Source organism: Eubalaena glacialis, chromosome 13 (assembly GCF_028564815.1).
Source record: "Eubalaena glacialis isolate mEubGla1 chromosome 13, mEubGla1.1.hap2.+ XY, whole genome shotgun sequence".
Lineage (NCBI taxonomy): Eukaryota > Metazoa > Chordata > Mammalia > Artiodactyla > Balaenidae > Eubalaena > Eubalaena glacialis.
The window spans coordinates 89092221-89331399 of NC_083728.1; the positions used below are offsets into that span (position 1 = coordinate 89092221).

The 239179-nt window shown below is 48.2% G+C and overlaps 2 protein-coding genes and 1 non-coding gene across 9 annotated transcripts; 1 reads left to right on the plus strand and 2 right to left on the minus strand.

Annotated features, from left to right (window-relative positions):
- Window positions 1–4505: 4505 nt before the first annotated feature.
- On the minus strand, window positions 4506–122592 carry TRRAP (transformation/transcription domain associated protein). 6 transcript variants are annotated; one of them, XM_061209670.1, is made up of 72 exons: window positions 122506–122590; window positions 121205–121491; window positions 120189–120349; window positions 119723–119772; window positions 115462–115572; window positions 114316–114420; window positions 113251–113334; window positions 111852–111908; window positions 110356–110481; window positions 108995–109072; window positions 108705–108793; window positions 107783–107879; window positions 105438–105576; window positions 103160–103238; window positions 101386–101620; window positions 100389–100755; window positions 100201–100298; window positions 99515–99709; window positions 98502–98693; window positions 96016–96181; window positions 94149–94405; window positions 91900–92100; window positions 89139–89290; window positions 85336–85535; window positions 83797–84014; window positions 83482–83679; window positions 82650–82910; window positions 81974–82135; window positions 79712–79808; window positions 78261–78382; window positions 77772–77942; window positions 74384–74452; window positions 69995–70114; window positions 69636–69755; window positions 69083–69247; window positions 68805–68986; window positions 68395–68593; window positions 67833–67961; window positions 65805–66071; window positions 64414–64620; window positions 63208–63366; window positions 62978–63112; window positions 62518–62628; window positions 61476–61622; window positions 59817–60030; window positions 59122–59247; window positions 58539–58685; window positions 57633–57832; window positions 56961–57082; window positions 56425–56638; window positions 54383–54562; window positions 52067–52213; window positions 50739–50858; window positions 50256–50543; window positions 49952–50089; window positions 49145–49257; window positions 48575–48710; window positions 45380–45571; window positions 40191–40386; window positions 39283–39548; window positions 38610–38710; window positions 37172–37373; window positions 35776–35940; window positions 34276–34366; window positions 32242–32387; window positions 23084–23345; window positions 20303–20528; window positions 19203–19420; window positions 17731–17915; window positions 7478–7681; window positions 7199–7393; window positions 4506–5477 (listed from the first exon to the last, which is right to left on the minus strand). In XM_061209670.1, the coding sequence occupies exons 3-72, from the start codon at window positions 120286–120288 to the stop codon at window positions 5193–5195; spliced, it is 11496 nt and encodes a 3831-aa protein (XP_061065653.1). In that variant the 5' UTR covers window positions 120289–120349; window positions 121205–121491; window positions 122506–122590; the 3' UTR covers window positions 4506–5192. The 6 variants fall into 6 exon arrangements, with proteins under 6 accessions (XP_061065653.1, XP_061065651.1, XP_061065652.1 ...); XM_061209668.1 differs by having other exon boundaries at window positions 32242–32441; XM_061209669.1 differs by having other exon boundaries at window positions 40158–40386.
- LOC133104575 (small nucleolar RNA ZL1) lies at window positions 119855–120060 on the minus strand. Its single transcript, XR_009703636.1, has one exon. It is a non-coding gene; the product is annotated as a small nucleolar RNA ZL1 (small nucleolar RNA).
- A 4898-nt stretch (window positions 122593–127490) lies between the features above and the next one.
- TMEM130 (transmembrane protein 130) lies at window positions 127491–144048 on the plus strand. 2 transcript variants are annotated; one of them, XM_061208451.1, is made up of 8 exons: window positions 127491–127736; window positions 133124–133429; window positions 134749–134908; window positions 137700–137866; window positions 138617–138701; window positions 139927–140129; window positions 142078–142190; window positions 142660–144048. In XM_061208451.1, the coding sequence occupies exons 1-8, from the start codon at window positions 127652–127654 to the stop codon at window positions 142846–142848; spliced, it is 1308 nt and encodes a 435-aa protein (XP_061064434.1). In that variant the 5' UTR covers window positions 127491–127651; the 3' UTR covers window positions 142849–144048. The 2 variants fall into 2 exon arrangements, with proteins under 2 accessions (XP_061064434.1, XP_061064435.1); XM_061208452.1 differs by having other exon boundaries at window positions 142696–144048.
- Window positions 144049–239179: the final 95131 nt, after the last annotated feature.

Here is a 239179-nt window from a genome sequence, read left to right on the forward strand (position 1 = left end):
TTAGCTGGTTCATTAGCCAGAGGTGGCCCAGGTGCCCATCGAAATACTCCTTGGTCCCTCCTGAAGTATCCACCACCTGTGCAGACTGTCTCCTGGTTCGCTCCTGTCTTTTTCCATGTTTCTCAAGTCCCACCTTTTCCTCAAGACCCAACTTACATCTTTTATTCTATCCCCCCATGATCCTCTTTTTAAGTGAAGCATTTCAGAGAGCTCTTACTTGGTTCTTATCATTCCTTCAAGAAACTAGACCGAAGCCTATCTTTTCATACTTTTTACCACGTTTGTCCAACAACTAAAATGGTTTTCTTCCAAAGAAAATTTTTGCCAACACTATTTTAAAATAAATGGTTTTCTTCCTGATAAAAACAAACCAAAAAACTGCTAACACTAAAAAATGAATTTAGCAAAGTTGCAAGATAGAAAATCAACAAACAAAAACCAACTGTGTTCCTATAATGCTAACAATGAACAATCTGAAAAAGAAATTAAGAAAACAATTCCATTTATAGTAGCATCAAAAAGAATAAAATAGGAATAAACTTAACCAAGGAAATAAAAGACTTGTACACTGAAACTATAAAACTGTAAAGTGAAAGAAAGGAGGCACAAATAAATGGAAAGACACTCTGGGATCATGAGTAAGAAGACTTACTAATGTTAAGACATCATTACTACCCAAAATGATCTACAGATTCAAACACAAACCTATATAAAAATCCCAACAACGCTTTTGCAGAAATAGAAAAATCCACCCTAAAACTCATATGGAATCACAGCGGTCCCCAACTGGCCAAGACAATCTTAAAAAGAACAATTTGGTGGGTGGTCTCACACTTCCTGATTTCAAAATTTACTGCAAAGCTACAGTAATAAACATGGTATGCTGCTGCCAAAAAGGCAGACATACAGATCAATGGAATAGAATAGAGTACCCAGAAATAAACCCTTGTATGTGGCCAAATGACTTTTGACAAGGGTGCCAAGATTACTCAATGGGAAAGGACAGTCTTTCAACAAATGTTGCTTGGAAAACCAGATATCCACATGTGAAAGAATGAAGCTGAACCCTTACCTCACACCATGTATAAAAATTAACTCAAAATGGATCAAAGACATAAATGTAAGAACTAAAACTATAAAACTCTGAGAAGAAACACTGTTGGAAAAGCTTCATGACATTGGATTTGGCAATGATTCCTTGGATATGAAATGAAAAAGCACAGGCAACAAAAGAAAAACTAGATAAATTGAACTTAATAAACATTTAAAACTTGGGCAAGAAAGGACACTACCAACAGAATGAAAGGACAACCCAAACAGTGGGAGAAAATATTTGTTAAGTCATGTATCTGATAAGAGCTTAATATCCAGAATAGATAAAGAACTCCTACAACTCAAGAAAAAACAATGAACAATGGATTTGAATTTGTATTTCTCCAAATAAGATACAAATGGTCAACAAGCTCATGAAAATATGCTCAACACCACTAATAATGAGGGAAATGCAAACCAGTCCCACAATGAGACAGATACTGCTTTACACCCATTAGGATGGTTCTCATAAAAAAAAAAGTTGTTTTTTTTTTGTTTTTTTTTTTTAATCAGAAAACAAGTGTTGGCAAGGATGTGGAGAAATTGGAATGCTTGCGCACTGCTGGTGGGGATGTAAAATGGTGCAGTCACTCTGGAAATCTATATGGAGGTTCTTCAAAAAATTAAAAATAGAACTACCTTATGTAATCCAGAAATTCCACTTCTGTATATAGTCCCCAAAGAATTGAAAGTTGGGAGCTGAACAGGTATTTCGACTCCCCCCAAAACAGCCACATTCATTCCAGCATTATTCACAATAGCCGAACGATGAAAGCAATCCAAGTGCCCATCAATGGATGAATGGGTAAAGAAAATGTGATATATATACACAATGCAACATTATTCAGCCTTAAAAAGGAAGGAAATTCTGTCACATGCTACAACATTATGCCAAGTGAAATAAGCCAGTCACCAAAGAACAAATATCCTGTGATTCTTATGTAAGATTACCAGAGTAGTCAAATTCATAGAGACAGAAAGTAGAGGGGTGTTTGCCTGCGGCGGGGGGGGGAGGAGGATGGGGAGACAGTGTTTAATGGGAACAGAGTTTTTGTTTGCGATGGTAAAAAAAAGTTCTGGAGATGGAAGGTGGTGATGGTTGCACAACGATGTGAATGTACTCAATGCCACTGCACTGTACACATAAAAATGGTTAAAATGGTAAATTCTGTTGTATATATTTTACAGTTAAAAAGAAGTCTAATAATCGTACTAACTTTGAAACAGTGATTGGAGAATCAGGGGCATATACTATGTGTGGTTCCCCACACGACCTCTTTCTCTGACCTTCCTTGGTTCCTGAGGACCCAGGTCCCAGCAGTGCCACATTTGGGGGAGAATGCAGAGGCTCCTGGTCACTGAAGCACTGGCTCAGGACTCCCAACTCCGACTTACAGGCAGCACTCGGGAGATGCTGGTTCTCCGGCGGGGAACTCTCTCCTGCCCTGGCTCTTCAGAGGTTGGTTTTCCTAGGAACCAGGGTCAGTGCCTGGGACACAGTGTGGGCGAGCCTGGCATGGAACCCGGGCCCTTCTCACCAGGATACCGACTCCAGACTCCCGACTATCGAGGCTAAGAAACAAATGTTCCCTTCACCCAACCGCCATCCACACGTCTACACGACCACCAGGCTCCACGCCAACTCTCCAAGCGCACAAGGACAACTCAGTGGCTTGTTTCAAATGAGTCCTGACCCCGGCTCGCGAGACCCTGTTGCACAGTGAGAACTGTCAGACAAATGGGCGTCTTCCCCGTCCAGCCTGACGGCATGATGACACCTGTCACTTTAGATACGGGCTCCTGTCATTCTGCAATCCAAGATGCTTTCTCACAAAAGCAGCCAAGTATTTGTAAAATAACTCATAATTAGCTCCAAAGAAAGAACGGGAGAGGGACTTCCGTGGTGGCGCAGTGGTTAAGAATCCGCCTGCCAATGCAGGGGACACGGGTTCAAGCCCTGGTCCGGGAAGATCCCATATGCCGCGTAGCAATTAAGCCCGTGCGCCACAACTACTGAGCCTGCGCTCTAGAGCTCGCGAGCCACAACTACTGAGCCCACGTGCCACAACTACTGAGCCTGCGCTCTAGAGCCCGCGAGCCACAACTACTGAGCCTGCGTGCCGCAACTACCGAAGCCCGTGCACCTAGAGCCCATGCTCCGCAACAAGAGAAGCCACTGCAGTGAGAAGCCCGCGCACCGCAACAAAGAGTAGCCCCTGCTCGCTGCAACTAGAGAAAGCCCACGCGCGGCAACGAAGACCCAACACAGCCAAAAAATAAATAAATAAATTTATGAAGAAAAAAGAAAAAATGGGAGAGTCCAGTCAATTGGGCAAAACCCGGCCCCTCGGCCTCCATCCGTGCTCCAGGGTGCAGCCTCGGGGGCCAGAGTCAAGCTGGATGAGGTTTAGGCTGTTCCTCCACGATTGGCTCTGGGACTCTGGACCGTGGAGGCGCTGCTCACCCTGAGCGGCACCTCTCTGTGCAGTGGAGGGGCTGTGGGCCCACCTGTTTCCCAGGACTGGAGACCAGCACGGTGACCTCAAGTTGTAGCCATTGGTCCCACCCACCCCAAATGCGCTGGCACCCCAGTCCTAACCCAGCACCACCACAGTCTCAAGCTTTCGCTGCTTCTAGCACATTTGTTTACGCCCCCTGGACTGGACTTGCGGTGAGGTTTGGGTGAACTCAGCTGCAGGCTTCACCCTGTGCTAGCCTGGGACACTGGGGTACAGGGCAGGCCTGGGGGTCGAGGGCCCCGGCCCCGAGGGGGCCTTGCTGTCTGGGCCCTGAGCTGTTCAGAGGCTGTCCTCCTCACAGCACATGTGGTACACTTCCCAAAGGGGCGAGTCCTTTTAAATTCAGAATCGTAATTTTAAAGTCACAACCCCTTCCTCCGTCCTGCCTCAGTTTCTCGTCCTGCTGACAGTACGGCCTGTGCTGGGGAACCGTCCCTCCAATGTTTTCCAGGGCAGGGCTCTGCTGCTTGGTTCACTCCGTACCTGAGGTGCCGATGGAGGGGCTGAAGGACGACAAGCGGGGCTCCAGGCACCGGGAACAGCCCTGCCGGGGACGCAGGTCCGGGATGAGGCCTCTGGGCGTCTCCCCTTCGCATACAGGTTACACAGCAGCAGCCCTGAAACACGTGAACACAGCTGGAAGGGACCAGATCCCTGGGCATCTCTGACGCCATCAGTCAGGACCAGCACTTCTGGTCAGCATCACAGAACACGCCGAGTGGTTCAGACCCAAGTCCCAGCCGAGACCCTCCCTGGACGCACGTGACCGTCACCGTGGAGCCACACTGGGGCACAGGCCGCACTGGCCCGGGGCCCTGAGGGGCAGAGGGAACACCTCACAGAAACAACGCATCCTTTTATAAAATATTTATTCTAAAAAAATCACACTGTACAAATTCAGATAGAACATTCTCAAGGCTCATATTTATAAAAATGTGAACATAACAGACTGGAGTTAACGAACAAACCTTCGTTGCTTCTTTCTAAATTAAGAAGGAAAAAGTGTTCCTTTTTTCCAAGTACAGTGACAGCAAATGTCTAGAAGACATCCAAAGAGCCAGCCTGTAAAGTAAGGCTCACCGCCAGCTCTCCAGTTCTGTTTCCCCAGAGGCGTCCGACGCCGAACGCCGGGGGAGCGGGCGGCCCTTGGGGGCCGGGCCTCATCCATCCAGTCGGCTGCTCAGTGAGGCTCCGAGGCTGGTTACGTACAGCGTAAAAGTTTGTGCTCAGAGAAAATCCAACACAGTTTGTTCATAATTTCCTGTTCTCTAACGAAGTGGGTTTTCTGTACACTTGTTACAAAGTTCTGTACAAAAGCACAAAGCTCCTGGGAGGTGTAACTTCTGAAAGTTAAAAATGACGACACAGAAGCGTTTTCAATCTGTACATTCACACGGAGGGAGGGACTCAATAAAAAAGAATTCACAAATTCCACACCAGGGAATCCTGGCTTCTTTAAAGGTTACTTTAAAAGCTGTGGGTAAGTCTCCGCTCCCACCTCGAATGGCCTCACCTTCCTGATGCTCACGCCCCTCCACCTAGCAGGGGAACCACCGCCCTCCCGGCCAACCGCGGCCGAGCTCACAGCCAGGGGTGCCAGGCGGGGTCCATGCGGCACAGGTTGTCCAGGCTGTTGGCGGCGGCCACCAGGGTGTTCACTTTGCTCTCCCCGCCCTCGAACTGGGCAAGGTTGTGCAGGCGGGTCATGATGGCCGTGACAGCCTTCTGGACAAGGGAGACCAGCTGCTGGCTGTCCATGTTCTCGGGCTGCCCGGCGGCTGACAGAGGAGATGACGTGTCCTCCTGCGTCTTTTTGTGCCAAGCGATGATCTCGTCCCGAAGCACGGTTTTCAGGATGCCGTCCACCTGGGTGGGGAGGGAACAGAACGGTCCGCGCTTAACCAACAACAGCCCCGAGGGCGGCTCCCCAGTGAGGGGCTCAGCCATGGCGGCCGACGGGCCATCAGCCTCAGCACCGGGGCCAGGCACCACAGGCATGCTGGGGGGGCCACCGCAGCCAGACATGCGTGATGACACCCCGTGGATTCTAAGCTGAAGAAAGAGGGAGGGGGAGGGAGGGAGGGGCCAGTGGCTGCCGCTCCCCCTGGGGTCAGGGAACTGTGGGAACCGGGTCCACAGGGAGGGAGGTGGTGGCCGCAGCAGGAAGGTGAGGAGCACCCAGGGGAGGGGACTGGAGAAGGGCCGGGGACCCAGAGGCCAGCGGTGGCACTGACATCACCGACAAGATGGCGTGCCCACGACGGACACACCGTGCACGGGTCTTCCTGAACCACGACATGGGACCTCAGCCCATCGTCACCATCAAAGGACGCGGGAGCTTCGTGAGGCACCAGGGCTGCTTAAAAGTAACTTCGACTGACATGCTGAGGGTTTTATTCTGTGTTACTTGGCCCCAACAGAATGTGTTTTTAAAGGAGAGTCCCACACAGCATGGTCTCTGTATTAGCCTAACGTGAAGGCAGTCACTACACTTGGGCCCAGAGTTTGGAGGAGGCCCAGTTCCCGCCCGTCTACAGCAGCTCAGACTGTGCACAGTAACTCCCGGGGTTTTCCCAAGTCGCAACAGGTCTTTAACATACGGAGGGCCTTCTTCACTCTTTCTAAAGTTTTCAATTAAATGCCACTCTAAGGATTACCCTGACTGTTTCCAGAACAATTGCTTCTATGCAAACGAGAACTTCATATTTCAAGCCTGAAGCCAGAGTGGATAAAAGTGCGCTGCTGTTCCCTGCATTAGAGCAGGCTCCCTTCTCGAGGAGGAACCGCAGGGCTCATCACTGCACCCCACAGCAGCGCCCCACACTGATGGGCATGTGCAGCCGAAGATTAAAAAGAGCACAAAGTTCTGGTTCACAGCTAAGAGATTATTCCGTAATGTAAAACCTGTTCTATGTAGTGTTTTGCGAAAGCAACTGGTGTCTGAAGCCTTCTCTAGACACAAACTGCTTATCTGGGAAAACAACAAAACAAACGAATAGTAGTACAGCTGGTCTCAGAAATTAAAAGAAAAAATAAAGTAAATTGTGTTCCGTCCCCAACTGTGGAGAGACAGGATCAGGGTGAGAATGAACTGGATTTGAATCCCTGTCTGTCCTCCCCGAGCACAGTGTCGGGCGCAGAGTGTCACAGCCCTGGCGTGGTCAAGGGCATCTGCCACGTGGCCTCTCACGGGGGTTCACTATTTGCCTCACGTGTCATGTCTGTTTAGGGCCCGTCACCGTAGCCCCAGTAAGACAGGCGCCATCCAACACGGACACACCTGCCCTCTTAAGCAGAAAGGTTTGCAAAATGAGAAACTGAAGGTAGCTATAAAATGGAGTAAACAAAACCAACACACAGAGGTAGCAGCTGGGGAAATTATCCAATAGAGGCTTCTAGATTGCTCTTTGTAAACCGGGTTCAGCATCCTAAACACTCCTGGACCGAGAACATTTTAAACCCCCTTTCCCCAGCGAATGCACTGCGAGTCCCTCCTCCTGCCTTGTCCGCAGATCAGGGGCTCCTGCGAGCCCACCACGTGCAGAGTTACCCAGTCTGTGCTCCTCACAAGACGACCCCTTACCTACCTTGAAGTTGGGCTGGGCGAAGCACCGGGCGACGGCGATCATGGACGCGGTCAGCGGGCCAGAGACACCGATGGTGGTCAGAAACTCAGAAATGTTGGGTGTGAGGCGAAAAGGAACAGGACGGTTGGCATCTAAGTCCCCGGTTGCATCGTTTATATCAAATCGGAAGTAGGCCACGTTCAGTTTGCCGGTGTCCTAAAGTTCAGAAGGAGACGCTTTAGAAACTGAAACAGTAGGAGGCGGATTCTACAGGAGGGCTGGCTGCTCACATCAGGTTACCTGAGCGATCTGCAGCATCTCGGGGTTGAGTCTATTGAGATGCAAGACGAACTCCGCAAAGCCGATGAGCGCAAGCTGGATGGTGAACATCTTCCGGAAGGTCCAGTAGTCGGTGGCGTTGGGGAAGGTGTGCAGAGCCCACTCCTTAAGCATGCTGCGCGGCACCATGTTGCTCTGAACTTCCTTGAGGATGTCTCGAAGGACCTGAAATGACACATCACTCCATGACTCTTCCAACCAATTCACTTATTTTTCTCCTTCAAAAAGAAAACTCTCATATTGTAATTTCTCTCTTGCTTAGCACCACTTGAGTGAACTTTGCTGACAAATACATATGCAGTGTCATGTGACTAATCACCAGGATGCACAAAATTGGTCAATTTCCCTCCAAGGTTCCGCGTCCTATGCCTGAAGCAACAATGGAGCTCTGTGAATACAAGCCTCAGCTGCATGATGTGTAATGATCTGTTTCACCATGAATTTAGGTAATTAGTTGAATACTATAACTCACCAACTACAGAACATACCAGGTCGATGAACAGAAGATCAAAAGAATAGTTGGATACTTCGTAACCAAGACTATTAAAGACTAAAGTTTTATAAACTGAAGGAGCTAGTCTTTTTTTTTGTTTGTTTAAAGGAATTCCTTTATTTTTATTTTGTTTTATATTTATTTTTGGCTGTGTTGGGTCTTCGTTTCTGTGCAAGGGCTTTCTCTAGTTGCGGCAAGCGGGGGCCACTCTTCATTGCGGTGTGCGGGCCTCTCACTATCACGGCCTCTTGTTGCGGAGCACAGGCTCCAGACGCGCAGGCTCAGTAATTGTGGCTCACGGGCCCAGTTGCTCCGCGGCATGTGGGATCTTCCCAGGCCCGGGCTAGAACCCGTGTCCCCTGCATTGGCAGGCAGACTCTCAACCACTGCGCCACCAGGGAAGCCCTGAAGGAGCTAGTCTTAAAATGAGATTAGATGTTACACAACACTTTAAACTGAATTCTGCACTGGAAGACTCACAATACTGTTTCAAACATCACATATTTAGAGATGGTCTCAAAAAAGAGTTCGTTGAGTTAATTTGGCTCCCGTTAGACCGACTGGTAAAGGTATACAGTCTCTTCTGGGCTAAGGCACACCCATGTGCTCTGAATAACCACTAGTATGCAGGCCGTGAGCAACCAAGAACCATGCAGACTTCCGTCACGCACTGTTTCTGTCCATTTCGTCAGCAGAATGGAGAGAAGCCCTTCTGAGAGGGCAGAGTGAGGACCTCCACAATCTACTGCTCCGTAAACGCAGTGAGAACACTGGCAAAGACCATCAAAACAAACTTCTCCAGAACTCTGGAAATTAAAGGCTGGCCACAATCTGAGCAACTTTTATTCAAGAAAAAGAAGGCTGAATCTTGGTGAGAACAGTGAGCTTCGTGGCAGTTTGATTGTCCTATTCCCATCCCTTCCTCCCCAGCTCCACAGTGGCCCTGAAAACCAACAGCCTTGCATCCTCAGCAGCTGTAAAAACAAGCAGGCTAACAGCCACTGGAGGGGGCAGAATCGGTGTGGTGACCCCAGAAAGGCCTGATCCCCAGAGGACGGTCACTGGTGACCTGTCAGCAGCTTCTGGAAAAAAACCCCATTTACTGGGCTTGTCTGTTTGAACTCAGAGCACACAAGAGGGCGGCCAGACCAGGGACAAGCTGGGGAGTGAGACAACGTGGGGGCTTTGAAAAGCTCCACCACATTCCTGGGAACCCTGAAGGCCAGCCCCATGCTCGTGAGAAACCTCAGAAGGCCCACGCTCTCGCTTCTGGTTGATGGCGAGATTCTGCACAAGCAGGAGGTGAAGGCTACGGCAGAGCTGTGAGCTACCCCACACACACACACACAGACACACACACACAGGGGCCCTCAAAAAAGGCCAAAAACGTATTGATTCAACGCATTTAAGAAAATCTCTGTATGTGATTGGTTCAAGATGGCGGAGTAGAAGGACGTGCTCTCACTCCCTCTTGCGAGAGCACCGGAATCACAACTAACTGCCGAACAATCATCAATAGGAAGAGACTGGACTCACCAGAAAAGATACCCCACAACCAAAGAAAAAGGAGAAGCCACACTGAGACGGTAGGAGGGGCGCAATCACAATAAAATCAAATCCCATAACTGCTGGGTGGGTGACTCACAGACTGGAGAACACTTATACCACAGAAGTCCACCCACTGGAGTGAAGGTTCTGAGCCCCACGTCAGGCTTCCCAACCCGGGGTTCCGGCAACGGGAGGAGGAATTCCTAGAGAATCAGACTTTGAAGGCTAGCAGGATTTGACTGCAGGACTTCAACAGGACTGGGGGAAAGAAGAGACTCCACACTTGGAGGGCACACACAAAGTAGTGTGCACATAAGGACCCAGGGGAAGGAGCAGTGACCCCAGGGGAGACTGAACCAGACCTCCCTGCTTGTGTTGGAGGGTCTCCTGCAGAGGCGGGGGGTGACTGTGTCTCACCGTGAGGACAAGGACACTGGCAGCAGAAGTTCTGGGAAGTACTCCTTGGCGTGAGCCCTCCTGGAGTCCGCCATTAGCCACACCAAAGAGCCAGGTAGGCTCCAGTGTTGGGTTGCCTCAGGCCAAACAACCAACAGGAGGGAACACAGCCCCACCCATCAGCAAACAAGCAGATTAAAGTTTTACTGAGCTCAGTCCACCAGAGCAACAGCCAGCTCTACCCACCACCAGTCCCTCCCATCAGGAAACCTGCACAAGCCTCTTAGATAGCCTCATCCACCAGAGGTCAAACAGCAGAAGCAAGAAGAACTACAATCCTGCAGCCTGTGGAACAAAAACCACATTCACAGAAAGACAGACAAGATGAAAAGGCAGAGGGCTATGTACCAGATGAAGGAACAAGATAAAACACCAGAAAAACAACTAAATGAAGTGGAGACAGGCAACCTTCCAGAGAAAGAATTCAGAATAATGATAGTGAAGATGATCCAGGACCTCGGAAAAAGAATGGAGGCAAAGATCGAGAAGATGCAAGAAACGTTTAACAAAGACCTAGAAGAATTAAAGAACAAACAAACAGAGATAAACAATACAGTAACTGAAATGAAAACTACACTAGAAGGAATCAACAGCAGAATAATTGAGGCAGAAGAACGGATAAGTGACCTGGAAGACAGAATGGTGGAATACACTGCTGTGGAACAGAATAAAGAAAAAAGAATGAAAAGAAATGAAGACAGTCTAAGAGACCTCTGGGACAACATTAAACGCAACAATATTCGCATTACAGGGGTCCCAGAAGGAGAAGAGAGAGAAAAAAGGACCCGAGAAAATATTTGAAGAGATTATAGTCGAAAACATCCCTAACATGGGAAAGGAAATAGCCGCCCAAGTCCAGGAAGCGCAGAGAGTCCCATACAGGATAAGCTCAAGGAGAAACACACCAAGACACATAGTAAGCAAATTGGCAAAAATTAAAGACAATGAAAAATTATTGAAAGCAGCAAGGGAAAAACGACAAATAACATACAAGGGAACTCCCATAAGGTTAACAGCTGATTTCTCAGCAGAAACTCTACAAGCCAGAAGGGAGTGGCATGACATATTTAAAGTGATGAAAGGGAAGAACCTACAACCAAGATTACTCTACCCAGCAAGGATCTCATTCAGATTCGATGGAGACATCAAAAGCTTTACAGACAAGCAAAAGCTAAGAGAATTCAGCACCACCAAACCAGCTCTACAACAAATGCTAAAGGAACTTCTCTAAGTGGGAAACACAAGAGAAGAAAAGGACCTACAAAAACAAACCCAAAACAATTAAGAAAATGGTAATAGGAACATACATATCGATCATTACCTTAAACGTGAATGGATTAAATGCTCCAACCAAAAGACACAGGCTTGCTGAAAGGATACAAAAACAAGACCCATATATATGCTGTCTACAAGAGACCCACTTCAGACCTAGGGACACATTCAGACTGAAAGTGAGGGGATGGAAAAAGATATTCCATGCAAATGGAAATCAAAAGAAAGCTGGAGTAGCAATACTCATATCAGATAAAATAGACTTTAAAATAAAGAATGTTACAAGAGACAAGGAAGGACACTACATAATGATCAAGGGATCAATCCAAGAAGATATAACAATTATAAATATATATGCACCCAACATAGGAGCACCTCAATACATAAGGCAACTGCTAACAGCTACAAAAAAGGAAATCGACAGTAACACAATAATAGTGGGGGACTTTAACACCTCACTTACACCAATGGACAGATCATCCAGACAGAAAATTAATAAGGAAACACAAGCTTTAAATGACACAATAGACCAGATTGATTTAATTGATTATTTATAGGACATTCCCTCCAAAAACAGATTACACTTTCTTCTCAAGTGCACATGGAACATTCTCCAGGATAGATCACACCTTGGGTCACAAATCAAGCCTCAGTAAATTTAAGAAAACTGAAATCATATCAAGCATCTTTTCTGACCACAACGCTGTGAGATTAGAAATGAATTACAGGGAAAAAAACGTAAAAAACACAAACACATGGAGGCTAAACAATATGTTAGTAAATAACCAAGAGATCACTGAAGAAATCAAAGAGGAAATCAAAAAATACCTAGAGGCAAATGACAATGAAAACACGACGATCCAAAACCTATGGGATGCAGCAAAAGCAGTTCTAAGAGGCAAGTTTATAGCTATACAAGCCTACCTCAAGAAACAAGAAAAATCTCAAATAAACAATCTAACCTTACACCTGAAGGAACTAGAGAAAGAAGAACAAACAAAACCCAAAGTTAGCAGAAGGAAAGAAATCATAAAGATCAGAGCAGAAGTAAATGAAATAGAAACAAAGAAAACAATAGCAAAGATCAATGAAACTAAAAGCTGGTTCTTTGAGAAGATAAACAAAATTGATAAACCATTAGCCAGACTCATCAAGAAAAAGAGGGAGAGGACTCAAATCAATAAAGTTAGAAATGAAAAAGGAGAAGTTACAACAGACACCGCAGAAATACAAAGCATCCTAAGAGACTACTACAAGCAACTCTATGCCAATAAAATGGACAACCTGGAAGAAATGGACAACTTCTTAGAAAGGTGTAACCTTCCAAGACTGAACCAGGAAGAAACAGAAAATAGGAACAGACCAATCACAAGTAGTGAAATTGAAACTGTGATTAAAAATCTTCCAACAAACAAAAGTCCAGGACCAGATGGCTTCACAGGTGAATTCTATCAAACATTTAGAGAAGAGCTAACACCCATCCTTCTCAAACTCTTCCAAAAAATTGCAGAGGAAGGAACACTCCCAAACTCATTCTATGAGGCTACCATCACCCTGATACCAAAACCAGACAAAGATACTACAAAAAAAGAAAATTGCAGACCGATATCACTGATGAATATAGATGCAAAAATCCTCAACAGAATATTAGCAAACAGAATACAACAACACATTAAAAGGAAAACACACCATGATCAAGTGGGATTTATCCCAGGGATGCAAGGATTCTTCAATATACGCAAATCAATCAAGGTGATACACCATATTAACAAATTGAAGAAGAAAAAGATGCAGAAAAAGCTTTTGACAAAATTCAACACCCATTTATGATAAAAACTCTCTAGAAAGTGGGCATAGAGGGAAGCTACCTCAACATAATAAAGGCCATATACGACAAACCCAGAGCAAACATCATTCTCAATGGTGAAAAACTGAAAGCATTTCCTCTAAGATCAGGAACAAGACAAGGATGTCCACTCTCACCGCTATTATTCAACATAGTTTTGGAAGTCCTAGCCATGGCAACCAGAGAAGAAAAAGAAATAAAAGGAATACAAATTGGAAAAGAAGAAGTAAAACTGTCACCGTTTGCAGATGACACGATACTATACATAGAGAATCCTAAAGATGCCACCAGAAAACTACTAGAGCTAATCAATGAATTTGGTAAAGTTGCAGGATACAAAATTAATGCACAGAAATCTCTTGCATTCCTATACACTAATGATGAAAAATCTGAAAGAGAAATTAAGGAAACACTCCCACTTACCATTGCAACAAAAAGAATAAAATACCCAGGAATAAACCTACCTAGGGAGACAAAAGACCTGTATGCAGAAAACTATAAGACACTGATGAAAGAAATTAAAGATGATACCAACAGATGGAGAGATATACCATGTTCTTGGATTGGAAGAATCAATATTGTGAAAATGACTATACTACCCAAAGCAATCTACAGATTCAATGCAATCCCTATCAAATTACCAATGGCATTTTCTACAGAACTAGGACGAAAAATCTTAAAATTTGTATGGAGACACAAAAGACCCTGAATAGCCAAAGCAGTCTTGAGGGAAAAAAGCGGAGATGGAGGAATCAAGACTCCCTGACTTCAGACTATACTACAAAGCTACAGTAATCAAGACAATATGGAACTGGCACAAAAACAGAAATATAGATCAATGGAACAAGATAGAAAGCCCAGAGATAAACCCACGCACCTATGGTCAACTAATCTATGACAAAGGAGGCAACGATATACAATGGAGAAAAGACAACCTCTTCAATAAGTGGTGCTGGGAAAATTGGACAGCTACATGTAAAAGAATGAAATTAGAACACTCCCTAACACCATACACAAAAATAAACTCAGAATGGATTACAGACCTAAATGTAAGGCCAGACACTGTAAAACTCTTAGAGGAAAACATAGGAAGAACACTCTTTGACATAAATCACAGCAAGATCTTTTTTGATACACCTCCTAGAGTAAAGGAAATAAAAACAAAAATAAACAAATGGGACCTAATGAAACTTAAAATCTTTTGCACAGCAAAGGAAACCAGAAACAAGACGAAAAGACAACCCTTAGAATGGGAGAAAATATTTGCAAACGAATCAACGGACAAAGGATTAATCTCCAAAATATATAAACAGCTCATGCAGCTCAATATTAAAAAAAAACAAACAACCCAATCCAAAAATGGGCAGAAGACCTAAAGAGACATTTCTCCAAAGAAGACATACAGATGGCCAAGAAGCACATGAAAAGCTGCTCAACATCACTAATTATTAGAGAAATGCAAATCAAAACTACAATAAGTTATCACCTCACACCAGTTAGAATGGGCATCATCAGAAAATCTACAAACAACAAATGCTGGAGCGGGTGTGGAGAAAAGGGAACCCTCTTGCACTGTTGGTGGGAACATAAATTGATATAGCCACTATGGAGAACAGTATGGAGGTTCCTTAAAAAACTAAAAATAGAATTACCATATGACCCAGCAATCCCACTACTGGGCATATACCCAGAGAAAACCATAATTCAAAAAGACACATGCTTCAATAAAGATGTTTAAAAAAAAAAAAAAAAAAAGACACATGCACCCCAATGTTCATTGCAGCACTATTTACAATAGCCAGGTCATGGAAGCAACCTAAATGCCCATCGACAGACGAATGGATAAAGAAGATGTGGTACATATACACAATGGAATATTGCTCAGCCATAAAAAGGAACGAAATTGGGTCATTTGTAGAGACGTGGATGAATCTAGAGACTGTCATACAGAGTGAAGTAAGTCAGAAAGAGAAAAACAAATATCGTATATTAACGCGTATATGTGGAACCTAGAAAAATGGTACAGATGAACCGGTTTGCAGGGCAGAAATTGAGACACAGATGTAGAGAACAAACGTATGGACACCAAGGGCGGAAAATGGCGGGGGTGGGGGTGGTGGTGTGATGAATTGGGAGATTAGGATTGACATATATACACTAATATGTATAAAATGGATAACTAATAAGAACCTGCTGTATAAATAAATAAATAAAATTCAAAAATTCAAAAAAAAAAAGAAAAAAGAAAATCTCTGTAAATCACTGGCTGGCTGCTGGGCTAACTGAGGAGACACCTCAGTGGCTGCACTTGTGTGAGGAGTGGTCAGGTCCTCTAGGGAGAGTTGATGAGTTTGGTTTTGGATATTCCTCAATGGCATCCTGGAGAGAATTAGCCCAGGAAAGTCACTAAAACAAACAAACAGCAACAACAACGAACCTTGGGGGGAAGGATGTGATTTCTAGAGTTGCCACATTATATTATCCAAAACATCCAGTTTTCAACAGAAAATTATGAGGCATGAAAAGAAGCAGGACAACATGGCCAATACACAGCCAAGAAGGTGAAGTCACCTGTATCAAGTCACTTACACCCAGAACATATGAAGAATTCTTAGAAATAATAAAAAGACAAATCACCCAATTTAAAAACAAGCAAAGGACCTGAACAGACTTTTCTCCAAAGAAAATATGCAAACAGCCAATTAGCAAATGAAAAAATACTCAGCATCACTGGTTATCAACCAAAATGAGCCAGCACTTCACACCCACTAGGATGGCTATAATCAAAAAGACAGACAATACTAAGCACTGGCAAGAATGTGGAGAAATTAGAATCCTCATATATTGAGGTCACTTTGGAAAACAGTTTGGCAGTTCATCAGAATGTTAAACTTAAGAGTTACCATATAACCCAGCAATTCTACTCCTAGGTATATATCCAAGAGAAATGAAAACACAGGCCCACACACAAACATGTACACAAATGTTCACAGCAGCATTAATAATAACAGTATAAACAAGCTAAAGTCTATCAACTCATGAACAGATAAATTAAATGTGTTATATTTATACAAGGGAATAATCAGCAATAAAAAGAAACAAACTACTGACACATGCTACAAAACAGATAACCTTGAGAACATGCTCAATGAAAGAAGCCAGACATTGAAGACCACATGTTGTATGATTCCAATCACATGATGCATCCAGAATAAGCAAATTCACAGAGACAGAAAGATCTGTGGTCACCAGGGGTGGGGACAGAGAAGAATAGGGAATGACTAGTAACAGGTATGAAGTTTTTTTCGGGTGATGAAATGTTTTAAAGATAGATAGTGGTGATGACTAACTCTGTGAATACTGAAAACATTAAATCGTACATCTTAAAGGGGAAATTTTATGGCATGTGAATAATACCCCAATTATAATACCCAAAGGTGTTATTGAAAAACTGCAAAGGATGAAACAGCAGAGTTAATAACAAAACAAACTAGGGGACAAAGACTAAGAAGAGGGAACCAAGCTGGGATTATTTGTATTGTCAGCATCTCCAGCTGGCCCAGCAGGACCCTAGCACTGTTTCTACGCTGGACCAGTCATCAGCTCCATCTTTACAAAGCGATAGGGCATTCTGAGGTAGCCATGTATTTGCAGATAGGAGTTGCTGGCTTCCACACTGTCAAAGGTACATGCAGCCTGAAGAATCCAATCCATTCATCTCCCACAAACACCCCAAAACTGCCCACGCTCCACAGAGGCCAACCAGAACAGAGGAATCCCACCTGCTTTACCGGCAAGAAGGTGGAGGCTTACACCAGACCCTGCGCCCTGAGCACTGCCGCGGTGGGTGAAACGAGCACCTGTGGGCTCCATCCTCCTAAACCAAGTCCTCCGGGACCCAGATTAATGTAGACCAGTCCCCGGGAGAACAGAGGCAAGTCACAGCTTCCAGCTCTGGGGTGTCTCTCCTAGAAACTGTGAGGCCCTCTCGGGAAACACAGGAAAGACGCCAGAGGCATCCGGAGAACGGCCCAAAGTGCTGCCTTTTGGTGACGCAGACAATTCTGAATAAAACCTTCTCATCCAGGGGCCATCCCTGCCCTGCTATCCATCAAGACCAGGAACCTGCAGGTGGAGAGGGACCTTCGTCCACCTGACGGGTGCAGCTGAGAGCTGTCCAGGACTCGGCGGGGGACACTGTGCTGCCACCCTAGGCAACAAAAACAGCCGGCCCGACGTGTTTCAGGATTCCCCACTTTCTGTATTTTAGAATGTACACATGGTACAGAGACTGTGTGGTACCTTAAGGCCCTGCAGCAAACCAGACAAACATGAACACTACGTGGGGAGACAGCCTCCCATCACCTAGACCTGGTTTGCTGGCCAAATGAACCTGCCATGAAGTTACTTTTAAATTCTGCTCTCTGGGCCTCCCTGCAAGTGCAGGTGAAGGACCACGAGGCTCTGCAAGGCTGAGACGTACCTCTCTGCCCTGTTACAACACATGGTCTGCAGCAAATGCCCCTTCACCAAGGCCCACGGCCACCTCACCCATCCAACCGGACCCCCTGCCCGGCCCCGGCCCCGGTGCCCCCGCACCTGGTGGCTGGCCTGCGTCCCGCGCGCCTGCACGGTGGCCAGGCGGTCATAGTAGCGGGAGATGGGGTTGTCGTGCTCGATGCCCTTCTTGGCACAGCGCTGCTTGTAGATCTCCACCAGGGAGAGTGAGGACGGGTTGTCCTCCACCAGGCGCATCTGCGGGGACACGGCCACCACGCGCGGGACTGAGGAGAGAGGGGAGAGACGGGCAGATGAGAGCGGGGCCCACAGGCCAGCGCTGGGGCAGAGGTGCGGGCGAAGCCAGGAGAGCCCGGTCACACGGCGCGGTGGCCTCAGTCCACGGCCTCAGGCTCCGTCTAGCGGGGCCAGAGCCCGAGCCGCCCATGACCTGCGTTTAAGGCACAGGTGACCAGGAAGGCCTCACTAGGCAACCTCACGAGAAGAACAAGGAGGCTGTGCCGTCAAGTGCTCTGGAGCCGAGCGGCGCAGCTCTGAGCCAAGTCTGCCGGCCTGCGGGGGGGCGGCGGGCACACGACGCCTCTGACTTCTAATCGAGAGTTGATTCGGTCTAACGCCAGTTAAAGCATGGCTACTGGCCCGTTGCCATGGCTTCAACCCATGAAGAAATTCCTACAGGACTCCAGGGGACGTACATGGACCACCACCTGGAGCTAACCAGGAGCTTGTTTCTTTGGAAGCAGCAAAGAACAACCAATTAGCACAGCTGGGACCAACACGGTAGATCACGTTACATACATGTGAAAATGCATACAGCTTTCTATAGACCTGTTTTTTTAAAAAATATACTTCTTATTTTGGGGATGTTGAACTTAAGGGCAAGAGATCTTAGGTCAGAATAGGCTGGATCACAACTTGGCTAGCAGAAGAACGTTCCATACAGGACCAGATAATATGCGTTGCAATGGGCTCCTAAACTGGGGGTTAATGCTGAAGTGTAACAATAGTTCCCTCCTCTGGGTGGAATTACAGGCAGCTCCTCTACACCCCTTACTACAGGCTCACGATTCACCCACGGCAACTCGGTTCTGGGAAGACCTCACTCGAGGTTGCTGGCTGCTGCCTGCCTGAGATTTCTGTGGCCGGCCCGGGGCTCCTTGACTCCCAGGCAGCACCTCAGGCGGTGCCCACACACTGCAGGCTGCGTCCCGGAGCAGATCCGAGACTGCACTTAAAAACTGCCGCGTGCCGTGAGCACACGCCCAACAAGCCCTGTGCTCAGCCAGGCGTCGCCAGAGCCTGGGAAGGTTCCCGGGGAAGTGAGGAGGGCCGTGTGCACGGGCCCGGGGCCTCCTTCTCCAGACGAGTCCTCGTCAGGGCGCCCGTCCTGCGGGGAGGAGCCTCCGGCCCCGGGGTGGAGGTGTCCCCTCCCTCCAGGAGCCGGGCCGTGTGGGCGCCAGCCCTCAGCCTACGGCCCGCCCCCGCCTGGCGGGGCCCAGAGACGCGCAGCTGCGGACACAGAGGGCGCAGGCGGCCCCGGGCGGCGCCGGTACCTGTGAAGAACAAGTGCCTCTTGGTGGTCTCCTTCCTCTTCTCCAGGCAGGGGTTGAGCAGGCGCAGCAGCTGCAGCACGCGCTCCTCCCGCCGCGACTCGGTCAGGCAGGCGTCGTTCATCACCAGGTACGGGTAGATCTTGCCGTTGTGCCCGCGGATGTGCAGCCTCCTGGCCGCCGTGTTGTGCTTCTGCACGATCTCCACCCGGGGCATAAACCTGCCGGGAGGAGCGGACAGTCAGACGCCAACGCCCCGAGCCCCAGCTTCCAACCCTCTCCTTTGAGAAGAAGGTGAGCTCCACAGAAGCGGCTGTCAGAACCGTCCTGCAAAACAGACCGCACGACAGCGGTGGTTTGTCATTTACACCCCACCTCACTGCGACAAGTGGTTTGTCATTTACACCCCACCTCACTGCGACAAGGCACGGGTCGTGCCACAGTATCGGAGGGAAAACGAGAGGAGGAAGAGAAGGCGGAGCTGGAAGTTGCAAACAGGCACGCCGAGGGTCCAGCCTCAGCAGCCAGAGACGGGCGCTAACCGGCCCAGAGGGGTCCAGCAGCCACGAGGGCGCGGGCCCCACTGGCTGGCGCTGGGGCGGAGGAACAGGTGCCCGAGGAGCGAGCGTGGGCCGTGGGCCCGAGCACGCTGACGGCAGGAGGGGGAGGGGGCGGCCAGGACGGGTCAGGTTTGGAGCAAACACCTGACCATTAAGGGTCGCCCCTCCACAGCTCACTTTACATTTTAAATGAGATGCAACTTGCTTCGCTCTGGTAAATTTGACCATTGTCTGATTCTTTTGAATCCTGTGCTTTAAGAGTTTACAGAAGACTGCGAAACTATACTATGTCAAGTTCCATGGGGATTCAGAAAGGGTTCTTTTGAGAGCAAACACAAGCTTGACTCAAACAAGACACTGAAGCCAGTGGTTAGACCAGACCCTTTAAAGGTACTCATATCCTAGAGCAACACTGTGTCCTCTCCCGTTTCGGGGGAAGGAGTGCAGAGGGGAGGGAATTACAGTGTGACCCACTGGCCAGGTCTGCCTGGGGGTCTGCTGGGGAAGGTTTTGGTGATCCCGCGCCAGGTCAGGCTCACTCACCGAGCGATCTTGATGTAGTAATGTGTCGGCTTTGGCATCAGAAATTCCCCAGGAATTTCTACCTCAGCTGTCTGCGCTGAGAAATTGCTCAAAAACCGGCACTTTTCTTCTATGAGGAAGAATTTTGGAAGTTGCTTGGTTTTAGCCTCCAGAATTTTGATCCACTTTTTCAGTTTAGAAATAAGATTATGAAGCTTCATGGAACCTGGAACACTGAAGTCAAAATCTGCAAAATAAAATATGATTAGAAACATTTTTAGTCTCTGGGCTATTTCTAATTCACTACAAAAACCGCAGCTCAAGCACCTCCCAGGTAGGAAACAGACACCCCTCGCATCTAGCCTGCAGCAAAGCACTGCGAGTCACAGGACGGATATGAACAGCGCGGACCCTCAAGGATTAAGTTAAACAAGGCAGCACGCGTTAAGGCCCTCAGCACAGCACGCGGCTGCTCCAGCAGTTCTAATCAGCATGCCCACGCGTGACCTCAACTGTGTACAGGGTCATCAGTTTTATGAAAGTCAATGTACTTTTAAAAAAAAAATTACATTTATTTATTTATTTTTGGCTGCGTTGGGTCTTCGTTGCTGCACACAGGCTTTCTCTAGTTGCGGCGAGCGGGGGCCACTCTTCGTCGCGGTGCGCGGGTTTCTCATTGCGGTGGTTTCTCTTGTTGTGGAGCATGGGCTCCAGACGCGCGGGCTTCAGTAGTTGTGGCACACAGGCTCAGTACTTGTGGCGCACGGGCTTAGCTGCTCTGCGGCATGTGGCATCTTCCCGGACCAGGGCTCGAACCCGTGTCCCCTGCATTGGCAGGCGGATTCTTAACCACTGTGCCACCAGGGAAGCCCCTGAAAGTCAATGTACTTTTACTGTGTGCGGTTTTTTTCACAGCATTTCTCTGGTTTCCCTTTAACTCTAGCATGACTTCACACGAGCAGGTGGCTGGAGAGGTCCCCATGCACCAACACGAGGAGGCAGGTTTCCACCCAGGCTCCCCCGCAGAGCTACAGCAGAGGCCACCCAGCCAGGACGCAGGCAGCTGCACACAGGGGCTGCTCCTTCTCAGCTCTGGATCAGGACGGTGTTACCAAGCTCAGGCCTGACATTCATGTAATGGATTTTTGTTTGTTACTTTTCGTTAACTTTTATTTTGAAATGAATATAGATTCACAGGAGTACAAAGAAATGTACAGGGAGGGCCACACACCCCTTTCCGAAACCAAGGCATTGGCATAACCCCCAGGGCTGATTCAGATACGTGTCCTGTGTGTGTGCGCGCGTGCACGTGTGTCTCCGTGAGATGCCACGTAGGGAGCACCAAACCAGCACCGTGGCCAAGATACTCGCCGTCCATCACCACAGACGCCCCGATGCCTCTCAGAGCCACAGCCACCTCCTCCCCACATCCCTGACGCCTGGCTACCACTACTCTGGTCTCCAGCTTGATTATTATGGTATTTCACAAGTGTTTCATAATTAAGCAGCATGCAGCAGGAATCCTTTTGAGATTGGCTTTTTGCAGTCAGCGTAATTTCTTTGAGGTTCATCTAAGTTGCTGTTAACTCCTCTTTATTTGCTTTATATGAGTATGGAAATACCACACGCTGTGTATCCATTCTCCTTAGAGGGGCATTTGGGTGGACTTCAGTTTGGAGCTATTACAAATAAAGTGGCTATCAACACTCGGGTATAAGTTTTTGCTTGTAAATAAGTCTTCTCCGGGGTAAATTTAATGTACTGTTTTGAACTTCCTTCTACCTCCTTACAGACTCGGAGCTAGCAGCCAATGCATGCAATGGTGCTGGAGATGGCGGGACGACTCTCCTCCACTCTCTAGACCAGAACACAGCGCTAAACCCAGAGACGGTCCTCCCTGGGGGCACGTGACGAGAGGCACTGGACAGCTCTTGATTTAAGTATCTGAACCTCGCTACACTTTGTGGTGGGTCAGAGCCTCATAGCTGTCCTTCTTTCACATTTCAGTGTCTGTCACTTTTTTCACATCAGAATCCGGATGATTTGTTCCACTTCTAATTCTCTATTTCAGACCACATTTGATTTAATGATCTGGACATTTTAAGATAAAGATACACCAAATATCACTTCTTTTAAGTAATATATGATGGCTTCCATGAAACTTTCATCTCAGACTCTTCCTTTTTCAGAGGATGACAGACCACACAAGCATGAGCTCCAGGGGACGCAGCCGTGCCTGTGTGTACACTGGGGGGACGAGGGTCCCTACGACAGATGAGGATTTGGGCTGAGGGAGACTGGACCATTCACCTCAGATCATGCAGAAAGAGGTGGGGCTCCTGTGGGTCTAGGGAAACGTGTGAACCTGAACTGGGGACAGGATTACAAACACAACCTCCTTATCATCTTGCCACCAGAATCCACTACAGGTCTGAACCTTACCTGTCACCTCGGGCCCTGCACCGTTGGGTCTTACTGCCTCACCTTACCCTGTTGCGTTTTCCCATGAAAACCAAGCAGAAGGAGGGACTGGGGAGCAGAAGCAGGCCTGTCCTAAAACCCTGTGTCTAACCTCACGGGGAGCCCGGTGCTCTGGCCCTGAAACCTTGATCTCTCACCGGAGGGAAGGACGTGCAGCCCCAGGCGGGGAATGTCAGTTTCCTTGTGATCCAGTCTGTATTTTAAACACAGTCTAACCAGCTCGCCCGGTACTGTGCTCATGAAAACGAACGGATGTGGTTAACTTAGATGTTAAGACCGAGGAAAAACGCTGAGTGGGAGCTCCCTTGGATCAGGACTCACCGGTTGTGAACTGGCCCTTCAGCTTCTGGAAGACAGGGTCCTGCGCGGTGGCCTGTGCGCGCCGGGCCAGGGACTCGGAGGCCGCGCTGGAGAACATGGTCGAGACGTTGGACACGTTCTCCAGGCCCACCCCGAACGTGCTCACCAGCTTCTTGACGAAGTTGAGAGTATGGGGCGTAATCTTGGCATCCGACACTGCTCCGCTTTTCTCAAATGCGACAGAGTAGCACTTCGCCAGGCCCTGCTGGAGCTGCCTGAGAACCTGGGGGCAAGAGACCCGAGGCAGCTCGCACAACAGAGCTCTCCATTCAAGCAACCCACCCACCAACCAAAAAGCACCTGCCCCGCCCACCAGGCCCCACCACCGACACCTGGCGCACAGCAGGCGTCAGCACCAGACTGTGCGGAACCGGGGGGCCGGCCCGGACACTCATGCCATGAGCTGTGTTCTTAACAATGAGAAGCAACTGTCCTGAACATTGAAAAAAAAGACCCAAGACCCCACTTTTTGCATCATACACATACCTTTCTGTTGAGCAACCAAGGAAAAAAACCTATTTTCAGATCAGTGTGTCCTCTGCACACACACACAACAACACAACACAACACGCTTTCAGATCACTTCAGTGTCCTCTGCACACACACACAACAACACAACACAACACGCTTTCAGATCACTTCAGTGTCCTCTGCACACACACACAACAACACAACACGCTTTCAGATCACTTCAGTGTACTCTGCACACACACACAACAACACAACACAACACGCTTTCAGATCACTTCAGTGTCCTCTGCACACACACACAACAACACAACACAACACGCTTTCAGATCACTTCAGTGTCCTCTGCACACACACACAACAACACAACACGCTTTCAGATCACTTCAGTGTACTCTGCACACACACACAACAACACAACACAACACGCTTTCAGATCACTTCAGTGTCCTCTGCACACACACACAACAACACAACACAACACGCTTTCAGATCACTTCAGTGTCCTCTGCACACACACACAACAACACAACACGCTTTCAGATCACTTCAGTGTCCTCTGCACACACACACAACAACACAACACAACACGCTTTCAGATCACTTCAGTGTCCTCTGCACACACACACAACAACACAACACAACACGCTTTCAGATCACTTCAGTGTCCTCTGCACACACACAACAACACAACACAACACGCTTTCAGATCACTTCAGTGTCCTCTGCACACACACACAACAACACAACACGCTTTCAGATCACTTCAGTGTACTCTGCACACACACAACAACACAACACGCTTTCAGATCACTTCAGTGTCCTCTGCACACACACACAACAACACAACACGCTTTCAGATCACTTCAGTGTCCTCTGCACACACACACAACAACACAACACGCTTTCAGATCACTTCAGTGTCCTCTGCACACACACACAACAACACAACACAACACGCTTTCAGATCACTTCAGTGTCCTCTGCACACACACACAACAACACAACACGCTTTCAGATCACTTCAGTGTACTCTGCACACACACACAACAACACAACACAACACGCTTTCAGATCACTTCAGTGTCCTCTGCACACACACACAACAACACAACACGCTTTCAGATCACTTCAGTGTCCTCTGCACACACACACAACAACACAACACAACACGCTTTCAGATCACTTCAGTGTCCTCTGCACACACACACAACAACACAACACGCTTTCAGATCACTTCAGTGTACTCTGCACACACACACAAGAACACAACACAACACGCTTTCAGATCACTTCAGTGTCCTCTGCACACACACACAACAACACAACACAACACGCTTTCAGATCACTTCAGTGTCCTCTGCACACACACACAACAACACAACACAACACGCTTTCAGATCACTTCAGTGTCCTCTGCACACACACACAACAACACAACACAACACGCTTTCAGATCACTTCAGTGTCCTCTGCACACACACACAACAACACAACACAACACGCTTTCAGATCACTTCAGTGTCCTCTGCACACACACAACAACACAACACAACACGCTTTCAGATCACTTCAGTGTCCTCTGCACACACACACAACAACACAACACGCTTTCAGATCACTTCAGTGTCCTCTGCACACACACACAACAACACAACACGCTTTCAGATCACTTCAGTGTACTCTGCACACACACAACAACACAACACGCTTTCAGATCACTTCAGTGTCCTCTGCACACACACACAACAACACAACACGCTTTCAGATCACTTCAGTGTCCTCTGCACACACACACAACAACACAACACGCTTTCAGATCACTTCAGTGTCCTCTGCACACACACACAACAACACAACACGCTTTCAGATCACTTCAGTGTACTCTGCACACACACACAACAACACAACACAACACGCTTTCAGATCACTTCAGTGTCCTCTGCACACACACACAACAACACAACACGCTTTCAGATCACTTCAGTGTACTCTGCACACACACAACAACACAACACGCTTTCAGATCACTTCAGTGTCCTCTGCACACACACACAACAACACAACACGCTTTCAGATCACTTCAGTGTCCTCTGCACACACACACAACAACACAACACGCTTTCAGATCACTTCAGTGTCCTCTGCACACACACACAACAACACAACACGCTTTCAGATCACTTCAGTGTCCTCTGCACACACACACAACAACACAACACAACACGCTTTCAGATCACTTCAGTGTCCTCTGCACACACACACAACAACACAACACGCTTTCAGATCACTTCAGTGTCCTCTGCACACACACACAACAACACAACACGCTTTCAGATCACTTCAGTGTCCTCTGCACACACACACAACAACACAACACGCTTTCAGATCACTTCAGTGTCCTCTGCACACACACACAACAACACAACACAACACGCTTTCAGATCACTTCAGTGTCCTCTGCACACACACACAACAACACAACACGCTTTCAGATCACTTCAATGTCCTCTGCACACACACACAACAACACAACACGCTTTCAGATCACTTCAGTGTCCTCTGCACACACACACAACAACACAACACAACACGCTTTCAGATCACTTCAGTGTCCTCTGCACACACACACAACAACACAACACGCTTTCAGATCACTTCAGTGTCCTCTGCACACACACACAACAACACAACACAACACGCTTTCAGATCACTTCAGTGTCCTCTGCACACACACACAACAACACAACACGCTTTCAGATCACTTCAGTGTCCTCTGCACACACACACAACAACACAACACAACACGCTTTCAGATCACTTCAGTGTCCTCTGCACACACACACAACAACACAACACGCTTTCAGATCACTTCAGTGTACTCTGCACACACACAAAACAACACGCTTTCAGATCACTTCAGTGTACTCTGCACACACACAACAACACAACACGCTTTCAGATCACTTCAGTGTCCTCTGCACACACACACAACAGCACAACACGCTTTCAGATCACTTCAGTGTCCTCTGCACACACACACAACAACACAACACGCTTTCAGATCACTTCAGTGTCCTCTGCACACACACACAACAACACAACACAACACGCTTTCAGATCACTTCAGTGTCCTCTGCACACACACACAACAACACAACACGCTTTCAGATCACTTCAGTGTCCTCTGCACACACACACAACAACACAACACGCTTTCAGATCACTTCAGTGTCCTCTGCACACACACACAACAACACAACACAACACGCTTTCAGATCACTTCAGTGTCCTCTGCACACACACACAACAACACAACACGCTTTCAGATCACTTCAGTGTCCTCTGCACACACACACAACAACACAACACAACACGCTTTCAGATCACTTCAGTGTCCTCTGCACACACACACAACACAACACGCTTTCAGATCACTTCAGTGTACTCTGCACACACACAAAACAACACGCTTTCAGATCACTTCAGTGTACTCTGCACACACACACAACAACACAACACGCTTTCAGATCACTTCAGTGTCCTCTGCACACACACACAACAACACAACACGCTTTCAGATCACTTCAGTGTCCTCTGCACACACACACAACAACACAACACGCTTTCAGATCACTTCAGTGTACTCTGCACACACACAACAACACAACACGCTTTCAGATCACTTCAGTGTCCTCTGCACACACACACAACAGCACAACACGCTTTCAGATCACTTCAGTGTCCTCTGCACACACACACAACAACACAACACGCTTTCAGATCACTTCAGTGTCCTCTGCACACACACACAACAACACAACACAACACGCTTTCAGATCACTTCAGTGTCCTCTGCACACACACACAACAACACAACACGCTTTCAGATCACTTCAGTGTCCTCTGCACACACACAAAACAACACGCTTTCAGATCACTTCAGTGTACTCTGCACACACACAACAACACAACACGCTTTCAGATCACTTCAGTGTCCTCTGCACACACACACAACAACACAACACAACACGCTTTCAGATCACTTCAGTGTCCTCTGCACACACACACAACAACACAACACGCTTTCAGATCACTTCAGTGTCCTCTGCACACACACACAACAACACAACACGCTTTCAGATCACTTCAGTGTCCTCTGCACACACACACAACAACACAACACAACACGCTTTCAGATCACTTCAGTGTCCTCTGCACACACACACAACAACACAACACGCTTTCAGATCACTTCAGTGTCCTCTGCACACACACACAACAACACAACACGCTTTCAGATCACTTCAGTGTCCTCTGCACACACACACAACAACACAACACAACACGCTTTCAGATCACTTCAGTGTCCTCTGCACACACACACAACAACACAACACGCTTTCAGATCACTTCAGTGTCCTCTGCACACACACACAACAACACAACACAACACGCTTTCAGATCACTTCAGTGTCCTCTGCACACACACACAACACAACACGCTTTCAGATCACTTCAGTGTACTCTGCACACACACAAAACAACACGCTTTCAGATCACTTCAGTGTACTCTGCACACACACACAACAACACAACACGCTTTCAGATCACTTCAGTGTCCTCTGCACACACACACAACAACACAACACGCTTTCAGATCACTTCAGTGTCCTCTGCACACACACACAACAACACAACACGCTTTCAGATCACTTCAGTGTACTCTGCACACACACAACAACACAACACGCTTTCAGATCACTTCAGTGTCCTCTGCACACACACACAACAGCACAACACGCTTTCAGATCACTTCAGTGTCCTCTGCACACACACACAACAACACAACACGCTTTCAGATCACTTCAGTGTCCTCTGCACACACACACAACAACACAACACAACACGCTTTCAGATCACTTCAGTGTCCTCTGCACACACACACAACAACACAACACGCTTTCAGATCACTTCAGTGTCCTCTGCACACACACAAAACAACACGCTTTCAGATCACTTCAGTGTACTCTGCACACACACAACAACACAACACGCTTTCAGATCACTTCAGTGTCCTCTGCACACACACACAACAACACAACACAACACGCTTTCAGATCACTTCAGTGTCCTCTGCACACACACACAACAACACAACACGCTTTCAGATCACTTCAGTGTCCTCTGCACACACACACAACAACACAACACGCTTTCAGATCACTTCAGTGTCCTCTGCACACACACACAACAACACAACACGCTTTCAGATCACTTCAGTGTCCTCTGCACACACACACAACAACACAACACGCTTTCAGATCACTTCAGTGTCCTCTGCACACACACACAACAACACAACACGCTTTCAGATCACTTCAGTGTCCTCTGCACACACACACAACAACACAACACGCTTTCAGATCACTTCAGTGTCCTCTGCACACACACACAACAACACAACACGCTTTCAGATCACTTCAGTGTCCTCTGCACACACACACAACAACACAACACGCTTTCAGATCACTTCAGTGTCCTCTGCACACACACACAACAACACAACACGCTTTCAGATCACTTCAGTGTCCTCTGCACACACACACAACAACACAACACGCTTTCAGATCACTTCAGTGTCCTCTGCACACACACACAACAACACAACACGCTTTCAGATCACTTCAGTGTCCTCTGCACACACACAACAACACAACACGCTTTCAGATCACTTCAGTGTACTCTGCACACACACAACACAACACGCTTTCAGATCACTTCAGTGTCCTCTGCACACACACACAACAACACAACACGCTTTCAGATCACTTCAGTGTACTCTGCACACACACACAACAACACAACACGCTTTCAGATCACTTCAGTGTCCTCTGCACACACACACAACAACACAACACGCTTTCAGATCACTTCAGTGTCCTCTGCACACACACACAACAACACAACACGCTTTCAGATCACTTCAGTGTCCTCTGCACACACACACAACAGCACAACACGCTTTCAGATCACTTCAGTGTCCTCTGCACACACACACAACAGCACAACACGCTTTCAGATCACTTCAGTGTCCTCTGCACACACACACAACAGCACAACACGCTTTCAGATCACTTCAGTGTCCTCTGCACACACACACAACAGCACAACACGCTTTCAGATCACTTCAGTGTCCTCTGCACACACACACAACAGCACAACACGCTTTCAGATCACTTCAGTGTCCTCTGCACACACACACAACAACACAACACGCTTTCAGATCACTTCAGTGTACTCTGCACACACACACAACAACACAACACGCTTTCAGATCACTTCAGTGTCCTCTGCACACACACACAACAACACAACACGCTTTCAGATCACTTCAGTGTCCTCTGCACACACACACAACAACACAACACGCTTTCAGATCACTTCAGTGTCCTCTGCACACACACACAACAACACAACACGCTTTCAGATCACTTCAGTGTCCTCTGCACACACACACAACAACACAACACGCTTTCAGATCACTTCAGTGTCCTCTGCACACACACACAACAACACAACACGCTTTCAGATCACTTCAGTGTACTCTGCACACACACACAACAACACAACACGCTTTCAGATCACTTCAGTGTCCTCTGCACACACACACAACAACACAACACGCTTTCAGATCACTTCAGTGTCCTCTGCACACACACACAACAACACAACACGCTTTCAGATCACTTCAGTGTCCTCTGCACACACACACAACAACACAACACGCTTTCAGATCACTTCAGTGTACTCTGCACACACACACAACAGCACGCTTTCAGATCACTTCAGTGTACTCTGCACACACACACAACAACACAACACGCTTTCAGATCACTTCAGTGTACTCTGCACACACACACAACAACACAACATGCTTTCAGATCACTTCAGTGTACTCTGCACACACACACAACAGCACGCTTTCAGATCACTTCAGTGTCCTCTGCACACACACACAACAACACGCTTTCAGATCACTTCAGTGTACTCTGCACACACACACAACAACACAACACGCTTTCAGATCACTTCAGTGTACTCTGCACACACACACAACAACACAACACGCTTTCAGATCACTTCAGTGTACTCTGCACACACACACAACAGCACGCTTTCAGATCACTTCAGTGTACTCTGCACACACACACAACAACACAACACGCTTTCAGATCACTTCAGTGTACTCTGCACACACACACAACAACACAACACGCTTTCAGATCACTTCAGTGTACTCTGCACACACACACAACAACACAACACGCTTTCAGATCACTTCAGTGTACTCTGCACACACACACAACAGCACGCTTTCAGATCACTTCAGTGTACTCTGCACACACACACAACAGCACGCTTTCAGATCACTTCAGTGTACTCTGCACACACACACAACAACACAACACGCTTTCAGATCACTTCAGTGTACTCTGCACACACACACAACAACACGTTTTCAGATCACTTCAGTGTACTCTGCACACACACACAACAACACGTTTTCAGATCAATTCAGTGTACTCTGCACACACACACAACAACACGCTTTCAGATCACTTCAGTGTACTCTGCACACACACACAACAACACGTTTTCAGATCACTTCAGTGTACTCTGCACACACACACAACAACACGCTTTCAGATCACTTCAGTGTACTCTGCACACACACACAACAACACGCTTTCAGATCACTTCAGTGTACTCTGCACACACACACAACAACACGTTTTCAGATCACTTCAGTGTACTCTGCACACACACACAACAACACGCTTTCAGATCACTTCAGTGTACTCTGCACACACACACAACACGTTTTCAGATCACTTCAGTGTACTCTGCACACACACACAACAACACGTTTTCAGATCACTTCAGTGTACTCTGCACACACACACAACAGCACGTTTTCAGATCACTTCAGTGTACTCTGCACACACACAAAACAGCATGCTTTCAGATCACTTCAGTGTACTCTGCACACACACAAAACAGCACGTTTTCAGATCACTTCTGTGTACTCTGCACACACACAAAACAGCACGTTTTCAGATCACTTCAGTGTACTCTGCACACACACAAAACAGCACGTTTTCAGATCACTTCAGTGTACTCTGCACACACACAAAACAGCACGGCACTAACGAGAGGCCTCGTGGCCAACCAGACAAATATCTGGTCAACAAAGGCTGATTATTCTGTCACCGCCACTAAGGTTGTGGCCTGAGAACCAGCTCCCAGCTCCTGGAGACGAGTGGCCGGTGAGTCACCCCTGCCCACACCACCGCGGCTCCCTGGTCAGTGGTGGCATTTCAGTGATTAAGCTCATACACGTGAACAAAATAAGCATTTTAAGGCCAGAAGTGGCTTTCTCAATCTCATCTTCTTTTGAAGTCTTCTACTTCCAATATTAAGGCAGCACTAGCGTGCAGACATTAAGTATCTGCTGTTCCACCGTTCAATCCAACAACAAACATACACACAACCAGGCAGGGAGTCTCAAGAGAATACGGCCATGAAAGCATTCCAAACGATCCATCCCCGCCGCAGGATGCCAGCACCCCCGAGACCACATCACATACCTCCTCGTGCCAGTTCTCCCGGAACCAGACCATCTGATCGACGATGCCTTCCAGGGAGGACAGCAGGGTCGGGTGCAGCTCCCGCTGCATGTGCATGATTCGGCTGCAGCGCCACATGGGGGCCGTGGCTCTTATGGGCCCTGGATCTGATGCAGAATGGGACTGGTTACCCACTGAACTTGGCTGCTGCTGTCCAGAATCTGAGAGCAACACACACAACGCCAATGTCAGCGCCAAACTGACCGGTGGGAGAGTCGGTGCTCTAAGGACCCACCGGCCAAAGGAACGCTGGTTCCTGCCGGCGTGGGACACATCCCGGGGCGCTTCCCAGGGGCTGTGTGGGAGGCGCCCTGGCTCTAAGGAGAGGGCGCTGCGGAGAGCGCGGCCCCTACAACTGGGCTTCCAGTGGTTCCAGAAGGCGTATGTGTTGAGAGAGAAAGCAGGTATGGCAGCACGTAACTAGTGGGTCTGGGTGAGGGTGTGCAGGCTTCACTGGACTCTCTAACTTCAGTGGAAGTTTGAACATTTTTTTAAATGTCTGGCAGAACATTTCAAAATTCATTCCTTGTATTACAGCTCAGAGAATCTAGAAGTAGTTAACAAGTCAGCCTACACGTTTTCATCTAGGTAAGCCAAACCACATGTATAAAATGACATCTTTGAAAAATACAGTCACTTGCTATATAAGAAATATGTCGTAGGGACTTCCCTGGTGGCGCAGTGGTTAACAATCCACCTGCCAATGCAGAGGACACGCGTTTGAGCCCTGGTCCGGGAAGATCCCACATGCCGCGGGAAGATCCCACATGCCGCGGGAAGATCCCACATGCCGCAGAGCCCGTGCGCCACAGCTACTGAGCCTGTGCTCTAGAGACCGCGAGCCACAACTACTGAGCCTGTGTGCCACAACTACTGAAGCCTGCATGCCTAGAGCCCGTGCTCCGCAACAAGAGAAGCACCGCAATGAGAAGACTGCACACTGCAAAGAAGAGTAGCCCCCGCTCGCCGCAACTAGAGAAGGCCCGCGCGTAGCAATGAAGACCCAATGCAGCCAAAAATAAATAAATAAATATATTAAAAAAAGAAGAAATACGTTGTAGAACCCCCTTTGCTCATTTTTTTAGCTTCATCTCTCTTAGAATAAAAAAATCTTAACTTTCAAATGACCAAAACACTAATCTACCCAGGCACCCAGGAGGTTGGAGCTAACACGCTGTGCAGTCCTCACCCACCCCGCGCAGGACCAGGAGATGCTGCCACCGTCCAGTGGATGGAGTCACCTTCCTAGAAAGACTCTGGCCCCGCAGCATAAATGTCTACATATTAAAAATGTGGTGAACCTGCGCGTCTGGAGCCTGTGCCCTGCAACGGGAGGGGCCGCGATAGTGAAAGGCCCGCACACCGTGATGAAGAGTGGCCCCCGCCTGCCACAACTAGAGGGAGCCCTCGCACAGAAACGAAGACCCAACACAGCCATAAATAAATAAATAAAATAAAGTAGCTATTAATTAAAAAAAAAAAAAAAAGTGGTGAAGCAAGTAAACGTGGTGTTTACAAAGCACCATGCTTAGTGGGTAACTGAAACCATTAAATTATTTCTTTACACACCAGAGCTATTCAATATAGATTAAAAACCTCTATTTTGAGTACGTTTTTACATTTGGTGAGATTGATTTCTATGCTGATTCCCCTGACAGCTGAAGATATTCCTTATAACACCGTAACTGATGTTTACACTGTTTACCAGGATGCATTTATAACTAATGAGGCAAGTTCAACTTTATAATTATCTATACCTAAAAATTTCATATATTTTTTTCTACTTAGGGATCGAATCACTCAGGTAGATGAATACCCTATTACACTGCGGCGAAGGAAAACCAGAAACTTCACTGGGAGATCAGGTTTTCTCTTCCAGACCCAGTGTCCTCTCAGGGACTAAACACAAGACCGGCCCACGTGCTGGCAAGGAGCTGCGCGCGAGCACGTGTCCGCGGCCGTGGGGGCCTGGCCGCCGCACCCCCGGAGACGTACCGCTCTTGTAGCGCTCCCGCTGCTCTATCTTCAGGGTCAGGTACAGGGTCCGGATGGGGAAGTAGACGGCCTGGGGATACACTCGTCCAACCTGCTCCGAGACAGTTAATCGTGAGTGGGATGCTGGCCTGCACTTGGCCACACCACCGACCTAATACACATGAGGCCGGATTAAACAGCAAGTCAAACATCTAGTTTAGCTTTAAAAGATCCAAGAAAGAGCAACATGGTGTATTTCATCAGTTCTGCCCCAGGACTACTGATGACAGCGGGAAACCACACTTTCATTTGATTCAGTTAACATGAGGATGACAAACACTCAAGTCCCTGGATCTCATCGGGCAAATGACAGGAAAACACAAAATGACACCAGTCTTTATTCAGCGGGAACTGTGAGCTGATTCTAACTAACTGACAACAAGGCTCACTAGCGAGTAACCTCACTCTGCATAACTGCAGGAAGGAGGAGACTGAACTTCTCCTCTTTAAGGTAAGACATGCCGGTTTTACCAAATTGGGGTTATATGGCTCCTTCAAAAGGGCTGAGCAGACATTACCCAGCTCTGCCACAGGGTGGCTGGCTAACGTACATTAAGAGATATCCGATGAATGACAATACCAAATAAAGGGAATCTACACCTTGACAGATCAACTCCAAGCAAAATACCACTCAGTACCCAGGAACATAGCTGCAAGCTCTCAAGGGAAAAATAAAACCACTTCTGGGTACCGTGTAGATGATGCACCACATGTGAAGAACAGACAGAACGATGAACAAGTAGCATGTCCCCAAATGCTTGGTTATGACGCTGTTCACATGTGAAAAATTATATATATGACTCTGTAATTTTATAAGCAGCAGCACAGTCAAAGGCACTCGATCCCAGACCGACTGTATCCAAATCTCTCTTGTTCAGGCCCTTCCCCTGTCGGTCTTTTTGCAGGAGAGGGACAATCTGGAGCCACTCTCAAGTAAGGGTCATGAAAGCCCTTCTACAGGACCCCGGGCCCCAGTCTGTCCGACTCCCCAAGCCCACCCAGTGCACACAACTTGCAGCCCCGGCAGCTGCGGCTGAACAACTAGCCGTACAAAGGGCAACAGACACCACAACTGGGCTGGGCTTTCTTCCGAAGGGAAGCTCTGAAGAGCAACTAGCACACGATGGGATTTCAGCCATGAAGTATCAACCAGATACACACTCACTGTGAGTACTCACTAGTGACCTTATATTTTAAGAGAATGTTTATTTTACGTGTATCTTATGTGGCAACACGTTCAAGGAGAGAAATGACCATTTTAATACTGTAACTCTAGCAGATTATTCCACGCCAACCCTGATATACTCTTGAATCACTTTCAATTGCGCTTTATATCAAGTGATATCTAATTGTGTACATCTTCCCATCTCTCTTTGAGCAGGTGCATTTCCTTCCTGGAAAAAAAAAGGCTGTGAAATGAAGACAATTTTTTTGTGATCAAAGATGCCTTGCTATTCTCACCTGGCTAATCAGGTTCAAAAGCAGCTTTCCCTCGGAGCCAACCAGACAGGTGAGCAGCTGTGGGATCCAGGCCAGCCACTGGATGGGTGGCACACCGATGCAGTACTTGTCGACGGCATCTGCCAAAGTATTTTTGTCATCATCAAAACTCAAGAGCCACAGCACCTAAGACAGAAGGGAAAATTCTAGAGTTGAATGAAAATTCTAAGGCTCTGATCAAGTGACCTTTCCCCCCACATTAAAATACCATATAGAGTAACTTCACTGGCATTGTGGGAAAATATCTATAAAAGGCCCAACAATATTGCTAAACCTAAACGTAAATCTTATAAATAAAACTGAAAATTTACATACAGCTTTCATCCAGATTTAGCTTTAATGCCCACTAGTAACTGACCCAATCGGCTGGCTAGTGGCCAGTGTGACCCCAAGGGGTTTCAGCCTGCTACTCCACACTTGCAATCTCCCCAGGACAAAATGGGCTTCTGCTAAAGATCTCAGCTGACAACCACCCTAGTATCAGGTAGGCCCCGTGTTGGCAGCCTGCTGTCCAGGGATGTCTGAAACAATTACATCTAAAAATAAGCAAACCTGGAGTCAAGACAGTGAGGTGGTTTCCTGGTGTGACTACAGTCAGTTTGTTTCTATAGTCGGCTTTAACTACTAGGTGCTGATGTTCAATCCAAATTTTGATGTTAAATCAAGGAATTCTAAAAACTCCTAACCTTTAATGGACAAAACAGAAAAGCAGAACTTATTCTTAAGTTTCTGCAAGAATGGAGTCTGGGTTGTATTGATGTGTTTCCCGGGAGGGCTGAGAAGGCTCAATACTGGGGAGGACGCTTGGGCTCAAGCGGCCCCCCATTGGGCCCAGGTCAATACCGGCCTTGTGCCCGGCACTGTACTGGGGGCCCCGCGGATGACAATGCAGGTGACTGCGACCTCACCCTGCAGTGTGTGCAGAAACCAGGGGATTCAACGTCACCTGTGACTAGAGCTGACCGGCTCCGTGACTGTGTGCACGGTCCCTGCAGGTGAGAGATCAGAATCTAACAGGTGTCTAGCAGCTAAGCTCTCTGGGCAGACCCCCTCAGCAGTCTGCAGGAATCGCTGTCGAATGTGAGGTCTCACAGCAAACACTGGACTTGAGTCCTAAGACCCAGACTCTAGGCTCAGTTTTGCTGCTTAGAAGTCCTTTGACTCCAAGTATGTCCAGGCCTCCATTTTTCAGCTTGAAGTAGAACTGTGGACTATACTTCAAAAGGTGAAGGGAAATGAGAGGTAAGGCATGAAGAAATGCCTCATGCCCAGCACAGATCAGTAAGCTGCTGAATTTTCATCTAAACTTAAAGGCTACTGGGTGGTCTTTGGTCAAAGCTATTTCTTTCAGTCTCACCTTGGCTAAGTATTTTCTTGATTTGCTCTCATTCTGATGCCGGCACGCATGCAGGTAACAGGTAATGGCAGACACTCCAAGATGCAGCTGCCGCTCCTTCACGAAGATGTTTTCCAGGTAATCGCCCCACATGGCCCAGGCTTTCACCAGCACATCGTGCATCTGCACAGCTGCAGAAAAGGCTTTGTTTGCTTCCTCAGACCTGTGAAGACACAAAATCAAAACAAATTTTTTTAGGTGAACATCATTTACTATAAAATCAACCATTTTAAAGTGAATAGTTCCATGGCATTTGGTACCTTTAAAATGTGCAACTGCCACCTCTATGTAGGCCACAAACATTTTCATCACCCCAGAAAACTCCGACCCATGAAGCAGTCACTCTCCATTCCCCCAACCTCCAGCCCTGGTGACCATTGACCTGCTTTCTGTCTCTATGGATTTATCTACTCTGCACATTTCTTATTAATGGAATCATACATTGTGATTTTTTGGTCTGGATTCTTTCAATCAGCATTGTGTTTCTGAGGTTCATCCATGCTACAGCACATGTTAACACTTCACTCCTCTTTATGCTGAATAATATTCCAATGTTTGTATACACCACATCTTGTTTATCCATTCACTTGAGTTGTTTCGATATTCTGACTATAGTAAACAGTGCTGCTGTGAACCTTCACGAACAACCCGCTTGAGTTCCCGTTTTCAACACTTTTGGGTAAATACCTAGGAGTGGAATTGCTGGGCCATATGATAATTTTTTGTTTAGTTTTTTGAGGACCTGCCATACTGTTTTCCAGTTGACTGACCCCTGCTCTAAAGCAAGAATCATCTCCATAAAAGCAATCAACTCTGGGGGCTTCCCTGGTGGCGCAGTGGTTAGGAATCTGCCTGCCAATGCAGGGGACACGGGTTTGAGCCCTGGTCCGGGAGGATCCCACATGTCTGTGCACCTAGAGCCTGTGCTGCGCAACAAGAGAGGCCACCACAATGAGAAGCCCATGCACCACAATGAAAAGTAGCCCCTGCTTGCCGCAAATAGAGAAAAACCCGCACACAGCAACAAAGACCCAACGCAGCCCAAAATAAATGAAATAAAATAAATTTATTAAAAAAAAAAAAAAAAAAAAAAGGAATCAACTCTGTTCCAAAATGGCATGCTGAGAAACTGGGGCAATGAATCCATGTTATCAGCAGTTCTCTGTTCAAGCGATTCATGTTTAAAAAGTTTTTTAAGTACTACACTCGAGCTGGCCCGTCAATTTGCTGCAAGTTATTACCTTCCTAGAGGTGCAATATTTGAAATATCATCCCTGACAACTGTCACTAAGTCATATCAATTTCTAGCTTGATCTTCACATTGGCTTCAAGTTATAAATAACTATTTAAATAATCTGATGAGTCTTTCTCTTATCCTCCACCTATATAACATACATACTTGTTGATCTGAGCCAAGAACATTCCCTTCAGTGCATAAAATTCAGCCGTCATCTCTTTTGTGAAGTATTTTAAGTTTGTAGATTCAATAACTTCAAGGCCCTGTTTATTAAAAACAAAAAAAAAGTTCTTGAATTTTCTAGACAATAATATAAAAACCTCATTAAAATATTGATCTATGCAGCAAGTCCGAAAGGTCATTGACAAATATACTTTAAATTGACAACAGGCTTGCCCACCACGAATATTTGTTGACTAACAAGTAGTATTTAAGCTCAATCACTAAATGCAGATTCAGTTCTAGACACCTTAATGGTATTATTTTCTCCAAAGCTTCACCGTATCTAGTCAGTTTCATTGTTTTTATTAATATTCCACTGAACGCAGCCCAGACCTACCATATACCCTCATAGTTCTGCAGCTTTTAATGTTCTTTCCTTAACTACGTTAACCAAACAGAAGAGAGACCATCACATGTAATTCACTCAAATGCTCAAGCGGCCTCCTGTCCCTTTCTTTTTGGGCAGGACTGTTCCCCGAGACCAGAGCTGTGTTTGTAAAGTTCTAGCCTCTTTCCCTGTTGTCTGAACCAGGCGTTTCCACATGGACCCTTCATTCCTCCCCAGACCTCCTGGGCGCGGGCGGGCGGGCATGGGGTCCGGCTGGCACTCTACCTGCATACACTCGTTCTTCCCCATGACGCCCGCCAGTTGCAGGTAGCATTTGACTTGCTGCCGAATCTTCTGGAAGCAATCCACGATAGGGACGGTTGGAATAGTATGAATACGACTTAATATATCCAGAGCTACATTGACCAGTCCCTGTTTTCGGGCAATTTTTCCATACTGGATGATTGCTGAAGCCGATGCGTGAACGCCAAGCATAGCATTGTTTGAACTTGGGTCATGCTGAGAACTATTCTCATAGGCAGTTACAATAGCTAGAGAGCAAAGAAATGAGTTTTCAGTCCATGTCAAACATTTTTCAAAGTGTTCCACAATAAGGCTTAAATAAAAAATGAAAAACAAACACACATGGCTTATGCAATGGGAAGCTCTGTGATAAACCCTCATTACTTTTCCTTGTATTCTGTATCAAAAGGAAGATCTAAGAAGCACTAACTCTTGAGCTGGGTGTTACCGTCTTGGCTAACTAAACCATGAAGATTGCTCTGAACAAATAGATGCCTGGCAGGTTGAGGGGAAGAGCAGAGGGGACCAGGGAAGGTGAAAAAGGCTACACGCTGCCACCTGAGCGCAGCTCTTCCTCAGGGGGCTTCAAAACAAAGAGGGCCACAACCCAGGCTGTGATCCCACTGGCCTGTGCCCCTGGTGCAACAGTGTCCAGCAGCACGTCTGTTCTAGCTTGGAAAAAGGGAACAGGTAGGGGGAAATTTTTCCCATCTTTCACCACCTTCATCTTTACCCTGTCATAACAACCACCATCTACCATGCCAAAAAAAGAGAAAATCCAGTAAAAGAAAAAAAAAACAAAAAACAAAACACAACCAAGACATGAAACCAGAACAGTGGGGTGTCTGGAAAATTACATGATGAATGCATGCCGGACCAGGTAGGTTTACCCTGGTAATGATGCTGCCGCCACATGAAGACGCTGCTCCAGTGGGACAAATCGTCAGACACGATGGGCAGCCGGTTCCTCCAGGTCTTCACCACTGTCTTCATGTCATGCAGGCTGTTGTTCCTTCCCAGGTTGGTGGGCTGTAAGCCTGCGTTAATTTGAGCGGCTTCCTGAAGTTCAATGATTTGCTGGGCTGCCTAAAAGGGACCAGCATAAGAGATTCCACAGTGAGCATTAAGAGTGAAAGAGGATAACAAACCAGAGTCAACCAGGAATCCTTACTGTGAAGAGCTCACGATTCAATTACCAAAGGAAGCACTGTGCCTCAGGTGCCACGTTTAACTTACTCCATACCTCAAACGCTACTCTCGTGGTCCCTGTCCCCACCCCGCATTTTAACACCTCTGCTCTGTGGCTGCTGTGACACTGGGGCCTGGAGAACACCGACTCCCCCCGCCCCCCATAACTATCCTTTTTCTGCTCCCTTTGCCACCAGCTAAGTGTGGCTCTTTGTCTACCGACACCTAAGACCAGAACAGTCTGGTCCCCCTGCCCTCAAGCTTTACTTCCATGAACATTTGAACCCCGGAGCCATGTCAAGCATCTCAGAACACGGTTCTAATGATCTCTTTGGGCTGACACATGCATTTGCATCACATCCCTATAAATCTGTCCAGGTCACTACCCTTTAAACCCCAGATGTGTTGCTGGCTCCAAATTTATGGTGCCCTCTCCTTACGGGGAGGCCTCGGCCACAATTCTGAGCCTATTCAAACTCTACCTGTCAAACTTCACCTTCTGCTCTCCCACAGGGATTTTTCCCGTCTCTAAATCCTTGTGTTTATTTTCTGTCCTACCACATGGCACTGAATCATAGACTCCCTCTTAAAATTTTGCTTCTTATGGATATGTCACCTCCCTCCAGCCTAATTCTCTTTTGAGGCAGAAAGTTTTAAATTGTTTGAATCCCCAAACACAGCACCAAGTTCAGTACTCAGTATCCTTCTCTTTCATCTTAATTTTAAAAATTTAAGAATTTATGCTTTCCATCTATACTTCATTACATTTAAGTTTAATTCATTACATTCGGGTTTCTGAAACTTTTATCTCATCCTTCCTCCCACCAAAAGCTTACTGATAATAGAACAATGGGATATTTGTTTTATAACAGCTTTACTGAGGTATAATTGAAACATCGTCGAAATCACCTTTTAAAGTGTACAATTCAGTAGTTTTTAGCACAGATCTTCCTCAACTTACGATGGGGTTATGTTCCAATAAACTCATCCTAAGTGGAAAACACCTGAAGTTGAGAATGCATTTAACACACCCAACCTACCAGACATCCTAGCTTAGCCCAGCCAACCTGAATGTGCTTTAAAACACTCACACTATCTAACCCAAAGCCTATTTAATAATAAAGTGTTGATTTTCTCTTATAATTTACTAACAACTGTACTGAACGTGAAAAATGGAATGGTTGCACGGGTTCAGAATAGCTGTAAGCAGGCGCTTGTTCACGCTCGTGATCGCATGGCTGACCAGGAGCTGAAGCTTGGTGCCAGTCACTACCCAGCACCGCGTGAGCATCATACCACATACGCTGGGCTGGTCAAAATTCAGTGTTCAAAGTATGGTTTCTACTGAATACAGATTGTATATATATTTTTTCACACCATCATAAAGTAAAAAAATTGTAAGTCGGCAACCATGTATATTTTTCCTAGAGCTATACGACCATCAACCCTACCTAGTTATAGAAAGAAGCCCACAGGTAGCCTCTCTCCACTCTTCCTCCCCTAGAAGGTGACAACCACTAATCTACTGTTTATCTCCATGGATCTGTCTATTCTAGACATTTCATACAAATGGAATCATACAACACGTGGCCTTCTGTGTCTTGCTTCTTCACTCAGCGTACTTTCAAGATGTACCCACGCGGTCACACACACTGGTACTTCACTCCTTTTTACTGCTGAGTAATACTCCATTGCATGAATATACCATTTTAATTTATTCATTCATCAGCTGATGGTCATTTGGAGTATTTCCACATTTTGACTATTATGACTATTAACACTATAGACATTTGTGTGCAGGTTTTTGTGGACATAAGTTTTAATTTCTCTTAGATTTACACCTAGGAGTGAAATTGTTGAGCCTATGGTAATTCCATGTTTAATATTTTGAGAAACTGTCAGACTGTTTCCAAAGAGCAAGCACTATTTTACAATCCTACAAGCAATATATGAGGATTCCATTTTTCTCCACATCCTCACCAATACTTGCTATTGCCTTTTTCATTCTAGCCATGCTAATGCGTATAAAGTGGTATCTCATTGCGGTTATGATTTGCATTTCCCTAATGACTAATGATGTTGAGCAGTTTTTTCATGTGCTTATAGGTTAGATAAAACTTTTTCAAATATTCCTGAACTACTTCTACAAAGTCTGTAGTCTTTGCAGAATGTAACCACTAGAGTCTCTGCTCAGTTAGCTTACTGGCCAGCAAATAATTAGACAGAGATTTCCTTAAAGGCCTGAAATGATAAGGCTCTGTGTGCCTTTTGCAGCATGCCCTCATCCCTCAGCCAGGCAATTTTCAATTCTGCCTCAGCCTTTACTTCCCACTTATACAGAGCCCCAAGGTCAGCCAGAGGTGAAAGCTTAGGATCTTCTCAAGTCTCTCCTGAGCATGTGTGCACAGGATGTATGTGTATGTGGTCTTCTAGATTCCCAGGAATATGCTAAAGTTTTTCACAATACATATAGACATCTCATTCTCTAATCTTCCCTTTATTGGGACTGGTGTTGTTACATCAGGCAGCTGTGATATTAAACAACGGCCAGTGACTATTTTTGACAAATGCTGTCACATATGACTTTCTCTGCTGAGCGAGCTCTGAGTCAGGTCAAATAGAGACAAACCCTGTGAATAGGGTTCTTCTAGGAGCTGTAGTGCTGGTTAAATAGTGCCAGCATTCTGGGGCTGGGTTTTTTTAGGGGGTCTCTACATCTGTACTGTCTTCCACTGGTGGCTGCTAGGCTGGTTTTCACAGCTACTATGGTTGGAAGCTGTTGGTTTTCAAGGCAGAGCTGGGGAGAGGGATAATGGGAATAGGACAATTAAATGCCACAAAGCTTGCTATTCTTACTGAAATACAGCTGTTTTCCTTAAATGCTCCCTGGATTACTGCAAATCTTTAAATTTCAGAGTTGTGAAAGGTTGGTTTTAACAATTTCCCCTGTTGTGCCCATTGCTGCTATGAAGAAGTAAAACTTCAGAGGCCCTTACGCTGCTCTTCTGGACAACGTGACAGCAAAGTCACTCCCTCCGCAACAGCGCTCAGACTCTGTGTTTCTTCCTGACTCGTGGCTGATCCAGGAGCCCAGTACTGATGTTTTCAGTAGGCCAAAGGGGTAGACGCGCCATCTAAAATCCCTATCACAACTCTTGGGCCCTAGAGTCAGTACGACGGGACTGCTGCTGTGCAAAAGCACCAAAACTTCTCCCCTCAGTGATTTTTTTGAGGGGTGGTAGTTGAGGAGGAGCGGGGAGAGACACAAGCTGTAGTTCGAAATACATTATTTTATAACTTATTAAAACATGATAAATATTTCTAAAAATCAGGCATTGTTTTAACATTTATAGGTTTTGAAAAAAGGTACTTATAGTTAATTTTTAAAAATAAACACTTCTCTAGCTCATCCTTTCCACCTCCTCAAACTCTGACCCTAAAATTAATAGTTACCGAATGATCAAACTGAAACATTGTTGAATCGTTTCCATAAAATCATTCTTATGTCTTTGTTTTCTATAAGATTTCTCAGCTATGCTGGTTGATAGTGCTACTTGGGGGAGGAAATCATCTCTCTAAATGCAGTCAGCTTTGTAACCAAACTAATCAACAAATTACTGAGTATCAACCGTGACCACAGCAGTGGAAGAGAAACTGCCTTTAATTTCACTTCCAAAATTCCTGAATCAGGATTGTCTGAAATACTGCCTTTTATACTCTGTACTTTGAATATACAACCACACAATAATTTCTATTTATTCACAACTGTGTTATTCATAGCAATACTTAGTCATTCATTCATAATAATACTCAGTCATTCACAATATTTCTTGCATTGACACCTTTTTCCTATGTTCATGCGATAACTTTTTTCCTAACAGCTACGACATGCAACCCATCTTTGCACTTTTAGAGGATGTGGAAGAAAAAGTCCACTTTAAATAAAAGGCTTTAGAATATTTTAATAACCTAGATTAGAGATGTTATATACCTGCAAAATAACACTACCTTAGTGCACGCCTTGAGAAAAAGCCAAAAATAACAGGTACAAAAAGGAAAAATATCAAAACAAAGCGATTAATTGCTTCAATGAACTTCTGGTTCACTATGGCAATGACAAAATAATCTAAGTATATTAATAAATAACTAGATCATTTGAAAAATCTATAAAAAACTACACTATAAAAATCAATATAGCAGTTTAAGTCTCAAAACTACTCTTTCAAGAGGAAAAAAGTATGACCATTCTGCCTATAGTTTTACTCATTCAATAACACTGGGAGCTGCTCCATGCCAGGCGCCAGATGAAAGAGGACAAGAGCTGACAACAGCCCTTCGTGTGTGTGTGTGTGTGCGTGTGTGTGTGCGCGCACGCACATGCATAGGGCCTGGGAGGATGGGGAAGCACGTTCCATGGAGAGGGGCGGCGTGCACAAGGGGCTGTGGGGAGAGACCCTTTAGATCTGAGCCACTGAATGGTGGCTGGTGTGGCTGAACAAATTGTCAGAAATAGTGAAGACGATACACAAAGGAAGAAGCCAAGGCACAGCCTATTTAACTGCAGTCTTAGAGTCTCAGAGGAGGAGAGACCTTTTCAGACTGAACAGTGGCATCACACTGATGGTGGTACAGTGGGCATTAAAGAATATTCCTAAAGCAAAAATGAAAATCATCAAGATCGCTCCCGTGGGACGGCTTCTGTCACTTAAATCCCTTGGAAGCACCAAAAATGAGACGCAACGTTTCAGTCCTCTCCGTTTTGACTCTGGCCTTCCTTTCACCGAGGATGAGTTTAAATGGGAAAGGACAAGTGGAAGGAGTTTCCTCTCCCGTCCAGCTCAGCTTATGGACCTAAGCCTGGACGGGAGGAGCTCTGCCGGGAGGGACCCACCTGGAGAAGAGGCGTGTGCACGTGCGACACCACGTGGGGCAGCCGCCGCCACTCGCGGATGGCCAGGCTGCTGGCCATTTCCACCAGGCGCTCGATGAAGCTGAGCTGCTGCTCCTCAGGGTGGCAGATAGCCAGGTATCCACGGTACATGTTGACCTTCCACGCCATCTCCTTTGGACAACTTACTTCTACCTGGTTATGGAAGAACATCACATAGGAAACAATGGGTATATTTCCTCTCAGTGGAAAGAGTCAAAAAGTCAAGTCAAGTTTTTGGTAGCCAGTTTGCAAAGCAACAAACAGAAATTCAGCTATAAATAGACACTCATTTTCTTTAGAGACGTCATCATGCTTTAGATTTTTTCTGGACACTCTCCTTTGCTGAATACCAATGAGTGGCCGATCTCTCTATCTATGGAGGTGCCACAGGCTCCTTGCTTTAAGGTCACTAGTAGTTCCAGAAAGGGGAAACTGATCAACACCATTATGACAGACCAGATGAACAACCTACAAAGTCAGCCAGTGAATTTTCAAAGGATTAAATATGTGCTCATCTCCTCTCTGATCAATATCAGTATAATTTTGAATTGTTTCCAATTCACACTGTTATCCTGGGAAATTAATCTAACTTGTTCCACATTATATAAGGAAGCTGAAGGCAGCAGTTCAGGTTTATAAGAATATCAGTGAACATTCATAAATTTTACTATCATTTAAAAGCCGCACTTTATTATCTACTATAAAGTTTCCCCCAGATTTCTCGTATCTTGGTTATCAGTTCTGACGAAGTGGACAGAGCCCAGAGCCATCACGTTTCCTCCCATTGGCCCTAAGCCCAGGTAGAGGCTCCAGGTGTGCCCGGGGAAAGCCCCTGTGTTTGCCCACCCCCTTCTAAAGAAGGCATTAGAACTCATTGCATTTTATCAGCCTCTTACAGAGCATTTTAAAAAATGTAAATTAAAAAATTAAACTCTTTCCAAAAATAATCTCTTTGTGTATAAAACAATGAAAGAATATAGAGATATTCTTAAAAGAATTCTATAGGACTTGCTGTAACAAGGTCAATAAGACATTCATTGTGAAGCACGTCTGGGAAGCAACAATAGAAATTACACACATCTTAGTGCCATTCCGCTCTCTGCACAAATGACGTAAGAGCAGTGATGGTAATAATAACGCGCTGACGTTAACACCTGGCCTTGTTTTCTGACATCTGACTTTTTCACAGCAGAGTCACATCCACGGCCCCTCTTAGTTCTCAATAATCCAGTGATGAAGAAATTCAGGGAGGCAACCTTGTAAACACATCTGCTTCCTACATGATCCTCTAAAATTACACCTAAAATCTTACATTTTCTGGACTTAAACACTATTTAAGATAGGCTTTTGTCAATCACACCTGCCCTCTGTAACAGTAAAAACAAAGGCCTCTCTTCCTAATTTCTCCTCCACTGAAAAAAATTACCCCATTTATTAAATCAAACCAAGAAATGAACTGCTACAAGCAGCCCCATAATCGCAAGACACAGGAGGAAAAAGAAAGGCAATTTTATTTTTTTTCTTTTAAATACTGGTAAATGAGTAAATAACTTAGTACTATCAAGACCATTTGAAATTAATTTACTGCAGATTACCCAGAGTGCTTATTAATATACTTTGAGCTTTTTCTAACCAGTAAGTGCCTTAAAATTTTGGGAAAATAATCAAGAATTTGTGAAAGAAGATGATCATTTGTCAGACCTATGGACAGTATGATACTGCACATATCCTGCTAAGTGAAACCTTGGAAAGGAGAAAAAGAAACCGTTAGAGTGAGCTATAAATACTTATTTATAATATAAATATTTTTACATTGAGATAAAATAAAGGAGAATGGTTATCAGAATAAAGAACAATCAACTGTAAATGCAACCTGTCAGCAAAATATTTATTTCTGTTTACCTACATAAGTGATTGGTTATTTCTCAGAGTAACACCAACTCCCTGCATCAGGTGAGCCATTTCCCAGGTCCCACCCTGAAAGTCCAGACCCTGGGCTCTGTAACCACTCTGTAGTTAACAGCTTGTGACTATTTCAGTTCTTTGATCTTTTACATTTTGTTTAAAAGCAGCAGAAGTAACAAAATAAGCATGGTATCCACAATACAAGTTAAAATTTTAGGTTAATCCTGTCAAACAAAGTGGCCTATAATCTCAATGTGCTTTTGAGTCTCCACATTAAGGAAGGAGAATCATTGGTGTGACTGTAAATAAACCCTTACTAGGTAAAGGGGGAAGGTGAGACAGGACAACAGTGTAAACCCCTAAACCCCATTAACACTGACACCACATAAAAAAGGTCAAAAACTGAGGAGCAGCAGCAAAGGGGCCAAGGGAGAAAATCACAGAAGGGTACAGATGCAGGAAAATATAAAGAGCAACAAGAATAGCTGCTTTCACAGACCACCCAAGGCTTTGATGATGATGATGATGGTGGTGACGGTGACGGTGATGGTGATGGTGATGATGACGTGGGGTTCAGACAACACAGCTGCGCTGTCTGACACCATAACTTCTGATGCCCTGACACAGGCTTCCCAGTGTGAGAAAGAAAACTGTACCTCTGTGCCTGCTCTCCCGTCAGGCACTGAGTTCCTCTGGATGGAGTTTAATTTTTGAAAATGTAGAGCTCAACCACGTTAATGGCTCAACTTCACTTACACTGCACAATTACCACTTCCGTAATGCAAGACATGCTTTGAATGTGATACTGTTTTCATGTAACAAACTTACTGACAGCAGCTACTGTGCCAGGCCCTGGGCTTGCACAATTCACCTTTGCTACACTCACTGCTGCAGAGCTTCTGCCAACCAAGTCCACCAGTACAATTGCCTCTGTTTTTCCAAATTTCTCCAGACATTACTGTTTTCTCAGAGGATCCAAGGTCTCCACCTGATACTTTTTACGGTAACTCAATAATGAACTAATACTTAAGTTATAATTTAACTCAAACTCAGGAAAGATGTTAGTGATAACCCAAAATAACTCTTGCTTCCCAAGCGCTCTCTTTCATCTGTCAAAATGCCCAGCTTGCTGTGAGTGAAGGGAAATCTCCAGAGACTCACAGCTTTGGCAACAGGGCCCCACTCAGCTGTGGAGACTGTGACCTGAGCATGGACGAGTCACGGGGTGGGCGGGGAGGGGTGGGGTCTCACCTGCACCAGTGCCTCCTTCATGGCGGTCCAGTTGGACACCCGCCAAGCACACTCCAGGACCAGGTAAGGGTTAATGTGACCTTTGGACTGGCCGTACTCCGTCAAGGCTTCCCACTGGTTCAGCTCCTTGGAGCACCTAGAGACCAGGGATCGGGGGCCAAAGCTCAGTGACCACACCCACAGATGGGATTTTAAGTCATTTCCGTTCCACCGAAAGGAAAAAGTATTTCCCCCACACAGAGAAGGGCGGGCTTCTGCGGGATGCTGAGGGGCCCCAGGGCAGTAAACTACGCGCGCCCCCGGAGCAGCAAGAACCGAACCGCAGCCCCTGCAGCAGAGCTCAGAGCTCCGGAGCCTGTGGAGAGCAGGGGTCATTCACTGTTTCTCCAACACACTCTCAATTACTCAAGACTTTAAAAGCTGTTTATAGGTTTTTGTTTGTTCTTTTCTTCACGGGGCCATAAAGAAAGCAGCAAAGTTCCCTCTTAAAAACACTCATTATGAGAAAATTTCAGAGACTTCTCACTGGTTTCCTTAACTGATTCTTGAACACGTCACTGTTCAGCTTACCGAATCCAGTGGTCCTCCCAAAGCTGGTATTCTGGGAAAATAGCAGGGGATGCATTACTCCTCTCATGTTCTTTCTTGGCTTTATCCATTGCCTTTTCATATGATTCTTGTGCCTAAAAAAGTTAAACTGCTTTCAAGCTGCGGTTTAACTAGAAACTTTTACATGACCATTGCTCAATTATTTAGGGCAAGTTGCATCACAGACCCAGGGGTGTCTCGTTGCTCTTCTCTAAGGTCACCCAACACCCAGAATTCTCCATTCAGAGAACAGAAGAGCGTGGAGGAGAAGGTGCATAATTCCCCACACACAACGGAAGGAGCGGGAGGGAGACTGCCCAGACCCCGGGTTCATTTTTCCATCCGTCAGAGATGAGAGCAGGGGCCACAGCCCGTGCCTCTGCCTCTGGAGTTTCTGTGGCTCAGTGTCCTACACGCGGCTGCGACCATACCTGCGACAGTGACCCACACTACAGTGAAAGGACAGGCACGAGGATTAAAATCTCACACTGATCACAACCCACCTACCACTTCCAACAGGATCAATGACTGTAGATAAGAAGCATCCACATTAGCAACTAACAGTAAACGATTCAGGACTGAGCTTTAAAAATGTTCACGTCACATACGTATGTTTCTCTGAAACTGAGATTTTAATCAAAGAGTCTTCATGTGGATAAATAAATGCTTCAAAGAAAACAGTAAATTTCTCACTTAGACACGAACTGACTTGAGGACATGATAATAAAGAACCCCTATAAACACCTTTCACCACCCATGCGACCTGGACATCCCGCCCGACGGCACTACCTGCTCGAAGAACCCGTGCTGCTCGTAGGCAATGGCCGTCGCCGTCTCCGAGTACTTGCAACGCTTCTGCCACAAGCCCGCCCACATGTCTTCCTCTTGTAACAGAGAGTAAAGCTCAGCGAGGGAATCCAGAATCTCCTGAAACACAGGTCACGGTTTCTGAGTGCTCATGACAACTGCTTTCCCCCCGCCCCGACAAAGCAACTTCACGGTACCTAATTTAAAATCACTGGGGAGATGTTTGCTGGGACCACGAAGTCACCAGCAAGGAAGACGTGATCAACAGAACAAGGCGGGGCCTCACCTGCTGAGGTGGAGTGATGCTCTCCTGCTCATAAAACTCCGTTGTTTGCTTGGGCTTAATCTGCAGGCTCAGCCCTTTCTCGAAGGCCTGGTGCTCGAGCATCAAGGTGGAGCGGAACCAGAGGTTGTGGGTCTTCCCCAGGTACTTGAGCACGCAGGGCCGGATGGGGATGGGAGGGACACACTGGGACATGGCCTCCACGAAGCAGTTGAGGGCGCTGGGCTGGCAGTCCCGCTGCACCTGGTGGCTGCCGCTGCACAGGAATGGGCTGATCTCGCCCGCCAGAGCCTGAAACCCAAGAGCAGGTTGACCTGGGTCTCGTGCAAAAATCAGCACGTCTTCACTCTCTCACTCAGCATCTGGGATATTTTTGATTATTCACTCTTGGATAATACTAGTTTCCTCAGCCTTTGAAACTTAATCAATTACTTATCAAAAGCTAAAACTACATTTTTCAAAAGAGGACTTAAAAAACAGACTCACATGCTGCTGTCTGTCAGACAGGATTTTCCACAATCTGGGGAAAAGCTGGACCCACGTCTTTTCAGCCAGCGTGGTGGAGATGTGGCACAGCTGGACGAAAGCGCTGAGCAGGGCTCCAGTCTGCGGAGAGGAAAGACCGGTGTAGCGGGCAAGGGCTGGTGCTGAAACCCCTGCCACACGGGTGCCCCACGCATCCTTGGTCAGGAAACGTTACTGCCCCACCTTACCACACACTCCTCCACTTCCAAACTTTCAAAGACCTGAACAAACGTCATGCCAAAGTGAAACACAGATTCTGAGCACCACAGACCCCCGGTGTGCTTAGCAGCTGAGCCAGGACCTGGGTAAGGGGCTCACCAGTGACACACCTACATTTTTAACTTTCAAGGGCATTTCCTATTACTGATTCCACCAGGCCCGAGAAGTACGAACACAATGCTGATGCTGAAAGTGCAAACGAGAGGCACACAGGCGCCATCAAAGCAGAGGCTGCTGAAGATGGGAAGAGGAAACAGGAGAAGCGTACACATACTAGCTAAGCTATTTGCCAACAGGTGTAATTCTGAAGAACAAATCAAGAACCGTGAAAGTTCAGAGTCTCTACAATTGACAGCGGGCAAGAGTTGGAGAGGTGCCTGGAATGCACAGGGCTGAACCAGAACACCCCACAAATGGGGTCGGATTTGGAAACCAGGGGCCCAGAGGGTATATCAAATCCGCAGATGCGTTTGATTTTGTCCACAGCTCCGTGGTTTCTGAAGTATGAATTTCTTATAAACAGCCAGGTTTCTGGCTGCTTGAAGCACAGCTCCCCACGTGGCATCAAGAAGCCAGTGCAGAGGGGCTCAGGCACACACTTGCCGTCCCTCCGTGGGCCCTGCCGCCCAAAACGGAGACACACACGTCACAATCACGTTGTCCTCTTTACCCAACAACAGGTCAAGAAGGGAATTCACTCTCATACCCACATCTCTATTAAAAATGCAAAACCCAAGGACACAAATATTCCAAGGAAAATGGAAGAAAACATTTAAGTGGAGAATACTCCTACTTGCTACTCAGGCTGCCCAGTGAGGAAGGCCATGATGAAACGAGCCTGACTGACCTCATGTGGCTGCTCCCCTCACCCCGGTCAGGGTGTCAGGTGCCTCCTGGCTCCAAGTCAGCGTGGCAGAGGCCAAAGTACTCAATGGCCACGAGTATCCACAGACCTGCCTATAGAAACGCTCACCTCGAGCAGTGAATGGGGGATTCCACGGGTTCGTGGACTGTTCAAAATGTTCAGGGCAGGGGGAGAACCACAACTATCCCCCCAAATTTGCACAGACCTTCACTTCCCGGAGCGTATCAAGAAATTTGTCGTGTCTGTTGGTTAACATATGCAGCTGGTTTCCAATGTCCTTTTCCGAAAGTTCTTTGGTTTTGGGCGTGCTGGTCTGATCTCCAGGGGCTAGTTCAATATCTATCTCCACATCCTAAAAAACAGAAACAAACATGTAAAACCAAAAGGTCAATTGAAGAAAATCAACAATCACAACTCCTGTAAACTTCTTGTTACACTTTTGGTAAATAAAATTTTAGTTTCTTGGAAGTTTATGATTAAATAATCTTGAATTCTAAAATAAACAACAAGCAGATTAAACTAGACCAGACCTAGCTCTCTTTCTTACATGACACTATAAAAATGTCACCATTTTGTTTCCATATTTGGATTACGGAAAGCAAAGTTAAAAAGAAATTACAACTTTAGGGACTTCCCTGGTTGCGCAGTGGTTAAGAATCCGTCTGCCAATGCAGGGGACATGGGTTCGAGCCCTGGTCCGGGAAGATCCCACATGCCGCAGAGCAACTAAGCCCGTGGGCCACAACTACTGAGCCCGCGCTCTAGAGCCCACGAGCCAGAACTACTGAAGCACACACCTAGAGCCTGTGCTCCACAGCAAGAGAAGCCACCGCAGTGAGAAGCCTGCGCCCCGCAACAAAGAGTAGCCCCCGCTCGCTGCAACTAGAGAAAGCCCGCGCGCAGCAACGAAGACCCAACGCAGCCAAAAATAAATAAATAAAATAAATAAAATGCAACATAGCTGCCTGGCTGTCTTGCTCATTCAGATTAATAATATTGTCAGGCGAATGCACAGACCCTTGTTGGCATGGTGTTTTACACAACTCATCCCCCAAAAAGAATGAACCTTATCTCTCTCTGAATTTTCTGGGAAGTCACAGTCAAAATCCAATCATCAGACTAGGCTCTAAGTCACATTATTGGCCATTTGGTGTGCACCCTTGAAAATGCAGAAGAATCACTTCCAAGCTGGCAATTTATTTCACACAGGAGGATGACAGAAAGAAAAAAAGATTCTATCACCAAATGATCTAGTGCTTAGCAACTGCTAAGTGAAGAGAATTTTTATTTATTTGTAAATAAAGTAAGTGGATGTCTCACATACAGAACAGGGTACCAACTACCCCTTTTAAAGCCAAGAGGGTACCCTCCTCCTTCAACACTGACTGGCTGTCTTCTAACACCCAACACGCCAGGCAGGCTGAGCTTCCAAGGGCCAACACCCTAAAGGGAACAGCTTACAGACCGACACCCTGCGTGGTGTCAGCCACTCCACATGGGGTACTGACAGTCATCAGGTCCAAGGCTCTGCCCTGCCGGTCGGGTCTGGGCTCCACAGCCGCCCCCCCAGGACTGGGCAGAGACACAGGAGGTTCACAGTAGGTGGACCGCGGAGCCAGCTAGAGCCACAGTTCCTTCATGACAGCGTCACTTCCTGGAGCAGTGCTTTGTAATACAACACGGGCTACTCCTGACTTGGGGAGAACAATCACCAAACAGTAAAATACCCTTTGCTCAGCAGCACAGCCCATGATAAAGTGATCTCTCTCAAAACTTAATGATGAGACAAGGTGCTTATCAATTCTGCCTTTAAAAACATCTAACTGAATGGAAATAACCAAGTGTCCATCCACAGATGAATGGATATTATTCAGTCATAAAAATGAATGAAACCTTGCCATTTGCGACAACATGGATAGGCCTTGAGGGCATTATGCTAACCGAAATCAATCATATGATTTCAATTTTTTGTGTGGAATCTAAATACACACACACAAGCTCCTAAATACAGAGAACAGACTGGCGGTTGCCAAAGGCAGAGGGTGGCAGGCAGGTGGAATGGGTCAAGGAGTCAAAAGGTACAAACTTCCAGTTATAAGATAAAGAAGTCCTGGGGATGTAACGTACAGCATGGGGACTGCAGTTAACAATGCTGTGCTGCGTATTTGAAAGTTGCCCAGAGAGTAGGTCTTAAAAGCTCTCCTCACAAGGAAACACTTCTGTAACTACGCGTGGAGATGGATGTTGACCAGACTTACGGTGATGATCGTTTCGCAGTATATACAAATACCAAATCATTACACTGTACACCTGAGACTAACAGGATGTATGTCAATTATACCTCGACATTAAAAAAAGGAAAATATAAGTAATGAACACAGTACCACATTCAGAGCTTTCAGGCAGACACAGGTTTTAACACATTGCTCTTGCCCTAAAAATATTCTAAGGCTGATACAAAATTCTCCAACAGGGACGGGAGCCCCACTGTGAAAAGGCGGCCCTGTGCGCTGGGTGTTACCTCCTCCTTGGACTCGCTGTTCTCCCGCTCCCGGGGCTCCTGCTTGACGTGCGTGACCATGGCGAAGGCCGCGCGGTCGTGGCTATCGGCCAGGTTGATGACGTTGGTGATGGACGGGAGCATGGCGCCCTGGCAGCTGGTCCCGATGGGCGTGCCCTTCTCACACACGGCCAGGAGGAGCTGGAGGGGGTTTGCGGGAGAGAAGACAGACCTGGGATGCACGCCCGGTGCTCTGGCGTGTGGACCCCATTAACCCCGAGTTGCCTCGACCAGCACGTGCTGATGACCCCAGTGCCCAGCTCGCTCTACACCCCCCAGCTTAGAAAGGAGTCTGGACCTCTCTCCCAGCGCCCCCACCCAGGCACCCCTGACTCCGTGCCTAGGCGTACACTCGGCGTCTCCCTCCCTCCCAGACAGGACTCCTCCCCTGTCCTCTCAGAGGCGTGTTGCTCCACCCGCCCATCTTCCCGCCGCTCTCGTCTCCCACCCACATCGCCGGGTCCTGCCGGTGTCACCTCCTGCCCAGACACAGCTTCCTAACTCATCGCGACTTACTCTTCTCCAACTCATCTCGTTCCACAGGCTGACCTCGGCACCCCCTCCCGACACCCCGAGGGGCTTCCCACTGCCCGAAGGGGACGGTGTGAGCTCCCTAGCGGGGCGCCCGTAAGGTAAGAGTCCCCACGCGCACGCAACACCCCCGAGACTATTCCCCGAAGCCCCGACCCGGCTCACACCGCCCTCGACCCAGCCACTCTTGCATGCTTACTGGACACCCACTATGTACTGTGTGAGGCCCTGGAGATTCGTTTGTCAACCTCACAGAGACGGTGCCCCCGCCTGGTGAGGCTGGAGCGTCAGAGGGAAGGACAAGACCAACATCAACACGTAACACACACGCTCATCGTGATGGTGCAGCCCAGGGGACGGGCAGGCGACAGAGGACAGAAGGGCGCCTGCTTCAGTTCAGCGTGGGTGTCAGGAACGTGGCATGGGTGAGAACCCGGGAGGCCAGTGAGGCTGCAGACTAACGAGTGGGGGCAGAGGGGCAGCACAGGGCTGGAGAGGGGCCAGCGAGACCGTATCCCGGAGGTGGAGTTTTGTGCTGGGTACAAAGGCAATGAGCGACACAGTCTGCTTTTACTCTATCAGAACAAGTTTGCAACAGTAAAAACTGTGGCGGGCAGGAGGGAAGGTGGGTGAACACTAAGGACACCATTCCTGTCATCTTCGTGAGCCAGAGAGGGAGGCAGGAGAGGGGAGGGAGAAAAGCGAGTGGCCTTGAACTGGTAACACCTGGCGACGGACCAGACACACAGGACGAAGGAGGCAGGACAGCAGGTTCCTGGCTGTGCCCTTCAGCCCGCCCTGTCCTCTACATGGCCCAATGTCTTTTTCGTCTTTGTCACTTCCTACCCCAGGGCTTGGCACCTAATAGCAATCGGTAAGTCTCGTGAAAGAATGAAGAATAAATCAGGGAACTCTGCCCACTGTGTTGCCATTAGTGAAGTTCCAGATACTGCTACTTACAGCACTCAGAAAATGTACACTCAGCACCAACGGAAACATGCCAACAAGCTCTCACTGAAACCCAGTGCCATGATTCCCTTCTCTTCCCTCAAAGAGAATTTCACAACCATGTCTCATTAGACAAACTGGTCTGGTAACCTATTTGCACAGCATCGGTAACCTGCTTTGGGAAACCTAGGTGGCCTGGTGCAGTACGTTGGTGATTAATCCAAAGAATGAAGCCAGATGTCTGACTACAATCCTGTGAACAACATCAGAGACCATCTGAACTGCTGCCCACTGAAACAGTCTGACCGTTCACGCAGGGCCTCGTCTCCAGCACCCTGGCCCCTTGCACTAAGGGGTCAGAGCCCACAGCGTTGTCAGGCTGGTCTGGCCTGGCTGCTTTAAGTCTTTTCCCTTCCTACTAGAGACTAAAGCGGTCTTGTGGTAGAGATGTCTGATCTATCTTTGCGTGTGTGGACACCCGGCCCCAGGCCCCCCGCACGGACCATGAGCTGGGTCCGTCCTACCTCAATGCACTGCTTGATCCAGAAGTGGTTCCCCATGGCCTCCCAGTTCTGGGAGCAGGTCACGTAGAGCAGGCGCTCATAGACGCGACGCTTCATAGAGTTGTCGAAAACCTCGAAAAACTTGGCCCTGATGAGCGGCTGGGCGCAGCGCAGCCCAGAGAGAAAGGCAGGCTCAAGTTTTGCGGTCAGCTCGCTGCCAGAAAGCGTCTCATCCCTGCAATCCAAGGAACGACACCAAGATAGCAGAGCTACGCAGGATGGGGGACCCTCAGGCCGTAAGCAAACGAGCAGTGAACAAGTGGACACCAGCTTTCCGAAAAGCTGCCATGAAGGCCAAGAGTGTGTTCCAAATCGTCCTGGGCTGATGCAGCGTTTGAGCAAAAAGGCTCATTAATGATGCCAAAATATGTTATGTGATTTAAATGAACATTTAAAATTTAAATATAATGAGAAGATTAAAAAGTCACATTACTGGCTAGTCAGAGAGCACGCCGGGGACCGACACGAGCCAACATTTGATTAACTGCTGTGATTACCTGTAGACGTAGTTAACAAGGTCTAAAAACTGTGCATTTAGTTCAAGGTCTTCTGGAAAACGCTTTTCTATGTAGGTCATCATTTTCACAAGCAAAATGGACTTCTCCCGGAGTGTAGGTGTCTGTACAAATTTGTTTTTTAAAAGAAAAGGTCAATTATTTCTGTTTGAAAGAAGACATGTTCCCAAGTATTTCAGCCATATGCTCTACCAATTTTTAAGCTCTTACAATCTTGTCAGGTAAGATAAGACAAGGTTGTTTCTAAATGGTTCTTCGATGCTTAAGATCAAGACAGGTGCCAACATAAAAGTAACAAAACCAAAAATCAAATCAGAAGTTTGAAAGCATCTTACTAAATCAAATAATCATCCCCCATCATTATTATTCTTGGCTTAACTTCACCACCATAGAAGACTAACAAGTAAGGTTCATTTAACATTTTAACAGAAGTAAAACCTTATAAGTGACCAGTTATTCCAAATTTCTGTTTAAAATCTGTTAAGCACAGTGAGAAAAATCCACCGTAAAGGAAGATTCGGTGAATGCAAACACTGGAGAAAAAAATGTTTTGTTTGAGAACTTGCAGAAGAGCTTAGAACGCGACGCCTGAATTTCCTTTTACACACACAGGAAGATCACCTGGCCAGAGCACAGCCGCTCTTCGCAGCTCACCTGATTGGCTGCCATCGGGGAATTATTTTTAACCCATTCTTCCACAATTTTAACCACGGCCCGGAGCATTTTGGCGTCGGGGGATTTCTCAATGAGGGAGGTCAGGATGGCCTGGATGAAGTTCTTCCTCATCTCCATGCTCATCACAGCCAGGCGCGTCTTCACCAGCTCCAGACTCAGCATCACCAGCTCACTGGTTCCTGCTCAAGCGGAGAAAGAGCCCAACGATCTCTACCAACTTGCCTGAGCAGGCAACCAACCACCCGCACTGCATGGCACTCTGGATTCTGCCCATTTCCTCCCCAAAATATCTTCTCCTGCAACTAGAGCTCTGGGATGTGAAGTGCCTCACGGCTTTCTGACTACTCCGCCTTGACAGGGGGGCCCTGTAAGAGCCTCCTCACAGGGGAAGGGATGATGGAGCTGGTGGGACCGCTGCAGGCAACCCCGCATACAGCCAAGCCCTGAAGTCACACGCATGGCACTGGTGCTCCGAGGGGCAACTGGCAGAGTGACAACCGCAGCTCCCTGCCGCACACCAACACATCCCCGATTCCTGAAGCTCACAGCTCAGGTCTGGAACCGGCGACTTAATTCTTCTTCAGAAATAATAGCTCTGATGATAGCAATCTCTGTTTTATAGCAAAATTGTTAGATAACTCTCATCTAGTGATGAATGTTGCTCAAATTTCTTCACTCTTACATTCACAACTTTTAAAAGCAGCTCATTTTAAAAGCGAGTCTTATTACGGTTGTAAATGAAGTGCTCAGAACCCCTTTGTGAAGAGCAAATGATGCTGAACTGCATAAACACAGCAGACATTCGTGTTGGCTTTAGAATCTAATCACAGCCGGCACGTTTAGGTGTCGAAGCCTCAGGGGAGAACACGGGGCCGAGCCTGTCACCTGAGGTGGCTTCCGTGCTGCCCGAGGCGGCCTGCGGGCTCAGGTGCTCTCGGACCATCTTCTGCAGGGAGCGCATGAAGACCGAGATCAGCCTGTCGATGTAGCTCGGGTTGTTGCTGCAGGCAGACTTGAGGATCATCAGGGTCCCTGAAAGGTAGAGAGTGACAGGTGTTCTTTGAGAAAAGTCTTTAAAAATTGAGTAATTCACAAAAACGTACTACTTAAAACATTAAAAAATGTGCTAGACAAAAATGTGCCATTTCTGACAAAAGTACAGGTTAATCCCAAATGTCAACATTACAGGTGACCCTTAAACAACACAGGTTTGAACTGCATGAGTCCACTTACGCATAGCTTTTTTTCACTAGTAAATACTACAGTGCTACACGACCCGGGGTCGGCTGAATCTGTGTACGAGGGGCTGCAGACACGAAGGAACCACGTAAAATATACAGAGAGCTGACTGTAACTCGTAAGAAGATTTTCGCCTGCAAGGGGTCAGCGCCCCTCGGGCCCAGAAGGAAAAGCTCATCCAGTGCGCAGCTGGACCACGCTGGGAAAACCACGATGGATACACGCTCACCAAAGAGCTGGGAGGGGTTGGCGCTGGTGGCCTTCTCGTAGTTGGTGAGTCCCTCATAGATGACTTTGCCCACCGCCGCGTAGAGGCACTCCAGCTCCTCATACTTGGAGGCCACGCTCGAAGTGCCTGAAACAGTAGTGGGAACCTGGGCTCTGGGGTCCGGCTCGCGGGCCCGGCCAGGCTCTGGGACGCTACCTCTCCTCAGGGTAGCATCGAGCTTGGCTGTCTGGGACCTGCGGTGACTGACACGGGCACCTCTCACCACAGGACGTGTGGTTCCCAGTTTACGGAGCTCAGTAACCACCTTTCAGGCCACCAAGCCTCGCCTGAATACCCTAAATACACTTACATATGAGATGCCAAAATTCTATCTTGTCAGCTGTTCAACAATTGACAAAATATTTTAACCTAACTTCCTTTAAATACCATATGGAAATGGTATGTTCAGCTGATGAAGAAAACTGTATTTCCAAAGCAGACAAAAAACTGCTTTGGAAAAAACTGCTAATGTAAAGACTGCTACCACGAAGTTTTTATGTCAACTTCTTTTAAAGAAAGTTTAAAGGTACAAAGAAAAGCAGGATAATAAAATGCTCACTATAGTAACAGGAGGATGAGCGCTCTCAGCTAACAAGCTCTGTGCCCACCCATCCACTCGGAAAGAAAGAAAGGTGCCAACAGCAAAGGTCACATACTTGGCTCCGTTGGGAAAATACTCATGAGGCGTGAAAGAAGGCTGTGGACGGCTCGTAACACTTTGGTGTTTCCGCACGTCATACAGGCTGCGATTCCACGCTGCAGGGGTTTGAAGCTGCTCAGGATGGCTGGGGACTGCAGCACGGTCAGCAGGAAGCTCAGCACTTCCAATCCTGTGCATATGTTTCCACAGTTCCCTTGATTGGGCTGCTCCTGGAACGGAGAACACAGGCCCCACACAGACGCGATAGACAGTACAGCGAATTGCAAACAGAAACCAAGCGAAATTAAAGCTACACGTGTCAATAGGTACTTGGAAATGAAATAAACAACCACTGAAGAATAAACACATCAGATATATAAATGACCACCATATTTTATTAACACAGTAGGATTTCATAATCTTCCTTTTAATAAATTTGCTTTAAATATTTAGTCAAACTTCCCTTAAGCTCATGAAAGATATTCATATTCAATATTAAGTAGTACTAAAATTTTGAAAATCACCAAAATCTGGTTTAAAAAGGCAACTATTGCAATGGATTTTGCTTTTTTCTCATGTTTTTAGTTAAAATACATATATCCTTCCAAAAGGAAGTATCTTTGAAACTATGTATCATGAAATCAATCTAACAGATTGTCAGCATTAAAAAAAAAGAAAGAAAAAACAACCCAAAAGAAGAAAATAGAAAATAGAGCACACGTTTGACAGTAAGGATTTAAGTTTGGCCTCACGACACGTGTGTCTGTGGCTGATGCACACACATGCCCTGCAGGTGCACCGTGTGTGCGCGCTGCTGTGAGGCAGATCGTGGGGAAAGGCAGGAAGTCAGTGTGAGCACACCCAGCGCCCTCAGAAAACGTCAGCCTGTGAAGGGGCTGAGCTTGAGTCAATGGTGACTACATTTGATAGGAAAATAATTTGACCTTTCAAAGAGAAAAAGAGGAAAGAAATCTGCAAATAAGTTAAGCACCAAGCTAGAAGCGAAGCACGTGCTGCAGACTCAGGGGGCCTATTACTCTGTTTCCATAACACAGGTTAACCTGTTTAACCCTTCAAAAAACTTGAGCAATGATGCTAATCTTTGCAGCACAAAATAACAAACGCTTACAGTAGGTATGATCATCCTGAGACCAAAAGCTTTCAAATTTCACCACAGAACTAGAGAAACTGAACTGTATCCTGGTAATGAAATGGATAAGGCAAGGGAACAGCTTCTGCAACCTCCAGAAAATTACAGAATCGTGGTTTTTACAGAAACAAAAACAACCAAAAAAACCCAACAAATAATTAGCATCTGGGGCTATCTCTAATTACCTGACTATACAGTGCTATGTCCATCATTCAATCTATTTTAAAAATTCAACTTTACTTTAAAGGTGGCTGCATAAGTCAACTAAAAATGTTTATTCCATGCCAAGTGGGTAGGTGAGTTTAAGAAATTAATCTGTGAAAGGCAAGAGAAGTATTCTGTTTTCAAAACTCCCAACTCTCCCTGGGGTGGAGGTGAGAGCTGAAGATTTAGAGCCATTTTCAGCGAATGACACTCCCTCCTCATTAGCCAGTGGCCAGAGGAGGAGGCGAAAGGGGCCATGACCAGCCGCGGGCAAGGAGATTGGGGTTGGTGGCCCGCCTGTGCCCGGGCCCTCGCACCTACCACGCTCATTAGCAGCTTGTCGAACCACTGGAGTTTGAGCTCCGACTTGGACCACATGTCTGGTCGCAAGGCCGTCTTCAGGAGAGTGACACACCGGCGGGACAGCACCTCCCCAGGAGACCCCGCAGTGTTGGTGTTGTCGTTAACCTGGAAGTTCACTCACGTTCAAGCCCGAGTTTCCCAGCACACGTGTTCACAGGCCTCTCGCCCGCTGCTGCCCCACGCCCTCCCACCCCAGCGCTCCACCTCCTGGCCACCTCCTCTCCCGTCTGACGCAAGCTCGCCTCAACCCAGCTGTCTCTGCTCCCCCTGGGGACACCCCCTCCTCCCTCACAGTGGGTCAGTGGTGATCTGCACTCATTTGTGCGATTAATCCATTAGCTGGGCCTCCCTGGTCATGCCCAGCACGCTGCAGCACACAGGAAAGGATCGGTTGAAGAGTTTAGAAGACTGTTTTCAGTACTTGGAGATCCTCAATAGTGTTGCAAGATATACTATTTTTTAATAATTATAAAAACTGCTTTGTAAGGGAAATTTCAGTTACAAGGTTTTTTGAAATATAAAAATGAAAAGTTTCAGGAATTGATTCCCAACAACTCCATGAAAATATATTACTGATTTGAATGATAAATGCAAGTTATAAAGCATCTGAATTACTACCGTTGTCCATAACTAATGTAGGTTGGGTCATCCCAACACCTTTATGACACAGATAACTCGAAAGTCAAGTGATTTGCCCAAGATCACTGAACTGCCATGTTTCCCCAACACCAAGATGCTATTATAAGCTATACCATTACTTCATCACCGCTGAAAAAAAAAAAGTTTTTTAAAATCCTATTATAAAACACAGACAGATTTCAGATATTAGCAAGTCACGAAATAAACGGAATTCGGTATGAAAGGGACAAAACTAGCTCTCAGACCCTGGTTTGTCTATTTCTTTTTTGACTAAACCATCACAGACAATCAAACTCACTGGAGCCTATCAAGCAGCCTTTGTTCGGAAGGATCCCTAAGCTGAGACACACAGATACCACACCTGACAGGCCACGCGGATGAGGAAGTTCACCACGGTGTCCGTGTGCTGCTTGTCAATGGGCTTGGCAAGGAGGGAGTCCGCACCCGGCAGAGACTGGCTCCGTCCAAACACCTGCAGGCGGGGGAAGCGAGTTCTCAACAGCGCAGCCCACTAACTGCACGCGGCCCTCCTCCCGGGCAGACCCCATCCCGGACGTCGGGGACACCACTGGCGGGCGTGGTCTCCGCAGAAGGACAAGCAAAGTAGCCGTGGAGAAAGTGTGGGGTCACGTGTGTGAGACTGAAAGGGCCCAAGGTCCAGGAAGCCAGCAATGTGGGACATCGTGGGGTTTCTAGCTGTGGGCGCAGCCTTTCCCAGCTGTCCTGCGGGCACGGCGCCGGGCACTCGGCCCACATTCAAAGTTTGTTGGATAAATGAACCCGTAAAAGAAGGCGCTCGCAGCCTGTGCACGTGCTCTTACTGCGCTGATGGCTCCCGTCGCCGTCCGGAAGCGCTTCACTTCCTGCGCAGAGTCCACCGACAGGCCTCTTTTAATGGAAGATGAGACAGAGTTGACTCCTTCTCCACTTGTATTTGGGTCCATGTCTGCATCCGGCTTAAAGAAACACACCCACACTTGACCTTCCTGACTCTTCTCCGGGGAGAGGCATAAAGAACAGTCAGGGAAGACTCGAGGGGCTGACGCCCTACCTGCTGGTCCTTGATCCTCTGCAGCTCCCACTTGATGACGACTTCGGACAGGTCCACGGCCAGCCGCCTCTGCTCGATGGTGACGCTGGGCGTGAAGCCCAGCCTCTGCATGGCGCTGACCATGTGCTGCACCAGGTGGTGCCGCACCGGGTGGTACACCTGCGGGCGCGGGCCGGGTCACGCCGGGGACGCTGCGTGCTGCCCCGCACGCACGCCCACGCGACCCGCCTCGGCCCCAGCACACACGGCCCAACCTCCCGCCCAAGAATTCTGAACCGTAACTGTAGCAAAGAAATTCTCATCACCTTTCGTATGTGTGTTTATCCCTCCCCCCCAACCCCGCACTGAGTCCCAATATAAGAGCGTGTTTCAGCCTTTTAGGACCATCTTTAAAATATGCTGAACACTGAATCATCTTTAGGTAGGCAAGTCTAGTCACGTGTGTTAAACTTCAGACTTGATGTCATACAAATTAGCCATGCCAAGAAGCAAATTCCCAACTCTAAAAGAGCTGGCTGTAAAAGAATTAGCTTTTAACTCAATCCTTTCTCCTCTACCCAAACATCTACAAGAAATATCTACATATAAATAAATCCAACAAAGGGGGTGATCTGGTTATAGAGAAGGTGGTGCCAGCGACCCCTTCAAGCCAAGTTACCAAAATCTAGAGTTAATGACAACTACCTCCCACCTTAGAGTAACAACTCATCTGTATTCGTGGACAACTGAGTACAGCTGACCCCTGAACAACACAGGGGTCAGTGGTGCCCACCCCTGACAGAGTCACAAACGCCGAGTATAAACTTTACAGTTGGCCCTCTCCATCCGTAGTCCCGCATCTACGGATTCAACCAAGCGCAGAGCATGTAATACTGTAGTACGTGTTTACTGAAAAATATCTGCATGTAAGTAGACCCACACAGTTCAAACCCTTGTTGTTCAAAGGTCAACTGTACTTACAAGAAAAATGCCATCTTAGCAAAAAGCTTATACCAGGGACACATTCTCTAAACTACAACGATTTCCATGTTGATAAGGCCATACACATACCCATACTAACCAATGGATCAGAATTACCTTTACTGAAAGATGCATGACCACCTTATTATTGCAGAAAACGGAAGACAGGCGAAAGTTCAAAGCAAATGCCTGACAGGGTATTTGCTCTGAAGCAATCGACATCAATCTACAGTACTTCCTACACACCTTGAAGTGCTGCACTATCAAATGCAAAATATGAACCAGCTGGGGGACAGTGTGCCCCTCCTCCACGATGATCTTCCTCGTCCAGTGGGTCAGCATCTGGTGCCCGTCCTCCATTCGGGCAGGCACCGCCGGAGTCAAAATAGCCATTGCCTGCCTGACAATTGCTCGGGCTTCCATTGCATGGGCCTTGAGAAGACTGTGAAAAACCTAAGACAGGACAGAAATACTGATAGAATGAAGGTTTTAAAACACAAGATAAACACAATCACTTAGAACTAAGGCATGATATTTCTGCAAAACAATTTAAAGAAATTCCTTAGGGCTCTCTTATTAGGAAAAACCGCAGTAGTTACTTTCTCTTTCATTCAGTTTTGGTCAATGAATATGTTTGCTCTAATATTTTCTGAGCACCTACTATGTGCCCGTGCTGAACTAGGGTGGAGCATACAAAGACGAGCAGGACCCAGGTCCTCTAGCGTAACCAGTGGGAAGTCGGTTGAGGGATACAGATCATTTTACTCCAGCCCCAGGGTAGAAAATGGAGTGAAAGGGGCCACTCTCAGAGACAGTGCTGAATTAGTTCAAGTGAAGGTCTGATGGACGTGAGGTCATGGGAACACAGACCAGCCGACTGGCACCGTGGGCGGAGGGGACAGGATGGGGGCTGGAAACAACAGAATTTGCTGAGCCTGCATGCCTGGGAGAATGACAGGGTGTCACAGATGCCCCTGGGGTCTCCGGTCCAGAGAAGTTCCCAAGAGGGAGTGGTCAGAGGAAACAATCAAGAGTGACTCACAGGACAGGACGAGAGCCAGCACTTACCAGGTGCTTAGTGGGATAGACAGGCTGAGTGCTCAAGTGCATGATTATCTTTAACTCTTACACAGAACAGTGACGAACTCAGTCAGAGTCACGGAACTCATGAGGGGAAGAAACAAAACTCGAACTCAGCCTGCCTGACGCCCAAGCCTCACCCACTGAGCAACGCAAGGAGCAAGTGCTTCGGGTCGTCACCCGAAGAGCGGTTAGGAGACGAGGGTTCAAGAGTGCCTACTGTCTGTCTTTAGCTAAGGCGTGGGCCGGGGCCCTCGACTAACACATTTTCATGCAACGGGTAGAGACGCATGAGGCGGACAAAGCAGACACTGTCTTATTTCAAAAGCAAGGCTGCAGAGGAAGGAGCGGGCCGAGCAGGAACAGGGAGGAAGGGTGAGAATGAATCATCGTGGAGCTTCCACAGTCACAAAGAGACGGCAGCGAGGAGCATTTTTAAATGTACTGGGCAAGACAATACACAGGGAAGGAGGCTGCGCTTGCGCTCGTCCGTGGGAGCAGCATGTGCGCGTGGTGTCGGGTGGACGGGGCGGGGGGGGGGGGGGCCCGCCGAGTACCTGCAGGACTATCTTCTTGTGTATCGCAAACTTGGCGATAATGTGGGCCAGCAGCAAGTGCCCGCTGTACTTGCAGGCGGGGTCCACGCAGGCCTTGGAGAGCAGGCAGGGCCACGCGAAGGTCATGAGGCGGCGCAGCTTGCTGTTGCGGTTCTTGTTGTTGTCGTGGACGTGGTGGGGTGCGTGCTCCACCAGCAGCGTGGCAAACTGCAGCAGGTAGATGCGCAGCGAGTCCAGCATGTCCGCCTGCTTCTCCGGGTCCAGGACCTGCGAGAGCGCGAGCACAGGAGGCACTTCTGGTCTGCTGCCCCTGAAGGGCCACTCGACAAGTCGAGGCCTTGAAACACACACACACACTCTCTCTCTCTCCCTCTCTCTCTCTCTCTCTCCACACATAATATTAAGCTTTACAGGGATGGACTCAATGACGTCACATCAATTTTCCTTTATTACATACAGATGACAAACTCGATACATTTATTTCAATGTTGAAAAAAGGGGCAGGCTTAGAAGTCAGAATGCAGTGGGCAAAGGGGCTTGAGGTAGAAAAGGAATACTAGCTTTTCAATGCAAGGTGATTCAGGACTGAGTTTCTTAATTTCCAAGTAATTGAGATTTTTTTCTGGTCAACCATTAATAACCTTGTCCTTATTTTTTAGTATTATGATCAGAAAATGTTACTTACCAAAAAATCTGTTTTTAAAAAAACTGTTATGCTTTCCTATGCAATCAAGTATCTGACAGACTTTTACATGTTTCATGAATATAAGGAAAAATGCGCACTCTGAGGAACACGTTACACGTCCCTCGTGAATCAAGCCAGTGAATACTGACTGCAGCATCCAGTAAGTACCCTAACCACCTTCTGTCTCTCAGAGGACCTGCCAGACTAAAGTCTTCCACGATAACTGCGTTTTCACCAGGGCCCCCTCTCCCCTGGATGTGCTGCCTCACGGCGGCCCCTCCCCAGGGCGCCAGCCTGCCCCGCACCATTTATCCCCATCGACGCTGGAGATCCCAGCTCCTCACTTGTGCCGAGTCGGCAGCGTCTGGCCCCGAGGACACAGCCTAGAGAAGGCAGTACACGGGAGGGGCCAAGTCCGGGTCACCACCTCCCCACAGCTGCCCAGAACAAGGAAAATATCAGTATGTGGACCAAAGATAATCCCTTGGGCTCAGCTCTCACTTCCACAGGAGGGTGGGCGTGGGGTCAAAACCGCAGGAAGGAGGTCCGTCTTAAGGGACAAAGACTACGGGAGGCCCAGCAACCTGTCCATGTGAACAGCACTCCCGCTGCCTGGACCCCAGGATGGAGCAGTGAGGAAACCATTGTGTCCTCTCCGAGGGCGGTGACTCACGGGTGGCGCGCTACAGGCGGGAATGCCCACGGCTCACAGCGCTCCACCACCAACCGTGCACGAACACTCAGTCCAACAACCTCAAGGCAAACTCGGCGTCTGCCGGTGAAGTTCAATAGCTTAATGGCAGAGGAGAGCCGAGGCACCATGGGAAACACAGCACAGGCATTCCTCAAGCAGACACTTGATTCCAAAAGCCTCACTAGTGCAAACCGGAAACACTATTGTAAAAGTGCTGAGACCCAAGCTAACTTCAGACACCCTAGTGCCACAACGACGTTCATGAACTTGGCAGCAAAGGGGCACAGCGGCAACTGGATCCAGTCTAATATTCTCACTGGCTTTTAGTAGATTCTTTTGCAAAGCTAAAGATGTAAACAGATCTTGAAAACTCTACTGACCAGCAATAGAGGTTTCTACAAAACAACTGTGACATCTGAATCTTTCACTGAGATATATTCTGTTTCTCACTGGAATCTATTCATGTGGAAAAGATAATTCATTCCACATGGAGGCTGCCTTAATAAATTCACTAGGAAGAATTATAATGTTCTGCTATAAATTAACGCAATCATGAAAAATAAAAGCCTTAGGGAAATAAGCTTATTTCCGTGAACCTGTCACATCTCCCAAGTTACTTTTCAGGCCAATGCATGGTTAGTGATGTCACCTTGGTTATAAACACACTGGTGATGCTCTCCGGGTTATCGCCTTCTGGATTGGGAGGTCCTAAGAGCTGCTCTCCTTCCCCCTTCTCAAAGCTGTATAAGAAAGCAGGATTCAAGATATGCTGCAGAACCTACAAAAAAATTTTTACGGTGAAGGAGAAGGAAAACAAAGCCATGCTCTCTATCTCTTTCACTAGGTGGCAGGACCACCAGCTTGGTTATGCTGCACCATCAAGATAGACTTCAATCAAGGGTGCAGCTAATAATCTTGTCTTTTATTACAATGGCAACTGTAAAGGTAGGTTAAAAACTTGAGGAAAAGAGACATTGGCCTGGGTCACTCTTCACACCTCAAACAAGTTGTTTTATAGAAACAAGGGAACTAACAAACTACTCGTCAACACTGGTTCACGGCTGGACCTGCCTTATGTTTCCCAACAATGAAATTTTCCTCATAAACGGCCCAGACGAGGAAAGGCACAGCAGAACACGAGCAGTGCCCTTGGCTCCCTAGAAAACGAGCTCAAACGCCGTGGCTTTTCCTGCAGTAACAGTGGGACCCACCTTGGCTTTCAATTCATCTCCGAAGTTGGGGTCGTTGAAGTCCACAAAGCGAAAAAACAGGGCACGTTTTTGAGCAATGCTGTAATTTTTGGGAATCTCCTCCTCCGTATACTCTTTTAAGAACGTCATGTTGCAGAGGAAGCGACCGGTGAAGGCCCGGAGCAGCTGGAACAGCAACTCTATGTCTCCGTAATTCCTTCTGAAGGGTCAAAAGAAGAAGGCAGGTTAAATTACGGCAAATTTCATAACTACGTTTGATGTCCGACTTGCCTTTGAGCAGCTCAAAGTTACAGCCCGTCCTCTACAACAAATGCGATGACACACATGCAGTGAGCCAGCTATGCAGAGCTCAGGGGGGAGGCTTATCGGGGGGAGCAGGCCACGTGGCGCAGAGCGCCAGGCGCACCCACTTGCAGTAACTCAGCAGACAGCAGGCCAGCAGCTTGGGCTCCTTCCAGTTGGTGGCAGCCATGTTCTCCTTCCGGTGTCTTTCTTGGAAGGTTTCGCTGACCCACACACGTCTCAGCTGGCTCACCAGAGAGTGCTGATTGGCCAGCCAGGAGTCATCGTTTTTAACTATAATACTGATGATCTGTCAAAGAAGAGACAATGAGGAAGCTGACAGGGTTCTCCCCGAGTCTCGACTAAACGTTTAAGACGTCGGGTGCCTGACAGAGAGCCGTGCTACCTTGATGGCCTGGAACTGCAGGTCCAGGCGCAGGGTGCTGGTACTGGGTGAGCCGGGGCGCACGGCAGTCTGGGTGCCGCCGGGCAGCAGCAGCGTGATGAACCGGCTGGGGTTAGCCGCCAGCACGTCTCGAAGAGGTCTGGCATCTTTGTGCTTTAAAAAACTCTGAAAACAAAGCAAAATAAACAGCTGTTTTAAGCTAATCAAAACCCACAAAATGTTGAAATGATATAAACTCTAAGGTTCTTCCTAAATCTCTCAAGGCAGGCAAAAAAAAAAAAAAAAAAAAAAATCACTGTAAGCACCCTCTTTAAAAAGTGCTTTTCAGACAATCATCACACTTTGAGTTTCATAATCCTAGCAGCTCATTCGTTCGTTACCACCACCAAAATCCTACAGAGGGGGGAATTCCTGGACTTGAGCTTTTCACATACACGACAATGTTTCTAATACTCAAATACATTAGAGAAAAATAAAGCCAGGACACTCAACAGTGATATATAAATTCCAGACCATGGTGGCAAGGACCCCGACCCCAGCCCCGGGCTCCCACCATGAACATCCTGCTCCACTGGGGGTCGTTCAGCGTGGCTTCCATCATGAACAGCTCCACCGTCTGCGAGGGGTGGCGGGTCAGGAACTTGATCAGAGGCTCTCGGAACGGACTGCCGGCCTAGAAAACATGTGGTGAAAACTGGACCTTCTGGGGATTTGAGGCTTTTCTGGTCTAGCGACCTCACACAGTTCCAATGTGCATTTCTCCCCCTTGTAACTGGAGTGCACGCACCGTCAGCAAATATTAACGCCCGATATCTTTATACTGTTAGATTAACCCATCTAAAATATGACAGTGAAAACATTACAAGCAACAGATGGAGGAAGAATTAGAATTAGCCCGTGTGTGACCATTACCTCAATCAACATAGCACGTTCTGTTTTCATTACGACCTCTAACAAAGGCTTGACCAGAGTTTGAGGTGCAGCTGGGATCAGATGAAAAAGGTTTATGATTGCCGAACAAATTTTCATTTCCTAATGAAGAAGACCAGAAATTATAAAATAGGCCAATTAATTTTGCCAGCAAGAGATACCAACATCACTACAGACCCTGCTAGGCTCTAGCTACATTTGCAAGGTTAGCCAACAGAAGCAGAGTTAACATGTATCAATAGAAAGCCACAACTCGCCAATCTCAGATTACAGCTGTGGCCTAAGGAAACTACCTGCCTTTGGCCTTCAGATTTCATCTGTCAGCGGAGGGGAGAGGGAGCTGACTGTGCACCTCGGTGATGGTGCCGTCTTTGCTTTCACGCACACTGACAAGTGTTGGAAGTGACCTTTCGGGCTGCCGAGGTGAGCCCAGCAGGGGCGGGGGTGGGGGGGTCATGCCCGTGGCCGTGAGCATTAGGATTCCCTCACGTTGCCATGACATCACGGGGTCTTCCCAATGCACTAAGTTCTGAGGGCACAGACTGCTTTTACCCTCAAAACTTAGCACAAAGTCCTCAAAAAAAATACTTGAAGTATTTACCCTGGAAATTAATTATCAACATAAATAAATGACTGACTGTGGTTCTAAAAATTTGCCAACCAGGCCTGAAAATAAAGCTGACAAACTGCTTTACGGAATCAGATGCAAAACGCGGGATGCCAAGAATTTTGCATTTTTTAACGTGCTAACAGCTCAGCGGCCAATTACTGAGTGTCATTCCGACTTCCCGTTCACAGTGTCAGTTCCCACGGTTTTGTGTCTGCCATTCAGGCCACGGGGAAGGGAAGACTCCCTGATGTCCCATCCTGGGTGGCGGGTAATAGTATACCCATGACTCTAAACCAGTAAAATGGGGATGATAAACACCAGTCAGGAGGGACCACGTCCCGGCAGCACTGGAGATACTTCTCAAAATGTCTCTTTAAGCCAAAAGGCAAAACGGTGCGACGGGTAAGAAATGAGAAAAATCAGCTCAGCGTTGCTCCCATGCCTCCTCTCGAGCTCTCTTCTACAGTGTTTCCAAGTTTTCAGGCAGATTAAGTTCTACCCTGAAATTAGAATAACCTTCTAACAATGGTACTTCCATCTTAAGGGTTTTCGTTTTCAAAGCACTGTCACGAAATCACTTCTGGCCTTCGCGTCACCACCGGAAGGCAGGAATGACAGGTATTACCATCCCCATTTTACAGAAGAGGGAAAGCTCAGGGCTGGGCTGTTCAAAGTCAGTGTCGTGACCACCACAGTGTGGTATGCGTGAGAGACATACACAGGGGCCTGGGTGCAGGGGGAGCAAGGAGGTTTCAGTTTGAGGCAGCTGGTCAGTCAGAGGAAACAGAACTCCTCCCAATTTCTAGCAGGTCTAATGTATTCTTTGTGGCATTTCCGCTCAAGAGGTTGTTAGATGCATGAGTTCATACAAACATTATGAGAGCAAAACCCGGCTGGATCAGAAATATTGAGATATTGCAATTCTAGCACGTAGAAAACCAAAGAACTTAGAATCTTGCTTAAAGACGTCCTAATAGAAAACATGCGTGGCACCCGGACAGTTCACGGCAATGGTACTAATACAACTCCGCCACAGACAGACAGGACGGCTCACTGCACTCAAAGGCACGACACACTCTGTCCACCACAGAACCACAAGTCACAGCAAAACCAAGTACAACGACAACCCCTCCTGCACTTCCACTGAGATTCTCACCTCTACCCCTTCCACGGCAGGCTGAACCAAAACAAAAATTACAGCATGAAAAAAGGCAACGGAAAGGTAAAAAGAAAAGAAAAGAAAAGAAAATATAAACTGTTCTTCACATTGCAAGTCATAAACTGACTTTTAATAGGTTGTTCTCACCTCAAACTGACAGAATGGAGACAAGGAACATCTCCCGCACTCTGAAATGCTTTCCTGAGGATGGGGAGGAAAATCATCTTTTTTCTATTTATGTTATTTACACAGAACTTCCCATATACTCAATGCACAGTCAGGATTATTGGGGTAAACAACACGGTGAAGACACAATTACCAGGAAGCGCCTAATAACTAACAGATGCTCAACAGCAAAAAATACGCCTTCCACCCTTCACATGCCAAAACAGCCCTCCTGATGGTGCCACATGGCGTGTACTCTTCCCTAAATCAAATTTTTAAAAAAGGAGCTTTGGAATTCTTGTCTAGGGGGAGAAACTGTAAGACCCTGTTGTATGCAAATACATTAAAAAAATAACTGTTTTGTTTAGAGTGAATAATTCAAGATTTTGCGTGAAGTGCTGATATTTAAAAAAACCTCTTTCCCAGATGGAGTTGGACGAGGACCAGGGGGTTTAATCCCCATCAGTTAGGCATGTTTGAGGCCAGAAGAACCCAGAGGCCGTGATGCCACTCACTGGATACTTAGGTTATCCTGAGAAGGGGTGTGCGTGTGCGTGTGCATGCGTGTGTGTGTGTGTACACAGACATAGTGTAACAGGTGGTCACGAGTGTTCCCCTGTAAGTTCAATGCCAAACAGGTAAACCTTCCTAAACATGATGACAATGCAAAACTCTGATCATTAGGGGTACCCGATGTTATGGGGAGCTTTTATTTATTTTTATTCAACTTTTAACATGTCATCGGTTATAGTTTCTCAACTGGGCAATGTTATTTGGGGATCTGACCAAATAAACAAACTACTTTCCAAGACCCATTCCTAATCTGTGGAGCATTCATAAAAACTATCAGAGCTCAAGGGCAGAAAGGAGGCTTGGCCCTGAGCTGAGGTCATGAAGCTGTGGCCACACTGCCTTGGACCCCAAACACCATAGCCCCTGAGTTGAGAGCCACGGCCTCCCTCAGCAGTGGGACGTTCCCAGGCTCTCGGGGTCACGCTCATATGGTGATCGACAGGCTTCAGTGGGAAGGGGCTCAGGGACATCCCAGTGCCCACGGCCCCACCCCCTATGCAACCGAACCCCATCCCACATGAGCTGCAGTAAAAGTTTATCTTTTTGATCTAATGGAAGTCATTCATCTACCCACTAGGGTTTAAATGTTTATTCTAGAACTGGCTATATGTTTCAGAGAATTAACAGCTAACTGTAAAAACAAATAATAAATTTAGAGCAAAAATACCTAACAGATGAGAGATGGGGAGGAAAAAGTACAGAGGCACTTGCACCTACTCCCAGGAGCTTAGGCTTTTAAAATACACTCTGCTGTCCCCCATGAAGATTTCCTGATTTTTTCCCTATATATATAAAAATAACGAACCTTCAAAGAGGTCATGGATGGTTTAACACTCCTAAAAAAAGTTTAAGATCCTGTTTTAGCTTTGCTTGTTGGCTGTTTAGAAGCAGCAGGAAACAAGACTCACATAAACAAGACACCTTGACATAGAATGGTCAAAACAAAGCATAATAAAGCCAAAATAAGTAAATAAAATACAAGATGGGATGAAACACAGCATCCAACAAATAGGCACAGGAGGACAAAAAGCCACATTAATTATGCCTCTGAAGAGCTCAAGGAATCCCCTCATTAGGTACTGCTGTACCATTTCACTGGGCGTAACAGGAGCTTGTGGAAAACACAATCCCACTGAGAGGACAGTCATCAAGTTTAAAAATATCTTAAAAGAATATTAACATACACAAATAAGATTAGATTCAAAACAGCAAGAACCATTCATTTTTAAGAGACAAAGTCTTTAGTGACCAACATCGGATACTTAAAAAGATTTAACTAAAGTGGTTTTCCCTCAAAACCGTAAAAAAATGTTTTGAAGTACTGGCCATTTGGACTTCCAGCAAACAACTGGGGTGGGGGATTTGGACCTAGAAAACATACATGCCAATATTTATGCGATGCTTTATTACATTCTCCTTAATGCTTTTATGAAGTCCTAAAACCTCTACTTGGTTTATGAGGCAACGATGACGGAAAGCAATGGAAAACAGCAGCTGAGGACTGCAGCCTGTGCAAACGAGAGCTGCCAGAACAGTCTAGAAAGTACACTTTACTCACTTTCAAGAAAAACTAATAAAACTGAAATACATTTCAAGCTTCCCAGAATTCTCATCAACAAAAACATCATGTTAAAGTGAACAAAAGGGAGATTTTAAAGAAACATAAAAAGGAATGTTCAACAATTAAGAGAAATAAAAGCAAAATGTAATGCTAACAAAATATGTTTAACAGTTTACATGGACTATAGTCACATAAAACTAGATTTCTGACCGGAATTTTAATTAAAAGCACCACTCCGATATTAGCATTGGTAACAGCAGTGCACAGTGGGGCTGCCCTCCCAGAAACAAACAAGTCACTCACGTTTCCGTCGCTCCTCTGGCCCCCTTTGTGGGTGAGGACCACCACTTCCATCCACTTTCGCAGATGTTGCTGTGAAAAAATACATCCTTAGCCATTTTTTCTTGACAGCAGGAGCATCTCAATTCCAAAATGCAGCTCTTAGGTGAAAACTCATATGTAATCATTACTTTCCATGCTATTTAATGTGAGAACGGCAGTGATTCTATTACTGAAATAGCGCAGCCATCGAACTAGTGATGAGAGTAACTGGCATTTGTTTATGTTCTATAAATAGAAAGGCTGAATTTACCCTGATACAACAACAGAAAATGTCCTGCAACCCGGCCATTCCAATACCAGGACTTTTACTCCTGTTACTCTGTGCTGCAGCTGTTCCCGGAGTGCTGCCCTGAGCCAGCACCAAGCTAGCCGTCGGGGCAGAGACATGAACAAGCAGACACCATCCCTGTCCCTGTGGCGCTCCAGTGACAGCGGGGGAACAAGGTAAAACACAGGTGCCTGCTGTGTAACAGAAGAGCAGGAACCAGCTACAGATGAGGGCCGAGGAGGCAGGGAGGGCCCTGCAGAGGCAGACAGGCCAGAAGCACAAGGAAGAGTGCTCCAGGCAGAGAAAAGGAGGGAGGCCAGAAACGGAAAGGGTGGCCACTGCGGCTGAGGATTAGTGGGCACAAGGGGAACCCCGGGGGAGGGGCTGGTGAGATGAGCATGGATCCCACAGTGCATGCGGGTAGCAATTCCCTTCCATGCGGAATGAGGGCGCTCGTTCTGTGAAAAGACTGTGCTGCTGCAGGAGCAGAAGAGCGATCCCCAGGCCACAGCAACTCGGGCTGACCCAGCCTGTGGCAGCCAGGCTCCCGCCCTCAACGGGGTCCAGCAAAACCCAGCGACAAGCGCTCAGAGCCCACGCTAAACCACACAGGGGCATCCAAACAACAGCTTCATGATCCTACACTGTCCAAACCTGTTCTTCAAAACACTGCCCTGCAGGAAGTTAACAAGCTACTTTAAAAAGGACTCCTCAGTCACAAACAGGCTTGGGGACAGATGGTTTCAATACATCCAAACACTTTTCTCTGAGCCTTCAGTGTCCACAGACCTTGTAAAGCTTCAAGAGGGGAACACAGTAAGTGGTGCTTCCCAAACTTACTTAGTTAGTTACTGTTTTTCACAGAAACCCTACATCTTCTAAAGCCAGTGTTCCAAGGAACACACATTGAGAAACATTAAAATAATACACATTTCTTCAAAGAAACTAAATACACTCACAAGACTTTACCAGTAAAATTCCTTGAAGGATACCATCAGAATACATATTCAAAAAACCTCTATCTTACTAGAATAGTTATTTATACCAAAGATATGAGAGTAACAAAATTAAAGGTACAGAAAATGGCCAGCTGCTTTCAGATTTCCCAAAGGAAAAAAGTAACACTGACTGGTATATAAAGTTCACTTTTAGTTCAATAAGGAGATTTCCAAAACAACTAACCATATAAGAAACTTCAAGATCAAATGTCAAGCAGTTGAAATTATAAGAAAGGAAAATGTTCAGGGGTGTCTTTACGAATGCCCACACTAGACAGTAAGGTGTCCTATCTCTTAAACTTATGCTGAAGGCTTGAGCTGTTCACCCCAAAAGTGTATCAAATGAGGGAAAACAGAGGCCGATGACTGAGCACAGTGCTGAAGGACATGGCTCAGTACGGACGAACGTGGCCGACCACAGGGTCCATGTGCAAGGCCCGCACCACAAACGCAGAAGCACCATAGCACGGGACCTGGCTGGACCTGGGCGAGATGGCTGGACAAACAGAAGCCTCAGTTATTCTGTATCCAAGTACATCAGCACTCTCTGCTTTCAGAGGCATTCAACCACTCAGAGGTGGCTAGAATGTCAGAGAAGGAAAAAAAAAAAAAATCCCCTCAACAAACCAGAAACACAAAACCCATGTACTTTATTTTAGGGAAAAAGACTCTTGGCCTTAGTCAGAAACTACAGATGTGAGACAGTTCTGTTCTTTTTTTTTTTTTTGGCCGTGCTGCAAGTCTTGCAGGATCTTAGTTCCCCAACCAGGGATTGAATCTGCGCCCTCGGCAGTGAAAGCTCAGAGTCCTAACCACTGGACCACCAGGGAATTCCCTGTTTACTCTGTTCTAAAACACTCTGGAGAACAATGTTTACTGAATAAATTCCCAGCTCACAGATCTAACGGGTTAGACTGGAGTGAAAAAAAAAAAAAAACACACAAAAAGAAAGTTGTTTCAGGCAGGCATGCAAAGGCAGCAAGAAATGATAGCCAACAGAGGGTAGAGAGAGACTAGTTTTAAAAGGAGACAAACATAAAAACACTAGGAGATTAGAACATACGCACAGATCTCATACATGAAAGAAGCAATAGTCATAAGATGAGGTAAGATAATGTGTGTATTTGATGTGCTCTGACTGGGAAGTGATATAATTTCATTTACTTTAACCATGCTTATGAATGTTTGTATGCATGTAAATTGATAGGTGTGTATGTGTATTACACATGGAAGCTTAAAGGGAAAGAGCCTTTCAATTTGGAAAATTACACTCTACTATTAGGGCATCACTTCAAAGTTTTAGGACCAATCATAATACTATCAATTCCCACTTAGGTATTTGGGCCATTGTTCATTTCTTAGGCATCTGTAGATACGAAGAAACCAGCATGTGAGGTTTAAAAGCTGCATAAAAAACACATGCATGTTTGCAGTAACGTACCATGAAACTAAGTTAATAAATTATTCACAAATGTTTATTTACAGAATGCAAAATAAAGTTAATACTTGAAACCCTCTTTCATCTGTTTACACCTCACGTTTAAACACTGTCAGATCTTTTCTTTGCACAATTATTTCCTTGATAACTGTAAAAACTCAAAGGACTTCTAATGCTCTTACAAGTTTTTCACCGCATCACTGTCTATAAAGGCCAAAGACTGGGAAAAAGCTACATGTTCACCAAGTGGGGAATGATTCAGTACATTCTGGCATGTCCCCATCATGAAATATCATGTAGCCATAAGACAGAATGAAGAAACGCTTTATGTACTGATATGAAATGATGGGATGGTAAATGGAAAAAGTAAGATGTACGTATACATTACACTTCCCTTTGTGGGAACTAATAGACATATGTCCCATTACAAATGGGAGACATCTCTAGAAGGACACACAGGAAACTTAACACTGGTGGTCCCCCGGAAGAGGAACGGGGTGGCTGGAGGACGGGGGTGGGAGGGAGGCTTTTCACAGACACACTTTTACACCTTCTGAGTTTTAAACCATGTAAATGCGTTACTCATTTTAAAAAAATAATTTAATTTTTCAGGTTTATCATAGAATTTGTATGCATTTGGCTTACCATCATCTGATCACAAAATTTATCATTGAAGGAGTTTGGGAAGAGCCTGGTCACCGAGGTCAGACGATTCACGACGTTCAGTGTCAAGCTCCGATAATCCCCCAGCATCATCAACAAAGGTCTCATATGAGTATGGATTTGATCTACTTCTATGGTAGCACCTTCTAAAAACTATTTTAAAAAAAGGTTACAAAAGAAAACAGATATCAGAGTATACTTCACAACAGAATGGAACTCATATTCAACTCTAGCAGCAAGTTTTTGCTTTGCTTGGGAAAATGGAGTATTAAACCATATACATTCCAGAAGTTTATGATGAAATGAGGAAGACTAGTCATTACTGTTTACTTTTTAAAGGGCTCAGGATGACTGTGAAACAGATAGAGACACTATCGGTATGTTATTAACCACAGGCCGACTCCCAGGATACAGACAAGGTCAACAGGAAGAACTCAATGCAGAACTCACACCCGCCCAGCCCTCGCTCACCTTTCTCATACAGGCTTCCCCGGCCTCCTGGAGCTCACTGTTGGTTGAATTAAGGGCTTTGAAGAGGGCAGCGATGATCTTCTCTCTGGACTGAGGAAGGTAATTGCAGGCAGCAAGCGCATCTTTAGGGAGAGAAATCAATATAATTTTCATCATTAGCCTGAAAAACGTACAATTTCCTAGTCTAAAGGCTCTTACCAACCAACAAATATATGAGTCACTAAACTTCTTTCCTAGTATCTGGCCTCTTGAAAGACAAAAGAATGCACTGCCTTCTAATCACAGGCTCACTATTATCTAAGAAGGCAACAGCCTGCCAGAAAGTCCATGATAAATCTTACTGCCCAGATAAGATGAAGAAGGGCTGAAGGAGAGAAACAATGGGAAAACAAGGGCTGAAGGGGGTCCCCAATGCACCCATGCCCCCAAGACATCCTCACAGGTGAGAGCACGGCTGACCTGTGGGCGGACACATGCTGAATTAGCCAAGGATAGAGCCTCAGATTCTGGTGATGAAGGAAATAGACACACACAGCCCAGCGTCTCTCCACTATCCAAGTCTAATCAGGTGGTCTCCTCCCAACTTGGGGGGTTAAAGGCTTTGAAAATGCAAATATCCTTAGGCAACACCACATGCCTCCAGCCTCTATGTTAAAGGTTAGTTAAGGGGTAACATTGTAGCAAAAGCAATGCCCGTGCCAGCTGACAGGAACGCCTGAGAGGCACCCACCAGGAAGCGTGAGAAGCTCCCAACGCCCCACCCACCACAGCTCTGGCTAGCTGTGTCTTGAGCCTCATCCTCAAGCTCAAGTATTATGGTCTGCCTCTCAGCTCCTCTACCTCTAATTCAAGGATTCTGGTAATATTTTATTAAGTGTATAAAAGTCAAGAGACAAAGTCAACTAAGCAACTTGTATTTATCAAAAAAGGGGGAAATGACTGTTTCTAAGCATGAGGATGAGTACTGATCTAGTATATGTTCCTAAACTATGTACAATTCCTGTGCTAAACAATGATAACACATTCTTAATGAAAGCCTAGAGACAGCAGGAGTCTCAAATGCTTCTGAATCATTAAAAAGTTTGAAAAGGTCTAAATACTCCGATTCAGATGAAAATGGCAAGATAGGAATGGTATGACAACTCTCTTAAACCAGAATATTAGAGAGATACATACTTTAGAGTTATATATAGTTCCCATAAGACAGCTATAAAGAGTTCACTATAGAGTGAAATCCAGTTTATTAGAGTAAAAAAAATTATTTAAATCCTAGCAATCTATATAATCCATTGACATCTCACTATGTAGTTTGATAAATATACAAACGTAATTTTTTTTTATTCCACCTTAAAAAGACCACAAAAAGTCAGAAAAATTAGACAACAAAAAAACGCCACTGTCTCCCTTCACTTTTGTACCCCGTAACTTGTCTCAGATTTACATGAACTTACTTAAGGCTGCAATTCGTAAAGGTACGAGTGACGGAAGGCTTTTATAACAGGGCAGTTTTGTTAAAGCTGAATCTTCAGCCTCGCACAAATTCAAGAGCTGCAAAAGATAGAACTTAATTTAGCCTGCTCTCACTGTGAAGACACAATAACCTTGCAAGTAACAGAACACAGCGATCTGCCACATACAACATGATTAACAAACTAAACCCAAATCCCAAAGCATTTAAGTATCGATATGTGCTTGAACTTCCTTATTCTGAAGCAAAACTCAGTCAACCTCTGTGACACTTTCTGACCCACTCTGATACCATTATGTTTTTTCTTTACGCAGAGGATCACTTTATCTAAACGCAAATTCCAAGATGGCGGGTACAACTCCTCCTTGTTCAGAGCTGCTTCCCAATGCCTTGGGCCAGTGCCCAAGAAACATACATGTTATAATTCAAGAGTTGGAGCAGTAATCCTTTTTTTTTTCTTTCTTTTCAAGTACAGAGACGCATAAGCAGGAAGTATTTCACTGGAAATACCGTAACGCAGATACTCCAGTGGCTAGCCTTCCAGACACTTTATCAGACCAGTACACATTTATATATCTAATATCTAAAATGTTATATATGGTGTTCTATTACTTCTTTCCCCTTCTATTGACATCCTGGAAAATGGTACCGTTTTTTCCCTTAAAGATTCCTACCTAGTAAAAGATTTAAAACAGTAGAGGAGGACATATAGAGAAAAGCATTTCAACCACCCACCCTACTCCACCCCGCAGAGGAAACCTTCAGTAACGCTTTCCTCATATATAACATATTTGTATACACACACATATATAGAACCCTCTATCTATATCTAGAGAGAGTGAGCATCAGAAACTAAGTTAGAAAGCCAGACTTCCAAACGTGGCCACACCAGAATCACCTGGGAAGTTTTTAGGCAGTAGATTCCCAGGTCTGACACCAAATCTACTGAACCTAAATCTTCGGGAAGAGGACTCAAGAGTTTCTATTTTCTGAAAGATCCTCACATGTTTTTATGCAGCTGGCATCCTGATAAACACTTTCAAAACCAGTTTAGTTTCCCGAAATTTAAACACTCACTACCAGTTTCTGGTCTCCAGCTCCATGAGGAATTTTCCACATAGCTTACAACACATCTGCCTCTGAAGCCCCCAAAGGCAAGTTCCCCTCCCATTCTCCAGGGGCTCTCCTGGACCCTCCATCAAATCTTATGAGTGATGTTATACAAGGGATATAACAAGGTATAAATGATCTCAGCTAGAACACATGATCAATGACCTTATGTCCAAGCAAAAACATAGGACTTAAAGAATCAATAGGTAAATTTTTCATAATTGGAAAATTCAGACTTAGCGTGGATAAGGAAGAATTTGCTTCCTTATGACTTTCGCCTCAGTTTACTCTGACAATGCCTCCAGAAGTATGATTCATGTCTCATAAAAATTTCAGATTAGGACTAATCAACAGCCCATTATGGAGTCTAAGAATTAATGCTTATAATTTGACTGTATTTATAGTTTAATTTCTATTTATCACTGTCTAATTTCATCCCACACTGCAATATTTACGGTGACAAACACTTATAAAGTGCCATCCACCACCGCCTGTTATCTTGGGTCAAGGGGCAAGTCAAGTCCACTAAACAAGAGCCCAGCAGGACAGCGGAGTGATTAGAAACCAGGCTCTAAAACAACTGTGGTGGTTCCACCCTAAGCTCTCCAGCTCACCTGCTCTGCAGTTTTAGGTGTCTAACAAACCCTAAGGCTCAGATTCTGCATCTTCAAAATGAGAATCATCAGTGTGTGTACTTCACGGGGTGCTGCCAGAACTAGGTAAGGGCATTCACGTGAAGTGAGTTCTCAACTGCAAACGGCACATTCAAGTGATTGATAAATTCAGTAAACTGGGCACCTGCTACTACGAAAGTGATTAAGGTAGATGCTACAGTCTTATCTCTAGAATACAAGCTCAAGGTCCTGAAGAGCAAGGCTCCCTGTGGAGGGCTAAGAGAGCTCGAAGAACTCAGAAACCCCCCACATTCTACCGGACATCTCCAGTCACCATGCCTACCTCCTCGCCAATCGCGGACGTAACATACCTGTGCCGGGGGCTGAGCCAGGCGATGGCCGGTTACCATGGTCACCGCCCATGCCTTCTGAGTGCTGCCTGACCAGTCTTCGTGCACAAAGACAGGTTACCAGACACACGCCATCACCATCCACACCACGCCGCACCACCACCCCCCTACCTCTGTGTAGAACACCTTATGCTCCACCACGTTAAGGTCCATTGTGAAGAGCCTGGGCTGCAACGTGGTACAGAACGTGTTCCCCTCCATCAGGCCAATCTGCGCGTTGGCAGGCTGGTGTCGGAGCAAATGCTTCTTAGGTGGGACCATATCCTGGAGAACCTGGGAGAGGCAGGGAGGAAGCATCACTGACCAGCCGCCCCTCAGAAAGCAAACACCTCTCATCACAATGTTCTAAGCCAATTAGCAATTTGAAAACCATAACTGAGATCAAAAGTTATCACAGACGTCCTTTAGTTAGGAAAGGGAAGCTCCGTTTCCTACGCTGACACTGGGTCATGGAAAGATGCACGTCAGATACGTTTAATTCCTACAGGTCCAGAGTAACCTCTCTCACAACCACCACCACCAAAACAAGAACAGCACCATCAGGCTGTGCTCTACAGGCCCAGGAAACCAGTACTCTACTCCCTTGACACTCACAACTACTGATACAGACGTTAACGTAAGCATGTTGCTGTTTGCATATCTGAGATCAGAAAGAGCATATGTAACAGCACTCTGTTTACTGGACACAAAATTACAAATTCCGTATCATCTACAAGTCAAACTTGAAGGAAAAAAAGTCTTCAAAGGTTTTGTTCCAATAACCCTAGTCTGGTGACAGACGTCTCACCTCCTTATGGGGTTCCATTATCACGGTCACGCTTTTCCCGGTGACCTGGGCCAGCACCTGCAGGGAGTGCATAGCCTGCTTCCTCACGGTTGAGTTTGGAGACGTGACTTCCCGAACCAGGTCATGGGTCACGTGGTGGAAGGACTTCTCCTGGGCCGCCATGATCTCCTCAGCCCTCTCCTCGTCCTTCAGGGGCGTCGCACACCTCATCAGAAGCTGCTCCAGGGTGGTTTTGGCCATGGCGACTGCCCCATTGGAAACCTGCAGGCCAGGGGCTCCTTAGCACGAAAGGGGGCAATGCTGCCCACAGCACCCACGTCTCCTGCACACACTCCCCCCAACAAACGCTGTCACTGGGGGCGCACGCCCCTCACGCCAGCTAACGTATCAAGTCTGCTTCATTAACGTCTGCAAGGTATTCCAGTAGCTAACTCTCCTGCTCATAGGTAATTTCTGTCTGTCATTCAGAAAAGAAAATGCGGATCTAGACTTGATCCTTGTGTTTACCGAATGGATTTAAGCAGGCAATGCCCACCATCTTCTATTTGTTTGTGTTATATCTGCACAGAGGTTCATAAAGAACGCGACTCCTATAGAAACTTCTGGCCAGTTAAGTACTCTGGCCAGGGGCTGTTCATCAAGACAGACAAGTATTTAGATCCTCAGAGAAAGAGAACCTGAGGGCTCTGATCTGTCCTTTCACTGAAGATGCTGTCATGTTTTCTAAGCTTCTAGGAGAGCATATTTGCGGAACTGTCTGAAACCAACTGTTCTCCAGGCAAACCAGCATCTTGAACCAGGATGGCTAGGTTTGGGGTCACCCATCACCTACCTCTCCAGTCAAGTCCATCATGACAAAGAGAAGAGCTTTGAGGAAGGTTTGCTGGTTCTGCAGAACCCAAGTGAGAGGCAGCCGCTCCATGAGGAACTTAATGGACACCACACCCCCCAGCTTTGCGTACCAGGCCTGCTCGTAGCAGCACGCGCACAAGCGTTCCACGATATAAGAGAAGAGGGGCAGCTGGCACGCCTGGAGAAAAACACACACAACCCGTACGGTGTTACTCAGTTCTTAAACTATGAGTGATTTCTAGAACGACTACCCTCAAGCACAAACACGCCCACACAGACCTCAATCCTTCCTTACCCTCTCCTTTGAGCCCAGGATGATACTCGCAACATCAAATATCACAGCGAGGGCTACCTCCCCGATCTTGCAAAGTTCCTTTTCTTCATACGCCATACAAATAGCTATCGCATCAATGAGGACCAAGGGGTCCATTCCTTTCGACCCGTTTTCTTCACTGTGAAACATGGCGGTGCTGGGCTGGCTGCCCACCTGGTAGCAGGGGAGCAAGAAGGGACCTGAAAGGAGAGGCAGAGGGCACGAGGGAAAGTCGGGTTTAGCTCCACAAACTTTCTCGTCCCTCAAATTGCAAAACTACCTCGCGTTTTTCCTTGAGGTTAGGAATTTAATAAAAGCCCAACCCTGGTACTCCAGACCAACTGCTGGTAAACTGCAGTTATTTATAAACTAAGTGATCTGACCGGCACTAAGGCTATTTTTCTGAATGTTTTCCATTACACACTGATATTTTCACACTTTCTCAATCCCAATTCAAAGATGTATTAGTTTAAAATGAGAACCACAATCAGGTACCTTCTTTAAAAAAATCATTAGCGAGGCCAAGAGGTACAATATGGGAATGACCATGGGTTATGCTCTGGACACTCTTCACATACAAGTAACAGTAAAAAGCAACAACATCCACCTACAAAACCTAACGCACACAGAGAACAGTCTTCCAGCAACTGTTAATTCATACCTGGCAGGCACCCAGCGTGAGGCAAGATGGGAGTTACTGAGAAGCGTACAGGTCTGCTGGAAACACTGAGAAACAACCTAAGTGTTAAACTGTACAGCACTGACTGTCCAGGCAGGAAGAGTTAAAAAAAAGGAGGGGAAGTTCTGTGTTCTGCAGTGTCTGGAGAAAACCACTTGTTGATCGAGGGTGAGGGGCTCTGAGGACCCAAAGTGCTACTCAAGTGTGCGTGCCCACTGACCAGCACTGAGATTAAGGTGAGATTAAGTGTTCAGAAACTTAGCAATCGGCGGTGTGGTGACATTGTTACTGTCTTTTCCAAAATCACCAGTCTGCAGTGGGTTAGAAACACAGAGACAAACGAAATGGGTCCTTCACCACCCAGAGCCTGAGAACCCCGGAGCAGAGGCGAGGAGCCCACAGGCAGGACGAGCCCAGGAGCAGGGCAAGCACAGCCTGGAGACGGAGCAGCTGCTGATGAGCGGCCAGCGGGTGATGGAGCAGAGGGGAGGGTGAGCCTTGGAAACACCACCAAGGACAGGAGACCAGCAAGGGGCGTGACCATGAACTGTCCCTGTTCTACACACAGAGGGTCCAAAAGTACTCAGCCCCCAGGATGAAAAACAAAGGGCCAAAATGTTAAACTCGGTGTATTTTATAGGTAAAACTTGGTGACAATTTTCAAGTGAATTCAGCACCCACTGCTGACATACCAACTATCTCTGTCAATGGAATGAGTGGAAAACTATGAAACAAAAGCCAAAAACCAATCAGCCAAACTCAGCTTCTCTGAAACACAGCGTCTGACCGAGTTTTTGAAGCTCCCCGAAGGCCTCAACCCACCACTTCTCTGTCCCACTCACCGCACTGCTGGGCAACCGCCACCATCGTGTAGTGGCGAATCAAGCTGGCTACAAAGGGCAGGGCACTGGGCCGGAGGTCTTTAATGACAGCGGACATGAACGCCCCGGTCAGAGCCTGCTCAAACGTCTTCCGAGCTGGAGTGTCTTGAGCTTTGTAGCGATGTGATATGATGACATTGGGTATGGTCTTTTCTGTAAAGCTGCAAGACAACAATTAAATCCATCATCACGACACTCAAGTCCTGAGCCAATGATTCCACTACAACTTACTTATTTTCAACCTGCCCACTTTTCTCTTGTGCAGATAGGCCTGAGTGAGTTAATTTCTCTGCTTTAATTTCAGCAACACTTTGGAATCAAACATGATGAATTTCATGATGAATGTTTATAGCCAATGGTTCAAGAGACACCAAATATGTTCTACCTAATATGAGCACAGGTAATGAATCAGAGGTAAATTACAAAAGGACAGCACATTCAATATTTTTGCAATTATTTTCTATTTTAAGAAATTTGATGTTTGATATTAATCTTTTATAATTAAATAAGCCAAATTGTAAGAAGTATCAATGATCAAAGAGAGATGAAAAAAGCTATTACTTAAAAGCAACTATATACCTGTTATATGTTGAAAAATCACACCACTAGGTACAGAATCAAATGGGGCTATGGGTCTAAATGGATAAAGGGTTTACTGCCAATTATATGAGATTAACTAAAACCCAAGAAAGCAGAGTCAGGGAAGCACACATCAAACACAAGGATAAGAAATGGTCGTCAATATTTAAAAAATTTTTAGTTTCATCCAACCATGAACAGGTCCAGATAACAGAAATTTCTTTCTGTGACCAGAGTCTGCCTCTAATATTTGCCCACTCACTCTCTGGTTCTGCCCCCAAAACTAATAAAATACACAGGCCCTTCATTTCCACGTGCAGCATCTTCAAACAGAGGGAAGAGTGGTGGTCACACTCCCCACCCCACACCTGAACGTCTCCTTAGCTCTTTTCCAGGTTGTAATCATGCTCTTTAAAAGGCCACTGGGTCCAACTAACGCAATCAGACATCTGAGTCCCACCATCCCCCCGGCCTGCTCTTCCACACTGCTACTGACACCCCAGTACATGCTCTTCTGGCTTAAGCCAAGAAAACCTGCGGTCAGCCAGAGTAAGTCACAGCCTTTCATCCACTTCCTGTGAAACTTAGGGCAAAATCCAAAGTCTTCTTGGTGTTCCCCTGAGGCCCTAACTCAGCCCCACCCCACCCCACTCTCCCTCCTGCCCAGCGCACTCCTTAACCTGCGATGCACAGCAGCACTTATCACTAGCTGAAATACTATGCATTTGTTTCTTTCTGCTGTTGTCCGTCTACCCCACTAGAATATGAATTCCTTGAAGGCAAGGATGCAGTCTTGTACACAAACCTTGAACAGAGCCTGGTTCTAGAAGGTACTCAATCTATGAATGCAGAGATGGAGAACGAACAGTCTTTATAAATAAGTGGGTCCTGAATATCCAAAGGGCAAAAAATAAACATGGACCCCTACTCCACTCCATTCACAAAAGTTAATTCTAGAGGATAAAGATCAAAATGCAAAGGACAGAACTACAGAGCTTTTAGAAGATAATACAAGAGTATCTTCACGATGAGGATGCAGAAAATGATTTCCTACAAACAATATAAAAAGCATAAAACAAAAGGAAAAATTTATCACCTTGACCACAGTAATATCATGAACTTCTGTTTATCAAAAAATTCGGCTGAAAGGCTTAGAAACAATGAGCACACCTAGCAGAGAGACCTTGGTCTGTGTCCATTTCTTCAGGAGCCCTCACTCCTTTGATAGGGAATGGTGACTCCAGGGCTGGGGGAGAGAGGGCACGAGGCGAGCCAGAAACATCCTGCTGAGCTACGAAGGACGCTCAGAAACTGATGGGGACACGACGCAGGAATACAGCAGCCAGCCAGGAGGGCTCTCAGTGACTCTATCTAGACACTCTGGCCACCAAATTAATGGACTGTCACCCTTTAAATAAATTAAGAATCCATGAGTCCATACTACTATAAACAAATATGAAAGGAGACAGAAAAAGATCTTCCTTTGTAAAAAAAAGAGCACATGGAGGTAGAAAAGCACCATTTTATACCCATACAAGAGAATATGATTCGGCAATGAAAAGGAGCAAACTACAGACAAATTTTGCATCATGGATGAGTTTCAAAAGCATTATGCTGGGACTTCCCTGGTGGCGCAGTGGTTAAGAATCCACCTGCCAATGCAGGGGACACGGGTTCAATCCCTGGGCAGGGAAGATCCCACATGCCGCAGAGAAACTAAGCCCATGTGCCACAACTACTGAGCCTGTGCTCTAGAGCCCGCGAGCCTCAACTACTGAGCCCGCGTGCTGCAACTACTGAAGCCTGCGTGCCTAGAGCCGGTGCCCCGCAACAAGAGAAGCCACTTCAACGAGAAGCCCGCACACCGCAATGAAGAGTAGCCCCTGCTCACCGCAACTAGAGAGAAAAGCCCGCGCGCAGCAACGAAGACCCAACGCAGCCAAAAAATAAAAAAATTTTTTTCAAAATTATAAAAAAAAAAAAGGAACCGTACAATATGCAGCCCTGGGTTTGGCTTCTTTCCCTTAGCCTGGTGTTGGAAATATCTGTTCATCTTGGAACACGAGTCAGTAGTTCGTTCCTCGTTACTGCTGAGATTTCGTTGTATCCACGCACCACGGATGACAGACATCTGGACTGTTTCCAGTCTATTATGATTCTTAAGGCTACAAGTTTCCCTCAAAATATAGCCTTAGCTGTACCCCAATTACATCTGACCACATATTGCCCTTTTCTTTGCTCTTCGTTCCTGTGGGACTTCAAGCAACTATGCCACTTCACACTATTCTACATGTCTCTTAATTCTTTTTAAAATTTTTCATCTTTTTCTCTCTCTGCACACATTCTGGATAATTTCTTTTGACTTAATCTCTTATCTAAAGATTCTCTTTCTGCTTTTTTTTCTTTAATCTGCTTGGGCAATTTTTATAAGGTTTGTAATTTCTTGGAGTGTTTTCAAGTTTGTCTTTCATTTATTTTAGACACAGCAGCAGCACAGTTATAACCTAGCTGTGGAGAGCCTCGTGTCTGCAGTCTGAGCAGATCTCTTCCTGCGGGTTCTGTGGGCTCTTATTCATGCTGCCTTATGTCCTCGTGCACTTGGCTGTTTCTCACTGCTCTCGCTCCAACGCTCTTTTAACAACTGAGCACCTACTATATATCTGGCGTTATCTCTGACGCTGTGAGAAACGTAAAAATACAAAGGAAAAACCTCTTCCCTGAAACTTATAACACAGAAAGATGACAGACATACATTACCACAAAAGATCATTATATGAAGGTCACAGCCTTCAGCGATATGAGCGAAATAAAAATGTCACACAAAAGGAGCACTCTGGACTGGAAAAGCAAAAGATCCCCTGAACACCTATCATGTGCTGGCGCTGCAAATGTAACGGTGAGCCGAAGGGAGAGAGGACTGACCCTTGATTCCTGAAGCTTGCGACCTAGTGGAGGAGGCAATACTAAAGGAGGATTACGACTGAGAGAAGTTCTAACTCGCAAGTGCCCAAGGTTCTTCCCATTTTCTCTAAAAGGCAAGAGAAGCATTGCTGGGCAAACAACATGTCATTTTCCTGAACTGCAGGAACATACTTAAAACACTAAGAGATCTGGGAGGTCCTCTCCATCCCTAATTTTCTGAAACAAGTTATGTCCCAGCACAGAGAATTAAATCATCAGCATACTTGGGGTGTGCCAGGAGCTGGTAGAGTGCGTGTTTATTGTCCTCCAGACTCATCATTGCCACCAGGAAGCACCTGATCACTTCCCACGCCTGCCTCCGGTAGTAGGGCTCCGTGTTGGCACTCTTCAGGCAGTCCAGAGCCGTTTCGATGGCCTACAGCAAAGAAACGCAAAAACTGTAGTCTGTGCTGAAATGACATAGCTCTGAAAAGCTTGCATGGAAAGCACGTGCACCACCCAGAAGAACCTGAATGTAAGCTTGCTCCTGAAGAGAGCACAGGAGGCCTGCAGACAGGCTAGCAGGTATTCTCCAAATGAAACCTCCAGAGAAGGCGACAGAAGTATTATGACATAAAGAGCAGCCATGGTTCAAACTGAAATGGGATGTGGAGTTCACTAATTTCATGCTTAAGTAGCCAGTGGGAGATTCCAGAAATTAAGTGAGCTCAGAAGGCCTCTTGTGGTAGATTTGCTGGATTAAACTACAATCTGAGTCGTCTCAGTTCAAAACTAAAAGATGACTTTCCTAAGCTTTTACTAAATTCTCTCTTTAAAAGAGGGTTTACTTCATTTTTTCAGAAAACCTACATAGCTACATACACATTTTATCCTTTTCATTAGGTTGACCAGGAAGGCAGGGAAGGAACAATCACACACCAAAAAACACTTGGAGTCTAACAGCTAAGATATTAATGTTAAAGATACTTATATACCCAGAAATCAAAGCCTTAATCTGTGTTGAAGACTAAAGATTTATCCCAGCCCTGTGTGAGGAACCAGAGCTGACAGGGGACAGGGGACAGGGGCCCCACCCTCCAGACGCAGCCAGGCAACACAGCACAGAGGGTGACAAGGACCCCTCACTGCATCACCTCCAGCTTGCGTGTCCGAGCTCTTCTGGGGCACCACAGAAGTGCCCTTTCTCCTGCTGCCTCTGACCTGCTCAGGGTTATGTAATAAATCATGCAAGGATAGTCTGAGAAGTGTTATTTTTAAGAATCAACATAACCTACGAGCCAATTACCTGTCCCTTCCCTGCCAAAAGAGGGATTGTAAAGTGTGCCAAAAGCAGAACTGTTGTCACGTAAATCCACTGGCACTTGCCCTGCTGGTCATCCCCTTCCCTGCTGGTTCCTTCAGCCCTGCAGGGTGTGCCACGGCCCTCAGGATGCTACCTGCTGGGAAAAGGGCTCCGAGAGCACCACGGAGTCCCTGGGAGGGTCCAGGAGGACCATGGAAGCTTGTCTTCAAAACCTGGTTTCTTCCATGCTTTAGATGCTTTGGGGAAGAACTACTTCTAAAGGGATTTTCTTGCTCTGCTTAATCTATGCAGAGGTCAAGTAAAAGTCAGATGTCTTAGTTTTCATTCTAATACCAACCCTGCCACTGACGGGGCTAAAGCAAATAGAATCCTAACTTAAGGAAACGACCTAAAACGTGGCAATGGGCTAGATTCACAGTATGTTCACTGTGGTAATTTTCAAGGTAAAGACAGGATTTTAGTTGTATTTTCTTACAGGGAAACTAGTGTTTATTTGGCAAGTATTTAGATAAAGGTTTTGATGAGAAGCTAAGACTGGAAAGGGCAACACCGTTCTACGGGGCGGGGCTGGGAGAGGGGTGGACACAATTTGTGTGCTTGAGAAAGTTGGGGGGAAAGATGTGTGTGTGTAGGGGGGACAGGTGGACTGAGAGACGACGACAGGAAACGACTCCAGAGTGACATTACCCATGATGGGTACCCTTCCTCACACATGTTCAGTAACGTCTGGCTTAAAAAAAAAAATTACAGAAATCACTACTGTGTAAACTCCTTATACAGAAAGGTAAACAAGCTGAGTTCTACAGTACAATGCATCCGGACAGAACAGAATGAGCCTGAGCAAAAGGAGGGCTTTGACTGGTTCCAGGCCACAGGACACTGTTAAGACCAGGCCTGCAAGGAGTTCAAGAATCCCAGCCAGCGTCTGGCTCACTGAAATGGCTGAGTCACTCAGACACACGTGAAAGGCTTCTATAAAACCCTTTCCAAAAATGCGCATTATATTAATAATATAAGTGTTCTGAAAAGACGTGGTAACAACAGCTGTAACGCAGGCGGGAAGGCTGGTCATATGATAAAAAGGGGAAAGTCGAACGTGACAACGCAGATTGTAATAAGTACAACCTTAGCCGCTGACGAAGGACCAGGAGGGGTCAGTAAGGTGAAGGGGCGGTGCTCAGTACGGATCAAGCAGAAGCAGCTGAGTGCTCTACAGCACGCTGGGGACAGTCCGCTGATTTCTATACGAGGGCAGAGGCGTTCTAAAGGGCACACAGAGAGAAACCAAAGAGCTGTCCGTGGTGGGCTAAGGAGCCATGTCTGGATAGAGACTGGGAGAGAAGCAGGTACTCAGGAGTGACGGGAATGAGACAGGAACGGGACTAACCTGGGTTCTAAATGACACAACGTAAAACCTATTGGACATCAAAACAGACTAAGTGCAAGGGTGGGGTGGGCTGGGCGACACCTCCCGGTCCATCAGGAAGGATGGCCCTGCCCAGGGTCCAAAGTCCTCAGGGGCAACACCACCCACTGGCCTCCTGGAGTGATGGAAGCTCCAACCGACCAAGCTGGGCCCCAATAAATCTTCATCTTCTTTGAGTTAGAAATTCCCACCGCAAAAGTATATGTTCTATTTCCACGTTTTCAAATAGAAATTAAATGTCTTAAAATGAAACTTACAGTATCTTTAAGAAACTCCCAGAGACTCCAAAATTTACCTTCTCCATCGGGAGCTGAAGAGATGCTTTACAGTCGGAAAACTCCACTGTGATACTGGGGCCTTGAACTTCAGTCACGACGTAGTGCAGCTTCTGGGACTCCTTCAACATCTTCCTGTTACTGCCACCAAATTTACCAAGGACACGATAGGCCACGTGCGAAATGCTGTCTGCAGGGTTGCGTAAGGTGCGCCACAAAGCCTGAAAGTCAGTGCGCTTTCATTAACCCTCCGAGGCGATGCAGTCCCACGGTCCCCCAATCCCAACTCAAAAGTGATGAAAGACTACACGGCAAAAACTCCTCCTCCCACCTCTGTCCCCCAAACACACAGTTCCCTTCTGGAAGCCAACGATGTTAGTCTGGTGTGTCCTTCCAGAGAAGTCGTATGCCTTTACAGAAAATGCACATATAAATATAAATGTTCTTCCACACTCCTGCAGTACAAATGGTAGCATGTCATAAACAGTGCAGAGCTCAAAGGCAAGAAAACTAAACAACACATTGTCTGGGCAGATATACAAAATGGGATGGGGGAGCAGAGAGGAAAACACAATTTGCTGGCACAGTTCTTGACCTTGGGTTAGATGGTGCCTTCTCAGGTTTTTACTTCTATTATTAGGCTTTATAACTTACAAACATGATACATAAACTACCTTGTACATTTCAAATCTGATATTAGAAAGCACAGTGAAGAGGGAAAACAGTGATCATAAAGGGACCTGCATTACGGGAAAAATGAGTCACTGCGTACCTTGTACTCACAATTAGGATAAGGAACAGAGATGCACTCAATTGCTCCAAAACACTCTGTCAGTTTTCCCACACTTTTTCACCTAAATTATCGTTAAGTCCTGAAAATCACCATGGCTCACTATTTAAACCTATCTTCTTAGACCACCTTCTGTAACAATGCCAGGTATTAGTGGCCAACGACAGTCAACATAAAATCTTGGAACTCTTCTTAAAAGCAAAATTCCAATTTCTCTTACATTCCTGTAGGTCCAAAGAGGCTTCCCTTCATGACTGTCGAGAGATGTAGTCTAAGACTCCTTACCCTCCACCTGGCCCACCCAAAGCTCAGGTATCCTCAGGAGAGGGGTCTTCTGCTTACCGCCCCAGGAGGGGGTGGCACTGGGAACGGGAGGGTCCCATCTCCCAGCACTCGCACCGGTTCTTAGCGGGTTGACGGTACTCTGCCAGTTGTCCAGCAGGTAGGGTAACTGTGCCTCCAAAAGCAAGCAGCAGCCCTGACCCAACTCTCCCTGGGGCTGTCTGCCTCACAGAAGGGCAAGAGGCCCAAGAACCCATCCTTGCCTCCTCTTCCCACAGGGAGCTCACCCAGGCTTGGGTCGGGCCCACGGTCTGCCTTCCAGAACCAACGGTCCTGTTCTCCGCTCAGGCTCGAGAGTCAGTCAAGCCTCCAAATGACTGGACTTGGACTTGGAGGCTCCAACCCGACCTCTAGGCCACGCTCTCCTGCCTAGATGGAGCCCAAGGTCTACATTTCAGGACTGGCAGGCGAGTCCTGGTTGCATCTCCAACCTACCGTCCAGAGACTCCTGTGCTTGAGTTACCGCCCATCACAGAAAGCTGGCATTCGGACCCCCCTACCTGGGGCCAAATACTCTACACCAAAGGGGCAGGTGAGTAAGCAACAGGCAGCCTGAATCTCGAACAATTACCAACCACATTACAAATCACTACCATCAGCAAAACATGAAGGAATAACCTGATATTTGACACTGAGCTCTAATGACCACAAAATATAAACTGGTTTCAAAACCGCCTCCTTTCTTATCTGCTCTATTTCCTTTGGGGGTGGCCAGACAGCTCTACTTCCTTTACAAGTCTGCATCTCTACTGTGTAACTCGACATCTCTCCTGGAGAAAGAGAGGATCTCCCTGGAAGAAACAGCAGCCATTTAACACCTGCCTTCCCAAGTCATCAACTTCACGAGAACGTGACACTGTGCAAGCCCTCTGAAAGGGGAGCAATCCTGCAAAACAAATATTCACTCAATACCTGCAGTATTTCTTTACATCGTTTCGTAAGCCAGAAGACCCACACAGCAAGTTGAAGGCTACGCCAGTAGCCCACCAGGGAGCAGGGAGCAGGGAGCCCACCGCTCCGCACGGGAGCTCAACAGTGGCCAGCCACTTCTGAAACTGCCAGCCTAAAATCCTCAGTTGAGAACCAGATACGTGAGGCCCGGCGCCCTCTGCTGGCGGCACGGAAACGCAGACTGACCTGCATGAGCTCTGCGCGCACGGGCTGGATGTGGTCGTAGAGGAAGTCGGGCTGCAGGTTGTCCACGCACAACTCCAGAGTCCTCAGGCCTTGGCTGACCAACGTCTGCGAGCCGTTGAGAGCCGACACCAAGGGGTCCATCAGCATGGGCAGATAGGGCAGGAGCGAGCTCAGCCGCACGGGCACCGTGAGACACAGCTCCACGAAGAGGTCCTTCATGTGCTGCTTGTGCAGGCCGCTCTGCAGCATGTTCAGCCCTGCGCACAGGGTGTGAGGCCGTCGGGGGCGGTTACTTCCCAGACACGCGCCCAAGTTAACTGTACAGAGTAAGTGACCCGCCTTTTCACATAAACGTTAACCTGATGATAGGAAGACTTCTTACGCCTTATGATTTCTGTATTAGCTAATAAATCTATTCTGTAACTGCATCCTGTGACCTCTTCCGTCTACCTTATTCATGGTGACAACAGCAGGCTGCACATAGTTTCAGTTACAATTAATATTATTTAATGTTGATTAAATTAATTTAATATTAAGGACTAATAAATATTATACATCAAACTTTTAAAAATCACGTCATGCTATGAATAAGACCAATCTAAAGAAACAGACTCCAATATGACGTGTCCATATCAAGCTTGATGTTCATAACCTTACGTGTTTTTTCAGATTTCCAGTAAACCACAGTTGATGTCTATGCTCTAAAATAAACATTAAAAAAAAAAAAAATCCACTTTCGGTTTTTATAAATGGGAGGAGCTTCCTGCTTATAAACACAACCCCCCCGACTTTTCACGAGGGTAACCAAGTATTTACTGAGCCTCCTCCTAAGACATGTCGGATGAGGACCTGCCCACAGAACCTTACAGACAAGTGGAAAGAGAAAAGCAAGTAACAGTGGCCGCAAACAAGGCACATCCCAGGCAGCTGAGGCTGAAGAAAGAGGAGCTAGCAGGGAAGGCATCACACAGCAGCCACACCAGATTCAGAATCCAAAGAAGAAGGTGGATGAGGAGAGGGCACAGCGAAGTTCCCAAGGAGGGGATGCACTTGAACAAAAGCAGGTGGGGAGAAGGAAGGTTGGGAAGAGCGCAGGAGGGAAAATCAGACCGATCAGAGCAGAGGGCGCAGGTTGGGGAAGACGGGGGATGGGGTCAAATACGGACGACAGAGCCTGACTATGGGCCTCCTTAAGCACCTGGCCTGGGGGACGTAGGGCCATGTTACATTCAACATTTTCAAGGATTTCCCAGTTGCGAAGATTCAATCCCTTGCCAAGCGCTCACCCTTACAAAAAACAAAAAATTCCTAGGATAGTGTTTCTGGTCAGTTCATACCTGCAAACAATCACTGGACCCAATATCCCCTTTAGTTATTTATACCTTGAAAGCATTCCTAACACACAGGAATAAAAGAATTCTGTCTATGCAAGTTAGCAACTAGATAAAAATACAAACATATTTTTACGTATTTTATATAAAGCTTATATCAGCTTTATAACTTGTTTTTTTCCCTTCTTGTTCTGATTCTCTTTCAATCTAGGGATCCCTGATCTTACTAAACCACTTTCTAGAACTGCTTACCAAATGCTACAAAAATGTAACAAAGTCCTAACCGGGGTAACTAAGACCTTCCAACTCCCATTCAACTGAGCAGGGAGAAGAACCCATCCCTTTAAAGATCCACTGCCTTTAAAGAGAGCAGGACACAGGGATGGACACCCACATATACACACTGCAGGGGACGTGTACATACATCGCCTCACCATGACCTTCACCAGGTGCAGAGCAGGAACCCCAGCAACCAAGGGAAGCAAGACCCATGCACGCGCACAAGACTAAAAGGCAACCAACATCACTGCGCTGACCTTGCAGTAGGTTTGGAAGGAGAGGCAAAAATTCCTGATACAGGAGATCATGGCTACCTCCCCCGATGGAGCGGAACAAGGCTCGAAGCAGCAGGAAATAGTTATAGGGTTCTTTGGCAGTCTGGGCGAGCTCCATGGAGCTGTTCACAATCTTGTGCAGGTGAGGCTGCAGGATGGAGAAAAGGCAGGTTAACAGGCTCTAAATGAGGAGGGTTCACTGCAAAAAGATAGGAATGGAAGGTAATTTTGATGAACTTATTCCAACAGGAAAAACAAAACAAAAATTTTCCAACTTTTATTTGACTCAAATTAACTTATCTTAAAACATATGTACGCTTCCACCAGTTTGGCTGTGAAAGAAGCATTTACTAGGTTCCTATCTTACTATGTAGGTACATGATGCCGAGCAGACACTTTGCAAGAGGAACTGGAGGGCCTGTGAGCTCTGCTGTTCTTGTGAACAGTCCTTCATGAGACCAAATAATCAAACAAGATGAGGGCTTTCCTGGTGGCACAGTGGTTAAGAATCCGCCTGCCAGTGCAGGGGACATGGGTTCAATCCCTGGTCCAGGAAGATCCCACATGCTACGGAGCAACTAAGCCCGTGAGCCACAACTACTGAGCCTGCGCTCTAGAGCCCACAAGCCACAACTACTGAGCCCGTGTGCCACAAATGCTGAAGCCTGTGCACCTAGAGCCCACACTCCACAACAAGAGAAGCCACTGCAATGAGAAGCCCGCGCACCACAACGAAGACTAGCCCCCGCTCACCGCAACTAGAGAAAGCCCGCACGTGGCAATGAAGACCCAATGCAGCCAAAAATAAATAAATAAATTTATAAAATAAAATAAACTTAAAAAAAAAAATCAAACAAGATGAAAGAAGCCTGCTCCTTAACTATCAGAATGCAAAATGCAACCTAAAGGAACTGAAACTTCACTACCAAATACCATACATGCAAAGTTTGGAAGAACCTCAAAAGATATTTGAGATGGTAATGTTTTAGAAGACTTAATCGAAAAATGTGTTCATGAGCATTTTATTAGCTTATAGTAAGTTTAATCAACATTTTAAGACAGATTAGTTTTTTATCTTGTACTTCAAATCCTAGTTTTGACATGTGACAGATTAAGTTTGTTGTGAATTTTTTTGCAGGTGTATTTAAAGTGAACTGTGAACTGTAAACTACCTGTATAGTCAGTGATACAATTACAAGTCTGTTACTGTATATGGCAAGATATATTTCTTTTATGGATAAATCATATATATTAGTCTCATGACAAAACGTTCTATGAAATTATTCTTTGAACATCTTTCTTGAACAATATTCCAAAATCCCATCATTAGACTTGTCTAATCTATTAGGTTTTATTCTCTTTTTTGTTGGTTGTTGTTCTACATGGTTGTCCCAGATATTGGCAAAAATGGAATAATTTGAAGATACCAAATTATGCGGACAAAGACTCCTATTAACTATTTTATATCTTTCTAAAAATTTGAATATTTTCTTTTTATACTAACACAAAAGTAACGTCAAGGTTGTTGACAACTGATTACTATATAACTGAAAAAGTGGAGGAAACTGTCACATAAAAGCACAAATTACTGGTGCTTTATATCACCACCTATATATTTACTTCAGAAAAAAATGGATCTTTTCCCCTATGGGAAAACATCTCTCTTCAGACAGAACTGATGATAATATTCAACCTTCTACAGAAATTAAGTGGAAGAGAATTTTGATAAGGTTTTTGTTCCATCTGCTGTCTTTAGTGGATGATGTAACCATGCATTGGTTTCTGCCATTTGCTAGAAATCAAATAACTGATGAGATAAAATTATACGTATAGGATTAGTCATCTATAAAAATGTGTTACAAGACACATCCCTCCCAGATGGTCTTAATAAAGGGACACAAATTGGCTACAGCTCTTGATTCAGAGGGGAAAAATGAACAAATAGTCCTGAAATGGGATGTTTATGTGCTGCCACAGAAAATATGAACACAGAGAAGATGTGCTGTGGAAGATGGGTATGTGATGAGAACTGTTACACAGCCAACCATTTCCCATTGGATCTGAGAGGTAAGATGTTTTTTCCTCCTATATTCTTTTGCGTCACTCAATTAAAAAAAAAAAAAAAAAAAAAAAAAAGCACGGTGTGCTCCTACACTACTTGTGTGGTCCACACAAGAAATGAGTTTAAAAAAGAAAATCAGGGTGCCAAGACTAATGACAACCCCTGCCTACCACGAGGGCTCTGAAGTGTTCATTTTGGATCAGGAGACAAATAGATTAAGCTCTGCTTTAGAAACACATGAAACATTTTCTACACTTGGCCCTGATTCGTTGTAAACATTTATTAATTCAATATTACAATATTTGTAAATATAAAGAGCCACTCCAGTTTCTGTTCAAAATGAAGAAAATTAAAAAGCAACAACAAAAAAACCCAAACACAACGCACAGCTTGGATCTGAGTTTACCTTCAGCATTTGTTCGTTTTCAGCTGCGAAGAGGGAGACAGAGCCAAAGACCAACTTGAACAGCTTGAGGTACAGGTTGGAGAGCTCCACATTGGAGCCCATTTCTGGCAGGCGGTCCAGGAGATATTCCACCAGAATTGTAGCAAACAGAGCAGAGGTAGTAGGATTTGCCAAGAAGGAATTGGCAACAATCTATCAAAACAAGAAACACATGTGACAAAAATCATTACTTCCAAAAAGAAATCCCACAAGGACTCGGAGGCAAAAAATATACAAATCAATTTTCACTTCAAAGTAAAGGAGCTGTTACAGTGGAGGATTACTGGACTGAATGTCAAAATTATGACATAGTATGAGTGTGTTTCGTGTTTGGTAATTGCAGTCACTGTTGCTTTTGTTGTGGTCATCCATTTACAATGCTTGGTGTCAGTTTATTTATCTCTTGTAAAAATAAATACAGTGTCTGTGTGTGAGTTGTGGGGAAAAAAAAAGAAAAAAAAGAAAACTACCATATGGCAATTGTATCAGTTACCTATTACTTTGTAACAAATTACCCCAAAGTGCAATGGCTTAAAACAACACACATTATTTCACAGTTAAAAAAAAAAAAAAAAAAATTACTTTCCCGAAGCGGATTCAAGAAAAAATAATGAACTTGCCAAAATTACCAAATCAAATCTGTATCAGACACTTCAAGAAATGAATTATCCCCCAAAAGAAAAAAAACAAAACCGATTTGCGCACTGAGCAGAGCAGCTCACTTAAGTACTTAATCTGTCATTTCATCGTCACCATCAAGGACCAAGAGCCTACATCTAACACGTATTTAATTTCTACTATGAAAGGAACTGGTCCAAAGCATCTTAAACTTTTGAAAATTTTTTTTTACTACGGCCTAATAGTTCTCTAAATTTTGCTCTACAAGCACTATCCTTAGGCATATCACTTAGAAAATAAAAGGAATACCAAGTATTCGACACATGTTGAAAGAACGTAAGAAAAGAGTGTCATACCTGAAGAGCGTAATTTTTTGAGATTCTTTCCACCATATAAGGGACTGTAGTCTGAAAGATTTCTTTAAACGTTAATGGGTTCATCATCGTGAAGACGCCGGCAAAGTGCTCCAATACCTCCTTCTCTTCCTTCATTCTAACAGTTTGGCAGTTTGCTACTCGAATGTATGTCTGTCCATTTCCTGCTATCTGGACCTAGCACAGGAAAAAAAAAACACAGGGGAATTAAAACTGAATATCTCTGAATATATTCCAATACACAATCAGATCAACTGCATACTTAAAACAGAGTATTTGAGATAACAAATCTCTGCCACCTCCCCCCTCCCAAATCTTTTAAATTCTCTATTCTCACCTTAAATTTGCAAAAAAAAAAAAAAAAAACCTCAAAAAACAAAAACCTTCGTTAGGTGTTCAAAACAGTAAGAAATTTAGTAAAATTAAGTATCGTTTCTATTGCATTCCCTTTACACCATCGGCCCCTCAAAATACACTGACACCTACAGGAATTCTCACCATAAATGCAACCCTATGCTACAGAACAAAAGCAAACCTGGGTATATGAACACTCTAGACCATCCAAATAGTTAACAGATTTCTGAGACCCCTTCCATCACTAGCACCTCTAATTCTAAGAGGCGTTTTCCACACTCAGGAGCCTGGTTTGAGGGCACTCACTGCCTTACCTGATAAATATCTAAAGCCTGCATTGCATATTTCACAAGTTTTATGTAAATCTGCGTCTCTTTGGGCTGCAACTGCTTGTTGGGGATGAACTGAGTTTCTGGAAAAGAGATAGCACAATAAGTTAATGTGAATAAAACCCACTCTATGAAAAACATCATTTGTCGAAATGATTCAAGAGCACAATTACCACCAGGCGCTTTGCACGACGTTATGCCCCACGTGATTGTCTTGACGCCACAGACCAAGGTTTTTACCAAACTCCGGCAATCCGTGACTTGGAATGTCTGCTTGTCTTCCTTGTCCTTTTCTCCTTGCTTCTCAAAGGGAGGCACGGGGGCTGGCGTCACAGGGGTGGCAGGGGTGGGGGGCGGGGGCGGGGGCGGGGCTGGGGCGGGAACGGGGGCTGGAGAAGGGGCAGGGCCGGGAGCTGCGGGGGCTGCGGGCACGCCCGGCAGAGCTGCTTCCACGGCTCCGAGTTCCGACTGAGGCTTGCACTTCTTAAAAATGGCAGAGAGCTGGTACCTCGCAATGGTGTGGAATTTGAGAACAAAAACCTGTCAGGAAGAGAAAGTGGAGGGGAGACAAAAATCATTCCTCTTCAATAGGCCAACAACCCTTCCAGAAGACAGAAAAAAACTCTCTCTGAAACCACCTGCTGAAGTTGGTGCTTTTCCCCCACAGGTACTACAGCTAGCGTCACCATCTCCACTTCACCCGTGGAGAAGCAGCTCAGGAGAGCTGGGTGACTGGCCTGATGAGCAGGGCCTGGATGCGACCGGGGACTGCTCCGGGATCCACACTATCTACCCCTGACTCAGGCACCCTGGGTATCTCTCCAGAGAAGTTCACAGATAAGGTAGCACTTGTCTAGGCGGTGTCCCAGAAAACAACTCTCCTGATGACTCGCCAGGAACTATGCTAAGAGCTCACGCGCTGCCTTACTCATCTCAAACAACCCTAGGAAGCAGACACCGTGACTGTCCCTGGTTAGAAGACAGGCAGACCAGCAGAGGGTCAAGCATCTCGCCCAAGGATCCTTGGCTAGGTGATGGGGTAGTGGGGATTTGAACCCAGGTGGTCTAAACACCCAGGACCAAGCTGGCAACTGGGCGGCCCGTGAACTGCCAGCAAAGCGCTCATGTGAGCGGAGCGCCGTGCGGTGAAGACGCGGCGGGAACCGGTACCTCCAGCATCCGCATCAGCACGTCCCGCCCATTGCCGCTCTCCTGCTCGCTCTTGGAGCGGATGCAGTCCACCAGGTTGAGCAGGAGCTTGCAGGACATGGTCTGGATGCTGCTGGGCAGGGACTCATCATCAATATTCTTGGCGAAGAGCTGGACGGCGAGGGAGAGGTCACTGAGGGGCAGGTGCTGACGGACGTGGTGCACAAGGTCGGCCAGCGTGCTGTAGGCAAGGGGCCTGCGGGCAGAGACCTCTGCTAGTTCGCATCTCAGAGGCCCCACCCGCCTCGGCTGCGGGCCACCATCTCCACCACTACCTGCGCCCCAGGAACACCCCAGTGGGATGGCTCATCTGGGGCACGCTTTATAGGGTCCCAGTTTCCCCCTTGTTACTTCCTCCCAGCTACATGATTAGAAGGCTCAAGCCTTGTCTTTTTGCTTAAATCTTTACTTTCTAAATTAAAAAGGTGCACTTTGTGCGCATCATGTTTATACCAGCACATCTAGCCAACCTGAGCAGAAGGAACTACCAGCTTGATCGTGCGCTGAATGGGTTCTGTTGCTCAAAGCTAAACAGCCTGTGTCAAATAACACCTTATATACCATATATTTTATCAAGCCGCAACAGTAGTGTTCAGGCCACCCAGCACTTTCACTCACTGAACGTCTGGACACCTGCCATGTGCCAGACACTGGGCCCAGCACCAGGGATACCAGTGACCCCAGTGAATAGAGCTCCTGTCCTCAGGAAGCTTATTTCCGGGGGCGGGGGGCGGGGGGGGAACACACGAGTAAAGAAATCAACTGTGCAAGTTGCTAAGTGCTGCAGGAGATGTGAAAAGGCACCAGGAGAAAAACTGGTGGGGGCCAGAGAAAGCCCCTCCGAGGTGACATCGGCTCTGTGACCTCAGCCAGGGACATTTCCATCTGGAAGAAACAGGCAGGTCAAGGCCCTGAGTGGGAACTGCCTGGAGGAGTCAAGGAGCCGCAGAGGCCCGCGTGGCCGCAGCAGGTCAGGCAGAGAGAGCAGAGTCAATCCCCGCGGGGGCCGCATGCCATGGTCAAGAGTCTGGGTTTTGTCTAAGGGCGACCGACAGAAACCAATGGAGGGCTTCAATCTAACATCCATTCAGGCGGGTTCAACCCCAAGTTATAAAGAATGTCTTACTCGGTATTCTACAGCAGTGTTTTATACAAAAAACACAGTGAACAGCCTACACCATATTCAGAATATTCTGCACATTTTTCATATGATCAATCACACCTCCCTTGTTAGAACCAAAAAATGACTAATGTTGATCCATTTTACATTGTAAAAGATGATTAAATGTTAATTCTCTCCTTTAGAGATAATAAGCATGATCACAGCTATATTTATTCTATAAAATGCATAAGAAATAAAGACTAGGAGGAAACAGTTCAAAATATTAGCCACGTTAGTTGATCTCCTTATGGAGAACCAAAAAGTTTTCTCTCCTTTCTTCTTAGTAGGTCATCAAATCTCTTTTTTTAATAAAAAGGTGCATTTTTACTACTTAGAAAGCAAAAAAACTAACACTAGTCAGATAGTTCTACCTACAGTTTAAATCAAGACAACTACTCTGATTAAGCCAAGGCACAAGAAGCAACCTAAGGCGTTTCCGAAACTTCCCGCAATTCTAAACCCAACGGGAGAGGAAAGGCCCAACAGTCCACGCTCGTTGAAATGCTAACAAAGTGTCAGGATCCACGGTCCCCGGCACTGAATAGACCAGATATCACGGGTTCAACATCATACCTGAGAGTCTCTCGAGCAGTATATCCTGAGCCAATTAGTATGGATTCATCAAACAGCTTGTCCATGCAAGGAATGAACTCTGGAACACAAACATCCATTGCATACATCACCAACCAAACCAGGTGTGCGGTAAGTCACTTAATAGTACTTTCACAAGAGCCAGCCTGTACCAATGAGCAATCCAGATGTGGGGCAGCGTGGGGAGCAGGAAGGCACACGAGCTACTTTAGTCTAAGACGCTGGCTGTGCTGGGCCACACCAGCCACGTGTCACAGAGACGCGGTCGGGATCACATTCAGTGTCAGAGAATAAACTAAGAAACCGTAAGCCTCGTATCCCTGGCGGGGAACTCGCCCCCAATGCTTCGTGGGAGGTGCTGTCCATTGTCCTTAAAAGCTGGCACGATCCACCCAAGGGGGCAGTATTTCCTAAAGGCCCCTTTATCCACTGCCCTGAAGTCGTCCTTCTTCAAGACTGTAAGGTTAGTCACTATGGAGAAATAAGGATGCTTCTCCATAGGAATTACAAAGGTCTAGGACATCCTAGTGCTCTCACAGGCATGGGTCCCAAGTTAGGGGTCCTGACTCTTGGGATGAGACTGACTAGAGACTCTGTCCCTCTAATCCCCCAGGGAGAGCCACCACCAAACCTCCCCCTGCTCCTCTGCAGGCTGAGGCCCTCACGGGGTGGAACAGCTGGTCTCCACTCAGGGACAACCGATGTTTCTGAGGATGCGCACACAGGGTGGCAAATAGTAGAGCAGACAGTACATTCTTTGCCAGCAAACAGCTACTGAGGATCAAAGATACAAAAGACACATGCACACTGGAGAGACGCCTCCTACAGCCAGGCAGCACAGGAAGAAAAACGAGAGAAGCCACGAGTAGTCCCTGAGGTCGGAGGAGGGGACGTGCCCCGCTGCCCACGGCGAGGTGGCCAGGAGGAAGGAGGCACAGAGGAAAGATGCAGAGGGCTGAGACCCCACATGCCGGAGGGCCGGCTGCGGGGATGAGTGATGCGTGCAGAGAAGAAATTAAGTTGCACGGCACCGGCTTCCAGATCACCTCCAAGACCCAGAATCAGTTTCTAGGGAAACAGGTAAATCTGTTAAACAGTCAGGTTTTTCCAAACTACTGCTCCTCAGCATTAGCACAAATGGGTGACCATCTGATATCATTTTGGATGCCAACAAAGGAATGTTTTCACTAAGATTTGGTAGTGCACGTGTAAATTTTAAATATATGCATACATGTTTTGTATTTTATAATATGGCTAACATTTAACATGATTCTTTATAGGTTTCTTTCAATGAAAACTTCTTGAGATGTCATGATGTTACCTGTTTAAGTCTGGGAACCACGACGGGCTTCAAAACAAAGTATCTTGTTTAAAAAAAAAAAAAAAAAAGCAACAGCAGCCTCTAAAAGCTGAACTCAACCAGCCTAACATGATCTAACCTCGGAGAGTAGCATCTTGGTAATCTGTCAATCTTTGTAGCGTTAACAAGACTGAAACCAAGTTTTATGGCCTCAAAAGAGGGCCTGGTTGTGTGTGACCGATCAGAGGTTATCTGATAACCATGAGAAGGCTTTTTAATCTGTCAGCACTTCAACAAGGAGAAACCTCCTGCTCCACGGCTCCCCAACGCACCTCCAAAGTCCTTATTATTCCAATGGCAGGAATACCGAAAGTTCATCCGACAACGGTGCTCCAGACACAACTCAGTCACTTCAGTAAATAGATTCTAAAACATCCCATTTAAAACTCTTCCATCATTTTCACAACACGGAGAAAGAAAACAGTTTTCTTCTCACCTTTTAAAGACTGCTGGCTGTGAGTCAGAAAGCAAATGGCTATTTGCAATGTCAAAAGACAGGCAGTCAGAAGGCAGAGAAGTACTAAGAGATACCCAGACTGTAAACTGTGCTAAGGAAATTATCACATTAATTATGAAATTGTTGAGAAGACAAAGGGAGAACCCTGGTGGCAGGCAAAAAAGATGGGCAGACAGAGAGAGAGAGAGAGAGAGAGAGGGAGAGAGAGAGAGAGAGAGAGAGAGGGAGGGAGGGAGGGAGAGAGGGAGGGAGGGATGGGCAGGCAGAGAGAGGAGGAAGTAGAGAGGCAGATAAAGGAGAAAAAATACACCCAAAATAGCAATAAAGAAAGGACACATGGAGCCACAAATACTGAGCGGGCTGAAGGCTCAGCGCACAACGGACCGCCGGCAGCAGGCCCACGTTCACAGACAGGCGAGCAGCCAGAGGCAAGACACACGTACGGTTTCGCAGCTCGGTAGTGAGGATGTGCTTCGCAGCGATCAGAAGCTCCTTTCTGAGGTGCGCAGTTTCTGCTGGACAATTTGAAAGTAGCTGTAACATTCCTTTTACCATTTGCTGAGAGTACTTAGTCACCAACTCCTGTCAAAGAAAAAGGAAAACAACACAGTTATACGGATAGGCGGTTGTTAAGAAAAACCCAAGTTTTATAAACTTTTAAAAAATTCAGTAAGAGTAAGCTTGGCTCAAAGGACCCTCAGAAAGTAATAGGCCTAACACACAAGTACTATCCAAAAAGTCTTAGCAGTTTGTGTGCACAATGCCACCCTGGAAGGAGGGGCAGCCACATGGAGCAGTTTCTTTTACATCATGGGATCATGGAGGCCTTCTTGTATTTTCTGTATTTTCCCAACTTTCAACAGTGAATATGTATTGCTTCCCTGTTAGAGGGAAGGAGGAGGAAATAAATATTGAAGTTAAAAAACAAAACTATTTACTGAGTCGTCCCGTTGATGTAAGTTGTGAATGACACCAAAGACACCTCTAATCAGCTCAGAATAAGCTCCAGTCACAAATGCCTTTCGAGGTGTTTCAGGAAGTTATTCACAATAACTCAAGCTGACTAAAATATCAAGGGGTATCTAATTCAGATTTTTTTTTTTTTTTTTTTTTTACAGATGTTCCATTTTCTTAGTGTAAGTTAACATTATCGAGATAAATACATTAAAAAGGGAGGGGGGAGAAGGCTACAAATGTTTTCAAAGGTAGTTTAGAATAAAAACAATTTGACATACACATTTTCATTTTTACTTTCCTGAAATAAAATCTTTAAAAACAATGATCAATTATAATACCATTCCATTGCTCTAGAATAGACCAGGACTAAATTTATTCCATACTTTAGAATAACCACCTCTATACAAGAGTTTTATTCAAAAAAACTGTAAGACTAATGAGAGATAAGGCATCAATTTTTTTCCTTCAAGTTCTTATGATTTAAGTAAGAAGAGACCACAGCTCCAAGTGGCAAAAACAAAAACAAACATAAAACTACTCTACAGGTTCCGCAAAAAAGCCTCCAAAACCTCTTTATCAGTTTTACTTGATAATGCCATTTTTTGAAGTTCCAACCTCTCCCACATAATTTGCTATAACACACAACTTCCAATAACAGCAAAAGTCAATATACCTCATACATTTGCAAAAAAATCTGTGTGCAAATATTTATATGGCTTTATTAAGCCAAAAATGAAACAGGCAAGTCTATAAAGACAGGAAATACATTAGTGGTTGCCAGGGGCTGGTGGGTCAGAGAAGAACGGAAGTCACTGCTCATCGGTACAGATTTCTTTTTCGGGTGAAAAAACTGTTCTAAAATTGAACAGTGATTATGGTTGTACAAATCTGTGAATAAACTAAAAACCATTGAACCGTACACTTTAAAAGGGTGAATTTTATGGTATATGAATTATATCTTGATAAAATGCTTTAAAAAAATTGGAAATGATCCAAATGTTCATCAACTGATGAATGGATAAACACCATGATTACACCCATACAACAGAATACAACACTATGGCCTGAACTGTGTACCCCCCAAATTTCATACGTTGAAGCCCTAACCCCCACTGTGACTGCATCTGGAGATAAGAGTCTTTAGGAGGTAATTCAGGTTGAATGAGATCATACAGGTGGGGCCCTCGTCCAGTAGGACTGTAGCCTTATAAAAGACGAGAAGGAGATCTCTCTCTCCCCCTCACCACCATGGGAGGACACAGCAAGAAGGTGGCCACCTTCAACCCAGGAAGAAAGGCCTCCCCAGAAACCAAACCCTGCTGGAACCTTGATCTTGGATTTTCCAGGCTCCAGAACTGTGAGAAAATAAATTTTGGCTGTTGACACCTAGTCTACGGTATTTTGTTACGGCAGCCTGAGCAGACTAAGACAACTAACCACGAATAAAAAGTAACAAGTCACCAATTAAATAACAAGGATGAATCTCAGCATTACTGCTAAGTGAAAGAAGCCAGACTCAAAAGGTTACAAATACTGTCCACCAAGTGATTCATCTCTATGACATTCTGGAAAAGGCAAAACTATGGAGACAGAAAACAAAGCAGTGCTTGCCAGGGACTGGAGGTGGGAGGAGGAAATTGACTACAAACGTATAAAAGGAATTTTCTGGATGATGGAAATGTTCTGTATTTTGACGTACTGGTGGTTAGGTATGCATCTGTACTGTACACATTTGTCAATCAGCAAACTGTACACCTACAAAAGGTGAATTTTACTGCATGTAAATTATATCTTAGTAAACCTGACTTAAAACAAAAGTCAATGAACTTACCTGGTAAATTCTGATGATATAAGCTAAAAATGACAATGTTTTGATCTGAGCAGCAATGAAATCAGCATACAACTCCTTGTTGTAAAGCTTATGTTGCCTAATGAGAAGTGAACAAAATTAACAATATTAGCTCTCAACTCTTTCGGTGATGTTACTATTAATTAAAAGCCTATAGTAATTACTAAGCCCAAAAGGTTGATTTCTACACAGCAGCAACAGTAAACGCGCCTACACGTTTATGCAGTTCCGACTAACTTAAAGGCCTTAAAGGCAGAAAGCAGGCAGATCTCCAGGCCGTTGGGCAGCAGCCACAATCTGAATCCCCACAGCCAAGGCGAGACTGACCTGCTTCCCCAGAAGACAGCATGAGGGCACCTATTTGACCAGTGGAAGACCCGTGCTGTGGCCACAGAGGCCGTTAGGGCTGATTCACCCTCAGCTCTTGCTCTCAAGTGACTTAGAGCCGGATAGGCTGCAAGTCAAGAGAGCAAGTGACAAAGATCTTAGGAGGAATGCTGTGAGGTTGGAGAAAAAGCTTCACTGGGAGGCTTCCAAGGATGAACGAGTCAGTGATTAAGGGTGATGGGTGAGGAAGAACGAAGGGGGTAAAGAGCTTTCTAGCCCTCGTGCTGAGAGGAACAGCAAGAACAAAGGCTTGAAGGTGAGAGAGCCTGGAATATCCCAAAGCTATAATTGAGGACAGTAATGCCTAATGATAGTTCTAAATTTACAAGACACCAAAGACTAAGACATGTCACCCATCATCGAAATACAACTTCAGAAAGCCAAAAATACATATAAGTTTAACCAAAATTTTATCACTCAAAATTTTCTTGTCTTACAAATGACGACAGCAAGTACATTTTTACTTGGATTAAAGAACTATGGTAGTCAGCTACATCACTGACCAAAGAAATCTCACCTGGCTTGTGCAGATACCTGAATTGCAATGGTATTCATGATCAAGGGCACAAATTCAGCAACAACATTGTGGATATTCAGTTTGTAGAGCTAAAAGCAAACATATCAGATTGTCATGCTTTTACACTCTGCTTATAGCAAAATAATCTGGCATACCAAAGAAAGTGTGATGAGATTCATTAGTTAGCACATGTGTATCATACACATCTATTTGCCACAGAAAATTAGGTGTAAACTTTCTTGTAAAATAGGAAGCCCACAACCCAAGAAGCTACTAAGCAATATGCATACCTGATACATTAAAACAACAATGATAGGCAATTCTGCCAACACTTTCAAAGAAAGAGATCCTCTTGGAATGATGGAATGCTGCAAGAGAGGAACAGGAGGACTGAGGTTATCACCGTGGCACTTAAAATAGCCCTAATCAGTGTGCCACTATTGCACATCACCCCACTGAAATAAAGGGAAGGGAAAATACTGACACATCTTCGTAATTATCTGTGGTGAAAGAAACAAACTATTTTGAAAACAAAGTACATAGAACTGTTATTTAATATAAAGGTTTTCATATTTTACAATGTCATCACCTGTAGTAAAAACCTCAGGAAAATTCGTCAAAACTTAGAGATTCAAATCACCGGAGAAATTAAAAAAAAAATTTTTAATCTATTATCTTGCTTACTTGAAAGAACAACAGCAAGAAGTACAGGTTTACCTAGTTTTATTCATAGGTATTTATAAACAGGAAAAATGCTTACAATAAATGTAAGAAAAAATAGTCTTAATATATAAAAACTCAAACAGGTAAGGAAAATGTCAGACTCAAAATACAAATGGGTGATAAATGGATAGGAACAGACAAGCAAAAAAAGAAACACAGAGACTGATAAACAGAAAACAAGTTTCTAATTCAGGAAGAACAAAGGAATGAAAGCTTCATTCAAAATGTAGCTTCCTGTTTATCCTAACTCAAAGTGAAACATTCTGCAAAACCATTTCAGTAAAACAAATACAGATGATAGCTTTGATTCAATCATAAAAATACAGTCATAGTAAATGCTCAATACATGTTCCCTACGTGGCAAATACTACAAATCTAATGCATTAGCTGCAGACAGTACCAGCGTTACCTTCACAAAACTCCAGGAGACTGATTTTTCAGATGAGAGGGAAAATAAGGTCAGAACAACTGTTCATGAACTTTCCTACAGTCAAAAAGTGCAAGTGGTAGAGCTGCAGCATCATCCCAGAACTTCTGTCCCCAGAGCCCACACCGTCAGGCACTGAACTACAAATTTATATGCAGTTTAAAGGGACTTCACTAATGTTGAAGCTAAGGAAAGAACGGAGGCCCCCTTGCCGGGTCAGCTGCTCTTTCTGGTTCTGGATTTCACCACGATGCTATCTTTGTATCTCTGGTGAGCAACAGCTCACACGCATACCTACAGAGCACACGCATACTGGCAGAGCACAATCAGCGACGCTCTCGCGCACGCACGTTTGTTTGCTGATTCTAAATCCCTCCATGTGTTTAAGAAAAAAACAAAAAACTTAAGTGGTCTAAGAAGTCAATACCTCATTTCTCCTCTACTGAGGGCAGGAGATGCGGATAAAAGCAAAGCAAAAAGCAAAACAACTGAAACGCTTACTGTTCTCGTCTCACTGTCCTCACGCTCAGGATTGACTTTCACAGCAATCGTTGTGATCATTCCGACCATTTCTGGGGGAGGGACTGTGTTCTCGGGGATCACCTGAGGGTTCTCAAAGTAGCGGTTCTACAGAAAAAAAAAAAACAGAAGTCATTTACACCTGACGTGTGGTGAAGAAATCGAATATCCTACCCTTTTGTACTGCACCAACCCCACAGTACTTGGTGTTCTCTTTTTCCAGGACTATGGAGATAACATGACAGACACACCCGCCACCTCCAACAACAGAAAACAAACTTGCCTGCAGTATTTTCTACTATTTTTTCCTGGCTGATAAAAGATGAAATATATGTCATGTTATACTACCACCTCAGTGAGGCGGGGAAGATGTAACCCATCTCTCCAGTGATAAGAAACTAGGAGCTGATCCCTACTGAATTAACTTTCCAAATAGTCTCCTAAATAGAGGTCAAGTATGGAACAGAAACAAAGTACAGAAAACATTTTAAAAGGCCAGGACCTCACTGGCATCCTTAGTTCTCAATGAAATTTGGGCTTCATGTTAAAAAAGACAGCTTCGTATGAAAAGTAGCTCTTCTTTGATCAAAATGGTAGTTGACACAATGATAACTTGATAACTCAGAACGCAACTTAAGTTTTGTACACTATTAGCAGGTTAAAATCCTTAAAAAACCAAAAAGTCAATTTTACCATGTGTTAATTTAAAAAATTTAAGCTTAAAAAAAATTTGAAAATAGAAACTCTGAAACATAAACACATTTATGCACAATGATTTTTACCAAAGCATTATTTGTGACAGTAATGAATTGAAAATGGGGGAAACCAGCAAAAGGGAGATGGTCAAGGTACATGCATATGACAGAAAATTATCGGTCACTAAAAATTATGACTGCCACAGAAGAGTCTGGAAGGACATTCCCTCCTGTAACAGTGATTCCTTCCAGTAAATGAGAGCAGGGTAGGGAGGAGCCTTTCCTCTTCCACTCCACACACTTTTATATGGGTGGCACTGCTTGGAAACAGTCCTTTCAATACAGGAAAAAATTTTCAAGATATAGAAAAATGCTGAAAGTATACACCACTCCCCAAAAAAGCTTCAAGAATGTGAGGGCAACCATCTCTACAAAGCACAAAGTTAAACTCAAAACAAAATATCAATGTCAATGGTTGCTTACAAGTGAAAGAATACTTATGGATGATTTTCCTTTTTTGCAAAATTTCTACAAAATTTCTACAAAATTTCTACAAAAGGAATATATTCCTTTTACGTCAAAAATACAGTATTTAATCTAAACAATGAAACCAAAAGAACTTTTTTTTTCTAAGGGCTAATTTATCAACCTAGATTTTAACCATCATTAAACATTCCCCATTGTAAAATTAGCATCCCTCCAATTATTCCTTCAACCCTTTGGAATGAGGAAGTAATAAATAAATATAAACAGTAAATTCAAATAATATTAAAAACAGCATACCACTACTTTTGGAAGCTCCTTGTAAATCTGTTTCACAAAATCTAAAAAATGATGAATCTAAAAAAAAATACAGTATTAGGAAGATATTTATAAACAGAAAATGCTTACAATAAATAAGAAAAACATCAATAGTTTCCATATGTAAGAACTCACAAAACAGGCAAGAAAAATGTCAGACTCAAGATACAAATAGGCAATGAATGTGAACACACACACACAAAAAGACTGATAAACAGAAAACAAGCTTTCTAATTCAGGAAGAGCAACGGAATGAAAATGATAATAAATGCCACTTTTTGCCTTTCAAACAGTAATAGCACACCATGCTGGAGGGAGTGCAAATAAGGAGACTCCCTCCCCCCCATACTATACTATACTACTAAGGGAAGCTTAAACTGCTGAAGCCTTTCTGGAAACCAATGTAACAATATGTATCAGAAGCATTAAAACATTAACACCTTGGATCTGGTAACTCTACTTCCACAAACCCAGTCTACAAAATCATTTGAATTGTAAACAGATATTTGGTTTTAGTCATAAAATAAAAATTTTGAAATACCCTAAATATCCAAGAATATAAAAGAATATTATATATCCATTAAAAATTAACTTTACAAAACATTTTCTATCATTGGGAAAACGCTTACATATAATGTGAAGGGAAACAATCAGGATATGAAATGTCATCCACAGTAGTATTGTGATTATGTAGAAAACATACAAATACATAAGGTGGGAAAAAGGAAAAGAAATCACCAAGACATTAAATAGTTTTCAAGCTGGAAGGAATTCTACTTCGTCTTTCAATTTCCAAATAATCTACAACAGGCATTTACCAAGGTTATCATCAGAAAAGATAGTATCTTAATTATGGCTAACAGAGTGTTTAATGCTGACTCTGCAGATACCAGTCACTATGCTAAGAACTTTAACTTTTATATTTAATTCTCTAAGCAATCTTTGAGGATATACTGTGATTGTCCCCATTTTACAGAAAAGGCTCCAAAAGGCTCAGAGCTTACCCACTGTCACACAGCTACTGAACTGCACACTGAGATTCAAACCCAGCTCTGACTTCAGAACCCACATCTGAACCCTTGTATAAAAGTGATTGGAGCCTTGGGGCATCTCAGACCTGTAAGTACCAGAACCACCCAAAGAGCCCTGCCAGTTTGGTTGGTTAACACATTTCAAATACTGAACAAATTCAGCAAAATATTCATGCACACATTCAGAAAAAAAGTCACTGTTTAACCCACAAAGAATTTCCCCCAACTTAGGCGATATTTTCTATGACTGAAAGCAGCATATGTTCTGTCAACTCTAAAAGAGGGTAAAAGATTCACACAGAAGCAATCTGTCAGCACAGTTTATAAATGCTATCAAGATAAACACTCACTTCTTGGGTGATGGGTGGCCTGAACTGTTTGTGTAGTTCAATAATTATTCTTAGACAAATAAGAACATTCTCTTCATTTTCCGTCTTAAAAAAATAAAAAGCATTTAAAAAGAGTTATACTTCTGAAACTTATTTTAATCTAAAGACTATTTTCTAAGCATCTTCTGCATATACACCCTCCATCAACCAACTTAGATTTGGTTTGTAGAAAATTCATAAACCCACAGGACACAGCTGTCCCGGAGAGGAAGTTGTCGCAGTCTTTGGTGGACTGTCTGAAGTATAGCCCGCCAGTAGGTCCTGTGAGAGCAACACTCAGACAAATGAGTAACTGGCAATTAAGGCAAGTCACACTACGAAGCAAGGTCTTAACGGCCCAGCAGACACGTTTCACTGTTTGAAAATATTGCAAAAGAGCAATGAGTGAGCAGCCACCATGCACTGGGCCCTGTGCTAACACTTTACGCTGTCTGCATGGGGGTGCCTTCCACATCTCACTAGGAGGAAGCGAAGGCTCGGGGCAGGAAGGAATGGGGCTGCAATGACAGAGCTAATACATGGCAGAGCCAGGATCTGAACCCAACTCAGTCCCCCTACAGAGCTCATCTTTCCAAGGGGCCCAGAAACATGACAGAATTCTAAACACCCCAAGACTAAGGACAACAAGAAAACAATCTCAGAGGTTAGCTTAACAGGTACCAAATGGATTAACCCCAAGAACTGGAGCAACTCTTTGACTACTATGCATCTACTGTGCCTGACACACAAACATAGAGGCAGGAAGCCAATGACCCCTGTCCTCGGAGTCTGTTGACCACCACCCACTTTCAGATTCCCACTGTGTCTAGTCAATCCCTCAGTGACTCAAAAAAAAGACTTTCATTTAATAATCTTTCTTAGTAATCTGGTTGGCAAAATGGGAGGAAATGGACATTAAGAAAATTTCTACTCATGTGAATCAGAACTTTAGTGAAAGGGAAAAAGTTGTATAATACAGGATTTTACAGTAAGAAAATCATTAAAAGTTTTGAATGTGGCTAAATAATAAAAATTCTCAAAAGTTACCTCCAGAAAGCGAAACATAACAGACAAAACATTTTTTGTATGAGGACGAAGATGTTCATTGGTTGGTATTCTATGAATTATTTCAAGAACGAGCTTCCGCAGTTGCTGTTGAAGAGAAACAAAAATGTAAATATGAAATCCTTCCAAGAGTTCCAAGGTAACCCTTCTGCATCCTACAAGTGTCACACAGCTGTACCCAGCACTGGTAACCACCATACAAGAAGATGGAGCCCATTTTAGAAACGGTTCTGTAAATTATTTAAATGTAATCCAAAGCATGCACTGCAAACCAGTATTTTCAGTATTTCTACAATTGTGTACCAAATCAAGTAGCCAAACTTTCCTCTTTCACACCTTATCAGTATTGCCAGGAGGAGGACACTAATGTGTGCATGTGGGGTGAATTTAAGATGAAAAGAGCAAAACACCAACTGAACTTCATTTGCAGTCTCCCTTCATAAGCTCTGTTTAGCTCCTCTGACGTGCTGTCCAATTACCTTGGGCCTAAGGACTAATTACATCATAAGCTGTGCTAAGCTTTCATGATTTTGTCTATGGAACTGACAACTAAAAAAGGTCAAATAGGTAGATCTTGAACTGGTACCACATAAAAATGCTTTGTTTAGCAATTAACTTTCACTAGTACTATGGTAATTTTTAAAGTTATTTTTAAGGGATACATGCTGAAATATTTATGGAAAAAAAGTTATGATGGGACTGTTTTAAAATAATCAAGGTGAAGAGGGGGGAGCAAAGAGTGGGTGGGGGTATAGATAAAGCAAAACTGGCCAGAGTTACAAGAACTGAAAATAGTAAGATCAGAGCTGGGCAACAGGTATGCGAAGGGTCATGAAACTGTTGCTCCCTCCTATATATACACATGAATTTGGCTGTAATACATAGCATATGCACACGTCACTGGTCAGCAAATGTGAAGAGTTTAAATTGTGAAAGAGATGGCTACGAGGAAATAAAACCAAGATATTTAGCTGAGGAGGCAATGGCCTTGGACAAAGTTATCCTTATATGACAAAACTTCTTTTGTTTTTAAGGGGAACCATAAGTTTTTTGAGTTGTTTTCATTCTTAAGTGCTTGCACTCCTACAGCAGGACATTTTTTTCTCATTATATTTTTGAACAGGTCACCTGGGCTGGTTTCTCCTGAAGGAATTGAACTTCTCCATCTTGAAGAAATGTAAGAAATCGAGGGATGATGTGCTCCAGGAATGTAGAATATTGAGGAGATGAAGTGACATTCTAATTATGCAAAAATAAAAGAAAACCCCATAAAGGTTTGTGTACATATTCAAATTCACATATTATAATAACCTCAAAAGGAAAAAACTGTAGAGCTGATAATAATTTTTAATACTTTCAGATGCTTTAGTGATAGCATAGTTTTAAAGAAGTTAAGATGATTGCTGCTTCTGATATCCAATTAGAGAGAATTAAATGCTAAAATTTACCGGTAAACCTAGAAATACTGGCACTGTGGAGAATGTTCACTTAACTAAGGGAACCGAACAATGGGGCATAACTGACTGGATGGAACCAACGGCAGAGACCACCTTCCCGAAGAAGTAATGCTGATACTAAAACCTAAAAGGCCAGCAGGAGTTAACCACGGGAGAAAGTGGGAAAGGTTCTAAGGAAAGCACATGCAAAGGCACAAAATGACGAGAAAGCCTGAGTGTAAAAGGCACATATTGAACTTTTTTTAGTTCAATATGGCAGGGATGGGAGTCTAAGAGGAAGGAATTTAAACTTTTATTATCATGAGTCTGAGACGCTGGTGAGTCAAGGCATCTGAGCAGCTAAATGCGTCTGGAGCTCCAGACACTGATCTGGGAGGAAGATAAAGACATGGGGTTGTCCGTTACCTGAGGAGTCTATAAAGAGGGAAATACAGGCAAAAACCAGAAAAGAGTGTGCTGCCACAGGAGCAAAGAAAGAACCGCCATTCTTGGGATGCGCCCCTGAGCACTGGTCTCCCATGGCCAACCCGGAGCTCAATTCCAGGGGCCCCGTGCCCACAGCATGCTGCGTGTGAAGAGGCGCCCCCAGGAGCCAGGCAGCGCCTCACCAGCCCCTCCCCGAGCAGACTGTGAATCCACTGGGGACAAGAACTGTATTTGTCACTTTTCAACCCCAAAGTGTAAGACTTTTTACGAAACACCCACATTCAAGGATTGAAGGAAAAGAGGGGTGAGAGTCATGATGGAACATTATCAAGGTTATCAAGAAATCAAGCTCATCTGCACGTCAGCCCATACCATCCAGATTCCACTGCCTTCAAAACACCTAAGTTTCAAATTTCTCCCACAGGAAAGATTCAACAAGTTGCCCAGTTATTCTGCCAGTATTTCAACTTAGCCCCTGGCTTTCTGATCCATACGAATGCTTCCTGTGATTTCTAACTTCAACATTTCTTTATTTTCTGTCCTGGGAGATGGCCCATGTGATAATTACTTAGCCTGGAATCTTATCCTTAAGTGGTTAATGAAATGAATTTCTAAGATTCCTTAAACCACTGGGAATTCTTAATTTCACTTAAATATTTTGTCCTGGGGTAACAGTGGTGGTAATTTAGAATTACCTACCGGTGGTCGTTCTAGTATTTCATCCTTCAAAGGACTCAGTCATCTGAATTTCATTTAAGGTAAATGTCTATCAGATTTCAAAAGGCACTATTTGGAAAAGCCCCAAGTGTATTACTTTGCTAACTTTTAATTCTGTTAATTTAATCAATGTATCTGAGACCAAAGCCAGGAACTAACTTGCTAACTGCCAGACCCTAAACAGGAGAGAAAGGGTTGAGACACTTAATTGAAAGAGCCCCACCACACTCGGAGGATCACAGGCAGCTCCACGATTTCAGCCTCTCAAATAAACTTTGAGGGCTGTGGCTCTCTCCTAGCAGTTCTTCCAATAAAATGCAGAATGCAGGCCTTTCCTGTTCTACCGCCCACCTCTTTTTTTTAGCTTTATTTATTTATTTTTTAACAGTTTGCAGTAACAGCTTGGGTGGAAGAGAAAGCTCTTTAGCTCAATCTCTAAATATCTCAGGATTTTTTTCCACCTCAGTTCAAGGCAACAAATCCTGGAAAACATCTATTTAAAACAAAACAAAAAAACCAATAAATTCCCCCAGCAAACAAAAATACCATCCATTACTATAGACAGTAGGGTATCTAATTCAATCCCACGAACATTTATTTAATGTTTAGTGATTCAAATGACCATGACAGAGGCTAGGAAACATTGTATCTATTGTTCTTAATCATATTAACTCTGAGAAAGGTTTTATCATACCCACATTAAAAGAAAAGCAAGTTTCTCTTCGGCCTATGAATGAGACTAACTGGCACCAGACTAACCATAAAGTAGGACAAAATATGAGAGAACAGTTTCAGGTGCTGGACCAGAGGCAGTGCAAGACCATGATCTCCAGAAGAAGGGGGACTCACCAACTGCGCCCCACCTCGGCTCTCTGCCTGGGTACCGTTTCCCAACCGGGCTCAGCAGGCTGGAGCCCAAGGAAAGCATGATGGTCCTGCTGAGCTGAGGAGCAAACACCAGAGTTTGCAACAGCTGAAGTGGCCAGAATCTGCAGGGCAAAGCCCCAGAGAAAAAGGAACTACAGAAGGGGGTGTGGATGGTCTCCTGTGAGTCCTTGACTGAGGACTGTGCTGTACTTATAGGTAAGGGAAGGTAAAACTACCTGAGGCTTACCAGGGAGTGGGCACTTGAGGACTGAGAAATGAAGAAAGACATCAGAGGTCTAGCAAGGTCAGAGGATGTTGGGGGTCCAGCCTCGACACAGTGCAAAGACCTTCTTAACACCTTGATAACACCTCATACATTCAGCTGAGGAAGGACCATGCCCCAGAATAAGGCCTAGTTTAGCCCCATCCCAACAAAATCTAAAATCAACCTCTGATGAGATCCACAGAAAGATGGGGTTTGGAGGTTGAATCCTACAAAGTCGGAGGGACTTGGGAAACCCCTTGGGATTCCCAGAGATCCTCTCTACCATGGCATAAAACCAAGCCTACACAAGTTCAGTGAGATCAGCCAGCACCTGAACTGCTGACTATAGTAAAAATATCAACACTCTTCCAAGGGAGATGACAGAATCTAGGGTCCCTACATTTCACACACAATGTCTGGTATACAATCAAAAACTACCAGACATGCAAGGAAGCCAAATAACGTGACCTGAAGTCAATAAAAATCAACCTTTATAGAGGATTGTATTTAGCAGACAAAGACTTCAAAGCAGTTATTATAAATACGTTCAAAGAATAAAAGGAAAACATGGTCTCAATAAATGAAGATGGGGAATCTCTACAGAGAAGTGACATCTAAAGAAGAACCAAACGGAAATTCTAGAACTGAAAGTACAATAACCAAAATTTTACAACAAAAATACAAATAAACTGAAATTTAAAAATAACATCCCAGCAGACGCAGAGATGATAGAAAAATAGTCAGTGAATCTGATGGCAGATCAGAGAACAAAGAGAAAAAAGATTGAAGAAAAATGAACAGAATCTGAGGGACCTATGGGTCAATATAAAATTGTAGAATGTAAGAGCCAGAAGAGAGAAACTGTTTGATCAAAGTTGCAGAAATTATAAACAGGAGGGCCAAAACTGCCAGCCAGCTCTCATTCCCATACCATCCATTACCTAACATAACAAATCCACAACAAAAGTTTGAGTGTATCCTGAAAGCATATGCCTAAAAGGGCTACCATAGTTGAAAATGAAAAAAAGGTCAAGGGGATTCCCTGGTGGCACAGTGGTTAAGGATCCACCTGCCAATGCAGGGGACATGGGTTCGAGCCCTGGTCCGGGAAGATCCCACATGTCGCGGAGCAGCTAAGCCCACGCATCACAACTACTGAGTCTGCACTCTAGAGCCCGTGAAGCACAACTACTGAAGCCCGCGCGCCTAGAGCCCGTGCTCCGCAACAAGAGAAGCCACCACAACAAGAAGCCCGCGCACCGCAATAAAGAGTAGCCCCCTCTCGCCACAACTAGAGAAAGCCCGCATGCAGCAACGAAGACCCAACACAGCCAAAAATAAATAAATAAAAATAAATAAATTTAAAAAGAAAAGAAAAAAAGGTCAAATAACCAAAACAAAAGCAATATTCCTCAACACTGGTCGGGAGTCACTATCACTAGTGTGAAGAAGCTGGACAACACTGTACAAATTTTCAAATTTCAATTTTGAAATACAACAAATTACATTAACAGATAATTTTTAAGTTACTAGCAAAAAGACTGACAGGGAAGCTGTAGGAAAGCACATGTGAATACTCATCTCAAAATGAAAAGCTCATACCTCAAAATTTAAAGCTTTATGAAATATAATATAAAATAAAATATAAAGCTCATACCTCAAAATTTTCACTAACTTCTTGCATCATTTTTAACTTTGTTTCATCAGCTGTAAATGGCAAAACAAACCATCAGATAATTGAAATTATGTTAAGGATGTTCCTAAAATTACTGGATTTAATAATTTAAGAGAAGCAATCAGATCTTATCAGTTTGACTGTCACGGTCTAAAAGCAGGCACATAACTAGTTCCCTACAACCAGTCACACTCACTCGTACTCCCAAACATACATGTGCATGCACAGACAAGGACACACATACACACACGCACGCGCGCGCACCCACACGCGTGCCTCTTTGGGGCTCCAGCCGGTAATGCTCATCACTTTGCTTCTCCACGAGGTAGAGAAAAGGGAAATTAAGATAACAGTTAATGTGACTACTTATCTCAATGTGCACATCATTTGAACTGAGATGAAGGAGTCACATCAACACATTTCTTCATGACGAAACGCATCAACTCACGTGTATTTACATCCGTGAGAGCTGCCACAAACTGAAGGTATTTTTTCATCAGAGTGGTTTGGTCAACCACCGTGGCCCCTTGTGTTGCAACAAACGCCATTTTTCTTTTGAGCTAGTTTGTTTCTCAAGGGAAAAGTATTATAACCATGAGTTTGCCCAGCCTACAAAAAGAAGCATATGATTAGCCAACTTACTGAGGGCACAGGCTCATGACTGCTAGGAAAATCTTACCTAAATGCCTGTGTTAATCTAAATAGTTTTCCATTAATTCAGAAAACAACACTACTCCCTCTGCTTTTTTGAAAATAAAAGTTACTTAAGTCCATTCTGTCTATTAATTTCTAAACATGATTTTTACACACAGATGCTTTTCTTTCCTATGGTATGTCCATCTTTCCCTAGGCTAGGGGCCAGCAAACTCTCTGTAAAGAGCCAGAGAGTAAATATTTCAGGCTCTGTGGTCTGTCCCAACTCCTGAGCTCTGCTGGAGGCACAAAATAGCCACAGACAACTTGTAAGCGAACGACCATGGCTATAATCCATAAATCTTTATTTACAGACACTGAAATTTGAATTTCATTTGAGTTGTATCATGAAACATTATTCCTCTTTTGATTGTTTTTTCCCCCAACCGTTAAACAAATGTAAAAACCATTCTTAGTTTTCGTGCTGTATAAAAACAGGCACCAGGCTGGATTTGGTCTGCTGACTGTAGTTGGACCACCTGTGCATTAGGTGATGGGTTCTCAGACTTCACTGTGCACTAAAATCATCAGGGGCCAAAGGTGGACTCCCAAGCACCACCCAGAGACCTCGGTTCAGGGAGGCATCCAGGAAGCTGTCAATTTTGCTTGCATCTGACATACAATAGGCTAAATGAATCAAAAAGCGCCTCAGTGAGTTGGAAACAGGTGTGGATGACCACACTTTGCGAACTGCAGCTCTAGGCTGAAAAACAGGAGACTGGTTTCTATTTTAAGAGCCCTCTTAAGAGAACCTAGTGAAATTGCTCTTACCCATCCTCCCCGCGAATGTAACAGTCACATTTCACTCTACATTAAGGAGCAGTTTCATGACTTGATTTTCTTCTTTCTTCAACAAACACACCATTAACTCTTCCGCAGGCCTTTCAACGGCCCTGCCTACCAGATACGCTCCCCTGCAGCTCACACTCCTGCCCCAAGCGATGGGGACACCCTGACGCCACAGATCCTCTTCCGCCCGCCCTCTCGAGACACCAAAAGCAGAGAGGGTGCCTGCCGCTGTTCCCGCGCGGCCCGCCGGCTCCAGGGGCAGGAAGTCACTAACGAAACCAACCGGAGGGATTCTGTCAGCCCCGCTGGATGACCCGACTTCTGCTTCCTCTTCACCTCCCATCCCCGAGACCCAAGACTCAGGGTCACGGCCTCTCCCTACCTAAGAAACTTCGGGTGGGTCGTGCCCAAACTTTTTAAAGGCTTGGATCCACTTCTTCACCGAAGGCGTCAACCCCCCATTTCCCGAGACCCCAAGAGGCCAGGCTCCGTTCTCCCCTGGCCCGGGGGGCTGGGGGCCCCGAGGGAAGACGTCCCATCCCGCCTCCAAGCTGGAGAGCAGCTCCAAGACCCCAGAGGCCAAGGGCCCGGGCCTGGCTTCGGTCCCGCCCCCGCGGCCCGACCCAGGTTGTGGGGGACGGAGCCGGTGCCCCGCCCGCTCCCGGCAAACGGCGCCGCCGCGCCGCCCCGCCCCGCCGTGCCAGGCCTGAGGCAGCGCCGCCGGGCCAGAGGGGGCGCTGTCGACGCCGCTACCTTCGCTCTGCGCGCCGGGCCAGGCGAGCCAGGTGCTTGCGTGGAGGCCGAGAGGGGCCAGGGCGACAGGAGGCGCCTCAGGGGGGACGGGGCCCCAACCCCACGCTCTATCTCCCCGGCCTCAAACAGCCCTCGGCTTCCCTCCTTTTGTCACCCTCTCCGGACACCCAGCGCCCGCCTCCTGGGCCGGGCTACGGCGGGCGCCGAGGGCCAATTCCCGCGCCGCTAGCCTTCCGCCTCCCGGCACTCCCCGGCCAGCCCAGGCAGCAGCGGCGGCGGTTTGAGGGCCGCCGCCGGCCCCCGCCACCCGGACTGGGCCCCGATGGGGGGCGGAGGGACCCCGGGGCGCTCGGAGCCTCTCTCCATCGCTATGCGCTTCCCTCCATCGCTCCGCGGACCCAGGCGCCGCAGAGGCCTCCCCACGCCCGCGCCCCGCCGCACCCGTTGGGGCCGCCGCGCGCGCCTCCCGGGGCCGTTCCGCCGCCGTCCCGCCGCCGTCCCGCCGCCGTCCCGCGCCTGCCCACACTTACCCCGACATCGGCGGCCGGCTTCCTGCAGCCCCGGCCCGCGACCCCACCTAAGCCCTCTCAGCCGCCGCCGCTGTCGCGCCGCAGCACGCAGTCCCGCCCCCGCTTAAAGCGGCCGCGCCCGCCGCCGGAGGAATAGGCCCCGGCGCACCGCCTCCAAGTGGGTGCGGCTTGGGCGGGCGGCGGGAGCGGGGAGAGGCGTCACGCCTGGGTGGGCCTGCCTGGCCCTTTAAACCTCTGTCCGCGTGGGCGGGGCCGCAGGCCGGGAGGTAGGGGCAGGCAGTGACAAGCGTCTTTGGTTCGGCTCTTTCTGCCCTTAATATCCTCGCAGAAGCCAGGAGGCTGGGGAGGGACGTTTGGCGGCTGCTGCGGGGCGGTGTGCACCCGCGGGGCTTCCTTAGCAGACGGCGGACGGGCCCGGGAAGAGGCCACCCCTGAACTGAACGTGGCATGCTGGGCGGGGTTTTCTCCCCAGCTTGAGCCCTGGGGTCCTTCTTAGCCCGGGGAGGGGGAGGAGGTAAGGAGGGTCTTTGGGAAGGCGAAGGCTGCAGACAGACGGAGACCCTGTAAGCAAAGGAGAGCCCAGGTGTTCTGCCTGGAAGAGACTGGCCTGATCATTTGTTGCAGCTGCATCACCCCGAGGCTAGACCGCAGTGGACCGCTTTTCAGCTCCTACGCGATAGGGCAGATGCCTTGGGTCAGAGCAATGATGAGAGGGAGGGGAAAGTGGGGCCCGGATGCCCAAATGAGGTGATGGCTGAACCAAGAGGCCCTGGAAGAGAAAAGTACTGTCAGGCCTCACCTGCAGACTCCATCTATGAGACTGGTTGAATGACGAGCTGTTCCTGGAAACACGTGGTGATCGTGGTAAATGGCCAGAGCATGAAAGTGATAACCTGACCTACCTCCAGCCCCTCCAGGACCTGGCTCCACCTCCTGCCCCTTCCTGACAGTACTTCCCCCCTGCTCCCCCCGCACCGCCCCACACCACCCCATCATCACTAACTCACCAGAATCTTTGTGTTCCCTTCTCAGACAGATATATTTCACACCTGGTAATAAATAGAGCTTGCAATTCCTACAAGATACGTTCAGAGACATGCTCCTTGCCTTTGTTTAATGTTGCCACTCAAGAACAAGCCTCAGCTGAAGCGCTGAGATTGTAAGTGGATATATTTAGTGCCAGTTATTTCTGCCCCAGGAGAAATAATAGTGGGTCAGAACACTCCTTCCCCCATGGAAGAAGTTGCCCACCTGCAAGCAAAATCGTCTTTGCTCCTACCACCGCCAACCCCAAAATTTAAGAGGTCCAAAATTGGGTAAAGTTGAAAAATCTAAGGGCTGGAACCAATGTGCCATCCAAGGTTATTTAATATTGTTGCGGGGGGGGGGGGGGGGTCCGAGAAAAAAAGCAGCAGTACACAAATCCTTTGATAAGTTTCGGTTTAATTGCATGTGATAAAGACCTACAGTTGGGGGAGGGGCGGGGAGGTTAACACTGGTGAAATTCATATGCTTTCCCATGGCCTTAGCTTCCCCTACGAAAGTACCCATCACGCTGCTATGATTTTTGCCTGTTTTCTTGTCTGTCTCCTGAATTAGAGGTTGGTGACAGTGTCAACTTCATCTCTATCAGATAAATGAGATCATGCCCCTCCTCTGCTTAAAACCCTCCAAAGACTTTTCAACTTATCCTCAATCCCTGGGCCTGTGCACCTCCCAACCTCATTCTTCATGTTCCAGCCGCAATAGACGTGCTGTGCCTCCTGCCCACCTAGGACCTTTGTAGCTAATTCTCCTGTCTGGAATGTTCTTCCCTGAGAGGCACAAAGCTGGCTCCTTGTCATTCTTGATGAGCTCAAATGTCACCTCCTCAGAGAGGCCTTTTTAAGGCCCAATGTAAGAAAACCATTGCCTGCCGCCCCCCCCCCCACTAGCTCTCATAATAATGGAATTTTCCTTAGAATCTGAAATTATATTTACTCATTTATCATCTTTTTTCCTCCTAGACAGAAAGCTCCTTTTCTTTTTTTTTTTTTTTAATATTTATTTATTTGGCTGTGCCGGGTCTTAGTTGCAGCACGCGGGATCTTCGTTGCCGCGTGCAGGATCTTTAGTTGCATCATGCAGGATCTAGTTCCCTGACCAGGAATTGAACCCGGGCCCCCTGCATCGGGAATGCAGAGTCTTAACCACTGGACCACCAGGGCAGTCCCTCTGTCTTTCTTTACCAATGTATTCCTGTTGCCCATTGGGTGTTGTCGTAGTCTGCTCAAGCTGCCATTATAAAGTACCACAGACTGGGTGGCTTACCCAACAGGAATTTATTTCTCATTGTTCTGGAGACTGGGAAGTTCAAGATCAAGGTGCCACCAAGGTAGGTTTCATTCTGAGGCCTCTTCTCTTGGCTTATAGGTGGCATCATCTCACTATGTGCTCACATGACCTCTTTGTGCTCTCTCAAGAGAGAGATCTCTGGTGTCTGTTCCTCTTCTTATAAGGACACCAGTCCTATTGGATTAGGGCCCCACCCTTATTACCTCATTTAGCCTTAATTACCCCTTTAGAGGTGCTGTCTCCAAATACAGTCACTTTGGGGGTTATGCCTTAACATATGGATTTCTCAAGGGACACAATTCGGCCCATAAACAAATGTATAAATTTGTACCCTGTTTGGAATAATACTGTATGAACCTATAGGATAGGAACAGCTGGAACACTAAAAAAAAATACAGGGAGCCCCAAAATATTCCCTCTGGTGGGCACGAGCAGTCTGCAGAAGTGGTCTCTGCATGGAGTGGTTCAGGGCATGAGGCCTCAGTCTGACCTTCTGAGAGCCACCAAGAGGCCATCCTCCCTCTGCTGTCCCCTGGTGTGCTGGAGTCCCTGCTTACCTTTGCCTCACCTGTTGGGCTTCTTGGAGGCTGGCCCTAAGGGCTCCACCCCTATGAAGAACCTTCCCCCATGATGAATTAACAAGTCCTCCCTCAGTCTCTTGTGGGTTTCAACAGGGTGACTGGGTGTCCTGTGGTCGAAAAATTCCAGGAGAAAATCTGGTAAAGCTGAGATCTAGGCCTGGAGCCATGGTAAATTCAACAAAGGGATCACCCTAAACTCCCTTTTGCCTACTTCAAACTACCATAGAATTTAACCCCCAAAGCCTCTCCAGAGCTGATCGGGGGTGATTGTTATCAGCTCAGTGGCCCCCACTTCCCACAGTTACATTGCCAATGCAAGATAATGAGGATTTGTGGTAGGAATATTAACACTAGGGCTGCTGCCCCTCTGTTACCAAAGGGAAATCAATTATACCATTTTGCTAGGGCCAACAGACCGACTAACCTGCTTTAGAAAGATTTTCAGTGACAAGAATTTACATCAAGACAGGTGCTGTGAGAGCCCAGAAGAAGGAAGGTTTCTGGGGGAGGTGATACCTGTGGGGAATTAGACAAAGAAGGGTCACATCAACATCAGCTTCAGGGTGGCCTTGCAGGTGGCTTCTGTGACATAGATGTGACCATCTATGGCTACTATATAGTTATTCAATGTAATAATGTTACACATGAAAAAAATGTAATAAATGTTTTTATTCTATTTATGCATTTAGTACATTACAAAAACCACTAACAACCAGACCTTTGAATAATGTGAAATAGTCAAATATTTGAAACTCAATTTATAATCTTAATATACTATTTTCTTCTCAAGCGCAATTTTCTTCTCAATTCCTGATGGACAAGTGAAACTCTCCCAAGTCCTTAAGCAATTCTAATGATGACAGCCAACACTGATACTATGTCCAAGCACTGTTCTATGTGTCACGTCATTTTATCCTTACCACGGTCTCATGGGGCATTATTATTATTTTAAAGAAAAGTGAACTGAGGCACCAGGAGAGTTATGTGACTTTCTCAAGGTCACACAACTCTCAGAATCCAAAGTCTCCTGGTTCCTAGGCCTGGTATTTGTCCCCACAATGGTGACTGATGCCACCAGGGAGTGGCTAGCACTTTTAACTTTCCTAAGGGGACTCACTCAAATCTGTTCCCCCCTCCATCACAGTGAGATGGTAATGGGGCCAGTGGGGCCCGTTCTCAGGGGACCCCACAGCTGTCCCAGAAGTTCCTTCACTCCCATGCAGCCCGTCCTGCAATTGTGGTCCCATCAGTGCCGGCCAGGCGAGAGGAGCCATCCAACACCCCCTCTGGGTGGGCTCCCTTGCCAAGGATAAAGTAGAGGCAGAGCTGGGACCAGGATCCAGGCTGCCGGTGTCCAGTCTTTTAGGTCAGCCAGGCCGGCCACCTTCTAGGAGAAAAGACATGCTCTGTTCCGTTATGGCAGATGGAAGCGCCTGCTTAGGCCAGGGAGTGTCCAAGGAGCAGGCTGGTCACTCCTTATCTTGGTTGTCTGAGTGTCCCAAGGCCCTCAGTGACAGCATTCTCGCTGTGGGCCCAGGTATGAGCACAAGCCCCATTTTACAGCAGGTGCAGAGAGGGTAAACTGAGGAATGGCATCAGTCCCAGCGCCTGCACCTGGGCACCTGCACCCAAGCCCTTCTCTCCGGAGGGACACGAGACGTTCCTAGGCCCACTGCCCAGCGCCTTGCCCACAGTAGGTGCTACACTTTTCTTGAATGAAGAGCCGTATCTCCAAGCCGTGTGCGTCATGAGGGGAGAAGCCACCTGGAGAAAGAGCCCAAACGGGCCTGCTCGGGGCTTCACAGCGGTGCGCGCTCCTCTAGGGACGCTGAGTCACAGCCGGCGGGCGCGGGCACAGACGCAGGGAGGGGAGGGGGCGCAGACTGGAGGAACGGGGACCGGGGAGGGGAGGGGAAGGGAGGGGTCGAGGGGAGAGGAGGGGCGCGGCGAGGGGAGGGAGGGAGGGGGAGCAGATTGGAGAAGCGGAGACCGGGGAGGAGAGGGGAGGATCGTGGGGAGAGGCGGCGTGCGGCGGAATGAGGGAGGGTGCGGGGAGGGGGCGCGGCGCGCCTGACGTGGGTCGGGGTCGGGGTCGGCGCGGCGGGCTGTGGCCGGCGGCGGCGCGCAGAGACACAGCGATCCGAGGCGAGGACGAGCCGGCGCCGCGCCCGCACCTCCCCGCACAGCCCGTGCCGCGTCCCCTCCGCGCTCCAGCCGCTCCCAGCGCCGCCATGGCCCCGGCCCTCTGGCCGCGCCTCGGCCGCATCCTCTGGCTGGTCTGCCTCCTGCCCTTGGCCCCGGCTAGGGTGGCTGCAGGTAAGGCGCTGCGCGAGCCGGCCGCTCGCCCTCCCCGAGCCGCAGCGCGCCCGGGGCCTCGGGGCGGTCCCGGGCGGGCGGCCTCGCCGGGAGCCGGGGCTGCGGAGGTGGCGCCGTGCGCCCTGCGCGCACCTCCCTCCTCCCCGGAGGCCGCGAGCTGCGGAGGGGAGCACGGCCTGCCGGGCGCCGCGCAGCCCTCTCCTCTGTCCCTTCTCCCCTCTCCCCTGAAGTCACCGGCACTTGAGGGGGCTCCCCGCGCCCTCGTTCCCGCTGCCACCTCCAGATCGGCCTTGCCCTAGGGACCGCGCGGTGGCCGGCGCATCCATCCCGATGTTTGGAAACCTCGCAGCCGCTGGAGGTGGGGGAGGACGCTGAGGGGAGTCTGGGAATGCTCGGGGTCGGTCGTCTCGCCACAGCCCCCAGAGAGCGCGGCCAGGTTGCCCGCGGAGCAGCGTTTTTGCCTTAAAATGTGGCCTTATCCAGAGAGGCTTTCTACCCTGCTTGTGTTGACTTCGGGGAGTATGCGATTTTAGCGCCCAGGAGGCCGGTCTGCCATTTCCTCTCGGGGAATGATTTCCAAAATGGACCCGGAGCTGGTTCCGCTGGGTCCTACCCGGTGTCCCCTGGGTCGTGCTTCTAACATCCCCACCTCCTCACCGCCCGAAGGCCAACGCCCACTTTTCTGCCCCATTTTGGCGACAAAAAAGGACCCAGGGTGGAGAGTTTTAAGGGGACAGTTGGGACATGGGCAGCTATTGGGTGGGTGTTAAGTATTATCCAATATTTTCATTACCCCCCCTCCACCTTAAAAGAATGGTAGACAGAAGAAGAGATCTAACGCAAACTTGTGAAATAAAAGCCACAAGGTAAAATAAAAAACCTGCATCTTAAGGATGAATTAAGGGAATTTTGTGGGAATTGGCTTGGTCAGGAGCATCTGCTTGCCCCTGGAAATGGGGTCTCTTGTCCATTAGGTTTACATGTGTCCAGAAATTATCAACGCGGCCTAAATTGCCAAAAAAAAAAGGTGGGGAGGGTTAGTTATTTGAAAGTCATGTGTGGTTCCCAGCCTGGCCTATTGCACCCATGATACAGTCCAAATAGCTGGGAATGGGGTGGGGGAAAACCCACAGGAGAAAAAGAGAGATTCAGAAGCCCTTTCCACCCTTCCCGGGTCTGGGTGAGCCTGCACGACATGCTTCCTACACCAGGGGTTGAAGTCAGAAGTCCGTGTCCTGGACCGTTCATTAATTCCAGGTTGTGTTGTCCAGACTTCAGAGGTACCTTGGGGAGTGTTTTGGGCTGTGTACATGTGCAGTGAGAAAAGGCTGATGTAGCCCTTTTCTAGACTGTTCTGGGGCCCTATAGGCTGTGTGGTCAGGGAGAATGTGCATGCTCCAGGTGGAAGCCCTGGGAGTTCTTCCACGGGTCAAGCTTTGTGGCTGCTGTCACTTCACTTTTTGCTTTGGCCCTTTCAGCTCTGGGTCACTGGGGCACCTGTGTGGTCACTGGGGCACCTGTGGCACCCCTAAGCCCCTGACTGGGCTGCTCTGTACTCCAAGGCCATGTCATCTGGCCTCCCAAACTTGGAAAGATGGATTTGCATGGGTAGGTAACCAAACCTGGGCTTGGTTCCTTCAGCCACAGGTGGCAAAGCCTTCCCGGTCCATTTCAGCCTGGATGTTCTGGACGCTTTCTAGGCCCTGAGGACGAGGGGCAGCATCACCCGGGGGCTGTGAAATACCTACTTTTTAAAAACAAGCCTGAGAAATGTGCCCTTGGAGCCTCTGGCATGTGGACAGGTCGGGATGGGGGGCGCTCCCAGGAGCTGGGCCAGTGTCTGCTGCAACGTTGGCTGTAGCCACAGCCCCTCCCCACCCCCACCCCATCCCGCCTCCTGGCTGAGCTGGCTGCGCTCCTGATTCTGTTCCCCTGGCAACGATCTGCGTCGTGCTGACATGCGCCTGTCTTGCTGCAGACGCTGCATGGCCATTAGCATGCAGCTGAATGTCCCTGCCACCTGCCAGCCTCACTCTGGCCCACGCTCCTCTCCTGGGGGGTGTGGGCAGGAGCAAGAGGGGGAAGGGAGGAGATGGCCTCTCCTCTAAGCACCTCTTTCTGCAGCAGCCTGGCCAAATGCTGCCTCCCAGCCAGAGGGACTCATCCTAGGGCAATGCAGATTGCTGTGTGGTCCCAGGCAGTAGCATTAGTCCCTGGGGACCTCTGGGGACTCGGGTCCTTCAATGTAAAATACACACTGTGTTTTCTTGGAGAAACTTCTGTGTCTGGAATTCTCTCTTTGGGATTAAGGTGCTGCAGGTCCCTTTTGCAATGCTAGCCCAAATGACTTTATAATCCAACATATGGCCCCAAGGAAAGGGATTCAGAACAGGGAATGTGTAACGTGGGTGAGCGGAAAGGCTGGAGCCAGAGTCCCCAGTGGGGGCGGGCAACATCGCTGCAAGGCAAATGGGGTGCAGTTGAGGACACACTCGCTCACCTCCCGGTTTTGCTGAGTTCGGCAGGTCTCTCGTGAGCCCCCGAAGAGCAGGGAGCACATCCTATACTTCTGGGTCCCCCCAGCAGCTGTGGGTTGGGGCTCAGTCCATAGCACTTGGGTGAAGAGTTTCCTGGGGCAGTGCCATGTGGCCTGGTCCCTCTGCCACACCCTTCTCTCCAGGTGCCCCTCCACAGCACAGTGTTGAACCCATACTATGTGCCAAGCACCTGGCTAGGCTTGGGGGAGATGGGGATGACCCCTGCCCTGCCCTCAAGGAGCTTGCAGTGCAGTGGGGGAGATGAGGAAACCTTTATCCCAACCCAGGGTTGTGACAACTGTGTGCTTAGGCTGTTGGGAGAGTGCCGAGGAGGCGGGGTGGTGGTGGGGGTGTTAGGGAGGGCTTCCTGGAAGAGGTTATATCCACAGACAGATAGGTGAAGAAGAGCAGTGGGGACAGTGTGTGCAAAGGCCCTGAGGCTAGGAAGGACAGAGCATGTTGGGGGGAACTGCAGGTGTTAAAGGGTTAAAGCTACAGCATGGATGTGCTAAGATGTGAATGTGGTCTCCCTCCACCCCAAGGCTGGCCCATGATCAGATTAACTGTGCAGGAAGCTGCCTGTTGGGGTGGCTGAAAGTAGGGCAGGACTGGAGGCCAAGGGTCACATTCAGGATGTATCGGTAATCCATCCGGATGGGGCTGAATGCTACCTTAAGCAATGCTGGTAGTAATGGAGAGGGAGAATTAGAGTGGCAGAGGCCCGGGGATTGATTCTTGGGACAGCTGGTCCTCTGACCCGACAGAGAATGATAGGTGAAGAGAATGGTAAGTTTGGGAGGGGAGAAATCCAGGGGGTCTAGAGCACCACTGGCCAACAGAATTTTAGATGATGAAGGAAATGATCTATATCTGTGCTATCCGGGAGAGCTATGGCTATTGAGCACTTGAAATGTGGCTCTAGTGCAATGGAGGGACTGGAATTTTAGTATTACACATTGAAGTGATTAACTTTGATTAATTTAAATTTAATTGCATGTGGTTAGTAGCCACTGTATTATTGCTCAGTAGAAATGAAGTCTGTGTTACTGGGTTCCATCAGCATTTAGGAGGTACTGGAAGCCAAGGGAGGGGGTGTATGTTGCCGGGAAGTGGGGTGAGAGGGAGTAAAATGAGCAGAGGGGGGCTTGTGGGCCCTCCTCCCTTCCTTCTGCATCACCTCTTCTGCCCAGGTGTGCACTGTTAGACATTCTCTAACCTCAGGCCCTTCAGAAGTCTCACCTGAAAAAGAAAATTACAAATCACAGGAAAATAGTTACCAAGACGTGCAGTAGTGCTATTGACAAGAGTGAAGGGTTCTGGGAATTAAGATATACCTGCTTGAGGGATTATTATGCAAATACTGAACTTCACATTAGTGCCACTGCAGACATCCTTTTGATGTGTTGTCAGGTAGAAATAAAGTAATTCAAAATTGTGTGCAGAGGCTGATTCTGACTAAATTTAAAACTTCTGTGCATGAAAAAGAGCTGGAGGACAGCAATATGATAGCAGCTGTTGTCTTTGGGGGGGTAGGGTAATAGGACACTCCTAATATTCTTTATGTATATGTATTACTTTTACGATGGAAACAAATCTGATTTTTAAAATCTTACCTTGTGAGTATGATAAAATCTGCTGCTATCTAAAGCAGGTCAAGAATAATGACTTAGGAAAATGCCTATGATACAGAATTGAAAGAACAGCAACAGCAATGGAATATATAATCTCAGAGTAAGCATCATTTAAAAGAATAGTAGGAAATGCCCCAATATAGTAAGTGGTTGTTACTAATTATTTAAAAAAATTTTTTTAAATTTTATACCTTTCTCTATTTTCAGATTACAATTAGTCTTACCTTCAATGTGTTGGTCAGATGGGGAGTGTTATTTAAAAGGCCTCTTATTTGGTCTCCATTCCATGTGCTCCAGGCCCTATTCTTCGCTTGCAACCTAGAAAACTAATTCCTGGGTTCCCTGTAAGAGCTGCATCCCCAGTATTTCAGTTCAGGTTCCCCAAGGAGTTGACCCAGCTGGAATCACAAAGCTCCAGCGTTGGCCCCTGCAGGAATCCTGGAGGTTCCCTAGAGCAGTGTAGTCCAGTGGAACTTTCTGTGACAATGAAGATCTGTATCCACAGTGTCCACTATGGTGACCCTCAGCTACACGTGGCTGGCCCTTGAAATGCGCCAGTGCAACCGAGAAAGTGAATTTTAAGTTTGTTTCACTTTAATTGACGCTCAAGGAGCCACACGTGGCTAGTGGCTACCATATTGGACAGCTCAGAGCTAGAAGCTCTCACTTTACAGATTTACAAACTGAAACCAAAGAGAAGGGGGCTTGGCTTGGATCACAGTGGCCCTTCCTCCCAAGGCTGGCCCACCACCATCAAGGTATTAGGCCTTAACGGGGTCCAGACTCAGCTTTGTGTTTCCAACTGGAATTTTGTTTCACATGTAAAGGTTCGTCCAAAAGAGTGGGCGATGGGGGGCATTTCTTGGCATCAGCTGCGGTGGTTCCTCCTGTGACATGCACTGGCCGTCATTTTCACAGCTAAGAAGCCGGGCCAGGTCAGCATACACATGCTCTGTAAGGCCCTGCTTGGCTGGCATGAAAAAATAAAACAAACTGGAGACACGGGAAAGGGCGTGGGATTTGGAGTCAGTTGGGCCTCGGTTTGAATCCCAGCTGGGCAATGAACTAATCGTATGACCCTTGGGCGGGTCACTTGACCTGCCTGGCCCCCAATTTCTCCACCTGTAAAAGAGACTCACAGAAGCCGGCCCAGAGGGTGGCGGTGGGTTTCCTGGCCACGCCCCTTCGTGAAACGCGGCCTTTGTTTCTGGGTTCCTAGGCCTGTATGAACTTCACCTCACCACCGATGGCCCTGCCACCACGGGGGCAGAGGTGACCATCACAGCCAGCCTGGTGGCCGATGACAATGGCAGCCTGGTCCTGCCCGCCAGCACCCGCCTTTACCGCTTCCGCTGGATTCACACCCCACTGCTGCTCACGGGGAAGACAGATGAGGCTTTCAGCTCCACCATCCGCGTCGTGGGGAACGTGCCCGGGGACTTCCCGGTCTCCGTCTGGGTCACCGCCGCTGACTGCGGGATGTGCCAGCCTGTGGCCAGGAGCCTCCTCGTCCTCCCCATTACAGGTGAGGACCTTTCCTACTTGATTTGTCTTCAGACTCTTGGTGCAGAGAAAACATCCAGCCTGGCTGGTAATCACATAAATGCAGATTAGACCCATGGTTCCTTCGTGGCTGTCAGTTGAGTTAACAAAGGATCAGAAAACGGTAATATGCACTGCTGGCAGGGCTGTGCTGAAATGGACACTTAAAGAACATATTGCTACTCGGGTGTAAATTAATACAACCCTTTGGAGAGCAGCTGATACATATGTATCAATGGTTATAAATTATTTTAGTCTTTGGCCTGTTCGTTCTCCTTCTCTCTCACTCTCTCTCCCTCTCTCCTTCTCTCTTTCTCTCTCTCTCTCCCCCTCCTCCTCCCTTCCTCCCTCCCTCCCTCCCTCCCTCCCCTCCCTTCTCTCTCTTTCCAAGAAGTCCCTGCTTTCTTGGAGTTTACAGTCTATTAAAGAACTTACCTTCAGGAAATAAACCTCCATTTGGGTAATGGTTTATGCACGAAGATGTTCATCACAGTTTTTATAATAACAGAAGAAAATAGAAACAAGCTAAGTATGCAACCATAAGGGGACTGGTTAAGTATACTGATATAATTTGTATAATGAATAATAATGACCTTTACAAAGAGTTTGTTGTAGCCTGGGGGAGTACTCATGGTTGTAAAATTTTAAAAATCAAAACAAAATTCTATAACGAATTTGATCAACTGTGTTTAATATGTGTATACCTTAAATATGTACACACGTATACTTTGCAATTCTTCAAAACATCAACAGTGCTAGTGTTTGCATGACAGGCAGTTTCTTTTCTTTTCATTCCACTTTTCAGCAATTTCCAAATGAGCTTTATTGAGCACACCTCACTTTCTGCTTAAAAAATCAGCTTTTAATTTTTTTTTTTTTAGAGGAGGCAGCACGGAATGGTGTTCCTCACCCAGCCCAGCACATGGGGTGTGGACCTGCGGTCAGTAGAACTGCTCATTTTTTCTAGGCTCATCTAATACTTTGAAATATTTCCCAAGAGTTGCTTTCAAAGCCTGTGCATTTCCTTCTGGTCCTGGGCATCTTTTGTGCCAGAAAGTTCAGGGTCCTGGTGAAAGGGGTGCAGGAGCAGAGCTATGCATGTAACACATGAAGTGAGTCTTCACCAGCGTCCACGGAGGGGACATATGCCTCTGTGTTCGGTGACCTGCAGGGTCCCCTCTTGCCACCACCTGGCTGTGACAGCCAGGAGGTCGGGTCGGGGAGAGGCTGCCCTGCCAACTGGCACGTGGCTCTGCTCTCCTCCACTTCAGTGGACTCACCCTCCCGTGGTCTCTGTCCCAGAGTTCCTCGTGGGGAACCTCGTTGTCACCCAGAACACCTCCCTGCCCTGGCCCAGCTCCTACCTCACCAAGACAGTCCTTAAAGTTTCCTTCCTCCTCCACGACCCCAGCAACTTCTTCAAGACCGCCTCGTTTCTCTACAGCTGGGACTTCGGAGACGGGTATGTCCTTACCCCCCTTGATGCCCCAAAGTCTTGGCTCATGGCTGGTGGCCCTGTCGTCCCAGGCGGAGTTCCCTGTACTCTCCCATCTTCACCTGCTCACTCTCTCTCACTCCAAACATGCCTTGTACACCTGCTCTGTGCCAAGCTCGAGGTCCACGGGGACCAGTGTGAGCCAGTCATGGGACCTGCCTTCAAGGTGCCTGCAACCTAGTAGAGGGGTCATTGGTGCCCAAAACAGCCCTTTAAGGCAGGTCAAGGTAGGTAGGATTTTCCTGTTTGACTCTGGAGGGACCTGGCCAGCCAATGACACACGCTGTTATACTCACATGGTAGAATTCAGGTGTTCCAGCTTCATTCTCCTTACACCTCCTCTCCAGACAAGCCAATTGGGGGAGGCAGGTCGGGAAGTGGGGGTCGGTCAGGCATATCTGGAAATGGGCAAGATCCTGCGTGAAGAAAACTACAGAGCTACTGAGAAGTAGCAAAGATTTTTTTTTTTTAATTTGTTTCATTGAAGTATAGTTAATTTACAATGTTGTGTTAATTTCTGCTGTACAGCAAAGTGATTCAGCTATGTACATATATACATATATACATATATATATTCTTTTTCATATTCTTTTCCATTATGGTTTATCACAGGATATTGAATATAATTCCCCGTGCTATACAGTAGGACCTTGTTGTTTATCCATTCTATATATAATAGTTTGCATCTGCTAATCCCAAACTCCCAATCCATCCCTCTCCCACCCACAGAAGTAGAAAAGATTTGAGTAAATGGGTATGTACACCATGTCCGGGATGGTGAGTCTTAATATTGCAAAGATGTCCATTTCCCCCCAGTTATTCTTTAAGTTTAATGCAAACCCAATAAAAATCCCAATAAGAATAATTTTTGGAACATGACAAAGATTTTACAGTTCATCTAAATTTTGTGTATAAATACACAGTTTTACACATATGTGCACATACATACATATATGTCACATATACACATAATGTATATACATACATATATACATACATGTATACAAATACACATATACGCTTATATATATATGTATATATATGGTTTTATAATGTAAAGAATATTTGTCTCAAACCAGGGGACAGCCTCCATATTTATTAGGGGCATTTATTTTCACGTTAAAGAAAGTTATATTCACTATTTCTTTCTCTTTTTTTTTTTCTTTGGCTGCGCTGCAGCCTGCAGGATCTTAGTTCCCTGATCAGGGATCGAACCCAGGCCCTTGGCAGTGAAAGCGCGGAGTCCCAACCACTGGACCACCAGGGAATTCCCTATTCACGATTTCTATTGCAATTGAACATTTTTGACTAGGCGATGAAATAAAATAAGAAAAAGAAATGAAATATAAATGTTGTAAAGGAGGAGACAAAAGTCATTGTACACAGATGACAGTACTGTTTACCTGGAAAACACAAAAGACTCAACTGAAAAATCTTAGAACTAAAAAGATTTTAGTAATGTGGCTGGTTACAAAACAAAGATTCTTAGCTTCTCCATATAATGGCAGTCGAAAAAATCTTTCATAATATTTATAAAAACGGAGAGAATAAACTTAGCCTAAAATTGTAGGATTTATGTGAATAAAATCACAGATTGTACTGAGAACCTTAAAAAGACTTGAAAAATGATGAGAGAATTTCTCAATATTGTAAGAAGAAAGAGAAATGATCAGAAAAGTAGAATGATGATGAATGGTGATCGGGAAAGGGGCTAGAAATACATACATAAACGTATTTAGAAAGCTACAAATAATTTTCAGCAAGAAAAGGCAGCTCAATGGAACAGAATAGAAAAAGCAGAAAAAAAGACTAAGTTTATATATACATGTAGTGTATGATAACAATGTTATTTCCAGCCAGTGAATAAGGATAGATTGTTTGATAAATGATACTAGGGTAGCTGGTTAACTGTTTGGGAGAAATCTAATCCCTAACAAAAGCTATTCCAGATAGATTTTAAATAGTAAACATAATGAACCAGGACTAGATTGGAATGTAGATGATCCCCTGAGATTGGATAGTTTGGCAGTGGGGAAGGCATCTCTGTAAATAAAAGGCAGAAACTAGAATGGAAAAAATGCTAAATTTGGCATCATCAGATTTAAAATTTGAAATGAAAGAAGTAAATCAAACCAAAAGATAAAGGTTAAACTGGGAGAAAATATTTGGAAGATATGTAATAGGTAAAGGTTTGATAAACTTCATATATAAAGAGCATCAACAAATCAACAAAAATATTTTATTGTTACTAGAATTCCTTTTGAAGTGATTCAGGTAATTGTAGAGAAAAAGCATGATGTTACACACTAATATGTTATATCATAACCTGTGATGGAGGTATGACTCTTCCTGTTTTTCAGATGAGAAAAGTAAGGCTTAGAGTTAGGTAGATAGGAAATCTGGAGCTGAGATTTAAAGCCAGGTGTGTCTTAACTCCAAAGTTCATACTTCTCCCCTCCCCAGATTGTCCTTGTCTAACACACAGCCTTTCCCAGTTTCCTGGCTCGGGGTGCAGAGCACTTCCTGGCAAGTGACAGGCCCCTGTTGCCAGGAGTTCTCCTACCTGTAACTTACAAATACAAAGACAACCAGCAGCCACTCTACCAGGTACAGCTGACCTCATGCCCTGGCTGGCTCTGGGGACTGATGCTGGGATGACGTTTATGCTTGCAAGGCATTGGTCTGAATGTGTCACTGTACAACCACTCTAAGAGGGCACGTGAGTCACTTCTGTCCTCTCCTCCCTGTCACCTTATAGCACCCAGATGGTGACCAAAGACGCTACGGTCTATTATAACTATTCCATCGTTGGATCCTTCACTGTGAAGGTCAAGGTCGTGGCGGAGTGGGAGCAGGTAACACCAGACGTCGGGAAGGGCTTTCTGCAGAAGACGGGTGACTTCTCTGCCTCGCTGAAGCTGCAGGGTGAGTCTCTGGGGGTTGGTGTGGGTTGAGCGTTTGGCCCATCAGGGAGCCCTGGGTACCACTCCTTTCCAGGGCTGGGTCACTTGCAGATCAGAGTGGCTCCAACTGGGCACTGGGCTGAGCTCGGATGCACAGCCTCTCTTCTGTTCCCCTGGCAGCCCTCTGAGCGGGTCTGTCATTCCCCGCTTCCAAGAGGGCACTGCAGGCCATGGAGGAGGTCAGGCGGCCACCAGGTGGCAGAGCCCAGACACTGCTGTGATTTGGTAAATCCCCATCACTCCTTGTTCCCGGCTACATCTGCCTCCCGTCAAGGACCGTCCTGTCGGGGCTGGGACAGCCTCAGTCGGCTGCACAGGGAGGGAACAGCCAGACCTGCCTCTCCTGGCTTTGGCAAGAGGGGGTGCTGGGACAGCTGCAGCAGATTTCTTGGTCGTGCTAATGGGGTGCTGCTTCCCCCACCCCGTACACGGCACAGATGATGCGGGGAGGAGGTGGTACCCTAAGTCAGCCCCAGGTCCTGCTCACCAGGGCCCTGCTTGCTTCCTCCGGCTCCCTCACTCTAAGCTGGCTTCAGTACCTGCTGCTGACAGGGACGCGGGACCCGGGTATGCCCTGGATGTGACCTGTGACCTGCCCTTGGGGAGGGCCAAGAGGAGGACGGGGTGGTGGTCACGCAGCCTCGGGACTCCGCGAGCCCTGATACAGCTGTCGTCAGCCACCAGATATAATGAGGTCTTCTCTGCCTTTCAGAAACCCTTCGAGGCATCCAGGTCTTGGGGCCTACCCTAATTCAGACCTTCCAAAAGATGATAGTGACCTTGAACTTCCTGGGGAGGTGAGTGAAGCCCAGAGCACACTGCGCATGACCTGTGGTCCTGCCCATCCTCCCCCTCAGAGGCTCCTGACCTTGCTCCATCCCTGAGGGGCCCCAAGTTAAGGAGCTCACGGAGGGATTATGCCACCCTTGACTGTGCCATGGGAGAGTCACGGGCATGGCTGCATTCTCAGGGTCCAGGGGAGGGAGCACTGGCCTTTTGGGGCTGTCTGCAACATGGGCATCAAGGCAAAGGCAGGTGAGGGACCACTCCTGTGAAAAGACTTCCGTATGTGACTTGGGCCTGCTTTCCAGCCCCCTGGAAAGCAGGCCATCTTGGGTAGAACCTGGCTCAGCTCCTGCCAAGAACACCATCAGGCTGAGTTTGTAGTAAGTGATGAGATGGGGAGATGCTGGGTGTGTTCTCCCCACAAGGGAGCCCCTCTCTGGGGCCACTGGGATGGACGGGGCTGCAGAAAAATAGTGGTCAGGGCCCAGCCCTCCAAGGACTCTAGTGGGGAAGACCAACCCCACCCAATCCCCCGACAAAGGGACACATCAGGGGGAAATAAGGCTAGACCAGGAGGGGGCAAAGCAGCCAAGGAAGGAGGAAGACAAGCCAAGGGGCTGGAGGTGGCTCCTGAAGCTTTCAGGGGGCTTTGGAGATAAGAGCTCAGTACTTAGAGAGCAGAAGGGGAAACTACTTGTGCTTGGTAGACCTGATCATTGAAGTGGCATGAGTGTGTGTTTTACTCTGGTCTAGGTCGTGTGAGATAGGAATGCTCACTTGGAATTCTTTATATGGACCTGCATTTTCCAGATTCTGAGCCTGTGCTGTGGCAGGTGGATAGCTTGGAATGCCCTCACCCCTTCAAACCTGTCAAAAGCCAACTTATCCTTTTAGGGCCTACTCAAATGCCACCTCCTCCAGGAAGCCTTCCCTGACTTCTTCATTAAGAACACGCTCCTCCGCCCCCTGTGCTTCCACAGCGCACCAAGTGTGTCACTGGGGCACTCATTCTGCCTCCTCCAGCAGTCTGTGCACGTCCCTGTTTGCCTCACTGACCCCCTCGGAGTCCCGAGCCATCTCTTATGTACCGTTGTGTTCCCTGGAGGCCAGGGAAGCTGGGTGTTCTGTCCTGGAAAGGACACTGAAGTTCATGACTGCCTGGGCTTTCTTGGACTTAGTCTATGCTCACACTCCTTGCTGAGCCATTGCTAAAAAAATGCCCCCATTTCCCTGCAGCCCCCCTCTGAACGTGTGCTGGCGTCTTAAGCCCGAGTGCCTCCCGCTGGGGGAAGGGGAATGCCACCCTGTGTCAGTGGGCAGCACGGCTTACAACCTGACCCACATCTTCAGGGATCCTGGGGACTACTGCTTCAGTATCCAGGCCGAGAACATTATTAGCAAGACGCATCAGTACCACAAGATCCAGGTGTGGCCCTCCAGTAAGTGACACTTTGTCTCTGCTCCTACAAAGGCAGCAAAAACTAGTCAACCCTGCCACCACCGCCAGTGTGCTGCCACCAGCCAGCTCCACCGACAGCCATCAACAACCAGTCCCAACAACACTAGCATCATCAATAACCCTACTGTCCCCAACCAACACCACTGACTGACCACCCACAGCACTAGCACTAAACTCTGTAGTGCCATCAACAACTGCTGTAGCCCCCACTACCAGAACCCCTCAGTTCCACCACCACCACCCTCCACACCAACACCACTAGCAGTAACAACAGACAGCTCAGCTACTGCCAGCTAACTTGCCCAGCACCACTGCCACCATCACCACATGCTACAGACAGTTCTTCTAGCATCTTCAAGAGCCAGAGACGGCGCTGCCATTGCGACCACCCTCACCACCATCAGCACTGCCGTTAACACCCCTGCCACCAGCCCCTGCACCGACCATTTGGACCAACACCATCCACACCGTGCTGCCCCAGCATCATCCCAACTTCAGCTCTCTTGTTGCCACCACCACTGACAGTGGTCAGTGTCCCTCCATACGTTAACCACTGGCACACTTGTCCCCAACACGAACCCTCCCTCCTTCACTGCTATCACCGCCACCCCATCACCTCCATCCAGGCGCTGTTGCTGCCACTAAAACAAGCATCTCCAACGGTGACTGTGCTGGACTCACAGGGCTGTTGTGAGTCTCCCAGTCTCTCTCGTTCATAAGGCTGCCCAACCATTGCCCCTGGAATACCCTTTCCCAAACACATCATGAGGTTCCGCCACCGGCTTACAGCCACAGGATTGGCTGATGACAGCATCAGGTCCTACCCTTCATTTCCGGGGGGGGGGCTGTTCTGTGACCCCAGAAAAGAACTTTCTTATGTAGAGGAGAAAGTAGGATCCCAGAACCCTAGTGATGGTCTTTCAGATGCCCAGCCAGGTTCCATGCCATACAGAACAAAAGGGGACACCCTGCCAGCTGCACTCATCCCCAAGGTTGGCCCTGTAAGTGCACCAGATGCTGTCACTGCCCCCTCCAGTCTTCTAGTCCCTCTGAGACCTTGAGCAGACACCACTCTCCGCTCCTGGCCCCGGCTGATGTTGTGGGCCAGGCAGACTCTGTGACCTGTTGGCATCATCGGCGGCCTTGGGCCCCACCTCCCCCAATATCTCCTGGGCACTGAGTGTCTGGGATCCCCCTGAATTCTGCAGAGAAAGACAGCACTACGGGTAATCAATGCCACCTTTTCTTGGGAGACAGATCCTCATGGCGTATGGTGGTGGCTCTACCAGGAGGAGGGTGGGGGAGGAGTGAGAAGGAACCCACACTTGCTGATCGCCTGCCTTGCACCTGCCTCACCTGGTTGCATTCCCGTGGCAGCCTTGTGGGTCAGTATTGCCATTAGGTCACTGGTCAGAATGAGGATTCGAACCCAAGACCCCCCGGGCTCTTCCTGCTCTGCCATGCTGCTTCTTGGTAACAGGATAAGGGAGTGAGCCCAGAGGTCACAGGGCTGTTTGGGTGTCCTCACAACTTGGCTTCCCTTCCCCAGTGCAAGTCACCCAAGAGAGACCAAGGAGGAAGCTGCTAGGTCTTTCATGGCATAGGCTCGGAAGTTGTACATCATCACTCTGTCTTATGCTGCTCATTGGGAGCAAGTCACTATAAGTCCAGCCCACACTCTGGTGGGAAATTTAGTTGCACCCCTTGAAAGTCACTATCAAGTAAAACTTTAAAACCCTCACATACCCCAGCTTGGTTTTTGTGAAATCCTGGATTTGCCTATTGGTGTTACCTAGTTGGGATGCATGAACACAAGGAGGAAAAAAGCTCTGGTGGGCTTTGTTCTCTCCCCTGTGTCATCTCCTCCTGAAGGCTAGTATTCAGCACCAACTACCCAGGCTCGTGACTTCACCCTGTCTCACTCCCAGGCATCCAGCCTGCTGTCTTTGCTTTCCCGTGTGCCACACTTATCACCATGATGCTGGCCTTCATCATGTACATGACCCTGCGGAATGCTGCTCATCAGAAGGACATGGTGGAGGTGGGTGCTTGGTGGGGTGGGGGCTGGACTCCTGGGCCCTGACAGGAGAGGATATGCGGAGAGGGCAGGGAGGCCAGACCAGGGAGCCTGGAGTTGGTCTGGATGTCAGAGCAAGGCCCTGAGGCTGGGGGTGATGTGCCCAAGAGGCATCCATAGATGGGGCCCGATTGATGATTTAGCTGCTTGCCAATGTGACTTACCTCCTTCTATGCTCGCCCTTTGCTTGGCAGCCGTGCCCATGAGCTGGTAAGGGAGAGGGCAACCGAAAGCAGGAAAGACCCAGAGAGCAGAAAAGCCAAAGGCACAGGGCAGCGCTGCGTGGCTCCAGAAAGGTGTTTCTGTGCACACTGCCAGCAGGCAGCTGAGCTCGTTAAGGCCACCTAGCCAGGCAGCTGAGCTCGTAAGGCCACCTAATGGGACTCCCAGTGGGTGGGCGGGTGATTGACCAGTGGGGTTTTGTTCACCATAGGTGGCTGATTTTGACTTTTCCCCCATGTCTGACAAGAACCCGGAGCCGCCCACTGGGGTCAGGTGCTGCTGCCAGATGTGCTGTGGGCCCTTCTTGCTGGAGACGCCATCCGAGTACCTGGAAGTTGTCCGCGAGAACCACGGGCTGCTGCCGCCCCTCTACAAGTCTGTCAAAACTTACACAGTGTGAGCGCCCCCCCGACCCGGTTTCAGCGTTAACTGACTGCTGACTGGGAGTTTCGGGCAGGGGCGGGCAGGGTGGTGCACGCTGCCCAGCAGGAGGGGTTCACGTGTGCAGGGCTGTCCACCCTGGACGGCCATCCATTTGTACAGTCCAGCTGCCTCCACAAGCCCCCTTCCATCATACCCCCTAGCCATCCATCCATCCATCTATACAGTTGTAAGCCCCTCTCAGTCAGTCCCACTCCTTGCCTTTGAAGAGACCCCAAGTGGGACTGCAACACCAGACGTGGTCCTTGTTCTCTCCTAGGTGTGCCTGGCTACTCCTCGTCCATTCCTCCCCTATTGGCACATTTGCTGTCTATCTGGGGTTCACAGTTCCCTCCCCCAGGCAGCCCTGCCCAGGTCAGAGAGCTGGAAGGAAGGTCACAAATGGATAATTTAAGGCTACATCACAAAAGGTCATACATACAGAGACAAGCATGCACACACGTCACACAGACATTTCAGATGATTTCCTCTGTATCAATTAGTTGGTTGCTGGGATGTATCCTGAATCAGCACTAAAATGAAATCTGACCTTTCCCACATGGCCCTGACAGCTCCTGGGCCTGGCTCCTCCCTTTGTGCGCTGTCCCTGTGGCTACTGGGTCCCTTTCTAAGGACACCCTGTTCCCTCTCTGCTTGCTGGGGGTTGGGTGGGGGCAGGGCTAATGCTTTGTGAGTGCAAAGTGCTTTATAAATAGCACCTTCTTTTATTGAGTCCATGTTAAACTTTCATTGAGGAAAAGGCTTTGCAGCAAAAGAAGAGTCAAGCCACGGGGACTTGGGTACCCGGAGGGGGAGGGGACAGTGTTCTTGCCCCCCCAGCTGCTCCCAGGGTGGCCTTGAGAAGGAAGAGGCAGGACTGGATGGAACCCGGGGTGAGGGACCAGCCCACTCCTCTTTCTTTGTTGGCCCAGCAGCCTGGGGGAGGCAGAGGATGTGCAGAGAGTGAGTTATGGGTGCAGAGGGAGACCACAATTAGGCCCCCATCGAACTGTGCAGGATTAGGGAGCAACCTGGGCCTGCCTGGGGAGGGGAGGCAGGGCCGTGGGGGCTGAGCTTTATTGCTGTAATCGTTTGCTCTCAGACTTTGTGCTTAAAACAGCATTCCCACTGTTGTGCAGCTCATACTCATGAAATACTGCCATTATTGCCGAATAAAGCTTGTGTGCTCTGAGTATAGCCAAGCATATGCCAGGTGGCCAGAGTCTCTTTCTTTTCCGTGCATGGATGTTTGGGCCTTGCAAGCAGCAAGAGCATTTCTTGGATGCAGCAGGACGTCCCCGTCGTGTTCTCTGGCAAGTGCACTGGACGGAGCCGCTGGCTACGACCTCAGGTCTGGGTCAGTGGTTTGGACCAGTGGTTCTCAAACTGCCTCTTAGGCTGCATCACAGACAATCTGGCTCCTGAGGGCCTCCCGGAAGTGGGTCCAGGCGCCCCAGGTGACTCCAATGTGCAGCCAAGTCTGAGACTCTGGGGTGGACTCTTGATCAGAGGGGGATGTAGGGCACACCTGGGAACTTGGAAATGCAGATCCCTGGGCCCCATGCCACACGTGAATCAGCTCCCGGGGAGGGGGCAGCCCTGGTGCCTCAAGTGTGAGAACCTCCCATCTCCAGCAGGGCTTCTTGAACTTGGACGTGATGAGAATCACTGGAGGTCTTGTTAAATGACATATTTTCATGCAGGGTGTCTGGAATGGGCGCTGGGATTCTGCATTTCTAACAAGATTCCGGATGCTGCTGGTCCCAGGACCTCACTTCGAGTTGCAAAGCTGAGTCTACACCCTTCCTGAGCTCTTTTTCTTCTATAAGAGGTTCAGGATTTTATCTTAATTGCCTCTGCTCTCCTGTCGCCCCCACCACCCAGCACCCAGCGGGTGTGCCCCAAGATTTGAGGAGCTGGACATAGGTGTGACTACACCCTGACCCCACCCCTGCTGTGCCACCCTGGAGGCCCCACTTTCAATGAGCAAAGTCATTTAGGGAACTTTCTTGGACTTCAGCATCGCTGGCACGTGGGGTGGATACTGCCACACACACCTTTCCTCTGGTCTCCCACCCAGGGCTCAGCTATGTCATGGTTCAGGGCGGGAAGGAAACTGGGTATAGCAGGGCACCCTCATGCCCTGGATAACTGGTTAGAGGATCAAATGAAACCTTGAGTTACTTTAAAGTATTCTTAATAGACAAGGACAGAAATCATTTTAGAACCACTTCCTGCTGGCAGAATACACAGCTCCCCATCTCCGCATACCTTCAAGAGAACCAGGATAAAAAAATCTCAACTCACCCAGAAGAATTTAAAAGTGGTGTTTCATGCTGTAAAGGGAGCTACATCTCTGCAAAAATGGGGGTAATCAGGTGTTTGTCTCACAGAAGTTAAAAAAAATTAAAAAAACAAAAACAAAAACAAATTGTCAGCCACATTTAAGAGGTTGGGTAGAAAGAACCCTTGGGATAAAAAAAACCCCCAAAAACCTGAGAGCTGGAGAGGGAAGCTCACTTTGCCAAGCAGATGCACCAGCTGCAATACAATTCAGCAGAATATTTGACTTGCAAAATTTGGGAGCACGCAGGCTGTTGGGCAGTCGGCTGGGTCAGGCAGCAGAGTCAGGCACTTCCAGGCTCCCTCCTAACCCCAGGCAAGGACACCTTCCAGGGCAGTGCTCACTGCTTTGCTAGGCTGTCTGGAACGTTCCTCTGGAGGATTGCAGGAGGTTTCCAGAGCTGTAGCCCAGGTGAGGAGCCTGTGGGGGAACTCACTGTATTTCCTTACCAGCCCCTGGTCACTGGCCCATTCCAGGCCTGTAGCAGCGAGTGTCCAGCTCTGTCCAGCGCGGCTACATCTCACCTGAGCATCCTTATACGCACCGTCATGATTCTCTATTAGCCTGCCCCACACACACACCCCAGGTCCAGATGGCAGGAGGGCTGGGCAGCTGCTCCCACCAGCCTACAGTTCCAGGAGGGACCAGATTGTTGCTGATGAGAGGCTGTGGGTTCCCATGAGCACAGGGTGTCAGGAGCAGAATCAATTGAATGTATTTTTGCCGGTACCTGATAAGAGCCATGTTTTCCTTTAAGAAGCCCATCACCCTGGACACACTCGGGTGTCTTGGAAGGGTTCGAGGGTTTAAGCCTGATAGGATTAAAGTGGGTGTCCAAGGAAATGTATATGAACTCACCTATACTGGGTTGAATAGTGACTCCCCCTAAATTCATGTCCACCCAGAACATGTGAATGGGACCTTATGTGGAAATAGAGTCTTTACAGATGTGATCAAATTAAGATGAGGTCATACTGGAATAGGGTGGGCCCTAAATTCGATGATTGGTGTCCTTATAAACAGAGAAGAGACACAGACAGGCCATGTGATGGACCCAGAGGTTAGAGAGATGCATCTACAAACTAAGGAATGCCGAGGATTGCTGGCCGCCCCAGAAGCTGGAAGAGGCTCGGAGCAGATTGCTGTGTATTAGTATGCTCCTGCTGCCATCACAAAGTATCACAGTCTGGGTGGATTAAACAACAGAAATAAATTTTCTCACAGTTCTAGAGGCTGGAAGTCACAGATCAAGGTGTTGGCAGGGTTGGTTTGGTTCCTTCTGAGGCCTCCCTCCTTGGTGTGTAGACGGCCATCTTCTCCCTGTGTCCTCACCTGGTCATCCCTCTGTGTGTGTCTGTGTCCTAATTCCTTCTTCCTATAAGGACACCAGTCAGATTGGAGTAGGCCCACGCCAATGACCTCGTCTTAACTTAATTACCTCTTAAAAGGTCTTATCTCCAAATTCAGCCACATTCCGAAGTGCTGGGGGTTAGGACTTCAACTGATGAATTCTGGAAGGTCACAATTCAACCCATAACACCTTGATTTCAGACTTTTGGCCTCCAGAACTGGGAGGGAAGAGATTTCTGCTGTTTTAAGCCGCCCAGTTTGTGGTATTTATTTCCGCCGCGCCAGGAAGCGAATACACTTTGCAACGTCTATTCTGGCAGCTCTCTCAGACTCTGCATCCATCCAACAGGAAGTCCTTCAAAACAGATCCAGAGGGCTTCCCTGGTGGCGCAGTGGTTAAGAATCCGCCTGCCAATGCAGGGGACACGGGTTTGAGCCCTGGTCCTGGAAGATCCCACATGCCGCGGAGCAACTAGGCCCGTGAGCCACAATTACTGAGCATGCGCGTCTGGAGCCTGTGCTCCGCAACAAGAGAGGCCGCGATACTGAGAGGCCCGCGCACTGCGATGAAGAGTGGCCCCCACTTGCCACAACTGGAGAAAGCCCTCGCACAGAAACGAAGACCCAAACACAGCCATAAATAAATAAACAAATTAAAAAAAAAAATTAAAAAAAAAAACAAAAAAAAAACAGATCCAGAATCCAACCACTTCTCCCTGCTTCGCTGCCCGCCCCCCCCCACCCCCGGCGGGGGCATCCCCATCCTGTTGGCTTCCACTGCCCCTCATCTCACCCCAGGTGTGTTCTCAGACCCACACGAAGTCCATGTCCTCCTCTACCCAAACCCTTCAATGTCTCCCAGCTCAGGGTCCTTCCAGGGGCCTTCAAGGCCTGCACGACCTGGCCCTCTGACCTCACTTGCCTCATCCCCTGATGCTTACTCCTCCGGCTTTGTCTTCCTCAGGGCTTCCCTAGGGCTGTTCCCCCTGCCGGGAGCTTTTCCCTACACATGCCTGGGGCTCCCTCCTTGCCTCCTTCACATCTGCTCCAAGGTCACCTGCTCAGTGAGACCGACCCTGACACCCCCCACCTCCCGTACCCTACGTCCCTTACCCCCAAGAGCACTGATCATTTGCTAACATACTATTAATTTTACTAATTTATTTATTTACTCTGCCTCCCTCCATAAAATAAAAACTCCAGGAATGAAGGGACTTTGCCTACTGTGTCCAATATTTCTATTTCCAGCACCTAGCATAATGCCTGACACATAGTAGGTGCTCATTAAATATTATCGAGGAAAGGAGGAAGGGAGGAGAAATGCCACCTCCCCATTCAAATGTATGGCCTGGCAATGTCTAGGATTTAGGAGAGGTGTGGGAGGCATGCAGTCTTAGCCGGAGGTAACTCCTGGAGGAGACAGTATGCCTCTCACAAAAAGCAAAGCCCTTACTCTTGACTTGGAATGCACTCTTTTTCCCAGGCCTGAGGAATGTAAAAGAGATTAGCAAAGCTATCTCAAGCCAGGAGACCTCAGGGAACTGAGAGTCCTGGTTGTTCCTTATGGCTGGGGGCTGTGTGTGTGCCTCGTTAAGGGAAGATAACGTTCAAGGATAGTTGTTGTAAACTTGTTGAGGTCCGTGGTAGTGACTGAACTGAGACGATAAGCAGTTCCATGGGATTATTGTCTTATAATGAGTTCCTCTTCTGTCTATATAAGATTCAGTAAATTCTAAATAAAGTGCCTTGCAACCATCAGTTGTCTTGGTCCTTCTGACCCCACACTCACGGTGCTATTCAGTCCCTTACCCCCCTCCGTCGGGACCTGGAAGACCCCCTGCGGTGGCTGGACCATCGCAGAGAGGAAAGAGAAAATGCTGAGGAAAGCACTCAGTGTCTCCCCAGATTCTCCAGAAGGACAAATGGCCTGGAAGCCCTGGTTTGGGCTGTGTGGTGATGTCCAGGTGACAGGATGCTGAGGCCTCTGCACCTGTATCCTGGGGAGAAGGACCACTGTCTGGGGGTGTCCTTCCCTGCCCGGAGGACCTGAAGCTGCCCCAAAGTGTGATGGCGTTTCGGAAACCAGCTCTGGTGCTTGTTCATCATCAGAGTGGGAAGCCCCTGGCTGTCTTCTGAGGGTGATGCCTCACTGCGTGTTGGGGAGAGGGGGATCAGAGGGTAGGGGGAAGCCAGGCTGTGGAGGGTACAGCAGGGGCTGAAGGAGCAAGCAGGGTTGGAACCTGGCTAAGGGGCTGAGGAGGAACTGGGGCCACCAGGCAGGATCCGGGCCAGGGGCTCTTAACCTGGGGTGCCCGACCCCCAAGTGATGCATGGAGAGAATTCATGAACTTGGATGGGAGAAATGACATCTCCATTGTTACAAACCTTTGATCCAATCAAGGCATTTCCTTCCACCATACTGGCCCCAAATGGCAGCGTTGTCGGCAGTTCATGTGACTTTGCCATCAGTAACAATCAAAAACATGTTCACATCACATTCCAACTGTGAATCTCTCAAAATGTCATTTGTGCTGATCATGTCTTCAAAATTACCGTTGCTATTAGACTTGCTTTTGGATCTTATTTCACTAAGCACATATATTACAATTGCTCTTTTGATAACTGGTTTCCTTTGAAATCCTATTATTTAATATTTTGCTTTCAAAACCGTTATTCTGATGGCTTGATCTGACTGGAGGGGGGCTCATGGTACCAAGAAGGCTATAAGGCCCCTGTAGCTGTTCTCTGGGGAGATCCTCCGAGGCACAGGGGTGACAGGGGACTTTGTTTTCTTCGGGCCAGAGGGAAGGATCCTTCCCTGGGTATCTGACCTAGGAGACCAGGTGCCAGGTCCCCATAGGCCTGCAGTGCTCAGTGCAACCAGCAGGTGGCAGCCCCGCTCAGCCATGCTTCTGCAGTTTCCTCCTCCTAGTGCAGGCTGTGGGCACCACAAGAATACAGTGGACACGGAGAGCGTGGGTCCTGGCAGCTGTGGCACCCATAGACGCACACACCTGTGCACACGCCACATGCATATGCACGCTCACACTGACAGCTGGAGGAGCCTACCTGGGAATCAGCTTCCAGAACATCCTGGCCCTTCCAGGACAGAAGGCATTCCCAGGATTCTTGCCTTGGGAAGTCCTTTCAGAAGAGGGGACCCCCTTTGTTCTTCCTCATCTTTTCCTTCCCTAATATCTTTTCTGAGGCGTCCACAGGTCAGCACAAGCCAATAACTCCAGCCACAAAAATAATCTAGTTGCAGCCAAGGTAGGGAGTGGGGGGAAGAAGTGGAGATCTGAGTTCTGGCCTGGCTCCCAGACCCTGGGCAAGTGACTTAATCTGTCCAAGCTCTAGTTTCTTTGTGTTGCACAATTTGTATAAAGAGTGAACTCTTGGGCTTCCCTGGTGGCGCAGTGGTTGGGAATCCGCCTGCCAATGCAGGGGGACACGGGTTCGAGCCCTGGTCTGGGAAGATCCCACATGCCGCGGAGCAACTAGGCCCGTGAGCCACAACTACTGAGCCTGCACGTCTGGAGCCTGTGCTCCGCAACAGGAGAGGCCGCGACAGTGAGAGGCCCGCGCACCGCGATGAAGAGTGGCCCCCGCTCGCCGCAACTGGAGAAGGCCCTTGCACGGAAACAAAGACCCAACACAGCCAAAAATAATAAATAATAAAAAATAAATTAAAAAAAAAAGAGTGAACTCTTACAACTCAACAACTATATAACAAACCACCTAATGAAAAATGAGCAAAGGACTTGAATAGACATTTCTCCAAAGAAGACATACAAATGGCCAATAAACACATGAAAAGATGCTCAATATCATTAGTCATCAGGGAAATGCAAATCAAAACCACTATGGGATACCACTTCACGCCCACTAGGATGGCTATAACAGACAACACAAAACACAATCAAAGCAAAACAGAAAATAGTAAGTATTGGCAAGGATGTGGAGACATAGGAACCCTCGTACACTGCTGGTGAGAATGTAAAATGGAAGGCAATTTGGCGGTTCCTCAAAAAGTTAAACACAGAATTACGATATGACCCAGCAATTCCACTCCTAGGTATACACCTAAAAGAACTGAACACGGATACTCGGGTACTTGTTCACGTATGTTCATAGCAGCACTATTCACAAGAGCCAAAAGATGGAAAGAGCCAACATATACATCAACAGAAGAATGAATGAACAAATTGTGGTAATACACACAATGGAATATTATTCAGCCTTAACAAGGAATGAAGTACTAACCCTGCTACAATAGGGATGGACCTCGAAAATATTATGCTCAGTGAAAGAAGCCAGCCACAAAAGGCTACACACGTATTATGATTCCATTTATATTAAGTGTCCAGAATAGGCAAATTCATAGAGACAGAAAGCAGATTGGTGGCTGCCAGGGGGTTGGGTGGGGGAGGGAGGAAGGGGAAGGGATTGTTTAAAGGGTAGTGGGTGTTCTTGGGGACAGCGAATAAAGTTTTGAAACTATGGAGAGGTGGTTGTACACCATTCTGAATGCATTGAATGCTACTCAATTGCTCACTTTAAAATGATCAATTGAATGTTATGTGAATTTCATCTATTTTTTTTTAACATATATTTTTTCAACAAAATAAAAAGAACGAATGGTTGCATTTTCCAGGCGATCATTGAGAGAACGTTCAGGCAGCATCGACAAGCCCTGCACAGGGGCCCAGCAGACCCCGGACACACGCTTTTCTTTCCCAGCGCTCTGGGCACATTTCAAAGTCTGTCAGTGGTGAGCTAGGATTGTAGGGACCGTGGCAGCGAGCGGTCCCGGCGCACCTCGCAGGGGGATGCAGCCATTGCTTTCTTTTCATTTTCTTCCCCAAAGCCCCGGTGTGCTTCCAGGAATGGGCAGCAGGGGGTGCTAGAAGCCAGCTGCAGAGCAGGGAATGGAAGGCCTGACCACCCCTCTAGACTCAACTGCTCCAGCTCAGGCTGTAGTTTCTGGCTGGTCACCACACCCCCAGACTCCCAACGAGTGTTGACGGGTGCCGGGCCACTCCTAGCCCGCGTGTGGCAGGTGCTGAGGTGCTGCGTCTTCTCTCAAACAGAAACCGCAGCCTTCTGGCCCCAAACAGGTGGGATCAGCTCAAAAAGCTCAAGGGCTCCCTACAACCTTTAACACCAAGTCCGAACTCTCCGCCCTCAAGCTACTCCCACGTCTCTCTCCAGCCTTATTCCCTATAGTATGGATTCACCCTTACCCCACGGCGCATGTGGTCTAAGCACGCCCCCCCGCCCCCCCTCCACTGCTGTCAGGGCTCACCTTCATCCATTTGGCACGTGTGCATGATGACCGATGCTGGGATGCAGCCACCAACAAAGTGAACCCGGCCTCTTGGGGCCTCCTGTCCTGTAGATGACCAGCATCCGGCCATAAACCACAGAAAGAGCCACCAGCTGTCAGGGGCTGGTGTCTCTTCTTCATGTCCTGCCTGGGGAACACGCCTGAAACCTGCCCAGTGCCCAGCATGAGGCCAAGTTTCCTGACTCCGGCTCAGACCAAAACCGTGAGAGTTCTGGTGACCACATGTGGCACCATTTCTTCTGGCAGAAAATCGCGAGGCTTCCCTGGGAGATGCTCTAGGATTCTGAGCTCGAGGGGGTGAAGCAGCAAATAGCCCAGCAGTGCCTCATTAGAAGCATCAACATAAGCTCTACCCAGGACTACTGACGTGCTTCTGCCTGGTTTTAACAATTAGGAAAAAGGTTATTGCCTGTGATCTATATATTCTTCTGTTTCACCTTGGACACAATTAACATTCTTGCTACCTTCAGCTTCAACCCACAAATGACAATAGTGTCCTCACTCTTGACAATGTTGGATTTTACAGGAGCCTTGAGTTCCTGGGAAGCAGCAGAGGTTAAAGGGACCCCACCCCTGCCCCACACTTTGCGCTGGGGAAAATGGCTTATTGCAAAGAACCACCCTTCTCCGCTCTCCCCCCCATTTGCCTATGACAACACAAGGCCAGATGCAGATGCTCAAAATCCCTTTTCTTTTCCTCATAATGATTACCTGAATTGCTTGTCTCCGCTGGCCGATCCTTTTGAATAGAATCTCTCTTCCTGTCTCCGGATTTATTTTTATTTGACGTGCTTGGGAGACAGCTGCTGATAACTCAATGTAAGTTTCAGGAGGTCTGAGCAGGTGATGTCAGAAGCCTGCCCACCCACCTTAGGTTCTAAACAGGAGCTTACGTTGTTGGGGAAAAGTGCTTTTGTGTCCAAACAGGCAACGTTGCTTGATTCCTGGGAACACAGCACAGCTGAGCTGTATCCACCCTCTCCCACCCCCATCTGCCCCAATGGCCTGGCCCAGAGCAATGCCCTCCCATTCAGCATTCGCCATAAAAGCCAGGAAGCAGGGATTGTCTCATACAAAGACCTGGAGGCAGAGGAACGCAGACGCCTGCTCTTTTCTGGGAACGCAGAAGAGGGGAATGTAACAAAAAGAAAACATAAATTAATCACTCAGTGATTTCTCCTGCATAAGTAGTTTGCCCAAGTTTGCAGAGCCAGGCTGAGGCAGCGGGGCTGGGATTTGACTTCCTCGCTTGCTGGCTCCACCCGCCCTGGTGGGCTCCCCAGCTGCTGGTCCTCAGGCTTTCAGAGGGGCCCACCTGTCCCAGGTGTGGCCCGGGCAGAGGTGGAGCTGCAGGGGCTGACCACCAGGGGACACCAGGGCTCCAAGGAGGGGGAGAGGAAGGCCCCTGCTGCTGGGCGGAGAACAGAAGTGGAGGGTTCAAGGCCCCTCTCCCACATTCTCGCATCCTCCCAACAGCCCTGCAAGATAACCCAGGTGGGGCTGCCTGACTTCAAATCCTTGCAAGTATGTGACCTTGGACAAGTCATTTTGCTCTTCTGAATCTTGCTTTCCTTGTCTCCTTTGGGGGAAACAAGGGTGCCTACCTAGAGGACTCTGCCACGTGCCCCCTGGTTAGGACCCAGTAAATAGTAACTGCTATATGTATAACTGGATCACTTTGCTGTACCCCTGAAACCAACACAACATTGTAAATCAACTAGACTCCAATATAAAATAAAAATTTTTTAAAATATATAATAACTGCTACTACTACTACTACTGTTATCAACCCACTCTACAGCCAAGGAAACTGAGCCCCAGAGAGTCAAGGTTACAGGCACACAAAAGCTGGAATTAACCTTCCCCACCTGGCTATGGCTCAATATCCCGTTGGCAGCACCTCCTAAGCACGACCTCACATGAAGTTCCAGAACCTTCCAAGTTCCCTGAACCAGAGATCTATGGAGGGTGAGGGAGCTCCCTGCATTGTGTTAGGAAGGCTGGAACCACAGAGACAGAAGGAGCTCCGGGTTCTCCCCCCACTAGGGCACGTGCAGCCGCTGACGTCTCTGAGCCTCAGTTTCCCCGGAGATAATGCCTGGGAAGTGGCTGGGAATTAGGTGCAGGGATGTGTATGAAATCCCTTTGTTCCCAGAAATGTTGACCCCACCTTGGAGCTCCAGGAGGGCAGGGACGAGGTCGGAGGTCTGGACAGGGCATCTGATGTGTGTGTGGTGACCAGGTACCAGTATGTGCAGCCACGTCCGGGGGGGGGGGCAGAGGTGGGGGGTGGATTGATAAAGAGTCATCTGTGTGGCCAGAGGTGGGAACCTGGAGGAGAAAGGAATGTGTGGAGACAGTGGAGCGGGTGAGGCAGTTACAGCATCTCCTTTTGGAGAGCGTGCAGCCCGGCGTGCTGCCGAGGTCAGCAATGTCTCGGGTCACAAAATACCTCGGCCAAAGGGACCGGACCGGGCTGGGGACACTGCAGAGAACAGAGGGCCATGGCGGGATGGAGCTGTGTTCTAGGAGCTGCACCCAGGACCTCTGGCTTCTGATGGGTCCCAGCCTGTGGGGTCCAGGAGGTGCCCCACCAGCTCCGGCTTTTCCCCTAAGTGCTTAGTGACCTTCAGAAGATTGCTTTCTGTGATTTTCCTCACAGCCTTGCCTGCAGCTCCATCTTTAAAAATAGTTGCAGAAAAGCCCATTGCTTATTCAACGAGTTCTTTTGTTAAAAAACAAAACACAACTCTGCATCTTTGGTTTGTTTAGCTCGTAAAAGGCCCAAGTATCAAAGTGCCTGCTCATTAAAGAAAAATAGGATGCGGGGAAGGAGTGGGAGAGGGCGAGGGTCGGGGAGCCGGGCTGGGCTGTAGCCACTCAGGCTCAAACCTCGGTCCTCTCTGGAAACCTGGGGCAAACGTCCCATTTCTTGGAGGCTTAGTCTTCTCGCGTGTATGTTGGGATGATGATAATAATGCCAAGTCCTGGGATTCAGAGCCGAAGAGGACACGATCCCGCCATCCACCATCCTCTCTCTGGCTCTGCCCCCGCCCCACCCTCCCACCCCCAGCCAAACTTCTGGCAAGAATTCCCTCCCCCATCCCCTCTGAAACTGCTCTTCCCAAGGTTATCAGTAATGTTCACATGGCTAAACCCATGTTATTCAACAAACGCTTGTAGAGCATCCCTGAGAGTCAGGCTCTGTGCCCGCAGCTTTCCCCCCTCATCCCGCCTGGCGCTCAGCAGCATTGGGTTCTCCTGGGCAGCAGCCGGTCCTCCCTGAAACCTGCAGACCCTACGCTCTCCTCGGTTCCCTCCCACCCGGTTGGCAGTGCCTCCTTTCCCCCCTTCCTTGACTTTCTTAATGGAGGTGGCCGGCTGTCCAGCCAGCCTCCGTTCTTTCCATTTTCCTTAGCGCGAGGGTTCCAGTTTTGTTTGGACAGCCTTGAGCCCAACTAAGCGACTTTTCCAGTCCCCCGTACATTCTGGGAGTGGCTGATGAGATAAAAGCAGAAGTTTTGGCAAAAAGGAACCAGAGACTAAAGGGAAATAGTAAGATGGAATTTGCAGGTCAGCCTGGGAATTGGCAGAGGAAACTGGAGTCTGAATTAGTTTACCCCTTGCAAAGACCGAGTCTTCAAAGGATTCCATGAAAGATGGGTTCCCTGGGAGACTTTGAAACTGTGAATCCTGGGAAAATAGGGAATCATGCCTTTCCCTGTTGAAAATATGTCTGGATGGTAATAAATATCTTCAGGAAACATGAAAAAAAAAAAAAAGCAGAAGTTTTGGGTGAAATGTCTGCAAAACCCCCTTAAATGGGAGACAAGCAGTTTTTCTCCATCCCTGCAGCCACCATCGTAATCCAAGCTACGGTCATGTCTGATGAGCTCGATGACAATGGCTCCCAATGGGTGTCCCGCTCCCCCCATTCCCCCCAAATCGGCGGTCAGAGGGATCCTTGTGAGGCAACCATGTCTCATTGTGTCATTATTCTGCTCAAACACGTGCTGTGACTCCCCATGACCCAGGAAGATGTTCAAACTCTGTGTTGTTAACGAAAAATTAATCAGTAGCCAACCCAAGAGAGAAATGGAAATTTTTATTCCAGCCAACTGGAGGATTATAACCCGGGAGACAGTCTTTCAGAAAGCTCCAAGGACTGTTAGAGATCAAGGCACAGTTATCTAGGTTTTTGAGACAAAGTAACATAGTGACAGTTTACATAGTGTAACAAGGTGAGTAGTGAGTTATTGTGACCCCTTACAGGATTGAGAAAGGACCGTTACCTCCTAAGGAGTTACCTTGCTGGTGCCAGGAGGAAATTTCTTTTTTTCTTTCTTTCTTTCTCTTCTTTTTTATTTTTTTTATTTTTGGCGAGTAGGCATTCCTATGTCTTCTAAGGGGATCTAGTTAACGTGTAATGCAGATGCATAGTGCTCACTAAAGAGGAGGGGGCAGTGGCTCAAATGGGCAGAGGGAGAATTTTATGTTTAAAATTTTTCTTGTCCTGCCTTAAAAATAATTTTATTTGATCAGTATTGAGCCGGCAAGACCTCCATACCTACTGCCGACCTCTCAGCTCACCACCTATCCCTCCAAGCCCTAGAAATACACTCAAGTCACAGATGTTATTTTAAATGTTCTAATGTCCACACTAAAAAATGAAAAGAAATAGGCCAGATTATTTCAACTATATCTTTTCTTTAGCACACTATATCCAAAATATTATCATCCCAGCATGTAATCAATGCAAAGTTTATTAATGAGATGGTTTAACCTTCATGGTTTTGTGCTGTGTCTTCATGGTCTGGTTGTGTACTTTCCTCTTATAGCATCTTCCAACTTGAACTGTATTTAGATTTCGTAAAATGTACAGTTGGAAAAGTAGATTCACATACCCGAGTTCTTCCAAATATAATGAAGAGTCTCCCAATGACTGCATTAAAGATCCGTTTTAAAATGTTAACTAATTGAAATTTAATAAAATTTGAAATTCAGTCCCTCAGTGGCACATTTCAAGTGCTCAGCAGCCCCACCTTGTGGCTTGTGGTTGTCACAATGGACAGGGCAACGTGGAGTTTCGCTTTCTGCAAATGACAAAAATGTTCAATACAAGTGGCATGGGTTTTGAGCACTGAGGAACTGAACTTTTAACTCTGTTTAATTTTCATTGATTTACGTTTAAAAAGCCACACATGGGCAGTGGGTATCCTCTGGGGACACTGCTGTCATTTCTCAGTCTCTTAGCATCCCAGCCTTGGCTACCCGCTGCTCCCTCTATCCGACCTCCCCTGGTTTTCCTCTCTGCTGAGTTTTAAACATTAATTTGTTGTGAGGTTACTGCCCTTCCTCTGTGGTCCTCCATATCCTATTTTGTTTCCCATCCCAATAATGACATTTTTATCACAGTTAATTATTTAATTTTCCTTCCCAGGTAAAGAGTGAACTCCACAAGGGCATGGACCATATCTGTCTTGTTCATCACTCTCTGCCAGTGTCCTGGCACTAGTACAGGCTGACCTCAGAGATATTGTGGGTTTGGCTCCAGACCACTGCAATAAAGTGAATATCGCAATAAAGCAAGTCACATGAATTTTTTGATTTCCCGGTGCATATAAAAGCTATATTTACACTATACTATAGTCTATTGCATGTGCAATAACATTATGTCTAAAAAAACAATGCAATGCCTTAATTTAAAAATACTTTATTGCCCAAAAATACTAACCATCATCTGAGCCTTCAGCGAGTCATAGTAGTAAAATCAAAGATCGCTGATCACAAATCACCATAACAAATATAAAAATGAAAAAGTTTGAAATATTGCAAGAATTACCAAAATGTGAGACAGACATGAAATGAGCAAATGCTGTTGGAAAAATGGAGCCGATAGATTTGTTTGACTCAGGGTTGCCGCAAATCTTCAATTTGTAAAAAATGCAGTATCTGCAAAATGCAATAAAATGAGGTATACAGTGGGCATTCCATAATAGTTATTGAATGAATGAATGATGGATGAATGAATATTCATGAATGAATGAAGTGCCATAGTGGCTGGAATCCACTCTTAGAGAGTGATTTACCTCACGGCTAACCATTGCCTTTCTTTTCCTATGAAACCCACATGCTCCCTTTACAGGCCAACAAATTCCCAACACTATAATAGTAGTTACTATTTACTGAGCACTTACGGTGTGTTAAGAGAATTGCTAGAAGCACTTTACATCCATTAGTTCACTTAATCCTCACATCATTCCTATGGTGGGGCAGTATTATCAGCTCTACTGAGGCACAGAGATGTTTAGCAACCTGCTCAAGGTCACACAGTCAGTAAGTGGCAGAACCAGAACCAAGGCAATCTGACTGTGGAGGCCACGGTCAAATCAACTACAAGAAATGACTTTCCAGTTCTTCTGACCAGGATCCACAGTAAGAAGTACATTTTACATTCAGAGCCAGGACACCACACACATACCCCTGAAAAAAAGTTTCACTAAGTATTACATTATTATATGTGTTACATTCTGGTATGTTCTAGCCTGTTCTATTTTATTCTATCTTATTTTTATTATTTTTATTTTATAAATAGATTTGTTTATTTTATTTATTTATTTTTGGCTGCATTGGGTCTTCGTTGCCGCGTGCGGTCTTTCTCTACTTGCGGCGAGTGGGGGCTACTCTGTTGTGGTGCCTGTGCTTCTCATTGCGGTGGCTTCCCCTGTTGCGGAGCACAGGCTCTAGGCGCACGGGCTTCAGTAGTTGTGGTGTGCAGGCTCAGTAGTTGTGGTGCATGGGCTTAGCTGCTCTGCGGCATGTGGGATCTTCCCGGACCAGGGATCCAACCTGTGCCTCCTGCATTGGCAGGTGGATTCTTAACCACTGTGCCACCAGGGAAGTCCCTCTATCTTTTTTTAAAAAATGCTAGTTGTGACCCACTGCATTGATCTTATGACCCACTCCACTATACTATTTTAACATACATTTTATTAGAGAATATTTCAAACACATAAAAGTAGAAAAAAGAAAATAATGACAACCACCCCCCCACGAACCCATCGCCCAACTTCAACAATTATTAGCTTGTAGCCAATTTTGTAGCCAATTTTGTTTCATTTCTACCCCCTGCTCACTTTCTCTTCTGTGTTATTTTGAAGCAACTTTTGTTTGTAGCCAATTTTGTTTCATTTCTACCCCCTGTAGCCAATTTTGTTTCATTTCTACCCCCTGCTCACTTTCTCTTCTGTGTTATTTTGAAGCAACTTTCAGAGTTGGTTTCATTTAATTTGTAAATATTTCCATACTTGTCTTAGTCTGCTAGGACTGCCATAACAAAATACCTACAACAAACAACAGACATTTATTTCTCACAGTTCTGGAGGCTGGAAGTCCAAGGTCAAGGTGCCAGCAGATTTGGTTTCTGGTGAGGGCTCTCTTCCTGGCTTGCAGATGGCTGCCTTTTCTTCTCACTGTGGCCTCACATGGCCTTTCCTCCGTGCATGCATTTGGGGAGAGAGCTCTCTGGTGTCACTTCTTATAAGGGCACTAATGCTGCCAGATCAGGGCCCCACCCTCTGACCTCATTTAACCTTCATTACCGTCTTAAAGGTCCTATCTCTCAATACAGTCATGTTGTGAGTCAGGGCTTCAGCATATGGATTTTAGGGGGACACAAACATTCAGTCTGTAACAATTCAATAGTTTTAGCAAAGATGTCCTCCTTCGAGGGGGAGGAGGATGGGGATGTGGAGTACTTTGGGGACTGGAGAGAAGAGGACACAACAGGACAGAAAGGTACTAAGCTCTGTCCTCCTCACGGTCTCCACCCCTGCTGAGAGGGGAGGGTGGGGGCAGAGGAGGCATCCAGGCAAGAAAAGCTGCTCACTTAGAGAGATGTTCTTAGAGGATTCTGGGTGTTTAAGGACACCCATCCCCCTGCCCACGTCGTGGCTCTGTGCCTGGGAGCACCTGCTGGCCCCACGGGCTGGGATGAAGCCCTCACGCTAAGTCAGGAGACCTGGGCTCCCCATTCCCTTGGGGAGACACTGACTCATGGCATGGCTTAGGCAAGCTTGTTCTCTCTCTGGCCTCAGTTTCTCCTCTGTAAGACGAGGGATTTCAGATCAGGTCGCCCGGCACACACATTCCTGGATTCCCACCACTGCAGTGCAAGTTTGGGGCAAACACCAGCAGGGGGCTCCAGGTTGTTTCTAGAAGGACCAAAGAAGGAGGTGCCTGCAAGAGGGCTGGGAGGGCCCCCCAGAGCTGGGCTGGGAGGGGGGCTCATTTCCGACCCAAGTGGTTCACCAAGCTTGTAGATCAGGCAGATTCCACTTAGGGTTGGGATGGGGGATTGGAGGGGCAAAGGGCTGGGGATGGGGGAGGGACCGTCTTTGTTTTCACAAACCCCTAATGGGCCATTCTGATGGAAAGAGCAGCCTTGGTGAGTTCTGGATGGGAGGTGAGGGCCTCTGGCCAGGAAAGCTCCCAGAGGAGGATTGGCCATGGCACTTGTTGGGCCAGGGTTGCTTTGTTTCAATTTAAAGATGTCGGAGGCTGAGATGGAGGCTGGAAAAAGCCCCCCACGGTAGTGACTCCCTGAAGCTGTGTGAATGTGATGCCTGGAGGAGAAGGGACGGCTGGCACAGGGCAGGTGGAGGATTCAGAGAAAGCCGGAACTCTGCGCCAGGTGGGACCGGAGCCATGTCAACCTGCAGAGGATCCCCAGGGAGCGGCCGGAGGCTGGCGTCTCTCCCAGACCCTGGACAGGGGCCAAGGCCAATTTTGTGGAGATGTAATAGGACAAGGTGACCCCCGCTGGTCAGTGGGCTTGGGGGTGATGGGAGAGGATGGCAGACGGGCAAACAGCAGAAAAAGCCTATGCTGTGCTTTCAGCTGGGCTCCCCACACTCGCCCACACGTTTACACCTGTGCAGGTGTGCATACGGCGGGCACATCTGCAGACACGTGCAGACAGGCTCGGCGGCAGGCTCACCCCCCACCCCAGCTTTACTACTGACATTTCTGTTCCTAGAGGTGTGTTGTCCTAGAAATCCCTTTCCATTCGAGGATTTCTTGGATGCTGCAGCCAATTTTCATTCCTGCCGTGGAGTTCCTCCGCAGACCCTGCCAGGAATGTCTCTTTTTCATTTATTTTGGGTGCCGGAGAATCAGAGAAAGGAAGAGCCTCCCTGGTATTTTCATGCACACGACAGCCTCCCAAGCACGTACACCCTGGAAGCCAAGGCCGCTGCAGAACTGGGTCTTTCTCCCTCTGGACCAGAGCCTCTACCTGGGAGGCAGGGAAGCAGGGTGGAGGTGGGTGTCCCAGTGCCCGATACACCTCCATTCCCAGCCTGATCCTGCCCACCTGCCCCATTCCCAAATCTTCTGTCCTGTAAGGCCAGGGGCCACATCTGCATGGTCCACATTTGTAGTTCCAGCACCTAGCACGGTGTCCGGCCCACAGAGGGTGTGTAAGTGCAGGTCCACTGGCAACCAGATGCCAAGATCAGGTTTTATTAGGAAATGTCTGGGTAGTGGGTTGAATAATGTCCCCTACCCCTAAAAAATATTCATGTCCACCCAGACCTCAGAATGTGACATTTGGAAATAGGGTCTGTGCAGACATAATTAGTTAAGGTCCTCAAGGTGAAATCATCCCAAATCCAATGACTGGTGTCCTTAGAAGAAGAGAAGATGATACAGAGAAACACAGGGGAGAAGGTCATGTGACAACGGAGGAGGGATTGGAGTGACCTGTCTACAAGCCAAGGAGCACCAGGGATTGCTGGCAGTCACCAGAAGTGAGGCGCGAGGAATGGGATAGCTTCCCCCTCAGAGCCTCCAGAAGGAACCAACCACATAGACACCTTGACCTTGGACTCTGGTCTCATGATCTGTGAGATAATACGTTCCTGTAGGGACTCCCCTGGTGGTTCACTGGCTAAGACTCTGTGCTTCCAAAGCAGGGGTCCCGGGTTCAATCACTGATCTAGTCGGGGAACTAGACCCCACATGCCGCAACTAAGAGTTCGCATGCCACAACTAAAGATCCAGCATGCTGCAACTAAGAGCCGGCACAGCCAAAAAAAAAAAAAATTCCTGTAGTTTTAAGCCATACAGTTTGTAATGATTCGTTACGGCAGCCCCAGGAGACTAATGCAGCTCAGATGAGAGGAACTGGGGAGGGAGCTGGAAAGGCTGGGATCTGTGCAATCTGACCCCAAGGGAAGGGGAGAGGGAGGGAGGTTTGCAGGGAACTGTGCTCAACTGGTGTGCAGCCTCAGGAAGTTTCATTGAGGGTCTTAAGGAATCCTTGAGCCAAAGTTGGCTGTCGGCTTCAGGGTTGCCCCAGGAATGGGTCTGCTGCAGGCAGTGGTGGCTGGGAGCCATCTGTGGGAAGGGCGGCCCGGGCAAATGCAGCTGTGGGGTTCAGAGCATTGCAGCTGTTGGGGGCTTCTGGGCACATTCTCATGGCCACCACGGTCGTTGATCAAATGGAGGGGAGCTGCTGTTGGCCTGAGGACTGGACCCTTTGGGGGCAGGGAGAGAGGCTATAGCAGAATCCACTAGAAGGGAGAGGGCTTGTATTTGTTTCCTAGGGTGGCCATAAAATTACCACAAACTCCCAGCTGGTGAGCTGCAGAGCTGCTGGGGTCCTAGCCCTGAGATTCTGTTGGCTTAAAACAACAGACACATATTCTCCTCCAGTCCAGGAGACCCATTAGGGGCCAGGTCACAAGTCCTCACCTCTGACCCCATGGCAGAGTCCAGGGGTCTCCAAGACCACTCTCATTTCTGACAACATTTGCAGATTTGAGGATCCCCAAGGCCACTCTCAGGTTTGATAATTTGCCAGAAGGACTCACAGAACTCGCTGAGAGCTGTCGTGCTCACAGTTATGGTTTATTACAGCAAAGGATATAGCCAAGGGCAGAGATGTTCGGGGCTGAGTCCAGGAGGACGTGTGGATGTCCCATTCCAGTAGAGTTGTAGACAGTGTGACATCTCCCAGCAGTGACAAGTGACCACACACATGGATACAGCCCACCAGAGACACTCACCTGAGCTTGGTGTCCAGAGTCTTTACTGGCGCTCCATCACATAGCCACATGTGGTTGACTTCTTATGTGGCTGACCTTGTTTGCCAGCCCTTCTGGAGGTCAAGCGATATTGCATGCCTCAAAGCCCCCACCCTAAATCATGTTAGACTTTCTGACATGGTCCAAGGCCCCCAGGTAAACAAAGACACTCTTATCGGGCAGGACATTCTGAGGGTTTAGAGATCACCTTCTAGGAGCTGAGAGCAAAGGCCAGACGTCTCTTTGGATGAGGTTGATTCTTTACTAGACACTTGCCAAGGACCTCAGACGAGATACTAAACTTCATGGTACCTCAGTTTTCACATCTGCGGAATGCGCAGGCAGGCATCTTCCTTCCAGCGTTGTCAAGAGGATTATGTGAGATGGCATCTGTGAAAGCCCCCAGCCCAGCCCCCTTGCACCTGATTGGTCCCCAAGAAGGTGAGGGCGGGCTGGCTCAGCCCCATGTCTGACTCACAGGTGATTCATTCCCAGCCTCAGGATGACAAGATCTAAGGGTCCTTGGCCAGGGTGCAGCGTTCTTAAAAATTGAGCTGACAGCCCTGGCTGCAGAGTAAGAGCTGAGCTTATTATGTGTGGCCTTTTTGATAAATTATAAAGAGCCCGAGCCTCATGCTGAGAAAGGAGAGGGAGAGATGTGAGGCCAGCGGCAGACATATACATTTTACTTCTGAAGCGAGAGGAATTCTGGTTCTCTACCGGGAGAGCTGTACCTTCATGCAAAATGACCAGGCAGGCTCAGGGCTGAGAGGGGCTGAGTCAGGAGAGAGGGGGCCCCATCGAGGGGAAGGCAGGAGGCAGGACCAGGTGTCAACTGTTCCTTTCAGGGGACTCTTGCTGTGTCGGAAGTTCGGGCTGTGGTATCTGCTGGCAGTGAGGAGTCACAGCGATCGCCTCCCTGAAGGCGTTTTTTCTCTCTCCCTTGAGAAATGTGCTGACAGGCATGGGCTTTTGCAGGAGTGGGTGGCCTTGGCCTTCTGGTGGGGGCTCCGCTGGGCAGCCCTTCCTGAAGACAAGTGCTTGGAAGACAGATGGGTGGTGGGCAGTGGGCATCGGGGTGGTCCTTGGAACTCCCACTTCCCTGCTCTCCACCCTTCTTCCTGTCCTGAAATGGGCTCTCAACAGGATCAGGGTGAACCCCTGGCCGCCTTTCAGCTTTGGTCCCCTGCGACCTGCTCCTCCCTGCCTTCCCATCTCAGTTGATGGCAAGTCCATCTTTCCTGTGTCTCAAGCCAAACCTTCAGGTCAACCTGGACCAATCTCTCTTTTTCAAACACCACATACATTTGTCAACAAATCCCAGTTGAGCAGGGGGCTGGCTATGTGCCAGGCCCATCGCTAAATGTTTGTTTTTTTTTTTTTAATAAATTTTATGTATTTATTTATTTATTTTTGTCTGCGTTGGGTTTTCGTTGCTGCGCGCGGGCTTTCTCTAGTTGCAGCGAGCGGGGGCTACTCTTTGTTGTGGTGCGCAGGCTTCTCATTGCAGTGGCTTCTCTTGTTGCAGAGCACAGGCTCTAGGCGCGTGGGCTTCAGTAGTTGTGGCGCATGGGCTCAGTAGTTGTGGTGCATGGGCTTAGTTGCCCTGCGTCATGTGGGATCTTCCTGGACCAGGACTCGAACCCGTGTCCCCTGCATTGGCAGGCGGATTCTTAACCACTGTGCCACCAGGGAAGTCCCTACATGCTTTTTGAGATCCGTCTGCTTTAATCCTGCCAACGACCCAGCAGCATGGGGGCGTGAGCCCCATTTTACAGGAGGCGACTGAGGCTTGGAGAGGCTGAGTCATTTGCTCCATCGTCACTCGGTGACAAAGCTGCAGAGCTGGCCCTGATTTCCACCTGCTCCCACTGGTCCTCACGGGGCTTTTTTTCAGAGGCAGAGACCTGCAAACTCACGGGTGTGCCGGGGATACCCCTCCCTTCTCCGCTGCGGGGTGCTGGTCGCACTGGCATTCCACCTCTGACCTCTCAATCCGTCTAGTCCCTTCCGTTGCACATTTTTCACAACCTGTCGAGTCCTGTGCTCCCACGACTGCCCGTCACAGTCTTTTAGCGGCCTGGCCACGCCTTACCCAGACTCTCCAGGCTCTACCCAGGGACCAGTTTCCAAAAATCACATTGGCTCCAGCATGTGGCTGAAGGGCAGGGCAGCTGGGACTTGGGGGGCGGGGTGGGTGTGGCACTGTATGAGAGTCAGCTGGCAGCTCTGGGATGGGAAATTTTACCCAAACTCCCAGAGACACGGCAAGGACCCGCTCCAGACACCGAGGCCCATGTATGGGGATGGGTGGCTTGGACATCTGGTCTCCCAGGGTCTCGCCTGTAATCTCTGTGGGTCCCAGCAACAGTGAGAGGGCTCTTTCCCATTGTAAAGACGGGTCTGTGTGCGGCGCCATAAAATCTAATGCGTGTGCCATGGAGAAGACATTTTAATAAAAGCTACTACACACCCTTTTCAAGACAGGTTAGTCTGATGAATAGTTCGGAGGAGCCTAATAAAGTTGTAGGTGAATGGAAATTAGGCTTTTAATGGGTCCATAGCAGCTGAGGATGGTTCGCACTGCCTTTGTATGAGACTGGGATAGAATGCCCCTCCTTCTTTATTCCTTCAGTTCCAGCCTGCTGCAAATGTTCAAACAGACCTAGAATGTTCCGTTAACCCTTCCCAATCCTCCGAGCTTCCATCTCCCTTTAGACCCAATGGGCCGAGGGGCGCTGTTTGTCCCAGGCTGCCTCTGACCTGCCCGTCCCGGCTTGAACAACAACCGGGCTCAGCGCTCACAGCATCCTTTGCTGATGACCTGGCAAGAAGTGAGAGGGGCGTGGGCTGCCGGGTGCAAAGGAGGAGCCGGTCTGCATCCACAAGAACTGATTCTGTTTGACCAACTCGCCCTGAGTCTCCACCATGTCCCGGGCTGGGCCACACGCTCCTTGACAGACACCTGGAGGAAACCGTCCTAGAGAGGCATGTGAGGGCCTGATGGACACAGCAAGGCTGGAGGGTGAGGGCGTGGCTGCGGACTTCAGAGGCACCACCTCCGCAGTCAGCTCGGAGCCCGGTGGGAGGAGAATCCTTCCCCCGCTTACTCCATGCGTGAATATGGAGGACGCTGTCCATCTTCAAACCACTTTCAGGTGCAACCTGGATCCCCGCTGGGCTTTCCATATACAAGCCGGGCCCCCGAGGCCTCCTCTTCCTCCTCCACTTCTCGTTCTTCGGCAGAAAGCAGGCCCATGCTCGGTGCTTGCAAATGTTCTGGCCGGTGGAGCCTCATGCACCATCATGGAGCCGCCTATAGCCCGCGGAGTCATTGCACATGGGGACGATCGCGCCCCTCCCCCCAACCACCCCGGGCAGCCCCTGGAGGACAGTGGGCGTCTGTGTGCTGAGGCAGAGCCCAGGGCCATAGAGGTAGAAGTTGCACAACCAGAGTCAAGACCTCGACCTTTCAGCTCTCCCTGCCCTACCGCACTGTTGCCTTCCTGGCAGCGAGTTTCCTTTGATCATCCGAAGCCTCTGCTATTTTATATTTCTATTGAGTACTTGGCACAGAGTCTGTGGTTTTGGGGGGGGCATTATGGTTTCTTGCTGTCTTTTGTAAACCCATCATCTTGGCCCACTTGGGCTGCTGTAACAAACTACCATAGACCGGGTGGCTTATAAACAACAGAAGTTTATTTCTCATAGTTCCAAGGCTGGGAAGTCCAAGATCAAGGCAGATTCAGTGTCTGGTGAGGACCTGCTTCCTGGGTCACAGACAGCTGTCTTCTCGCTGTGTCCTCACGTGGCTGAAGGGGTGAGGGAGCTCCCCGAGGTCTCTTTTATAGGGGCACAAATTCACTTGTGAGGGCTCCACCTGTATGACCTAATCACCTCCCAAAGGTCTCACTTTCAAATACCATCGCGTTGGGGGGTTAGGATTTCAACATCTGAATTTGGGGTGGGGACACACTCAGTCTACAGCACCCCTAAAGCACTTTGTGTAAATTAGGATGAAGGAAAGTGGAGACTCTTCTTAAAATGACCAAAAGGTAGCTACACACAACTTTTCAGAGCACAGACGTTCATAGGGCTTCAGTTCCTCAAAGGATCAGAGGGTTTCAAAGCTCCTTCTTTTATGTGTGGGTAACTCAGCGAAGGTTGCCCAGGAAAAGGGAAGCTGAATGTTCTCCACTAGTTGAGAACTTCTGATCATTTAGATTTGACTCTGGAACCATCTATGAAGAGGCAGTCTGTCACGAGAGCAAATGGTGTAGACAAAATTGCAGGGAGAAGGTTCATAAGTTACTTTTTCTTTTTTCTTGTGTGTTTTTTTTTTTTGGCCGCGCAGCGTGGCACGTGTCATTTTAGATCCTGACCAGGGATTGAACCTGCGCCCCCTGAATTGGAAGCGCGGAGTCTTAACTTCTGGACCGCCATGGGAGTCCCGAGTTGCTTCTCCTAAGGCAGTGTTTTCAAGCACCGTGGAGAACTTTGCAGTCAATGAATAAGGCCAGCCAGGGAGCAGGCTGGAGCCCGGCAGCAGCAGAGCGACACTGACTGCCCAGTGATATGATCTGATCGTTGACAAAATCCCAATGCTCCTGCCCCTAAGAGACTCCGATTTCATCGGCCTGGGGAAGGGCCTGGGTGTTGGGAGTTTTAAAATCTCCCTAGATGATTTCACTGGCAAAGTAGAACAAGGCTGGTCTGGAAATCAGGACAGCTGTGTTCTTCCCCCTCTACCCCTGCCTTGCTGGGTGACGCTGAGGACAGCTGGCGTCCTTTCTGAGGCCCAGTTTCCCTAATTTTCCCTACATGGAGGCAGAACTACATACGCTGTGATCAGTTCTACATCACTGGGGACACCGATGGTCAGTCACCCCCTGGCTACCAGAGATGGGCATTCGAAACCTCCCAGAGTGAAAAGCCCCAGGAGGCAAGGGTTTCTTTCCTCTTTCCTCCACCTGGAGGTGCTTCCCGCTCAACAACTCTGTGGGATCCCTTGCCTGCGCCCTGCTGCCATAGCCCGAGACTAGCATCCCTGCCACGTCATAGCTCACAGCCGTCTGGACACAGGGCCTGAGACCTCCTCAGGGCTCTGGGCTCTAAGAGCCTTCCCAGTGCCTGAGGAAGGGGGAGATGTGCTTTGGCCTACTTTCCACGGCTGCCCTGGGACCGAGGGAGCTTGTGATCCAGTGCAGTGAGCCTTTGGTCTGCACCCCAGTTTCTCCAGCTTATGGGTTCCTGCTGCCCTCCCAGGGCCTGGAAAACCAAAGCCAGTGACCCCCTTTGAAGGGGTGGGTTTGGCTGCCATGGAGACATTTTACCGCTCAGCCAGCTGATTCCTGAGTTCTGCCCCTTGCATCTTCCCAGGACGGGGCTGGCCCTGCTGGGCAGAATTCCACACTCAGATGTGGTCTCTGCCAGGGACACAGGGAGAACCGAAGGACAGTAGGGAGTCCAGCTTTGCGCCAACGGCAACAGTCACGGTAACTCAGATGGGCTGAGTGCTTAGCCCAGGCCAGGCTCTCTGTAAGCACCTCTGTGAACTACCCGACGTGCTCACCCTACCATCCTGGGAGGTGGGTGCCATCGGAGGACAAGGCTGCAGCCACAGACCCTGGCCAGTCTCTGCTATGGACACCTGGGGGACACTGCCCCGAGCATATTCAATGACCCAGTAGCAATGCCCAGCCAGTGATTTCCCAGGTGAGATGTGGTCCTGGCGATTGTTAGAACGGCTGTGTGGGTCAGTGGTGGGTGGGTTTTGCCTGCTCTGGGCCCTTTGTATATGTTCCCGTCCCTCTGGCCAGTGGGCAGGGGACCACATCTCATTCACATTTCTTGTATCCTTGGCATCGGTAAGGGATGCAGGCTGGATCTGAGTTCCAATCTTCCCACAACATTGCCGCCACCTCCAGGGGAAGTCCCAGGTCCTCGGCAGCCTCGCCAGAGTGCCCGGAAAACCTCAGCTTCACAACCGTTGTGACCACCAGGCAACCAGCTCCCATGCCCCACGGGCCTCAGTCTTTTGGAAAACTAGAAGTCGGCTTTTTTTTTTTTTAAACTTCTGTTGACAGCCCGAGAATCCTGTGATTTATACGATTAATATGAGAAGCAACATCATTACTCTATTAATATATTATTCATTTCACTAGTGATCTATTCTCTCCACACCCAGCTCTGAGAGTCAATTTTCCCTCCCTGCTGTTTTAATAGGCCCACATTTTAAATGGCGAGAAGAGTACATTAAACACGTATAAGATGTAATCTTATTTGGGATGCGCTCTTCCAGCGGATCCGCCTCAGGAGCATACAGACAACAATGCTGCCTTGCCTTGTCGGGGCCCACACGGGTGGCCAGCTGAGAACAAAGTAGGGTTCTAATTAAGGAATATGTTAAAACTTCTGATTTGGGCTTTAAGCTCATTGGCGGGGGCATCACCTCTATCCTCAGCTGCTGCGATTGCAGAGGTCCTGCCCACTCTCGATGTGCCCCCCACTCCTTGCCATCCGCGCCTCTGATGATGCGACGTTTTGGGGAAGAGGGAAGAAGGGGCTCCTCTTTAAGGGAGTTGGACCCTCATCTTTCGCTTAATTAAAAAGCAGTTGGGATGACTGTGGCCTTCCTGATGAGCTCTGTTCCCTCCCTTATAAACCATAAATCAAATCATAAATCCAGCCTTGGGGCTGCATGGGAGCCCTGTTCTTGCCCATCCAAACCAGCCTGTGTTGGTGGAGATGTGTTCTCCGTGCAAGGTCAAAGGGGAGATGTATGGGAGTTTTGGAATGTTCCAGAAGTTCTGTTACATTGTTACTGCTGTGATGGGGGGATATGGAGAGCCCAGGTAATGGGTCTTGACCTCGAGGAGCTTCTGGTCTGATCCAGATTGGTGACTCACCCCAGTTTGGAGCTGGGCGGTGCCCTAGAGTCTGGCAGTGGTGCTCTAGTGGCACAAAGATGAGAGCTGTGATTTTGAGGCCACCACGGAAGGCTTCCTGGAGGAGAGGGTGTTTTGATGACACAGAATAGGACAGACAGAATTTTACCAGCTTGGGTTCACTGGGGAGGTCAGTAGGGCAGCTGCAATGACATAAGTAACAGCATAGAAGTGGGGTGGAGCCAGTTTACAAAGAGCCTCACATCATAAGCCAAAGAGCTTGGACCTGGTGCAGGCAATGGGGAGACGTTGCAGGTTGCAGAGCTGAGGAGTGACCAGTCAGAGCTGTACAGGTTCACATTTCAGAATCCCACAGCTGAGTGACGGGTGCTGGTGTCCAGGTACATTCTGCAAATAGCTCAGGGCTAAGATGGGGGAGGTGGTGCTGTTGCTGGGCTTCCCTCTCCACAGACAATTTATCCTTCAAGACCTTGCTCAAGTGGCCCTCTGCTAAGCCTCCCCTAACTCCATTCCCTGTTGCCTGTCTGCAGATAGTGGCCAAAAATCAACCCTGGCTCTCAGAGTGTGATCCACAGAGCAACAGGTAACCACTGAGATCAACTGAGTCTCAGAATGAGGCAGGATGGGAGCCTGAGTTTGAGTCCCCCTAGAAGCAGACCTTGAGACAAGGAGTCGAATGCAAGTGATTTACTTGGGAGGTGTCCCAGGAAACACCAGGAGAGGTGTTTGTGAGGCAGGGATTGGAAGGCTTCGATAAAAGGTGAAGTACCCAGTAAATGACCACTGCGGGCATCTGAAGCTGACAGCTGCTGGGAAGTGGTGGCAGACAGCATGGAGCATGCACGTACCCCCCACTGCAGGGCAGGAGAGCTGGGGTATTGATGCACCAACACTCTCAGGGCTCATTGGTGGACAGCTGCCCCTGGAGACTTCTGGCCACTTGGGTGTCCAAGAGAAAGCCCTCTGGCCACAAGACGCGGAGGCTGGCAGTTGGAAGCCTGCTGGCCTGCATGGCAGTGGTAAGACGTGAGGGGATACAGGTGTGGTGCTGGCAGCATCTGCCACGGAACCTCGCCCGACAGCAGAAAGTGCAAGTGTGCAGCCACAAAGCTGGGACTGCAGACAGACACGAGCTGGGGGCACATGTCTAGGTCTGTCCTGCCCTGTCTGTGGCTTGGTCACCACACAACTGTCCTCTGCTGGGAAACTGGCCCAGCATGCCGGCCAGGACAACTCACCTCTCCCCTTCCAATGCCAGATCCCACGGCCTCCTGCCCGGAGCCTGCCCTGGAAGTGCTCACAGTGGCAGCCAGGCAGTAGCCAGAAGCCTCCCAACATCAGACGTGGGAGGGCTGACCTGACATCATGCTTCCCACGGGCGGCTCAGCCACCGGGCCTGTGCTCAGTGGCACGGCGGCTAACCGCTGTGATAACTCTGTCATCACCCAGCCCTCGGTTCAAAGCACGGTTCTCCCTTTTGCAAGCTCTGCGGCCTTTGGCAAATGGCCTCATTGGCCGTTATCAGTAAAGACGTGAGAGAATGGCTGTCCGCGGTGAGCAGGGACCCACTGTCCTCACCTGCAGTTCACCGGTAGGCTCCCTCCCTGGGGTGGGGTCTGCCCTCTTTTCAGGAAGTGTGAGGCTCTGGACCAGGGGGCAGAAGGGAATACCACAGGGCGAGGTAGTGAGGTTTACGTGGGCTGGATGGGGACCCTGGCTGTCCATGTGCCATGATGCTGCCAGCTGACTTACCAACGCAGTGTGTGTGCCCCAGGCAGATCTGGGGGAGGGGTTTGTTCTCTGCTGGGCCCAGGCTGCGGGGGGGCCCCTGTGTGGATCCGGCCTCCTCTGGGGCCGGCAGGCCTGCACCCACCTGCCCACTGGACAGCGGAGAGCTGGAAGAGGCTTCGGTGGGTGAGAAGGGCCCTCTTCCTCTTGCCTTCCTGGCGCCACGTGGACCCACCGCATGACCCCGGGACCCCAACTTCCCTGCTCCCCCGGGGAATGAGCTGTTGTACTGAGTGGCCTCTCAGGTGGAACCCCATGATCCAGAGGCCCCCCAGTTCCCCATCACTGCTAAAAGGCTGCATCTATGGGTGCAGCCCTGGGCTCTGGAAGTTTGGCCTCCTGGGTTCAGTAAGTGGCAGATTTGGTTGCTTGGCAGGAGAGACCCTTCCACCCTGTGGTCTGGGTTTGGAAGCCCCCGAGCCGGTCCCAGGGCTGCGCTGTCCCTCTAATGTCCTCCTCTCTCCTCCTCTCCTTTCCTCCCCACCCCCGCTCCCTCCCCATCACCCCCACTTCACCCCATTAAGGAGAGTCTAAGGAGATGCCAGGCCTCGCCTTTCCCACTGGCAGAGAGAGGCCCTGAGAGCCACCACCCCCACCCCCCCGACCCCCCCACGTGCTTGGCTCTGCTAAAGTGCGCCCTTGACTCATGGTTTCCATGGCAATGGCACTCACATAACAGCGTTGGCTTGTTGCCGTGGCAGATGACAACCACGACAGCAAGTCAGACCTCGTCCAGCTGCGCTCACAGCCAGAGGGGACAGGATGCTGACTGGGGGCGGCCCTCCTGCCCCTCTCTCTGCCCATCTAGGGTCCTGCCTGGAGTCCTTGCCCCAGGCGGCCACTCCTCTTGCCTGGACAACCTCAGCAGGGAAGTTAGGGTGCAGGAGGAGCCCCGGATGGGGACCAGGACCTAGGAGCAGGCCAGACCGTGCCGCTGCCTTGCTGTGCAAACTTGGGCAGGACCGTGTCCTCTCTGGGCCCCACTTATGCTAGAAAGCTGGGCTGGACCACCGAGCTGCAGGGCCCTCAGGCTCCTGGGAGGGACCACCTCCCCTCAGTGCAGATGTGGGCACTGTCCCTGCCTGCAGCCCTTTCTCCTCCGCCCAGCTCCAGGCTGGGCGTGGGCTGTGGTCCCTCCCTGTGGCCCCGGGAGGGCCTGGACCCAGGTCATTGGGCTGAGGGGCCTCTCTGTGACACTGCTGGCTCCAGTGGGGGAGCTACACCTCTTGATTCTTCTGACACAGCCCAGCGTCCCTGTAGACCCTCATCAGAAGGGCCACCTATGGGGTCACGCCAGAGCCCCCAAGCTTGCAATCTCTTTGCGCCCTGCTGCTGACGACAAGTCCACAGTTCTTAGTTCCGAATATCAGAAGGGAGAGCGGAGTGGAGGTGGTTGGGAATGGGAGCCTCCTACACTCGTGCCTTGCTCCGGACCCTCACATGCTTCTTGAACTCATCTCCCGTTGACATTTCACGGGTGTTTTGGCAGAATTCAGCCCTGTGGGAGGGAGAGCATAAATCACTGCTGTTTCACTTACCTGTGGCCACATAACGGACCACCCCAAGCCGCCATCCTTTTCTCTCTCATGGTGCCGTGGGCTGGCCGGGCTCAGCATGGCAGTTCCTCTGATCCCACTTCAAGCCTCTCATGTTGTTGTCAGACGGTGGCTGGGCTGGTGTCATCCGTAGGCTCGACTGGGCCCGGGCATGGCTGGGCTTCTCTCTGCTCCATGTAGTACAAGAGTCTCGCCTCTCCAAGCTGTCTTCCTGGAAGGAGCCTGGACTTTTAGGTGGTGGCCCTGAGTACCCCAAAGTGCAGGACCCAAGAGGGAGGAAGCTGAAGCTGGCAGGCCAGACCTGGAACTGCATACTTCTGTTGGTTTAGCATGGGAAGGACCCGCACGAGGGTGTGAACACTAGGAGGCATGGTTCACCCAGGCCATCTTAGGAGACCGCCCACCTCCCCAGCCCATGGATGAGAGAACTGGGTGCAGATGGGTTACGTGATTTCACTCCTGACTCAGTGACTGGTGTCCCCGTGGGAGGGGAAGAGACCCAGATGCACGTGGGTGTGCATGCGTTCGCGCACATGCGCACAGGCGCGCGTGCACACACACGCACACACACACACACACACACACACACACAGTAAAGCCATGTGAAGGCAGAAGTCAAAGGTTAGGTGTCCAAAGTGAGTTGTTTGTGGAGTGGGGATTCCTATCCAGATCGCTCAGGCTCCCAACCCAAGACTCTGCAGCATCCTCATGGAGAATTTCAGGGGACCCTGTGGCAGCTGTTCTCTGCAGCATTTTGAAGAAAGAAAGGGCAAAGTTGTGGGTGACAGAGGAATAGGGACTGGGAAGGACACTGGACGTGCTGCCTTGGGTCCCTGTTGCTCCTGGCCTCCTGGGACTGCGCTGTTTGCTTACAGAGAGCCCAGGCTGCTGCCGCTGCTGCCCTTGTAACCTCTTCCATCAGCATCACGGGCTGTCCCGACACCCCCGTGGGTGAATGCATGGCCCGGGCTCTCCCCAGCAGTCACCTAAAGGTACCAGGCGATGCACATGGCAGCTGGGGGAGTTAAGTCCCATGCGGTCAACTTTGGCTAAAGGAGATGGGAGATGGGATGAAGCTGGCAGATAAATTCTTCTCCTTTCCTCCTTTGGAAATGTCATTCTGAGGCTTGGCTGTCTTTCTGCAAGCCTGGCGGGAAACATCCCTGGGACACCTCTTGCAGCGGGTGAAGCAGTGGCTGGCCTAGGAGCATATCATTTTATGTCTCCAGTATCCTCTGTTGTCTCACTCTCACCGCCCTGGGACTGCACCTTCCAGTAACCCCTTAGCACTCAAGTCTTGCCTCAGGTTCTATTTTCTAGAAAACCTGGGCTAGGACAGCCCCGGTGCACTGCTTACGCTGTCCTCCGTGTCCCAGAGAGAATGGATATTTCTCCTGAGGCGTGATCGCAGAGAACCGCCCGAGCTTCGATGTTGAAGAGTCATCAAATCCTGACTCTTCATTTAGTGACATGAGACCCGGACCACGTCTCTGAGCTTCAGTTTCCTCATCTGTAAAATGGGGATGTACGTATTCGTTTGCTGGGGCTGCTGTAACAAATTGCCACAAGCTTAGGGGCTTAAACAATAGAAATTGATCCTCTCACAGTTCTGGAGGCCAGAAGTCCGAAATCAAGGTGTCGGAAGAGCCACACTCACTCTCGAGGCTCTAGGGGGGCATCCTTCTCCCCCTCTTCTGGCTTCTGGTGGCTCCCGGTGACGTGGTGTTCCTTGGCTTGGAGCTGCATCACTCCAATGTCTGCCTCTGTCTTCACGTGTGTGTGTGTGCGTGTGTCTTTGTGTCTCTTCTCTCTTTTTTTTAAAATAAATTTATGTACGTATGTATGTATGTATTTATGTATTTATGGCTGCGTTGGGTCTTCGTTGCGGTGCACGGGCTTCTCACTGAGGTGGCTTCTCTTGTTGCTGAGCACGGGCTCTAGGCATGTGGGCTTCAGTAGCTGTGGCTCGCAGGCTCAGTAGTTGTGGTGCATGGGCTTAGTTGCTCCACGGCATGTGGGATTGTCCCGGACCAGGACTCGAACCCATGTCCCCTGCATTGGCAGGCGGATTCTTAACCACTGCACCACCAGGGAAGCCCCTACTCTTCTTATAAAGACACCAGTCAATGGACTTAGGAGCCTCCTTACTCCAGTAAGACCTCATCTTAACTAATTACATGTGCAACAACCCTATTTCCAAATAAGGTCACGTTCTGAGGTCCTGGGTGGACATGAATTTGAGGGGGGGGACACTATTCAACCCACTGCAGGTGTTAATGAGCCCAGCCTCATAGAGTCTGTGGAAGATAGAATACGATCGCGAACACGTGTGCTGAGCATGGGGCCTGCAGGAGACGGACGCTTAGTAATGGTCGCTGTTGTTACTCAAAATAGAGACGTGAAAAGCTTTACCCCTCACCTCAGGGAACTCACGTTTGTAGAATAAACAAGGCCAAGCTCCAACTTGATTCAGATCCCTACTTTCAGGCTTAAAGAATTTATATTTCATAGAGTTGGGTAATAATCCCCAACATTTATCAAGCACGTGTCACATGGCAGAAACTGTGCCAAGTAACTTAGATGGGTTATTTCATTTTATCCTCACAATAGCCTCGTGAAGAAGGTACAATTATTACACTCATTTAAAAAATGACGATGACAAAACAGGCCCAGAGACGTTGAGTGCTTGTCCAATAACACACAGCCAGTGAGAAGTGGAGCTGGGACTTGCCCAGTCTGAGTCCAGAGCCCTTGTCCTTCACCAAAACCAGGAGAGACTCCCCCTGCTCTGCCTGGCAAGAAGCATTTGTCTTCAGAAAGGACAAACACTTGGTCTTGGCTCTTTGACAACTAAAATGTCTTCCTTTTGAGGTAGTGAGTTCCCCATCACTAGGGGTGTGTAAGCAGTAGGAGGCGCTGAGTTGCCCAGAGCAGGGATAGATGTTTGGGTTACAGATCCAGACAATGGACTGCCTTTTAAACTTTAAACATCTCTTTCCGTGATGTGCTATGTCGGTGTATCCATGGCTCTCCCAGGAAGACACGGTATTTTGTGGCACCCTGTTTATCTGGAAGGGCTCTCTGTTCCTCCAACCTGGGCACGATCCCCCACTCTGCACCCCACCCCCCAACGCACCCCCTTTCTCCAGGCTCAGTCAGGGCTGAGCACAGCAGTCAAGGCCGATGCTGGGTGAGGGAGGGGCTCTGGGCATGGAGGAGCTAAGAAGCTCGGTTCCCTGGCAGTGTCGGAAGACCCTCCCTTCCGACCCAAGGTGGGGCAGGGACACTGAGGGTGAAGAGGGAGCCCGGGGGTGCTGGCCCACACGTGCTCTTGAAGACAAGAGCGTTTCTGAGCCAGATGTGGTTTGGTCCTGCTGCCTCTAGCTGGCAGGACCCCTCCTCTGTCCTCGGCCCACCTGCTTACCTGTTTGGAGCAGTGGAGACTGAGAGCGGCTGTTCCAGCCTGCTTGCCACACATAGGGAAGGCTCTGGACCCACAATCCTTTGCAGGTCACAGGGGTGCTGCCATGGGTCCCCTCTAGTCTTGTTTCCACAAGATGCCACCTCCTGAACTGCTCTGCTGGATGCTGAAGTGTCCCAGCCCCTCCTCTCTCCCAGCAGTGGCCTCCTCTGTGCAGGCCCCTGCCTCACTTGTCCTGTAGGACCCCACCGCTGCTAAGGCCTCCAGCAGGTCTGGGGTCCTCAGGTGCCCCCACAAGGAAGCACCTGCCTTTTCCTGCCTCTCCTTTGGCTGGAGCCGTGCTGCTTATGGAGCCATGGGAAGCCCTCAGTTCAGCTGCCTTCTCCAGGCCCCCCAAGAGGTACCATGAAGCTAAAAAACCAGTCCGCAGCTCAGGGCCTCCCCACAAGAAAGGCTACTTCTCACTCACGTCTCAGCTGGAAGTGGGCTTTGTGGATGCTCTGCTCCACGTGGGTATGCAGGGACCCAGGCTCCTTCCGTCAGGTGACCCGTTTTCCCCTAGAGCCCTGGAATCCAAGGAAGGAGGGTGTGATGGGCCAGGCCTGCGGGGGGTGGGTGCTTCACTTCCCCACCATGAACCTGTCTGCAAGGGGGGCTGGGAAGCGCCATCTAGCTCTGTGTCCAGGAGGCATGCACTAGGCAGTGTCTACTCCAGGCACCGCTGATGCGTGGGGATTCCTGCATCCAGAGCACAGACCTGGACAGACCTGGAGGGGAGAGCTGGGGGGAGGGCCCCAGGGAGGGCTGGAGGGGAGAAGCCATCCCTGAAGGGGCAGCAGGAAGACCTTGCCTGCTTTCTCACCCTGGGCCCTTGGCCCCATAGCCTGTGCCTGGTGCTCGGGGCAAGTCGACTTTCCACGCCCATCGTCTGTTCCGGGGCTGGGACTCCGACACTGGACCTGGGGCTGGGGGGAGGCAAAACTGAGCCGTGGCACCCTCTCTGTGCCTGGGCAAACCCAGAGTGGGCTGGCCCAGGGGTCCTCGTGCTGCGGCCACCCACCCGGGGTCTGGAAGAAGACCCACTCTGTCTCAATAAACCCCCAGGAAGAGAGAGCTCTGGGTCCCTGTCATGTGAGATTAAATTCAGAGATCAAGGCCCCAGGGAGGCATCGAGACCGATTTTTTTTTTTTTCAAGTTGAAAAACAAACAAATCTTTATTGTCTACAAATATATATAAAAAAAATTTCCCCCGAAAGATGCTATTCTCTCATTTCCCCATCTTCTTCTTCTTCTTCAACACCCCTGATATAAAGGACATTATTACACCTTACTCCCTGCTGTAGTTTCCAAATCTCGGCCCTGGGCAAGCTCGCCTGTCTGCTCCCCTCTGAGCCCCCTGACACACTCCCAGCAGCCCACCCTACATGCCAGAGCCCCCAGAGTCCCCCAGCCAGGCCGGAGCATGACCCCTCTGCACTCGCACAGGAATCAAATCAAATTCCCGCCCCCCCTCCCCTTGGAATCAGTCGGCATCTGGCTCGGAACAGGAGCCCCAGCCTGTGTGCACAGCGCAGGGGCTGGAAATGAACATTTCTCCCCAAAACAATTACATCGACAGCAACCTAATTCAGACCGAGCCTGGGCCCGCTGAGAGCCTTCTGAGCCTCCCTGAGATGTCTGGAAACTGGGCCAAGACCCAGCAGAACCGAGCAGCTCCGGGGAGGACGGACCCCAGCCTAGGGAAACGGGGAGCGGGGATGGACGGGGCCGCTGAGGGGAGGCACCCACTGTGCAGGCCCTGGGTTTCGCTCCCCGCAGCTCACCGAGAAAGGATGTGCCCAGCCTGGGAGAGCTGGCGCCCTTGCTGGCTGCTGGCCTGCTGGCCAGTTGGCTGGACGGCGCAGCTCTGGATCCAAATGCTGGTGGGTGTGTTCCACTGTGTGTTCCCTGCTGCTGGGGCAGGGGCAGCTCCTGGGCTTTCCAACCAGCAGCGTTCGCTGAGCCTGGTGGCTGAGAAGCTGCCCACGGGGACCCTGCCGCCATGATCGGGGGCTCCCCGGCTCCTGTCATCCATCCGCCACGCTCAGGGCACCACTTCAGTTCCGGACCTCGGGGCTGCGTGATGTGGGAGGTTAACGCAGGCTCAGATCCTGGCCCCACCTCCTCCCTGCGGTGTAACCCTGAGCCAGTCTCTCAGCTGCTCTGAGCCTCGATGTTCTCATCCATAAAGTGGGGACAGTAGCAAGTACCTTGAAAGGCTGTCTTAAGGGATTAGAAATCACACGAAGAAGATGCTACAGAGGACAGCGATGGCTCCCAGACTGGGGCCCTGCTGTGCTCCCCTCCCCCACCTCCCGCCTGGCCCTGCCCAGTTGGATTCTCAAGAAATGAAAGGAACAGGACCTGCCTCCCCCAGATTATTCATTTTCAGAAAACCTCTCCTGGCGTCCAACTCGCCCTTCCTGGGCCTCATCTGGGAAGTGAGTGGCGGGGGCGACCCCGGGCCCAGCAGCACCGGGAGGTACGTGTCCCAGCTGTCAAGGGCCTTTGAGCAAAGCCAGGAGCAGGGCCCCGCACAAAGCCCCCGGAGCCGACTTGGTGGTGGTGGGAGGGCGGCAGGGGGCACTTCCCATGTGCCGAGCTCTCCAGGTCACTGGGCAGTGCTAGCCAGGTGACCACCTAGGTGTCCCCCACACTCCTAGAGCTCTGGTGTTCCACACCTCAGGACATGCTCATTTTTCACACACAACCATAAACGTTCGCTGTCCTGGGACAGCCCTTAGCGACCATCCACCCTCATGTGACAGAGGAGGAAACTGACGCCCAGGGACTGGGAGGGACAGGCCTGAGGTCACGCTGAGCCACAGCTCATGGCCTTAAAAAGGCCCCATGGACGCAGAGCTGCTCTGTAGCCCTCCTCACAGCCACATCTGGTCCTCAGAGCCCTCCACCCAGACCCAGTGTCCCCGCCCTGCCCACCTCTGGCCCCACATGCAGTGACTGGCCTGTACCACTCACGCCCTCCCCTGGCCTCTGTCACAGCTGGACACAAAGAACGGACACAGCAACTGGGCCTCCTTGTGTGACATCGGTCTCAATGCCTCCCTGGGGCCTTGATCTCTGAATTTAATCTCACATGACAGGGACCCAGAGCTCTCTCTGCCTGGGGGTTTATTGAGACAGAGTGGGTCTTCTTCCAGACCCCGGGTGGGTGGCCGCAGCACCAGGACCCCTGGGCCAGCCCACTCCGGGTTTGGCCAGGCACAGAGAGGGTGCCCACCGGGCCATCCTGCCCATCCCAGGGAGAGCAAAACCCCTTAACCACTTCTGAGCGGCTTCATCTGTACTGTTAGTAAACTACACATAACATAAAATGTACTGCTTTAACCATTCTTAGGTAAACAGTTCAGTTTAAGGCATTAAGAACACTGACACTGTTGTGCAGCCACCTACACCATCCGTCTCTAGAACTTTCTCATCTTGTAAACTGACACTCTGTCCCCATTACACGCTAACCCCCATCTCCCCCTCGCCCAGCCCCTGGCACCCACCCTTCTACTTCCTGTCTCTATGACTCTGGCTCCTCCAGAGACCTCGTATAAGTGGAATCCTACAGTATCTGCCTTTCTGTGGCTGGCTTATTTCACTCAGCATCATGTCCTCAAGGTTCATCTACACTGGGGCATGTGATATACGATTTCCTTCCTTTGTAATGCCGAATAATACTCGCTTGTGTGGACAGACCACACTGTATCCATCTGCTGATGGACATGTGAGCTGCTTCCATCTCTTGGCTGCTGTGACTAACGCTGCTATGAACATGTGTGCACAAATAACTGTTCAAGCCTCTACTTTCGATTATTCGGGGTATGATCCAGAAGAGGAATTCTATTTTTCACTTTTGAGGCACTCACCCACCTCATACCTGCACTGCCACTTGCGAACCTGCAGGGAAGCGGGTACCAAGCAGGAAAGGTCCAGCGTTTCCTCCCAGAGGTACTGGCAGCGTGGCACGGGGGTGTGGAGGTGGGTTGGGCCTGTCCGCCTTCTCACTTTCTTCAGGCGTTGCTGGCAAAAGCTGACACTTTGATTTCCAAGGGAAAGAAGAAAGGAGCGTTAATGGGTAGCAACGTGACACCGAGGCTCCTCGGGAGAAATCTCATGACCCGGGAGGGAGAGAGCTGGAGGGGGAGCTTCTGCTCCATTCTGCACAGTTCAGGCCCTGAAGCTTCGCCCCCAGTGCGGGTCCTGCAGCCACTGAGATCCAGCAGGCAGGACGGGAAAAGAATAATTCCATTATTCAACAGTATGGCTTAGTCGGGGCAAGAGCCCTGTCTGTGCACAGCAAACAAACGCGGGTGATGACACCACTACGTCAGGACACATGGGCAGCAGCCGGTAAAATGCATCAAACTGTCTCGACTCAAAACGCCTGCTCTCATTCACCCAGACTCCCGGGGGGCGTGTCTACTGCAATCCAACTTTGAAATGTTACCAGAAAAGCCTTGGTGGTGTTCTTGCTGCAGAAAATTATCACCAACTTGCTGATGGTTTTGGAGAAAATCTTCCCCTTGGTACAACATGTCAAAGTTCTAGGGAAGACAAGGGCAGAAGTATGTGGTGGGAAGAAGGGCCAGCAGATGCCAGGAAGCCCCCGCCTTTGACACAACCATCGTCAAAGGCCTGTCTTGGGTTCAGGCAGTTTTAAACCCTGTGGGGAGAATAGGACATGACCAGAAAAATTGTCATGGAGGTGCTTTTACGTCGCTTCTTGCCTTTCAATGAAGCCAGTTCACCAGAAACCCAACCCCCTCTCTTCTGATCCCTCTTGGGCTGCGGGGAGCCCCTCTCCTGGGTCTGAATGGCGTCCAGAGAGCCTACTTCTGGCCTTTGGGGAGATGCCCCTTCCTGAGCAGACGGTCCTGAGTGCCTGAGGGGTGTCCAGATCGGAGAAAAATCTCCCAATAGCTTCAGGTCAGAAAAAGAAAAAAGTCAGAGGGGCAGAAATCCCTGTCTCATGACCCAGTGGAATCAAACATGGGAAGGAGGTGTAATGCATCTCCTGCTCGGCATCAACCCTCCCCGTTTGATGATGTCAGCGGGGGGCAGCCCGGAAGGAAGGCAGTGACACCGGGACCCCTGACATGGGCTAGAGGGCCCACTGACACTGCTTGACTGGCACCAGCTGTTGGCTGGAGGTGGGGAGCGGGGGAGTGGGCCTGGGATTCCTGTCTCAAGGCACGGTGAGCCCACCGTTGGAAGCTCTCAAGGGACCGTAAGCTAGCTCAGCTGAGCCACGCCAGAAATGTAGGGTCACACAAGGCTGCGAAGTGAATTCCTTCCTCCCTGGAAGGGTCAACAGCGGAAGCCCAGGGTGGCTTCCCGGTGGAGAGAAAGGCTAAGACGCCGGAACTCTGCAGAGTTTTCAACACTCTGTCTCTGCTTGCCTTCTCAGCTCCCCTGAATCACACTCGCCTCTGTTTATTAACCACCTTCACCGTGTCTGGCGTCTCTACGCAGCATCTCATTTGTTATGGGCTGATTTATGCCCTCTTGAAATGTGCACATCGAAATCCTAAGCCCCAGTATCTCAGAACGTGACTGTATTTGGAGATGGGAGGAGATTAAGTTAAAAGGAGGTCACTGGGGTGGGCTCTGATCCAGTACGACTGGTGTCCTTATGAGAAGAGGAGACTAGGACACAGACACACAGAGGGAGGGACATGTGAGGACACAGGGAGAAGATGGCCATCTACAAGCCAAGGAGAGAGGCCTCAGGGGAGACCAGCCCTGCTGACACCTTGATCTCAGACTTCCAGCCTGTGTGAAAATAAATTTCTGTTGTAAGCCATTCAGTCTGAGTTAGGGTGTTGTGGCAGCGCTGGCAGAAGAATCCGCCATTTAGTCCCCTAACAGCCCAGGGAGGTGGCTGACGTGAAGAATGGGGAGGACGAGCCTCGGTGAGGTCAGACCCTTGCCCGAGATGGTCTGGCAGGGCCAGCGGGAGCCAGTGGCTGCTGCCTTCTCCCTGCGGCCTCCAGCAGGCTCAGTTCCTTTCTTGGGATTGTTCCAGGCTGGCAAGGCTGCAGCTGGGTCAGCTGGGGTCTCCCTCCGCATTGACCTGTGGCTGAAGTTCGATTTCTTCTCCAGCTACACCCGAAAGCACTGCCTGTGTCCTCGGTTACCATTTGGGCTGGATCGGTGTCTCTGCCTCCCAGTTCATCCATTGCAGGCAGTGAGAATGATGGCCGGGCAGCTGGGCCAGTGTCCGAGGCAACAGCACTGCTCAGGGCAGGGAAGCACCAGCCAGAGGGTCCCTGAAGAGTCTGGGACACAGGATGGCAGCCAGTGGCTTGGCTCAAGGGCTAGGGGCCGGGGCCAGACCTGCTATGTTTCATCCCAGTGTGTGGGTTTGCATCGCGGGCAGTGACACTATTTTGGCACAGAGAGGGCCCATCTGCTGTCCAGGTCGAGCCCCTGCTGATGAATGCCAGACCTCTGGCTGCTGGCTGTAAAAACACCGAGTGCTTTTAAAGCCCTAGCTTAGGAGTTTTCTGTTCGTGTAAGTTGTAGTTCACATCAGTCTTAGGACCCCCAGAAATCACCCCTGCCCAGCGTCCAGCATCTCCAGGCTGCATCAGCATCTCTGTGACATCCACCTCCCCAGGAGTCCCAAACATTTGTGTCTCCTTTCCAGAGACCTTAAAACTCCCCCAATAATCAACACCCCACACGTTGACGAGAAAGCAGGGAAGTCCCCTCCCTTCCTGGGTCGTGTTATTTACTGTGTGTTTTCCTGGTTGTTCCCTGTCTGCTTTCTGGGGACAGTGCCTCTGGGATTATCTGAAGATAATATTACAGACGAAGGAGCAGCCTGCACTTGACTGAAATACAAACGTGTAAGCAATTTTGTTCCATTCCAGAAGCTCCACCGCGGAAATAGTCCCTCATGTGATGTGCTATGATGGATTCTCGGGGCAGCTGGACAGATGTGCTTTCTCTTCTCTAAGGGGAGGTCACCAGTCTCTGACTTTACCACCAGCATCCAGAGCCCAGGAAAGAAATCACATATTGAAAGTGCTCCGTCCTCGTTTCTGACCACCCACCCCACCCACAAGGAGTTAGGTGCCCCTCATCTGTGCTCCCACAGGGCCCCCTCTTTCCTGTCACAATGCCCACCCCACTGTACTGAAATTGCTTACTTGATCATCTCCCTTCCCGCTGCCTTATTCACTGCAGCATCCCCTGCACCAAACACATGATCTAGATGAGCTGAATAACATGTGTGGTCGGGGCAAGAGGGAGCGGATGATTCCATCGTGAGCAAGCCCGCTGCGCAGGCAGGCAGGGAGCTTTCGCCCCCTCCCTGCCTGGAGACCTGCCTCACAAGGGGCAGCTCTTGGTTCTGGTGTCAATCAGGAACATTTGACTGACAACGAGACAAAAAAACATTCTGAATTCAGTAAGCCCCCAGAAGTTCTCAGGAGGTTCTGGGGGTAGATCAGAGAGTTGAAGGGGGAGGCAGGAGAGAAGCTGCCCACTGGAGAATTACCCAGCCGGTGGAGAAGGGCAGGGCTCACTGACGGCCATGGGAGTCACGTTTCAGGGAGGGGGCACCTGAGCAGCATCCTGGCGGGGCGTCGGGATTGACACTCTCACTGTAGGAGTTTGCTAGGACTGCCATTAAAAATACCACAAACTGAGAGGCTTAAACACCAAAAATGTACTGTCTCTCAGCTCTGGAGGTTAGACGTCCAAGAGCAAGGTGTCGGCAGGGCTGTTCTCCCTCCCTATAGGCATTAGGGAAGGACCCGTTCCAGGCTTCTCGCCGAGCTTCTGATAGTTTCTTGGCTTCTGGCAGCATCATTCCAATCTTCGCATGGCATCCTCTCTGTGTATGTGTGTCTGTGTCCAAATTTCCCCTTTTTATAGGGACACCAGTCATATTGGATTGGGGCCCACCCTCCTCCAGTATGACCTCGTCTTAACTAATGACGTCTGCCATGACCCTATTTCCCAGTAAGGTCACACACTGAAGAAATGGGGGGTCAGGACTTCAACACATGACTGTGGGAAGGGGAGACACGATTCAACCCATGACATCCACTGGGACAGAGTTCAGGGGGCAAGGTGGCCCCTCAACACAGAACAAGGGTGCCATCCCTAGAAAAAGGGGGAATGGATGCTGGGCTGTTCGACCGCAGTTGCCCTGGTGTAAAAGACTCACTAGGGGATCAGCTGTCCGAGGGCCAGCTTGCTTTCCCCCAACAACACCCTCGCTCAGGCTGTAAGAACCCAGACTCCCATCAAGTCTACCCAATGCACCTGCTAAACAGGTGTTCGCTGAGCACCTACTGGCGGCCGAGCTCTGCTCAAGGCACATGGACTACAGCAGTAAAGACAGATAAAAATCCCTGCCCTCCTGGGGCTTCCGTTCTAGTGACAATGTCCCCCCAGCCCCAAACATCTATTGATTCCCACCTCATCTTTCCCACCGTGGTCCTTCCTGCTGTGGTTGCAGCCACATGATCCCTGCAACACTTCTTCTGGCGGGGACAGCTACCTCCCTAGGTGTCAGTCAGCCCCCATCCCTAACCCCATCCATCTGCCTTCCCCCTCCCCCTGTGTCTTTCTTTGTCTCGGGAACTAAAACAGGAAGTGAGTTTATCAGACTCAAATTGCTCAAGGACCTCATTCATTTTGTGCAGTAATTAAATAGAAGCTGTTTGGAAATATAATTATAGATTGGCCCATCAAAGCAAATTAAATCTTTGAAGAGTAATGGCCTAATTAGCTTCTAGAGGCTGCCATTTAAAAAATCCAAATGCCCTGTTGTCCCAAACCAGGAAGTATCAGGGTCCAGCTGTGAAAGGCATCAAAGGGACATTAATATCAGGTGGCTGTGAATTCTGAGAGGATGAGGGGCCTCGGGTGTAGACCCATTTATTAAGATTAACCTGGCTGGCTAGACTTGGGTTTCTTATTTATTTGCTTCACAGAGTCTTAACATTTATGTATACACTATCCACTCCGGGGCTTCTTGGCGCAAGATCCTGGCCGGGGCCCACCCCACCCCTTCCTCTCCCAGCCCCCAGGACTCTGCCTCTTTCTTTTCCTTCTTAATGCTGACCCTGCACACCTGTCCCGTTTCCTCAAGACCAAGCCAGTCTCTGCCGCAGTCTTCCCCACCCGGACGCTCCTCACACTCACAGTTTTCCAATCACTTGGAAGGTGGATGAGGCTCTGGAAAGTTCTGGAACGTACGTGGAGGTCTCAGGTCCTTGTCTCTGAGCCCTGACTCTGTGTAATGGATGCCGGTGGGCCTTGCGCTCCCCCTGCTCGGCTTCCAGAGGGTGGGGCTCCCCCAGCAGGGCTGACAGAGCTGCCGCCCTTCAGGTTCCCTCGTGCAGCACCAGCACCCAGACTTTCCCTTGTGGAACTGCCCTCCCCTCTTGGTCCACCCCATGAGCCCAAGGATGGACACGTGATCCAGGCCTGGCCAATCAGAACACGTCATTCCCCCTGGCCCCAGTGATTGGTCAGGGGTGGGCATGTGAGCCAAGCCAGGCCAATCAGAAACATAGCAGCCCCACGTGGGCTTTCCCATGGAGTGGCTGAGCCGGAAGACGCAATCTTGCCGCTGGAGGGGCACGCCTCCCTGTGGACGCCCAACCCGGAGGAGCTCCGACCCCCAGTGCAGGCTCAAGCTCCTACATGATGCTGGCAGTTGCAACTGAAAATCCTCTAATTCTGCAAGCTTCTCCCTTCTCAGTACCCCCAACCCAGGAGGCCCAGTTTCCAGCACATTGCCAGCTTCACGAGGCTCCAGCCAGGACCTGCTGTCTCCAGCCCTGACTGCTCCAGAGAATGACAGTTGGGGCCTCATCCCTACAGGTCGCCTCAGAAGCAGATAGGAACCCCCTGCGCCCCTTGAGAAGTGGATGCTAAGACTGTGTTAGAATTTTATTGGAGAAAAGCCCGTGGGGAAAAATGGGGAGGGAGTCAGGAAAGATTGGGGGGCAGTAAGTCCACGGTGCAAGGTGGATGCCGAGGGAAGGTGAGAGGGCGGGAGAGGAGGTTGGCCAGAGCGTCCTAGACGGCGTGCAGTTTAAGGGAGGCTCGCAAGGTTGTTGGGAAGGCCTGGAGCCCCCATCTCCCACCCTGTCACCCTCAGTCACCAGCTGGGAGCGGGGGCTACCGTAGCACGGTGTGGGGACGCTGGGTCAGTCCTGCTTCGTGTAGGGTCTGCAAGGAGACTCTCACACTGGGGTCTCACCCCTCCTGCCCAGGATCCCCAGGCTGGACCCTGAGGAGCGGGGCTGAATGTCACCACACTGAGCCTGCGCTGCTCCTGATGGGGACCCTCTGTGGGCCAGCTCTGACAACATGGCAGACTGTGTCTAATGACGCGTGTTTGCTTGTTGCTACAAAAGGACTTTGGAGTCCCACTTACAACCTGCATGGTCTCCGCATCTGATATGACTTCCTGAGCTCCGTGTCCTTGGCTGTCAAATCTCTCCTGGGGGTGTTTTGTGGATTGAAGTCACTCACTCACTCATTCATTCACTCACCATTCATTTGTTCATTCATTCATTCACTCATTTGCTGGGTGCTTTCTAGAGCCAAGGCTTGTGCCAGAAATTGGGGTGAATGAGCGGGTTGGGGGCACTGCCATCATGGAGCTAGAACCTGATTGGGAAGAAAGACAAAAATAAAGCAAAAAATTTAACAAAATGGTTACAGCTGTCATGATGTGGAGGGATTAGCTGTGTGTGTGCGCGTGGTGGGATGAGAGGAGAGGGACACCGCTTGGAACAGTGTGGATGTGACATTTATAACCGCTGAGGTTCAAAGGATCAGGAGTGAGCCCCTCGGGGTGGGAAGGTTGATGCGAACGAATAAGAGAAGTAATGGAAAGTACTTGCTGCGGGGTTTGCTGCAGGGCCTTCCCCCCACCTCCCTGGGCCTGGAGAGCCGTGGGGTGTGGGGTGCTGGCAGCAGAACGGACAGCCGTCAGGAGTGGTGAGAAAGCAAAGCTGGCCCCCGCTGGAGAGGAGATCTGGTCCAGAGCCCTTGGAGGCTCAATCTGAGGTGCCCCACCTTGGCTGGCAAGTGGCCTTGCTGAGACAGAGGAGGAGAGACCGGGCTGGCCTCGGGCCTTCCCATCTCCAGCCTCCAGCAAGAAGAGGCCCCAGCCCGGAGGCCCTGAGAGCTTCCTTTGACCGGAGCCTGGAACTATGTCAATTCACAATAGATAAGAAACACAACTACCATTGATTTAATAATAGCTTGTGGGGAGGCAGAAGTACTGCCCTGGAGTTGATCACTGGTTGTAAGATACATGTGGAGTTAAACATTAAAATGTGGGAGGAAAGAGAATCTTAGAATCAAGGAAATACAGGAATTGAAACCCCTCTGCAGTGGGTTGAATTGTGACCCCCAAAGATATATTCAGTCCTAACCTCCAGTACTTGTGAATGTGACCTGGTTTGGAAAATGGGTCTTTGCAGATGTAATTAAATGATCTCAAGATGAGATCATCCCGGATTCACTGAGTGGGCCCTAAATCCAGTGGCAAGTGTCCATATAAGAGACAAAAGAGAAGACACAGACTCATGGGGGAAGAAGGCCATGTGACGACAGAGGCAGAGATTGGGGTGATGCGTCTGCAAGCCAGGGAATGCCAAGGATTGGCGGCAGCCATGGAAGAGAAGGGAGGCATGGAATGGATTCTCCCTCAGAGCCTCCAGAAAGAACCAACCCTGCTGACACCTTGTCTTTGGACTTCTGGCCTCCAGAACTGTGAGAAGGTGAATTTGTCTTAAGCCACCCAGTTTGTGGCCATTTGTCACGGTGGCCTAGGAAACACAGCCTTCAGGATGGGGAACTCTTTTCCGGAAGAGCACTCATGGGGTTTTCAGAGCCCTTGACAGAGGGGTTGTGTGTGCAAAGATGACACCCCAAGCAGCCAATGAGGGGAAACCTCGTGCCCATCTCCAGGCCCAGAAACTATCAAGCAGGGTGGCCTGGCACCAGGGCCCTCTGGGCATCCCGCCTGGCTCACTGTTCCCTGGAGGGCAGACAGGGCCAGGATGGTGTCAGGAAATAGCCATCCCTGGAAACGTCTAGAGTGGCCAGCTAAGGCAGAAGCCCCGGGGACTGCGGGAGAAGCACCTCCAAAGCCCCACTTCATTATGGTGCAGGATCAACAAAGACACGTGCTGGACATAATTATACTGGGCGTTGGTGCGGGGGTCCCATTACACACTTGTGTAATCTCCTGTAAGCCTCACCCCAGCCCAGCAAAAGGACAGGCTGTACTGTCCCCATATTTCAGCTAAGGAAGTTGACCACAGAGACATCGAGTAACTTGCCCAAGGTCACACAGCTGGCAAGAGGCAGAGCCAGGGACGAAACCTCTGCTCCCATTTCCCGGGCACTGTCAGGGCTGTTAGGCCAGGGGCTGCTGCTAATGACCATCTGCTCTTGGCCACTTCCCCCTACCCCTCCCCAGCCCTACAGGGCCTCCACTGCCTCACTTGAAGTAGGGGTGCTGGACCTGTTTCTTAAGCAAGATGTGCCCCAGAACCATATGGGGAACTTCCACAAAACCTGCCTGGGCCTCACCCGGGGAGTGGGGACCAGGAATGTACATTTTGTAAAAGTCCTTTGGGAAACACTCCCAGGGTAAGTCTGGAGAACCCCCAAACCAGGAGAATCCTCTGATCCTCCTAACACTCCAAATTCCTCCCCGCGAGGCAGCTGGAGCTGAGAAAGCTTGATTTATTCACGTTACGGGCGAGTTCACAGAGCTTTGGGGAGGATGGGCTGGCAGGCCGGTTGCAAATGAAAACTAAACATATTCTAAATTATGAAAAGCACAAAAAAACCCCGGAAACCAGGCTCTTTCATTCAGATCCCAAGGACTGGATGCTGTATCCTTGGTAACACAGTTTGAGGAAAACAAGTCTTTCTCCCGCCAGCCAGCCTTGCATTGAGTTGACGGGGCTTCCATCCTCCCGTCCTGGGATGGGAGGCCGGGGCCTCTCTTTGGCCTCTTGCTCCTACAGCCCCTCAGGATCAGCCTTATTCATGAGTATTGATCTGGGGAGCTGGGAGGGAGGGAGGAAAACTGCAGAATTCGAGAAACTTGCTGGACACAGAGTGAAAAATGCAGACCCAAAGGGTCACATTGATATAATTTCCAGAACTGTTGCAAACCAGTTCCCATTCCCTGATTTCCTTAATCTTTTTGATAAATGGGCCCTGTAATTACATCTCCTTTCTAGATGTCCAACAACAAAAACTCCAAGCCTGGGAGATCAAATAGTTTCTTTGTCATCATGTTATTCAAAGGCAACGAGGAAGGCATTCAGGTTCAATTTCACTTTTCATTTCATTTACTTCATCTTGATTTCCATCAATGTGATGGAAGCAATTACCTCCGAGCTAATCCTTAGTTAAAAAGAAATTAAAAGTGACTTGGCGTAGACATTGAGATCTTGGAGCTTTATGACGGAAAGAGCTGTAGAGATTGGGTATCTAGCTGCCGTTTATCTTCAAGTTTACAAGTGGAATCCAATAAAATGGTGCAAGCTTTGGGGGGGCCCACCCACGTGTAAGGAGTAACTCCCATCCCACAGCCACGGTGCAGGGCTGGGATGGTGATGTGAGGACCCCTATTACAGGTGGATACCCTGAAAGACTGGAAGATTAAGTGTCCCAAGATGGGTGGGAGCTGAGGTTCCGTGTTTCCCCCCGGGAGAGGTCACACGTCACCAGCAATGGCTCCAAGTCAGCAATGAAGAAAGCAAACTGGCCCCCTTGGTGGGTGTATCTTGGGCCTCCTCCTGGCTGGGGGGGATCCACCTCATTCATTCCCTCTGCAGGTATCACGAGCACTGGCCCAGTCCTGCCACATGCCAGGCACTTGCTCGCTGGCAGGCAGACAGGTGACTCTTAGGAGATGGGTTGGGGGTGGCTGGGAAGTTTCCAGGGTCCACAAAGGAGGCAGATGTGATGCCCAAGGAAGGATGGAGGATGAAGGGATGTGAAAGCTGACCAGGATGCAAGGATGAGAAGAAAAGGTGGAGCTGGCCAGGCAAACCCAGCTGGCCTGCCCTTAACCCGCAGCTTCTGCTTTACTGCCTGGGTGCGTGGAGCGCGCCCAGGATACACAGACTGTGAGATAATGTTTAGGAGAGTTATGGCCACAGGAGGCGGGGAGAAAGCATGGGAGACAAATAATGGTCACTCCGGGTGCTATTTGATCCCTGCTCGGCCACCTGAGACCCAGCACCAGCCTGAACACTTCTTTATTAAGAGACAGGGAGCCCACGCAGCCCGCGCCGGGCTCATCACCTTGTGCGGCCGTAGCTTTCCCTGATTCAGACCCAAGGTGTGCGCCTTTGTTCTGCTTGAGCAGGTGTGTCCACGGCCCCCAGGTGCCCTCCCAGCTTTCTGTATTTCTGACCCCCCAGGGGAAGGGTCGGGGTCCTCCCACTGCCGCATCCTTGTGGAGTGGGATCCGGGCCTGTGGGCGGATGAACCTCAAGGGGCTGGAGGGTGCACTCCCACTCTCCTCTCCTCTGCTGCTGTAAGAAAACGCAGCATCACTTGAGCCTGCTCCGGAGGGACGTGGCTGGAGGTTCCAGGAGGATCTCGCGAACATAGTGTTGAGTGGAGTGAAAGGCAGGAGGGGCCCTCCAGGCGGCGGACGGGCAGAAGCTCAGGGGCACAGGGGAGCTGCAAAGAGGCGGCTGCTGAAGCAAAGGGTGGGGGAGGGCAATCAACAGAGGGAAGGCAGGGCAGGCTGGGGGCCTGTCCCCAAGGTCGGGCATTGACCTTTGTTCTCCCAATGTCTCCATCCCTACCATACTCCAGAGCCTTGGAGGAGGCCGGTGGTGCTAGAAAGGGTCTTTGCTGACCTGCAGCCCTTGCCCCTCGGCCGGACTTCTACGGGGCTCTGCAGGGGTCCGTTGGCCAGGTCCGGGTCACCTGACTGTGGTCCTCAGGGCACCTGCAGGGGCGGAGGTGGCCAGGTGGGTGGAGTGTTCCATCTACCAGGCCTCATAGGCGTGGGGCCCTTGGGCTGTAGGATTTTCAAAGGCCGAAGAAACATTTGAAACCTGGGGAAAGCAATCATTGGCTGCGAAATATGGAAAAGAAATGGCAAAATCGTAATCAATAGAAGTTTAATGAAACATCTACAAAATGTCACGTAAGGCTGCTAGTCAGCAGGGACATGGTTTGACTCCTATGTTGTTGGTTGTAAATGGTATTTAATGAGGGACAAAGTTGCTCACAAGGTGGAATGGCCTTGTCTTAGTTTCCTGGGGCTGCTGTTAGAAATGACCACAAACCGGTGGCTTCAAATAACAGACATTCATTCTCTTAGAGTCTGGAGGCCAGGAGTCCAAAGCCAAGGTGTGGGCAGGGCCATGCTTCCTCCAAAGGCTCTAGGGGAGGAGACTTCCTTGCCTCTTTTGGCTTCTAGTGGCCACATCACTCCAATCTTTGTCTGTGTCCGTGCATGGCCACCTTCTCTGAGTGTATCTTTTTGTGTTGTCTCCTCATCTTAGTATAAGGATACCTGTCCTTGGATTTAGGGCCCACCCTAATCTAGTGTGAGCTGAATTTAACTTGACATCTGGAAAAACCCTATTTCCAGGTAAGGTCACAGTCTGAGATTTGGGGTGAACGTGAATTTTGGGGGGACACTTATTCAGTAAACTACATCCTCCAAGGTGAGAGTATGTGGGGACCAGGAAGGGCTGGAAGGTTCTTAAGGAGAGAGCAGGGGCTGTTTCTCAGACCTCTGAGATGGGGAGTAGGTATGGCCCTGTCCAGGAGTGGACCTCACCTGCTGGCTCCTTCCCTGGCTGCCAGGAGGGGAAGGGAAGGATGAATGAATGACTGGAGGTGGTCTGAGCAGTTCTGCAGGAAGGGACAGTGGGGACAGAGAAACAGGGCATACTGAGATCGATGAGATACTAATACTAACAACAATAATGATAGTCAACTTTTTTTGAGTAGTTCACCTGGACCAGGCACAGCTCTATGCTGTGACAAATTTTAAGTCACAGGAAGCAGGTGCTGCTGTTACACCCATTTTACAGAAGGGGACACTGAGGCTCAGAGAAACGAACTTGCTCAAGGACACATGACTAATAAGTGGCAGAGTCAGGATTTGAACCCAGACCCCTGGCAGCGTGGCTTCCAAGCCTGTACCCATCCTCGTGGCCCAAGGCTGCCTCTACATGGTGGGTATGGAGATGGCAGGTTGGATGGGGGTGTGGAGAGGGGGAGATGGGGCATGGTGGGAGGAGTCACTTTGGGGTGTGCTGGGGGGGCAGGGAGAGAAGAAGTCCATTCTGGGCAGGTTGAGTGGGTGGGACCTGTGGGATGGGCCGTGGGACACGGTGGCCACGGCTTGGCCAGCGCCCAGGCCTTGGGGGGACCGGAAGTTGGATGTGGACAGTTTGCTGGGCGTTCGCAGATGATGACTGAATTCATCAGAACAACAACTCCTCTCCTCCGCCGCCGCCCACGCACGCACACGCGTCTCTCAATAGCCGGCCCTCGCTCCAGCCTCGGTCTCTGCTTTAATAAAGCTCCCTTGACGACTTGCCTCGCTCTGCTCCCGTGCACGCAGCAGCCATCGGGGACTATTTTAGGACACGCTGCTTCTTCACGTTATTTCTGCTCCCACCGGTTCTATTCGCAGCGGTTGTTGGGCACAAGGTTTTGAATTGTTGGTTTTTGCACTAAATTCATTTCCCAGAAATGTCAAGCATCACCAAGGCCAAGAGTGGGACACGCACCGTTCTCTGTCTTTTGTTCTGAGGCTTCCCTTTTCATGCACAAATGCGTTATTTCATTTGGCGGCGGCGCAGGGAACCTCTGGACCTTGAACTGAGCCGAGAGCTGCGGCCCAGCCTACCACGCACTCAGGGCTGCCTCCTGCCTCGCCCAACCACTTTGAATTAATATTTGATGAGGGGGAAGGGGGGGCAAGGTTCTCAAAGCCCGACTGAATCGTGGGGTCAGGACACGTACCTGCTGGGTGGACCTGGATGGATACCCACCCGGGTCCCCTGCAAAAGTGGCCACGAGTCTGTGTGTTGCCTGCGCTAAGAGGGGACCGCTCCCTTCCCCCAGCCCTCCTCCTAAGCTGCCCCCACGGACTTCAGAGCAGCATGGATAGTGCCAGCTTCCTGCCCCAATCCCTTAAGACCCTGATATCTGCCGACTCAGCACAGGCGCCTCCTCCTTGGGCGTTTCTCGATGCTAAATCCCATATACGGTTGTAAATGTTACCAGGGGGCTGTGGAGCGTTGTAACTTTTATGATCACGTCCACAGCAGAGCGTGGAGGCTGCTGGCATTGTGAAAGGAGACTACCTTTGTCCTTCGATTTTTCCTAGGTGGTTTTTGCCTCTTCCAAGCTCAAAGACACAGAACTAGATCTTCACTTTGGGTCGTGGGACTGGTGAGCCTGGCAAGCAGCCGAGGTTGAGGATGGGATGAAACATGACTGGGAGGTGTGTCCCACTGGGACGGCACCAGCTCAGTGGCCAGCACTAGGGTGTTCTGAGAGTGGAGACCATGCCTCGATACATAATAATAAAAATAACAACCACGTACTTGCTTTTCCCCCAACACTGTTGTTAATGCTTGATGTGTATTGATAATTCATCCTCACAACAGTCCTGCTAGCGACCAGCAATGCCCTTGTCTAAGGCAGGATCATATGCAAGTGTTAGGGGTTGAATTGTGTCCTCAGAAGATGCTGAGGTCCTAACCCCAATCCCTGTGAATGTGAATTTGGAAAGAGGGCCTTTGCAGATGATTCAGTTAAGATGAGGTCATTAGCATGGGCCCTCATCCAGTATGACCGGCGTCCTTCTAAAAAGGTGACCTTTGGACACAGGAACACGCACAGAGGAAAGACCACGTGAGGACCCAGGGAGAAGACAGCTGTCGGCAAACCAAGGAGAGAGGCTGCGGAAGGAATCCACCCTGCCAACACCTTGACCTCAGACTTCCAGCCTCCAGAAACAGGAGACAATACATTTCTGTTGTTTAAGCCGCCCAGCCTGTGGTACTTTGTGATGACAGCAAACAAACAAATAAAAACAGCAAACAAATAAAACAGCAAGTGTTTTATTAAGGGAAGTCTCCCATGGGAGGCTGGTAAGGCAGTGGGGGAAGCAAGACAGGGAAGGGGAAGAAGCCAGCAAGGGTGAGATTTTAAAATCTTGTTCGGGGGGGGGGGCATAGGAGTGTGGGCCACAGACACCACCTGTGGCTCATTTTTGTGATATGAAACTGATCTTAACAGACCTTACATTATATAAATTGTGACCCAAGCAGAGACCCCTGGGAAGGGAAAGCAGGACTCTCAGCTTCCTGCCTTTGTCCTTGAGTCATTAATTAATTAATTCATTCACTTACTCCAAAAAGCATTTATTGGATGCCTGTTATGGGCTAGGCTTGCCTAGTCCATTAAAGAAACTGGAGGAGAATTTTTTAAAACTTGGAGTAACTATTAACTATTTTTAAAAAAGATCTATTCTGTATGGTTATGTTTTCAGTTTGATATACAGTGTGGTTCATTTATTTATGTTCCTAATTATTTTTAGGCATTTCCCCCAACCTTGTTAATTTTTGATACAAAAGTGAAAACTGTATTAAAAAGTTGCAGTCAGAGAAGTTCCCCATCCACCCCCAGCCCCGTGCGTAACCAATTTCATTAATTTTGAGGTTATCCTCCAGTGTTTCTGTTTGTAAAAACTAGCAGATACATGTGTGTATGTGTTTCTTTTCCTTTCTTTCTTACACAAAAAATAACTCCACAGTAAATACTCTTTCTCACCTTGCTTTTTTTTACTTAACAATACATTCTGGAAATCCCTCCACATCAGGACATAGAGATCTTCATTTTTTTTTTAAACAACTACATAGCAACCATTATGTGAACAGACCGTAGGTTTCTCGACAGCTCCCTGTGGTATGAGTGTTTCTACAGATCATGCTACAATCACTTCCCAGAATTTCTGTGTAGTATTGTTGGATGTGTATCTTCAGGGTTGATTCCTGGAAGTGGGATGGCTGGGTTCGGGGAAAATGCCCGAAGTTCTGTTAGCTGTGATCAAAATTCCTTCCGTGGGAGGGTTGTACCACTATGTACTCCTGTCAGCAGTGTATGGAAGTGGCTGATTTGGGGGGATGGGGTGGCAGGTCAACACAGAGCCTCTTTCTGTGATGCCCTGATGGGCATCCCTCCACCAACAGGATGAGTGGGGCAGGGGGATGTCAAAATAGTTGTGCCACGTGCCACTGCAGGGTCCAGGGTTCTGCAGGACCTCTGCCAGGCCAAGGAGGACCCCCTTATAACTGAAGGATCAAGAGAAGATTTGGGATTTCCAGGGGAGTTTCTGGGATGACCAGGACAGCTGGGTGGCCCTCAGAGAGCTTGGAGCACAGGCCATTTACCATGTCATATTCCAGTGTGTAGACAACCTGTGGAGTGGTACCAGAGCACACTGGCTACTTTAGTCATCTCTTGCTGTGTGTATCAGTTATCTATTGCTGCATAACAAATTGCCCCAGAACTTACCAGCTCCAAATAATAAACATTTATTATCTCACACAGTTTCTTAAAGTCAGGAATCTAGGAGGGGCTTAGCTGGATGGTTTGGGCTCAGGGTCTCTTGAGAGGTTGTAGTCAAGGTGTTGGTGGGGTCTGTCGTCTTCTGAAGGCTTGACAGGACTGGAGGATTGGCTTCCAAGATGGCTCACTCTCACAGCTGTTGGTGGGAGGCCTCAGTTCCTCACGTGTGGACCGCTCCATAGAGCTGCTTGAGTGCCCTCATAACATGGCAGCTAGCTTTCCCCAAAGTGAGCTATGAGAGACAGACACAAGGAAGCTGCAATGCCTTTTATGACCTGGTCTCAGAAGTCTTACACAATTACTTCCACCTTATGCTATTCATTAGAAGTGAGTCACTAAGTCTAGCCCACATACAAGTGGAGAAGAATTAGGCTTCGTTTTCTTTGGAGGGGAGTGTCAAAAAATTTACAGACATATTTCAATCCACCACATTGTGTGACACACCACCCCACAACCTGGCAGCTTAAAACAACCACGATTTATTTATTCTGTTATCTGGACAGGGCTCAGCAGCTTGGTTCTTCTGCTGGTCTCATGGGGTTCCTCATGCAGCTGCATCACCTGGAGGCTTGACTGGGGTTGAAAATTTCCAGATGGCTTCACCCACATGCCTGGCACTTCAGCTGGGATGGCTGGAATAGCTGGGGGTTGGTCGGGCAGATCTCTCTCCCCAGCAGGGTGGATTAGGGTTCCAAGAGGGAATCTTCCGAGAGCACAATCCCTAATCTGCATGGTCCTTTTCAAGACTCTGCTTGTGTCAAGCTTGCTAACATCCCGTTTGGCCAAAGCAGGTCACATGGCCAAGCCCAGAGTGTATGGGAGGTGACCACACAAAAGTGTGAATGCTGGGGGCGTGGGCCACCGGGAGCCCCCATGAAGCAGTCCTCTCACTGGCCACATGCCAATCTAGAGCAGAGGGAAAGAGAGAGAAGGAATGGCTTTTTGGCTAGACCTCCAATTCTGTCTCCCCTCCCCCTGCCCCACCTCCACAGGCCTCTGCGGGTCCTAATAACATTTCATAAGTAGGCCTGGGTCTGGGGCTCCATGGAGAAACCTTGGTAGAGAAATTCTAGAGTTCTTTAAAAATACTATGACAGAGAGACTCCCTTTTTTTTTTTTTAATTTATTATTATTATTATTTTTAGCTGTGTTGGGTCTTCGTTTCTGTGCGAGGGCTTTCTCTAGTTGCGGCAAGCGGAGGCCACTCTTCATCGTGGTGCGCGGGCCTCTCACTATCACGGCCTCTCTTGTTGCGGAGCACAGGCTCCAGATGCGCAGGCTCAGTAATTGTGGCTCACGGGCCCAGCTGCTCCGCGGCATGTGGGATCTTCCCAGACCAGGGCTCGAACCCGTGTCCCCTGCATTGGCAGGCACATTCTCAACCACTGCGCCACCAAGGAAGCCCACTGCGCCACCAGGGAAGACCGAGACTCCCTTGACAAAACTGACAGAAGCTCGAATTTGGGGGAACAGAAATATACTCAAAGTTACATCCTTAGGGGAAGCAGGTTTCCCATGAGTCTTTTGGGAGGACAAGGCCTAGGGGGTGGATTTGGAGGTGATTGGAGTTACCTTAAAATAGAAGACAGAGTGGGGTGCTACCTACATGGCATGTATATGGCTGAGGCTGGGACAAAGGGGGTTGTCTTTTTCAGGCAGGGACATGTACCCCACCCACCGTGAGAAATGCTGCAAGTCACAGAGCAGAGAGCATGGATGTGTTGTCCATGTCCAGTTACAGGGAGGAAAGAACTGGGAACAAGAATCCAATCCACCCCAACATCTCTGGTAGAGACCGGGACCTGTGACCTCCCAATGCGAAGAGGAGCCAGCATGCCCTGGCTTCCAGCCACCTTTGCTCTCAGAGCCCTTTGAATGAGTGACCAGGAGAAATGTCAGACCCTCCGATCGATCGCTGGCACTGCTATTGTTATTGATGAGGACGCTGGCATGGGTGGGCGTGGGGCTCTGCCACTCGGAAGATGAGGGTGCTACTTTTCCCTATCTTCCTGGGCATGGTTGGGGATCCTCTGAGAGCCTTTTCTACATTTTCTGCCTTTGGAATGTTTTCTAGATACGACAGGAAGAAACTTCCATTATGCAATGTTCTCTGAGTTGACACGGTGGGTTGGAGTCGAGGTTTTAGCCTGTATCCTTAGCACAAGAAGCTTTCACTTCTAAGCTTTATTGAGCATTGTTGGTGTGTGTGTGTGTGTGTGTGCGTTTAAATAACGACCCATCACCAATTCTGAACAAAGTATAATAAAAGTGACAAATATTGGTCCACTGTACACAGATTGTCACTTTGGATTTACTGCCCCCCAACATTTTCTTTCAGCGAGTCACACTAAATTCACACTCTGGGCCTTAATCCATCACTCTATCTTTTAATGCAACATCTAATCTCACCGTTTCTTTTCCTCCCTTAATATGACTTCTCTTGAGGTGCATTGGCAGGACTGATTTTTATCATTTGTTACATGTTTAAAACAATGCCTTGGATATAAATCAGAGCCTTTACTCGGATGCTCAAGAAGTCGCTTTAAACACAGTAAATTTAGTGCCTTTGACTCATCCTGGGAAGTATGATGTAGGAAGAGTCCTGAAGCTCCTTTGAACTCCAGGGACGGGAGAATCATCCCTTCAAGGTGAAAATCAAATGTTTTCTCCGACCTCAAAACTTCCATTTCTTGAAATCAGGATTCAGGAGCACATAGCCAACAGTGGGTTGGTAGAATCCACAAGGGGCCAGAGAAATCTGTGTTTGAACCCCAACTCAGTCACTCACATACTGTGTGACCTTTGGGTAGTCACACTACCTCTCTGGGCTTGTTTCCCACTTTTAAGGTGGAGATAGACTGCCTACCTCAAGTTTGTGAGAATTAATGAAGAGGCCTGTGGAGGTGTGCCAGCACACAATAGGTGCTCAATACATGTTCCTTTACTCAGGAATCAAGGCCTCCCTCCCTGGTTGGCCCCTGGGACCCTGTTCCCTGGAGGGAATGAAGCAGCCCCATACATCAGTTGGGTGGAAGCCTCAGGGTCCATCCCTGCAGCCCTTGCTCCTCCCACAGGATGGAGGAGGGTCTGCGTTCTGCCCCCTGTCCGAACTCAGAGCCTGCTGCTGGGGATTGTGGGGTTCCCAGTCTCCTGTCTCTGCCTCTAGTGCCTTCCCTAGGGTGACCCCAGGACGTCCTGGGGCCTCCAGGGAGGTTCCTGCCACCCCCAGTCTTTTCTGGAAGGAAACATGCCCCGGCCCACAGGGCTGATTACAGGAGCCAGGTTCTCCGAGACCTCTGCCCCCACCCCCGTCTCCACTTTGGACATGCCCCTAGCCTCCCCATCTTCCAGAGGAGGACACCGCGGCCCCGTGCTGGGTGGGAGGGGTGCCTGTGTGTCAGGCAGGCAGGCAGGTTCCTACAGCCTCGGTTCATCACCAGGGTCCTGACACCCAGCTCCCGACAGCCCTGGAGGGGGCTCAGGAAGACAAAGGCAGGACTCCATGGCCACCCCACGCTCACAGCACTGAAGCAGACACGTTTCAGGTCCAGAGCATAATACAACCACAGTGATGCCTGGACAGGGGCCGTCTACCCCACACGTATATATCTCTCTATCTACCCCTTCCCGATTCATTCACCTGCCATCCTTAAGGCTCCCACTACGTGCCAGGCCTGTGCTGAACACGACATGGATCAGACCCAGGTCCTGCCACTTCTGCTGGCCTCCTTGCTGTTTGAACACACGGAAGAATGTGGGAGCTCAGGGCCTTTGCACTGGCTGTTCCCTCTGCTGGATGCCTCTTCTCCCAGACTCCCACTTGGCAAGGAGTGTCCAGTCTAGAGGAAGGCCAAGCTGGACACAGATGCTCCCAGCCCAGTCGGGACAGGGCTGAGGTCAGGGAAGGGTGAGGGGTGGGGCCCCCGGGGTTCTGAGGGCTCTGCCTGGGGAGCGGGGCAGATTTGAGGGGGCAGAGATGGGGCCTGGGGGAGGAGAGTCCTTCCCTTCTCTCTCTCCTTCCACCTCCTCTCCCTGCCCCACTCATGTTCTTCCAGACCTCCACATGTTTGCTCACCGTCAGCCCCTGCAGCTTCTTGTCACCTTTCTGAAGCCCCTGGTCCTTGGGGACCTGCTCATATCACACTGTCTCTGGTCCAGCTCAGCTCAGCACCCTCTCTCCATCCTTTCCAACTGTGAAGTCCTGAGATGGCCTTGTGAATGGCTTCGTGCGTGATGCCATCTCTTGAGAACCCGCCCGTGTACACTGCACGTCTGGACGGCCCTCCAGCAGTTGTGTGGCCAACCTGCCCCCTGGGCTGCATGAAACAAGGCTATCTCAGCTGGACAGCTCCTTCCAGGAGCAGCACAGCTGAAATTAAGGGGGATAAATGGCTCCCAGCATTGTTACCAGCAAGACATGTGGGGGAACATAAATTTCACGAGGAATTAGTCACTCTAAATTGCTTTATTTGGTTTTAACTTAGAATAGCGCCTAAATTATTCAGCTAGGGAGGGGGAGGGGGAGGAGGAGGCAGGCACGGGATGCCAGTCCCTGCATCAGCGCCAAGGAGTCACGGGCGGGTGGGAAAGTGGCGACATCTGTCTGGGGGTGGCCGTTGGTGTAGCTTGTGGGCCGCCTGCATTCCTTCTGAATTTGGTAAAATCACGACTTTGCACTCCACAGTGTGGCTTCGAAGGGGAGGCGGGGGACGGGGTACTCCTGCCACGTGAAAACCCTCCCTCCCGACCCTACTTCCGGCTCCAGCTCCTGCGCATCTTCCCGCTCTGCTTCGCAACAAGACTCCCCCAGCCTCCACCTCTCTCCCCGCCCGCCCCCCCTCATCTCTTAAACCCATTTCCAGGTAGGTTTTGCCCACACTGATCCTCGGGAGCAGCTCCTGAAGCCCCTCGACCTCCCCGCTGCTAAATCCGACAGCTCATCCCCAGCCCCCGCCCCCCAGCGCTGCCCCTCCCCCTCCCCCACCCCCTAACTGGGCCCCAGGGCTCGGACCTTGGGCCTCTTCGTCCGACTACACTCCCCCCACTTGGTGAGCCTCAAAGCCATCAATTCGTCAATGACCGCTCAGTGTATTCCTCTGGACCAGACCTCCCCTGAAACTGCAGGCTCACAGGTACAATTGCCTTGTCGACTCCTTCAGTTGGATGTCTCCTTAGACATCAGCCCGCAAACTGAAGTCCCAATACCTCCTCCCCCACCCCAAGCCTTCCCCAGGGACCGCTCCATCTAGTTCATAGTAACTCCGGTGTCCGGTTGCTCACCCCTCTCCGTGGCAACTGTCTTGATTTCCCTCCTCCCCTCACACGCCCTACCGAACCCATCCGCAAGTCTCACGGGCGCCACCTTCAGAGCGCATCCAGAATCCCACCTCCCCCGCTCCCGCCCCCGCCCAAGCTGCCATCCTCTGTACCCTAGACCGCTGCATTCATATTTCCTGTGTCCGCTGCTGTCCCCACAATTGAATCTCAGCGGGGCAGCTAGACGGAAAGCATGAGGTAGGTCGTGTCCCTCCTTCCTGCTTTTCTGTTCAAAACCCTTTGAAGGCTCATGTCACAGAGCAAAGTCCTTACAGGAGCTTTGGGTACCAGCAGGAACCCACGTCTGACTTCTCTTCTCTTTGCTCAAGCCATTTCTCCTGCTACTGGTCTCCTCGCTGTTTGAACACACAGGTGGAGGCATGCTCGACCTCAGGGCCTTTGCACTGGCTGTTCTCTCTGCTGGACACTAGTCACCCAGACGCCCATGTGGCTCCCTTCCTCACCTCCTTTAACTCTTTGCTCAGATGTTACCTTCTCCGTGAGGCCCACTCTGACCACCCCACTTAAAATTCAACCCCCATACCCTATACTCAGTACCCCTCTTACCTTGATCTAGTTTTTAATAGTATGTACAATCTTCTAACAGATCGTATAATTTACCTAATTATTATATTTAATATTAGTTATCTCTTTCTCCTGCTAGAATGGAAGCTCCATGAAGCCAGGGTTTGTTTTTTTTCTTTTTTTAAAATTATTTATTTATTTATTTTGGCTGCACCGGGTCTTAGTTGTGGCATGCGGACTCCCTAGTTGCGGCATGCAGGATCTAGTTCCCTGACCAGGGATTGAACCAGGGCCCCCTGCATTGAGAGCGCAGAGTCTTACCCACTGGACCACCAGGGAAGTCCCGAAGCCAGGGGTTTTTGCTTCTCTGTTCCCTGGTGTATCCTCCATGCCTAGAACAGTGACTGGTAGATAGTAGGTGCTCTATAAGCACGTGCTGGATGAAGAAATAATGCCATGAAGCCTTGGCTGGAGGTTAGGAGAACGTACGATGCGGTTCTGTTTAAATCATGTGTTAGAATGACGATGTAGAATTTAATTGGTCACGTGCACAGTTCCCCTTCACAAGGTCCAAATGCAAGGATCCTGCTTGCCCATGCCTGGGTGGCTTTTACTGAGTTGAGAGGGCCTCGGGCAACAGCTGTCTCCCCATCAGGAAGGCCTGAGGCTGCCGGACCTGCTCCTTGGCCTGCTGGTATCCTCACCTGTCCCGGGGCCAGCAGGCTGGCACAGGCGGATGTGAGGGTCATGAGAGCCGCAGGCATGGAAGGAGCTCATTGAGAGACAGCCTCCCATTTGAAGCTTTTTAAACAAAATTTTGTTTCATTTTTCTATTCTGCATACAAAACCAAAATGTCCAAGATTTCAACGAAATGCAAAAAATCTGGTGGAGAAAAACAAAAGCTTGGAATAGCAGAATATGAGGTGGGCAGGTTTAGGGGTACAGAAGGGGAAATCTGACCTGCCACGTGCATGGATGCTGGGGCATGTGTGGGGGGATCCGGGGGTTAGAGACGTGCCCCAGGTGCCTGTCAGGTGCCAAGCCTCGTGCTCCACACCCCATCTTACTGTCATTAATTCCCAAATCACCCAATGGAGTTGTGGGGGTGACATCTGCAGTTTCCATTGCAAGTTAAAGAAACCCAAACTTGAACATAGTTAAACAGAAGGGGAAATTTAAGTATTCAAGTTACTAAAACATTTAGAGTGAGGACTTCAGGCATGGTTGGATCAAGGGGGCACAAGCACTGTCATCAAGGCTCATTCTCTTGGCTGTGCTATCCTCTGGATTGGTTTCATGTGGCTGGGCTCCTTCTGTGCCTTGTATTTGAAGTTGCACTCCCCAAAAGCAGATCCTGAGACAAATACTTCAGTGAAAATGATTGATTTGGGAGCTGGAAAGTAAGTCAGGGAAGGGAAGCCGCCAACACAGTGTGTGTTACCAAGCAAGTTACCACATGGGCATCTGGAACTTCACCCACTGCAGAAGCCTGGAAGACTGCCGAAGCTCCCAGTCCCCCTTTTTCTGGTAATAATACCCCTGTTTTCCCTGGAGAGTCATCCCTTTCCCAATCTCTGGCCATATATTGGGGGGAGGGGTCCTACCCCTAGAAGCCAGGGTGAGCATGTGGTGTAGGTTCAGCCAATCAGTGTGTGCCAAGTCCAGGGGGTGATCCTGTGACCTAAGCGCAATCGTTTAGCATATTCCAGGTAGGCTGGGACATGTGACCCAGGCTCAGCCAATCAGTGCCTCCTATGCGCATAGCTAGAGTGATTGGCTCAGGGATGGGAGCATGAATCAGTTGGTCCAATCAGAGTGACCTCTAGGCAGTTCTTCCTGCTGCAGGTCCCTGTGACTCTGCCTGAGGGCTTCCCCTGGCGAGAGTGAGGTCGCCAGGTGCCAGGAGTTAATGCCTTCAGAAGGAGCAGCCCTCAACTGGGATGGATGGGTGTCGGTGGATAAATACTCCAGTTTCTCACCCCCCTCAGTCAGAACAACCCTGAGGCATGTTCTAAACAGTCTCCCAGGCTTCTGCAGTGGGATTAAGCTCCAGATGCCCATAGGGGTAACTTGCTTGGTAGCACACATTGAGTTGGCTGCTTCCCTTCCCTGTCTTACTTTCCAGCTCCCAAATCTCCCAAAGCAATCATTTTTACTGAAATATTTGTCTCAGGATCTGCTTTTGGGGAGTACAAATTCAAACACAAGGCACAGAAGGAACCCAGCCACATGAAAACAATCCAGAGGATAGCATAGCCAAGAGAATGAGCCTTGATGACAGTGCTTGTGTGCCTTGATCCAACCATGCCTGAAGTCCTCACTCTGAATGTTTTAGTAACCTGAATACTTAAATTTCCCCTTCTGCTTACTTATGTTCAAACTTGGGTTTCTTTAACTAGCAATGGAAGGAGGGCTACTAATATTCCCAAATTATTGATGAGAAAACTGAAATTAGATGAGTGACCCAAGCAGCTTTCTGCTTCTCAAGCCATGGCAGCCAAGCCTTCCTGTGCTGCAGCCACTGGCCTCATGACAGTGAGGGGGGACTCCTCAGGAAACTGCAAGAGGGAGGAAGAAGTGGGTGTTACAGATGGGGCCAAGGCAGATAGATGGGGAGCACTTCGGTTCCACAAACACCTATTGGGCTTCTGCTGCATGCCCAGCTTGGAGTCCCCAAGTTCTTCCAGGTTCTGGGTGGGGTGGGAGACAGACAAATGCAATTGAGTTCCAGAAACCGTGGTGTCAGCTGCTGTCGGCCAGACCTTACAGCCCCAGGGAGGGTCCCGATGGGGAGCCCAGCTCATTAAAGTGGTGCGTGGTCTTCAGGCGGAAGGGTCACCATTCCCTAGAGTGCAGCACTCAGCCTAGCCCTAACCCTAGTGCAGCTCTGTGCCGGGGGACCACCCTTCGGACTGACACTTATTGTGCACCCTGGGGCTCCTGGCTGGAGGGTTTGGGGAGCCACTGCAAATGGAGTTGCCTCTTGAGCACACCCCGTGAGCTGGAAGGTCCCCTCACTCAGATGGGCCCCTGCAGAGTCCCAGCTGGCCAGCACCCGCTGAAGTCAGGTGCCCATGGCCTCAAGCGTGTGCAGAAGGCTGCCCCAGTCGGCACGCTCATCACCCATGAGCCCATTCATTCAGACTGTGCGCCAGCCCCTTTGCTGAGGTGGGGAAGCTAAGCTGAAAACAGCCCTGTTCTAGAGAGTTCTTGGGCCCTGGTGGGGGCTTAGATTCATGCACAGAAGACAGCAGACCGTGTGGTTCCAGTTCTTACATTGCTGGGAAGGAAGCAGGCTTTGGCCGCAGTCAGGGAGGGTTCCATGCAGAGGTCCCTGTGCAGGACTCAGAGCACAGCGCAGGAGCTGGGCCACAGAGCAAAGGTGTCGGTGGTGCGGACAGAGTGGGCAGTGAGAGGGAGGGATTCTGGGGAAGCAGAGAGTCTGAGATCTTGCCCCATTGGCCAAGGTGGTCTAGGGGAGCCTGGTCCAGCAAGCTTGGCCAGGCCAGGCCAGCAGGAGGGGTGGGGTGATCTCTGTGAATCCTCAAGCAAGGTGTCAAGGGCAGGGAGGTAGGTGTCAAGGGCAGGGAGGTAGGTGCCACTCCCTTCCTCACTCTGACCTGCTCAGCATGGTGATACACTGATGGGACAGAAGCCTAGAGTGGCCGCTGGCCCTTTTGCACTGTGAGGACAGAGCCTGTCCAAGAATGCAGCCAGCCCAGAGGGGCCTAGAGTCAAGAACTGAGGGCAGATAGATTATTGATAACCCATTTAAGCAACTGGATCTAACTCTACCTGAAGCTATCTTCCTCTACTCCTAAATCTATGTTTCTGTAACCCAAGAGATAACTCTCCCCCATCCCCCAATCTAATTGATCTAGGAGTTTCTGTTATTTGCTACCAGAAGAGTTCTAACATATTGCCCTCTTCTCCACTTCAGTGTCTTCATCTGTAAAGTGGGCACAAGATCTCTCAGAGAGGATTCCAGTAAGTTAGTATATAAAAGAGTTTGTAAATTGTGAAGTGCTGAGTGACTGTTGTGGGCAGGCATCATGCATGTCCTTATTGCAGAAGGAACCTCGGGGACCTGGACAAGAGAGCCAGGGTTGAGCTTGCTGGGGGAGGGGGAATTACAAGGAATGGACAAAGGGATTGTCTGGGGTCCAGAGCCAAAGCCAGGTCAACGAGTGCCTGTGCTCTTATGTGGGTGCCTCGGGGACCCCTGCATTCACCCCCAGTCTGCACACAGTAGGTACAAAGCAAACAACAAGAGCTATTTCCATGGCAAAAGAGGCGTGTTTGTTGCTGAAAACATTTCCAGACACGCTCACTCCTTCCCTTGTGCCTTGGGCTCTATGAACATCCCTGCCGAGACTAAGGCTCCTTCTGCCTACCAGTCTGTGGCCAGATTTCTCGGCCGAATGATGAATGTGGGATTCTGGGATGCTCAGAAAGCCCCAAGCCAGGTCCCACGTGGGAGTCAGGGACGCCCTGGGATTATAGGGATCAGAGCAGACCCAGAGGCATCCCCTGCAGAAGGCCTGATCAGGCTCTCGAGTTGGCAAGTAATTAACTTGTTTAATGAAGTCGTGCATCCCTACCCGGGATGCTCTGGGGAGCTGAGTGACATCCGCCGCAGATAGGGTCTTGTGCACTGTTGTTACAGCACATCAGGGTGTGGCGGGAGAAAACTAATTAGGAAGCGGGTTTCAGAAGCGCGGCCCCTTGAAGCAGAGGCCTGGGTCTGCTGCTGGCCTGGGAGAAGGGCTGGGGCGCTGGGTGCTGGCGGGGTCTGGGGAGCTCCGTCTCCCTGTGATGCCCCTCCTATGTGGGTTTGGTAATGGAGGGGAAAGAGCTGGCAGTGCCCCCCCAGGCATTTCTCATCCACCCCGTTACATGCTGTTCCCAGAATTGTGGTGGCAGCCCTTCTTTCTCCTGAACCACAGGCATGAGGGGGAAAAGGCTCCCAAGCTTGCTGGTGCCCCTCCCTGGACCAGAAGGGCCTGGTCCCATGGTTTGTATAAGGCAGAGCCAGCCCCCAAGACTTGGGGCCTTTGTCCCCACTCGTCCCTTGGGACGGGGCTCTCCCTGCTCTGTCCCACTCCTTACCCCTCTGCAGAAGCCCTGACCACTGCCTTACTCTGTCGCCGTCACCTCCTGCTGCCCCTCCCTTGGTGCTCTATACTGTGGGCTGTCTCTTCTGCCTGCCTGCCTCAAGGCACTAACAGTTATTCAGCAAACACTGAGTGCCTACTGTGTACCTGGAGGCTGCAGATGGCAAAGAGAAAAACAGTCCCTGCTCCTGGGAAACCTCCATCCCCATGGTCCTGGATGCTGCAACAGCATCGTTATCAGCTGGGCAAAGCAGGGCACTGGAGGAGGAGGAGATGAGAGGAGTTGTTAGGACATGGAGTTACGTAGTGAGAGCTGGGGGGAAGCCCAGAATCACTTGCTCTGAAAGAAAGGGTGTAGCTGGAGGCTACTGCACCGAGGCAAGACATTTGCTGCTGGTAGATGATGCAGCCGTGCTTCGAGTCCATTCTGGAGGGGACTGGGAGGTCTTCGGAGCCTGGCTCCCTGGGCTGTACCATCTGGAGCTGTGAAAAGGGAGGCCTCAGAGAGATTCCATGTACAACATCTCATTCTCCCTCCATCAGAAAGCAGGTGAATGTTCACTTAGGTTGGGGGCTCCTACACTGTGTGGGACTCTGGGCTAAGACTGGGAAGGTAAGGGGGCCAGATTTTGATTGGGGACGCACCGAATGTATGGATCAATTTGGAGGCAATTGACATCTTTACAATATTGATTCTTCCCATCTGAACATAGTGTATCTCTCCACTTATTTGATCTGCCATTTCTCAATAATATTTTATAGTTTTCTGAGCAGTCTTATATCCCTTTACTTTTGAAAAAAAATTAATTGAGACATATTTTACACACCAAAAAATGTACTATTTTAAAGTGTAAAATTCAGAGTTTTTTTAGTATATTCACAAGCTCGTGCAACCATCACCACTATCTAAGTCTAGAACATTTTCATCACCCCAAAAAGAAACCCATCTCCATTAGCTGTCCCTCCCCATTCTCCCCTCTCCCCAGCCCTGAAACCACTCATCTACTTTATGTCTCTGTGGATTTGCCTATTCTGGATATTTCCTGTAAAAGAAATCATACAACATGGGACCTATTTATGTCTGGCTTCTTTCACTTGGTGCAGTGTTTTTCTGAGTTCATCCACATCGTGGCATGTGCCAGTAGTCTGTTCCTTTTTATTATCAAATACTATTCCATTGTATGGATGGACCACAATTTGTTTATCTGTTCATCCACTGAAAGACACATAGCTTGTTTTTATTTTTTGGCTATTATGAATAGTGCTGCTATAAACATCTGTGTACAGGTTTTTATGTGGACATATGTTTTCATTTGTTTTGGAGTGGAATTGATGCATCACATGCTAACTCTATATTTAACGTTCTGTGGAACTGTCACTGTTTTCCAAAGTGGCCACACCACTGTATAGTCCCACCAGCAGTGTATGAGGACTCCAAATGCTCCATGTCCTTGCCAACACTTGTTTGTTGTTATCTGCTGTCTGTCTTGTCCTCTAAAGTAGTTGAATGGATAAATGATGATCACTTTGAAAGTGAGTCCCCTTAAAACCGAGTTCTTCTACTGAGTTTATGATTAACCTCTCTATCAACACTTTATTCCCTTTCTTGTCCCAAAATTCTTGCCCTCAAGATTGAGGAGTATCAAAGAAAAGGGGGGATTGAAACCATATACAAGCTCCTGTGTCCCTGTCCTTTGAAGTAAAAGATGTAGAAACAAAGAATACAGTAGCTGTTGGGCTGGGAAACTGGTAACAATTTAGACTATAAATCAGCCACATAGCAGAGTCACGGAACTCCCAGTTCCCTGAAAGATATAGATAAAGGTCTGACACACATTCCTAAGTTGTTTTTATCGGAAGCAGATCCCGCACTAGATGAAAACTACTGACTGCAAGCATGTAGACCCCAAATGGGTTGAAACCAGAAGATTGGTGATGCTTGAAACTTCACCTGGATCTAGCCAATCCGAGAATTTAGCACAAGCTGATCACATACCCTGCAGCTCCCTCCGTCATACTGCCTTTCAAACCCCTTCTCTGAAAGCCTTTGGGGAGTTCAGGTCTTTTGAGCATGAGCTGCCCGTTCTCCTTGCTTGGCAGCTGCAATAAACGCTGTACTTTCCTTTACCATCACCCAGTGTCAGTAGATGGACTTTGTTGCATGTCAGGCGAGCAGACCCAAATCCAGGTTCAGTAACAATTTCACAGATGAGGAGACTGAGGTCAGAGAGGAGAGGTAACTCACCCACAGATGCACAGTGAGTGATGGCAGAGCTGGGATCAGACCCCAGGTCCATCTAATTCAAATACCATGCTCTGCCCTCACAAAAAAACATTCCAATAACCAGGGTCAGGGGTGTGGATCCTGCTCAGCATTATGAGACTTTGAGTCTCCCCGTGGGAGTCAGGGGTCCTGGAGGAGGAAGGAGGTGGAGAAATCAAAGGGTCTCCCCACTGAGCCTAGTTCAGGGTCCCAGGCTCAGCTCTTCCTGGACTCCGGGTGGGAGGCCATGAGCACAATGGTGGATGGAGCACAGACTGGGAGTCGGGCAGGACTGAGTGTGAATTGCAGCTTTGACCCTGACCTTAGGTAAGTTACTTAACTTGTCCCAGCCAGTTTCCTCATCTATAACGTGGTAGTAGTAATACAGACCTCGTAGGGATTTTGTGCAAAGTGAAGGAGATGGTGGATATGGAGGGCTCAGGCTGGTGTAAACCCTCAGTGAGGGACAGCTGTGATGATTATTACAATCACTGCAGGGTCCCCACATGCCATTGTACTTGCACTGTCTGTCCTACACCCACCCCAACCCAAATGCAGGATAGTTCCTGGGCTGGGGTCCCTCGGGCCCAAGGCTGCCCTTGACCCAGCACCAGCAGTAGCCAGTAGTGTTTTCTCTGACTGACAGATTGTCTTTCAGCTTGATCCTCATGCCTTGGGGGAGCTTCATCCCAGCCAGATGTGGGGACATGCTATCTGACTTGCTCCCACGTCCCAGCAAGTCCTCAGGGCCCATGGCCTTCAGGGCCCTTCAGAGGCACCGAGAAGCCTGACCCAAAGGCACAAGGTGCTTGCATTTGCCTTTGCTGGAAAATATAAGTCGTCTAGTTTACCTTTACTTAATTGAGTTACGAGCCCACAATCTGTCAAGAGAGAAATAAACACGGGGCGTCAAAGGAACACAGATAAATGCTCTTCAGTTCGGTACTGGGAACAGATGTGCAATTCCTGGCCGTTCCAAGCTGTCACCCACAGAAGTGAGGGTCGGCTGCAGGTGTGTTTTGCATATTGAGATGGAATAAGGGTGGGACACACCCATGGGATGTGCCCATGAGATACACCCACGGGAACCTTTTAAATGGCTTGGGGAAAAGGCCAGGAAAGAGAATAACCCTATTGCCAAGAGCAAGGACCTGATTTCTGGTTAAATCATGACTCCTTGCTGCTGTGTCTGCAGGCATGTCTGAGGCTAGACACAGGCTGGCCACCTGGTGCCTCCCCCCTGCTCTGTCAGTGAGCCCCCCAAATAAATGGCCCCCCCAACCCCCAGCAGATGACTGCAGACACCCGCCTTCCCTCCTGGCCAGCAGCAGGTGGGGCCTCTGATCACATGAGGCTTCTGGCCAGAGAGAGGTGGGGAGTGCGGGGGCGACACTGCTGAGAAGGTATTAAAACACAGCTTTCAGAGGCACCATTTGTAACAATGGCCTGGATAAAAGCCCTGGCCCTGGCGTCTGATGCCAGCCTGCCTCTCCAGGCGGCAGGCTGGAACTGTTTAAAGGCACGTAGGAGCCTTGTGGGAGCGGCAATTCCGTGGTAGAAGGGCTCTGGCCGCCACCAGGGGAAGCTGCGATGCAGGTTGGGTGCTACTGTGTTATGGGTTCAATTGTGTCTCCCCCTCCCCCATTCATATGTTGAAGTCCTAAAGCCCCATACCTCGGAATGTGACCTTACTTAGAGATGGGGTCTTTACAGAGTTAAAATAAGGTAGGCTCTAATCCAATATGATTGGTGTCCTCATAAAAAGGGGAAAATATGGACACACACACACACACAGAGAATAGCATGTGAAAATTAGAGTTAGTCACCATAAGCCGGAACTTCCAGAAGCTAAGAGAAAGGCCTGGAACAGATCCTTCCCTCACAGCCCTAAGAAACCAACCTTGCCGACACCTTGAATTTGGACTTTTGGCCCCCAAGACTGTGAGACAATAAATTTCTGTTGTTTAAGCCCCCAGTCTATGGTATGGCAATATACTCGGAGTATTGTCACACATCATGACTGGGAGGGTTAACGGCGTCAGGACTCCTTGGGGAGAGGATGGCGGAAGCTTCACATCTGGACGCCTCCCAGACTCGGCAAAAGCCAAAGCCTTCCTTTGGCTGGTTCTGATGTGTACCCTTCGGCTCTAATAAAACTGTAATTGCAAGCACAGTGCTTTCCTGAGTCCTGAGAGGTGTTCTAGTGAATTATCGAACCTGAGAGAGATTGGGGGAATCCTCTGAACTTGAAGTTGGGGGTCTCACCCTTGAGTTCGGCTAACTCCAGCTACACCCCAACACCACCAGGGGGCAGTGGGGAGAGGCGGGGGGGGGGCAGGCTGGGGCGGAAGAGCCCCCTCCCAGAACAGATCAGTGTTCACGCCCCAAGTAAAGGAAGCATCCGGCAAATCTCATGACTAGTTTATCCCTTCCTCTGCTTTTTCTGAGTTGAAGAAAGCTCTATTCTACCACAGCAGAAGGCAAACAAGAGCCCCATGGTGAGAATGTTTTCCCCATCACCAGCACCGTTCCCTGTACCTCTTTTTTTTTTTAAATTAATTTATTTATTTTTGGCTGTGGTGGGTCTTCGTTGCTGCGCGCGGGCTTTCTCTAGTTGCAGCGCGCGGGGGCTACTCTTCTTTTCGGTGCGCGGGCTTCTCATTGCGGTGGCTTCTCTTGCTGCGGAGCACAGGTTCTAGGCATGCGGGCTTCAGTAGTTGTGGCACGGGCTCAGTAGTTGTGGCGCAAGGGCTTAGTTGCTCCGTGGCATGTGGGATCTTCCCGGACCAGGGCTCGAACCCATGTCCCCTGCATTGGCAGGTGGATTCTTAAACACTGTGCCACCAGGGAAGTCCCTCCCTGTATCTCTTTAATTATTCTTTAACAATATTTATGGAAGGAGTTGTTTCTAGGCTCAAAATATAATTTTAACCCTGAAGATGCCCTCATGATAGATTAAGTCACCACATAGCAAAGAACAATTGGAATGAATGATGATCTATGCCTGCAGATCATCAGTAAGGAATTGGTTTTCTTTGGCGGTGGGCAGGGAGTGGGGAATGTCCCCTTTTCTCTTTCCTGCATGGCCTGGACTCCGGAGAGAGAAACATGGACAATTCCTTTTTAATGCATCCAAGCCCCCTCCGGCTCCCATAGTTCTGTGGTCATTCAAATAGCATAGAACACTAATCACACCGCAAAATCTCCACCTTGGAAAATTAATTTCTCTCATTGTTTGAAAATTTTTTCTGAGTGTTTCCTGGTCAATTTAGAGCCAGCTCAAGTCCTTGGTTGGTTTCCTTTCACTCATTCATCTGATGGATTCTTCTGAGGATTCCACTTTGAAAATGTAATTGACCATATACAAAACAAAGGCCCCTGACAGCCTCGTGGGAGAGTGTGTATACACAATATCTGATGAGCTGATTTTTTTTATAGTTTTTTTTTTAACATCTTTATTGGAGTATAATTGCTTTACAGTGGTGTGTTAATTTTTGCTTTATAACAAAGTGAATCAGCTATACATATACATATATCCCCATATCTCCTCCCTCTTGCGTCTCCCTCCCATCCTCCCTATCCCACCCCTCTAGGTGGTCACAAAGCACCGAGCTGATCTCCCTGTGCTATGCGGCTGCTTCCCACTAGCTATCTATTTTATATTTGGTAGTGTATATATGTGATGAGCTAATTTTACCACGTTTTAATTACAACACTGGATGGCATTGTAAATTTGTGTTCAATTAGACTCAAGCCATCAACTGCTGAATACATTATAAATTTTGTTAAATCAGCTCAACTGATGGTATAAGCAGCAGTGTCATATCAAGCAAAGATACTGACTGTCATCAGGTTAACTTAACCCCCCCATCCCCATTCAAACTTGTAGGCGTAGCCGTAAAACTGGTTAAATAAAGAAATAACAACCTTATAATGAACATGAGTGTGGACATAAAATCAAAGCATAAAGAGTATAGCAAAATTCACAGAAGATCTGTAATGCTTGCAGCCAGCAATGCTATAAGCTACAGGAATAGAGATTTCATTCAGGCAAAAATCAGTCCCCCTGGGCTTCCCTGGTGGCGCAGTGGTTGAGAGTCTGCCTGCCAATGCAGGGGACATGGGTTCGAGCCCTGGTCTGGGAAGATCCCACATGCCGCGGAGCAACTAGGCCCGTGAGCCACAATTACTGAGCCTGCGCATCTGGAGCCTGTGCTCCGCAACAAGAGAGGCCGCGATAATGAGAGACCCACGCACCGCGATGAAGAGTGGCCCCCACTCGCCGCAACTAGAGAAAGCCCGCGCACAGAAACGAAGACCCAACACAGCCATAAATAAATAAATAAATAAATAAATAATTTTTAAAAAATAAAATAAAATGACGTTAGAGAAATAGCAATTCATTAAAAAAAAAAAAAAAATCAGTCCCCCTGGAAGAAAAGAGGAGGAACAGAAAGGTTCAAATTGGATCTCTGCCAATCGGACCCACCTGGCTGCAGCAGGTACTTTGAGTGAGGTGCCCCAGTTGGTTCAGTATTCTAGCTAGAAAGGAAAAGGGGGTGAAGAAGTGGGGTGGACATCGTGAGAGTTCACCAATCTCTTGCTCTCCTCTCCTCCCCCGCTCTCAGAGGCTGCACCTAGGCTAGCTGTGTGATCAGATCTGGCCAGTGATATCAAAGAAGTGGTGTGTGTCCCTTCCAAGTTGAGGCACTGAGAAGATGGCCAGTCTGTCTTCTTTCCTGTCTCAGTGACTGACAGGCCTCCATCAGCCTGGATCCCTGAGTGACTGTGTGGAGGCCAGCCCCTCCCCTGGCCCTGCCTACCTGACCTACACTGTGAGCAGGAAGGAAATCTGCACTGAGTCACGGAGACGTTCCGGTTATTTTGTTAATGTGCAAAGCCTTTCCTATCCCGACAAATGCGAGAATTTTAAAATAATGGAAATATGGTAAAACTCAGGACACTGATTTGGACCATCAGTTTGGTGTGTCTCTGCTGAGAGAGTTTTGAGGAAGGCACTGCAGTCTCTCGGGGGGCTTGGGGTTATTATTTTGACCCTTCATGGTTAATGTACAAATCTGTGTCTCAAATCTGTCCCTTGACACCTGTGCTGCCCTGGGCCTTAGTTTTGACCTGAACTTCTTACGTCCTGTGTTTGTAAAATGAGCCTAAACTTCATTCATTCATTCATTCACTCATTCATCCATTCCTATATTCTGAACAGCAGGACGTGTTAGGAGCTGAAGTGGGAATAATAATAATGATGGTAAGAATAAGAGTTAACAGTTATTGGGAGCTCGCCGTGGGGCGGATATTGTGCCAAATGTTTCACATGCATTGTGAGCTTTAATTCTCACCCCACTGCACGTGGCAGGTTCCAGCCTCACCCCCATTTTACAACAGAAGGAACTGGAGCCTAAAGGCAAAAGAAGGTGCCTCCCCAGAAAGTGACAGCCGGGACCTCAGCTGGTCCAGGTCCCTCCCACCAGCCCCTCTCCTGAAATGCCCTCTGTTCTTTTCGCTTCTCTGCTGAAGCCCTTCAAAGTCTCTCTGCTGCTCTTAGGATAGTGACCTTCACGCTTGCCTGGCTGCAGGGCCCCCTGCTTCTGCCATCCCCTCCGTCCCTCTGTCCCATCTGTGTGACACCTGAGGAATCTTCCCTCCGTCTGGATCCGATTCCAAGGCTGCATCTTCTGTGAAGCCCCTGAGCCTCTACTGCCCGACCCCTATTCTCTCCTCCCGACCACATAGGTGCCTGGTCCTACCTGTTCGATGTCCGTCCGTCCTTCAAGCATCATCATCATGATTTACTCCTGGTCTGTCACCCCATGGGACCAGGGTCCCTCATCCTTGTCTCTCTGGCCCAGCGTGGCACACAGTGGGGTTCAATGCCTGTTCGGTTATATCCAAACCCACCTATGGGAGGCAGGAAATTCTGGCAGATCTGGGATGGCAGTCAGCTCCCCATGGGGCAGCCACAACCTCGGCAATGACAGCCCCTGTACATCCCTAATCACAGGTCCGGCAGCTCCCTGGAGGCCCTTCCCCCATTAACAGAGCGCAACGGCCCCTACAGCCGATTAGGTGCCATTTAATCCTAAAAACCAGCTGTTAGCACTCATGGTCCTTAGTGGTTAAAGAGGACACAGCTGAGGGAAGAATCAAAAGGCCACTTCTTTCCATCTGAACTCAGCTGGGTTCCTGGATCCCCACAGCCTTGTTTGTCTAAACAGGCCCACCCAGGCTCCTGGATCAGAACCTGGAGATGACGCCTGTCATTCAAATGGTTCCCCAGGGGCTGAGGGGAGGCCCAGATTCCAGAACTGGAGACCAAGCAGGTGCACCCTCTGCCATCTTCCCTCCTTCTATCTCCACCACCTCCACCACCAAGACGGTGGGGAATTCCCAGGGGTCACGAAGCTGGAACGTTCTTCCCAGAGGTGACCATCTCTCCCTGGGGGACCTGTTCTCCATCCTGCTGTGCACTTGAATCCTAGGCTCTCTTGGGCAGGGCCCGGGCATCAGTATTATTTTAAAGCTCCCAGGTAAGTGCAGCATGCAGCCAGGTTGGGAGCAACTCTGCTAGGAGTGCTGGGGGGAAGACTTCCAGGCAGGAAGCAGTGGGAGGCTGGGCTGGCCCTTTGGAAGAGGGTCCTGCTGCCTTCTCCCTGCCTCCCCAGCATCCCCCATCAATGATGCTGCTGTCTGAGGAAGCCAACAGCGTACCCCGACGTTACAGCAGGTGTCAGAAGATGCACTGCGCTGCTGAGGAGGCATCTCTGTGGGACGTCTGTTGATCCCAGGGTGTGCCGGCCAGTCGCAGGTTGACTGAGCCTGCTTCTCTTCCTTGTCGTGACTTCCTGAACGTCAACCCCGCCGCATTCTCAACTCCATCCTCCCTCTTCCGGCCTCGCTGTGACGTAGAGGAAAGGACCCGGGCTTGGAGTAAGAACACCTGGCTTTTGATCCTTAACGACCAGCCCTGTGATCCTGGGAAATGTAAGGAACCTCAATAACCTCATCTGTAAAATGGGCATAAGATCTCCCTTGCCAGGCTCAGGCAGGACTCCAGTGTGGTTGTGCTGGTGACACGCTGATAAACTGCACAGAACACGTCTGTCACTTTCCTGTTCACTTGGCAAACGTTTGCATAACAACTACTGGGGATCAGGCAGCGAGCTGGCTGCTGGGTGTTAAGAATCACCAGCGATTGTCAGAGAGTCAGTCCATTGATTGGACACACTGTGAGGTCACAGGGTCCTCCCTCTCCAAGTAAAATGATCGTGGGTCAGTTGGGGAAGACATTCCAGAGACAGACCAGAAAGGTGGGAATTAAACCTCATGGACAACTTAAAAAGGGGCTGAGCGGTGGGGGTTCTCTAGATTTTAAAATTAAATGGAGGGGCTTCCCTGGTGGCACAGTGGTTGAGAATCCGCCTGCCAATGCAGGGGACACGGGTTCGAGCCCTGGTCTGGGAGGATCCCACATGCCACGGAGCAACTAGGCCCGTGAGCCACAACTACTGAGCTTGCGCGACTGGAGCCTGTGCTCCGCAACAAGAGAGGCCGCGATAGTGAGAGGCCCGCGCACCGCGATGAAGAGTGGCCCCCGCTTGCCGCAACTAGAGAAAGCCCTCGCACAGAAACGAAGACCCAACACAGCCAAAAATAAAAAAAAAATAAAAAAAAATAAAAATTAAATGGATCTGGCTTTTAGCTATGACCACTTCCTCCTTCCCCCCTTCTCCTCCTTTTTCAGCCTCTTTCTTCTTCTTTTTTCAGTACTGAGACCATTTTAATGTTATCAGCTTTATTTCTTATTCACCATTTTCCTCCCAACAATAAAACCCTCCTTGGCGTCTCCATTTACAAGGCTATCTGGAGTTATTTGCATTCTGACAGCTGAAATCAAATATTTTAAGACCGGTCACGAGGAAAGCAGTAAATCTATGACTGGGCTTCAGCCCAAAAAATAATAAAAAAGATCTCACATCAAAGTAATAAACAACGGTAGTACCAGCAGCTCATTAGAGTTCAAGATTCACAGTCATGATGGACAAGTATTTTAATAAAAAGGGAAAGGGCAATGAGAAACCGAAATGCTTGTTTTTCTTCCTTTTATTCAGTCTCTTCTCTTTTTTGGAGGGGGGAGGGCTCATCATTGTGATTTTAGATGATTAGTTCTTGGGGTGGGAGAGCTCTGAGGGCTTCTGCTTTTGATTAATAAATACAGTCAGAGGTACAAGGAAAAGAAACGCCATAGTGAGGAATCACTGGGTGAGTCGGAGTTGTGTCAGAAGACTCCTTCTGTTTCCTTACTAACATCCCACCTTGTTTTGGGCCAAATTGTCTTCTGGTAGTCTATGATTAGGCAGGGTGTCACCATGGTGCCTCTCTTTGTGCTGGGGTCTCCTGAGCAGGTATGGATTCAGGTAATGTATTAGTTACCCATGGCTGCATAACAAATTATCTCCAAATTTAGCAGGTGAAAAAAGAAATATTTATCATCTCACACAATTTCTGTGGGTCAGGAATTGGAGCACAGCTTAGCTGGGTGAGTCTGGTTCTGGGGTCTCTTGTGAGGTTCAGTTAAGATGTCTTCAAGTTTGAAGGCTTGACTGGGGCTGGAGAATCTGCTCTCCAGGGGAATCACTCATGTGGCAGGTAAATGAAGTGTTGGCTGTGGGTGGAGGCTTCAGTTCCTCACCATGTGGACTTCCCCACAGGGCAGCTTGAGTGTCCTCACAACATGGTGGCTGGTTTCCCCCAGAGTGAGTGATTTAAGAGAGAACACGGTGGAAGCCACGACACCTTTTATGATCTAGTGTCTGAAGTCACTGTGTCATTTCCACAATATCCTATTGGCTGCAGAGTTCAGCTCTATTCAGTGTTTGAGGGGACCACACCAGGATGTGAATATCAGGAGGTGAGGACTGTTAGGGCCATCTTGGACACTGGCCACCACAGACACATCTTCCCCAAGCTACCTCTGAACAAGGAAGGAAATGCTTTGAAGAGCATCATGTCAAGCCACAGAAAGGCCAGTTCCTAAACTTTCAGGGAGTTTTTTTTTTTTTACCAAGAAGGAAAGGAGAAAGGCACGGGCAAATAGGCTGTATCTCGCCTGCTTTTGCATGTCAATTGGCAGTGGCTGTCTGGAGCAATGGGACGAGAAGAACACTGAGCCCCAATCTGGGCTCAGCAGCAGAGCATGGCAATTGATTGGTGATGTCTGCCTCGGGCACAGGACTGGGGACTGGTAACACAGAGGTGCCTTCATTACTCTGACTTACCAAGGCCAGACTCTGCAGGGAACACAGGAGCAGTCAGACATGGTAACAAGCCACAAGCACTGGGTTGATCACGATGCAAGACAGAGTCACAAGACCTTTCCACCACACAGGTGTGGAGGTGACCCTTCCCTGATATTCTGGTCCCTGAAGGTCCCAGATTCACAATCTCATGGAGTATAGAACCAGAAACGTCCCCAGAAGCCATAAAGTCAAGTGTATTTCAAACAGTTTTTGGTTTAGAGTCCCTTTTTCTCTCCCTCCCTCCCTCCCCCACTGAGGCCCATGACCACAACATACAAAACAGGTAAAAGTGGGATTGTTTGGGTGGAAGTGAAGGTGGGCAGTTTGGAGCCCCCTGGATCACCACGGGGGCCTCTGAGGTGCCTCTGCTAGAGTTCCATGGGGCACAGTTTGAAAACCACTGATTTTCCCCACTTCCCCCATTTTACAGCTGAATAAACTGAGTCCAAGAGCGAGAAAGGGATTCTCAAGAACACCCTGGGTAGGGGGCTACCGGCTTGGTTTGCAGCATTGGGTCTCCAGATGGTCATTGCTCAGATGCAGGTGTTCCTGAGGTGGGGAGGAGATTTGGGCATCCTGGTGTGGCTAGTCCTGTGACTGGCTGACTCTCGTCTGCAGCAGTGGGACCTGAGGACAGGGGGGCTGTCACGAGGACCGGCGCCTCCCGGGCCGGGAGCAAAGGGCCTCTCCTTTCCTGCCTCCACTCTCAACATCCTCTGCGCATGTGTAATTGCACGTCTGTCAATTACACCAAACCCATAGAACAGACGGCCTCCGGGATTCTTAAAGCCTGATGAGACAGTGTTCAAAGTGTGTCGTTACCTTTTGCTTCGTCGCCGAGTTAAGGTAGCGGGGGGTGGGGGGGGTGGTGGTGTTGGTTCTGCACAGCTTCCGCCGAGGGCTAATGTAGTTGTGATTTGTGGCGAACGTTTATGGTTTAATAAAGTGACTTTCCAGTTGCCCTGTGGGTCACAACTCAAGTGAGGGGTATCACTGGGGAAGCGTCTGGTGGCGATGATTGTTAAAATAAAACACGTTGATGAGCCGTCTTGTCAGGCTCCTTCAGTGTGACTCGACCTCCCCCAGCCGGAAGGTAAGAAAAGAGTGAGAAAGGTCAGGGATGGGGAGACGGATGCCCGGAGAGGGGCTCCTGCCCGGGAGGGTCTCAGTGGGGCGGGAGAACAGGGCGCACGGGGCCCTCCCCGTGACTCGGGGAACCACCCCACGTGCCGCCTCCTTAGACCACAGAAGCGACACCACTCTCATGACCACAGTATTTGCAGAGCATGTGGAAATGACTTTGTTGCACTTTCTTGTGGGTTCCAGGAGTCCACAGGAGCCCCGAATGCTGTAGCATTCGGGCTATAGGCTCAATTTCAACGAATGGGGACCCACAACCCTTTGGAAATAAGAAATTTCTGGTTGCACATTGTTATGGACTGAACTGTCCCTCTCTCCAATTCATATGTTGAAGTTCTAGCCCCTAGGACCTCAGAATATGACTGTATTTGGAAATAGGTCTTTTAAAGAGGTAATTAAGTTAGAATGAGGTCATTAGGGTGGGCCCTAATCCAATAGGACTGGGGTCCTTATAAGAAGAGAAGATTAGGACACAGACGCACACAGAGGGACAATGACATGGAGACACAGGGAGAAGACGGCCATCGACAAGCCGAGGAGAGAGGCCTCAGATGGAACCAACCCTGCAGACACCTTGATCTCAGACTTCCAGCCTCCAAACTGGGAGAAAATCAAATTCTGTGGTTTAAGCCACGTGGTGTTCTGTTATGACAGCGGGAGCTGAGTAGTACGCCAATGACCAATGGAGATATTTAAAGCAGCCTGTTTGTTCTTAAGGATTAACGCAGTAACTCAGACCCCATGCCTATGAGAGGATGCCGAGGATGATCAGGACAGAATTCTCTCCCGAGGTTAACGTTAGCAAGGACTTTTAAAGTAAGTTTTCCAGGCCCTCGGGGACCCCTAAGGATTGTTGCTGAGAAAAGGCTCCTTGCTGAGAGCTGCTGTCTTCCTCACTCAGGACAGGGGGCTGGAGGACTGTTAATATGTCTTCAAATTCATTCATTCATTTCTTCATTTATTCACTCAGCAACCACTAATTTAGCACCTAGTGCTATAGCCTTCCAGAGTTGACTCTGGCCAGCAGAGGGGTCCCTTTTTCTCAAAGTGTGGCCTTTTGTTTTTTTTTTTCTTTTCATTTTTAGGTCACATTATTTTATTTAGGTCCCTGGATAATCCATCTTTTTTTTTTGGGCCACACTGGGTGGCTTGCAGGATCTTAGTTCCCCGACCAGGGATTGAACCCTGACCCCCACAGTGAAAGCACCGAGTCCTAACCATTGACCACCAGGGAATTCCCGTAGATGATCCAGAATAGTCTGTACAGTACATCTGCATGTTGTGTATACACGTGAAAGGGAAATGAGGAATTTAAACAATTGGCAGATTTTTTTTTTATTTTAGTTGATTTACAATGTTGTGTTAATGACTGCTGTACAGCAAAGTGATTCGGCTATACATATACATACTTTTTTTAAAATAAATTTATTTATTTTATTTATTATTTATTTTTGGCTGCGTTGGGTCTTCATTGCTGCGTGCGGGCTTTCTCTAGTCACGGCGAGCAGAGGCTACTCTTCGTTGCGGTGCGCGGGCTTCTCATTGCGGTGGCTTCTCTTGCTGCGGAGCATGGGCTCTAGGTGCGCGGGCTTCAGTAGTTGCAGCACAAGGGCTCAGTGGTTGTGGCTTGTGGGCTCTAGAGTGCAGGCTCAGCAGTTGTGGTGCACGGGCTTAGTTGCTCCGTGGCATGTGGGATCTTCCTGGACCAGGGCTCGAACCCATGTCCCCTGCATGGGCAGGCGGATTCTCAACCACTGCGCCACCAGGCAAGCCCTACATTTTTTTTTTAATATTCTTAACCATTACGGTTTATCATAGGGTATTGGATATAATTCCCTGTGCTATACGCTAGGACCTTGTCGTTTATCCATTCTATAAATAAAAGCTTACGTCTGCTCACCCCGACCTCCCGCTCCATCCCTCCCCCAAGCCCCTCAAAATGTGGCCTTAAAATCTCCTGTTAAAAATTCAGACTGTGGGCCCCACCCAGCCCTGCCGAGTCAGAACCTCTGGGGGTGTGGCCTGGGAATCTGCCTTTTGAACACACTTTCTGTGGATTCTGGAGCAGATGAACATTTGAGAGCTTGTGTCGTGTGGTATCCCTCGGGCTGGCCTTTTGGCCTCTGCTCGGACACGGCCAGTGAAGGGCTTGCCACCTCCCGAGGGTCCTGTCTCATACATGTTCTCCATCTTGGAGGTGAAACCCGCATTCTGCAGCTTCTACCCTGGGGTCCGGCTGCGCCTTCCAGGCCCCCTTCTTCCCTACGCCCTCCCGGTATTTGAGGACACACGTGCGAGGAGCAGAGGTGGGACGGGAAGGGAAGAGCAGGGCAAGAGGAGGGAGAAGGTTCTAAACAGAAAGTGCCAGAGGACAACTGATGTTTCCATTCCCGGAGAAGGGAGTGATGGGGAACCAGCAAGATGTGAGACGATGTTTTAAACCTTCACCTTTGTGCTTTTCCCTTCTGGAAGCTGGGGGCATTCATACAGCCTGAGGAGAATTTGAATTGTTGAGGCTGGATTTCCAAGAGAAGTTCGGCTTCAGCTTCCTGAACAGGCTTGTGAAGGGTACAGAGGAAACAATCCCAGTGAGAGCCGTAGATTCATGAGAGCCAGGTCTGGTGGGCCAGGGAAGGCTCTAGAAGAGTGCCGTCCAATAGAAATAGAATATGGGCCACATTAAAGAAAAATATATATCTAAAGTATAGGATACATATATGATAGATCTAAAGGAGATCATCTCACTATGCAATCAGTATAAAAAATTGTGACGGAGATGTTTATTTTTCTTGTAAGTCTTTGGAATTGGGTGTGTATTTTACACTTACAGCACATCTCAGTTTGGATGCGCCACTTTTCAAGTGTTCAGTGGACACACGTGGCCGATGGCTGCCATGTTTGACAGCAGAGTCCTTGATAATCAAATGGGGAAGCCATGCAGGGCATGGAGTATCAGCCATGATGTGTGATCACGGCGAGCCGAGAGGGTAACTTACCACCCTCCCCAGCCCCACGCACAGGGAAGGCCTGCGGGGGCGGGATGAGGGTCTGACTGCAGAGGAGGGCCAGGACTAGGGTCGGGTGAGTGAGGCACTCACCTCACATGCCCAATTTAAGGGGTGCCTCAAACTCAGCAATCAAGACAAATAATATGTTAATGCAATAATTTTTAAAAATTAAAAGTGATGAAAAAATATTCACAATGAACAAGACAGCAAAATTGTAAAGACAGGATCAGTCCCTGCCTGTGCATTCACTGCCCTCACTCACCTCCCCTTAATCCCAGCCCCATAAGATCCCTGGCATCAATGTCTCATTCCTTCCTTCCCTTTCAGGCCTGTGGTTTGGGTAGGATGGCCCACAAGCCTGGCTCTGGGATTAAGCTTGTGACTGGGCCTTTCCAGTTAAAGGCATCATTTGTATTAATTACCTATTGCTGCATAAAAAGTTACACCAAACTTAGTGGCTTAAAAGAACAGAGAAACACCCATTGTGTCATGGTTTCTGTGGGTCAGGAACTCGGGAGCAGCTTAGCTGGGTGGTTCTCGCTCCAAATCTCTCGTGAGGTCGCAGTCAGGTGGTCGGCCAGCCTGCTGTCACCTGAAGGCTTGACTGGGCTGGGAGAGCCACCTCCAAGAGGGTTCACGCATGTGGCTGGCACCTTGGTGTTGGCTGTTGGTGGGAGGCCTCAGTCCTTCTCAACAACGGCCTCTCCACAGGGCTGCTTGAGTGTCCTTATGACAGGGCGGCTGGCTTTGCCCAGAGTTGGTGATCTAAGATGAACAAGGCAGAGCTACGATGTTCTTTATAACCTAGCCTCAGAAGTCACGTTCCATCATTTCCACAAATCCTCTTGTTTACACAGATCAGCCCTATTCGTCGAGAGAGGGGCTGACACGGTACGAACACCAGGAGGCAACAGAGATTGGGCACCATCTTGGAGGCTGGCTACCACCCCGTCTCAGTTTCAGGAGCATGTCTGTGGCCCATGGTGGATCCAGAACTTTCTCTGAAATCCCTGGGAAGCAGGTGGTCTTCTTCACTGCAAGGCTGGTAACTAGGTAGAAGGCCTTATGTCTTTACCGAACATATTTTCTTACTGATTATAAAAAATAATACATATTCTTTACAAAGATATTTTAAGATTATTCCCAATCTTGACACTTAGAGGAAATCTTTGCTAACATCTTGACGTATTTCTTCTTTTCTTTCTCCTGGTCTCTGTCTGTCCATGTCTGTCTGAATTTTTCTCACTTCCCATCCACCCTCCCTCACCCCCCATCATCCTTTTTATAGCAAAACATTTAAGCTGATCTCGTTACTGCACATCTTCTGTGGCATAAAACTAAAAATAAAAGCTAATGAGTCATGGTATCTCCAGGCCCTGGTTCCCCAGGAACCTGGATGGTGGGGGGCTTGGGGCAGCCTCAGTGACGGCTCCTGAAGAGTCATCTGGGCCCTGGTCTACCTGCTTCCCCGGGGGTCTTTAGCCTCTGTTGGGGTCAGTGTTATAGCCCAGAGGCCCCACCCATTATTATGCGTTCGGCCAGCTTCATGTGGAGGAGGGGCAGCTGTGAACACTGTGAGTCCCAGGGCCTGGGGGAGCGGGGCTCATGTTCACCCTTCTGCACTGGCTTCTAAGGCTTGGTCTCTTCCCTGGGGTCAGCTACAATGGGGGCACTCGTGGACCAAACTCCCGTTGCCTCTGGTGGCACCTGGATTGACTGACTCTTCTGACCCTGCACCTAGCCACCCTTGTGACTCTGCTGTCTGGGTTCCAGCCTCTGGTAGCCATATGGCCTGGTGGCCCTCCACCCTCTGACTGCAGCAAAGCTGGGTGCCCACCACTCTGCCAGCAAACTTCTCGCCCTGCTGGAGCAGGAACAAGCAAACGAAGGGGCCTGTCTGTCCAACCTGGGGCTCCTGGTCTGGCCGGCTGCCCCCTGATGCCAGCCTCAGCCCAGCCTCCCTCTCCCTCCTCCTCCTCCACCTTTGGTGCCCAGGCCCACTCCCCTTCAGGCCCCACCAGCTCGTGTCCATTTCCCCGTCATGGCCTCCCCCTCCCCCATCACTCCTGCCCCTCCCGCCCTCTTCCAGAAGCTCTGGTCACTACCTGCTATGGTCATTTCTCCGCCACACCTGAATTTACACTAGTGAGGTGACCCAGGTGGGGCCCTAGGTAGCTTCAGGATGGGGCTGGTCACCAGAAAGAACAAACATTGGCTCAGAGGGTGGGAACTTTCAGCCTCACCACCAGCCGCAACCTCTGGGAGAGGAAGGGGGCTGGAGATTGAGATATAAACATGCACACAAGATTTTGTGAGCTTCCAGTTTGGGGAATACGTTGACTTCCTGGGAGGTTGGTGCCCTAGAGGACATGGATGCTCTACGCCCCTCCCCCACACCTGGCCCCATGCATCTCTTCCATCGGCCGTTCCTGAGTTATATCTTCTATAATAAACCAGTAAACATAGGGACTTCGCTGGTGCTCCAGCCGTTAACGCTCCACGTTCCCAATGCAGGGAGCTCGGGTTCGATCCCTGGTCAGGGAACTAGACCCCGCGTGCCGCAACTGAAGATCGCGCATGCTGCAACTAAAGATACCGTGTACCGAAACTAAGACCCGGTGCAGCCAAATAAATAAATAAATACACATATATATATATATATAATAAATAAATAAATAAATAAATAAACCAGTAAGCATAGATAAAGTATTCTCCTGAGTTCTGTGAGTTGTTCTAGTGAATTATCGAACCCGAGGAGGAGGTGTGGAAACTTCTGGACTTATAACTGGTTGGCCAAAAGTACAGGTGGTTCCTGGACCTCGCCAGGGGCTGTCTTGTGGGGCTGAGCCCTTAACCTGTCGGACACCCAGTTCGTGGGTGGAGAGCCGGAGAATTGGTTGGTGCTGGAGAAGACATCATATTTTGGGTGTCAGGAAGAAAAAAGGCGTTAGAAAGCCCTAGCAAACAAACACATTTGGAAGTGGATTGGAGGGAGATTTGGGGGCTTCTGATGTGCAGTGATGGGCCCCACTCCCAGCCCCTGCACATTTGCACCCTCCTGGTTCTTCCTAGATGGGGCCAGGGCCATTGGCACTGACAAAGGTGCCATCATAGTGTATGAGCAACGGAGCTGGAGACCCTGATGCTTCGCTTGGGAAATTTATTGAATCAATTGATCCGGCAGCCCAGCCGTGCAGGAGCCCAAGTGCTACCCTCTTTCTTTTGTTGTTGTGGAGATTCTGACGCTAACGCTGCTAAATGTGTCTCATGCTGCACATATTTGGAAACTAACTTTTTATGTTGCTCATTTAGAGAAGAACAAAGGCTTCCTTAGAACAGAGGTTGTAATTATTAAGACACAGCCAAGGAAAGACAGCCAATATCTCAAATTTGCAAGAAAGCAGAAGCTGAGCTATTCATTTGGATCTAGTCTAGCCGAACCCTTGGTAACCTCGCCCTTCCGTTCCTGCCATGAGATTGTGCGGGTCCATTTTTCATCCAAGTAACTCTTGGCTCTGTCAAAATAATAATATAACCCCCCCCCCACAGCATCTCAGCATGAGTTCTGGCCAAGAAAAGCAAAGAAATTTCTGCTCTCAAATTCTTCCCCTGAGCTAAGTAGGCCAGCATTCATCAAAAAGTACACAGAATTCATTTCCTTAAAAAAAAAATTGGTTTGCCTTCCTTCTTGTTCATTCAAAGAAAGAGCTTGTTTACCAAAGGAGAAAGAAAAGGAGAGAATGTGGGATAAATGAGGAGAAAGGAAGGAAAGAGAAGGAAGGAGAGAGAGGGAGGGAGGGAGGGAAGTGGATGGATTCTGATTATGGCTCAGAGCATGAGTTCAGAAAGCAAACAGCTCTGGATGGGGGGTAGGGGTGGGGGTGAGGGAGAAAGGAGCCAGAGACCCCGGGACCAGCCACGTGTCCTATGACATCACAGAGTCTCATTTCCTTGTGTATAAAATATGAGTTATCAAATCTACCTCAAAGGTACAGGGCTTAAATAGGAAAGAAATAAGAAATGTCTAGAGTAAAGATGATCATACTAAGTGAAGTAAATCAGACCGAGAAGGACAAATATATGACATAGTTTACATGTGGAATCTAAAAAAATGATACAAATGAACTTATTTACAAAACAGAAATAGACTCACAGATATAGAAAACAAACCTATGGTTACCAAAGGGGAAAGGGGGGGAGGGACAAATTAGGAGTTTGGGATTAAAACATACACACTATTATATATAAAATAGATAACCAACAAGGTCCCACTGTATAGTACAGGGAACTATATTCAATATCTTGTAATAACCTATAATGGAAAAGAATCTTAAAAAGAATACATATGTGAATATATGTATACATATAACTGAATCACTTTACTGTACACCTGAAACTAACACAACATTGCGAATCAACAATACTTAAATTAAAATTTAAAAAATTTTTAAATTAAAAAAAGAAATGTCTGTAGTAAGAAAACAAAAAACTCAATTAAAAATGGGCAAAAGATTTGAACAGACACTTCACCAAAGTAAGTACACAGATGGCCAATAAACACACACATAGATGCTTAACATCATCTGTCACCAGGGAAATGCAAATTAAACCACACGGAGTTACTATTCCACACCTATTAGCATGGCTACAATTTTAAAAAGAGAGAGAGACACACAGAGAGAGAGAGAGAGAGAGAAACAGAGAAAGACAGAGACAGAGAGAGACAGAAGCAACCAAATGCTGATGAAGATGTGGAGCAACTGGAACGCTCATTCATTACTGGTGCAAAATGGTACTGCCACTTTGGAAGACATTTGTGGAGGTTTCTTAAAAAGTTAAAGCCGGGCTTTCTTACCCTCAGCTCTGTTGACATTTGGGCCTGATGGTTCTCTATTTGGGGCCCATAGTGTACACTGTACGATGTTTAGCATCACTCCCCTCCCATTCCCCATGTGTGACAACCAAAAGTGACCCTAGCATCCCTGAATGTCCCCTGAGAGTCAAGATCACCCACAGCTGAGAAGCACTAAGTTAAATGTACTTAGCATCTCACCCAGCCATCCCATCCTGGACATTTATCCAAGAGAAACGAAGACTCAGTCCTCTGATCTCCACAGCAGCTCTAGTCATCACTGCAAAAACTGGAAACAACCCCAAGGTCCCTCAGCTGAGGAATGGATAAACAATCTGTGGGACATATGTAAAATCTCATATGTATTCTGCTGAGTGAAAGAAGCCAGACCCAAAAGGCAACATATTGTACGATTCCATTTATGTGACAATCTGGAAAAGGAAAAATTCTAGGGATGGAGAACACATCCATGGTTGACAGGATGGGGAAGGCAGAGGGGTCGATTCTGAAGGGATGAGAGGGAATTTTTTAGTATGATGGAAATGTACTATATCTTGATGGTAGCAGTTACACACTGTAGGTGTTTGTCAAAACTCACAGAAATAAGCAAGATAGGAAGGTACAAGAAGAAGAGTGAGTTTTATTGTGTGTAAATTATGCCTCAATAAATCAGGTCTCAAAAAAAAAAGGGAGAGAGAAAGAAAATAAAGGAGAGAAGGAAGAAAGGGGGATGGGGAGGGAGAGAGAGACAGAGATTGAAAATCATATTACCCTGGGCCCAGGTGGCAAACACGTAACTAATTGAAGCTTTTAAAATGATCGCTTTTAAAAACAGACAGACAAGACAGGGACAGTTGGGTAAATCTAGTGACCTGACAAAGCCCAGCATGAGACGCTGGTTTAGGGTGGAGAGCTGGGAGGCACCAACCTGCGGGAGGTCCAAGAGCCAGGAACACTGGGGGATGAGCCCCCCTACAACCCGAAAGTTTCCTGACATCATGCATCAAGGATGCACAGTTCTAGAAGGTGAGTGTCAGAGTCTGGGGACCCCTTGGAGGTCTGAGTCTCCCAATCCCCACATATTCAGGTGGGAAAATATGAGGATCCTTGTCCAGAAAAAATAGTGTGAAGGGCCACAGCCAAAAGGCCCACCAGATCCTGAATCTCCTTTCCTCCTGCCACATCTAGGGCTTGGATTTCCTTTCCAGAGGGAAGGGTGGGGCTCATTTATCTGTGTGCATCCCCTTCCCCATGGTGAGGCCCCTGAGGACAGGAGACCCACGGTCCTCACCCCTGTGTCCCCCGGTGCTTGGTACAAGGTGGGGGTCACAGAGGAGGCGGAAACCCAATGAGTGCTCCATTCTCCACCGACTTGATGAATAAAGAAATGAACACATGAATAAGTTAGTCGATACATGAAATGGGTTTCAGCTCTACTGATGACAATCGCCAAGTAGCTCTCTTAGAAACATCTCGAAAGCTCGGGCCAGCTGATGGTTGGCACCACAGAGGCAAAGCCTGCCTGGCCTCCCACCTTCAATCATTAGCTTGGGCATCACGTAGTTACAGCCATCGTGGGCTTCCCGGCTCAGCCATGTGCCACCATTCAGCATCACAGCATTCCCTTCCAAAATCCAAGGATGTGCACTGGGCAGGCCCTGGCGACAGAGCAGAGAGAGGTCCAGGCGAGGCAGCCCTTCTTCTATCCAAGTGCTCACCTGGTTGGTGTTTGAAGGCAAAATTCAGGGAGCCCCTGCACACTTGTCTTAACTGGGGCACATGGGGGCTTTAAGGGAATCAGTTTCCCAGACTGTTTTCAGCATAGGAAAGCAGTTGCAATCAAGATTTCCCTTATCAGCCATGCCTTCCAAAGACTCCTTTTCTCCATTTCATAGGATAAAGAAAAGTCTCTCTGCCTCTACTTGGAAACCTACTCAGTGCAGAGGGAGAACAGGTGCAAATCAGGGTGTTTCCAATACTGAGCTTTCAGTCCAATTTTAAAAAGGCCGATTGAAGTTGTAGGCTGATGGAAGTGTTTTTGATGATGGATCATTATGTTCATTTCAGCACATGACTCTGAAGGAGTTCAGATCATTGAACAAAACCCCTTCCATTCCCATCCTCTTATTTTATGAACCAGTATATTTTTTAAAGCTTAAAAAAATCAAAAATTTAAAAAAATTTAAAAAATAGAAAAATTGATTCTGAATTCTGGCTCATCATAGCAAGAGAAATCCATGGGTTCATGAATTAACTGCGGGGGGAAGAAAAAGACAGCCCCATCTATCTCATTAAGAGATGCAATTCTAACAAAATTTTATTTTTATGCTTAATAATTATTTATAAAAATGTGTAGTGAATTGGTTTGGATAGATTGGCTACTCATAATTGCACTGTTAGCTCAAACTAGAAATCAAAACTTTTTTTAACTCCAGAACTTTATGGTCACAGGTAATTTTAAAAATGTAATTTTAACTTCTAGGCTTTTTGTTGAGAGAATTGTAATAGGGTGATTAATAAAATACTTTCAAGCATTAAAATATATTACATTAGAATACAGCGCCAGTGGGGGAAATGGAATGGAAGTGAATTCAAGGAGAGACATGAAAGTTACAAAATTTTTGTTAGAATAGAGTTTGTCCCTGTATCTTCTACATGAATGATGATGGACATCAAATTACCATGGCCTTTAGACTTCATTGGATACATTTAAAAGAGTGATACAAGTTTTCTTTTTAAAATGTCAATATTTACAATGCATAAGAAATGCAACCATTTGCATTTATGAAACATTTTAGATGTCAATTACAAATATGTGAAAGGATACAAAATATTTCAGATTCTTTGAGATGGTGGAGTATGGTACATAAACAAACAATAATAATAACAATAGTCCTGGAGAATGGTTCAGACTCTTACCTCGACACTATTTACTCTTTTTTTTTTTTTTTTTTGCAAAAAGTGCTAACAAGCTTCAGTTATCTTGCTTCCCAGCCCACAGCTACTAGAAGCAGCAAAATAAAATGGGGGGGGGGGGGCGGTGGGAAGCAAGGGAGATGGGATGTCTGCCTGCAGGAGGGATACCTACAGATGAAAACAATAGCTACCCTGGAGCAGGAGGGAGGAGACAAGGAAATTCAAAATCAGAACCCAGTGTCACATGCACCTGGCGCTTTCAGCTTAGAGCAGACATTCACCACCTCTCCCCCTCAGAGGCTGGTCCAGTGACAGGTGTGTACAGCAAGAATCATGTGACGAGAATCAGTGTGTCAGCTACAAAAGACTGAGCTACAATCCTGAAACTATTGGGGATTATGTAACACATTCCAGAAACATTTCCATGGAAGGTCTAAACACATAGGCATTTCAAAGGGCAAGCTTCACTGCTTCAGAAAATGTTTATTCCAACAAAATCTGGTTGACGTTTTTGCTTTATCACAGGTAGGAACGGGTGTCTGTATATGAGATGGCCCGTCATCTCCTGGGGGTTGCATGAAGCAGGACAGGGGGCTCATGAGACAAGCATGGGGAAGAGGGAGCTGGGGGAAATTCAGAGCATGGCTTCCGGGGCCAGGCTAAGGCATCAGATTCCAATTCCCTGGGCTGCCTGGAACAATGGGAACAATAGATGGAGATTTCAAAGTGCTGGGAGCGGTTTCTAAGCATTTCACATGTGCTAACTCAAAGAATCCTCACTCCTAATTTATGAGGCAGTGTTAACGGCCACCCAAAGATATCAGGTCCTAATCCCTGGAAGCTGTAATTGTGACCTTATAAGGAAAAGGATCTTAGTAAATGTGATTTCGTCAAGGATATTGGGATGGGGGGATTATCCTGAATTATCCAGTGGGCCCTAAATACAATCACATGTGTCCTCATAGGTAGGAGGCAGAGGGAGATCTGAGGCAGGCAGGAGAGAAGGGGATGCGAAGTCAGAGGCAGAGATCAGCAGAGGAATACCAGCCCCTGGAAGCTGGAAGGGGCAAGGAACAGGTGCTCCCCTAGAGCCTGCAGGGGGAATGCAGCTCTGCCCAACGAAACCATGATTTCAGCCCAGAGATACTGATCCCTGGCCTCCAGAACGGTGAGAGAATAATTTTCTGGTGTTCTGAGGCATCAAGCTTGTGGTCATTTGTTACAGCAGACACAGGCAACTAATAGACCAGCTGCACTGCACCTTTGACTCAGGCTCTGCTGCTGGGAAAACCCGGCCTCTGGCAGCAGGCGTGGGTCCCAGACGCATGGATCATGATGGATGTGTTCTGGGGGGCCGAGGGTCTACAAGTCTGACCCCAAGGCTGTGGGACCCAGCTGTACAGCAGGTGCAGAAGCTACATTCCTTGCTGAACAGAAAGAAGTCTGGACACAGGCTTCTGGATATCCTCTAGCAGCACCTCCCAGTTCAGTCTGAGCTGCTTTAAAAATGCAGATCCCTGCTCCTGCACCATGCCCTCCCCCTGCCCCAAACTAAGGAACCAGAATCTCTGGAGGTAAGGATAAGGAGTCTGCATTCCTATCATGCTCCCCAAAGTGTCCTTATAAAAGGGATTCAGAAGGAAATTTTACTCAGAAGAGGAGGAGGCCATGGAACCACAGAGGCAGACCTTGGAGGGATGCTGCCACAAGCCAAGGAATGCAGGAGCCATCAGAAGCTGGAAGAGGCAAGGAACAGCTTCTCCCCTAAAGCCTCCAGAGGGAGCATGGTCCTGCTGTCACTTTGATTTTAGGCCAGTGACACTGATGTTGAACTTCTGGCCTCCAGAACCATGAGAGAATAAATTTCTGTTATGTTAAACCACCCCAGGATTAAGTTTGTGGTAATTTGTTATGGCAGCCCCTAATATATCAATAGGTAGGTACCCTTATTATCCCCATTCTACAGACAAGGAAACTGAGGCTCAGAAAGGCTATGTGTCAGGGCTGACTCCCCTCTGTTCCCCAGCAGGGTGCTTCTGGGTCCAGGTTCCTCCTGCAGCAGCTGCCCCAGACACAGGGCCAGGCTGGCAGTGGAGGACCCTTCAAATCCCAGGAGGTGCTCGTGACCTCAGTCCTCCTTATGAAGGCAGAGTCAGTGGGAGTCAACGAGGAGCAGGGCTCTCAGCCCCACTTGCGCCAGGTCCCCAGACACTGCCCAGGCTGCTGGTGCCACTGGACCTCAACTTCAGGGCATGTCTTTGAACAGAAAGCCCTTTCAACACACGCAGTGCAAAAATCGCAACTCCTGGGCACCCAAGTCAGGTTGGCTTGATGAATTGGACAGATGCCCAGGTCCCATGGGAACACTGACCCCTCAACTCAAAGGGACGTGCTTTTTAGTACAAAGCTCAGCCTTTCTGCAGCGGAGCCTGCAGAGGCAACAATGCATCTTGACCCACTAACAGTTTTTTTATAACCACGGCTTCAGTTAATGCAAGAATCAGTTATAAACCGCACCTTCAAGAACCAGGATGCACAACTGTAATTAATAAAGCCTTAGTGGCCAGGGGTGGAGTCGGCCTCAGTGACACACGGAGGGGCTGAAGGGAAGCCCAGAACAGTCAAATACTAATTGAGAAGCAGCTGAGAAGGTTTGGAAAGGGCGGTACCTAAAAGGGGGCTGAGGCATCGTGGGAAACAGCACAGGAATCCCAGTGAAGGGAGAAGAAGCATTCCAGTGAAATTATTGCAAAGGGGGGTGTAAACATTAGGACCAAGGTCCTCAAGCTGGTTTTATATATATATATATGCTATTTAATAAACATAAAATATTAAACATATATTTTTTACCCTGGGGAGAAAAAATCAAATTTTTTCCCAGAAAAAAGTCTGTTGTTGATCAGATATTTCTAGCAAGCCAATTAAAAAATTTACTTCTGAGCTTGGTGAAAAAGTCATTACTGGTCTGTGAACTTCTTAAATTAAAAGAAAACTTCTATTATGGAAAATTTCAAATATAAATAAGAATAGAGAAAGTAAACTCCCATGTCCCCACATCTTAGCTTCAATGAGTAGCCAACTCATGGCCACTTCTGTTTCAACTCTGCTCACATACCACACCCACCCTTCCCCCACTGGGCTGTTTGGAAATAGACTCCAGGCATCATCTGTCATCTGTAACTATTTCAGTGTGTGTCTCTAAAAGATAAGGACTTGCTTTTTAAAAACATAGTCCCAGTATGATAATCACACTTAAAAATTAACTATAAGTCCCTAATATCATCAGATATCTTGAGTGTTCAAATTTCTCATTTCCCCAATTGTCTTATAAATGTGTATATATATATACACATTTATATATATTTTAGATATAAATATATATTTACATTTATATTTGTTTATATAAATATGTATTTATATTTATATATTTTACAGTCTGCATCAGAATCCATGTAAAGTCCACACAACTGGATCATACCTAAGTCTCTGATTCTAGAAGATTTCCCCTCCTTTGAGCTCTCTTCTTATCTTCCCCCCAACCCCCACCCCCACCCCCGCTTTGGGATTTATTCATCAAAGAAACCAAGTCGCTGGTTCTCCTGGGTTCCCCCTAGTCTGGATTTTGCTGACTCCAGCCCTATGGTGTCCTGTAACCTGTTCCTCTGTCCCCTGTATTTAATCTAATCAGGTAAATCCAAAGACCTGCCAGAATCAGGCTGAGTTTTTGGCAAGACCACTTCATGGGAGACAGTGTGTCCTCCCATCAGGGACATGCTTTATGTTTGATGGCCTCTTTTTTAAGTCATATAATGATATGATCTAAAAAAGATCATATCGTACTGCTCATTTTGCAGTATTGTGATACTATAAATTTGTGCTTTCTTCTGCATTTATTAGCTGGAAGATTTCTACAAAGAGAAAATGCTTTTAACTATTTGGCTAGTCTGAGGAAGCATTTATTCAGAAAAGGCAAGATGAATGCTTGATTTTTCCTCCTGTTTATTTACCAACTTTCAAAATCATTACAATTATTTTTCTTACTCATGCTCAAATTGCCCTCTCTTAAGAAAGCAGCTATTGAATGAGGATCTTGGAAGAAAGCAAAAAACAGAGATCAGCTGGGATGAGTTTGGTGGAAAGGGTTTCCATTCTTCACATGAAGACAATATTTGAAAATGAGCCTGATCTAACTTGTTATTGGTGTGATAAACAGCCTCAGGGGAGAATTCTCAAAGATTGTTTTGCCTCAAATGCTTGATCCTAGTTTTGGACCAACCTCAGAATAAGACAATTCACCTTTCATAGTATAATTATCCCGTTGTGTTAAATTCAGTAATTTCTGACTTTTCTTTCAACTGCCACACGAAACTATGTGCTTGGATTTGATATGTAAATGATATCATATAATGAAAATGATCACTAACACAATATGCAACTCTAACAAGAAACCTGCTTTTGTTGCATTACAGAGAAGTGGATCATTTTGCCAAAATGTTATGCTTTCGTGAAAGTGAACAAACATCTTTACCTGTATTGTGGGTTGGTTCTGCTAATTTTGAAATTGAAATCTCAGCAGAACACAAAAGTCATTTCCTGAATTTTGAAACACTATACGCTTAAACTGAGAAACAGCTGTTCATATCTTTAATGCATTCTCTTTGCTGTGTGACAAAATCATTCCTCAGTAATTGCTGTAACATCAATCCGTTTATTTAATTTAAATGCTTAACTACATTTTCCTTCTTGAAATAAATGGGACCACGTGAAGTATTTCTTTACATGAAGTCCTGTACATGATGTGATTAATTTCCTGCCTTGAGATGAAACACAAATCCCAGCTCTTAATAATCCGATGGCATGGGAAAGAAATCACTCATCACTAAGTGAAATTGACCTGAAGGTTTTATTTATGGAAAATCCTTCTTTCTGGTGTCAAAGTGTCGGCTAGATTCCCCAAAACACAATTCAGTAAAAGGATTTTGTTTCGTGGCAGAACATCAGTAACCATTAAACAGTATTTCTCACGCTCCCAATTATTTCTGTAATTTTGGTGTGGCATATGGAGTATTCTCTTAAAAGGAAATCACCCCTTTCCTTTAATTTGCATGTTTAATGTAAGTGATAAACTTTGACACCAGCTTATTATGGAACGGCTAATGAGCATTTGTCTGTGAGCCACAGAGATGCATGATCACCGAATTATGGGAAAATTAGACTTTTCCTACTTAAAATGTCATTTGGTTTGAGATTTTTAAAATACATTTGAGAAAGAAGCTCAAATCTTAAGGTTTATGGTTCTTTTTTGTAATTGTAATAACAATTCAGCTAAATAGAAGATTCATACTTGTTTATGTTTGAAATAGGTTGGCTTGTTGACTTCCAGTATGCTAAGCTTGTTCCAGAAAAGATGTGATGCTCTAAGGGCAGCAGATTTCTTTTCTTTCTTTTCTTTTTTTTTTTTTTTTTTTTCGTCGCACCTCACAGCTTACAGGATTTTAGTTCCTTGTCTAGGGATTGAACCGGGGGCCACGGCAGTGAAAGCACCAAGTCCTAACCACTGGACCACCAGGGAACTCCCAAAGGGCAGCAGATTTCTAAAAATTCCTGTATTTCATTCTCAAACATGTGACACTTGGCAAATTACATGTACAATTTTTATTTCTAAACGCAGTCACCTTTGTTGATAAGTACCTATCTGACATGGCTTCTCCTATTAAGATGTAGCCAGCACCAGAAATGCTGTAAAGTTTCACTTATATGAGGTTGAAAACCAGGGAAGACAAATCTTAGGCAATAGAGGTCAAGATAGCAGTTACCTTTGGGGGTGCTGACTGAGAAGGGACATAGGAGTCCCTCTGGGGTGACAAATGTTCTACATCTTAATCTGGTGGCGGTTACATGGGGCACACACATAAAAATTCATTGAGCTGTGCACTTAGGTCTGTCCACTTTATCAAAAGCTATATCTCCTTTAGAAAAAGTGGAAAGAAAGGAGAAAAAGAGAGGGGGAAGGGAGGGAGGAAGAAGAGTGTGCTGCCCTGAATCCACTTTACATATTTCAACAACTAGCTTGGGCTTTGTGCAAACCGGAGCTCGGTATCACCCATCTCCACGTCAGAGGGGTCAGCTTTCCTGACCTCACAGCGACGGTCAAATTCCCTCTTAGGCTGTGCTGAGTCCCCACCTCCTGTGCCCAGCCTCCCAAGAGAGCACCTGATGATAGCACTTTGCGCTTGTAAAACTTGAAAGGCAATGAATTAAAATATCAAGGCAGTAGAAATGAGTATTTAAAACACGAAATGCACCCAAACATCAGCCTGAGTTTGGAAATCAGGTCTGACTTTCTCCAACCTCGCTGTTAAGAGCTTGGGTAGCTCCCTTTCATGAAAGGGCCATTGAAATATTGCATGCCAGCCCCCATCTCCTGGGGATTCACTGTAGCCTGCGTTTCATCTTCTGCCTCCATCAAAGGCGGGATGGCTTCATCACAGATTCAGAGCTTGTGTGTTGTCCGTCCCCTGGGGGCCAGCCCACAGAATTAGCATTTTCTACATGCAACTGATGAAATGTGGAATAGAATAAGGCAGCCATGATGAAGAGAGGAACAAGGGCTGCAGCCAACAAACGCTGTGGCTTTTAGGAGAGGGTGGTCCCTGTGGTGGATGCAGCCAGAGGAGGCTTCCTGGAGGAGGTGGAGATTGAGATGGGATCCTTTAACAATAATAATAATAAAGCACCAGGCTAGTGCTTTACCAGTACTTCCCATTTCCTCCTGGCAGCATCCCACATGAAGGCGTTATATGAGGAAACTCAGCCCCAGAGATGGTGAGGAGCCGGCCCAGATTGGAACATTGGGATTGACCCTCGGTCCATGTAAGCGACAGGGTCGAACCACCGGACATGCTGAAAAGTGTGGGCCATCTTCCCTCCATCCTTCGTCTCCATCCACAGCTGTTCTTCCTCATCCTACCCTCTACTCCGGACCTGGAATGTCCCCAGGACAGACTTTGAATCCTGACCAAGGAAAAGGTATTTTGTATCCGAAAAGAGAAACACACTCTTGGGAAAAAAACCAGTGACGTAAAAGGTGGAAACAACCCAAGTGGCCACCGACGGATGATGGATAAACTCAACGTGGTCCATCCATATAATGGAATGTTATTCAGCCCTAAATAGGAATGAAGTACTGACACACACAACAACACGGATGATCCTTGAGGACACGATGCCAAGTGAGAGAAGCCAGACCCAAAAGACCACATTCCCTACGATTCTACTTAGATGAAATATCTAGAATAGGCAAATTCATAGAGTCAGAGAGTAGATTTGAGGCCACCAAAGTCTGAGGAAGGAGGGAATGGGGACTTATTGATTATGGCTGCAGAGTTTTCTGTTTGGGGTGATGAAAAAGTTTTGGAAATGGATGGTGGTGATGGTTGTACAACATTACGAATGTACTTAATGCCACTGAATTGTACACCTAAAAATGGTTAAAATGGTAAATTTTATGGTATATATATTTTATCACCATTTTTAAAATTTGAAAAGTGTAATATACCCAAAATCATCAACTGTACACTTCAAGTAGGTACATGGTAGGGCGTGTGAATTATATCTCAATAAATTTGTTGCTGTTGTTGTTTTTTAAAGCCCCCAAATCAGGGGCAGGTGTTGACACAGGAGGCTGGCCTTCCACTCCTGCCTACTCTGCCATCTTCCTACAATTCCTGGAAGGGGAAGCAGGTCCTTTTGAGGGCGAGGATCGTGGTGGTGGTTGCCATGCCCAATATGACATTGGCCGGTCAGGCAAACTTTGGGATTACAGGGGATCCCCTGCAGGGCAGGGCTGTGGGTGGGGTGGAGACCACCAGAGAGCCCAGAACACCATGCTGGGACCAGGAAAGGGTCAATAACTGAGAGGTCCCAGCTAGCCATGGGCTTTTAGAACCCCGGCCCTTGGCAGGGGAGTGGCAAAGTCACACTGCAGAAGAGCTCGTAGGACAGTGTCGCAGCTCTCTTTGGAACATACAGTCTGCCTCACTGTAACTGCATTTGAGGCTACACACGATCTCCAAATGCATCATCATGCTGTACACCCTCCTCTGCCTCCGTCTCTCTCCCTTGATGTTAAGTCATGGAACAAGTCTCGTGGTGACGCTTCCTCCGCTGCTTCTCCTGGTGGTGAGGATGCCACACTAACATGTAGCTACTCTCCACGTCTGCAGCATCTGGCAGGGTCCTCATTGCCTCCTCACGTTGAACTGGCCAGGCCTGTGCTGCAGAATATAAGCAGAGTGGAGGGTGAGGTGTCATCTGAGGCTGTGAGACAGCTTCAGGGCCTCTTTCTGCACAAGCAAAACTTGTTCTGAAACAAAGAGCTGACAGC

What these genes read in the sequence shown, in the direction of transcription:
- TRRAP (XM_061209666.1), bottom strand. Translation starts at nt 120,288, where the DNA reads ATGGCGTTTGTTGCAACACAAGGGGCCACGGTGGTTGACCAAACCACT. An exon ending in TGAAGGAGGCACTGGTGCAG is followed by an intron (nt 45,572 to 48,574) that starts GTGAGACCCCAC and finishes TTCCATAACCAG; the next exon opens with GTAGAAGTAAGTTGTCCAAA. An exon ending in TGCACACGCCTCTTCTCCAG is followed by an intron (nt 40,387 to 45,379) that starts GTGGGTCCCTCC and finishes GGTCCCTTTTAG; the next exon opens with GCAGCCCAGCAAATCATTGA.
- TMEM130 (XM_061208451.1), top strand. Translation starts at nt 127,652, where the DNA reads ATGGCCCCGGCCCTCTGGCCGCGCCTCGGCCGCATCCTCTGGCTGGTC. An exon ending in AGCTGGGACTTCGGAGACGG is followed by an intron (nt 134,909 to 137,699) that starts GTATGTCCTTAC and finishes GTCACCTTATAG; the next exon opens with CACCCAGATGGTGACCAAAG. An exon ending in GATCCAGGTGTGGCCCTCCA is followed by an intron (nt 140,130 to 142,077) that starts GTAAGTGACACT and finishes TCTCACTCCCAG; the next exon opens with GCATCCAGCCTGCTGTCTTT.